This window comes from Podarcis erhardii, assembly GCF_964252035.2.
Source record: "Podarcis erhardii genome assembly, chromosome: 2".
Classification (NCBI taxonomy): domain Eukaryota; kingdom Metazoa; phylum Chordata; class Lepidosauria; order Squamata; family Lacertidae; genus Podarcis; species Podarcis erhardii.
In genome coordinates this window covers 115,747,096-115,951,210 of record NC_138498.1, presented here as the reverse complement: position 1 = coordinate 115,951,210, position 204,115 = coordinate 115,747,096, and the positions used below count along the sequence as shown (strand labels likewise).

The 204,115-nt window shown below is 44.1% G+C and overlaps 5 protein-coding genes across 14 annotated transcripts; 4 read left to right on the top strand and 1 right to left on the bottom strand.

The window, feature by feature from the left end:
* Positions 1-3,648: 3,648 nt before the first annotated feature.
* CYP21A2 (cytochrome P450 family 21 subfamily A member 2) lies at positions 3,649-27,146 on the bottom strand. The gene is made up of 10 exons (XM_081853345.1): positions 26,870-27,146; positions 22,676-22,765; positions 20,875-21,029; positions 16,650-16,745; positions 13,708-13,809; positions 12,694-12,780; positions 9,595-9,795; positions 7,552-7,721; positions 5,649-5,752; positions 3,649-4,457 (listed from the first exon to the last, which is right to left on the bottom strand). The coding sequence occupies exons 1-10, from the start codon at positions 27,129-27,131 to the stop codon at positions 4,192-4,194; spliced, it is 1,533 nt and encodes a 510-aa protein (XP_081709471.1). The 5' UTR covers positions 27,132-27,146; the 3' UTR covers positions 3,649-4,191.
* Positions 27,147-76,603: 49,457 nt separating this feature from the next.
* On the top strand, positions 76,604-86,258 carry LOC309336321 (uncharacterized protein; the record flags this gene model as incomplete). The annotated part of the gene is made up of 2 exons (XM_081851942.1): positions 76,604-76,687; positions 84,919-86,258. The coding sequence occupies exon 2, from the start codon at positions 84,945-84,947 to the stop codon at positions 86,256-86,258; it is 1,314 nt and encodes a 437-aa protein (XP_081708068.1). The 5' UTR covers positions 76,604-76,687; positions 84,919-84,944.
* A 6,261-nt stretch (positions 86,259-92,519) lies between these two features.
* Positions 92,520-148,551, top strand: LOC309336748 (uncharacterized protein). 7 transcript variants are annotated; one of them, XM_081853008.1, is made up of 4 exons: positions 92,570-92,586; positions 112,422-112,548; positions 114,098-114,284; positions 146,748-148,551. In XM_081853008.1, the coding sequence occupies exons 3-4, from the start codon at positions 114,185-114,187 to the stop codon at positions 148,496-148,498; spliced, it is 1,851 nt and encodes a 616-aa protein (XP_081709134.1). In that variant the 5' UTR covers positions 92,570-92,586; positions 112,422-112,548; positions 114,098-114,184; the 3' UTR covers positions 148,499-148,551. The 7 variants fall into 7 exon arrangements, with proteins under 7 accessions (XP_081709136.1, XP_081709137.1, XP_081709134.1 ...); XM_081853010.1 differs by lacking the exon at positions 112,422-112,548 and having other exon boundaries at positions 92,520-92,719; XM_081853011.1 differs by lacking the exon at positions 112,422-112,548 and having other exon boundaries at positions 92,520-92,723.
* On the top strand, positions 104,602-160,113 carry LOC309336320 (uncharacterized protein; the record flags this gene model as incomplete). Its single annotated transcript, XM_081851941.1, has 3 exons — positions 104,602-104,606; positions 105,529-107,461; positions 159,724-160,113. 2 exons carry the CDS (start codon positions 104,602-104,604, stop codon positions 106,316-106,318), a joined length of 795 nt encoding a protein of 264 aa, XP_081708067.1. The 3' UTR covers positions 106,319-107,461; positions 159,724-160,113.
* LOC309336775 (uncharacterized protein) lies at positions 112,737-200,553 on the top strand. Of its 4 annotated transcripts, none has more exons than XM_081853087.1 (3): positions 112,737-113,566; positions 177,884-178,577; positions 197,808-200,553. In XM_081853087.1, the coding sequence occupies exons 2-3, from the start codon at positions 178,322-178,324 to the stop codon at positions 199,154-199,156; spliced, it is 1,605 nt and encodes a 534-aa protein (XP_081709213.1). In that variant the 5' UTR covers positions 112,737-113,566; positions 177,884-178,321; the 3' UTR covers positions 199,157-200,553. The 4 variants fall into 4 exon arrangements, with proteins under 4 accessions (XP_081709213.1, XP_081709212.1, XP_081709215.1 ...); XM_081853086.1 differs by lacking the exon at positions 112,737-113,566 and adding an exon at positions 164,250-164,504 and having other exon boundaries at positions 178,391-178,577; XM_081853089.1 differs by lacking the exon at positions 112,737-113,566 and adding an exon at positions 165,315-165,422 and having other exon boundaries at positions 178,391-178,577.
* Positions 200,554-204,115: the final 3,562 nt, after the last annotated feature.

The following is a 204,115-nucleotide window of genomic DNA, read 5'->3' as shown; positions in this document are numbered from 1 at the left end:
AAAGCTATTGCCTCTCTCGTGTTCCCCCTCCCCAAACAACTTGCTGTTGCAAAGAAGAGACAGAAAGAGAAGAACAGGTGAACTGGAATGAGCTGGCAGCTTAAGAGATCACAGAACGAAAAGAGAGCTGAATGACGTGGGCTGAAAAGACCCCCGAGATGAAAACTGGAAGAGATGCAAATTGATAACAGTAAGATTGATTTAAGCTGGCAAGCAATGGTGGTTTTACTGTCTGTCTTTGTAAGGGAAGACTGGCCCACTTCCACCTGGGGTCCAGAATGTACCACTTCAGGCTGCAGGTGAGGGTGCAAATGGCTGAATTCTCTTATCTATTTCAATCCTGCAAGTAAAAAACTAGCATGTGAGAGAGAAGGCTCCTGCCACGTTAGTTTTCTACATGCAGGAAGAAATTTGAAACGGTCTGCCATGGGAACCCCTACCTGCTGTCTGAATTGGTACAGCCCAGACACAGGTTTGAAAGCTCAGTGAGAAGGAGGCCAGTGTTGCAGTCATCCAGCAGAGCGCTTTACAAATAATAAGTGTTGTTATCGCCATGGGCTTCACAGCTGTTGGCGTAACCTGACCTACCAAATTGTGTGTGTGTGAGAGAGAGAGAGGAGAGACAGAGCTGCAGCTGTGAAGTGGGAAATATCTCGGTGTCTTGCAAATTGAAGCTCTTTTACCATACAGGTGAAATTGTGACCGGATTTTCCACCACACCTTGAGGGGAAATGTATTCAGGCCATTGGTGGGGAGCGGGAAATGTAATTTCTTTAACGGCCAGATTCAATCCAAGTTGGCCATGCCTCCTCTAATGGATGAGAAGCATAAACTGCACAAAACGGAATAAAAGGAACAGCCTTACCTGAAGGCAAACAGGCTACAGTTTTTTTGGTAGTGGGAGAGGGGGCTCTGTATTTCTGCTTCCAGCCTCTTCCTCTGTGCCATTGAACGTTACCAGGTCTCATTCAAAAGCAGAATATGCATGTGCATTCCTTGAACTTATTCCTCTGGATACAGGGAAAATGGTTTCTTAAAAAAAAAAAAAAATGTAAACAGCACTCCAGGTGTGGAATGGCACCAGAAAAATGACCTGATGGGTTGACTTAAGGCTGCTGGAGAACCCTCGGCCCTTCAGATGTTGTCGGACTCCAACTCCCATGAGCCCCAGCCAGCATGATGGGAGTTGTAGTCCAACAAAACTTCTTGAGGGCCCTGGATGAAAGAATCTGTTGATGGGTGCTGAAGGAAGTGACAGATGGAAAACGGTTCTCAAATTGATTTCTTATTTTAAACAATGAATGCGTTGAAGCTAAGAAGAGCAAAACAGCAAATAGCGCTTGTTTAAAAAGCTAGATGCGCAACAGTTCTAAGCAAACCAGAGCATCGCTTTGATTGCATAAGGAAAGGTAGTGGGGAATTTGAAATCTGTAAGCCATGCTGCCTGATTTCACATGCAGGTGCACACATAAACACATTTAGCCAAATTGTGCCTCCGCTGTGGCCTTCTAAAAATGGTAGGCGAGTTCTTCACAAAAGGCTCCTGCCATTTGAACACTGGCCTCAGATCGCAACTCAGCCTCTCCTGCTCCAGAAGGCAGAAGCTATAGAGAGCCCATCTTAGTTATAAGGAACCTAGGAAGCTGTTTTATACAGAGCCAGAACATTGGTCCATCAAGCTACTGGCAGCGTTTCAGGCAGGATCTCTCCCAACTCTTCCGGGAGAGGCCATTGGAGTGGGCTGGGACCTTTTGCACAACCAATCAGATGCTCTAGCACTGGGCCAAGATGGGAACTCAAGTCTTATCCAAAGCCTGGAAAAATGAAAGGCGGGTGGAGAGAGAGAAGTAGGGTGGCAAGAAACGAGGTGTTTCCAATCTCCCTGGCGGGATCTTGATTTCTTGCTGTCGTTTCTCCGCAAGTGTCAGAAGCCCGGCACGCACCTTGTGCACTTAGCACCTTCCGACTGCCGACCTGGGTGGCTCCAGAGAGAGCCCTGAATAAAAGACGGTGCAAACAGAATCGCACATGCAGTTGGCGCTTCTCTCAAGGCCCCTGGATCGCAGCACGTGTCCTCAGCACTTTGGGGGGAACAGGGTTTGCTTTTCTCCCCTGTGAGGGCAGCGCAAGCGCATTGCTCCTGGGCAGAAGCTGTCGCTGACCTGAGATGGGGCAGGATCTTTGCACGGGGTGGGAGGGGCAGGCTGTACAGTGGTACTTTTGGGGGGGTGCATCAGGGTTAAGTTTCTCTGTATGAAGCGCTTGGTGGGGGGATGTTATTTTTTAGATCCTTGTGAGAAAAACGTTTAAAATAAAAAATAAATTTTGGAAAAAAGGATAGAGAAGGAATCGTCTCTTTCTTTTGCTGGTGGTGGGCCTGATCCTGCAGGGCTGTTCTTGGCTCAGCTTTTTGAGAACTGATTTTGAGAACTGATTACGGGTCTCTTGAATCTTAGGGAGTGGAGGATGGGGCAGAGCCAAGCAGCATCGGACAGAGGGCAGACCTTCCTCACAACCTACTTGCTTTCCTCTATGGGCCAGAGGGAAAGTGGGTGTGAATGAGTGGGTGGCCATGATAAGGAGAAACATTACTTATTTAATTTACATTCCACCCTTTTTCTCCAAGGAGCACAAGGTGGTTTGCCACTGTCAGGGAACTGACATCAGAGCCAGAAGTGGAGGCAGGGCTCCCAAGCGATGCCGGAGAAGGGCCAAGCAGGGAGAGAGGGGACTCATCGGTTGGGGAAGGAAATCAGCGTAACACCAGGGATAAAGGGGAGCGGATTGGGGAATCGGAGAGAGGTCTCCAGGACTCTTCGCTGGAGACCAGCGGGGAGAGCACAGGTCCTCCGCTACCCACACCCACCCTGCGCAGAAGACTTCCGCGCAGGGAAAGTAGGCGTAGACTTGGCGTCAAAGAACTTCTTTGCTGGAAGAAGTTCAAGAAACGCCCACTGACGGATTCTGCTAGCGACTGAACAGCCACGAAGTGAAGGGCTGTCCAGCCAGGAAAGGTTTAACCAGGCTACCTAGCCAGGAGTGGCGGCAACTTACACACGAGCAACCCCATATAACCATTACAGCCACTTCCCCGTTTTAGCCTTGCAACAACCCTGTGAGGTAGGCTAGGCTGAGAGGCAGTGGACTGGACCAGAGTCACCTAGTGAGCTTCATGGCCGAGTCGGGATTCGAACCCTGGTCTCCTAGGCTTTTGCCAACCTGGTGCTATCCAGAAGTCATTGGGCTACAACTCTCATTGGCCCCCTCGCCAGGGATGTTGAGAGTTGGGGTCAAGCAATATATTGAGGGCTAAATGTGTCTTCACCCCTGTTTTAAAACATAAGACCCAATTACCTGGGTGATCTAAAAGTTTAGGATAGTGTATGTGTGTGTGTACGTGCATAATTATAATTATTTATTGAATTTACAGTATATACCGCCCTATACCCAGAGGTCTCAGGGCGGTTCACAGAATAAAACCAAAATATAAAACCACAAGATACATAATCAAAATTAAAAGAACAACCCAATAGCCCCCACCCCAAAAATTTTTTTTAAAAGGCCATAGGATCCTCACAACATTTAAAGTAGCACAATTAACAAACCTCATTAGAAAGCCACTCATTAGAAAGACCATGATCTCAGAAATGTTTGCAGCAATATTTATTGTGTGATACACAGGATCTATCACGTGATGCTGACACAAAGCCCTACACTAACACACTGAAACAGAACTAAAGTACCACACTCTCCCTCCCCTCTCTTTTCCCCTAGTCGCGAGATGCCCATGACTCAAGTGTCTCTCCCTACATGTAACTGAACTGTGAAAAATACTCTAAAAGACTCTAAAAAGACTCTAAAAAAACTGTGAAAAAGATTTTGTGAAGACAAAATATGTACTTTTCCCCATTTGTTTTGTAGCAAAAGAAAATCTTTTATAAAAACCACAAAAAGCCAGTCTAATGTACACTAAGGTTAAACTGATTAACGTTTATTACATCTATCTACAAGTAGCTAGAGTATATCTCCCAAGGAGCTCAAAGTGGCATAAAATAGTTCTCCCGTCCCCCCCTTCTATATCATCCTCACAACGACTCAGTTGAGAGTCGGTGACTGTCCCAAGATAACAGCATCATAGAATTGCAGAGTCGGAAGGGACCCTGAGTGTCGTCCCGACTGCCAGCGGGGGCCTCATTTTGCAAGATCAGACGCCGCTGCCCAGGGAACCAGCCTCACCCTGAAGGGCTTGCAATGCACAATAAACCGATAGGACCCCCTGAGGTCGGGGAGGTGTCCAGGCGATGGGGGCAATATCTGGAAATCCCGCAGGGTGTGTGCAAGGACGTGGAAAGCCTCCATGCGCCCCAGGGTCTCCCCCAGGCAGACCCGTGCCCCACAACCGAATGGGATGAGTTGCCTCTGGGCCTCCCCCGAGGGGTCCTCCTCCAGGAACCTCTCTAGGCAAAAAGAGAAAGCTTGTGTCAGGAAGAGAGTTGCCCACCCACCGAAGCAAAAGATTCACAGCTACCCAGGGAACTATTTGCATGGAATTTACATATGCTGATTTAAATGTCAAGGCAACATGTTTTCGCCCAGATCACCCCAGATACAGTGGTGCCTCGCAAGACGAAAATAATCCGTTCCGTGAGTCTCTTCGTCTAGCAGTTTTTTTGTCTTGCGAAGCAACCCTATTAGCGGATTAGCGGATTAGCGCTATTAGCGGCTTAGCGGATTAGCGCTATTAGCGGCTTAGCGGCTATTAAAGGCTTAGCGGCTTAGCGGCTTAGAAAAAGGGGGGGGAGGGAAAAAAATCACAAGACTCGCAAGACGTTTTCGTCTTGCGAAGCAAGCCCATAGGGAAATTCGTCTTGCGAAGCGCATCGAAAAACGGAAAACCCTTTCGTCTAGCAGGTTTTTCGTCTTGCGAGGCATTCATCTTGCGGAGCACCACTGTAACTTCTTCCATTGATCTGCACCCTGCCCAAATACCATTTGTTTCCCATTCATTTATGCTCCATTCCCCTCAACTCATTCCGGTTCACGCTCTCCTGAATTATATCTATTTAAAGCCAAAGTAATTAAAGGGACGCGGGTGGTGCTGTGGGTTAAATCACAGAGCCTAGGACTTGCCGATCAGAAGGTCGGTGGTTCGAATCCCCGTGACGGGGGGAGCTCCTGTTGCTCAGTCCCTGCTCCTGCCCACCTAGCAGTTCGAAAGCACGTCAAAGTGCAAGTAGATAAATAGGTACCGCTCCAGCGGGAAGGTAAACGGTGTTTCCTTGCGCTGCTCTGGCTTGCCAGAAGCAGCTTAGTCATGCTGGCCACATGACCCGGAAGCTGTACGCCGGCTCCCTCGGCCAGTAAAGCGAGATGAGCGCCACAACCCCAGAGTTGGTCACGACTGGACCTAATGGTCAGGAGTCCCTTTACCTTTAATTAAATTTATTGGGAACATAGGAAGCTGCCTTATACCAATGCTCACTCCTAGCAATTAATTAGTATGCAGTTCAATCAAAATATGTGTCTGGTGAAAGTGCAGGGGAGCCCTTGCTTTTTCATTGTGACACACAGATCTCTCTCTCTCTCTCTCTCTCTCTCTCTCTCTCTCTCTCTCTCACACACACACACACACACACACAGTGCAATACCTGGTCTGAACTCCAGGGGGCGGTGCCACTTGCTCTCATCATGATGGGCCCCATAGAGATTAGTGATGACTGTTGTCCCCTTGGGAATGGAAAAACCAGACAAGCTTGGAGTGGAGAGAAGACAAAAAAATGAGTTAACATCTACCATCTCACAGGCAACAGGGTCTCAGCTTCCTCTCCTCTCTGCCCTGACCACTGAACCTCCTTCTCAGAGACAGCCTTGGCATCTATTGCAAACACAAAGACTCCTGTCCTGAGCACACAGCCGGGGAGCACACAGAGCAGGGATGGTTGGGTGGTGAACCCAGTGGCGTAGCGTGGGGGGTGCAGGGGGGGGCCCGGCCGCACCAGGCGCAACATCTGGGGGTTAGGGAAATCCACGGGTTAGGGGGCGCAAATTACTTGCCTTGCCCCGGGTGCTGATAACCCACGCTACGCCACTGGGTGAACCTGAGGCCTGGGGGCAAATGTATCTCTTGTCCGGTCCCCGGAAGTCTCCTGGGGAGTGCAGTTCCCTTTCAGCCACCCACCTCAACCTTTTACCTGCCCTGCTCTGAAAGATGTTTTTGCATGCGTGGCATATGTCCTCAAACGCTGGTCGTGCTTCCCTAGATGGAGGATGGAGGATGGAGGGGGATGTGACAATGTGCCTAGAAAGTACTGCAAATAAGTAAACAAAGATATATTCATAGCTTCAGCCCGTTTTGCCTCAGGCTGTGACAAACACGGGAATGTGACCCCCATAAGAATTCAATATTCCTGGTACAGTGCATAGCACAAACGCCTCTGAAATCCACCCCACTTCTCCCTTCTCTTATCTCTTACATGAGGTCTTGGTTCAAAACCTCCCTCCCGCATTGGTGTCAATGGTAGCAAGGCCTCACTAGAAACAGGAAAAGCCTTGTAAGCATCGGCCTTAACAGGCCTAAGAAAGGAGCCATGGGAAAACTACACTGCTGGCTCTCCCCAACATCCCGAGTGGCACTGACCAAGCATCATTTCCTGTCGGGGTGCATGGGATCTATGAGTTCCCTATGCTTCCCAATCCAATTTATTGCTGCTAAGGAACAGCAGGGAAAGATCTTTTCCTTTATACCATGCTTCTGAGCTCCTCAAGGGTGTCCTTTTGGCCGTTGTAGGAAGCTGGATTAGATGGAGCACTGATGCTCCACTGCAGGTGTTTTATATATATACAGTGGTACCTTGGTAGTTGAACAGCTTGGCTCCCAAACAAATTGGCTCCCAAATGCTGCAAACCCGGAAGTGAGTGTTCTGGTTTGCAAACGTTTTTTGGAAGCCGAGCATCTGACACAGCTTCTGATTGAGTGCAGGAAGCTCCTGCAGCCAATCAGAAGCCTCACCTTGGTTTTCGAAGCTGGGGAAGGGGGGAGGAGCTCAGTCCGGGCAACTCCATCTTCTGGGGAGGACGATGAGTAGAGGAGTTCTGTCCTAGTTTGTTGTTTTAGCAATAAATCTGAAATAATTAACAGGCAGAGTTGTCTTGCGTTTGTGGGAGAGACCAAGCCATAACATTTGGCTTCCCATTATCTCCAACTCAGTTCTCCACGTATCTCCATCTGTTTGGGAACACATTTTTAAACATCCACATCTTATGCTCATAGGAAGCAATTCACTAATCAAATTAACAGCAGCAGCATAAAAGTGGGAGCAAGAGCTGCGCTGTTAACCCCTTCTTGACACCCTCTGTATGGCACCAGCTCAGAGGTCCACTGCATTGGCATGGATATCTATCAGCCCAGTGGATGTTCGCACATGAGAACCTACAGGTATCAACACCAATGTGTGGCTATCCAGGGAGCGCACTGTCGGAGGTGGTCCAGCGGCGCAGCCCCTGTGGTTCCCTTCTACACATGTTAGGATAGGCCTTGCAGACACTGGGTACCTTGTATCCCGGATGGTCATGTGGGGCAAAGCAAGGACTGCCGAGGGGCGCAAGCGCAAGGTCTCCAAGATGGTGGCGTTCAAGAAGGGCAGATGTTCCCGGTCACTATAGGTGGGGTCACGGCTTGTTCCCACCACGGCCATGAGCTCTTCGTGGATTCGCTCCTGGATCTGGAGTGGCAGAGATAAGAACAAATCGGGGTGCAGAGAAAACATTCTGGCAGATTTAGGATCGCTGTAGTTTGCTATTGACCCAGGCTGACACGAGGGGAAGCAACTCTTAGGCACAGAAAGCCTCCCTACCCCACCCTGCACAAACACAGGCTGAATAACAGCATTGTAGAGTTGGAAGAGACCCCAAGCGTCATCTAGCCTAACTCCCATGATAGATGTCCATCCAATCTCTGCTCAGAAACCCCCAAGAAAGAATGAAGAAATCCCGACAAAAGAGCAGTGGCAAGGGAAATTGATGGACTATGTGGAACTGGCATAAATTACACAACAAGGACGACTGTGATTTTAAAGAAGAATGGGAACCTTTTACAAAGTACCGTATTTTTCGCTCTATAACACGCACCCAACCATAACACGCATGTAGTTTTTAGAGGAGGAAAACAAGACATAAAAAATATTCTAAACGAAACAGTGGATGTATGATTTTTGTGGTTCATGCCTTGGCCACAGACATGTGATCTGGCAGTGAGTTTGGGGTAGCCCAGTGCAAAAATCCTGAGGATCCATGGGGATCCATGCTTTGTAACCACGTTTTTGCATCACCCAGGCAACAGTGGGTGCGCGATTTTTTTGGTGCAAGATGTAGCCATGGGCATGCTATGTGATCTGATGGTGAATTTGGGGTGACCCAGTGCAAAAATCCTGAGGATCCATGTGGATCCGTGCTTTGTAACCATGTTTTAAGTGGGGAGGGAAGCAAAAGAACTCAAGGGAAAGGAACACGCGTGGGGTGTGTGGAGAAGGATGCTGCTAATAATGCAGAAGAGGGGTATAAGAGGAGAAGGCTCCTCTCCTCTCCCGCTTTGCTCCTTTAAAGCAAGTAGGCTCTCTGTCCCTCTCTCCTCCCCACTCAGCGGCTCTTCTCCCGCTTTGCTGTTTCAAAGCGAGCCACAGAGGAGGGAAGGAAGGGGAACCATGGATCCTCTGCTCATGACTGCAGCAGATCCCCCCCCCCCCCGCCACACACAGACATTTCCCCTTACTTTCTAGGAGGGAAAAAGTGAGTGTTATGGTGCAAAAAATACGGTGCTTAAAGAAACAACAAAATGAAGTGATCTCCTTGGCAAGTTTTGAATAGACAGACACAAATTTATTATTGGTAACATAAAAGGTAAAGGTAAAGGGACCCCAGCCATTAGGTCCAGTTGTGACCGACTCTGTGGTTGCGGAGCTCATCTTGCTTTATTGACCGAGGGAGCCGGCATTTGTCCACAGACATGTGGCCAGCATGACTAAGCCACTTCTGGCGAACCAGAGCAGCGCACGGAAACGCCGTTTACCTTCCTGCCGGAGTGGTACCTATTTATCTACTTGCACTTTGATGTGCTTTCAAACTGCTAGGTTGGCAGGAGCAGGGACTGAGCAACGGGAGCTCACCCCGTCACGGGGATTCGAACCGCTGACTTTCTGATCAGCAAGCCCTAGTCTCTGTGGTTTAACCCACAGCGCCACCCCATCCCTATTGGTAACATATAGACAGATAAATTAAGGGTCATTACAATTTTAGAATATGCAGAGAGTAACATGTGATCAAAAACCAGAGAGAGGAGCTGAGGGGAGTCCGAGAGGGTGGGTTCTTTTCAGGGATGGGGGTGGGAAATTTATGGGGGGGGGATGAGGTTGATATGTTTTTGATAAATTGTTGTGTTGAAATGTTTAATAATAATATAAAATTATAAAAAAAGAAACCTCCAAGAAAGGAGAGAGGGGGTAGCTACTTCGGCCTAGCAAACCACCAAGCCTGGGATGCCACACACACACACACACACACACACAGACACACAGACACACACACACCGCTGCATCCTACCTGTGGGCGATGCACCAGAAAGGCCACAGCCCAGCTGAGTAAGGTTGCTGTGGTCTCAGTGCCTCCGATGAGCATGTCAACAATGGCCATGTGGACATGTTCCGGCACAAGGCCCGTCCCCTTGCACTCACTGGCCTCATGGTCATGCTGGAATTGCAGCATGTGGTCCACCATGTCCTGTCCTGAGGTGCTGTGGGGCTCCTGAGAGAGAGAGAGAGAGAGAGAGAGAGAGAGAGCGCAGAAGTGGCTTAGTGCCCAAGCAAGGGAGAACTTCAAGGCATAAATGCTTCCAAATATCAGTTGCTGGAAACCACAAGGGGAGAGTGTTGTTGTGCTTCAGTCCTGCTTGCCAGTTTTCCTCAGGCCACCATGAGAACGGGGTGCTGGACTAGGTGGGCCACTGGCCTGTTCCACCAGGCCTCTTCTAATATTCTTCAGCTCTCCCAAAATCAAAAGAGACCCCAATGCTATGACCTCTTCAGTTTCTGCTTAACCAAAACATCACCCACTCCTCCCCAAGGGAATCTAAGAGCCCTGACTGAATCTAACCTTCACCTCCAGCTGTCATGAAAAGCCCACCCCACGCCCCATCACTGAAATCGCCCTACCGTTTTATCTGTTCATGTGGCAGGGCCTTCTCGGTGGTGGCTCCCCATCTGTGGAATGGCCTGCTTGTATTTGTTTCCCTCGCTATGAACATTCTGGAGGAATTTCAAACCTTCTCATTCAACAGAGGCATTCACTGACACAGGAATGGACAGTTTGTGGCCTTTTTCATGTAACGTTGGACTTCAACTCCAATCGGTCCCAGTCAGGCCAGGTATCAGTTGATGTGATGGGAATCAAATGTAGCTCTGGAAGGCCACAAGTCCCCACCCCCCAGTCCTTTACTAATGGACGGATCTTGACAATTCACCCTTCCCCACTCAGACATGAAGCTCATTGGGTGACCTTGGGCCTGTCTCGACCTCCTAGCCTAGGCTACCTCACAGTGTTGTGGTGGGAACTGGGGAACCATGTGGCCCACCTTGAACTCCTTGGAAGATAAAGGTAGTATAAGGTGGTACATGACACTAGTCAAGCTTGCAAAAATTTATCATTTGCCCGATAATATATGTTGGAAATGTAAAGAGACTGAAGGTACATTCTTTCACCTTTGGTGGACATGCCCAAGGATTAAGACTTTCTGGGAGATGATCTATAATGAAATGAAAAAGGTATTTAAATATACCTTCCAGAAGAAACCAGAGGCATTTCTCCTGGGCATGGTCGGCCAATTGGTGTTAAAGAAGGACAGAACTTTCTTTATGTATGCCACAACAGCAGCAAGAATACTTATTGCAAAGTATTGGAAGACACAAGATCTACCCACCCGGGAAGAATGGCAGATGAAGGTGATGGACTATATGGAACTGGCGGAAATGACTGGCAGAATCCAAGACCAAGGTGAAGAGTTGGTGGAAGAAGATTGGAAGAAATTTAAAGTTTATCTACAGAAACATTGTAAAATTAAGGAATGTTAGAAGGATGCTGGAATGAAGTTATGTGGTTTTAGCAGAAATATTATAAAGGACTAAGTAAAAATGGATTGTTAATTGGTGAAAGAAGAGAATGTAAAATTACAGTATATTAAGATAAATTATTAGGATAAAAACAAAGCTGGAAAGGATTTGCTGAAATATCTAACTGAACTAGAATACAAAAAAGGGAGGTGTGAGGAGGTCAAGGAAATAAGCAAAGGAAAGAAAGTTATGTAAAGGTTTGATTTGTGTGTGTTTTCCGTTTTTTTTCTTTTTGTCTTTTGTTTTCTGTGATGATGTTTGTTTTTATGTATTGTTTTGCTTTTTTGTTGTTGTTTTTTGTTTAAATTGAAATTTTTCTATTTTTCTATTTTTCTATTTCTCTCTTTGTAATATTTAAAATCTTAATAAAAATCTATTTAAAAAAAGCAAATGCTTAAATCAACAGAACACGTTAGCATTTATATGTTTATAGAAAGTCTTCAAATAAATCAGCTGTTGAAATAGCAAAAAAAAAAAAAAAAAAGGAAGATAAAGGTAGTATATAAAAGTAATAAACAAATAAATGAACAAATAGTCCTCTGCACCATTGTCCACCCTGTTTTGGAGGGTCCCTCGGCTCTCTGGAGTTAATTTTCAGGGGGCTGCAGGTGGGAGAGGGAAACTGGCAAAACAAACCCCTAACTTGCCACTCCCCTTCCATTAGCAGAAGCATCCACTGGATCAAGAGGGCTTCCTTGAGAAATAAAGAAGTTTTAGGGAATAATACATGAGGAACTTAAGAAAATGCTAAAAAAAATAAAAAATAAAAATAAAAAAAATCCTGAAGCTTATCTGTTAGAGTTGGTGGGCAAAGACATACCACATACGAAAAAAACAATCTTTTTATATGCGACAACAGCTGCCAGGGGAGTGATTGCTACTAAATGGAAATCTCAGGACATACCAACAAAGGAAGAGTGGATTTGTAAATTAAATGAGTATATAGAATTGGCAAAATTAACTTCAATTATAAGATATCAATCAAATCAAAAGTTAAGAATGGAGTGGAAGTATTTCGAAGATTATATGTCAAAATATTGTTCTAAAAATGACATGTTAATAGGCTTAGGATAAAAAATGTAAGCAATAACAAAACAAACAAAGGGGGGGCAATCAGAATTTAACAAAAATAATTTATTATAGAATGCAAGGAGAAAAATGTAGAAAGAAATATACAGAAGTCGAATTGCTATGGAGGGGTGGGTGATGGGTTTTATAATTAAGTGTATAATTATGCAACTGTTGTAATGTAGATATTATATTTCATGTGAGGGAATCATTGGGAATTTTGGTTATTATGTATATATGTTAAGTTTCAATGAAGATCTTTGAATTTTATTTTATTTTTTAAAAAGGCCTTCCTTGAGCACCACTGCACCAGTTGGATTTCTACCCAACAAACGCATGATGTCATCTTCCATAGTACCTTGAAGTGCTGCATCTCCACATTGCTGCATCAAGGGCCAATGAGTGTCCCGGTCTCCTGCTGCAGATCCCCACAAGAAGATCCCAACCTGCTCACCATCCATATCCTCACCTGGTGTTTCTTCATCACGTGCTGGACCAAGGCATCCCGGCTTTTGATGCAGGAGAGCAGGTGGCGCAAATTGGCATTGGGGAAGACCTAGGGTGTCAGGGGAGCAGAAGGTAGCTGATTTTCAGCACAAATGACCCAGAGACCCACCCGATTATTTCTCCCACTTTTGCAGAGAACCAGACTATCTCAGCATAGCAAAGTCCAAAGCAGCCTGCTTGCTTGAGCTGTGCAGCAAACTGCTTTGGCTAGAACCAGTCAATAAACTTGCTTTAATAATAATAATAATAATAATAATAATAATAATAATAATAATGATGATGTTTGTTTATACCCCACCCATCTGGCTTGGTTTTCCCAGCCACTCTGGACAGCTCCCAACAGAATATTAAAAACACAATAAAACATCAAACACTCCCCTAAACAGGGCTGCCTTCAGATGTCTTCTAAAAGTCGGATAGTTGTCTATTTCCTTGATACCTGATGGGAGGGCGTTTGAAATATACTCGGAGTTGAGAAGGGATTTCATGCTCTTTATTCAGCTCATAGTGGTGAGGAGGAATGGAAGTTTCCCCAGAATGTCTGCTTTATATACATTATTTGCACAACGGGCCCCACGTGATTGGCTAATTCCGGGATTCACCTGTGGGCCAATCAGGTTGCGGATTCACTTCCAACTGGAGCTGGATTGGGTGGCTCCTGTGGACTAGTCAGACAGCTGCATTCTGGACCCTATTGTTCTAGGACCAACCAGACTGCTGCATTCTGAATCCTATTCAACTCAGTACATATCAACGTTCCACAGGGCGGGCGCCACTACCGAGAAGGCCCTCTGCCTGGTTCCCTGTAACCTCACTTCTTGCAGTGAAGGAACCACCAGAAAGCCCTCAGAGCTGGACCTTAGTATTCGGGCAGAATGATGGGGTGGAGATGCTCTTTAAGAAAGTGAAATTGAGGCAAGTTTAAGTGGCGGTGGTGTTTCCCCCCTAGTTAGCCAGCTCATTGCTGCCCCTGTACCTTGAGGAAGGGCAAGGCATCCACCACCTGGACAGAGATTGCACCCCACTTTTCCATTATCTTGTAGATGCAGTCATGCAGTTTCTCAATGGTGAAATTGTCCTGAAGTGGAGGAAAGTGCAGAGTCAGGCTGGAGACGAAGACAAATGGCAGGAGGGATGCTGGGAGAGTCAATTCATTTCCGGAAAATCTGTCAAACTCACACTTTCTGAAGCAATATGTGACCCAAAACACAGCCTTCTTTCAAAGTACAGTGGTGCCTCGCAAGACGAAATTAATCCGTTCCGTGAGGCTCTTTGTATAGCGGTTTTTTCGTCTTGCGAAGCAAGCCCATTGACAGCTTAGCGGATTAGTGCTATTAGCGGTTTAGCGGCTTTTAGCGGATCAGCTGATAAGCGGCTTAGCGGCTTAGGAAAAGGGGGGAAAGGGGGGGGAACCCACAGGAACTCGCAAGACATTTCGTCTTGCGAAGCAAGCCCATAGGGAAATTCGTTTTGCGAAGCGCCTCCAAAACGGAAAACCCTTTCGTCTAGCGGGTTTTCCGTCTTGCGAGGCGTTCGTCTTGCGGGGCACTGCTGTACGCACCTGCCCGAATTTTGTGAGGCTGTTCTCCGACAACACAAGATTGGCAGAAATACAAATATGGGTGGGGGGGGGAGTGTGCAAAAGTTGCTAGCATCAAATTAGAGGAAACTGCTAGTGTAAAACTGTGTACATACATTAGTAAAAACTGTGTATGAAAAGATAAATAGGTTTAAAGGCAAATCTAAAAAAATGTAGTATAAAAGGTAAAGGGGCCCCTGACCATTAGGTCCAGTCACGAACGACTCTGGGGTTGTGGCACTCATCTAGCTTTGTTGGCCGAGGGAGCCGGCATACAGCTTCAGGGTCATGTGGCCAGCATGACTAAACCGCTTCTGGCGAACCAGAGCAGTGCATGGAAACGCCATTTACCTTCCCGCCGGAGTGGTACCTATTTATCTACTTGCACTTTGTGCTTTCGAACTGCTAGGTTAGCAGGAGAAGGGACCGAGCAACGGGAACTCACCCCGTCACGGGGATTTGAACCGCCAACCTTCTGATCAGCAAGTCCTAGGCTCTGTGGTTTAACCCACAGTGCCACCCATGTATAGACAGATAAATTAAGGATCATTACAATTTTAGAATATGCAGAGAGTAACATGTGATCAAAAACCAGAGAGAGGAGCTGAGGGAAATCCAGGAGGGGGTGGGAGGGTGGGTTCTTTTCAGGGATGGGGGTGGGAAATTTATGGGGCGGAAATGAGGTTGATATGTTTTTGATAAATTGTTGTTGAAATGTTTAATAATAATATAAAATTATAAAAAAGAAACCTCCAAGAAAGGAGAGAGGGGGGAGTTACTGTGGCCTAGCGAACTGCTAGGTGGGCAGGAGCAGGGACTGAGCAACGGGAACTCACCCTGTCGCAGGGCAGGGATTCAAACTGCTGACCTTCTGATCGGCAAGCCCTAGGCTCTGTGGTTTAAATCCCTTTATAGTACAAACACTGACAAGTGGGAAACACTGACCTGCGAGCGCTCCAGTTGGAGAACAGCCTTTACCAAAGGTGTCTTGGGCTTTGAAGACACTCGAACTCAGGACGCAAGGGAGAAACGTGCTAAGAGGAAGGCACGCTTGGCAAATCCACACCGTGATCAACTCCCGCCCGGAAACCAATGTCCCCACTGTGGAAGGATGTGTGGGTCCAGAATTGGCCTCCACAGTCACTTACGGACTCATTGTTAAAACCGTGTTTATGGAAGACAATCTTACTCAGCTACAAGGGATCGCCGAAGAAGAAGAAAGTGACATTTGCACTAAAATGCTACCTGAATTTCGTGGGGTTTTTAAAAAAAGAAAAAATGAAATGAAAATTGCTGCAAAATGTAGAAAACTGAATTTAAAATTAGGGGGGGAATGAGAAATTGAGAGGACTAGAACTGACAACTCCTTCCATCCCTAGTCGGAGCAGCTAGCCATGAGAAAAGGTGATTTAACAAGAAGGGGAGTCTAATGACAACAGTGGTATTTCCTGCCATTATAGTCAAACCTCAGTTGTTGAACATAATCCGTTCCGGAAGATCGTTCAGCTTCCGGGAAGATGTTCAACAACCAAGGCACGGCTACCCAAAAGCATTCGAAAATTGGAGCATTTACTTCCGAGTTTTCGACGTTCAGGAACCGAAACGTTCCAAAACGGAGGTGTTCAGGATCCGAGATTTGACTACACCTTATGACTCAGCAATAGGGATAGGGACAAATTTGGAACTGTACACATTTTGCTGCAGTGACCTAATTTGCTTTGTTACCTAAACATGAACTGAAATGCAGCTGCCCTTGCAAAATTTTGTGGCGCGTTTCTCCAGATAAATGAGGTGTACAAAAATGCAGTTTAGTGGGAAAGCAATGATAACAACAACAACAACAACAACAACAATTTATTATTTACACCCCACCCATCCATGTACATCCATGAAAATAGCACACAGTGAGAACAGGATACCAGGACTAAGAAGGTCCAGGCTCTTCTTAAATTTGTATGTGTATATTAAGGGGAAATTAAGGGGACGTGAGTGTAATAGGGAATCATCCACTAAAATACTTAGGAATTCTCCTGGGGACTTCTCTGGATTTTGCATTGCAGTTCTTGGGGCAAGTAATGTGCAAGAATGCACATGCTAGCATAAGATGTGCATAAAATACATGAATCAGTGAAAATGACAGACAAAAATGTTTTATATAAGGGTGAAATGCACTGCAAAAATGGGTAAATTAGGCGCCCACTCAAATGTCATTGAATTTTCATGACATCGTAAGAGAGAAATTGCAAACTGATGTGCACTTACAGAGATCTGAACTTGAGAACGGGAAAAGGAGAAACTGAGGGGGACTGAAGTGGACAAATTTCTCCGTTCCTACTCACCAAAGGGCCGAACAAGACGCTGCAGATGATCCCACAGGCTTGCAGGGAGAAATCCTGAGCCAGGTCCACAGGTTTGCCCCCATAACCATGGAAAGCCTGACAAAACCAGAAGAGGAAAAGGCTTCCCTTAGAACATGTAGCATCATCTGGGCGATAGATATTGGTCATAATATAGACATGGAAACATGAGAACGATTGTGGAATTTGGTTATAAAATTTACAGCATGTTATGGTTTATGAGAAAATTATACAAAAATGACATATCGTTGGTATCTAACACAAAGTAAACTGGCAAAAATGGATATATCTAAATCAAACAAGCGTTGTAAATGTAAAGAGAAAGGGACTTCTGGGTTAGCACCATCGGCGAATGGCGGAGTTCCTCCGACTGGAGGAACGGGCTCCGTGAAAACTGGGACTTCCCACCGCGGCGAAGGTGGGGACCCGCTAGAAACCCCAGGCGGAGGAGCCTGGGGACGTGGGGTTCGGCAGAGCACCAAGAGCGCCTCCCCTACTCGCGGGGAAACCCCTTTTTGGGGCTCTGGAGCGAAGTGGGGTGAGCAGCACGGTGCAGCAAACCGACTGCTACTTTCACGGAGGGAAGCCGCACAGCCATTGCCGGAGAGCGCTGACTTTTTCCTGATGACAATCGGACTCTAAATAAATACCCGTGAGTAAAAACGGAAGATTCGATTAAGAAATTTATGAAATTCATGAATTAGGCACAAAGCGGGAAGGTCTAAACAGGAAGTCTACCTTCCGCTTTGTAAATAGACTGAAGCAAAGACTTTGTAAGCAAAATAGCCTGGAAAATTGATTTAAAGGTTGAAATTTCCTGCATTTATAACCAACAAAACCCCCTTGACGGCAGGAAAAAAGGGAGGGGGGACCTTGACTGTCTAAGCCTGCGGAGAGAGAGTAAAGGAATATAAGTTTCCACCGTCCCAAACCTGGGGACGGGGCGTCAGGACAGAAATTCTTGGAGATGTCCATTGATTGAAAGCGGATCATTTTGACAGATAGTAAAAAGAAGAGAAACATTAACTTCAATGCTGCTTTCTGCATCTTTGTATTTTAAGGAAACAAAGTATTTGAAAATCGAAAGTAAATTTCCCTTTGTTGGATACATTTTAAAGATGGACGTAAATTGAAATTGTGTCCCCTAGAGAGAGCTTGTCAGTTTGTTGCTGCAGTTTACAGGGAGACTTTACAGCTGTGAGAATTAGACCGTGGGACCAGTTGCTTGACCTTGAACAGAAATGTGTTGGGAGGAAGCTCTGGCATCTGCCCTTGGCAAAACAAATGCTATGCTGCAGCAGTTGCATGAGAAAATGAACTTGATGAATGAAAAGTTGGACTTTATGACTGCTGTAGCCAGTAAATATGAACTAACAGGAAAAAATGATAAAGAAATTTTACAACAACTAACCCAGGAAACTGGCTTGACAGGGCAAGTCCAAGGGCAGATGAAGATGGAAGAGGCTGCGATTGCACCTCAAAAGATACAGATGGAGAAATCTAAAGTCCTGCATGACCAAAAGCCGCAGTACTGGAAGATTGAATTTGGAGCGTGTCTGGAAGTGTCTGGAGTTAAGGAAGCGCTTAGCTCTGGTGGGACTGTGGAACTACTTCTGGAATAACTATTTTTTGGATTACAAAATTAACCTGGGGGAGGGGGACTGTGGGGAATGGGCTAGCTTGATGAAAGAAAATGGAGATTACTACCGGTTGGAATTCCCCGGAAACCCACTCCTCAAGGAGAAAGGGAAGAAACTACGAAAGAAACCAACAAGGGACAGGGAAGGGTGCAAGTATAAACAGGAACAAGAAAACCTGCAGAGGGGGCATAGAAGAGACTTAAGAGCCTCGGACATTAGAACACCAGATTGATGGACAGGATGTAATGGTTAGAAAGGACTGACATAACCCGAAACCAGGAAGAAGGGACGTTGGTTAAAATTAGAGAAGAATTTCTTTTTATTTTTGGAATTAGTGTGATATTAATGAAATAACAGGGAATATGCTGGAAAGGAATTAATTGGCTTTAGTAGAAAGGTTTGAAGGAGTTATGTATAAATATGGTTTAAACTTTGAAATTTTATGGGAAGAAATTTAAGGACTACTTGTAGAAACATTGTAAAATTAACGAATGTTAAAATGACGTTGGAATGAAACGAAGTGGTCTTTAGCAATAAGGTTAAAAAGGAATATGCAAAAATGGACTGATAATATAATATGTTAGGATAAAGAACGAAGATAAAATAAAGAGGGAAAGGACTTGCTGAATTAACTATTTGAATTGGAATACAAAAAAGGGAGGTGTGAGGAAGTCATGGAAACAAGCAAATGAATTGTAAGATTGTTTTTATTTTTTATTTTTTATTTTCAGTATTTTGTATTCTTTTTATTTTTATCCTTTTTTCTGGATATGTAACTTTCTTTTTCTTGGAAATCTTAATAAATATCATTTTTTTAAAAAGTAAATGTAAAGAGAAAGAAGGTTCTTTTTATCATATGTGGTGGTCTTGTAGTAAGGTTAAAGCTTTCAGAGAAATGATATATAATGAATTGAAAAGGATGTTCAAAGTAACTTTTATTTTATTTTATTTTTTTAAAAGAAACTTTTCTCTGGGGAGTTATAGGGATAGAACTACCTAAACTGTATAGAAACTTATTTATGTATGCTAATACAGCAGCAAGAATGCTACTTGCCCCAAAATGGAAAGAAGCAGAAGTCCCAGTAAAGGAAGAATGGAATATGCAGAAATGGTAAAACTGACCAGAAGTTGCTGCAGGCACCTCCTCCCTCCCTCCTCCTGGCTTCTCCCCGCCCTGCCTAGAGAAGGAAGGGGATTGGGCTTTGTTGGTGCCAGCAGCAGCAGCGCTTCAGCGGCCGCCATTTTAAGCAGCCCCTCTCCGGACCCTTTCATGCGCCGCTCATTGTCCCTCCACCACCACCACCAGCCCCTGCCGCTCGCAAGACACAGGTAAGCAGCCACCGGGGCTCATCCGGTACTGTGGAGAATGGAGGGGAGAGTTGTGGGGGGTGGCTTACAGTCCAGTCCCCCACAATGTCGGAGGGACAGTGGACCAGCCCCCTGCTGAAAAGGTTTGCTGACCCCTGCTCAGGACTCTCCCCTCTCCTTAGAGAGTGATGATGCTTTTCGCTTGCCTGGAGGTGCACCCAGAAACCCCTGACTTTTGGATGGCTGAAGCTCAGCCAACCATACAAAGTTCGTCTCTGTTGCTCCGCCCATGTTTGCTGCTGGCTCCGCCCACCAACGGCATGTGAGCCGCAGTGCTACTCTCAGTCTGAAAAAGGTTCCCTACCCCTGACCATAGCTGTCAGCTTACAGATTTGAAAATAAGGGATCAGCGGCCAAAATAAGGGATTTTAGTCAACCAGCTCCTTTCCTTCCCCCCATAACAGTCAATCGAAGGTGCCTCCAAAACAAATCCAAAAGCCCCCCCCACGAGATCGCCGCCCGCCATTGTACTCAACCAGTTCCTTTCCTTTTCCCCCACCATGTGCCCCCGCTCCAGACAGACCTTTTCCTCAGCAAGGGTGACTGGGCCATCAATGACGCATCCATCCGATTCCGAGCACAGGTATGTTTAACTTATGAGCCCCTCCAAGCCAAAGGCAGAAAGCCCAGCCAGCAGCCAAACGAAGCCTTAGGCGGTGGTTCCCACAGCGCAGCAACGCGGCAAAGGGGATGCAGCAAGGAAAACCACTGTCACTTCTCTGCTGGCAAGCGCTGAGCAAAGGCGAGTCCCCAGGCAACACGGCCGGGCTCAAGACATGCAAGCTCCACCCCCCCCAGTCACTCTTAGACTCCTTATTGGGTGAGCAATGCAGCCAAGCAACACAGTTGGAGCCTCCCTCCTCCCTGGCCGGCAGGGAGGGAGGGAGAGGAGCTGCTTCCTTAGAAACCCGGGAAATTTAAGGGACATCATCAATAAGGGGCAGCAGCGGGACACGGCGCTGGGATAAGGGAGTTTCCCGTCGTATAAGGGATGGTTGACAGCTATGCCCCTGACATAAAGTAAAAAGACATGGTTCTGGGTTTTATTGCCCAGGCTAGAGGTTCCACATTTTTTTGTTTTTTTAAAAGGGGAGGGGAAGTTCTGTTGCACAAGCGGAAGTCCTGGCCCCGGAGAGACGGCTTCACAAGATGCACAAGCCGCCCATCCTGATCAGTCGGTGCCGTTTGCAGCATCTCACCTTGCAGAGCTGACGAGCCTGGCTCTGGACAATCTGCTCCATGTTTCCTCGCAGGCAGCGCTGGAAAGCTATGTGGGCCATTTTTCTCTGCAGACGCCAGGTCGGCGTATAGTTGCCCAAGGAGAGGTCCTTTCCTCCCAACGAAACAAGGTCTGCTGCAGGGCGAGAAGTAGGAGGGAGAGAAGGAATGCTTCCGGACTGCTGCTCTTTCCCGGGGGGTGGGGCAGAATGCAATCACACACCAGCAAATTGCGATGGAAACCGGAACAGAAACCGGAGTTCGTTCATTGGCCCCACTGCCAGAAGGGAAATCAATTAAGCCAGGATTTGCTGTTGTTGCTTACAGTCTGCAAATGATACAGAATTTATTTGTTTCCCCTCCTGATTTCCATTGCCTGTGCACTGAAATGATTGGGGTGGAACAATGTAATGTCAACGATGAACTGTATACATTGTTGGAATCTCCGCTCGGTCAAGCTGATAAAGTCTCATCTTCCTTCGGTCAAGCCTTCAAATTGCCTCCTGACGTATAACGACCTCAAGCCTTTGATGAGGCTCCAAGGCACATTCTATTCAGCAGAGTTCCCAGCACAGGGAAGAGATGAGAGGTTTGGGCTACATGCTATGCTTTATTTCTTACTACGCAGACAGCAAAGAAATATACATCCTCTGTCTACGAAAGCAGAGAGCAACTGAACAAAGGAAACAGGAAACCACTAACGTCACACCCCGTCTCCCTTCCCATGAGACTGGAAGGTCTCTGGAATGTAAACAGAGTCCTGTGACTCCAAGCAGCTGCTCAGTGAGAAACAGAAACTAACATACATGACATATTTTGGTTTTGGCAGAAGACAAGCTGCAGCAGAAGGGAAACAGGTCTACATGCAGCAAAGAACAAGACAGAATGGAATATGGATCCTGTTTTCACCCCTATTTGGAATCGGGCCCTGAGCTGCTTCTCCTGCTGCTGCTCCTCTCTCCCAGCTCCCTATTTTACAACTTCCTGAATATTAAAATGCTTTCATGCACCCAGGCAAAAATACGCAAGGAGGGTGGCAAAATAGTGCCAGAGAAAGGGGAGGAATTGCTCTGCCTGTTGGGAAAAAACAATTCAGGGAGAAGGAAGAACACATATTCAGAAATGGAGTCACTGCCATGGTAGGCATGAAAGAAAATTACCTCAGTGGTATTTGCTATGAAAAGTGTTTGATTGTGGGAGAATCAACATAATGTAACCACTATGTAGAACAAGGCCATTAGGGTCAACCTGAAGCCCACAGTTTACACAAAGCTTCCCAGTCAAAACGCAGTTTGATTGGCACTTCCTGTTTCCAAGTGAAGGCAGCCATTTTGATTTGCCACCGCTACTAGGCACCTAAAACTGGCTCCAGGAAGGTGCATGAGGGGGTACGGTAGAGGGATTTCCTTGCCAATGTTTGTCACGATTCTGCTTTCACATGGGAACAGGAAGTGAGGGCTTTGTGTTGCTCTAGTCCAGGCCTTCCTTGACTCTATGGTCAGGTTCAGATGTAACAATAAACTATGGCTTGCTGTTGCAAGCATGAGCCCAAATCTCTCCCTCTGCCCTTATCCATACAAGACAAGCTTGCAATTTTGAATAAACTGTAGTTTCTCATTATCTCCAACTGAGGAGACAAAGTTCTTTTCTGACTGTGATTAGTGAGCAAACTAGGCTAATGAACCAAGGATTGATCCGTGTTTGCTTAAGCAGTCATGGCTGGTTGTTATGTTTCAACCAGGGCTATGTGTATATCTTCCCATTCAACCAGGTTACAATTACCAACAAATCCATGAGGCCGTCCTGCAAAATCAGACCATTTCCGCAGCAGCGCCTCCCGAATCAGATCTGTGCTATTCAGAACCACCATGTCTAAGAAAAAGAAAAAGAAATTCAAAAGCTGCTTATATAATAATATTTTTTAAAAAAATTATTTTATACCCCACCCTTCCCATCCCAGTTTAAAAACCGGGCTCAGGGTGGCTAACAGCAAATATAAAACATTGATTAAAATGTGACTTAAAAACAGAATAAAACAGCATAAAATACAACATAAAATGCAGCATCAATATCAATAAAATTCAAAAATTCAGGGGTCATTTTTGGGGGGGACCCAGTTAGTAGACATCAAATGATCACCAGGGCTAACTGGCCAAGTTGGTCCTACTAGGGCCAGCAAGGAGACCAGGGAAGAATTTAAATGTGGGGTCCCAGAAAGGGTTTCTTCATAGAAGGGAAAAGGGGAGTGTGGGGAAGGTTTCTGCTTTCGTCTTGGTGTGGCAGTTGCAGACAAGGACCCGGGAGACCAGGGTTCAAGACCCCACTTGCCCATGAATATACATCAATATACAGTCTCTATCAGAAATTTCCATTTTTTATATACATTTTAAAGGGACCCCAGACATTTTAGATCATTCCTAATTCCATTTCAGATCATTTAGTAATACTTTTAAACTTTACATATGAAGAAACCAAGCGATTCGTTTCAGTAACTATCAGAAGTCTGGTTTTGGTTTTTCCCCTCCTGTGTAAACTTGACTCCCTGTTCCACTGGGCTGATAGGGCATAGGATGCCCTTATGTTTTTATTGCGTCATCAGATTTAACTCCGGGGAGACCCCTCCCGCTTTCTCTAGCGCAGACTGATTCTTGTTGGACTCCATTTCCCATCAGTCCCCACCTGAACAGCCAATGGACAGGGAGTGATGGGAGTGGGAGTCCTGTAACGTTTGGAGAGCAGCAGTTTTCCCGTCCCAGATCTAGCGCCTGATTCTCATTCCCAACCGGCAGAGCCATTGTAAAAACTAGGCTAGGCAAGTGGTAGATCAAAAAATCAAATCCCTGCCTTCTCAGCTGATAAAAGGATCCCAAGTTCGCCCAACTCGCCTGAAACCGCGGGAAGCCGCTGTTGAGGCAGAATGGACAGTTCCACCAAAGGTCAAAGCGAAACAGAACAAGGAATTATTACTTAATTTGCCACCAAGATCATTTAGCCTGTCAGAAGACGCATCTCTCACGCTATGCTAATGAGGCTAATATTTTATTTTAGTTTTAAAAAACAGCACCCATTTCCAAACAAACATGCAAGCGCAGGAATTATACCTGCTTAAACAGTGGCCGTGATTTTATTTGCCAGCACATGGGAAGGCTGAGATCTAAATAGGGAATTATTGGAGCAATTTGGGATCACTGAAATCAACAGCCGCGCTATGGAATGGAGAAGCGTACCCAGGCACCTTAAATAACTGCAGAGGGGCAGCTGGATTCTGAAGGGCATGTGGTTAAAAAAACAAGGAAGAGGGTTTTGTGACACATTAAAGGACTTTACACATCCATGACACCATAACCTTTTGTTGACTCAGACCCACTTCGTAAGATGCAGCTGTCTGTCATCAGATTCACCAGCCGAAGCAGACAGTCATCCAGGAAAATTTATGCTATAATAATTCAGTCCTTTATGGTGCCTCAAGGGTCTTTGTTATTTTGTGGTCTGGAGACGTAAAGGAGAACTAGGAATCTCAGACATGGGTATTGATTATACACCCTTAGATGGTTCAGTTTTCTTTACATTTTTTTTTTTAAAGGATGTATTTTTTGACTTTTTTATGTGACACTGAATTTTAAATAATTACTGTATATTTGTATATAGCCAATTCTAGGCTAATTCTTGGGCTCCATGATCACTGCAGATGGTGACAGCAGTCACGAAATTAAAAGACGCCTGCTCCTTGGGAGAAAGGCAATGGCAAACCTAGACAGCATCTTAAAAAGCAGAGACATCACCTTGCCAACAAAGGTCCGTATAGTTAAAGCTATGGTTTTCCCAGCAGTGATGTATGGAAGTGAGAGCCGGACCATAAAGAAGGCTGATCGACGGAGAATTGATGCTTTTGAATTCTGGTGCTGGAGGAGACTCTTGAGAGTCCCATGGACTGCAAGAAGATCTAACCTATGGATTCTGAAGGAAATCAGCCCTGAGTGCTCACTGGAAGGACAGATCGTGAAGCTGAGGCTCCAATACTTTGGCCACCTCATGAGAAGAGAAGACTCCCTGGAAAAGACCCTGATGTTGGGAAAGATGGAGGGCACAAGGAGAAGGGGAAGACAGAGGACGAGATGGTTGGACAGTGTTCTCAAAGCTACAAACATGAGTTTGACCAAACTGCGGGAGGTGGTGGAAGACAGGAGTGCCTGGCGTGCTCTGGTCCATGGGGTCACGAAGAGTCGGACAGGACTAAACGACTAAACAACAACAACAAGGCTAAGCAGCTTCGTTTATTTAATTACTGTTCAGGGTAATTAGGAAGCTGTGAACCAGAGGAGTGATCTAGAGTATCTCTTTTGTGTGCAGAAGATTCCAAGTTCAATCCCTGGCATTTTTAGACAGAGCTGAGAAGATTCCTTATCCGGAATCCCAGGACAGGCACTGCCAACCACTAAAGGGAAGTTTGAAATTTTGATATTTTATCACTTTATTATTATTATTATTATTATTATTATTATTATTATTCTGTTGGGAGCCACCCAGAGTAGCTGGGGAAACCCAGACAGATGAGCAGTGGTTTATGGGGGCTTGCTGTGTATATCAGGGAAATGGGGGAGGAATAACTAGCTTTTTCTGCTCAGAAAAAGGACCCTGAGGTAAACATTTATGGGTAGTATGCAACACTGGTATCACTTCAAGCAGAGCTTTGGAAATTAATAAAGTCTAATATTGGATAGTTCCTCATTTTTGTAGAATTTAATAATTGAAAAGCCACTTCTCTGTATTATTCAAAAGGTGGCATGCAAAACAAGAATGAAGAAGCCAAAATAATGCACTTCAAAAGACCCTGTTACACAGAACACTTATGCTTCTTCCATTCATTCTGTGATTTCCAGACATCTAAGAGGTGTCCCCCCGCCCCCGCCTTTTGTCCTGCCATTTTCCCCAGGAAAACCCACTGTTCACTGCTGAATTTTAACAAATGCCAATCAAGTTTTTATGTTTGTTCTAATTACTATTACTTTTTCTTTTTAAAAAATTAACACTTTAGTATTATTGTAATAATAATACTGTGTAATTTTGTGTGTAATTTTGTCATTTATGACCATGTATAAATGTATTGGCTATTTAATATATATATATCAAAGGCAACAGTGACAAGTAGAAAAAGAAACATGATCCTCTAAAAAGTTAAAATGCAGAAGCAAGAAAATAACCAAATACTAACAGAAAAATTATTGCATTTTTTTTAAAAAAAGAATTACTATTTTGAATCATTGCAATATCCTTTTGTGCACAGGATCTTCATTTGTGCATATAAATAAACACTTTGGCTAGTAAATTTTATAAAGAGAGAATTGACAACCGTAAAAGTGGGCAAACAAATGTGATATTCTAAAAAGTTAAAATGCAGAAGCAAGGCAATAACTGAAATACTAACAAACAAACGATTGTACAAACATATATTTTAAAAACTGCTATTTTAAGCAACTGTAATGTCCTTTTATGCGCAAAATCTTCATTTGTATATACAAATAAACATTTTAGCTGGTGAATTTTATAAAGAGAGAATTAGCAACCATAGAAGCGGGGAGGGGAGTCCTCTTCTAAAAGTGAAAATGCAGGCAAAAATACCCCCCCCCCAAAAAAAACACACCCCAAACTACAGTAAGAACCATTCACACTTCCTTTTGTCCTGTAATTGATAGGCAGAGGTCTGAGAGGTCTCACCACTTTCCCTGAGCAAACCCACTGTTTACCACTGAATCGGAACAAATGCCAATTTGCAGAAAACCCAGCCAAAGTTTGTTCTGATTCAGCAGTAAACAGCGGTGTGGGGGGGTGTTTTTCCCCTGGGACGAAAGGAAAACCTCTCAGACTCAGGGAACAAACAAACGTGGCCAAGTCCTAAGACAATAAAATGGCAAGACAATGTAAAGTTGTGACTAAGCTACCCAATGCCTTGGTGAACAAGTTTTTGCTCTGGTTTACCTTTGCTGCCAAGGCGAAGGCGGAAGATGGAGCCATATTGCCGAGCCAAGTCATGGAAATGGATGGGAAGGTCGGGGTGGAACAGGTGGAGGAGATTGCCAACGAAGGGCAAGGCCCGAGGCCCTGGCAGCCTCCCCGAGTTCTTCGGAAAGCTGAACCCCCCATGCCGCTTTGTCAACAAGGCTATAACCAGCAGGAGGAGAACGAGGAGCGCAGCAGTTAGCATTTTTAAATGGGTGCAGGGCCCCCCATCCTGGTGCATATATAGCCAGGAACATTCATGGCTGGAGGTGGGGCAGGCAGGGAGAGCAAAGCCAAGCACCTCCCAGAACAACACTCTCCACCCCCAGGCTTCAAACCCACCAAGGAGAAACTTCTGCTGTCCATGGGTGGCACAGATGCACAAGTAGCATCCTCCCTCTGTTTTTGGCCAAGGAGAAAACGCAGTCAAGTAGAGTGGTTGTGTAACTTAGTGGGAGTTGTGATGTACATAATTTTGGTCCTGTGCGCAGGGAATCGTAACTGTGTTTTCCCTGCAGGAATATTTTTTGTGGCCTTTTTAAAAGAGAAATGGGGACGGGGGTTGTTTTTTTTGGTTGCGGGTTGTTTAAAAGCATTTTGTAGCTTGATAAAATAAAACCGAATTCAAAGTGCTGGTTTTGACCTATAAAGCCTTAAATGGCTCAAGGACCTCCTCTCTCCATATGAACCTACCAGACCCTGAGATCATCTTCTGAGGCCCTCCTTCGTGTGCCTCCTCCTTGAGAGTTCAACTGGCGCCTTCATTATACACCTTTAGGCGCCAGGCAAAAACATTCCTTTTTAACCAGGCCCTTGGTTGATCCAATTTTTATCCTATGCCCTTTTAAAATGTGTTGTGTGTGTGTGTTTTTTTGGGGGGGGTATTGGGTTGCTGGGGTATTGGCCACCTCATGAGAAGAGAAGACTCCCTGGAAAAGACCCTGATGTTGGGAAAAGATGGAGGGCACAAGGAGAAGGGGACGACAGAGGACGAGATGGCTGGACTGTGTTCTCAAAGCTACCAGCATGAGTTTGACAAAGCTGCGGGAGGCAGTGGAAGACAGGAGTGCCTGGCGTGCTCTGGTCCAGGGGGTCACAAAGAGTCGGACACGACTAAACAACTAAACAACAACAACATTGGGTTGCTGTATTTATTTTGATTGTGTATTTTGTGGTTTTATATCTTGATTTTATTCTGTGAACTGCCCTGAGACCTGGTATTTAAATTCAAAATAAAATAAAACAGCAGCAGCAACAACAACAACAACAACTGGAGGTGGAGAACGACCCCAAAGCTTTGCACTGGGGTTGTAAATCCTGGAGAAAGGACATCGCTCAGCAGCAGAACAGCTGCTTTGCATGCAGAAGATCTCATTTTCAACCATCAGGGTTGAAACCATCACCATTTTCTCCAGGCAGGGTTGGACTCCCCGTCTGAAATCCTGGAGAGCTGATGCCAGTCAGTGAACTAGGTGGGCCCAGGGTCTGACTCCATATAAGGCTGCTTCCTATGCTTGCTCCTAACAAGTGCCACTCCAGATTGTGCACCATCACAGAATTGTAGAAGGGACCACGAGGACTGTTAAGTTGTGGGTTGACATAGCAGACGACACAGCGATTTCTCCAAAGCAGCTCTTTATTTGTAAGCTGGAACAGAACTGAACTGAAGGCCTCAGTCAGCCTGCTTATATAGAGCTCCAGTACCTTGTTCCTGTAACAACTTTCTAAAACTATCCAATCACTGAACGTCACTTTCGATCCTTCATTTGCATACAAACTATCCAATCACTGAACGTCACTTTTGATCCTTCATTTGCATAACTATCTACAGTATCCCCCTGCTGGCCCAGGGTGAGAACTTCAGTACATAACAAGGACCATCTAGTCCAACCTCCTGCCATGCAAGAATCTTTTGCCCAACATGGGGCTCAAACCGACAACCCTGAGATTGAGAGTCTCGGGCTTTACCAGCTGATCTGCCCACTACCCACACTCTCCTGGACTTCCCTTCTTATCTTTCCTGCCATATCAGCTCAATCTAATCAGATCTTCCTCGGTGCTGTACGTTCCCAAACTTGTACTGTACAGATTGACCAATCTGTTCTTGAGTTATCGTGATCAGATAAATGATGCAATTTCTCTTTCAGAACAACAACAACAAAAGCAGATAAAAATGATGAAGCGATTCATTATCTTCAGCACAGACAGCCATTTGTCAAAGAAAACAAATGCCTTTCTGGCATTTTGGGCACCTGGCAGTTTCGCAAGGGCCTCCAGGCATTGCCCTTGGCCAGGGGAACAGAGGGTTATCTCTTCAGAAACACCACTTATCGTTCTGATTCATGGCTCTAAGTATGGAAAATGCCAGGCAGGAGTGTGGCTTTTTCACACCCTGACGCTTGGTGTGGGGGCTTAATGTGGGAGTGGGGGACGGCACACTGACCTCAAAACATCTGTTATCTGTTAAAATACTTGTGGGGCATATGGGGTGTTAAGGGAGACACATCATTCTGGGGTAGTTTGCCCACCTTTGACCCCCACCCTGCACTCAGCTCTCTCACCTGTGGCTCCTAGAAGCTGTTAGCACGCAACAGTGGCCACACTCCGGGAAATGGCTTCGATTGGCCAGCTTAACCAAGTGAGGGCAGTTGATGGGTATTGTCATCTGGGCAGCCCATGACCTCCATGCCTGCTGCCCAGGCTTGAGCCCCAGGGAGGTCACTTTGGTGCTGATAACACAGTGGTTTGACTTCACCCCTGGAGGTACACTCCGTTCTCTCTCGAGATGAATTGGTATTGCCCTTCTTTGAGATTGGGATATAGACTGATCTTCTCCAATCCTCTGGCCGCTGCTGAGTTTTCCAAACTTGCTGGCATATTAAGTGTAGCACCTTAACAGCATCATCTTTTAAATCTTAAATAGTTCAGCTGGAATATCATCACTTCCACTGGCTTTGTTATTAGCAGTGCTTTCTAAGGCCCATTTGACTTCACTCTCCAGGATGTCTGGCTCAAGGTCAGCAACCACACTACCTGGGGTGTACGAGACATCCATATCTTTCTGGTATAATTCCTCTGTATTCTTGCCACCTCTTCTTGATGTCTTCTGCTTCTGTTAGGTCCTTACCACTTTTGTCCTTTATTATGGTAATCTTTGTACGAAATGTTCTTTTCGTATCTCCAATTTCCTTGAACAGCTCTCTGGTTTTTCCCATTCTATTGTTTTCCTCTATTTCTTTGCATTGCTTGTTTAAGAAGGCCTTCTTGTCTCTCCTTGCTATTTTTTGGAAATCTGTATTCAGTTTCCTGTATCCTTCACTATCTTCCTCGCATTTTGCTTGCCTTCTCTCCCCCACTATTTGTAAGGCCTCGTTGGACAGCCACTTTGCTTTCTTGCATTTCCTTTTCATTGGGATGGTTTTCGTTGCTGCCTCCTGTATAATGTTACGAGCCTCCACCCATAGTTCTTCAGGCACTCTGTCCACCAAATCTAAATCTTTAAAACTGTTCCTCATTTCCACTGTGTATTCATAAGGGGTTTGATTTAGATTGTATCTTGCCGGCCCAGTGGTTTTTCCTACTTTCTTCAGTTTAAGCTTGAATTTTGCTATAAGAAGATGATGATCTGAGCCACAGTCAGCTCCAGGTCTTGTTTTTGCTGACTGTATAGAGTTTCTCCATCTTTGGCTGCAGAGAATATAATCAATCTGATTTCGATGCTGCCCATCTGGTGATGTCCATGTGTAGAGTCGTCTCTTGTGTTGTTGGAAAAGAGTGTTTGTGATGACCAGCTTGTTCTCTTGGCAGAACTCTATTAGCCTTTGCCCTGCTTCGTTTTGATCTCCAAGGCCAAACTTGCCAGTTGTTCCTTTTATCTCTTGACTCCCTAGTTTAGCATTCCAGTCCAATATAATGAGAAGAATATCCTTCTTTAGTGTCATTTCTAGAAGGTGTTGTAAGTCTTCATAGAATTGGTCAATTTCTTTTTTCTTTTTTCTTCAAACTTTTACTTGCAGAACTCTTCAAATCAAAACAGAAACATCAAATGATACATCCAAAAATGTATCCATACAATATCTGGTGCTGTCCAGCGCAGGCTCAGCATCTTAGAAATAAAAGATAAGTCTAAAAGTTCAAACTGCCCCCCCCCAACAGCCTTCATTTCAGCCTCCATTGGCCTTAGGCTATGCAACTCTTGAAGAGCCATTATCACATCCTTTTGTTGTCACATTCTCTGTCATTCAGAGAAAGCCTAAAGCCACTACCCTTTCAAGATGACAGTTTTGACAGTTGGTCAAATTGGTCAACTGAGGAGCTCAGTCAGCCTGCTTATATAGAGCTCCAGAACAATGTAACTGTTGCAACTTTCTAAAACTATCCAGTCACTGAACGTCACTTTTGATCCTTCATTTGCATACAAACTATCCAATCACTGAACGTCACTTTCGATCCTTCATTTGCATAACTATCTACAGTATCCCCCTGCTGGCCCAGGGTGAGACTTCAGTACATAACACCCCTCCCCACTGAGATAAGGCGTTAGTTACAATCATAATGGTTTCCTTATATACAGCACTACACGTAATGGTTCAATTAGGCACAAAAGCATATCGGTTACATTTCACATGCTTAGACCAACAGTGATACATGTCCAACAACATAGTCCTTTAAATAAGTTGGGCGCTTGGAAACTCTGCCAGACCGCCAGGGACTGGTAGCAAAGTCCAGGGGGCCACACAATTCTTGCTGAGGCTTTGGTGAACTGTGGTCTGTTGTCAGAGACAAGGACATCAGGACACCCATGCGTCGCAAGAGGCCTCGCAGCACCTGGATGATGGTTTCGGTAGTGGTGGAGGGCATCAGGGCCACCTCCAGCCATTTGGAATAGGCGTCCACCACTACCATAAAGGTCCAGCTATGAAAGGGGCTGGCCAGATCAATGTGCACCCTTGACCAGGGTGTCTTGGGCGTCTCCCAGGTATGTCCCTTAGCTGCCGGTGGCTCAGGCCTCGATTCTTGGCACACTTGACAGGCGGAAACCCAGGCAGTGATGGCATCGTCCATGTTAGGCCACCAGACGTAACACCGAGCCAACCCCTTCATTTTGACGATTCCTGGGTGGCCAACGTGCAGAGCCTCCAGGACGCGTTGACAGAGTCTTTGGGGAATCACAACACGGTCTCCCCACAGCAGACAGCCGCGATGAGCCGAGAGTTCATGTTGTCTGGTTGTGAAGGGCTGGAACTCCTCCACACCCAGTTGAGCACACGGCTGATGGTGCGATCCTGGGCAGATGCGGAGCCCACAGTGGCAGCCGATACAGGCGCTGCCGGAAGATCCTCAATCAGGAGGAGTGATGAAGCAGTAGCCGGGTCTTCCACAAATGCTAGAAGAGGGCAACGGCTGAGGGCGTCGGCATGGCCCATCGATTTCCCCGGGCAATGGACGAGCCGGTAGTGGTAGGCAGCCAGGAAAACAGTCCATCGCAGCATGCCTGGCGAGAGGACCGGTGGAGTTGGTCGATCACCGGCGAGGAGGCCCAGGAGCGGCTTGTGGTTGGTGGTGAGGTCGAAAGTCCTGCCGTAGAGGTATTCATGGAACCTCTTCACTCCAGCCACAAGTGCCAGTGCCTCCTTGTCAAGCTGGCTGTAATTCCGTTCCGTTGGAGATAGCGTCCTGGAAAAGTAGGCAAGCGGTGCTTCTCTTCCGTCTGGAAAACGGTGACTAAGGACAGAGCCAATGCCAAAAGGTGAGGCGTCGCAGGCAAGGACCAGCGGCCTGGCTTCACTGTACTGTACCAGCACACTGTCCGATGAAAGGAGAGCCTTGACCGCGTTGAAGGCAGCCGTCTCCCTATGACCCCAGGACCAAGGGGTCTTTGTGCTGAGGAGTCGGTGAAGAGGCTCAGCCACCGTGGCCTTGTGAGGCAGGAACATGTTACAAAAGTCCAGCAGTCCCAGGAACGCCTGCAACTCCGTCTTGTTCTTTGAGATGGGGGCCTGCTGGATAGCGCAGATCTTGGATGTGGTCGGGTGAAGGCCAGAGGCGTCAATAAGATAGTCCAGGAACTCCACCTGTGGAATGGTGATCTGGCACTTCTCCCTCTTTATCTTGAGCCCGGTCTCCTGGAACCTGGTCAGCACGGCACGGAGGCGCTCGAACAGCTGCTGGTGTGAGTCTGTGGACACCAAGACGTCATCAAAATACGGTACCATGCCCGGAAACCCTTGCAGGAGACGCTCCATAAGGCTTTGGAAGATGCCAGGAGCCACACTCACCCCAAACTGCAAACGGCGGCAACGGAATGCCCCTCGATGGGTGACGATCGTCTGGGCTTCAGCAGTGGCATCATCAACGGGCAGTTGTTGATAGGCTTGGGCAAGGTCCAGCTTAGCAAAGACCTTACCCTCACCCAAGGAATGCAGCAGGTGTTGAACAGGAACCGGGTAAGTGTGCTGCTGAAGTGCCTTGTTGATCGTGCACTTGTAGTCAGTGCAGATTCTCACCAACCCGTCTGGCTTGACAGGCGTGACAATGGGGGTTTCCCACTTGGCATGGTCAACCGGCTCCAAAACTCCTTGGGCGATCAGCTTGTCCAGTTGTTCGTCCACCTTAGCCTTGAGAGCAAAGGGAACCTGGCATGGCTTTAGCTTGATGGGGGCAACTTGTGGATCAAGGCTAAAGGAGATGGGCGTACCTGTATATTGCCCCAAAGTGCTGTCAAAAACCTCTGCAAAGTCTTTGACCAGACCCTCAGTCTCTGCGTTAGAGATGCAGTTGATGCCGGTAACTTCCAGGCCGAGGGCATCAAACCAGTCTAGCCCTAGGAGGCTTGGCCGCTGACCTTCGACCACCACCAGTCGGAGCAGGCCCGAAAAATCCTTGAAGGCGATCCGGAACCGGCCAACGCCTACCACGGAATGTTGTTTTCCTGGTAGTCTCTCAGGTGTACGCGGTGAGAGTTGAGTTGCCTTTTGGACACTCTGGGTACCAGTCTTTTGATGGTGCTCCAAGACACGATGGACAGGGCAGACCCGGTGTCGATCTCCATGTCACATGGAGCTCCTTCAATGAGCACCGTGACATTCAGCTTGTGTCGCGTAAGCGAGTCGGTTTGGCCAATTGTGGTTCCAGACGGGCAGCAGCAGTTGGTGAGAGCGAAACAGCTTTCCTTGGCGGACTGGAGTGAAGACTTGGACTTGCGAGTCGGTGAAGAGGGGGTGTCAGACGAAGCTGATCGGCAGACCTTAGCAATGTGGCCCCTTCTGCAACACGTCTGACAGATGGCGTCTCTGAATCGACACTTGGTACGGGAATGGTTGCCTCCACAGCCGGCACATTCTGGTTGGCCCTTGGACTTCTGTTGGAACTTCCTGCGCTCCCGTTTTGTCTGGTGCACGTCATCGTCTTCACTGAAGGATGCCTCATCACTGCTGGCCTCTTCATGATGCACTGGAACTGGCTTCCTAGCAAGACGCGGGCTGCTGGCCTTGCGGATCTCCTGGGCGGAGCGTTCAGCAGCTTCTGAGGCCACAGCCTCCTCAATGGCTTTCTGCAGCGTGAGGTCTGGCTTGGCGAGGAGACGCCGTTGCAGATGGATGTCCTGGACCCCGCAGACGATTTGATCCATCAGGGCATCGTCTAAGTCTTGGAACTTGCAGTGCATTGCAGCCTGTCGGAGGGCGGTGGTGTAGTTGTTGATTGACTCCACCTCTGCCTGGTTCCGGTGGTAGAACGCATGGCGGGCAGCAATCTTGGATGGCTTTGGTGCATAGTGGTTGCGGAGCTTCTCTTGGATCATGTCCCATAGTGTTGCCTGGACTGCTTCAGGCGCAACCAATGCTTGGGCCGTCTCAAACACCTCAGGCCCACAGAGGCTGAGGAATAGGCCCCGCTTCCGTTCCTTTGATACTGCTGTCAGCTTGTTGGCTTGGAGGTAGCAGTAAAACCAAGCGAGGTAGGAGTCCCATGATTCAGAGGCTGGCGCAAACGGCGGTAGAGGCACAAGTGAAGCCATGATTCCGATGCCGGCGTGAAGGGCGATGGATGGAACACAGTGCTCTAGCCAGAACAGTCAGCTCTGAATTGGTTCTGTTCAGTGATTTCGCTCAGTGATTTCGCTCAGTGATTCAGCTCAGTTCAGAGGGTGGCCGCATCTGGCTGTGCTCTGATGTCCATCGATCCCATCCTCATCGCCAGTGTTAAGTTGTGGGCGAACATATCAGACGACACAGCGATTCTTCCAAAGCAGCTCTTTCTTTGTAAGCTGGAACAGAACTGAACTGAGGAGCTCAGTCAGCCTGCTTATATAGAGCTCCAGAACAATGTAACTGTTGCAACTTTCTAAAACTATCCAATCACTGAACGTCACTTTCGATCCTTCATTTGCATAACTATCTACAGTATCCCCCTGCTGGCCCAGGGTGAGACTTCAGTACATAACACCGTCCATTTTAGTTCACTGATGCCCAGGATGTCAATATTTATTCTTGCCATCTCATTTTTGACCACATCTAACTTACCCAGGTTCATGGTTCTTACATTCCAGGTTCCTATGCAATATTTTTCTTTACAGCATTGGACTTTCCTTTCGCTTCCAGGCATATCCTCAACTGAGCGACCTTTCGGCTTTGGCCCAGCCGCTTCATCAGCTCTGAATCTACTTGTACTTGTCGTCTGCTCTTCCTCAGTAGCATATTGGACGCCCTCCGACTTGAGGGGATCATCTTCCAGCGTCATAACTTTTATATGCCTGCTGTCTTTGTCCATGGAGTTTTCTTGGCAGGGATACTGGAGTGGCTTGCCGGTTCCTGCTCCAGGTGGATCATGTTTGGTCAAAACTCTCCACTATGACCTGTCCATCTTGGGTGACCCTGCACGGCATAGTTCATAGCTTCTCTGAATTATCCAAGCCCCTTTGCCACGGCAAGGCAGTGATCCATGAAGGAAGATAATAAAAATGTGTTATTCAATGCTACCTCTTCACAGAGTATAAACATTGAAATAAATGAGCCTGTTAGCTGTGCATGTTATTTGCAGCAGGTCTACTCTGAGCAGGGCCAGGGATATCAGAGAATTTCAATGAGTGGAAGAGTGGCAGGCAAAAACTCCTACTGTGTACATATTATTATTAATAATAATTTTGTTATTTATATGCCACCTACCTGACTGGGTATCCCAGTTAGGAATAATTGCAACTGGACTATAACTTTGAACTCTGGCAATGCCCTTGCCCTTGGATGGACGTCAGAAAGGTGTGCGTTCAGAAACTTGTCTACTGTCCAAAGGTAAGCATTTGTTGCTCCTCCCACATTTGCCTCTGTTGGCATATGACCCTTGAAAGTTTGCTTATAAGGCAATGTGGCCCTCAGGTTCCCCAGACTTTGGCTGGTCCAGTAAGGCTCTCTTCCTGTTCTTACACCCTCCTCACCCCCCTACACACCCAGGGAGGACGGAAAAGGTGTACAAATGTTCAAACACGCTTTATTAAAACTTTGTCAGAAAACATCTTGCATTGTTTAAACAGAAAAAGAGGTTGACTCATTCCTCGTCTCTCCATCTGGGCTCTGCTGTCCTGGCATTCACTGTTTGATTTGGAAAAGGACCTGTGTGTATTTGCTCTGCAGGTTTCTGACAGGATTTTCCTGACAGAGGAAAGTGGAACAGTTACATGGACACCCACAACACACTTATCAGAGCAACAAAGGAAAAGGAAACTTGTGGGAAAAGAAGAACTGGAATCATGGAGAGGATGGTGGTGAAATTATGCCGAATCCTCACTCAGCTACATGGTTTGCTGTTGGCCAACTCACCGCGTCTCAGCCTACCTCACAGGGTTGTTGAGAGTCTTTCTGGATCTCACACTCATTGGTTAAATGAACAACATTTTTCTTTTTTAAAAAAAGTTATGTCTTTTAAAAAAATTGATTAAGTGATCTGCTTTTTAACATACCAATTAAAAAGACATTCTGTGGAGCAGATGACACTGCTCTTCCCAACAGATCCTGCAAAGAAGGCAGAAATTGAAAAAAATCAGATTCATTCCATTTAAAATAAGATGAGAAGAAAGGGACAGTTGGGAATATGTGAAACTTTCTAGAAATATTCATGGCCGCAGAAGCAAAAGAGGACGAGAGGACGAGAGAAAGATTCAGGCCAAAGTTCAAACCATCAGCAACTAACCAAAGATCATAAGACATTTCTATTTTATTTTATCATGAGGCTTTTCAAGGACAGGCTATAATTCTTTACAAAGCCTCTGTGTTGACCGATAAAGTCAACAGCACCACCATGTGGACAAATGATAACATTTCACTTCTCCAAAGTTGAGAGGTGGCAAAAGGAGGGGGAAAGATGAAACTGAAGTGGTCCATCATAATAACTGGCAATAATAATAATAATAATTTATTATTTGTACCCCGCCCATCTGGCTGGGTTTCCCCAGCCACTCTGGGCGGCTTCCATAAAAACCAGAAATACACTAAAATATCACAGATTAAAAACTTCCCTGAACAGGGCTGCCTTAAGATGTCTTCTGAATGTCAGGTAGTTATTTATCGCTTTGACATCTGATGGGAGGGCGTTCCACAAGGCGGGTGCTACTACCGAGAAGGCCCTCTGCCTGGTTCCCTGTAGCTTTGCTTCTCGTAATGAGGGAACCGCCAGAAGGCCCTCGGCGCTGGACCTCAGCGTCCGGGCAGAACGATGGGGGTGGAGACGCTCCTTCAGGTATACTGGGCCGAGGCCGTTTAGGGCTTTAAAGGTCAACACCAGCACTTTGAATTGTGCTCGGAAACGTACTGGGAGCCAATGTAGGTCTTTCAAGACCGGTGTTATGTGGTCTCGGCGGCTGCCCCCAGTCACCAGTCTAGCTGCCGCATTCTGGATTAGTTGTAGTTTCCGAGTCACCTTCAAAGGTAGCCCCACGTAGAGCGCATTGCAGTAGTCCAAGCGGGAGATAACTAGAGCATGCACCACTCTGGCGAGACAGTCCGTGGGCAGGTAGGGTCTCAGCCTGCGTACCAGGTGGAGTTGGTAGACAGCTGCCCTGGATACAGAATTGACCTGCGCCTCCATGGACAGCTGTGAGTCCAAAATGACTCCCAGGCTGCGCACCTGGTCCTTCAGGGGCACAGTTACCCCATTCAGGACCAGGGAGTCCTCCACACCAGCCCGCCCCCTGTCCCCCAAAAACAGTACTTCTGTCTTGTCAGGATTCAACCTCAATCCATTAGCCGCCATCCATCCTCCAACCGCCTCCAGGCACTCACACAGGACCTTCACCGCCTTCACTGGTTCTGATTTGAAAGAGAGGTAGAGTGGGTATCATCTGCATATTGATGGACACCCAGTCCAAACCCCCTGATGATCTCTCCCAGCGGCTTCATATAGATGTTAAAAAGCATGGGGGAGAGGACGGAACCCTGAGGCACCCCACAAGTGAGGGCCCAGGGGTCTGAACACTCATCCCCCACCACCACTTTCTGAACACGGCCCAGGAGGAAGGAGCGAAACCACTGTATAACAGTGCCCTCAGCTCCCAGCCCCTCTAGACGGTCCAGAAGGATGTTATGGTCGATTGTATCAAAGGCCGCTGAGAGATCCAGCAGAACTAGGAAACAACTCTCACCTTTGTCCCTAGCTTGCCGGAGATCATCAACCAGCGCGACCAAGGCAGTTTCAGTCCCATGATGAGGCCTGAATCCCGATTGGAAGGGATCCAAATGGTCCGCATCCTCCAGACGTGCCTGGAGTTGTTCAGCAACCACGCGCTCAATCACCTTGCCCAAGAATGGAAGATTTGAGACTGGGCGATAGTTGGCCATACTGGCCGGGTCTAAAGACGGTTTTTTAAGAAGCGGTTTGATGACCGCCTGTTATGTACTGAGTTGAATAGGATCCAAACTGCAGCAGTCTGATTGGTCCTAGAACAATAGGCTCCAAAAGGCAGCAGTCTGATTGGTCCTAGAACAATAGGATTCAGAATGCAGCAGTCTGATTGGTCCTAGAACAATGCAGCAGTATGATTGGTTAGCAGGAACCACCCAATCATGCTCCAGATAGAAGTGAATCCACAACCTGATTGGCCTACAGTAGAATCCTGGAATTAGCCAATCATGTGCAGCCCATTGTGTAAATAATGTATATAAAGCAGATACTTTGAGGGGACATTCATTCATTCCTCCTCACCACTATGAGCTGAATAAAGAGCATGAAATCACTTTGCGACTCTGAGTATATTTCACTGGCGACGAAGGTGGGATCCCGCTGAGCTGACTGCCACACACAGCACCGCAGCACCGCCACCTGCCGCACCGCTGCCTCGCACCGTGTATCCAGGCTTCAGCTCCGGGACACAAGGAACTCAGAATGGCAACTGACAGCAGCTTCTCGCCATTCAACCCAGCATCTGGAGACTGGGAAGCGTACGCCTCCCGTTTCACCTTCCTCCTAGAAGCCAAAGGGGTCACCGATGAAGAAGACGCCAAGAAGAGGGCAATATTCTTCAGCGTCTGCGGAGAGGAGACATTTGAAATCGCCCGGGCTCTCCTTGCGCCTGAAGACGTCGCTACTGTTCCATACAAAACAATAATGGAACAGCTGAAGGGGCACTTTTCGCCACAGCCCTCAGTGGTGGCTCGTCGAAATGCCTTCTACGCAAAGCGGCAAGCCCCTGGGGAAACCATAACTGGGTTTGTGACCTCTCTCCGCCAAGCTGCCCGGTTCTGCAACTTCTCAGAGCTGGAGAACATGCTTCGTGACCGCCTCGTCGGTGGCCTGAAGGATGAGAAGCTGCAACGACGCCTCTACGCTAAGAAGAACCTAACGTTCCAGGTCGCTCTGGAGGAGGCCCTGGCAACGGAAGCTGCTGAGAGGTCGACGCAAGAGGCACGGCTGAGCCAGCCGTCCCAACCGAGGGTCCACCACGAAGACCTCACCAACGACTCGGGATCCGACAGGGAGGAGGTGCACCGAGTACAGCAGCGCACTCAAGCAGCCCACATACCACAGCTGCCTCGACGAGAAGGAGGGAACTGCGCAAGCTGTGGAGAAAGTCACGAGAGGAGGACCTGCCGTTTCCGCAACGCAGAGTGCAGGCAGTGCAGAAAATTGGGACACATCGCCCGGGTGTGTCGGGCTCGGCCCACCCGAAGCCAGGCATCAGATGACCAATCCAAGAGCCCCAGGTCCCGGGGCCCAACGCACCAAGGCAACTCGACGGAGCTCACAGACTTCCAGGTATACCAGTTGCCCCACCCCAACGTAGAGAAAATTTATGTAGAGGTACAGATAGAGGGGGCCCCATGCCGCATGGAGCTTGACACGGGTTCAACTCTATCCATAATCTCGGCAAGGACCTTAAGGAAACTGTGTCCTACTGGGGGTCCCAAACTCAGGCCGGCCCCATTCACCCTCCGGGACTTCCAGAAACGTAAGGTCCCCACAATGGGGGTGGGGACCTTCAGGGTGCAATACCGAGGGCGGACGCGGCAACTGGACTTGCTTGTGGTCAAGGGCCCCTACATTAGCTTACTGGGGTTGGCATGGTTTGGACCACTGGGACTAGCCATCACCGGGGTGAACCACATGAGCTTACAAGTGGACGTGGACGCCATATGCAAGGAGTTTCCGGGGGTTTTCGATGGGAAATTGGGACAGTATACGGGCCCCCCCATTGCTCTACAGCTTGACCCCGCAGTACGACCAGTCAGGCTCAAGGCCCGCCGGGTCCCATTCGCCCTGAAACCCCGTATAGACGAGGAATTGGACCGACTCGTGGAGCAAGGAGTGCTGGAGCCGGTGCCTAATGCCCCCTGGGAAACCCCAATCGTCACACCCGTCAAGCCTAATGGTTCGGTCCGCATCTGCGCAGACTACAAATGTACCATAAACAAGGCCCTCATGGCCCATGCATACCCAGTGCCAGTGGTCAGCCATGTCCTTGCCACCCTGGCTGGGTCGAAAATTTTTGGCAAGCTGGACTTGGCCCAAGCATATCAACAGCTGCCAGTAGATGAGGCCACAGCAGAGGCACAGACGATTGTGACGCACAGAGGAGCGTTCAGGGTAAAGCGGCTGCAATTCGGGGTCAGCGTGGCACCAGGCATATTCCAGAATCTAATGGACTCTCTCCTTAAAGGGATTCCTGGTGTCACCCCCTTCTTTGATGATGTGTTGATTGCCGGGCCCACACCAGAGGAGTTTGAGGACCGCCTCCGCACTGTTCTGCACCGTTTCCAGATGGCGGGTCTCAAGGTGAAGCGGGAAAAATGTCTACTAGGAGTGCCTCAAGTGGACTTTCTGGGATTTAGGGTGGATGCAGAAGGGGTTCACCCGACTGGGGACAAGGTACGGGCCATTTGTGATGCCCCAGCGCCCAAGAACAAGACTGAACTTCAGGCCTTCTTGGGATTATTGAACTTTTACCATTCCTTCCTTCCCCACAAGGCGGCGGTAGCGGAGCCCCTACACAGACTCCTGGACAAGCGGGCCCCTTGGGTGTGGGGCCAGCGCCAGGAGGCCGCATTCCAGGCAGTCAAGGACTTGCTTGTCTCAAACTCGGTCTTGGCACACTTCGACGAGAGGCTGCCGGTGGTGCTAGCATGCGACGCCTCGCCCTATGGCATCGGCGCTGTCCTGGGACACCAACTCCCGGATGGAAGAGAGGTACCGGTAGCATACTTTTCCCAGACACTCAACGAAACCGAGCGGAACTACTCGCAAATCGACAAGGAGGGTCTGGCAATCGTGAAGGGAGTAAAAAAATTCCATGATTTCTTGTACGGGCGGCCCTTCACCGTGGTGACTGACCACAAGCCGTTGCTTGGCTTGTTTGCCCCCGAAAAGCAGACCCCCCAAGTGCTGTCTCCTCGCGTCCTCAGGTGGTCAATTTTCCTTGCCAGCTACCAGTATGCACTGATTCACCGCCCTGGAAAGGCGATGGGCCATGCAGACGCCCTCAGCAGGCTACCACTACCGGAAACAGGCCCCGACCCAGCACCTGCACAAGAGGTTATGAGCCTGGAGCTGCTTCCTGACCGCCCCATTCAGGCACAAGAAGTTGCACACCATTCCAAGAAAGATAGGGTCATCTCCCGGGTCCTGGACTGGGTGTGGAGGGGATGGCCCAGCCGCAGCCCCGGGCCAGAATTCGCCGGCTACACAACCCGCAAACATGAACTGTCAGCCCACAAGGGGTGCCTGTTACGGGGAAGCAGGGTCGTTGTTCCCCAGCCCCTCCGCAAAAGGGTCCTCACAGCCCTACACGAGACACACCCAGGGGTAGTAAGAATGAAGGCCCTTGCCAGGAGTTATGTGTGGTGGCCGGGGATCGACGGAGAGATAGGGGCCTGGGTCAAACACTGCCAGGCCTGCCAGGAATCCCGCCCAGATCCCCCAAGGGCCCCAGTCCAGTCCTGGGAGTCCGCCCGAGCACCATGGTCACGCCTGCATGTGGACTTCGCTGGCCCCTTTCAGGGGAAAACATTCTTCATAGTGGTGGACTCCTACACCAAATGGCTGGAAGTCGCACTGGTACCGTCCACTTCTACGTCCGCAGCCATCCGGGTACTACGCAGGCTGTTTGCAACCCACGGGCTCCCTGACACTCTCGTCTCAGACAACGGGACTGCATTTACATCAGGAGAATTTCAAACCTTCACAGTGCAGAACGCCATCCGCCACATCCGTTCGGCGCCATTCCACCCTGCCACCAATGGCCAAGCAGAACGCATGGTGCGGACCACCAAGGACACCCTTCGCCGCATGACGCAAGGGGATTGGGAGTACCGCCTTGCCACATTCCTTCTAGCACAGCACAGCACCCCCAGCTCAACGACTGGCCGGAGCCCCGCTGAACTACTAATGGGTCGGCGCCTTGCAATCAGATTGGACCGCCTTCACCCCGATAGAGCTCAGGATGAGGTAGTGGTGGGGGAAGGCAGGAACCCCCGGACCTTCGAGGCCCAGGACCCAGTGTACGCAAAGAATTTTGGGGCAGGCCCTGCATGGGTACCTGCCACAGTCACCAGGGTCACGGGCCCCGTGTCGTACGAGGTGCTAACAGATGGGGGGCAATGCTGGCGCCGCCACTGCGACCAGATACGGCGACGATTCCCGGGAGAAAACCAGGAGGAGGAGGACAGGTCAGAGGAGTCCCAAGGGAACAGTGGGGCAGTGAGGCCCATAGAGCAGCAGGGGCAAGCAGGAGAGGCAGAATCAGTAAATACAGAGAGGACCCGCGAGGCCGAAAGGACACCGGAACCAGAACCACGACTGAGCGAGCCGGTTGCGCCAGACCAAACAGCCCCATCCTTGGAACACGAGCCAGAACCTGAACCCCGGACCAGGGAATACCCCAGGCCGCAACGCACACGTAGGCCACCGGCGTACCTTGAGGACTATGAATGCGACCTTCCGGGCAGGACTGGAACTTAGAGGGGAGGGGTGTTATGTACTGAGTTGAATAGGATCCAAACTGCAGCAGTCTGATTGGTCCTAGAACAATAGGCTCCAAAAGGCAGCAGTCTGATTGGTCCTAGAACAATAGGATTCAGAATGCAGCAGTCTGATTGGTCCTAGAACAATGCAGCAGTATGATTGGTTAGCAGGAACCACCCAATCATGCTCCAGATAGAAGTGAATCCACAACCTGATTGGCCTACAGTAGAATCCTGGAATTAGCCAATCATGTGCAGCCCATTGTGTAAATAATGTATATAAAGCAGATACTTTGAGGGGACATTCATTCATTCCTCCTCACCACTATGAGCTGAATAAAGAGCATGAAATCACTTTGCGACTCTGAGTATATTTCACCGCCTCTTTCAGCGGATCTGGGAATGCTCCCTCACAGAGGCATTCACCACCCCGCAGAGCCCATCGCCCAGCCCTTCCCGGCTTGCTTTTATTAGCCAGGATGGGCAAGGATCCAGGAGACAGGTGGTTGGTTTCACGCGTCCAAGCAGCCTGTCCACATCCTCGGGGGTAATGGATTGAAATCGGTTCCATGCAACTTGACCAGACAGAGCTCTAGCACTCTCCCGCCCCAGCCCTGCTCCCACGGTGGTGTCTAGCTCCTTCCGAATATGAGTGATTTTATCTGCAAAAAACTTTGCAAAATCGTTGCAGGAGATCTTGGGGTCTTTACAAAGCCCCGGTGGTAAAGGTGGTTCCGGCAAGAAGTGTTTCCACTGAGAAAGCAATTCATTATGAGAAAAGTCAGAATTCTTTGTTGTTGTGTAGTCGTTTAGTCGTGTCCGACTCTTTGTGACCTCATGGACCAGATGACGCCAGGCACTTCTGTCTTCCACTGCCTCCCGCAGTTTGGTCAAACTCATGCTGGTAGCTTTGAGAACACTGTCCAACCATCTCGTCCTCTGCCGTCCCCTTCTCCTTGTGCCCTCCATCTTTCCCAACATCAGGGTCTTTTCCAGGGAGTCTTCTCTTCTCATGAGGTGGCCAAAGTGCTGGAGCCTCAGCTTCAGGATCTGTCCTTCCCATGAGCACTCAGGGCTGATTTCCTTCAGAATGGAGAGGTTTGATCTTCTTGCAGTCCATGGGACTCTCTAGAGCAGTGTTTCCCAACCTTTTTTGGGCAAAGGCACACTTGTTTCATGAAAAAAATCTCGAGGCACACCACCATTAGAAAATGTTTAAAAAATTAACTCTGTGCCTATATTGACTATATATAAAGTAACTCTCTTTAATAGGCATCAAATAAACACAAAGAAAGTACCGGTATTTTATAATTACTTTATTATGAAATAGTAAGTACCGTATTTTTAGGACGCTCCGTCCCATAGGACGCACCTACTTTTTTGGGGGGGGGGGAAATAAAGGGGAAAAAAATTTCCTTTATTTCCCCCCCAAAACCAGGTCGGGGAACAGTGGGATGGCGGTGCTGCGCCTCCCCACTGTCCCCCGAGCTTGTGGGGCTGGCCCATGTCTGCCTGGCGTGAGGGGCGCTCTGCTTCAGGGCGCCCCGCGCATCGGGCGGGGGGGCGCAAGGCTTGCCAACACAGCTCGGAGCACGGGGCGTCCTCTGAAGGGCGCCCCGTGCTCTGCGCCGCCCGCAAGCCTTGCGCTCCTGGGGGGAGATCCCCCGGGTGCGCAAGGCTGGCCAACACCAGCGTGGAGCACGGGCGTCCTCCGAAGGAACGCCGCCATCCCGCTGTCCCGGCGGGGGGGAGAAGCCTGCTCCTCCCCGTCGCCAGCCCCGCAAACTCGGGAGACAGCGGGAGAGGCGTAGCGCGCCCACCCGCTGTCTCCCGACATGGTTTGGAGGCTGGCGGAGGGCTTCCTCCTCCCCCAGCCCCGCAAGCTCCCAGAGCTCTGGGTCCCGTTCTGGGGGAGGGGGAAGCTCGGGCTTCCCCCGCCCCAGCCCCGCGTCTCCAGCCGGGAGACGGTCGCGCTTTAGCCCCGTGCGTGCTCTCCCAGCTGGAGAGGTGACGCGCGCCTATGGAGGCTCCTGCCATAGGCGCGCGTCACCTCTCCAGCGGGGAGAGGGTCGCGGGGGGCTGCTTTAGCCCCCTGCGTGCTCTCCCAGCTGGAGAGGTGACGTGCGCCTATGGAGGCTCCTGCCATAGGCGCGCGTCACCTCTCCAGCCGGGAGAGGGTCGCGGGGGGCTGCTTTAGCCCCGTGCGTGCTCTCCCAGCTGGAGAGGTGACGCGCGCCTATGGCAGGAGCCTCCATAGGCGCGCGTCACCTCTCCAGCTGGGAGAGCACGCACGGGGCTAAAGCAGCCCGACTCGCCCGCCTCCCACCCACGGCACACCCGGCAACCTCTCGCGGCACACTAGTGTGCCGCGGAACACCGGTTGGGAAACACTGCTCTAGAGTCTCCTCCAGCACCAGAATTCAAAAGCATCAATTCTTCAGCGATCAGCCTTCTTTATGGTCCAGCTTTCACTTCCATACATCACTACTGGGAAAACCATAGCTTTAACTATACCAACCTTTGTTGGCAAGGTGATGTCTCTGCTTTTTAAGATGCTGTCTAGGTTTGTCAAAGTGCAAGTAGATAAATAGGTACCGCTCTAGCAGGAAGGTAAACAGCGTTTCCGTGCGCTGCTCTGGTTCGCCAGAAGCGGCTTAGTCATGCTGGCCACATGACCCGGAAGCTGTACGCCGGCTCCCTCGGCCAATAAAGCGAGATGAGTGCCGCAACCCCAGAGTCGGTCACAACTGGACCTAATGGTCAGGGATCCCTTTACCTTTTAACAGCCAGACACCCAAGTTTGAGAGACACTACTCTAACCACTACACCACCATGAGCTCCCCAGTAGCTGGTCACGGTGATGGGCAGAGAGTCCCCTTGACTAGGACCTCAGAAAGCCACCGGGAGCTGATATGAGTCGAAACCAGCTGCTGATTACTCCCAGACCCATTCCGATCAAGATTATCTGGCTGCTGCCCCAAGAGTGCATAAACATGGAAGCCAACCCCACTGAAAGCACAAATGCATCACTAGCCGTATGATCCTTCTCTAACTCTCACCCCCCCCCCCAAAAAAATCCACTTTTTAGGCTTGTTCCAAATGAAGCCGAGGCTTCTGCCAACAGCAACAAATCCCTTTAATCAAGGTCCAGCAGATATTTCAACAACTGCCAAGGCTGAGGTCAGATCTCTGACCTCTATCCCCATCTATCTAGCCTTGCTTGAAAGGGTCAACTCCACCGCCACACTGTCCAGGATTTCGTAATCCGTGCAAGTTCCGTGTTCCCAAAATGTTTTATTTTCATGTATGGATTGGTAAATCTTTACACCTGAGAGGTACAGTTCAGCTGATTTTCAGCTCCCTGTCTCACACCATTTCCAGGAAAGTGGCATGGTTCCCTCACCCCCCGGGTTTGCTTTAAAAAAAAAGCAGAGTTGAACCAAATACCACATTTTTTAAAAAAGGCATGGGAAGGCAAGGGAGTATGGGGGGAGAGAGAGGAGAGAATGGGCACCTACTAGGATATATTGAAATCTTGCTATACTTCCAGTTATAGATAGGTAGCCGTGTTGGTCTGCCATAGTCAAAACAAAATAAAAAAATTCCTTCCAGTAGCACCTTAAAGACCAACTAAGTTAGTTCTAGGTATGAGCTTTCGTGTGCATGCACACGAAGAAGTGTGCATGCACACGAAAGCTCATACCTAGAACTAACTTAGTTGGTCTTTAAGGTGCTACTGGAAGGAATTTTTTTATTTTGTTCTTGCTATACTGTTAGGCTTTGTAATCCTGCCAAGCCACACAACTTGAGTCACAAAAAGGGATTTGGGAGAGATGGAGCCAAATGGACTTCTCCCCAAAGGCACTATTCATCCTTGGTGATGTAGAGCAGGGATGGGGAAACATATGTGGCCCTCCAGGTCTCTCAATCTGGCCCCCTGAACTCTCCTCAGGCCACGCTTTGTGCTCTTCTTGGGTGCTCTTGCCTGGCTGGGATTTGGCCTTGAACTCCGATAACGCCTCTTTCTTGCCTGGATACAGAGGGGTGTGTGAGCATGTATACAAACTACCCTTGTTTGATATCCACATGTCTCAAGAGACAATGGAGTGCGCATCCAGGGGTCAGTGGCGTACCAAGGTGTGTGTGGTGGGTTCGGCCTGCCCCGGGTGCCATCCTGACGGGGGTGACATTTGCCGCGCCGCCCGCACTGAGCTGGAGGAGGCAGGCCGGGGGGAGGACGAGCACAGCTCTCCCCACTTCCCCCGAGGCTCGGGGTATGCTTGGGAGTGGTGGGGAGTGCCATAAGCTTCTCAATATTGAATATGCATGATTGCTGCGAAGCAGAACCAGGGAAAAACAGAAGCCGTAACCTTGAATTATCTTGATTCCTGCAAGGGGGCGGGGAGGAGGGGGCAGGAGTTTATTTTGATTGATGCATCTGATCAATGCAATATGCACAGTTAATATTTAGCTCACATGGCTTGCTTCATGCCGATCTACACATGTGACCCTCCGTGATTTTCTCAGACCTGCCTTCTCACCTATAGGGTTTTAAAGCTTTGCTAATATTATTGCATTTATTGCTTTTGCTGACAGACACTCAAAGTAGCCTGCTGGTTAATAGTTCCAGGATGCTGTGTGCTTGACCACACTTCCACCCCCCAAAGCAGTTGTGTAATTAAAAGAAGAAGAAAAGAAAAGCAATTCTGTGGCTAACTGACCAATTCCTTTAAATAGGGTCAATTAACGAAGTTCACACTTTTGACAACCAGTCTGTTGCTTTTGCAGAAAAATATTCCTAGACATAAGACTTTTTTAAAAAAATTAAGCCCTTTCAGTCTCCGATTACAAGGCTAAGCACAGCAAACTGTACATTCACCCCCCCCCCTCTCCCCAAGGCTGGTGACAAAGTTTATAAAACCGTGCTTTTGTGCACAGTTTTCATGGTGTGTTGGCATTTGTTTTATGTTATTTTTAATGACCAAGTATTTATACAGATTCTCAGAATGGCCTTCAAGTAATTCAAATTGTGCACAAAAAATGGGGATATATATGTATGTGTGTGCGCGCGCATGCGCTTGCATGCACTTTCAGTGATACAGGTGAAATGTCTTCTGAAGAAAATGTTGCAGTAATTTTGGGAATGAAATTTTTCACCAACCTTCGCAGAAATTCTCAGGATGGGACTACCACATTAAAATGATCTCATCCGTGTAACATAAAATGAATGTGCCTCATTTACTCTGTCAAGGCTGCAGTGGGGATTTAGCTTCACTTAACAACATAACACTTAACAACTCAATGAAGCCACTCTTGGGTTATTTACTTCTGTGTGCTTGTGTACCTGTGTCTCCCTTGTATCTATTAGGGACCATTCTCTTGCCTCTCCTTTGATATCTATGCTACTGATTACTTCTGCCGTTTTAATTTTAGAGAAAGTGCTTAATTTAAAAATTATCTGTACTATAAAATAACAGTGGTAACAATACATTGAAGGCAAGTAAATATTTTGGGGAGGGTGGTCCTAGAGCCCTAGCGCCACCATCCCAAAGAGGATACAGTGGTACCTCGGGTTAAGTACTTAATTCGTTCCGGAGGTCCGTTCTTAACCTGAAACTGTTCTTAACCTGAAGCACCACTTTAGCTAATGGGGCCTCCTGCTGCTGCTGCACCGCCGGAGCACGATTTCTGTTCTCATCCTGAAGCAAAGTTCTTAACCCGAGGCACTTTTTCTTTTTTTTATATAAATAATTTTTATTAATTTTCCAACATACATTTATAATATCCAATCTAAATTTATCACATATTTTCTCTTTTGGACTTCCTTAAGCCTCTCTAACAATCATCCATTATTCAATTTTTTAATTACACATTTCCTAATTTTTATATTGCATTTTATATACCTTCACCCTCTTATTTTTCTTCAACACAATATTCCTCAAACATTCACAGAGCTTCTTGAAATCCCACTAGCGTTGTTTGCTCATCACATATACATTTCAAATAATCTAAAGATTTTCCCCAATCTTCGATGAACTTTTGGTCTCGTAGATATCTGATCTTCCCCATTAGTTTATCTAGTTCTGCATAGTCCATCAGTTTCATTCTCCATTCTTCTAACATCAGTAGTTGTTCCTGTTTCCATTTTTGGGCCAGTAGTATTCTCGCTGCAGTTACTGCGTATTGGAAAAGTTTACAGTCCTTTCTATTTATCTCATTTCCTACTATTCCTAAAAGAAAAGCCTCTGGTTTCTTAACAAATGTATATTTCAACATCTTTTTCAACTCATGTATCAATTCCCAGAAACCCTTCACCTTCTTGCAATCCCACCACATATGGTAAAATGTTCCCTCTTTTTCTTTACATTTCTAACACTTATTACATGTTTTATACATTTTTCCCAATTTTACGGGTGTAATATACCATCTATAAACCATTTTCATAACATTTTCCTTTAACGCAGTGCATGCCGTAAATTTTATATTTTCATTCCATAATTTTATCCAGTCATTGAATTGTATATTATGACCCAAATCTCTGGCCCAGTGTATCATAACCGATTTAACTTCCTCGTCTTTTGTATACCATTCCAGCAACATTTTATACATTTTAGATAAAATTTTGTACTCATTATTTATTATTTCCATTTGATATTTTGATTCTTTTTCATCAAAACCTCTTTCTTTAAAATCCTTTTTAAACATTTCATTAACCTGATAATAATGCAACCAATCATATACATGCTCCTTCACTTCTTCATAAGGTTTCATTTTCCATTCTCCTCCTTCTTTTACTATCAATTCTTTATATGTAATCCAGTTCCCCCTCATATTGACTTTCTTAAGACTCATAACTTCTAACGGAGATAGCAAGTGGGGAATTCTTGGTTCTAATAAACTTTTATACCTCTCCCATATTTCTATGAGAGATGTTGTAAGATGTGATTTTCGAAACCTTTATGGATTTTTTTATTCTCACACCATAAATATGCGTGCCAGCCAAATCTGTTATCAAAACCTTCTAAATCTAGCAAATCAGTATTTTTTTAACTTTATCCATTCCTTCAACCAACAGAGGCATGAAGTTTCATAATATAATTTCAAGTCTGGCAGGGCGAAGCCTCCTCTTTCTTTCGCATCCGTTAATAACTTAAACTGAATTCTTGGCTTCTTACCCTGCCAGATATATCTTGAAATTGCTCTTTGCCATTCTTTAAAGATCACTGTCCCCTTGATTATTGGAATTGTCTGAAACAAAAACAACATCTTTGGCAGCATGCTCATCTTAATCGTTGAAATTCTCCCCCAAAAAGATAACTTCATTCGACCCCACACCTCTAGATCTTTCTTTATTCCCTTCCACACTGGCTCATAGTTATTCTGAAACAAATCAATATTCTTGGGGGTTAACCAGATTCCCAAATATTTAACTTTTTTCACCACTTTTTGTTGTTACATTGTTTCTATCATATCTTGCTCCATGTTTTTTGTAAGTATTTTGGTTTTTTTTCTTATTTAATATAAACCCTGCCACTTGACCAAATTGTTCAACTTCTTCCAAAACTACTTTTGCACTTTCCAGTGGTTCTTTACTGTTATTACCAGATCATCAGCAAAGGCTTTTACTTTATACTCATTCCGGCCTACTGACACACCTTTTATTGCTTCATTTCTCCTTATTGAATTTAAGAAAATTTCCAGAACCATTATGAATAACAATGGTGAGAGAGGGCATTCTTGTCTCGTACCTTTTGATATTTTTAATTCTTCCGTAGTCATGTTGTTTACAATAAGCTTTGCTCTTGGTTCAGTATATATCGCTTTTATTCCATTAAAGAATTATTTCCCCACTTCCATATATTCTAATTTTTTAAACATAAAGTCCCAAGAAATATTATCAAAGGCCTTTTCTGCATCCACAAATATTAACACAGCTTGTTTCTCATTCCTGGCTGTCAGATATTCTAACAAATTAATTATATTCCTTATATTATCTTTCATCTGTCTGCCAGGAAGGAAACCCGCCTGGTCTTTATGAATAATTTCTTGTAGTATCTTTTTCAACCTCTTCGCTAAGATACTTGCAAAAATTTTGTAGTCTGTATTTAGCAATGAGATAGGCCTGTAATTTTTAACGAGTCAAATCAGAGTCTTGTTTTGGTATTAGTGTAATAAAAGCTTCTTTCCACGTCTCCGGCATTTTTCTATCCTGAAGAATATTATTCATGACTTCTCTCAGCAGTGTAGACAGGATGTATCTCATTTCTTTATAATAACTTGCTGTAAATCCATCTGGTCCTGGAGCTTTCCCTTTTTCCAACTCTTTTATGGCTTCTTTAATCTCTTCCATTTCTGTAGGGGTGTTCAGCCTTTCTTTCTTTTCTGTCGGGATCTTCTGCACCTTTTTTTCTTTTAAAAATCTTTCTATTTTTCTCATGTTATTTTAAATAGTGCAAGGCACTATTTCTGGGTGAGCGGAGTCTATAACCTGAAGCGTATGTAACCTGAAGCGTATGTAACCCGAGGTACCACTGTAAAATAAATTCCAAGACTTTGGTACACTTTTGTCCTCCCCGCCCCCAAAAAGTCTTTCTATCTGAGCTGGCTCCCTGCCTGTTACTGTACATTGTGAACAGGGAAACCTGCACGTGGGGTTCCTCTCTGTGGGGGGTACCTCTCTGTGTAAAGTCTTCGAACTGCGCCTGCTCATGCCTGACAAATCTGCCCCATTGTCTTTCCCTGGTCAAAATTTATCTTTTCCCCCACCTCCAGTCTCAGTTGTTGTGTGTCCTCGCAGAAAAAAAAACAGAAGACGGCTGGCCATCAGTCAGGGATTGAGATTCCTGCGTTGCCCCAGGGGTTTGGCTAGATGACCCTCAGGGGTCCCTTCCAACTCTACAGTTCTCTGGTGCAGGTTTGTGCAGATTTTTAGGTACAAGTTGGATGCAAGGGGTGCATAGGATTGCAGTCCATCTTATGCACCATCGGCTTCGGAATAAGTCCTACGGATCATGATGAGCCTCGCAGGCGAATAGACTGCTGCTGTGCAGTCCTGCTTTTTAAATAAATGTTCCTTTTCAGATAATACAGAGCATGGTGAAATCACAGTAAATAAAATCTACCCTTCAGTAGTTTCAAGCACTACTACAGGTTCCACATAATATCTGCACTGCATTGTTTACTGTGGCAGCACCTGCACTTTGGAACTCCCCGCCTATTGCAATAAAGCACATACATTTGCTAGACTCTTTTCAAGCACCTGCTTAAAGCATTCTAGTTTAAGCAAGCATACCCAGGGACACGGGTGGCGCTGTGGGTTAACCACAGAGCCTAGGGCTTGCCAAAAAGCACGTCAAAGTGCAAGTAGATAAATAGGTACTGCTCCGGCGGGAAGGTAAACGGTGTTTCTGTGCGCTGCTCTGGTTCACCAGAAGCGGCTTGGTCATGCTGGGCACATGACCCGGAAGCTGTACACCGGCTCCCTCGGCCAATAAAGCGAGATGAGCACCGCAACCCCAGATTCGGCCACAATGGTCAGGGGTCCCTTAGCCAGATACTTAGGAAGTGGAAGTAATTTTAATCTGTTTTAATATTTTAGCTTTTGTATGTTTTAAAGCAGGGTTGTAATTTTTTTCTTGATTTTACTGCTGTGGTGTTCTTTTTGTTTGTTTTGGGAAACCCCTCTGCAGGTTTTTTAAAATAAATTTTATTCAATTAATAAATATAAACAAAATAACACAAGCCAAAACACAATCCATCCTAAGTATCTCTCCACAGTGCCGTTCCTTAAAATATCATCTGAACAAAATTGGTGAAGCAGTAAAGAGTTTACTGAGGACAATACGTTCTTGCAAGAGCTGGGAGCCAAAGCAGGCACAGTCCAGCTGGGGCAAAGAATGAGCTTTTATTCCCCATGCACACGTTCCCTCCCTCGTCTCCCCATTGGTTGGGTGCTACAAGGATTTCCTTCCCCCAATTATCAAATAACAGACAAGAGGCTGAGCGTGGAAACAAACTTCTCCTTCCTCCTCAGAGTTGCCTCCACTTCCGGCTTCACCAGCAGCGATATAATCGGAGCTTGCAAAGGAGGGAGGGGAGGAGGCGGGAAGCGGGGCTGCATCCTGCGGAGGCGGAGGAGGGGCTTCTTCCTAATCAAGGCTCCTAATTAAGCGCCCTCACTCCCTGCCTCCCGCGCGGGGGCTCCCATTCCCGCCCCCGCTGCCCGGGATTTCGGGTGAGTGCAAAGCCAATGGCGGGGAAGGAGGGAAGGGGCTTTGCGAGGGGGTCCAGGAGGAGAAGCCCCGGGACGGGGAGAAGAGAAGGGAGGAAAGGTTTTCTTAAAGGGGGCCTTGAAGGGGGGGGGGGGAGAAGCTTCCTCCTGCAGGGATCTGGTGCAAAGGGAGTTGCAGGGAAGGAGGCGGGCAAGGGGAGAGGGGTGGGCATTGCTGGCCAGGATCGCCTTAATAATAGTATTAATTTTAATTTTAATATTTATACCCCAGCCTCAGTGTCCGGCTTCCTTCCTTCCTTAGGCACCAAGTGAAAGCATTGCTCTTCTCCCAGGGGTTTGGCTCATTAAAAAATCTATGGACTTCACAACTGCATTGGGGGGGGGGAGGGTTGTCGTTTTTATTTCTTACTCTGCTATGCATCTCTGTGTTTTTTTCTTGTAAGCTGCCCTGTGATCTTTGGAGGAAGGGCAGTATAGAAATGTAAAGAACAGCAGTAAAAATAGGAAGCCCTGTTGTGTTCAAGGGGGAGGCTGAGACAGAGTCTCTGACCAGCAATATATAGCAGGACATGCTTAGGATGGAATATAATAATTATTATTTTATTATTAATTCATTACTTGCACCCATGTATTCAGAGCAGTCCTTTGCTGATTAACTCTTAAGTTCCAAGGGATCTACATTCAGGCCACAAATGTGCATACCATGCCAGCCTTAGGAAGCGAGGCGGGACAGGCAGGTGAAAGGAATTTGCAAGGGTGTTTGAAAATGGGTGGAGGATCTTGGGAAGGGGGTGTCCAGTTGGGGCTTCTCCAGGGCAGCAGAATGTCTTGGGCAGGAGAATCCCTGCAGGGGCTCTCAGACTCCCTTGGCTTCTTCTTCTTCCCTCCCTCCCAGGAAGCTGCAACTTGAGACTGAACCTGCAACCCTGGCCAGGATGGAAGGAGGAAGATGGACGGTTGACCTGGTCAGGCTGTCTCCCGCATCCCTCCCCACAACCTCTGAGCATTCCCTCCCAGGACCCTTGGAGAAATCTGGTGAGTTCCAGGGGAGAGGAGATGGGGAGAGGGATAGATGGATGGTGGAGGGAGAAAGAGGAAAAGATGGAGAGGAGACAAATGGAAGGAAGTTCCTGACAGGAAGGGCTGTGAGGCCTTCTCCAAAGCAGCTCTTTGTTTCTTGAATCCCTTTCATCAAGTAGTGGGGGCGAATTTTCTTCCTCCAGGATTTTAAATCTTAGGAGTTACAGTGGTACCTCGGTTTTCAAACTTAATTGTTCCAGAAGTCTTCCAAAACCAACGCGTTCCTAAACCAAGGTGTGTTTTCCCATAGAAAGTAATGCATTAATCCGTTCCAGACTTTTAAAAACAACCCCTAAAACAGCAATGTAACATGAATTTTACTATCAAAAAGACCATTGATCCATAAAAAGAAAGCAAAAATCAATGTTCTGTACCATAAAATAAATAAGACAGCATTGTAGATGAAAAAAATTAAAATTAATTTTTTTTGTACCTGCACTGATGATAGTCATTGATTAAATGGGGGGCTTTTATCCCTTTCCACAGTCAATCTATAAATCAATCATAAAACAAATAAACAAGCCTCAGTCAAAAATGCAAAAAACACAAAAAATAGGAAAAAACTAAAGCAACAAATGTCACCTCAGAACACTGCAACCAGGAATGGCTTGAATATTGATGGGGGGAGCTTAAATTAGCTGTGCAAGGGAACAAATGGTATGAAATAAGCCTTGATCACGATCGAAACAACTTAAATTAGCTGCTCAAGGATAAAACGGAATGAAAAAAGCCTTAAATAGGATGGGGGGCACCTAAAGTTACTGCGCAACAGTACAAATGGAAGCTCAGGAGCACGTTCGGTTTCCGAGGCAAACTTCAAAAACAGGAGCACCTATTTCTGGGTTTGCAAATGATGAATCAACAGAAGCATAGTCAATCTATGGACTTCCCTTTTTTTTGAAATATTTTTATTGGTTTTTACAAATACAAGTTTATATATCAGAGACATTTTTCTAATCATTTCATGAGATTCTCTGAATCACATGACTTCGCTCCATCCCTTTCATGGGTCCTTATATTATTTTTTTCGAAAACTACATACAGTGGTTCCTCCGTTTGCAAACGGGATCCGTTAAGGAGCCCCAGACAGATCCCGAGTTTTTTGCAAACCAGAGGACCGCTTCTGTACACGCACGCGGCGCAATAGAGTGTTTCTACGCGTGCGAGCGGCGAAACCTGTAAAAATACCAGAGGCTTACGTAAAACGGGGTACCACTGTATTCTCCACAGTTCTCCACAGTTTTCATTTATCTAAATTGTCCATAAACTTATTTACAAGTGATTCCTAAAGTCCAGCTAAATTTTTTATTTGCTTGCAGTAATCTCATAGGTAAATTATAAAATTTCCCCATTCTTTTTTAAAGTCCTTGTTTTCTTGATTCCTGAGTCTCGTGGCTAACTTTGCCATTTCGGCAGAGTCCAGCAGTTTGGCTTGCCATTCTTCCCTAGTTGGGATTATTGCATCTTTCCGTCGTTGGGATAATAACATCTGTGCAGCTGTTGTCGCATACATATTCTTTCCTGGTCTTTTGCGATCTCAGTACCTGTAATTCCAAATAAATAAGCTTCTACATTCTTAACAAACATTATTTTAAACATTTTTTCCCAATTCATTATATTTGTTGTTGTTGTTTAGCCGTTTAGTCGTGTCCAACTTTTCGTGACCCCATGGAGCACAGCATGCCAGGCACTTCTGTCTTCCACTGCCTCCCGCAGTTTCGTCAAACTCATGCTGGTAGTTTCGTGAACACTATCCAACCATCTCGTCCTCTGTCGTCCCCTTCTCCTTGTGCCCTCCATCTTTCCCAACACTAGGGGTCTTTTCCAGGGAGTTTTCTCTTCTCAGGAGGTGGCCAAAGTATTGGAGCCTCAGCTTCACGATCTGTCCTTCCAGTGAGCACTCAGGGCTGATTTCCTTAAAAATGGAGAGGTTTCATCTCCTTGCAGTCCATGGGACTCTCAAGAGTCTCCTCCAGCTCCATAATTTAAAGGCATCAATTCTTCGGCGATCAGCTTTCTTTACTTCCATACATCACATCACTTCCATACATCACTGCTGATAAAACCATAGCTTTTACTGTATGGACCTTTGTTGGCAAGGTGATGTCTCCACTTTTTCATTATATACCATTACCCAAAATGATACTGTTATCTTACATGACCACCACATATAGCAAAAGGTACCCACTTCTTCTTTACACTTCCAGCAGATATTTGAACTTTCTCTATACGTTTTAGATAACTTACTAGGAGTCAAATACCACCAGTACATCATTTTCATGTAGTTTTCTTTCAATGTACAGCAAGCTGTGAACTTCAGATCTGTTTTCCAAAGCCTCTCCCAATCTGCCATTTGCATGTTATGTCCTAAGTCCCTTTCCCATTTCGTCATAACAGATTTGACCTGTTCATCCTTTGTATACCATTCTAGGAGCAAGTTACACATTTTAGACAGATCTTTTTATGTTACTTCCTAAGAGTTCTTTTTGAAATGTGATGTCTCTTAACTAAAACCTTTCTTTTTGTCTATCTTAAAGATATCGTTTAGTTGATGGTACTGTAACCACTCAGTTAAAGCTTCCCTTATCTCTTCAAAATCTTTTTATTTCAGTTGGTTTTCAACTTCAGTTAAGAGCTCTCTATAAGTCGGCTGATAACTTCTCTTATTCATTTTTTTTCAGAGATAATACTTCCAAGGGGGAAAGCCACCAGGTGTTTTTTACTCAAGCAAATTTTTATACTTCTCCCATACCCTACAAATTGGTTTTCTTACTATATGATTCTGAAAAGCTCTAAACACCTTGGCCTTTTCCTACCATAAATATGCATGCTATCCATTATTTGTGTCCTTCCAGATCTAAAATACAGTATCTGTGTTTTCCATTCCCGGTTCTAGCAGATACAGGATGCTTCATAATAAAGTTTCAAATTCGGCAGGACGAAACCTCCTCTCTCTTAGATCTGTTAATAATTTATTTTTTATACTTGATTTCCTCCCTTGTCAGATAAACCTAGATATATCTTCTTGCCTGTAATGGTTTTAGGGGTTGCTTGTGTGTAAATCGGCGCCACGCTTGGCTGGGTTACCTGGGTGAACCCTTTCTGTCCGGACAGCCACTCACCCGTGGCTGTCTCAATCGCTGGCAGATTCCGTCAGTGGACGTTTCTTGAACTTTTTCCAGCAAAGAAGCTCTTTGACGCCTAGTCTCCGCCTACTCTCCCTGCGCGGAAGCCTTCTGCGCAGGGAGGGTGTGGGCAGCGGAGGACCCGTGCTCTCCCTGCTGGTCTCCGGCGAGGAGTCATGGAGCCACCTCGCCGATTCCCCCATCTGCCCCCCTTCTCCACTGGTGCTACGCTGATTTCCTTCCCCAGAAGATGGTCTGCCTCTCTCCCTCCTGGGACACTCTCCGGAATCCCTCTGGAGCCCTCCCTCTCCCTCTGGCTTTGATGGCAGTTCCCTGACATTGCCATTTTTCAAAGCATCCTGCGTTGCCTATTGCCTGGACTGATTGGAATAAAAATAACATTTTTGGCAAAACATTCATTTTTATTACTGATATTCTTCCCCAAAATGATAAATTCATTCTTCCCCATATCTCTAAAGCTCTTTTTATTTCTTTCCACTCATTTTTGTAATTCTCTTTAAAAATATTAATATTCTTAGTTGTCAAACAAATCTCTCATTATTTTATCTTGTTATGTATAACTAACTCTGTTTTCTGTTGTAATTCATTTTGGTCTTGCTCCATTGTGTTTTTTACCAAAAACTTAGTCTTATTCTTGTTTAGTTTAAAGCCTCCGGCCTGCCCGAAGTCCTGTATCTTTTCTACCACTTTCAGTGGAGTATTTTTGGGATCCACTATAATTACAATTAGTGTAAAAGCTTTTAATTTATATGCTTTATTTTCTACTGTTATTCCTGTAATTAATTTCTCCACTTTTTCTCTCTCGCCAGGGCCTCTAATACCAAAATAAATAATAATGGTGATAGGGTATCCTTGTCTTGTCCCCTTCGTTATTTTACACTTTTCTGTTATAACCTTATTAACAATCAGCATAGACTGTTGGTAAAAATAAATTGCATCAATTCCTCTCCCAAATGCTTCCCCATAATTCATTTTTTCTTTTATCTTTTTCATAAAAGCCCATGAAACATTATCAAAAGCCTTTTCAGCATTTATAAACATTAAGGCCGCTTTTTCTCATTTCTTACTTTCAAATATTCAATAATATCAATTATATTCCTTATATTCTCCTTCATCTGACTTCCTGGTAGAAAGCAGGCCTGCTTGTGATGATTTTTTTCTGCTAAAACACCTTTTATTCTATTGCCCAAAATATGAGCAATAGTCTAAATGGACTTCTATGGACTTCCATCCTACAGGAGTGAGGGCCAACAACTTGGATAGCTTGAAAAAGAGGATTAGACTAAAAGCACAGGAAGGCAGGGGGCTCTTGTACTCAAATCCTGCTTGCTGGTTTTCCACAGGCATTTAGTTGACCACTGTGAGAACAGGATGCTGGCCTAGGTGGGCCTTTGCCCAATCGAACAGGCTCTTCTTATGTTCTAATACAGGCATCCCCAAACTTGGCCCTCCAGATGTTTTTGGACTGCAACTCCCAATGTCCCTAGCTAACAGGATCAGTGGTCAGGGATGATGGGAATTGTAGTCCCAAAACATCTGGAGGGCCAAGTTTGGGGGTGCCTGTTCTAATATATTGCAATATTTTTACAGTTACATGTGGCATAGTAACACAAAAGTTTTACTTCTTAGTCATAGGAGAGACTGCTATTCAAGCCTGTGATCATTTCCTCCCTGGAAAAAGAGAAATACTGTGGTACCTCGGGTTACATACGCTTCAGGTTACATATGCTTCAGGTTAAGAACTTTGCTTCAGGTTGAGAACAGAAATTGTGATCCGGCGGTGAAGGCCCCATTAGCTAAAGTGCTGCTTCAGCTTAAGAACAGTTTCAGGTTAAGTACGGACCTCCAGAACGAATTAAGTACTTAACCCGAGGTACCACTGCACAGAGATGTGTCTAAGAAGCCAGTTCCACCATAAATTATAACATAAATGCATTTTATTAAGTGAATGGAGTGATCATGTCTCATTCTTGCCATTATCTCATCTACATTCCTAGAAGTTTGGAACGTAAGAGAGGACAGTGGAGAATGGAGACTGTTAAAATAAGAAATGGTGCATATTGGGATTGACGTGTTTTTTAGTTCCTTTCTTGTCTTTCTTGAAAGTCTTAACAGGATTCTCCCCGCCCCCCCCAAACAGGTGAGGAAGATGATGGCCAGAATTCTGTGGAGTCATCTGTGAAATCATTGGGAAGAACAAAGAAACAGTTTAAATGCCTGGAGTGTGGGTTGTGCTTTAGTCACAGTGGAAGACTGAGAAGACACCAACGAACTCACACGGGGGAGAAACCATTTAGATGTACTGACTATCGAAAGACCTTCAGGGAAAATAGAACTCTTAGAAAACATCAAGGAACTCACACAGGGGGAAAACCATTTGAATGTACTGAATGTGGAAAGAGCTTCAGTGGAAGTGGAGACCTTAGAAGACACCAACGAACTCACACAGGGGATAAACCATTTAAATGTATTGAATGTGGAAAGAGTTTCAGTGAAAGTGGAGCACTTAGAAAACACCAAAAAACTCACACGGGGGAGAAACCATTTAAATGTATTGAATGTGGAAAGAGCTTCAGTCAAAACGGAGCACTTAGAATACACCAACGAACTCACACGGGGGAGAAACCATTTGAATGTATTGAATGTGGAAAGAGCTTCAGTGAAAGTCAATCACTTAGAAGACACCAACTAACTCACACGGGGGAGAAACCATTTAAATGCATTGAATGTGGAAAGTGCTTCAGTCTAAACGGAACACTTAGAATACACCAACTAACTCACACGGAGGAGAAACCATTTGAATGTATTGAATGTGGAAAGATCTTCAGTCGATATGGAACACTTAGAATGCACCAACGAACTCACATTGGGGAGAAACCATTTAAATGTATTGAATGTGGAAAGAGCTTCAGTAGAAGTGAACACCTTAGAAGACACCAACGAACTCACACGGGGGAGAAACCATTTAAATGTATTGAATGTGGAAAGTGCTTCGGTCTAACTGGAAACCTTAGAAGACATCAACGAACTCACACGGGGGAGACACCATTTGAATGTATTGAATGTGCAAAGTGTTTCAGTCAAAACGAAACCCTTAGAAGACACCAACGAACTCACACAGGGGAGAAACCATTTAAATGTATTGAATGCGGAATGAGCTTCAGTGTAACTGGAAGCCTTAGAAGACATCAACGAACTCACACGGGGGAGAAACCATTTAAATGTATTGAATGTGGAATGAGCTTCAGTGTAAGTGGATACCTTAGAATACATCAACGAACTCACACGGGGGAGACACCATTTAAATGTATTGAATGTGGAAAGAGCTTCAGTCGAAATGGAACACTTAGAATACACCAACTAACTCACATGGGGGAGAAACCATTTAAATGTATTGAATGTGGAAACAGCTTCAGTCAAAATAGATACCTTAGAAGACATCAACAAACTCACACAGGGGAAAAACCATTTAAATGTATTGAATGTGGAAAGAGCTTCAGTCAAAACGGAGCACTTAGAATACACCAACGAACTCACACGGGAGAGAAACCATTTAAATGTGTTGAATGTGGAAAGAGCTTCAGTCGATATCGAAGCCTTAGAAAACACCAAAAAACTCACACAGGAGAAACCATTTAAATGTACTGAATGTGGAAATAATGTGGAAAGCTTCAGTCCATATCGACACCTTATAAGACACCAACTTCAGCTGCTGGAGAGCACTTAGAATACACCAACTATTTTTTTAAAAATATTATTTATTAAAGTTTTAAAGGTTACAAAAGGAAAAAAGAGAAAACACCAAATTAAGCAAAAAAACAAGACAATACATCACAACAAGTAAAAACAAACAGAAGAAAAAAGAAAAAAACAGAAAAATACAATTAAAAAACAAATCAAACCTTCCCATAACTTATCTTTCATTTGCTTGTTTCCTTGACCTCCTCACACCTCCCTTTTTTTGTATTCTAGTTCAGTTAGATATTTCAGCAAATCCTTTCCATCTTTGTTTTTATCCTAATAATTTATCTTAATATACTGTAATTTTACATTCTTCCAGGATATGCCTGGAAGCGAAAGGAAAGTCCAAAATATTGCATAGGAACCTGGAATGTAAGAACCATGAACCTGGGTAAGTTGGAGGTGGTCAAAAATGAGATGGCAAGAATAAATATTGACATCCTGGGCATCAGTGAACTAAAATGGACAGGAATGGGTGAATTCAGTTCGGATGACCATCATATCTACTACTGTGGGCAAGAAACCCGTAAAAGAAATGGAGTGGCCCTCATAGTCAACAAAAGAGTGGCGAAGGCTGTAGTGGGATGCAATCTCAAAAATGATAGAATGATCTCGATACGAATCCAAGGCAGAGCTTTTAACATCACAGTAATCCAAGTTTATGCACCAACTACTGGTGCTGAAGAAACTGAAATTGACCAATTCTATGAAGACTTACAACACCTTATAGAAGTGACACCAAAGAAGGATGTTCTTCTCATCATAGGGGATTGGAATGCTAAAGTAGGGAGTCAAGAGATAAAAGGAACAACTGGCAAGTTTGGCCTTGGAGATCAAAACGAAGCAGGGCAAAGGCTAATAGAGTTCTGTCAAGAGAACAAGCTGGTCATCACAAACACGCTTTTCCAACAACACAAGAGACGACTCTACACATGGACATCACCAGATGGGCAGCATTGAAATCAGATTGATTATATTCTCTGCAGCCAAAGATGGAGAAGCTCTATACAGTCAGCAAAAACAAGACCTGGAGCTGACTGTGGCTCAGATCATCTTCTTCTTATAGCAAAATTCAAGCTTAAACTGAAGAAAGTAGGAAAAACCACTGGGCCAGTAAGATACAATCTAAGTCAAATCCCTTATGAATACACAGTGGAAGTGAGGAACAGGTTTAAGGATTTAGATTTGGTGGACAGAGTGCCTGAAGAACTATGAATGGAGGCTCATAACATTATACAGGAGGCAGCAACGGAAACCATCTCAATGAAAAGGAAATGCAAGAAAGCAAAGTGGCTGTCCAATGAGGCCTTACAAATAGCGGGGGAGAGAAGGCAAGCAAAATGCGAGGGAGATGGTGAAAGATACAGGAAATTGTATGCAGATTTCCAAGGAATAGCAAGGAGAGACAAAAAGACCTTCTTAAACGAGCAATGCAAAGAAATAGAGGAAAGCAATAGAATGGGAAGAACCAGAGATCTGTTCAAGAAAATTGGAGATATGAAAGGAACATTTCGTACAAAGATTTCCATAATAAAGGACAAAAGTGGAAAGGACCTAACAGAAGCAGAAGACATCAAGAAGAGGTGGCAAGAATACACAGAGGAATTATACCAGAAAGAAATGGATGTCCCGTATACCCCAGGTAGTGTGGTTGCTGACCTTGAGCCAGACATCCTGGAGAGTGAAGTCAAATGGGCCTTAGAAAGCACTGCAAATAACAAGGCCAGTGGAAGTGATGGTATTCCAGCTGAACTATTTAAAATTTTAAAAGATGATGCTGTTAAGGTGCTACACTCAATATGCCAGCAAGTTTGGAAAACTCAGCAGTGGCCAGAAGATTGGAGAATCAGTCTACATCCCAATCCCAAAGAAGGGCAGTGCCAAAGAATGCTCCAACTACCGCACAATTGCACTCATTTCACACGCTAGCAAGGTTATGCTTAAAATTCTACAAGGAAGGCTCAAGCAGTATGTGGACCGAGAACTCCCAGAAGTGCAAGCTGGATTTAGAAGAGGCAGAGGAACCAGAGACCAAATTGTAAACATGCGCTGGATTATGGAGAAAGCTAGAGAGTTCCAGAAAGACATCTACTTCTGCTTCATTGACTATGCAAAAGCCTTTGACTGTGTCGACCACGGCAAACTATGGCAAGTTCTTAAAGAAATGGGAGTGCCAGATCACCTCATCTGTCTCCTGAGAAATCTCTATGTGGGACAAGAAGCTACAGTTAGAACTGGATATGGAACAACTGATTGGTTCAAAATTGGGAAAGGAGTACGACAAGGCTGTATTTTGTCTCCCTGCTTATTTAACTTATATGCAGAATTCATCATGCGAAAGGCTGGGCTGGATGAATCTCTAGCCGGAATTAAGATTGCTGGAAGAAATATCAACAACCTCAGATATGCAGATGACACAACCTTGATGGTAGAAAGTGAGGAGGAATTAAAGAACCTTTTAATGAGGGTGAAAGAGGAGAGTGCAAAATATGGGCTGAAGCTCAACATCAAAAAAAACGAAGATCATGGCCACTGGTCCCATCACCTCCTGGCAAATAGAAGGGGAAGAAATGGAGGTAGTGAGAGATTTTACTTTCTTGGGCTCAATGATCACTGCAGATGGTGACAGCAGCCACGAAATTAAAAGACGCCTGCTTCTTGGGAGAAGGGCAAAGACGCCTAGACAGCATCTTGAGAAGTAGAGACATCACCTTGCCAACAAAGGTTCGTATAGTTAAAGCTATGGTTTTCCCAGTAGTGATGTATGGAAGTGAGAGCTGGACCATAAAGAAGGCTGAACGCCGAAGAATTGATGCTTTTGAATTATGGTGCTGGAGGAGACTCTTGAGCGTCCCATGGACTGCAAGAAGATCAAACCTCTCCATACTGAAGGAAATCAACCCTGAGTGCTCACTGGAAGGACAGATTGTGAAGCTGAGGCTCCAGTACTTTGGCCACCTCATAAGAAGAGAAGACTCCCTGGAGAAGACCCTGATGTTGGGAAAGATGGAGGGCACAAGGAGAAGGGGGCGACAGAGGACGGGATGGTTGGATAGTGTTTTCGAGGCTACCAGCATGAGTTTGACCAAACTGCGGGAGGCAGTGGAGGACAGAGGTGCCTGGCGTTCTCTGGTCCATGGGGTCACGAAGAGTCGGACACGACTAAACAACAACAACAATTTTACATTCTCTTCTTTCACCAATTAAAAATCCATTTTTACTTAGTCCTTTATAACATTTCTGCTAAAACCACACAACTTCATTCCAGCATCCTTCTAACATTCCTTAATTTTACAGTGTTTCTGTAAGTAAACTTTAAATTTATTCCAATCTTCTTCCACCGACTCTTCTCCCTGGTCTCGGATTCTGCCAGTCATTTCCGCCAGTTCCATGTAATCCATCACCTTTGTCTGCCATTCTTCCCGGGTGGGTAGATCTTGTGTCTTCTAGTTCTTTGCAATAAGTATTTTTGCTGCTGTTGTAGCATACATAAAGAAAGTTCTATCCTTCTTAGGCACCAATTAGCCGACCATGCCCAGGAGAAAGGCCTCTGGTTTCTTCAGGAAGGTATATTTAAATACCTTTTTCATTTCATTATAGATCATCTCCCAGAAAGTCTTAATCCTTGGGCATGTCCACCAAAGGTGAAAGAATGTACCTTCCGTCTCTTTACATTTCCAACATTTATTATCGGGCAAATGATTAATTTTTGCAAGCTTGACTGGTTTCATGTACCACCTGTAAATCATTTTCATTAAATTCTCTCTTAAGGCATTACATGCCATAAATTTCATACCTGTGGTCCATAACTGTTCCCAGTCAGCCATCATAATGTTGTGTCCAACATCTTGTGCCCATTTAATCATAGCAGATTTCACCGTTTCATCCTGAGTATTCCATTTCAACAGCAAGTTATACATTCTTGACAAGTTCTTAATTTTGGGATATAACAGTTCTGTTTCCAATTTTTATTTTTCCACCTGGAAGCTAATTTTATTGTCCAAATTGTAAGCCTCCATTATTTGGTAATAATGATGCCAATCTTGCACTTTGTTTTTTAGTTTTTCAAAACTCTGCAGTTTTAATCTATCTCCCTCTTGTTCCAGAATTTCCCAATATTTCGGCCATTTGGCCTCCATATTGAGCTTTTTCTGAGCCTTCGCTTCCATTGGTGACAGCCACCTTGGAGTTTTGTTTTCAGGCAAGTCCTTATATCTTATCCAGACATTAAACAGTGCTTTCCTAACAATATGGTTTTTAAACGCTTTATGTGCTTTGACCTTATCATACCACAAATATGCATGCCACCCAAATACATTATTAAAACCTTCTAAGTCCAGAATGTCAGTGTTTTCAAGAAGCAGCCATTCTCTCAGCCAACAAAATGCGGCTGATTCATAATAAAGCTTAAGGTCTGGCAGGACAAATCCACCTCTTTCTTTATTTTATTTTATTTTTTTAAAAGTAATATTCAAATTTTCAAAAATACAAAAAAATAAAAACATCAACAAAATAACATAAAAGAAGAAAAAAGAGAAAACAGAAAAAACAAAAAAGGTATAGATTCAAATTGCATCATCTCATTAGCTTGTGTCTTAGACCTCCTCACACCTCCCTTTTTGTATTCTAATTTGTTCATTATTTCAGCAAATTCTTCCCATACTTCTCAATTTTTATTTAAATAATTTATCTTAGCAATCTGTCTCAATTTACCATTATTGTCTTTAACTTTATCTTGCCTTCAAGACCATAGACTTCAAAAATTAGAATTTAAACCATATTTATACTTAACTCCTTCAAGCCTTTCTGCTAAAGCCAATTGGTTCCTTTCCAGCACAATCTGCTATTTCATTAATATTACACAGAAATAAAAAGATATATATAAAAGAGGTTCTCTTCTAATTTTGTCCGTCGTCCCTTCTTCCTGGTTTCAGGTTGTGTCAGTCCTTTCTTCCCTTTAAGTCTTAACCATCAATCCGGTGTTCTGATGTCTGAGGCTCTCAGGTCACTTCTCTCTCCTGGTTTTCTTGTTCCTGTTTATGATAAGACACTTCCTTGTCCCTTGTTGAATTCTTTCGTAGTTTCTTCCCTTTCTCCTTGGGGAGTGGGTCTCTGGGGAATTCCATGCAGTCGTAGTCTCAATTTTCTTTCATCAGGTTGTTCCATTCCCCACAGTCCCACTCCCTTATGCTGATTTTGTAATCCAAGCAATAGTTGTTCCAGAGATACTTATCATTTTGTTTCACAGTCCCACTAGAGCTAAGAATTTCCATAACTCCAAAAACTTGCAGACACTCTTCAAGTTCGATGACTTTAGATCTCTCCCTTTGTAACTTTTGAGGTGCAATCGCAACCTCTTCCATCTTCCACTGCCCTTGGACTTGCCTTCTCACAGCTGTTATGTCTCCCTGTGGACTGCAGCAAAAAAAACTGACAAGCTCCCTCTAGGGGACACAGTTTCTATTTAACGTCCATCTTTAAAATGTATCCAACAAAGGAAAATTTACTTTCAATTTTCTAGTACTTTGTTTCCTTACAATACAAAAAAGCAGAGAGCAACATTAAAGTTAATTTGTTTCTCTTTTATTTCTATCTGTCCAAGAATATTCCGTTTTCTTCAAAGATTACTGTCCTGACGTCCCGTCCCCAGGTTTGGGACGTTGGAAATTTATATTCCTTTACTCTCTTTCTGCAGGGTTAGACGGTCAAAGTTCTTCCCCCCCCCCTTTCCTCCTGCTGTCAAGAGTGTTTTGGTGGTCATGGGTGCAGGAAATTTAAATCTTAAGATCAAATTCCAGGCTATTTAGCTTGTATCTTTGCTTCAGTCTGTTTACAAAAAGCAGAAGGCGGACTTCTTGTTCAGACCTTCCCGCTTCGTTACCTAATTCAAAGATTTTTCCTTAGTCAAATCTTCCATTTTAATCACGGGTACTTGTTTATAGTCCAAATGTCATCAGGAAAAAGTCAGCGCTCTCTGGCGATGGCTGTGCGGCTTCCCTCGGTGAAAATAGCAATCGGTCCGCTGCACCGCGCTGCTCACCCCACTTCACTCCAGAGCCCCAAAAGGGGATTTCCTCGCGAGTAGGGGAGGCGCTCTTGGTGCTCTGCCGAACCCCACGTCCCCAGGCTTCTCCACCTGGGGTTTCTAGCGGGTCCCCACCTTCGACGCAGTTGGAAGACCCAGTTTCCACGGAGCCCATTCCTCCGGTCGGAGGAACTCCGCCATTCGCCGATGGCACTAACCCGGAAGTGCAAATCCACCTGTTTCTTTAGCATCAGTTAATATCTTAAATTTTATTCGAGGCTTCTTGCCCTGCCAGACAAATCTAGAAATATCTCTCTGCCACTTCTTGAAACAATCCATTTTATCCACAATTTGCAATGTTTGAAACAAAAACAGCATCCTTGGCAATACATTCATTTTTATCACAGCAATTCGGCCTAGCAATGATAACTTCAAATTTGATCATATTTCTAAATCCTTTTTCACTTCCATCCAGCATTTTTCATAATTGTCTTTAAATAAATTTACATTCTTGGCAGTCATATTAACCCCTAGGTATTTCACTTTCTTAACCAGTGTTAATCCTGTCTCCTTCTGAAACCTCTCTCTCTCAATCACTCTTAGATTTTTCTCTAAAACCTTAGTTTTCATCTTATTCTTTTTTTTTTTTTTTTAAGATATTTTTATTGATTTCACAGAATAAAAAAGAACAAAAAATAAAATACAAAAGTTTCATAAAACATATTTCTTTTACAGGATCTTTTGGACTTCCCCACATCTTCCCGAATCTGCATTATTTATAATACCAACTTCAGCATTTTGTTATCTTATTTCATCACTTATTGTATCTTTCATTTTGTCATATTACCCATTTCAATATATTTGTAACCCAATATTCATAATATGAAGTCTTCAACTATATTATTATCTTATTTCATTACTTATTGTACCTTTCAATTCCTTATTGTATCTTTCAATTTATTACTTATTGTATCATTCAATTTCATGTTACCAAAATCAAAGTTATTGTAACCATAATCTTATATGTTGTGGTTAAAACATAATGCAATAAAAGTTTTCCTTAATTTCACCTCTCTTTTCTTGTACCTTAGTTTTCATTTCACCTAATTACCATTGCTGGGGCTAGTATTTCCTAAAAAGTGCATTTTCTTAACATTCATATGAATGTTAAGTTTTCATCTTATTCAACTTAAATCCCGCTACCTGACCAAATTCTTGAATCAGTTCCAATACTCTTTTCGAACTTTAGATTCTGGCTCCTGTAATGTCAATACCAGATCATTGGCAAATGCTTTCAATTTGTACTGTTTAGCTCCGACTTCTATACCTTTAACCAATGGATCCCTTCTAATCATATTTAAAAGGACCTCCAGGACTGATATAAAAAGCAAAGGAGAAATTGGGCAACCTTGTCATGTTCCTTTCTCTATCTTAAATTCTTCCGTCACCACATTGTTGACAATTACCGTAAATTTCGCTCCATAACACGCAGATTTTTCCTCCTAGAAAGTAAGGGGAAATGTCTGTGCGTGTTATGGAGCGAATGCCTACAGATGGCGGGGGAATCTGCTGCAGTTGTGAGCAGTCTGTGGCTTGCTTTGAAACAGCAAAGCAGGCTCCTGTCAGCGAGCCGAGCTGGGGAGGAGGGAGAGAAGCAGAGCGGGCTTGGCTGCTTTAAAAAAAACCCGTCCTCTATGTTCCTCTCTCCTCCCCACTGATCTGCTAAGTAGCAGCGAAGCTTTTCAGCCAGCCTAGCCGGGAGGAGGGAGAGAAGCAGAGCGGGGTTGGCTGCTTTAAAAAAAACCCGTCCTCTATGTTCCTCTCTCCTCCCCACTGATCTGCTAAGTAGCAGCGAAGCTTTTCAGCCAGCCTAGCCGGAGGAGGGAGAGAAGCAGAGCGGGGTTGGCTGCTTTAAAACAACCCTGTACTCTCTGTCCCTGCCTGCAGTTTTTTGCTGTCCGATTTTGGATTAGCCACTGTAGGGGCTGTGTGTGTGTGTGCTTGAGCTATCGTTCTCCTCCTCCTGCTTCCCCTTCGTCTCTCCCTGCGCCCCTGCGCTGTCCCTCCGACTTTAGAATTGACACTCTGTGTCTGTGTGTGTGTGAGAGAGGGCTCCTTCTCCTCCTCCTGCTTCCCGTTCACTCTCCCTGCGCTGTCCCTCCGACTTTAGAATTGACACTCTGTGTGTCTCTCTGTGTGTGAGGGCTCCTTCTCCTTCTCTTGCTTCCCGTTCACTCCCCCAGCGCCCTGCGACTTTAGGGCCAGTTCCCTCTCTGCGTGTTTGTGTTTTGACCTCACTGCGTTGGGGGAGAGTGTTGGTCGCAATTTTTCTTGATTTGTCTCAGAGTGGTTACTATCATGGTTTCCTTGCCGGGGAGGAGGGAGAGACGCAGAGCCTGCTTGTTCTAAAGGAGCAAAGCCGGAGAGGAGCCTCTCCTGCATTATCAGCAGCATCCTTCTCCACACCCCCCACGCGAGCTCCTTGTCCCTTGAGTTCTTTTCCTTCCCTCCCCACTTAAAACGTGGTTACAAAGCACGGATCCACATGGATCCTCAGGATTTTTGCACTAGGTCACCCCAAATTCACCATCAGATCACATAGCATATCCATGGCTACAGCCTGCACCAAAAAACACACGCACCCACTGTTTCATGGGGTCGCAATGGCGCAAAAACGTGGTTACAAAGCATGGATCCACATGGATCCTCAGGATTTTTGCATTGGGCTACCCCAAACTCACCGTCAGATCACATGTCTGTGGCCACAGCATGAACCACAAAAATCATATATCCACTGTTTCGTTTAGAATATTTTTTTCTTGTTTTCCTCCTCTAAAAACTATGTGCGTGTTATGGTCAGGTGCGTGTTATAGAGCGAAAAATACGGTAATTTAGCCTTTTGTTCTGAATAGATTGCACCTATACCATTTCCAAAACCTTGGCCAACCCCCATCCCCTGTAAATTCTTCTTCATAAAACTCCAGGAAATATTGTCAAAGGCTTTCTCCGCGTCCACAAATATCAAAACTGCTTTTGGTGTTAATATTCACATGTAATTTTTCTAAAATGTTAATTATATTCCTCGTATTGTCAGACAAGTGCCTGCCCGGGAGAAAGCCCGCTTGATCTTTATGTATTTCTTCTACTAAAACCTTTTTTAGTCTTTTAGCCATGATATCTGCAAAAATTTTATAATCCACATTGAGCAAAGATATGGGGCGGTAGATCTTAAGCTGTGTCTTCTCAGAATCTGTTTTCGGTATAAGTGTAATATAAGCTTCCTTCCACAACTCTGGTGCCTTTTTCCCTTCCAATATTTCATTGCAAACTTTCTTTAAAGGTTGTACTAACCATTCTTTCAAGGATCTATAATATCTTATAAGTCAAACCATCCGGCCCTGGAGATTTGCCTAATTGCATGTTCTGAATGGCCCCTTCTACCTCTTGCTCCGTTATTTTGTAATTCTACATTAGCTTATTTTCTTGAGAGATTTTTTTGTAGTCCATTTATTTTCAAAAATCGATCAATGTCCATTTCTTTCTGCGTCTCCTGTGTATATAGTTGTTTAAAGTACCTCTGAAAGCACTTCCTGATCTCCACTGGATTCTGTATATTATTTCCCTCCACTTCCAAATTCGTAATGGTATTGAGTTTTTGTCTTTTTTTCATTTGCCAAGCCAGCAGTTTCCTGCATTTATTTACCGATTCAAATGTCTTTTGTCTCATCTGTTTAATTTTCCATTCTATTTCCTGGTTCATCATTTTCATATATTGTACTTGATATAACTTTATCTCTTTCAGAATCTCCTGTTACTTTGGTTTCACTCTCAGTTTCTTCTCTCCTTCCTTTATTTTCTCCAAAATCTTATCTTTTTTTTCATTTTGCGCTCTCTTAATTGAATTCTGTTGTATCAAAAATCCTCTCATAGCTGCTTTACTTGCGTCCCAGATTACTCTTTTTCAACAGTGGTGTTCATATTTATCTCAAAGTAGTCCCTCAAGGTTTTTTGGGCCTTCTTAGTCACATCTTCGTTCCTAAACAAAGTGTCATTCATCCTCCATCTAAAGGAACCAATTAGTGTTAGTTTCATTTCCATCTTCACAGCATTGTGGTCGGAGCAAGTTTTAGGGCAGATTTCCACTTTTCTAGTCTTCGGAGCCAGCCCTCTAGTTACCCAAATTTGGTCAATTCTTGTCCATGTCATTTTGGCCTCAGAGAAGAAAGTTACCTCTCTTCCCAAGGGGTTCTTCGTTCTCCAAATGTCAACTAAATCCATATTGTCAGTCATGTCAAAACAAGTTTTTGGTAGTCTACCATCCTTAGTAACTACCTGTCTCTGTGCCTTGTCCATATTTGTAGTCACCACTCCATGTCCCCCATCAAAATCATATTGTAATCCATATGGTCCATCAGAGTCTCATGTAACTTCTTAAAAAATTCCGATTTCCCCTTGTTTGGTGCATAGATGCCTACTATCAAAAATTTCTCTCCTTGTGATTGAATTTCAATTGCAACAAATCTTCCTTGGTCATCTTTAAATATAAATTTCGGTGATAGGCTCTCCTTTGCATAAATTACTACTCCTCTTTTTTTAACTTTGTCTGATGAAATAAATTCATGGCCCAGTCTTTTATTACTCAATACCTTCCTGTGTAGCCTTATCACATGTGTTAGAATACACCAACTAACTTATACGGGGGAGAAACCATTGGAACGTATTGAATGTGGGACGAGCTTCAACAGGGAGGATAAACTTACATTACACTGGCGAACTCCCAAAGGGGAGTAGCTTAAGTCAATATGGAACCTTAGGAAACTTCTGCTAACTCACATGGGGAAAACCAGATTTATGAAATGTGGAAAAAGCTTCAGAGGGAATGGAGACCTTAATATTCATAAGATAATTCACACAGGTGGGAAACCATATAAATGTATGGAGCTTTCCGCTCAGGTTTCCCAGATTTCCTGGGAAGTAAAGATGATTGTCAAGACTCTGGATGTACAGAAAATAATTTGTGTTGGTTTTCAATAATAATATTTTTTTTATTTGTACCATGCCCATCTGGCTGGATTTCCCCAGCCACTCTGGGTGGCTTCCAACAAAATATTGAAATACAATAGTCCTTCAGATATTAAAAGTTTCCCTAAACGGGGCAGCCTTCAGATGTCCTTTAAAGTCTGGTGGCTGTTTTTTCCTTCGACATCTGGTGGGAAGGTATTCCACAGGGAGGGCACCACTACTGAGAAGGCCCTCTGCCTGGTTCCCTGTAACTTTGCTTCTCACAGTGAGGGACCTGCCAGAAGGCTCTTGGTGCTGGACCTCCATGTCCAAGCAGATCGATGGGGGTGGAGACTCTACTTCAGGTATACTGGATCGAGGCCATTTAGCGCCTTAAAGGTCAGCACCAATGCTTTGATTTGTGCTCAGAAATGCAATGGGAGCCTATGTTGGTCTTTCAATACCAGTGTAATGTGGTCTTGGCGGCTGCACCCCATCACCAGTCTAGCTGCCACATTCTGGATCAATTGTTGTTTCCAGATCACCTTCAAAGGTAGCCCCACGTAGAGCGCATTGCAGTAGTGCAAGTGGGAGATAACTGGAGCATGCACTAGTCTGGCAAGACAGTCTGCGGGCAGATAGGGTCTCAGCCTGCATACCAGATGGAGCTCGTAAACAGCTGCCCTGGACACAGAATTGACCTGCGCTTCCATTGACAGCTGCAAGTCCAAAATGACTCCCAGGCTGTGCACCTGGTCCTTTAGGGGTACAGTTACCCCATTCAGGACCAGGGAGTCCTCCACACCTGCCTGCCTCCTGTCCCCCCAAAACAGGACACCTGCCTTGTCAGCATTCAACTTTAATATGTTAGCTGCCATCCATCCTCCAACCGCCTCCAGACACTCACACAGGACCTTCACCCTCTTCACTGGTTCTGATTTGAAAGAGAGGTGGAGCTGGGTATCCGCATACTGATGAACATCCAGCCCAAACCCCCTGATCTCTCCCAGCGGCTTCATGTAGATGTTGAAAAGCATGGGGAGAAGACGGAACCCTGAGGCACCCCGCAAGTGAGAGCTCAGGGGTCTGAACACTCATTCCCCAACACTACTCAACCCCCAACAACACTTTCTGAACACGGCCCAAGAGGAAGGAGCGGAACCACTGTATAACAATGCCTCTAGCTCCCAGCCCCTCTAGATGGACCAGAAGGATGTTATGGCCGATGGTGTCAAAAGCCTCTGAAAGATCCAGCAGAACTAGGAAACAGCTCTCACCTTTGTCCCTAGCCTGCCGGAGATCATCGACCGGCGTGCCCAGGTCTGTTTCAGTCCCATGAGGAGGCCTGAATCCCAACTGGAAGGGATCCAAATGGTCCACATCTTCAGCAACCACCCACTCAATCACCTTGCCATAGAATGTTACCTCGGGTTAAGTCTACCCACCGTGGAAGAATGGCAGATGCAAGTAATAGACTATATGGAACTGGCTGAAATGACTGGCAGAATCCGAGATCAAGGAGAAGAGCAGGTGGAAGAGGATTGGAAGAAGTTCAAAGCCTATCTACAAAAACATTGTAAAAGCTTTGAATATGGAGGACATTGAAAATGAAACGAAGGGGTTCTAGTGATCAAGTTAAATAAGAGTACAAAGGGAGGGCTAAAGGATGAAAATGAATAACGAATGATCCTGCTGAATTAATTATTAAATGGAATACAAGAACGGGAGGCGGGTGGAAGTAAGGAAAATAAGGTTTTGAAGGTTATAATCGGAAAGTGAGGTTTTTTTATGCTAAATTTGCTTTTTTATGTGTTTTTCTTTTTTCTTTTCGTGTGTTTTCTTTTTTTGTAACATCTGTGGATTTTTATGTTGGATTGTTAAATTTTTCTTTTTTCTTTGTTCTTTGTAAAACTCAATAAAATATTATTAAAAAAAATAAAAAATAGAATGTTACCTCGGGTTAATAACTTTGCTTCAGGATGAGAACAGAAATCGTACAGCGGCAGCAGGAGGCCCAATTAGCTAAAGTGGTGCTTCAGGTTAAGCATTTATGAGCCAGGATGGGCAAGAATCAAGGAGACAGGTGGTTGGTTTCACTCGTCCAAGCAGCCTGTCCACATCCTCGGACGTAGCAGATTGGAATTGATCCCACACAACTTTACTAGACAGGACTCTATGACTCACCAGCCCCCGCCCTGCTCCCACGGGGAAGTCTGCCTCTCTGAATCTAAGTGACTTTATCTGGAAAAAAACTTTGCAAAATCATTGCAGGAGATCATGTGCCCGTACCAGGCCCCATTGGAGAGATGGTTGCATTAAATTGCAAACCACCTGAAAGAGTCTCCTCCTGCTGTTTTCTGCAGATGCAAGAGGGGGGGGTGAAGACGTTTTTATTCAGCTTTGCTATCGCCATTTGGTAGGCTTGACGTTGAGCTCTAACCCGTGTCTGGTCAGATTCAGAATGAGGTTTCTGCCACTGGTGCTCTAGCCGTCTCGTTGCCCTCAGATCCATGGAAAACCACGGGACTGTCCGGGCTCCATGCAATCAGAGAGGGCGCTTCAGAACCAGACAGTCAATAGTCCTGGTTAACTCCACATTCCAACGGGCCACCATGAAATCAGCTGAAAGGCCATCAGCATGGGATAAAACATCACCTACCACTCTCTGGAAACCATTTGGATAAATTAAGTGGCAGGGGCGGACCATCCAAATCGGTCCCGCGTCCCTGCAGAGGGGAAGGGTTGTGGAGAAGTCCAGTTGCACCAGGAAGTGATCTTACCATGGTACTTCTTTAGTTTCACTTTTACTTAGTGTCAGGTCACCAACATCCGTAGAGGTGAACACCAGGTCTAAGGAATGTCCACGACACTGAGTTGGGCCAAACCTATTCAGGGACAGCTCCATGGAGGCCATGCTTTCCACAAAGTCCCAATTGGCCCCTTGTAAGGTTGTGTCGGCGTGAATGTTAAAATCCCCTAGGATAACCAAACTAGGTGTCTCCAGGAGAACATCTGCCACAACCTGAAGCAGCTTGGGCAGGGAATCCTTGGTGCAGTGGGGAGATCGGTACACCAAAAGGAATCCTGTACTGCCCCTATTGTCCAACTTCAAGAACATGCACTCAGAGAACTGGGTCTTCCCAATAGGATGCCTGGTGGAAATTAATGATTTCCTAAAAATCACTGCAACCCACCCGCTCGCCCACATGACTGGGTTGAGAAGAGAACCTGGTGGACAAGCAGCGGCAAGGATAGGTCCATCTGCTTCATCCTACCAAGTCTGTGTTACACATGCCAAGTCAAGTTCTCCATCCAGGATCAAGGCAGGGAATTTAAAAGGTCTATATAAGGGCAGGCACACCTTTGTTTGGGGTCCTCCTCCTTTCTCCTGCATGTGAGGGGAGCACCCTGTTGCAACAGTTTAATAAAGATCAGGCTTACTAGCTGTTTGCTTCTCAATATTCTCTGGTTGGCCTCTGTTATTTTCTCCTACTGATGGAGAACCTGCAAAGGAGTCTATAAAGGCTCTATAAGGGAATGAGGGCAGATTTTGTTTACAACAGGTACCTCTTTATCTACTTGCAGTTTGATGTGCTTTCGAACTGCTAAGTTGGCAGGAGCAGAGACAGAGCAACGGGAGCTCACCCCATTGCAGGGATTCGAACTGCCAACCTTCTGATCGGCAAGCCCTAGGCTCTGAGGTTTAACCCACAGCATCAGCCGTGTCCCTTATCTTGCAAAAGCGGGGCTCCAAAGCAGGCACAGTCCAGCTGCGGTAAAGTATGAGTTTATATTCCCGATGCACACGTTCCCTCCCTCGTCTCCCCATTGCTTGGGTGCTGCAAGGTTTTCCTTCCCCCGATTATCAAATAACAGACAAGAGGCTGAACGTGGAAACAAACTTCTCCTTCCTCCTCAGAGTTGCCTCCACTTCCGGCTTCACCAGCCGAGATAAAATTGGGGCTTGCAAAGGAGGGAGGGGAGGAGGCGGGAAGCGGGGCTGCGTTGTGCGGAGGCAGAGGAGGGGCTTCTTCCTAATCAAGCCTTCCTAATCAAGCTTCCTAATTAAGCGCCCTCACTCCCTGCCTCCCACGCGGGGGCTCCCATTCCCGCCCCCGCTGCCCGGGATTTCGGGTGAGTGCAAAGCCAGTGGCGGGGAAGGAGGGAAGGGGCTTTGCGAGGGGGTCCAGGAGGAGAAGCCCCGGGACGGGGAGAAGAGAAGGGAGGGAAGGGAGCTCTTTTCTTAAAGGGGGCCTGGAAGGGGGGGGGGAGAAGCTTCCTCCTGCAGGGATCTGGTGGAAAGGGAGGAGGCGGGCCAGGGGAGAGGGGTGGGCATTGCTGGCCAGGATCGCCTTAATAGTATAAATTAAGTTTAATATTTATACCCCAGCAGAAGACCCCTCGGAGAAGGGCCTTATCTTTAGGCAACAGGGGAAAGCCTTGCTCTTCTCCCAGGCGTTTGGCTCATTAAACAATCTATGGACTTCACAACTGAGTTGGGGGGGGGGTTGTTTTTATTTCTTACTCTGCTATGCATCTCTGTTTTTCCCTTGTATGCTCCCCTGTGATCCTTGGAGGAAGGGCAGTATAGAAATGTGAAGAATAGCTGTAAAAATAGGAAGCCCTCTTGAGTTCAAGGGGGGGTGGTGGATTCGGACAAAGTCTCTGATCAGCATGCATAACAGGATGGGCTTAGGTAGGAATAGTAATAATAATAATAATTCATTACTTGCCCCCTGCCCATCTGACTGTGTTGCCTCAGCTACTCTGGATGGCTTCCAACAAAAACACCCCAAAATTTAAAACATCGAAAACTTTCCTACATAGGGCTGCCAGCAGAAGACTTCCATTTTGTAGAAATGGCCTTTAAAGAAATGCCCTCTTTAAGGAATCTCGTGGTGTAAACGTGTATGTTGTCCTCTAGGAATTCATTGGGAAGAACTTGCCATCTAAGTTGTTTACTCCTGACCAAAGCTCCTGTTTCCAAAAAGGACTGGGGGGTGTCTCCTCACCACTTTTAACCCCCCCCCTCCCACCGCATGGAAGGCAGAGGACGTGTTCATTCACATCCCAGTAAACCATGAAGTGAACCAGGCGCTGCCGCTCCTTCCCCTCTCACTGGGCAGCAGAGGAGGAAAGGGATGGGTTTGAAGGCTCTTCCTGCCTCTCTCCCCTGAGGAACAAGAGCAAAGGGTGTTTGCAGGGCAGGAGGGCAGAGGAGGAGGAAGCGAGGGCAGAGGGAGCAGTGGGCAGATCCCCCGCCTCTCCCAGGGGGTCCAGATGCAAGCAAGGGGCTTCCTTCTTCTCCATGCAAGGGCCACCCATGTATTCAGAGCAGTCCTTTGCAGATTAACTCTTAAGTTCCAAGGGATCTACTCTCAGGCCACCAACATGCATACCATGCCAGCCTTAGGAAGGGAGGAGGGACAGGCAGGTGAAAGGAATTGCCAAAGGTGTTTGAAAATGGGTGGGGGCTCCTGGGAAGGGGTCTTTTTGTATGCAACAACTGCAGTGGGGATGCTGATTGCCAAGGGATACAAAGGAGATAAAATTCCATCAGAAGAGGAGTGGCAAGAAAAAATCCTTCAATATATAGAAGTAGCACAGATGACGGAAAAGATAAGAGATCGATCGACCCAAAAGTTTAAAAGGGAATGGGAGCTCTATAGACAATATTTAAAAGAACAGTGTCCCCTTATAAAAACTTCAAATAACTTATAATTGAATAAGGTATAAAGAATTCAGACAAGATTTCGCAAAGATAAAGTTTATTGAAAAATAGAGGCAAGTAATTAAGAAAATTGCCAACCTAGCAGTTCGAACGCACATCAAAAGTGCAAGTAGATAAATAGGTACCGCTCTGGCAGGAGGGTAAATGGCGTTTCCATGCACTGCTCTGGTTCGCCGGAAGCGGCTTAGTCATGCTGGCCACATGACCGAGAAGCTGAGTGCGGACAAACGCCGGCTCCCTCGGCCAGTAAAGCGAGATGAGCGCCGCAACCCCAGAGTCATCCGTGACTGGACCTAATGGTCAGGGGTATCTTTACCTAATTAAGAAAATAAATAAGCTATATCAAGGAAGTCGGAAATTGATGGCTGGAATAATTTTGTGCATTCGTGATGTATTGTTCTATTTCTTGTAAGAGATGCATTGTGCTTTTTTGTTTTGTTTCCTTTTTATAAGCTTTCGTTGTTGTGTGTTGATTTTAAACCAATAAAGATTGAATAAACAAAATAAAAAAGGAAGTGGGGGTGATGAAAGGAATTGCCAAAGGTGTTTGAAAATGGGTGGGGGCTCTTGGGAAGGGGGTGCCCAGTTGGGGCTTCTCCAGGTGCAGCAGAATGTATTGGGCAGGAGAATCCCTGCAGGGGCTCTCAGACTCCCTTGGCTTCTTCTTCCCTCCCTCCCTCCCAGGAAGCTGCAACTTGCTCTGGCTTCTGTGCTCCTCAGGAAGCTGAACCTGCAAACCTAGCTGAGACTGAACCTGCAACCCTGGCCAGGATGGAAGGAGGAAGATGGACAGTTGACCTGGTCAGGCTGTCTCCCGCATCCCTCCCCACAACCTCTGAGCATTCCCTTCCAGGACCCTTGGAGAAATCTGGTGAGTTCCAGGGGAGAGGAGATGGGGACAGGGATAGATGGATGGTGGAGGGAGAAAGAGGAAAAGATGGAGAGGAGACAAATGGAAGGAAGTTCCTGACAGGAAGAAGGAAGGGGTGAGGCCTTCTCAGAAGCAGCTCTTTGTTTCTTGAATCCCTTTCATAAAGTACAGTGGTAGCTTGGGTTACATACGCTTCAGGTTACAGACTCCGCTAACCCAAAAATAGTACCTCTGGTTAAGAACTTTGCTTCAGGATGAGAACACAAAACGCGTGGCAGCAGCGGGAGGCCCCATTAGCTAAAGTGGTGTTTCAGGTTAAGAACAGTTTCAGGTTAAGAACGGACCTCCGGAACGAATTGAGTATGTATCAGAGGTACCACTGTAGTGGGGGCAGATTTTCTTCCTCCAGGATTTTAAATCTTAGGAGTTCTCAAACATAATCGGTTCCAGAAGTCTTCCAAAACCAAAGTGTTCCAAAACCAAGGCGTGCTTTCCCATCGTGGTTTTGGAACCACTGGTACCATTATGGTACTCAAACATAATCGGTTCTGGAAGTCTTCCAAAACTAAAGTGTTCCAAAACCAAGGAGCATAAAATGAAAGCAATAAACAATGTTCTGTACCATAAAATAAATAAGACAGTATTTTAGATGATAGAAATTAAAATTAAAACAAAAAAACAAGCCACAGTCAAGAATGAAAAAGGCACACAAACAAAAACGCAAAAAATAGGAAAAAACTAAAGCACCAAATGTCACCTCAGAACACTGCAACCAGAAACGGCTTTAATATTGATGGGGGGGGAAGCTTAAATTAGCTGTGCAAGGGAACAAATGGGATGAAAAAAGCCTTGATTACGATGGAGACAACTTAAATTAGCTGCTCAAGGGTAAAACGGAATGAAAAAAAGCCTCAATTAGGATGGGGGGCACTTAAATTTGCTGTGCAACAGTAAAAATGGAAGCTCAGGAGCACGTTCAGTTTCCGGGGCAATCTTCAAAAACAGGAACACCTATTTTTGGGTTTGCAAATGATGAATCAACAGAAGCATAGTCAATCTATGGACTTCCCTTTTTTTGAAATATTTTTATTGATTTTTACAAATGCAAGTTTATATTAAAGACATTTATATAATCATTTCATGAGATTCTCTGAATCACATGACTTCACTCTATTCCTTTCATGGGTCCTTATATTACTGTATTTTTCGCTCCGTAAGGCACACCGGACCTTAAGACGCTCCTAGTTTTCAGAGGGGGAAAACAGGGAAAAAATATTCTGAATCAAATGTTGTACTGAACTATTTAATAAACTACTGGTATATCGGAGTGAGACTAAGAGGGACAGGAACTGTATGTTTGTTTAGTGTGCAGGCTCAAGGAGCCAGTGGATCAGCTGAGATGCGGCGGATTTGCGTAATTTTCCCCTCTCCCTCAGCCTCTGCCCTCCAGTCCCCAGCAGCCTTCCTTTTTTACCTCCAGATTTTCACTGCGCTCGTGGCTCAGAGCTCGAGTTTGGGGGTTTTTTTGCTGCTGGTTGCTTAAATTTTATCCTTCCCGATCCAACCCCTCCTGTGTCCTGCCGTCCCTCTGCAGCCTCATTGCTCCATTCAGGGAGCAGGTGAACCTTCTGCTGGCTACGCACCACTTTTAAAAGTGCCTTCTGGCTTTGAATCACCTGCCTCCCTTTGCTATTTTACTCAAGGTATTTGCCCTGTGCCTGGGTTTTTTTTTCCATTTAACAGTTTGCAGCCTCTTCCTTCCGTTGCTTGTTTTGAGGCAGGATAGATTTGAGCAAGTGATCAGGACTTGGATTGCAGGGCCCCTCATCCCGTGCCCTCACCAGCTTTTTTTATACTTCCTGGTTTTCACTGCGCTCGTGGCTCCTTCCCGATCCAAGCCCTCCTGTGCCCTGCCGTCCCTCTGCAGCCTCATCGCTCGGTTTAGGGAGCGCGCGGACCTTTGCTAGCACAGGCATTTCCCCTTTCTTTTTAGAAGGAAAAAAGTGCATCCTATGGAGCGAAAAATACGGGAATTTTTCCAAAACTACATACAGTGGTATCTCCGGCTGCAAACGGGATCCGTTCTGGAGCTCCAGACGAATCCCGAGGTTTTTGCAAACCAGAGGACCGCTTCTGCACACGCACACGGCGCAATAGAGTGCTTCTACGCGTGCGAGTGGCAAAACCCGGAAAAATACCAGAGGGTTACGTAACACGAGGTACCACTGTATAGATACATTCTCCACAGTTCTCATTTATCTAAATTGTCCATAAACTTATTTACAAATGATTCCTAAAGTCCAGCTAATGTTTTGATTTGCGTGTAGTAATCTCATAGGTAAATTTAAAAATTTCCCCATTCTTTTTTAAAGTCCTTGTTTTCTTGATTCCTGAGTCTCGTGGCTAATTTTACCATTTTGGCAGAGTCCAGCAGTTTGGCTTGCTATTCTTCCCTAGTTGGGATTATTGCATCTTTCCTTTTTTTAAAAATAATTTTTATTCATTTTCCAAACAAATTTTATACAATCAACAAATTATTTTGCACTCATTCTTCAATTTTTGACTTCCCTCAGTTTCTCTGTCAATCTTTCGTAAAATTTCTATTTATTGACGCATTTCTAAACATGATATTGCCTTTCCCAACTCCTTTTCCTCTTACTGTCTTTTTTGCAATATTTCTTACTATCTCACAGAGTCTCTTCAAAACCAACAAGCGTTGTCTGTACATCACATATATTTTTCAGATATTCTGTAAATTTCCCCCAGTCCTCGATAAACTTTTGGTCTTTCTGATATCGAATCTTCCCAGCTTCACGATCTGTCCTTCCAGTGAGCACTCAGGGCTGATTTCCTTAAAAATGGAGAGGTTTGATCTCCTTGCAGTCCATGGGACTCTCAAGAGTCTCCTCCAGCACCAGAATTCAAAAGCATCAATTCTTCAGCTTTCACTTCCATACATCACTACTGTGAAAACCATAACTTTTACTGTACGGACCTTTGCTGGCAAGGTGATGTCTCTACTTTTTCATTATATACCATTTCCCAAAATGATACTGTTATCTTACATGACCACCACATATAGCAAAAGGTACCCACTTCTTCTTTACATTTCCAGCAGATATTTGTGTGGAGTTTAGAACTGACAGGGTTAAAACTCCGTGGTGTCCTGTACCTGGGAGGAGCTTGACGCAGAGAAGTGCGTCACAGTCTGTGTCACTGTTCAGACTTGCTTTCGCTTCTACCATAAATATGCACCCTATCCATTATTTGTGTCCTTCCAGATCTAAAATACAGTACCTGTGTTTTCAAATGTAATCCATTCCCAGTTCTAGTTTCAAACCCGGCAGGGCGAAACCTCCTCTCTCTCTTACATCTGTTAATAATTTATTTTTTATACTTGGTTTCGTCCCTTGTCAAATAAACCTAGATATATCTTCTTGCTATTTTTCAAAGCATCCTGCGTTGCCTATTGCCTGGACTGATTGGAATAAAAATAACATTTTTGGCAATACATTCATTTTTATTACAGATATTCTTCCCCAAAATGATAAATTCATTCTTCCCCATATCTCTAAAGCTCTTTATATTTCTTTCCACTCATTCTTGTAATTGTCTTTAAAAATATTAATATTCTTAGCTGTCAGACAAATCTATCAGTATTTGACTTTTTATGTATAACTAACTCTGTTTTCTGTTGTAATTCCTTTTGGTCTTGCTCCATTGTTTTTTTACCAAAAACTTAGTCTTATTCTTGTTTAGTTTAAAGCCTCCGGCCTGCCCGAAGTCCTGTATCTTTTCTACCACATTCGGTGGAGTATTTTTGGGATCCTTCACTGTAATTACAAGGTGAACTGTAAAAGCTTTTAATTTATATGCTTTATTTTCTACTGTTATTCCTGTAATTAATTTCTCCACTTTTTCTCTCTCGCCAGGGCCTCTAATACCAAAATAAATAATAATGGTGATAGGGGATATCCTTGTCTTGTCCCCTTCGTTATTTTACACTTTTCTGTTACAACCTTATTAACAATCAGCATAGACTGTTGGTAAAAATAAATTGCATCAATTCCTCTCCCAAATGCTTCCCCATAATTCATTTTTTCTTTTATCTTTTTCATAAAAGCCCATGAAACATTATCAAAAGCCTTTTCAGCATCTATAAACATTAAGGCCGCTTTTTTCTCATTTCTTACTTTCAAATATTCAATAATATCAGTTATATTCCTTATATTCTCCTTCATCTGACGTCCTGGTAGACAGCAGGCCTGATTGTGATGCTTTTTTTCTGCTAAAACACTTTTCATTCTATTGTCCAAAATATGATCAATACTCTATTTTTTTATAATAATATTTTATTAGATTTTCACAAGAAAAAAGGTTACAGAAACAACAAAAGAAAATAGACACCAAAAAGAAAAAAAGAAGAAAAAAATACAAAAACCAAAAATTCAGCACAAAAACAAGAAAAACAAGAAAAACAAAAACAAAAATCCCTCCTTTCATTTTCTCATCATTCTTTTACTTATTTTCCTGACTTCCTCTCGCCTCCCTCTTTGTATTCCATTTAAAAATCTATTCAGAAAATTCATACCCACTTATCTTACCCTTAATTATGTGTCCCCAAATGATATTACTTCATATTTTCATTTATAATCAAACCATTCTTACAAATTCTTATTTCCCCTTATTACTCAAACCACTTCATTTTTTGCAATAATTTCATTAATTTTATCTTATCTTCAGATCTCTAAAATTTCTAAATTTAAACCATATTTAACTTTTCTGCTAAAGCCAAATACTTCCTTTCCAACATCTCTTAATATTTCATTAGTATTTCACTAACTCCATATATATAAATTTATTACAAAAAACATTTCTCATTCTAGGTTTATCCAATGTCCCTTTTCCTGGTTCTGTATAATGTCAGTCCTTATGTCATTATGTCCTCATCAATACTCTAAATGGAGTATTTTTCTCGCCTTTTAGTTCAAGAATTATTGAGTTGTGGTCCAAAAGCGTTCTTGGTTGTATTTCTGCTTTTTGAATCTATGGACTTCCATCCTACAGGAATGATGGCCAACAACTAGGATAGCTTGAAAAAAGAGGATTAGACTGAAAGCACAGAAAGGCAGAGGGCTCTTGTACTCAGATCCTGCTTGCTGGTTTCCCATAGGCATCTAGCTGGCCACTGTGAGAACAGGATGCTGGACTAGGTGGGCCTTTGCCCAATCGAGCAGGCTCTTCTTATGTTCTAATACAGGGATCCCCAAACTTGGCCCTCCAGATGTTTTGGGACTACAACTCCCATCATCCCTAGCTAACAGGACCAGTGGTCTGGGATGATGTGAATTGTAGTCCCAAAACATCTGGAGGGCCAAGTTTATAGATTCAAATATATTGCAATATTTTTACAGTTACATGTGGCATAGTAACATGAAAGTTAGTCATAGGAGAGACTGTTACTCGATCCAGTGATCATTTCCTCCCTGGGAAAGGAGAAATACAGAGATGCGTCTGCCAATTGCACCATAGATTATAAAATAATGCAGTTTATTAAGTGTGAATGGAGTGAACATGTGTTGTTCTTGCAATTATCTCACCTGCATTCCTAAAACTTTGGAACATAGAGAGGACAATGGAGAAATGAGACAATGTTAAAATAGGAGAAGGTGCATATTAGGATTGACATGTGTTCAGTTCCTTTCTTGTCTTTCTTGTAAGTCTTAACAGGATTCTCCCCGCCACGCCCCAACTCCCAATCAGGTGAGGAAGATGATTGCCAGAATTCTATGGAGCCAACTGTGAATTCATTGGGAAGAACAAAGAAACAGTTTAAATGCCTGGAATGTGGGGTGTGCATTAGTAACAATGGAAGACTGAGGAAACATCAGCGAATTCACATAGAGGAGAAACCATTTAAATGTACTGACAATCGAAAAAGCTTCGAAAATGGAACTCTTAGAAAACACCAAGGAACTCACACAGGAGGAAAACCATTTGAATGTATTGAATGTGGAAAGTGCTTCAGTCGATATGGAACACTTAGAATACACCAACGAACTCACACGGGGGAGAAACCATTTAAATGTATTGAATGTGGAAACAGCTTCAGTCAAAATGGAAACCTTAGAAGACATCAACTAACTCACACAGGGGGGAAACCATTTGAATGTACTGAATGTGGAAAGTGCTTTGGTCGATATGGAACACTTAGAAAACACCAACGAACTCACACGGGGGAGAAACCATTTGCATGTATTGAATGTGGAAAGAGCTTCAGGCAATGTGGAACACTTAGAATACACCAACGAACTCACACAGGGGAGAAACCATTTAAATGTATTGAATGTGGAAAGGGCTTCAGTGAAAGTGGAGCACTAAGAAAACATCAACAAACTCACATAGAGGAGAAACCATTTAAATGTATTGCATGTGGAAAGGGCTTCAGTAAAAGTGAAGACCTTGGAATACACCAAGGAACTCACATGGGGGAGAAACCATTTAAATGTATTGAATGTGGAAAGAGCTTCTGTAGAAGTGGAACACTTAGAACACATCAACGAACTCACACAGAGGAGAAACAATTTAAATGTATTGAGTGTGGAAAGAGCTTCAGTAGAAGTGAACACCTTAGAATACACCAACGAACTCACACGGGGGAGAAACCATTTAAATGTATTGAATGTGGAAACAGCTTCAGTCAAAGTGGAGTACTTACAATACATCAACGAATTCACACAGAGGAGAAACCATTTAAATGTATTGAATGTGGAAAGAGCTTCAGTAGAAGTGGACACCTTAGAGTACACCAACGAACTCACACGGGGGAGAAACCATTTAAATGTATTGAATGTGGAAAGAGCTTCAGTCAAAATAGATACCTTAGAATACATCAACGAACTCACACAGGGGAGAAACCATTTAAATGTATTGAATGCGGAAAGAGTTTCAGTTTTAGTGGACACCTTAGAAGACACCAACGAACTCACACGGGGGAGAAACCATTTGCATGTATTGAATGTGGAAAGAGCTTCAGTCAACATGGATACCTTAGAATACATCAGCGAACTCACACAGGGGAGAAACCATTTAAATGTATGTAGTGTGGAAAGAGCTTCAGTCAAAATGGGATACTTAGAAGACATCTACAAATTCACATAGAGGAGAAACCATTTACCGTATTTTTCCCTCTATAACACGCAGATTTTTTCTCCTAAAAAGTAAGGGGAAATGTCTGTGCGTGTTATTGAGCGAATGTGTGGTCCCTGGACTGGCGCGAATGAAGCCAAAAATCAGGCAAATATCAAATCGTCCGGAGAAGGGAAGCCTTGAAAGAGGAAGCGGCTGCTTTCCTGCATTCTGCCTCAGGGTCTTACTGCCCACCCACTTCTGTTTCTTTACTGTGTTTGCTCAAACGGAGCAAAGAGCAGAGAAAACCCCTCCCCTCCAGGCAAGCAGAGGGGAAAGCAGAGGTCCTTCCCTCTAATTCCTCTCTGTGCTCCGGTGGTGCTGCTGCTGCTGCGTCTAGGGACTCGCAGGCAACATGCAGATGGGGGGGAGAGAGAGCTGGTTGGGTGGGGGGGACTTTTGCCTTCCTTTCCTCCCTCCGGTAAAACCCCTCTCCTGCATTCTTAGCCAGCTGCTTCTCCGCACACCCCTCTCTGTGTTCCTTGTCCCTTCTATGTTTTTCCTTCCCTCCCCAACTAAAACATGGTTACAAAGCATGGATCCATAGATCCTCAGGATCTTTGCATTGGGTCACCCCAAATTCACCATCAGATCACATAGCACGTCCATGGCTATAGCCTGCACCAAAAAAATCACGCACCCACTGTTGCCTGGGGCTGCAATGGTGCAAAAACGTAGTTACAAAGCACAGATGCACATGGATTCTCAGGATTTTTGCATTGGGCTACCCCAAACTCACCGTCAAATCACATGTCTGTGGCCACAGCATGAAGCACAAAAATGATACATCCACTGTTTCATTCAGAATTTTTTTCTTGTTTTCCTCCTCAAAAAACTATGTGTGTGTTATGGTCAGGTGCGTGTAAGAACAAAGAGGGCGAATTCTTCCATATGTGGTGGACGTGCGAGATTCTCAAGAAATTTTGGGAAGCTATTTATAATGAATTAAAAAAAATTCTCAAATATACGTTCGTCAAAAAACCTGAAGCCTTCCTGCTAGGGATAATTGGTAAGGATATTAAAGAAGAAGATAGGACCGCTAGAACCCTCATAGCACAGTACTGGAAAACACCAAAAATCCCAACATTAAAAGAGTGGCAATTTAAATTATTGGACTATTTAGAATTGGCAAAATTGACACAGAAAATAAGAAATCAAAAACGTATAAAATTTAGTAACGATTGGGATAAATTTAGAATATACATGGAAATAGAGACAAGGGGAAAATCAAAATGTTAATCAGAAATATATATGTATCCAAAAAAAAAATCACAGTAGGCATGAGATAACGCTTACTACGTTATAAATTTTATCTTGGAATAGATACAGCAGATAGATAACTAAGATAATATTATCCGAAATCGAGATAAAGGGAAGTCGATAAATGTTGTTGTAAAATTAATGTTAAGTTGTGTTGTTTATGTTGTATGTATTGTATGTCTTTCTCTCCCTTTTTTTTTCTTTTTTATGTTTGTTTTATTCATTTTTTTTGTATGTCTGTGAAACATATTTATGCAAAACTCAATAAAAATTAAAAAAAAAAAAAGAATGTGGAAAGAGCTTCAGTAAAAGTGGAGACCTTAGCATACACCAGCGAATTCACACGGGGGAGAAACCATTTAAATGTACTGAATGTGGAAAAAGCTTCAACAGGAAGGATAAACTTACATTACATTGGCAAAGCTTTAGTCAATATGGAACCTTAGGAAACATCCACTAATTTACATGGGGAGGTCTTAATACAGTGGTACCTCGGGTTAAGTACTTAATTCATTCCGGAGGTCTATTCTTAACCTGAAACTGTTCTTAACCTGAAGCACCACTTTAGCTATTCGGGTCTCCTGCTGCTTTCACGCCGCCACCACACGATTTCCATTCTCACCCTGAAGCAAAGTTCTTAACCCGAGGTACTATTTCTGGGTTAGTTAGCACAGTCTGTAACCTGAAGCTTATGTAACCTGAAGCGTATGTAATCCGAGGTACCACTGTATAGTACTTTCTAGAGCAGCCTTTCTCAACCTGTGGGCCCCCAGATGTTGCTGAACTACAACTCCCATCACCCCTAGCTGCAAGGCCAGAGCTCAGGGATGATGAGAGTTGTAGTCCAACAACCTCTGGGGACCCACAGGTTGAGAATTGCTGCTCTAGAGGGTTTTCTGTTGGAATTATTAGATTGTCTGCGAAGGCTCTGACCTTATAGGCCCTTTGTCCAACTTTAATTCCTTCTATTCTAGGGTCTTCTCTTACTGCTCTCAAAAACACTTCCGGAAGTGTGGTAAAGAGGAGAGGAGAAAGAGGGCATCCCTGTCATGTTCCCTTAGAGATATTAAAAGCTTCTGATGTTTCACCATTTATAATTAGTCTGACCTTTTGGGAATTATAAATCGCTTTTATACCACTACATATTTTCTCACCCAAACTCATCATTTCCAAAGTGTTTTGCATGAATGCCCCTGAAACATTATCCAGTGCTTTCTCCGCATCCACCAAGATCAGGGCAGCCTTTTTATCTGGTCTCATTTCTAGGTATTCTATTGTATCTACTACCAATCTTACGTTGCTGTAAATTTGTCTTCTGCGTAGGAAGCCTGACTGATCATTCTTTATTAATTTTGCCAGGATCTTTTTCAATTTATTGGCTAATTTTTTGGCAAATAATTTATAATCTGAATTTAGAAATGAGATTGGTCTATAAGTTTTAATTTACTCTAAATTGGATCCATATTTCAGTATCAATTTAATTAGGGCCTCTTGCCATGATTCTGGCACTTGTCCTCCTCCTAAAATTTTGTTCATTATTTTTTCTAACACCGGTAATATGGTCTCTTCAAATTTTTTGTAATTCATTAAAGAAATACCATCTGGACCAGGGACCATTCTTAGAAGTCACAATTCCTTCTTTTATTTCATTAATATTAATAGGGGCATTTAAGTATTTCTATTCTTTCTCTTATTTTTGCCAGTCTATTGTTTATAAAAAAATAATAATCCTATTTTTTCGTCAAGTTCTTCCAGCTCACTTCCATTTCTGTTGTTGTTTTGCAGGAGATTTACCGGTAGTTAATGTGAAAGCACAAAAGAACCACAAAGAATCTTGAAGCAGGTTACACATTTATTCCAGTTCAGTCTTTGGTTACTGACATTTCTATTCCACAACCCTATCCACCTAGCAGACTGCCTCTGTCCCCTGGCCCTACAAGCCCATCAGTAACATTTTCTGCAGAGACACTGGGGATTGTTCCATGACAGTTGTCACTTGCTGACAATGCAGAAGGAGGCCACCTTGGTGCACCCAGAAGATACCAGGTTTTGGTTGTAGTTACGTCTATACAAAGTGCATAGCCTTTGACCCTCCATAAAGAAATGGGGAGGAATGAGGAGCCTAAATAGCTGACTAGAAGGAAAGGTACCCTGGTAAGCTTCTGCCGATTCTTGAGGGGCTTTGTATCATTTAACTTCAAAATGTGGAAAATGTTTGTGGGGCCTCCTCCTCCCCCTGTTGCTTCTGATGAGTGGGGCCCTGGATATCTGCCCCAAACGTTTGCCTTGATGGTAGCAGGATGGGAGAAGTCAAGTGCCAAGAATCAAAAAGGAAAAGTATTTTCTGCATCTTTCTTGATTGAAATGGGTATGTCTGAAACCTCAGATAAAGTTCATGTTGACAGTATCAAAACCCAGTATTCATAACCCAGTTAATATATTTATTACTGCTGATATAAAGAGTCTATCCTTCAGAGAAATAAGGTGATATTCCATACAATATAATGCTGTCCCAAACAAACACTTTAACCAGATCTGCTTATCCTTTCTCCGACTGCTCCTTTTCTGGATCAAACTCCACAGCTAATCTGTCTAGCTCCTGCTGCTGCTGCTGCTGCTGCCTGTCACTGTTCCTATGTCTCTGGAGTGTTTCTTTGAGGAGAATACAGGACGCTGCAAAAGACATCGTGTGTAATGAGTGTGCAATAAGGTAGACAGAGGCTGAGCCCTCCCTGTAATGCAAACAGGGAGACTTCTGTCCAGGAGATTTCTGTATAAAAAATTCTTTGCTGAGGTGGAAGTGGGGACTAAGTGTTATGTATTGAAGTTCTCACCCTGGCCACCAGGGGTATTGTGTATATAGTTTTCACTGAGGTCCATATCAATTAATTTCGGCGGGAGACCCTGGCTTGTTCAAATTCAAAATCCTTTATTAGGCATAGCACACCACACATAAATAACATAATACAATATAATATAAAATAATAATACAACGCAACATCATCACCTACCATTAACAACCACTAAGTCTCCTTATCATGGCCCATTCTTTCTTCATGGACAGCTCTTAAAAATTCGGCCGCTATTAAAGTAATTTGATCATCGCTGTCCGCCAGCATGTCCTGAACAGTTGGTTGAGTAAAAGTCTGTTTATTGAATTTTAGGGCCTCATACAATTGAATTCTGGCATAACTGCCAAAATCACAGGAGAAGAATATATGTTCTAGAGTATCTAGTTCCTTTTTACTGCATTTGCAGAGACGCTCTGATTCTGGGATAGCTAAATATCTTCCTCTCACTACCGCCGAGGGAAACATGTTAAATCTGGCCAACATAAACAGCCTACATGATTCATGTTGGCTTGTTGTTGTTACAATGTTGGCAGCCAGCTGCCTATAAAAGCAGGGCGGTTGAGCTGTTTTAGACCAGTTCAGTTCCACCTTAGTATAAACAACCACTTGGAGAAATCTCTGTGTCGTCTGCCATATCCACCCACAATTTAATACTAAGTGAGGTTGGAGTGGAACCATGTTTACATGAACATGAGAAGGCAAAATATGCTCTGTGTTTAAATATTTATTAAAATAATTTATTCTGTTACCCAGAAGAGTTATTTTTTGCCGTAAACTACTTCATACATTGTAAGAAGTGGGTCCTGAGACCCTTGATCCCCTTCCTTAAAACACCATCTCAACAAAATTGGTGAAGCAGTAAAGAGTTTATTGAGGACTAAAGGTAAAGGTAAAGAGACCCCTGACCATTAGGTCCAGTCGTGACCGACTCTGGGGCACTCATCTCACTTTACTGGCCGAGGGAGCCTGCGTACAGCTTCTGGGTCATGTGGCCAGCATGACTAAGCTGCTTCTGGTGAACCAGCGCAGTGCACGGAAACGCCATTTACATCCATCTGAAGAATATTGGAGAAGCAAATAAAGAGTTTATTGAGGACAATAGGTAAAGGTAAAGGGACCCCTGACCGTGAGGTCCTGTTGAGGATGACACTGGGGTTGTGGTGCTCATCTCACTTTACTGGCCGAGGGAGCCAGCGTGCCGCTTCCGGGTCATGTGGCCAGCATGACTAAGCCGCTTCTGGCGAACCAGAGCAGTGCACGGAAACGGCATTTACCTTCCCGCTGGAGCGGTATGTAATAAAAAAAATTTAAGGTCTTATATATATAATAAATGTTCATAAATGTACCAACCAAGCACATACATAGACATGTGGACCACATGTCTGGAGCAGCACAGGAAAAGCAACAACATTCAAACTTCTGCTGTAGACCACCTTTTCTGTGATGTATGTATGATGTATAGAGGGGTGGTCTTGAGCTCCAGCGCAGGGAATTTAAAAGGGCTATATAAGGGCAGGCACACCTTTGTTCTGGGTCCTCCTCCTTTCTCCTCCATGTGAGGGGAGCACCCTGTTGCAACAGTTCAATAAAGATCAGGCTTACTAGCTGCTTTACTTCTCAATATTCTCTGGTTGGCCTCTTATTTTCTCCAACTGATGGAGAACCTGCAAAGGCTCTTGTGTCCCCCATAAGGGAATAAGGACAGATTTTGTTTACAACAGGTACCTATTTATCTTCTTGCAATTTGTGCTTTCGAACTGCTAGGTTGGCAGGAGCAGAGACAGAGCAACGGGAGCTCACCCCATTGCAGGGATTCAAACTGTCAACCTTCTGATTGGCAAGCCCTAGGCTTTGTGGTTTAACCCACAGCTCCACCAGCCTCCCTTATTGAGGACAATATGGGGCTCCAAAGCAGGCACAGTCCAACTGGGGCACAGAATGAGTTTATATTCCCTCTGCACACGTTCCCTCCCTCGTCTTCCCATTGGTTGGGTGCTGCAAGGTTTTCCTTCCCCCCCGATTTTCACATAACAGACAAGAGGCTGAGACATCTTCCTCCCGGGAGTTGCCTCCACTTCCAGCTTCACCAGCAGAGATAATCTCCGGGCTTGCAAAGGAGGGAGGGGAGGAGGCGGGAAGCGGGGCTGTATTGTGCGGAGGCGGAGGAGGGGCGTCTTCCTAATCAAGCCTCCTAATTAAGCGCCCTCACTTCCTGCCTCCCACGCGGGGGCTCCCATTCCCGCCCCCGCTGCCCGGGATTTCGGGTGAGTGCAAAGCCAATGGCGGGGAAGGAGGGAAGGGGCTTTGCGAGGGGGTCCAGGATGAGAAGCCCCGGACGGGGAGAGGCGGCCCTGCACGAGATCCGGGCGGGGAGAAGAGAAGGGAGGAAAGGGAGCTGTTCTCTTAAAGGGGGCCTGGAAGGGGGGGGGGGGAGAAGCTTCAGCCTGCAGGGATCTGGTGCAAAGGGAGTTGCAGGGAAGGAGGCGGGAAAGGGGAGAGGGGTGGGCATTGCTGGCCACGATTGCCTTAATAAAAGTATTAATTTTAATTTTAATAAAGGCCCCTCGGAGGAGGACCTTATCTTTGGGCAACAGGCGAAAGCAGGGGTTTGGCTCATTAAACAATCTATGGACTTCACAACTGAATTGGGGGGGCGGGAGGGTTGTCGTTTTTTATTTCTTATTCTGCTATGCATCTCTGTGTTTTTCTCTTGTAAGCCGCCCTGTGATCTTTGGAAGAAGGGCAGTATAGAAATGTGAAGAATAGCTGTAAAAATAGGAAGCCCTCTTGCGGTCAAGGGAGAGGTTGGGACAGAGTCTCTGATCAGCATGCATAACAGGATGGGCTTAGGAGGGAATAATACTAATAAGAATAACAATAAATAATTCATTACTTGCCCCCTGCCCATCTGACTGTGTTGCCTCAGCCAATCTGGGTGGCTTCCAACAAAAACACCCCCAAATTTAAAACATTGCAAACTTCTGCCAGCAGAAGACTTCCATTTTGTAGAAATGGCCTTTGAATTTAAAGAAACGCCCTCTTTAAGGAACCACGTGGTGTAAACGTGTATGTTGTCCTCTAGGTCCAAACACATAGTAAGAGCAAGCAGTGCTCCAAAGCGCTTCTCTGGTGAACTTGCCTTCTAAGTTGTTTACTCCTGACGAAAGTTCCTGTTTCCGAAAAGGACTGGAGGGGGGGTCTCCTCACCACTTTTAACCCCCCCCCCACTCCCACCGCATGGAAGGCAGAGGACGTGTTCATTCACAATCCCAGTAAACCATGTGTGTATCTGAAGTGAACCAGGCGTTGCAGCTCCTTCCCGTCTCACTGGGCTGCTGCAAGAAAAGACAGCAGAGGAGGAAAGGGATGGGTTTGAAGGCTCTTCCTGCCTCTCTCCCCTGAGCAACAAGAGCAAAGGGTGTTTGCAGGGCAGGAGGGTAGAGGAGGAGGATGCAGTGAGGGCAGAGGGAGCAGTGGGCGGATCCCCCGCCTCTCCCAGGGGGTCCAGATGCAAGCAAGGGGCTTCCTTCTTCTCCATGCAAGGGCCACCCATGTATTCAGAGCAGTCCTTTGCAGATTAACTCTTAAGTTCCATGGGATCTACTCTTAGGCCACTAATGTCATACCATCCCAGCCTTAGGAAGGGAGGTGGGACAGGCAGGTGAAAGAAATTGCCAAAGGTGTTTGAAAATGAGTGGGGGCTCCTGGGAATTGGTCTTTTTGTATGCAACAACTGCAGTAAGGATGCTGATTGGCAAGGGATAGAAAGGAGATAAAATTCCATCAGAAGAGGAGTGGCAAGTAAAAATCCTTCAATATATAGAAGTAGCATAGATGATGGAAAAGATAAGAAATCGATCGACCCAAAAGTTTAAAAGGGAATGAGAAAGCTATAGATAATATTTAAAACAACAGTGTCCTCTTATAAAAACTTTAGAATGCTTCAAATAACTCTCATAATTGAATAAGGTACAAAGAATTCAGACAAGATTTAACAAAGATAAAGTTTATTGAAAAATATAGGCAAGTAATTAAGAAAATTGCCAACCTACAGTTTGAAAGAACGTCAAAGTGCAAGTAGATAAATAGGTACCACTCTGGCAGGAGGGTAAATGGCGTTTCCATGCGCTACTTTAGTTCGCCAGAAGCGGCTTAGTCATGCTGGCCACATGACCCGGAAGCTGAGTGCAGACAAACGCCGGCTCCCTCCGCCAGTAAAGCGAGATGAGCATTGCAACCCCAGAATCATGCGTGACTGGACCTAATGGTCAGGGGTACCTTTACCTAATTAAGAAAATAAATAACCTATATCAAGGAATTCGGAAGTTGATGGCTGGAATAATTTTGTGCATTAGTGATGTATTGTTCTATTTCTTTTTGTAAGAAATGTATTGTGCTTTTTTGTTTTGTTTCTTTTCCTTTTTATAAGCTTTTGTTGTGTGTGTGTGTGTTGATTTTAAACCTATAAAGATTGAATAAACAAAATAAATAAAAAAGGAAGGGAGGTGATGAAAGGAATTGCCAAAGGTGATCGAAAATGGGTGGGGGCTCTTGCGAAGGGGGTGCCCAGTTGGGGCTTCTCCAGGGGCAGCAGAATGTCTTGGGCAGGAGAATCCCTGCAGGGGCTCTCAGACTCCCTTGGCTTCTTCTTCCCTCCCTCCCTCCCAGGAAGCTGCAACTTGCTCTGGCTTCTGCGCTCCTCAGGAAGCTGAACCTGCAAACCTAGCTGAGACTGAACCTGCAAGCCAAGCCAGGATGGAAGGAGGAAGATGGACGGGTGACCTGGTCAGGCTGTCTCCCGCATCCCTCCCCACAACCTCTGAGCATTCCCTCCCAGGACCCTTCAAGAAATCTGGTGAGTTCCAAGGGAGAGGAGATGGGGACAGGGATAGAAGGATGGTGGAGGGAGAAAGAGGAAAAGATGGAGAGGAGACAAATGGAAGGAAGTTCATGACATTAAGGAGGAGGGGGGTGAGGCCTTCTCCAAAGCAGCTCCTTGTTTCTTGAATCCCTATCATAAAGTGGTGGGGGCAGATTTTCTTCCTCCAGGATTTTAAATCTTAGGAGTTACAGTGGTTTTGGAACCACTGGTACCATTATGGTACTCAAACATAATCGGTTCCGAAAGTCTTCCGAAACTAAAGTGTTCCAAAACCAAGGAACGCTTTCCCATAGAAAGTAATGCAAAATGGATTAATCCGTTCCAGACTTTTAAAAACAACCCCCAAAACAGCAATTTAACATGAATTTTACTATCTAACAAGACCATCTTTAAATCTTAGGCGTTACAGTGGTACCTCGGTTCTCAAACTTAATCGGTTCCAGAAGTGTTCCAAACCCGAAGCGTTCCAAAACTAAGGCGTGCTTTCCCGTAGAAAGTAATGCAAAATGGATTAATCAATTTACTATCTAACAACCATTGATCCATAAAAAGAAAGCAATAATCAATGTTCTGTACCATAAAATAAATAAGGCAGCTTTGTAGATGATAAAAATTAAAACTAATTTTTTTTTGTAACTGTACTGATGATAGTCAGTGTTTGAATGGGGAGTTTTTATCCCTTTCCACAGTCAATCAATCAATAAATCAATCATAAAACAAAAAAACAAGCCTCAGTCAAAAATGAAAAAGCCACACAAACAGAAACGCAAAAAATAGGAAAAAACTAAAGCACCAAATGTCACCTCAGAACACTGCAACCAGAAACGGCTTTAATATTGATGGGGGGGAGCTTAAATTAGCTGTGCAGGGGAACAAATGGGATGAAAAAAGCCTTGATTACGATGGAGACGACTTAAATTAGGTGCTCAAGGGTAAAACGGAATGAAAAAAAGCCTTGGATGGGGGGCACTTAAATTTACTGCCCAACAGTAAAAATGGAGCTCAGGAGCACGTTTGGTTTCCGAGGCATACTTCAAAAACAGGAGCACCTATTTCTGGGTTTGCAAATGATGAATCAACAGAAACATAGTCAATCTGTGGACTTCCCTTTTTTTGAAATATTTTTATTGGTTTTGACAAATACAAGTTTATATCAAAAGACATTTATATAATCATTTCATGAGATTCTCTGAATCACATGACTTCGCTCCATCCCTTTCATGGGTCCTTATATTAATTTTTCCAAAACTACATACAGTGGTACCTCCGGTTGCAAACAGGATCTGTTCCGGAGCTCCAGATGGATCCCGAGGTTTTTGCAAACCGGAGGACCGCTTCTGCACACGCACGCAGCGCAATAGAGTGCTTCTACACATGTGAGTGGCAAAACGCGGAAAAATACCAGAGGGTTACGTAACACGAGGTACCACTGTATAGATACATCTCCACAGTTTTCATTTATCTAAATTGACCATAAACTTATTTACAAGAGATTCCTAAAGTCCAGCTAACGTTTTGATTTGCGTGCAGTAATCTCATAGGTCAATTATAATTTTCCCCCATTCTTTTTTAAAGTCCTTGTTTTCTTGATTCCTGAGTCTCACGGCTAATTTTGCCATTTCGGCAGAGTCCAGAAGTTTGGCTTGCCATTCTTCCCTAGTTGGGATTATTGCATCTTTCTATCGTTGGAATAATAACATCTGTGCAGCTGTTGTCGCATACATAGTCTTTCCTGGTCTTTTGGGATCTCAGTACCTGTACTTCCAAATAAATAAACTTCTAGGTTATTAACAACTTTTATTTTAAACATTTTTAAAAAATTCATTATATACCATTTCCCGAAATGATACTGTTATCTTACATGACCACCACATATAGCAAAAGGTACCCACTTCTTCTTTACATTTCCAGCAGATATTTGAACTTACTAGGAGTCAAATACCACCAGTACATCATTTTCATGTAGTTTTCTTTCAATGTACAGCAAGCTGTGAATTTCAGATTTGTTTTCCAAAGCCTCTCCCAATCTGCCATTTGTATGTTATGTCCTAAGTCCCTTTCCCATTTCGTCATAACTGATTTGACCTGTTCATCCTTTGTATACCATTCTAGGAGCAAGTTATACATCTTAGACAGATCTTTTTATGTTACTTGCTAAGAGTTCTTTTTGAAATTGTGATGTCTCATAATTAAACCTTTCTTTTTGTCTATCTTAAAGATATCGTTTAGTTGATGGTACTGTAACCAGTCGGTTACAGCTTCCCTTATCTCTTCAAAATCTTTTAATTTCAGTTGGTTTTCAACTTCAGTTAACAGCTCTGTATAAGTCGGCCGATTACTTCTCATATTCAATTTTTTTCAGAGATATTGCTTCCAAGGGAGAAAGCCACCAGGGTTTTTTACTAAAGCAAATTTTTATACTTCTCTCATACCCTACAAATTGTTTTTCTTACTATATGGTTCTGAAAAGCTCTATGCACCTTGGCCTTTTCCTACCATAAATATGCATGCTATCCATTATTTGTGTCCTTCCAGATCTAAAATACAGTATCTGTGTTTTCCAATGTAATCCATTCCTGGTTCTAGCAGATACAGGATATTTCATAATAAAGTTTCAAACCCGGCAGGGCAAAATCTCCTCTGTCTCTTACATCTCTTAATAATTTATTTTTAATCCTTGATTTTGTCCCTTGGATAGCTTGAAAAAGAGGATTAGACTGATGTCTGTGCTCTACCCTCACGGTCCTAGGCAATAATGCTTCTTGATACTAGTTCCTGGAAAGCACAGGAAGGCAGAGGGCTCTTGTACTCAAATCCTGCTTGCTGGTTTCCTACAGGCATTTAGTTGACAACTGTGAGAACAGGATGCTGGACTAGGTGGGCCTTTGCCCAAATGAGAAGGCTCTTCTTATATTCTAATACAGGCATCCCCAAACTTGGCCCTCCAGGTGTTTTGGGACTACAACTCCCATCATCCATAGCTAACAGGACCAGTGGTCTGGGATGATGTGAATTGTAGTCCCAAAACATCTGGAGGGCCAAGTTTGGGGGTGCCTGTTCTAAGATATTGCAATATTTCTACAGTTACATGTGGCACAGTAATACGAAAATTTGACTTCTTAGTCATAGGAGAGACTGCTACTTGAGCCTCTGATCCTTTCCTCCCTGGACAAAGAGAAATACAGGGATGTGTCTAAGAAGCCAATTCCACCACAGATTATAAAATAATGTAGTTTATTAAGTGTGAATGATCATGTGTTTTTCTTGCCATTAACTCACCTGCATTCCTAAAAGTTTGGAACATAGAGGACAGTGGAGAAAGGGGACAGTGTTAAAATAAGAGAAGGTGCATACTGGGACTGACATGTGTTCAGTTCCTTTCTTGTCTTTCTTGAAAGTCTTAACAGGATTCTCTTCCCCCTCCCCCACTCCCAAACAGGTGAGGAAGATGATGGCCAGAATTCTATGGAGCCATCTGTGAATTCATTGGGAAGAACAAAGAAACAGTTTAAATGCATGGAATGTGGGATGTGTTTTAGTCACAGTGGAAGACTGAGGACACATAAACGAATTCACATAGAGGAGAAACCATTTAAATGTAAGGACTATCAAAAGAGATTCAGGGAAAATGGAACTCTTAGAAAACATCAACGAACTCACACAGTGGATAAACCATTTGAATGTATTGAATGTGCAAAGTGCTTCAGTCGAAATGGAAAGCTTAGAATACACCAACGAACTCACACGGGGGAGAAACCATTTCAATGTATTGAATGTGGAAAGAGCTTCAGTGAAAGTAGAGCACTAAGAAAACATCAACGAACTCACACGGGGGAGAAACCATTTAAATGTATAGAGTGTGGAAAGAGCTTCAGTAGAAGTGAACACCTTAGAATACACCAACGAACTCACACGGGGGAGAAACCATTTGAATGTATTGAATGCGGAAAGTGCTTCAGTGTAAATGGAAACCTTATAAATCATCAACGAACTCACACGGGAGAGAAACCATTTGAATGTATTGAATGTGGAAAGTGCTTCAGTCGAGATGGAACACTTAGAATACACCAACTAACTCACACGGGGGAGAAACCATTTAAATGTATTGAATGTGGAAAGTGCTTCAGTCGATATGGAACACTTAGAATGCACCAACGAACTCACACAGGGGAGAAACCATTTAAATGTATTGAATGTGGAAAGAGCTTCAGTGAAAGTGGAGCACTAAGAAAACATCAACAAACTCACACGGGGGAGAAACCATTTAAATGTATTGAATGTGGAAAGAGCTTCAGTAGAAGTGAACATCTTAGAATACACCAACGAACTCACACAGGGGAGAAACCATTTAAATGTATTGAATGTGGAAAGAGCTTCAGTCACAATGGACACCTTAGAAGCCATCAACTAACTCACACGGGCGAGAAACCATTTAAATGTACTGAATGTGGAAAGAGCTTCAGTGAAAGTGGAGACCTTAGAGTACACCACCGAACTCACACGGGGGAGAAACCATTTGAATGTACTGAATGTGGAAAGAGCTTCAGTGAAAGTGGAAACCTTAGAAGACACCAACGAACTCACACGGGGGAGAAACCATTTGAATGTATTGAATGTGGAAAGAGCTTCAGTCGAAATGGAACACTTAGAATACACCAACAAACTCACACAGGGGAGACACCATTTAAATGTATTGAATGTGGAAAGAGCTTCAGTCAATATGGACACCTTAGAATACACCAACGAACTCACACAGGAGAGAAACCATTTAAATGTATTGAATGTGGAAAGAGCTTCAGTCAAAATGGACACCTTAGAAGCCATCAACTAACTCACACAGGGGAGAAACCATTTAAATGTACTGAATGTGGAAAGTGCTTCAGTCAAAATAGAACACTTAGAATGCACCAACGAACTCACACAGGGGAGAAACCATTTAAATGTATTCAATGTGGAAAGAGCTTCAGTCGATACGGAAACCTTAGAAGCCATGAACTAACTCACATGGGGGAGAAACCATTTGAATGTATTGAATGTGGAAAGTGCTTCAGTCAAAATGGACACCTTAGAAGCCATCAACTAACTCACATGGAGGAGAAACCATTTAAGTGTACTGAATGTGGAAAGTGCTTCAGTCTATATGGAACACTTCGAATGCACCAACGAACTCACACAGGGGAGAAACAATTTAAATGTATTGAATGTGGAAAGAGCTTCAGTGAAAGTGGACACCTTAGAAAACACCAAAAAATTCACACGGTGAGAAACCATTTAAATGTATTGAATGTGGAAAGTGCTTCAGTCAAAATGGAACACTTAGAATACACCAACGAACTCACACAGGCAAGAAACCATTTAAATGCATTGAATGTGGAAAGAGCTTCAGTGAAAGTTGACACCTTAGAAGACACCTACAAACTCACACGGGGGAGAAACCATTTGAATGTATTGAATGTGGAAAGTGCTTCAGTCAAAATGGACACCTTAGAAGACACCAACAAACTCACACGTGGGAGAAACCATTTAAATGTACTGAATGTGGAAAGAGCTTCAGTCAAAATGGACACCTTAGGAAACATCAACGAACTCACACGGGAGAAACCATTTAAATGTACTGAATGTGGAAAGAATGTGGAAAGAGCTTCTTTCCATATCGACACCTTATAAGACACCAACTAACACATGGTGAAGAAACCATTTTAATGTATGGCATGTGGAAGGAGCTGCAGCAAAAGTTGAGCACTTAGAATACACCAGCTAACTCATACAGGGGAGAAACCATTGGAACGTATTGAATGTGGGACGAGCTTCAACAGGGAGGATAAACTTACATTACACTGGCGAACTCCCAAAGGGGAGTAGCTTAAGTCAATATGGAACCTTAGGAAACATCCGCTAACTCACATAGGGAAAACTAGATTTATGGAACGTGGGAAAAGCTTCAGAGGGAGTGGAGAACTTAATATTCATAAGATAATTCACATAGGCGAGAAACCATTTTTTAAAAAAAGAGAGAAACCATAAAAATGTATGGAGTTTTCCTCTCAGGTTTCCCAGATTGAAGATGATTGTCAAGTCTCTGGATGTACGGAAAAGAATTTAAATAATAAAAAAGAATTTCAATAATAATAATAATATTTTGTATTTGTACCATGCCCATCTGGCTGGATTTCCCCCGCCAATCTGGGTGGCTTTCAACAAAATATTGAAATACATTAGTCCTTCAGATATTAAAAGCTTCCCTAAACAGGACAGCCTTCAGATGTCTTTTAAAGTCTGGTGGCACATCTGGTGGGAAGGTATTCCACAGGGAGGGCACCACTACCAAGAAGGCCCTCTGCCTGGTTCCCTGTAACTTCACTTCTCACAGTGAGGGAACCGCCAGAAGGCTTTTGGTACTGGACCTCCATGTCCAGGCAGATCGATGGGGGTGGAGACTCTCCTCCCGTCACCAGTCTAGCTGCCGCATTCTGGATTAGTTGTTGTTTCCGGACCACTTACAAAGGTAGCTCCACGTAGAGTGCATTGCAGTACTCCAAGTGGGAGATAACTGGAGCATGCACTACTCTGGCAAGACAGTCTGTGTGCAGATAGGGTCTCAGCCTGCGTACCAGATGGAGCTGGTAAACAGCTGCCCTGGACACAGAATTGACCTGTGCCTCCATGGACAGCTATGAGTCCAAAATGACTCCCAGTCTGCGCACCTGGTCCTTTAGGGGCACAGTTACCCCATTCAGGACCAGGGAGTCCTCCACACCTGCCTGCCTCCTGTCCCTCCAAAACAGGACATCTGCCTTATCAGCATTCAACTTTAATATGTTAGCCACCATCCATCCTCCAACTGCCTCCAGGAACTCACACAGGACTTCCACCATCTTCACTGGTTCTGATTTGAAAGAGAGGTTGAGCTGGGTATCCGCATACTGATGAACATCCAGCCCAAACCCCCTGATCTCTCCCAGCGGCTTCATATAGATGTTGAAAAGCATGGGGAGAGGACGGAACCCTGAGGCACCCCACAAGTGAGAGCTCAGGGGTCTGAACACTGAACCCCCAACACCACTTTCTGAACACGCCCCAGTGTATAACAGTGCCTCTAGCTCCCAGCCCCTCTAGACGGTCCAGAAGAATGTTATGGCCGATGGTGTCAAAAGCCTCTGAAAGATCCAGCAGAACTAGGAAACGGCTCTCACCTTTGTCCCTAGCCCGCCGGAGATCATCGACCAGCGTGCCCAGGTCTGTTTCAGTCGCATGATGAGGCCTGAATCCCAACTGGAAGGGATCCAAATGGTCCACATCTTCCAGGCTTCCCTGGAGTTGTTCAGCAACCATCCACTCAATCACCTTGCCAAAGAATGGAAGATTTGAGACTGGGCGATAGTTGGCTGCATTGGCTGGGTCTAAAGATTTTTTTTTTTTAAGAAGCAATTTAATACAGTGGTTCCTCGGGTTAAATACGCTTCAGGTTACATACTCCGATAACCCAGAAATATTATCTCTGTTTAAGAACTTTCCTTCAGGATGAGAACAAAAATCGTACAGCGGCAGCAGGAGGCCCGATTAGCTAAAGTGGTGCTTCAGGTTAAGAACAGTTTCACGTTAAGAACAGACCTCCAGAATGAATTAAGTTCTTAACCAGAGGTACCACTGTAACTGCCTCTTTGAGTGTGTCTGGGAAGGCTCCCTCACAGAGAGAAGCATTCACCACCCCACAGAGCCCATCGCCCAGCCCTTCCCGGCTAGCTTTTATGAGCCAGGATGGGCAAGGATCAAGGAGACAGGTGGTTGGTTTCACTCGTCCAAGCAGCCTGTCCACATCCTTGGACGTAACAGATTGGCATTGATCCCACACAACCTTACTAGACAGGACTCTAGCACTCCCCAGCCCCCGCCCTGCTCCCACGGGGGAGTCTACCTCTCTGAATCTGAGTGACTTTATCTGCAAAAAAAACTTTGCAAAATCATTGCAGGAGATCATGTGCCCGTACCAGGCCCCATTGCATCAGATGGTTCCATTAAATTGCAAACCACCTGAAAGAGTCTCCTGCTGCTGTTTTCTGTAGATGCAATAGAGGGGGTGAAGAAGGTTTTCTTCACCTTTGCTATCGCCATTTGGTAGGATCAACGTTGAGCTCTAACCCATGTCCGGTCAGATTCAGAATGAGGTTTCTGCCACTGGTGCTCTAGCCGTCTCGTTGCCCTCAGATCCATGGAAAACCATGGGGCTGTCCGGGCTCCATGCAATTGGAGAGGGCGCTTTGGAGCCAGACAGTCAATAGTCCTGGTTAACTGCACATTCCAACGGGCCACCAGGGAATCAGCTGAAAGGCCATCAGCATGGGATAAAACATCACCTACCACTCTCTGGAAACCATTTGGATCCATTAAGTGGCAAGGGCGGACCATCCAAATCGGTCCCACGTCCCTGCAGAGGGGAAGGGTTGTGGAGAAGTCCAGTTGCACCAGGAATTGATCTGACCATGGCACTTCTTTAGATTCGCTTTTACTTAGTGTCAGATCACCAACATCCATAGAGGTGAACACCAGGTCTAAGGCATGTCCACGGCTATGAGTTGGGCCAAACTTACTCAGGGACAGCCCCATGGAGGCCATGTTTTCCACAAAGTCCCAATCGGCCCCTTATAAGGTTGTGTCGGTGTGAATGTTATAATTCCCCTGGACAACCAAACTAGGTGTCTCCAGGAGAACATCTGCCACAACCTGAAGCAGTTCAGGCAGGGAATTCTTGGTGCAGCGGGGAGATCGGTACACCAAAAGGAATCCTGTACTGCCCCTATTGTCCAACTTCAAGAACATGCACTCAGAGAACTGGGTCTTCCCAATAGGATGCCTGGTGCAAATTAATGACTTCCTACAAATCACTGCAAACCACCCCCCCCTCCCTGCCCACATGACTTGGGTTGCTGTGCGTAAGAGAAACCTGGTGGACAAGCAGCGGCAAGGACAGGTCCATTACTGCATACAAAAATATTCTTTTGGGATGTCTGTTGTTAATAGACCCCCAAAAAATTTCTGGTTTTTTGGGGAAAGTATGTCATAACATTTTATTTAATTCTTCATTAATGGTATCCCAAATTTATTTAATTTTAGGGCACGTCCACCACATATGGAATAAATTCTCTTCTTTAAGTTTGCACCTCCAACACTTTCCACTGGTGTTTTGGTACATTTTAGCCAATTTTGAGGGTTTAAGATACCATCTGTACATCTTTTTTTTAAAAAAAATATATTTTATTGTATAACATGCTGTAAATCTTATGCCTCTTTTGCATGTTTTCCCATTTTTCTAAATCAATTGTATGACCAAAATCTTGAGCCCATTGACCATGACACCTTTAACCCCTTTGTCTTTTAAGTGCCAATTTAATAATAGTTTATACAATTTGGATAAATTTTTATCATCATTTATAATCAATTCTTTGTCTATTTCAAATAATTTTGTATCAAATCCATTTACTTTCTTGTCTCCCTCAAAAATTGCATTTAATTGATGGTATTGAAAGCAGCCTATTCCTGTATGTCTTATTGTTTCATTTTTTTTTCATTTGTAATCTATTACACTGGTCAACAACAAATTTGTTGTCTGCATTTTTTCAGTTGATTTAGGACGAATCTGATGCGCTGAATCCAAAAATCACATTGGTTTTGCTCAACCAGGTCAAGTTTTTGAGCTATGGCCACATGTCATTTTTTTACGTTTTTGTTCACATGTACGCTTGTGTGGAGCATTTTAGAAGAAATTGGTGGGGGTAAAATGCCATGTCGAATAATTGTTTTGATTGGAAATGATTATTTTAATGACAAGAAGTATTCAGGTCCAATAGTTCTTGGTGATTATGTCGAGAAGGGATCAGTTTGAAGTCATAAAACCTTGAAATCTTCCATAAATTGGTGCAGCAAAGCATAAAGTTGGGGGATCAAAACTAAGTTAATCCTGATCTTCAATCAGCACGTCGTCCTGTAGCTCATTGTTATGAAATTCCAGTGCCTATCTTCTGAGAACTTCCTTTCATTAGTGACAAAGATGCCTCCAGTGTTGAAGGACATGAAGAAGAAGTGGTTCTTGAAGATGATGCTCCACATCCATTTTCCCAAAAGGAGTTGAATGATCTAGTTCACGACCTCAGCTTGTCAAAGGACTCTGCCGAACTGTTGGCATCCAGATTGAAGGGAAAAAACCTCCTCTCTGACAGTGCTCACATCAGCTTCTTCCGCAACAGGCATCAAGAGTACCTCCGTTTTTTTCTCGGAAGAGAAGGACTTGGTGTACTGTGCAGATATTGCACTGCTTCTGCTCAAGCTTGGAGTGCCACAGTACGAACCCAAAGATTGGAGACTGTTCATTGACAGCAGCAAGCGATCACTGAAATTTGTTCTGCTACACAATGGCAACCAGTTTGCCTCTATACCCCTGGCTCACTCGAGTACACTGAAGGAGAACTATGAAGCGGTGAAGTATGTGCTGGAGAAAATTGGTTATGATCAGCATAAGTGGTTTATTTGTGTTGACCTGAAGATGGTGAACCTTTTGTTGGGACAACAGTCTGGCTTCACCAAGTACCCATGTTTTCTGTGCATGTGGGATAGTAGGGACCGTGCTCAGCATTACACGAAGAAGGACTGGCCTGTGCGGGAGGAATTGGTGCCTTGCAAAGAAAGGAACGTCATCAACGACCCTCTGGTGGACAGAGACAGAATACACTTCCCACCGCTGCACATCAAGCTCAGCTTAATCAAGCAGTTCACCAAGGCTCTGGACAAGGATGGTGACTACTTCACTTACTTGTGCCAGGCTTTTCCAGGATTGACCATGGAGAAGTTGAAAGTTGGCATCTTTGATGGTCCTCAGATCCGTCAGCTCATCAGAGATCCAGAGTTCGGAAACTCAATGAACGAAGTGGAACTGGAAGCGTGGAAGGCATTTTGTTCTGGTAGTGAAGAACTTTCTTGGCAACAATAAGGCCAGAAACTACGCAGAACTTGTCAACAACATGCTGACTGCTTTCAGGAACCTGGGCTGCAACATGAGCATCAAGATGCACTACCTATTTTCACATATGGACCGGTTTCCTGAGAACCTGGGTTCAATGAGTGACGAGCAGGGGGAGAGATTCCATCAGGACATGAAAGAGATGGAGACCAGGTATCAGGGTCGCTGGGACGCAGTCATGATGGCTGACTACTGTTGGACTCTGAAGAGAGACCTCCCTGCTGCTGAGCATTCCAGGAGTTCCAAGAAACGGAAGTTCAAGCCCTTAAGTTTGAAAAATGGTGAAGCAACATGCAATTTACGTGCACTTACCTTTATCAATGCCCACCATTCAGTTTACAGTAAACCTGACCTGATGGAGAGAAACGGATGCCATTTCCTGATTCTGCAGTGCAAAAATACCCTAAATCAGTTGTAGAAATCTAGACAACATTCAAAAAGTAAAAAATTGTTGCCCAGTGTTATTTACTTCCTCTAAAAGATCTTTATACGTCAACCAATTTGAATCCATATTTTTTCTTTTTACTGCCTCTGCCTCCATTGGTGACAACCACCATGGGGTTTTTGGTTCTAATAATTTTTTGTTCCTTTTCCAAACTTCATATAAGGCTTTCCTAATAATGTGATTTAGAAATCCTTTGTGGCTTTTTGTTTTATTATAATCCAGGTAGCTGTGCCACCCCACTATATTATCCCAGCCCTCAATATCCAATAATTTAGTATTCTTCAAGATCATTCCTTAAGCCAGAACAGGCAGGCAGCTTCGTAGTAGATGCTAAAATCGGGCATTCCAAACCCTCCTTTGTTTTTGGTTTCTGTTAATAATTTAAATTTCATTCTGGTTTTTTTGCCCTGCCAAATGTATTTTGCCAAATACCTGTGCCATTCCTTAAAACAATTTAAGCCATTAAGAACCAGAATTGATTGAAAAGGGAACAGCGTTTTTGGTAAAACTACCAACTTGATTGTAGAAATTTTCTCCACAATGTGAGTTTTAATTTACTCCAGGTTTCTAAGTCTTTCCTAATTTTGTTCCATACCTTAATATAAATGTCTTTCTATAAATTAATGTTTTTCATGGTTATCCAAATTCCTAAATACTTTGCTCTGTTAGTAATTTTAAGTCCTGTTTCTATTTCTAACTTTCCTTCTTGTTCTATTAGTAATTCTCTGTATGTTGGCCGTATTCCTTTCATTGTTGACATGTTAAGTGATAGTGCTTCAATGGGTGATAGCCACCATTGAGTTTGGGGTTCCAATAATTCTTTGTATTTTCCCCATACCTTTATTAAAAACTTATTATAGTATTGTCGAGTCCTTTGTGTACTTTTTCCCCCCCATACCACAAATATGCATGCAAACCAAATATGCTGTCATGTCCTTCCAGTTCTATTGCCTCTTCTTTCTCCAGTTTAATCCAATCCCAAATCCGAGTAAGACAAGCTGCTTCATAGTAAATTTTGAGATCTGGAAGGTAAAAGCCTCCCCTTTTAAAAGAAACTCAGACTTAAGTCTGAGTTTTGTATTTTATTCTTGGCCTTGTTTTTTCCAATATTACTACAATACTCTAGAGCAGCCTTTTTCAACCTGTGGGCCCCCAGATGTTGCTGACCTACAACTCCCATCACCCCTAGCTAGCAAGGCCAGAGCTCAGGGATGATGGGAGTTGTAGTCCAACAGCATCTGGGGACCCACAGGTTGAGAATCGCTGCTCTAGAGGGTTTTCTGTTGTAAATATTAGATTGTCTGAAAAGGCTCTGGCCTTATAGGCCCTTTGTCCAACTTTAATTCCTTCTATACTAGGGTCTTTTCTGGTTGCTTTCAGATACACTTCCGGAAGTGTGATAAAGAGAAGAGGAGAAAAAGGGCATCCCTGTCTTGTTCCCTTAGAGATATTAAAAGCTTCTGATGTTTCACCATTTATAATTAGTCTGACCTTTTGGGAATTATAAATCGCTTTTATACCACTACATATTTTCTCACCCAAACTCATTTCCAAAGTGTTTTGCATGAATGCCCCTGAAACATTATCCAGTGCTTTCTCCGCATCCACCAAGATCAGGGCAGCCTTTTTATCTGGTCTCATTTCTAGGTATTCTATTGTATCTACTACCAATCTTACGTTGCTGTAAATTTGTCTTCTGCGTAGGAAGCCTGACTGATCATTCTTTATTAATTTTGCCAGGATCTTTTTCAATTTATTGGCTAATTTTTTGGCAAATAATTTATAATCTGAATTTAGAAATGAGATTGGTCTATAAGTTTTAATTTACTCTAAATTGGATCCATATTTCAGTATCAATGTAATTAGGGCCTCTTGCCATGATTCTGGCACATGTCCTCCTTCTAAAATTTTGTTCATTATTTTTTCTAACACCGGTAATATGGTCTCTTCCAATTTTTTGTAATTCATTATAGAAATACCATCTGGACCAGGGACTTTAACAATCTTAGAAGTCATAATTCCTTCTTTTATTTCATTTATATTAATAGGGGTATTTAAGTATTCTTTCTCTTATTTTTGGCAATCTATTGTTTATTTTAAAAATTCCTATTTTTTCGTCAAGTTCTTCCAGCTCACTTCCATTTCTGTTGTTGTTTTGCAGCAGATTTAGTTAATGTGAAAGCACAAAACAACCACAAATAATCTTGAGGCAGGTTACACATTTATTCCAGTTCAGTCTTTGGTTACTGACATTTCTATCCCACAACGCTATCCACCTAGCAGACCGCCTCTGTCCCCTGGCCCTACAAGCCCATCAGTAACATTTTCTGCAGAGACACTGGGGATTGTTCCATGACAGTTGTCACTTGCTGAGAATGCAGAAGGAGGCCACCTTGGTGCACCCAGGAGATACCAGATGTTGGTTGTAGTTACGTCTATACAAAGTGCATAGCCTTTGACCCTCCATAGAGAAATGGGGAGGAATGAGGAACCTGAATAGCTGAACAGAAGGAAATGTACCCTGGTAAGCTTCTGTCGATTCTTGAGGGGGCTTTGTATCATTTAACTTCAAAATGTGGAAAATGTTTGTGGGGCCTCCTCCCCCCCCCCCCCCGTTGCTTCTGATGAGTGGGGCCCTGGATATCTGCCCCAAACGTTTGCCTTGATGGTAGCAGGATGGGAGAAGTCAAGTGCCCAGAATCAAAAAGGAAAAGTATTTTCTGCATCTTTCTTGATTGAAATGGGTATGTCTGAAACCTCAGATGAAGTTCATGTTGACAGTATCAAAACTGCTATTCATAACCCAGTTAATATATTTATTACTTCTGATAATAAAGAATCTATCCTTCAGAGAAATAAGGTGATATTCCATACAATATAATGCTGTCCCAAACAAACACTTTAACCAGATAAACTTGTTTCTGGGAGGTGGGGCAAGATGCTGAGGGAATCTATTCTATTGGGGGGGGGAGCTCAGTGCACCCAGAAGATTCCAGTTGTGGGTTGTAGTTGCATCTATACAAAGTGCATAGCCTTTGCCCCTCCATAAAGAAATAAATGGGGGGGGGGGAGAAGAGCTGGAATACCTGACCAGAAGGAAAGGTAACCTGGGAACTTCATGTTGATCGACCACCCCAGCTCCCTGACCCCAAGAAAAGACCAGTCCAGGGAGGCAGGTGAGCATTACAGCTACACCCCACATTATGCTCTCCAGCAGCTATTCCTTCAGACAGGCCTATTTTCATTCAGTCTCCAGTGTGTCCATGGGTGGGTGTGTTTTATGTTTCATTTCCCCCCTTCCTTACAGTCTTGTCAAAAATCAAACCTCCATGCCAGTGCTTTCAGCCCCAGAAGAGGAGCTCCCCTTGGTGTCAAGGGAGGGGGGTCCAAGGGAGCATCTGGAGCCCTGCCATTCCTTCTGTCCCTGGCCCCTTTCCCTCCTCTCTCTGCCATCCCTGGGCCACTCTTGACTCCACAGCAGGAGACTGGATCTGTCTGTGATGGTGAGATGTCCTGGCCGGTGGAAGGACCACTTCCTGTTTTCTGCAGCTCCATCCTTCTTTCTCATGCAAGGTGGAGTCATGAAGCAGGTGAAGACTGAGCACACCTAAGGGTGACATGGGGGGGGGGTCTGCTTAACCTTTCTCCGACTGCTCCTTTTCTGGATCAAAATCCCCAGCTAATCTGTCTAGCTCCTCCTGCTGCTGCTGCTGCTGCTGCTGCCTGTCACTGTTCCTGTGTCTCTGGAGTGTTTCTTTGAGGAGAATACAGGACGCTGCAAAAGACATCGTGTGTAATGAGTGTGCAATAAGGTAGACAGAGGCTGAGCCCTCCCTGTAATGCAAACAGGGAGACTTCTGTCCAGGAGATTTCTGTATAAAAAATACACCAGGGGTATTGTGTGTATAGTTTTAACTCAGGTCCACGTCAGTTAATTTAGGTGGGAAACCCTGGGTTGTTGTTGTTACAATGTTGACAGCCAGCTGCCTATAAAAGCAGGCCGGCTTAGCTGTTTGAGCTCAGTTCAGTTCCAGCTTACTATAAAGAACCACTTGGAGAAATCTCTGTGTTGTCTGCTATGTCCACCCACAATTTAATACTAAGTGAGGTTGGAATAGAACCATGTTTACATGAACATGAGAAGGCAAAATATGTTCTCCATTTAAATATTTATTAAAATAATTTATTCAGTTACACAGAAGTGTTATTAGGCTTTTTTGTTGTAAGCTAATTCATACATTGTAAGAAGTGGGTCCTGAGACCCTTGATCCCCTTCTTTAAAATACCATCTGAACAAAATTGGTGAAGCAGTAAAGAGTTTATTGAGGACAATAGGTAAAGGTAAAGGGACCCCTGGCCGTGAGGTCCTGTTGAGGATGACACTGAGGTTGCGGTGCTCATCTCACTTTACTGGCCGAGGGAGCCGGCGTACAGCTTCTGGTTCATGTGGCCAGCATGACTAAGCCGCTTCTGGCAAACCAGAGCAGTGCACGGAAACGCCGTTTACTTTCCTGCTGTAGCGGTAAGTATTAAAAAAAAATTAAAATCTTATATATAAATATAATGAATGTTCCTAAATGTACCAACCAAGCACGTACATATATATGTGGACCAGATGTCTGGAGCAGCACAGGAAGACCGTCCAGAAACCATTTTGACTCCCAAACTGACCAAATGTTTTCCCTGCAAGGAGGGAGGGGGTGAAGGAACCTTCCCGTTCTCTCAGAAATTGGGTAATCACCGTCTCAAAAATAGCCAGACTACCAGGAAAGGCAGTCAGAAAAGGCATTATCTGATAACCTGGCACACAGGAAAAACAACAACATTCAAATTTCTGTTGTAGATCACCTTTCCTGTGATGTACGTATGATGTTTGTGGGGGGTGGTCTTGGGTTACACCCCTTCTGTGATGTATGTATGATGTATGGAGGGGTGGTCTTGAGCTCCAGGGCAGGAAATTTAAATGATCTGTATAAGGGCAGGCACACCTTTGTTCGGGGTCCTCCTTTCTCCGGCATGTGAGGGGAGCACCCTGTTGCAACAGTTCAATAAAGATCAGGCTTACTAGCTGCTTTGCTTCTCAATATTCTCTGGTTGGCCTCTGTTATTTTCTCCTACTGATGGAGAACCTGCAAAGGACTCTACAAGGGCACTTGTGTCCCCCATAAGGGAATAAGGACAGATTTTGTTTACAACAGGTGCCTATTTATCTTCTTGCACTTTGTGCTTTCGAATTGCTAGGTTGGCAGGAGCAGAGATACAGCAAAGGGAGCTCACCCCTTCGCGGGGATTCGAACTGCCAAACTTCTGATCGGCAAGCCCTAGGCTCTGAGGTTTAACCCACACCTGCGTCCCTTATTGAGGACAATACGTTCTTGCAAGAGCTGGGAGCCAAAGCAGGCACAGTCCAGCTGGAGCGAAGAATGAGCTTATATTCCCGATGCACACGTTCCCTCCCTCGTCTCCCCATTGGTTGGGTGCTGCAAGGTTTTCCTTCCCCCAATTATCAAATAACAGACAAGAGGCTGAGCGTGGAAACAAACTTCTCCTTCCTCCTCTGAGTTGCCTCCACTTCCGGCTTCACCAGCAGAGATAATATTGGGGCTTGGAAAGGAGGGAGGGGAGGAGGCGGGAAGCGGGGCTGCGTCTTGCAGAGGAGGGGCTTCTTCCTAATTAAGGCTCCTAATTAAGCGCCCTCACTCCCTGCCTCCCACGCGGGGGCTCCCATTCCCGCCCCCGCTGCCCGGGATGTCGGGTGAGTGCAAAGCCAGTGGCGGGGAAGGAGGGAAGGGGCTTTGCGAGGGGGTCCAGGAGGAGAAGCCCCGGATGGGGAGGAGGGAAGGGAGCTGTTTTCTTAAAGGGGGCCTGGAGGGGGGGGGGGAGAAGTTTCCTCCTGCAGGGATCTGGTGCAAAGGGAGTTGCAGGGAAGGAGGCGGGCGAGGGGAGAGGGGTGGGCATTGCTGGCCAGGATCGCCTTAATAGTATTAATTTAAATTTAATATCTATACCCCAGCAGAAGACCCCTCGGAGAAGGACCTTATCTTTAGGCAACAGGCGAAAGCCTTGCTCTTCTCCCAGGAGTTTGGCTCATTAAACAATCTATGGACTTCACAACTGAATTGGGGGGGGGGTGTTTTTATTTTTTACTCTGCTATGCATCTCTGTGTTTTTCTCTTGTAAGCTGCCCTGTGATCTTTGGAGGAAGGGCAGTATAGAAATGTGAAGAATAGCTGTAAAAATAGGAAGCCCTCTTGCGTTCAAGGGGGGGGGGGGTTGGGACAAAGTCATTGATCAGCATGCATAACAGGATGGGCTTAGGAGGGAATAAAACTAATAAGAATAAGAGTAAAATAAAAATAAATAATTCATTACTTGCCCCCTGCCCATCTGACTGTGTTGCCTCAGCCACTAGGCGATTTCCATCAAAAACATCAAAAAATGTAAAACATCGAAAACTTTCCTGTACAGGGCTGCCATCATAAGACTACTGTTTTGTAGAAATGGCCCGCAAATATAAAGAAATGCCCTCTTTAAGGAATTGTGTGGTGTAAACGTGTATGTTGTCCTCTAGGTCCAAACACATAGTAAGAGCAAGCAGTGCTCCAAAGTGCTTCTCTGGTGAACTTGCCATCTAAGTTGTTTACTCCTGACCAAAGTTCCTGTTTCCCAAAAGGACGGGGGGGGGGTGTCTCCTCACCACTTTTAACCCACCCCACTCCCACCGCATGGAAGGCAGAGGACGTGTTCATTCACAATCCCAGTAAACCATGTGTGTATCTGAAGTGAACCAGCTACACCTCCTTCCCCTCTCACTGGGCTGCTGCAAGAAAAGGCAGCAGAGGAGGAAAGGGATGGGTTTGAAGGCTCTTCCTGCCTCTCTCCCCTGAGGAACAAGAGCAAAGGGTGTTTGCAGGGCAGGAGGACATCGGAGGAGGCAGCGAGGGCAGAGGGAGCAGTGGGCGGATCCACCGCCTCTCCCAGGGCGTCCAGATGCAAGCAAGGGGCTTCCTTCTTCTCCATGCAAGGGCCACCCATGTATTCAGAGCAGTCCTTTGCAGATGAACTCTTAAGTTCCATGGGATCTACTCTCAGGCCACAAATGTGCGTACCATGCCAGCCTTAGGAAGGGAGGTAGCACAGGCAGGTGAAAGAAATTGCCAAAGGTGTTTGAAAATGGGTTGGGGCTCTTGGGAAGGGGGTGCCCAGTTGGGGCTTCTCCAGGGGCAGCAGAATGTCTTGGGCAGGAGAATCCCTGCAGGGGCTCTCAGACTCCCTTGGCTTCTTTTTCCCTCCCTCCCTCCCAGGAAGCTGCAACTTGCTCTGGATTCTGCGCTCCTCAGGAAGCTGAACCTGCAAACCTAGCTGAGACTGAACCTGCAACCCTGGCCAGGATGGAAGGAGGAAGATGGACGGTTGACCTGGTCAGGCTGTCTCCCGCATCCCTCCCCACAACCTCTGAGCATTCCCTTCCAGGACCCTTGGATAAATCTGGTGAGTTCCAGGGGAGAGGAGATGGGGACAGGGATAGATGGATGGTGGAGGGAGAAAGAGGAAAAGATGGAGAGGAGACAAATGGAAGGAAGTTCCTGACAGGAAGAAGGAAGGGGTGAGGCTTTCTCCAAAGCAGCTCTTTGTTTCTTGAATCCCTTTCATAAAGTAGTGGGGGCAGATTTTCTCCCTCCAGGATTTTAAATCTTAGGAGTTACAGTGGTACCTCGGTTCTCAAATTTAATCGGTTCTGGAAGTCTTCCAAAACCAAAGCGTTCCAAAACCAAGGCGTGCTGTCCCGTAGAGAGTAATGCAAAATGGATTAATCCATTCCAGACTTTTAAAAACAACCCCTAAAACAGCAATTTAACATGAATTGTTAAATTCATGTTAAATTGCCTAAAACAGCAATTTAACATGAATTGTACTATCTAACAAGACCATTGATCTATAAAAAGAAAGCAATAATCAATGTTCTGTACCATAAAATAAATAAGACAGTATTGTAGATGATAAAAATTAAAATTATATATATTTTCATACCTGCATTGATGATAGTCATTGTTTGAATGGGGAGCTTTTATCCCTTTCCACAGTCAGTCAATCAATCAATCATAAAACAAAAAACTAAGCCTCAGTCAAAAATGAAAAAGCCACACAAACAAAAATGCAAAAAATAGGAAAAAACTAAAGCTGCAAATGTCACCTCAGAACACTGCAAACAGAAACAGCTTGAATATTGATTGGGGGTGGGCCTTAAATTAGCTGTCCAAGGGAACGAATGGGATGAAAAAAACCTTGATTACGATGGAGACGACTTAAATTAGCTGCTTAAGGGTAAAATGGAATAAAAAAAGCCTTAATTAGGATGGGGGGCACTTAAATTTGCTGCGCAACAGTAAAAATGGAGCTCAGGAGCACGTTCGGTTTCCGCGGCAAACTTCAAAAACAGGAACACCTATTTCTGGGTTTGCAAATGATGAATCAACAGAAGAATAGTCTATCTATGGACTTCCCCTTTTTTGAAATATTTTTATTGGTTTTTACAAATACAAGTTTACATCAAAAACATTTGATATAATGTTTTTATAGCATTTTAGATGACAGGTCCCGAGGTTTTTGCAAACCAGAGGATCGCTTCTGCGTACGCACACGGCACAATAGAGTGTTTCTACGCGTGCAAGCGGCGAAACCCGGAAAAATACCAGAGGGTTACGTAACACAAGGTACCACTGTATAGATACATTCTCCACAGTTCTCATTTATCTAAAGTGTCCATAAACGTATTTACAAGTGATTCCTAAAGTCCAGCTAACGTTTTGATTTGCGTGCAGTAATCTCATAGGTAAATTATAAAATTTCCCCATTCTTTTTTAAAGTCCTTGTTTTCTTGATTCCTGAGTCTCATGGCTAATTTTGCCATTTTGGCAGAGTCCAGCAGTTTAGCTCACCATTCTTCCCTAGTTCGGATTATTGCATCTTCCCATCTTTGGGATAATAACATCTGTGCAGCTGTTGTCGCATACATAGTCTTTCCTGGTCTTTTGGGATCTCAGTACCTGTAATTCCAAATAAATAAACTTCTAGTTTCTTAACAAAATTTATTTTAAACATTTTTTTCCAATTCATTATATACCATTTCCCAAAATGATACTGTTATTTTACATAACCACCAAATATAGCAAAAGGTACCCACTTCTTCTTTGAAGTGACCTGTTCATCCTTTGTATGCCATTCTAGGAGCAAGTTATACATTTTAGACAGATTTTTTTTATGTTACTTCCTAAGAGTTCTTTTTGAAATTGTGATGTCTCATAACTAAAACCTTTTTTATTTTAATTTTTTTAAAAAAAATTATTGTTAAAATAGGTCATCATTAATCCACATATATTACAGATATACAAGCATACAAACATACATTTCATACAATCCTTAAAAGTGTTCAAACATACGGTACTTACACTCAATCTCACAAATAATTCCTTTTCCCATCACCATCCACCACCCCTCACCCCACCTTTGTGCTAGACTTCCAATCTACTCAATTGCAATTTCTTTCCATTTCTATTACTTTCTTTCACACACCTTTAGCCTAATTTCATAGAATCATAGAATAGAAACATACAGTTGGAATAGACCACAAGGGCCATCGAGTCCAACCCCCTGCCAAGCAGGAAACACCATCAGAGCACTCCTGACATATGGTTGTCAAGCCTCTGCTTAAAGACCTCCAAAGAAGGAGACTCCACCACACTCCTTGGCAGCAAATTCCACTGTCTAACAGCTCTTACTGTCAGGAAGTTCTTCCTAATGTTTAGGTGGAATCTTCTTTCTTGTAGTTTGGATCCATTGCTCCGTGTCCGCTTCTCTGGAGCAGCAGAAAACAACCTTTCTCCCTCCTCTATATGACATCCTTTTATATATTTGAACATGGCTATCATATCACCCCTTAACCTCCTCTTCTCCAGGCTAAACATGCCCAGTTCCCTTAGCCGTTCCTCATAAGGCATCGTTTCCAGGCCTTTGACCATTTTGGTTACCCTCCTCTGGACACGTTCCAGTTTGTCAGTGTCCTTCTTGAATTGTGGTGCCCAGAACTGGACACAGTACTCCAGGTGAGGTCTGACCAGAGCAGAATACAGTGGCACTATTACTTCCCCTGATCTAGATGCTATAATCCTATTGATGCAGCCCAGAACTGCATTGGCTTTTTTAGCTGCCGTGTCACACTGTTGGCTCACTCTTCTCCAGGATGAAGAGGAACCATTGATGAGCACCCTTTGGGTTCGGTCAGTCAGCCAGTTACAAATCCACTGAGTGGTAGCATAGTCAAGTCCGCATTTTACCAGCTTCTTTACAAGAATATCATGGGGCACCTTGTCGAATGCCTTGCTGAAATCAAGATAGGCTACATCCACTGCGTTCCCTTCATCTACCAGGCTTGTAATTCTGTCAAAAAACGAGATCAGGTTAGTCTGACATGACTTGTTTTTCAGAAATCCATGCTGACTATTGGTGATCACAGCATTCCTTTCTAGGTGCTCACAGACTGTTTGCTTAATGATCTGCTCCAGAATCTTCCCTGGTATTGATGTCAGACTGACTGGGCGATAATTATTTGGGTCCTCTCTTTTCCCCTTTTTGAAAATAGGGACAACATTTGCCCTCCTCCAGTCTGCTGGGACTTCGCCTGTTCTCCAGGAATTCTCAAAGATGACTGCCAGTGGTTCTGAGATCACATCTGCCAGTTCTTTTAATACTCTTGGTTGCAGTTCATCTGGCCCTGGAGACTTGAATACATCTAAACTAGCCAAGTATTCTTGTACTATCTCCTTAGTTATTCTGGGCTGTGTTTCCTCTGCTGAATCATTTGCTCCAAATTCTTCAGGTCGGGCATTGTTTTCTTTATCAGAGAAGACTGAGGCAAAGAAGGCATTGAGGAGTTCAGCCCTTTCTGTGTCCCCTGTTTGCATTTCACCATCTTCTCCTCTGAGTGACCCCACTGTTTCTTTGTTCTCCCTTTTGCTACGAACATACCCATAAAAGCCTTTTTTGTTGCTTTTAACCTCTCTAGCAAGCCTGAGTTCATTCTGTGCTTTAGCTTTTCTGACTTTGTGTCTACACGTGCTGGCTATTTGTTTGAATTCCTCTTTGGTGGTTTCCCCCCTTTTCCATTTTTTGTACACATCCTTTTTTAATCTTAACTCAGTTAAAAGTTCTTTAGATAGCCACCCTGGCTTCTTTAGGCACCTTCCAGGTTTCCGTCTCATTGGTATTGCCTGAAGTTGTGCTTTTACTATCTCCCTCTTAACAAACTCCCAGCCATCATGAACTCCCTTTCCTTTTAGTATTACTGTCCGTGGGATCTCACCCAGCACTTCCCTAAGTTTTATGAAGTCGGCTTTCTTAAAGTCAAGAAATTGAGTCCTAGTATGCTTGGCTGCTCCTTTCCGCTGTATAGTAAACTTCAGAAGAGCATGATCACTCGCGCCTAATGATCCTTCCACTTCTACCCCACTAACCAGGTCATCAACATTCATTAGGACCAGATCTAAAATGGCTGTTCCTCTGGTTGCTTCTCCCACTTTCTGGACAATGAAGTTGTCTGCAAGGCCAGTGAGGAATCTGTTTGACCTTATGCTCTTGGCTGAGTTTGACGTTCAGCAAATATCCGGGTAATTGAAGTCCCCCATTACTACTATCTCCCTTCCTTTTGCATGCTTGGCCATCTGTTCCAGGAAGGTATCATCTATGTCCTCCGTTTGGCTTGGGGATCTATAGTAAACTCCCACAATGAGGTCCCTGTTATTCTTTTCTCCCTTAATTTTGACCCAAATGCTCTCACTTTGGCTTTGAGGTTCTAAATCTTGGATCTCTTCACAGGTATACACATCCCTGACATATAACGCCACTCCTCCTCCTTTCTTGTCTGGTCTGTTTCTCTGAAATAGATTGTATCCCTCCATTATTACATTCCAGTCGTGGGACTTATCCCACCAGGTTGCAGTGATACCTATCTGTTCAAGTTGGGTCAAAAGGAATGGCATCTGAAGATGTTTTAGCTTTGGCATTAGGTAAGATCAATGAATCTTTGGAAAAATTAAGCAAACAAGTAGCTGAAGCAACAACTATAATTGACCAAAACACTACAAGCATCAATAACGTGGGACAGAAGGTGAACTCTAACACAGAATCTATTGAGAAATTGCTGCAGGAATCTACTTTGACCCGAAAGACAGCTGAAGAAGCAAAGGAAAAAGCACTGGCCGTAGAGGAAAAGATACCACCGATATGTAGGCAACTTGAGGACCACAGGTCATTGTTGTCCATGATTGAACTGAAGGAAAGACAGACAAATTTAAGGATCAGGGCTGTACCTGAACTTGAGAAAGATAACCTAAGTGACTTTCTTATGCAGGAATTTGCAGACTTTTGGAACCTAGAGGAAGATAAGCAAGATATCAAGATCGTAAGTGCTTTCAGGCTTGGAAGAGAGGGGAGAAAGAACAGGGTGAGAGGCTGTTTGATTACCCTCCAAACAAAAGAGGAGAGAGACAAAATATTGAGTCTGCATTTTCAGAAGACCTTGGAAATACATCAATCAAGAGTGGAGATATTTAAAGACATTCCGAAATACCTTCTGGATCTTAGGTCTAACCGGAGATCTGGTGACCCTGTTGAGAAGTAATAGAATTGTTTTCAGGTGGGAATTCCCCTATCTTTTACCTTCAAAGGAAGAAAGTGAAAAATAAGATCAGTGGATGATAAAGAAAGATTTTTGAAAGATTACGGAGAAGATCTGCAGAAAGAATCTGAAGAAGAGCCAAGAGCATTAAAACCAGGAATACTAGACATAGCATCACTATCTTTTGGATTGGACAACTCAGAGAAAGTGATACCACCGACAGAACAAGAACAATTACTGGGTGCAGTTGGAGGAAAAGTAAAGTAACCACACCATGGCTCTGCAACTATTAAGTTGGAATATTAATGGTTTTAACTCCCCGGAGAAGAGGAAAAAAGTCTTTCATTTATTGAAAAAAGGAACAATTGGACTTGATTTGTCTACAGGAAACACATGTGATAAGGCTACATAGGAAAGTATTGATCAATAAAAGATTGGGTCAAGAGTTTATTTAATCGGATAAGGTTAAAAAAAGAGGAGTAGTGATTTATGCAAAAGAGAGCCTATCACCAAAATTTATTTTTAAAGATGACCAAGGAAGATTCGTGGCAATTGAAATTCAAACACAAGGAGAGAAAATTTTGATAGTAGGAGTTTATGCACCAAATGAGGGGAAATCTGAACTTTTAAAAAAGTTGCATGAAACATTGCTGGACTATATGGATTACAACATTATCATGATGGGAGATATGAATGGAGTGGTATCTACAAATATGGACAAGGCACAGAGACAGGTAGTCACTAAAGATGGCAGACTACCAAAAACCTTTTTTGAGATGATTGACAATATGGACTTAATTGACATTTGGAGAACAAAGAATCCCTTGGGTAGAGAGGGAACTTTCTTCTCTGAAGCCAAAATGACTTGGATGAGAATTGACCAAATTTGGATAACTAGAGGACTGGCTCCTAAGATTCGAAAAGTGGAAATTTGCCCTAAAACTTGCTCCGACCATAATGCTGTGAAAATGGAGATGAAACTAACACCAACTGGTTCCTTCAGATGGCTTTGAGGTTCGAAATCTTGGATCTCTTCACAGGTATACACATCCCTGACATATAACGCCACTCCTCCTCCTTTCTTGTCTGGTCTGTTTCTCTGAAATAGATTGTATCCCTCCATTATTACATTCCAATCGTGGGACTTCTCCCACCAGGTTTCAGTGATGCCTATTATGTCAATATTTAGCTTGCTGTACCAAGAGCTCAATAATAATAATAATAATAAATTTTATTTATATCCCGCCCTCCCCAGCCGAAGCCGGGCTCAGGGCGGCTAACAACACTAAAACAATACAACATTATAAAACATTATAAAAATGAGTTAAAAACAAAATTAATGGCAACCATAAGCTAAAGTCTTGAAAAGATTGCCAAAGGAGGGAGTCAGGCTGCGCCCTAACAAAAGGCCAGGTGGAACAGCTCTGTCTTGCAGGCCCTGCGGAAAGATGTCAAGTCCTGCAGGGCCCTTGTCTCTTGTGACAGAGCGTTCCACCAGGTTGGAGCCGCAGCCGAAAAAGCCCTGGCTCTGGTTGAGGCCAGCCTAACCTCTCTGTGGCTTGGGACCTTCAAGGTGTTTTTATTTGAAGACCGTAAGTTCCTCTGTGGGGCATACCAGGAGAGGCGGTCCCGTAGGTACGAGGGCCCTAGGCCGTATAGGGCTTTGAAGGTTAAAACCAGCACCTTAAACCTGATCCTGTACTCCACCGGGAGCCAGTGCAGCTTGTATAGCACCGGATGAATGTGATCTCTAAGCGAAGACCCCGTAAGGAGTCTCGCTGCGGCATTCTGCACCCGTTGGAGTTTCTGGGTCAGTCTCAAGGGCAGCCCCACGTAGAGCGAGTTACAATAATCCAGTCTGGAGGTGACCGTCGCGTGGATCACAGTGGCTAGGTCAGGGCGAGAGAGGTAAGGAGCCAACTGCTTAGCTTGGCGGAGATGAAAAAATGCCGCCTTTGTTATAGCTGCAATCTGCGCCTCCATAGAGAGGGAGGTATCGAAGATTACACCCAAACTCTTAACGGACGGTGCTGGCACTAATTGCACCCCCGCAAGAGATGGGAGTTGCCCCCTCAGTCCCAAGTCGTCCCGTCCCAGCCAGAGGACCTCTGTCTTCGAAGGATTTAACTTCAACCGGCTCCCACGAAACCATCCAGCCACAGCCTCCAAGCATCTGATCAGTGTGTCTGGGGCCGAGTCCGGGTGGCCGTCCATCAACAGATAGAGTTGGGTGTCATCAGCATACTGATGGCAGCCCAGCCCAAAACTCCGGACAAGCTGGGCGAGGGGGCGCATAAAGATGTTAAAAAGCATCGGGGAGAGTATTGCACCCTGGGGCACACCACACACCAAGGAGTGGCGGGATGACAATTCCCCCCCAAGCGCCACCCTCTGTCCCCGACCAGAGAGAAACGAGCGCAGCCATTGAAGGACTGTGCCCTGGATCCCCACGTCGGCAAGGCGGTGGTCTAGGAGTTCGTGATCGACCATGTCGAAGGCTGCTGACAGGTCTAGAAGAATCAGCAGCCCCGACCCGCCTCGATCCAGCTGCCTGCGGAGATCATCTGTTAGGGCGACCAGAGCCGTCTCGGTCCCATGACCAGCGCGGAAGCCGGACTGGAATGGATCCAGAGCTGATGTTTCATCCAGAAACCTACCAAGCTGTTCAGCAACCGCTCTCTCAATCACCTTACCCAGGAATGGAAGATTCGAAACCGGGCGGTAATTGGATAGATCTAAAGGATCTAATGATGTTTTCTTTAAGAGCGGGCGCACCACTGCCTCCTTCAGTTCCCCTGGGAATGTCCCAGCGCCAAGAGACAGATTGATGATATCCCCCAGGGGGCCCCGCACCTCGTCTGGACACGCTCTAATCAGCCAGGACGGGCACGGGTCGAGAGGACAGGTGGTGGGCTTTCCAGCTCGGAGGAGTCTGTCCACATCAGCTGGGGATATCCAGTCAAAGTGGTCTAATACTGAACCCGAGGACAGTCGAGGGGCCTCCAGTTCCTTTATTGTATCCAAATTGGCAGGGAGGTCATGGCGGAGCAACAAGACCTTCTCCGCAAAAAAGCTCGCGAATGCCTCACAGCTGTGTGTCGAATTGTTATTTAAATTTGGCTGTCCTTCAAGGGACGTTAAAGACCGAATTATACTAAATAATTGCGCCGGGCGAGAGCTAGCGGATGCAATGGAGGCCGAGAAATAGGACTTCTTAGCGGCCTTCACTGCCATCTCATAGGTTTTCATAAAAACCCTATAAGATGTTCTTGAAGCTCCGTCACGGGCACCCCGCCATACTCGCTCTAGCCGTCTGAGGTCCCGCTTCATTTTCCGGAGCTCCTCGGTAAACCAGGGAGCCCGGTTTCTGCGGGGTCGCAGAGGGCGCTTAGGTGCGATCTCATCGATGGCTGCCAGGAGCAGCTCAAGCTCATCTTGTTTATTTCCCATGCTTTGCACATTAGTGTACAGACATTGAAGTCCATTAATCATTCCCCCGTGTCTCTTATTTAAGGATTTTTTTCCTCCCACCACTAGGTCTGCGTGCTGTTTGCTCCATTTGGTATATGACATTTGGATGATCATCTTCATCAATTAATAGACTCCCACCTTCAGGAGCACTGTCTCCCTCCCCCACATTAGTCAGTTTAAAGCCCTCCTGATGAGGTTTCTGAGATTTTTTGGCAAAAACATTCCTCCCAACCGTTGTGAGGTGCAGCCCATTGCTTGCCAGAAGTCCATCTTCAAGAAACTGCAGTCCGTGATCGAAGAATCCAAACCGTTCCTGTTTACACCATTTGCGAAGCCAGCTGTTCACTTCCACTATTTTTCCCTCTCTCCCTGGGCCACGTTGTTCAACTGGGAGGACAGATGAGATGACAATTTGTGCATTTAATTGCTTCAATTTCCTGCCTAGAGCCTCGTAGTCTCTTTTGATCTTCTGGAGGCTATTGCTTGCCGTGTCATTGGTTCCCACATGAACCAAGAGGAAGGGGTATTTGTCAGTGGGTTTTATGATTCCTTGCAGTCGTTCAGTTACATCTTGGATCTTAGCCCCGGGGAGACAGCACACCTCCCGAGACATCTTGTCAGGCCCACCGATCACTGCTTCTGTTCCCCTCAGTAGGGAATCCCCTATCACCACTACACGCCTCCTCTTAGGTTTGGTCGGGGTTCTTCCGTGAGCTGTCCATTCCAAGGTCGCCTGCACATTCCCTGAGGACTGACTTTGCTGTTCGTCTTCATATACCTGATCGACTGTAATGAGGGAGAGATCCTCAAATGGAGTCTGTTCTTCGTCTTCCATGCTAGGGGAGAGGACTTCAAAGCGACTGTGTATTTCTAAACAATCAGAGCGAACCCTGGGCCTCCTACTTCTTTGAGTCACGTTTCTCCATATATCTGGCACCTGTGTTGGTGAACTAGCCTCCTTCTCAGGGGTGTTCCCTGTCTCCTCCTTGGTGGAGACGGTGTTCTCTGTTGCTTCCAAGAAGAGCTCCAGCTCTAATTCTTTGGAGCGTAGCTACACGTTCCTCCAGTTGCTGGACTTTGTCTTCTAAGAGGGCAATCAACACAATTGCTGCAGGTAAAGCTGCCTGCAACCTTTGGCAAGATGGCAAACATTGCGCAGGAACTTCTTTTTCTATTACACATTGTTATCCATCTTATTTAGTATTTCAGTGTTTGAAACTGAACTTGTTTATTCCAATAGGAGTTCTGATTTTTCGATATGGTTTTGCAAGTATCTTTTAAACACCTTCCAGTCCCTATCTATCTACTCTTTTGAGATCCTTCCAATTTCTCCCATTGTTTTGGATATATTGTAGGACTCCAATAATTTGGCAAGCCACTCTATTTTTGTCAGTACAATACCACTTTTCCAGTTTTTCGCACTCAATAGCCTTGCGGCTACTGTTGCGTATAAATATAAGGTCTTGTCTTCTTCCTTTAGGCTTCCTGGTACTATTCCCAATAGAAAATCTTCTGGTGTTTTCCTAAATGAATATCTAAACATTTTTTTTCATTTCATTATATATTATTTCCCAAAATTGTTTGATGTTTAAACAATTCCACTATATATGTATCATAGTACCTTTTCCAGTGTTGCATCGCCAACAGACATCGCTACAATTTTTATTCATTTTTGTTATTCTTTCAGGTGTTAAATACCATCTATGTTGTACTTTGAGGTAATTTTCTTTCAGTATATAACACATCGGGAATTTCATATCTTCTTTCCACAATTTTTCCCATTGTTCAAACATAATATTTTCCCCAATATCTTGCGCCCATTTAATCATTGATGCTTTAACCAATTCATCCTTTGTTTCCCACTCTAAGATCAGATTATACAATTTAGATATAATATTTGATTTTTCTTGTATTAAATATTTATCGAATTTTGATATTTCTTTTTCAAATCCTAGCTTTTTGTCTTTCGGTAATCTATACTTAATTTGAATATATTGGAACCAATCACTAATATGAGCTTTAATTTCTGTATAATCCTTTAATTCCAATTCTCTGTTTTCTTCCTTTAATACAGTTTTATAGGTAACCCAATTTTATTTCATATTTAATTTTTTCACTGTGACAATTTCTGCTGGCGATGCCCACCAGGGAGTTTTCGGTTCTAGGAGTCTTTTATATTTCTCCCATATCTTATATATAGACTTTCTGACTATATGCCCTAGGAAGCCTTTATGTACTTTGACTTTTTTATCTATTAGATAGGCATGCCATCCAAATCTCGTCTCTACTCTGTCTAAATCCAATACATCCGAGTCATCTAATTTGATCCATTCTTTTAGCCAGGTCAGACCCACCGCATCATGATATAACTCCATGTCTGGGAGACCAAATCCTCCTCTCTCCTTCTTATCTATCATTATTTTGTGTTTTATTCTTGGCTTTTTCCCTGACCATACGAATTTAGCCAAATCTCTTTTCCAGTTATTAAAACATTTATCTCCTCCTAGTATTGAGATACTTTGAAATAAAAACATCATCCTTGGTAATATGTTCATCTTTATTACCGATATTTTCCCTAGTAAGGAAAGATTTAATTTCCCCCATACTTGCAAGTCATTTTTTATTTCATTCCATGTTTTCCCATAGTTCTCATTACTTAAGTCTATAGTGTTTGTTGTTAAATTTATTCCAAGATACCTTATTTTCTTTTTAATTTCCAATCCTGTAATTTCTTGTAATTTCACTTTATCTTTTTCTTCCATATTTTTCACTAGTATTTTGCTTTTCCCATAGTTTAATTTGTATCCTGCTAATCTGCCATATTTGTTTATGCATTCCAATAGTCTAGGTGTACATTGTAGAGGATTTTCTGTTGTGATCATAACATCATCTGCAAAGGCTCTTAACTTGTATCTTTTTTCACCAACTGCTATTCCTCTTATTTGGTTGTCCTGCCTTATTTTCTTTAATAGAACCTCTAATACTATTATAAATAACATTGGGGATAGGGGGCATCCTTGTCTTGTACCTTTAAAGATGTTGATTTCTTCTCCAAACTCTCCATTAATAATAATTTTTGCTTTCTGTTGGTCATAAATTGCATTTATACCTTTTTAGAATTTTTCACCTAGACACAATTCTTTTAATAGTTTTTTCATGTCTATCTTAAAGATATTGTTTAGTTGATGGTACTGTAACCAGTCAGTTACAGCTTCCCTTATCTCTTCAAAATCTTTTTATTTCAGTTGGTTTTCAACTTCAGTTAAGAGTTCTCTATAAGTCGGCCAATTACTTCTCATATTCAATTTTTTTCAGAGATATTGCTTCCAAGGGGGAAAGCCACCAGTGTATTTTTTACTCAAACAAATTTTTATACTTCTCCCATACCCTAAAAATTGATTTTCTTACTGTATGATTCTGAGAAGCTCTATGCACCTAGGTCTTTTCCTACCATAAATATCCATGCTATCCATAATTCATGTCCTTCCAGGTCTAAAATACAGTATCTGTGTTTTCCAATGTAATCCATTCCTGGTTGTAGCAGATACAGGATGCTTAATAATAAAGTTTCAAATCCAGCAGAGCAAAACCTCCTCTCTCTCTTACATCTGTTGATAATTTATTTTTTATCCTTGGTTTCTTCCCTTTCCAGATAAACCTAGATATATCTCCTTGCCATTTTTCAAAGCATCCTACGTTGCCTATTGCCGGGACTGATTGGAATAAAAATAACATTTTTGGCAATACATTCATTTTTATTACTGATATTCTTCCCCAAAATGATAAATCCATTCTTCCCCATATCTCTAAAGCTCTTTTTATTTCTTTCCACACATTCTCGTAATTGTCTTTAAAAATATTAATATTCTTAACTGTCAAACAAATCTCTCAGAATTTGACTTTGTTATGTATAACTAACTCAGTTTTCTGTTGTAATTCCTTTTGGCCTTGCTCCATTGTGTTTTTTACCAAAATCGTAGTCTTATTCTTGTTTACTTTAAAGCCTCCGGCCTGCCCGAAGTCCTGTATCTTTTTTTTACTACCTTTGGTGGAGTATTTATGGGATCCTTTACTGTAATTACAAGGTGAACTGTAGAAGCTTTTAATTTATATGCTTTATTTTCTACTGTTATTCCTGTAATTAATTTCTCCACCTTTTCTCTCTAACCAGGGCCTCTAATACCAAAATAAATAATAATGGTGATAGGGGATATCCTTGTCTTGTCCCCTTCGTTATTTTACATTTTTCTTTTATAACCTTATTAACAATCAGCATAGACTGTTGGTAAAAATAAATTGCATCAATTCCTCTCCCAAATGCTTCCCCAAAATTCATTTTTTCTTTTATCTTTTTCATATGAGCCCATGAAACATTATCAAAAGCCTTTTCAGCATCAATAAACATTAAGGCCGCTTTTTTCTCATTTCTTACTTCCAAATATTCAATAATATCAATATATTCCTTATATTCTCCTTCATCTGACGTCCTGGTAGAAAGCAGGCCTGCTTGTCATGATTTTTTTCTGCTAAAACACCTTTCATTCTATTGCCCAAAATATGAGCAATACTCTAAATGGACTTCTATGGACTTCCATCCTACAGGAGTGATGGCCAACAACTTGGATAGCTTGAAAAAGAGGATTGGATTAGACTGAAAGCACAGGAGGGCAGGGGGCTCTTGTATTCAAATCCTGCTTGCTGGTTTCCCACAGGCATTTAGTTGACAACTGTGAGAACAGGATGCTGGACTATGTGGGCCTTTGCCCAAATGAGAAGGCTCTTCTTATATTCTAATACAGGCATCCCCAAACTTGGCCCATCATCCATAGCTAACAGGACCAGTGGTCAGGGATGATGGGAATTGTAGTCCCAAAACATCTGGAGGGCCAAGTTTGGGGGTGCCTGTTCTAATATATTGCAATATTTTTACAGTTACATGTGGCATAGTAACAAAAATTTTTACTTCTTAGTCATAGGAGAGAGTGCTACTTGAGCCTGTGATCATTTCCTCCCTGGAAAAAGAGAAATACAGAGATGTGTCTAAGAAGCCAATTCCACTATCGATTATAAAATAATGCAGTTTATTAAGTGTGAATGGCGTTATTAAGTGTGAATCATGTGTTTTTCTTGCCATTATCTCACCTGCATTCCTAAAAGTTTGGAACATAGAGAGGACAGTGGAGAAAGGAGTTAAAATAAGAGAAAGGGCATACTGGGATTGAAATGTGTTCAGTTCCTTTCTTGTCTTTCCTGAAAGTCTTAACAGGATTCTCTCTTTTTTTTAAAAAAAATGATATTTATTAAAATTTCAGAAGAAATTACAAAAGTAATAAGAAAATAGAAAAAAGAAAACAAAAGATACAAAATACAGAGGAAATAAAAACAATTAAAAGTAAATCCATCTTTCCATGTCTTGCCTTTCATTTACTTGTTTCCCTGACCTCCTCACACCTTAATCCTTGGGCACGTCCACCAAAGGTGAAAGAATGTGCCTTCATTATCTTTACATTTCCAACATTTATTATCGCGCAAATGGTAGATTTTTGCAAGCTTTACTGGTGTCATGTACCACCTGTATATCATTTTCATAATATTCTCTCTGAAGGCATTACATGCCGTAAACTTCATACCTGTGGTCCATAACTGTTCCCAGTCAGCAAACATAATGTTATGTTCAACATCTTGTGCCCATTTAATCATAGCAGATTTAACCGTTTCATCCTGAGTATTCCATTTCAACAGCAAGTTATACATTCTTGATAGTATCTTAATTTTGGGGTCTAACAGTTCTGTTTCCAATTTTGATTTTTCCACCTGGAAGCCATTTTTTTTGTCCAAATTGTAAGCCTCCCTTATTTGATAGTAATGAAGCCAGTCTCGCACTTTATCTTTTAGTTTCTCAAAACTCTGCAATTTCAATTTATCTCCTTCTTGTTCCAAAATCTCCCAATATTTCGGCCATTTGGCCTCTATGTTGAGCTTTTTCTGAGCCTTCACTTCCATCGGTGATATCCACCTTGGGGTTTTGTTTTCAAGTAAATCTTTATATCTTATCCAGACATTAAACAATGCTTTCCTGACAATATGGTTTTTAAATGCTTTGTGTGCTTTAACCTTGTCATACCACAGATATGCATGCCACCCAAAAACATTATTAAACCTTCTAAGTCCAAAATGCCTGTGTTCTCAAGAAGCAGCCATTCTTTCAGCCAGCAAAATGCTGCTGATTCATAATAGAGTTTAAGGTCTGGCAGGGCAAATCCACTTCTTTCCTTTACATCGGGTAGTATTTTAAATTTTATTCTGGGCTTCTTGGCCTGCCAGACAAATCTAGAAATGTCTCTCTGCCACTTCTTGAAACAGTCCATTTTGTCCAAAATTTGCAATGATTGAAACAAAAATAACATTCTTGGCAATGCATTCATCTTTATAACAGCAATTCGACCTAGCAAGGAAAGCTTCAGATTTTACCATATTTCTAGTGCCTTTTTCACTTCTGACCAACATTTCTCATAATTATCTTTAAATAAATTTAAGTTCTTAGCGGTCATATTAACCCCCAGGTATTTTACTTTCTTGTTGTTGTTTAGTCGTTTAGTCGTGTCCGACTCTTCGTGACCCCATGGACCAGAGAACGCCAGGCACCTCTGTCCTTCACTGCCTCCCGCAGTTTGGTCAAACTCATGCTGGTAACCTCGAAAACACTATCCAACCATCTCATCCTCTGCCGTCCCCTTCTCCTTGTGCCCTCCATCTTTCCCAACATCAGGGTCTTCTCCAGGGAGTCTTCTCTTCTCATGAGGTGGCCAAAGTACTGGAGCCTCAGCTTCACAATCTGTCCTTCCAGTGAGCACTCAGGGTTGATTTCCTTCAGTATGGAGAGGTTTGATCTTCTTGCAGTCCATGGGACTCTCAAGAGTCTCCTCCAGCACCATAATTCAAAAGCATCAATTCTTCGGCGATCAGCCTTCTTTATGGTCCAGCTCTCACTTCCATACATCACTACTGGGAAAACCATAGCTTTAACTATACGAACCTTTGTTGGCAAGGTGATGTCTCTACTTCTCAAGATGCTGTCTAGGCCTGTCATTGCCCTTCTCCCAAGAAGCAGGCGTCTTTTAATTTCGTGGCTGCTGTCACCATCTGCAGTGATCACTGAGCCCAAGAAAGTAAAATCTCTCACTACCTCCATTTCTTCCCCTTCTATTTGCCAGGAGGTGATGGGACCAGTGGCCATGATCTTCGTTTTTTTGATGTTGAGCTTCAGACCATATTTTGCGCTCTCCTCTTTCACCCTCATTAAAAGGTTCTTTAATTCCTCCTCACTTTCTGCCATCAAGGTTGTGTCATCTGCATATCTGAGGTTGTTGATATTTCTTCCGGCAATCTTAATTCCGGCTAGGGATTCATCCAGCCCAGCCTTTTGCATGATGAATTCTGCATATAAGTTAAATAAGCAGGGAGACAAAATACAGCCTTGTCGTACTCCTTTCCCAATTTTGAACCAATCAGTTGTTCCATATCCAGTTCTAACTGTAGCTTCTTGTCCCACATAGAGATTTCTCAGGAGACAGATGAGGTGATCTGGCACTCCCATTTCTTTAAGAACTTGCCATAGTTTGCCGTGGTCGACACAGTCAAAGGCTTTTGCATAGTCAATGAAGCAGAAGTAGATGTCTTTCTGGAACTCTCTAGCTTTCTCCATAATCCAGCGCATGTTTGCAATTTGGTCTCTGGTTCCTCTGCCTCTTCTAAATCCAGCTTGCACTTCTGGGAGTTCTCGGTCCACATACTGCTTGAGCCTTCCTTGTAGAATTTTAAGCATAACCTTGCTAGCGTGTGAAATGAGTGCAATTGTGCGGTAGTTGGAGCATTCTTTGGCACTGCCCTTCTTTGGGATTGGGATGTAGACTGATCTTCTCCAATCTTCTGGCCACTGCTGAGTTTTCCAAACTTGCTGGCATATTGAGTGTAGCACCTTAACAGCATCATCTTTTAAAATTTTAAATAGTTCAGCTGGAATACCATCACTTCCACTGGCCTTGTTATTTGCAGTGCTTTCTAAGGCCCATTTGACTTCACTTTCCAGGATGTCTGGCTCAAGGTCAGCAACCACACTACCTGGGGTATACGAGACATCCATTTCTTTCTGGTATAATTCCTCTGTGTATTCTTGCCACCTCTTCTTGATGTCTTCTGCTTCTGTTAGGTCCTTTCCACTTTTGTCCTTTATTATGGAAATCTTTGTACGAAATGTTCCTTTCATATCTCCAATTTTCTTGAACAGATCTCTGGTTCTTCCCTCATATCTCCAATTTTCTTGAACAGATCTCTGGTTCTTCCCATTCTATTGCTTTCCTCTATTTATTTGCATTGCTCGTTTAAGAAGTTCTTCTTGTCTCTCCTTGCTATTCTTTGGAAATGTGCATTCAATTTCCTGTATCTTTCACCATCTCCCTCGCATTTTGCTTGCCTTCTCTCCCCCGCTATTTGTAAGGCCTCATTGGACAGCCACTTTGCTTTCTTGCATTTCCTTTTCATTGGGATGGTTTTCGTTGCTGCCTCCTGTATAATGTTACGAGCCTCCATCCATAGTTCTTCAGGCATTCTGTCCACCAAATCTAAATCCTTAAACCTGTTCCTCACTTCCACTGTGTATTCATAAGGGATTTGACTTAGATTGTATCTTACCGGCCCAGTGGTTTTTCCTACTTTCTTCAGTTTAAGCTTGAATTTTGCTATAAGAAGCTGATGATCTGAGCCACAGTCAGCTCCAGGTCTTGTTTTTGCTGACTGTATAGAGCTTCTCCATCTTTGGCTGCAGAGAATATAATCAATCTGATTTCGATGCTGCCCATCTGGTGATGTCCATGTGTAGAGTCGTCTCTTGTGTTGTTGGAATAGCGTGTTTGTGATGACCCATTCCCGTCCATTTTAGTTCACTGATGCCCAGGATGTCAATATTTATTCTTGCCATCTCATTTTTGACCACCTCCAACTTACCCAGGTTCATGGTTCTTACATTCCAGGTTCCTATGCAATATTTTTCTTTACAGCATTGGACTTTCCTTTCGCTTCCAGGCATATCCGCAACTGAGCGTCCTTTTGGCTTTGGCCCAGCCGCTTCATCAGCTCTGGATCTACTTGTACTTGCCCTCCGCTCTTCCCCAGTAGCATGTTGGACGCCTTCCGACCTGAGGGGCTCATCTTCCAGCGTCATATCTTTTATATGCCTGTTGTCTTTGTCCATGGAGTTTTCTTGGCAGGGATACTGGAGTGGCTTGCCGGTTCCTCCTCCAGGTGGATCACGTTTGGTCAAAACTCTCCACTATGACCTGTTCATCTTGGGTGCCCTGCTCGGCATAGTTCATAGCTTCTCTGAGTTCTTCAAGCCCCTTCGCCACAGCAAGGCAGTGATCCATGAAGGGGATTTTACTTTCTTAACCAGTGTTAAACCTAAACCTGTCTCCTTCTGAAACCTCTCTTTCTCACTCGGTGTTAATTTTTTCTCGAGAACCTTAGTTCTTAACTTATTCAACTTAAATCCTGCCACTTGACCAGATTCTTGAATCAGTTCCAATACTCTTTTAGTACTAGATTCTGGCTCCTGTAGTGTCAGTACTAAGTCATCCGCGAAAGCTTTCAATTTGTACTGTTTGGCTCCGACCTGTATACCTTTAATCAGATGGTCCCTTCTGATCATATTTAGCAAAACCTCCAGGACCGAAATAAAGAGCAGTGGGGAAATTGGGCAGCCTTGTCGTGTCCCTTTCTCTATCTTAAATTCCTCTGTCACCACATTGTTAACAATTAGTTTGGCCTTTTGTTCTGAATAAATTGCACCTATACCATTTTCAAAGCCATGACCAACCCCCATCCCCTGAAGATTTTTCTTCATAAAACTCCAAGAGATGTTATCAAAAGCTTTCTCCGCATCTACAAATATTAAGACTGCTTTAGTATTAATATTCACTTGCAGTTTTTCCAAAATGTTAATTATATTTCTTATTAGTTCGTGGCTTAGCTAATTGGATTACAACCCCAATTAGCCCCAGCTTTCAGCGATCTCCAGTCCGGCACGTTTCCCTCTGCGCGTGCCTCTTGCTGCGCCGATTCTTTGTTCCGCCACGAATTGCAGAGTAAACACAGCGGAGCTATCGCTTCCCGGTGATTCAAACACACTCAGCCATTAGTGTGTTTATTTAACAGCGTTTATTCAAGCAGTAAAACAATAAAAGCACTCTTTACAACTCTCAGACTTTCCCTGGGCTTCTAGCGCTCATGGCTGCTGTCTCCTTCGGAAGCAGAGACAGAACAGACAGACGTCACACAGAACTCTTTAACCCTGTGAGTTCTGAAACCATTAACACCCCCTCTTCTCTCCATTCCTGAGGTGACCTGGGTAATTACCTTTGCAGACCTCTGTGAGATCAGTCCCTTTCCCAATGCTTTGCGCCTTCTCCTGGCGTACCTGTCAGGCACCTGTGGAACATCCTCACAACTCTCAGGTTCGCACTGTGCGAAACCTACCCACGCACCTGTGGCCTGATACCTCTCAGGTGGAATGCCCTTCGTTGTGCGACTGGACCGCCTGGGCACAAACTCAGGTACTTCCTGTGACTCACTGTGGTCAGCAGGTGTGTCCTCACCATCTTTATCCTTCCCCTCTGACTTAACGCGTCTTCGGACCTTTCGTACTTTGCTCACAGGAGATGAAGGCTCACTCTTGGGCTCTCTTTTAACAACCTGTGGAGATGCCCCATCCTGTTCTGGACCCTGGTCAGTGACCTGGTCGTCAGCAGGTACAGCCCCTGGCTCTCCTTCCTCATCAGAACCCTCCTGCTCTGAATCAGACAGACATTCTGAGAGAACGTCACGCCTTGCAGGAGTCTTTGACCAACCATCATGTTCATAGAACTCAGCGTGTTTACTGATCAGAATCTTGCTCTGATCACCTTCTGGATATGCAAACCGCCATGCTCGAGCAGCTGGCTCATACCCACAGAAAATCATTTTCTGGAACTTGGGTCCACCTGGCCTTTGCAAAGCCTTTGGCACTGGCACAGAGGCCGGCGACCCGAACGCACGGAGGAAATGAATCTGAGGTTTCCTCCCGTGAAGCATGAAAAACGGGGTGTCACCGACCACTGAATTGTAGGACCGATTCCAGGTGAAATTCACAGTCCGAATTGCCTTCCCCCCAAAAGCTTGGAGGTAACCCAGAGTCTGACAGCAACACCTGTGTAGCCTTAACCAGAGCTTCACTTCTCAGCTCTGCCACCCCCCTCTCTTGAGGAGAAGTCACCTTGTGACGTATCCCTTTCTGGCGAAAGAACTTCTGCAGAGCAGACCCAGTAAACTCTGCACAACGGTCACTTCGAACTCCCTGTACCTTGGTGGAGAACCTTAGTTCCACCTCCTCAACCCAATTTTTAATCAGTTGCGCTGCATCTTCCTTGGATTTCAGAGCATGGGTCCAGGAGTTCTGTGTATGATTGTCAAAAATAGTTAGCAAAAACCTGGCTCCTCCCAGACTTGGCTCTGCCATGGGACCCAACAGATCTATGTGCACAAGCTCAAAAGGTTTTGTGGTTACCCTATCCACCCTGGGGTAACTGCACCCTTTTACCTTTGCCTCTTTGCAAGCCTTACAATTTATGGATTTTCCACATTCCTGAATTTTACAACCCCTAGTACACTCTGGTAACACCTGGATTTCTTCAAGAGAACTATGAGCTGTCTTCTTGTGCCATGCACACGCACATGAAACATGAGTGGGAACTGTAGCACGCATAGCTTGTGCCCTCTCAGCCTTCCCCTCACCCCTCAGAGGTGTTTTAAGAACAAAGAGATCATTCTGCCCCTTTTCAACTCTGAACAGTTGCTTCTCTCCTTTGAAGATTGTACAAACATGTTCAAAGCACACCTTAAACCCCTTCTGCAACAAATAAGGAACAGATAAAATACAGTGTTTCATCCCAGGTACCATGTAAAGTTCCAACTGCTCCTGCAAAACAGAAAAATAAACATTTGCAACGTTAGACACAGATTTTTTCTCTCCACTAGCAAACTGAACAGTTTTTCCATCTGGAATTGCCTTGCAATTCCACATCTCGACAGTAGGGGTCTCTGGAATCAGATTTCTGTTTGCCCCAGAGTCAATAACAAAACACAGATCATTGTCTCTCTTATAGCTGTTTTCAAACATTGCAAGACTGGCTGTCAGCTCATAAGCGTCCTCATTGTCTCTAGCACGTCCGCCTTGCACGTTCCCACGCCTGGCTCCCTTGCCGGGCTGGTTTCCACGGAAACCTGGCTGGTTCCCATGAGAAGCGACCTTGACAACATCCTGCCTCGTCTCCTTGCTTCGGTGGGGGCAAGAGCGATGCAGATGTTCAGTTGAATTGCAAACAAAACAATGACGAACGGAAAAACACTGGGCTCCTTTCAGGCGCTCCAGGGCTCCTTTCAGGCGGCTTGGCCCCCCTTCTTCCGGAAGAGCTCTCTGTGCCAGCCCTGCACTCCACTCTGTCACTCACAGTGGAAAACTTTTCACACTTGCCTTTGGAATTTTCAGCCCCCCCAATCTTCACTTCAGGGAAAAGGGCTCCAGCCATCTCTGGGCTCTTTATGACTTTCTCAGGGCTCTGGCCTCCGGCAGAAGCTTCACACAAACTTCTCAGCACCTCCCAGGCAGCCGTCGCTGACTCTATGCCCTCCAAACTAGGCAAGAGCGATGCGTGTACGCATGCTTTCAGCATAGCAAGCTCTCTTTGCATTCTCTGCTGGCTATCTTCCAGCAACGCAGCCTCAAAGCCTGCAACGTCTGTCCCATCAGCACCTGGTTTGTGGGGTTCCCCCTCTGGCTCCCTCTGGCTTGCATTCCAAAGCCCTGTAGCCAAAAACAAACCCCGCACTTTTCTGGACCAGATTTGCCATCCTTGTAAAGTGAGCTTTTCAAACGGAATTTCCTCAAAGACCTGGCTGTCTGCCATTTCCTTCTCGGGGCCCCAGCTTACTCACGTAAACAGTTCAGCTTTCCAGCACCCGTTTCTCAGCTGCTCTCAGCTCCAGCCAGCTTCTCTGCCTCAGAACGCAGACAGGACCTCAGCTATCAGCTTTCAGCTTTCAGTAGCGTCTTGGCCTCCTGGCTTCAATCACTCACCGGCACGTCGCAACAGCTTCAAAGCAGTAATTAGCGCTCCATAACCTATTAGTTCGTGGCTTAGCTAATTGGATTACGACCCCAATTAGCCCCAGCTTTCAGCGATCTCCAGTCTGGCACGTTTCCCTCTGCGCGTGCCTCCTGCTGCGCCGATTCTTTGTTCCGCCACGAATTGCAGAGTAAACACAGCGGAGCTGTCGCTTCCCGGAGATCCAAACACACCCAGGCATTAGTGTGTTTAATTAACAGCGTTTATTCAAGCAGTAATACAATAAAAGCACTCTTTACAACTCTCAGACTTTCCCTGGGCTTCTAGCGCTCATGGCTGCTGTCTCCTTCGGAAGCAGAGACAGAACAGACAGTGGAAACAGACCACTCCCTCCTCCCCCTAGTCACGCCTCAGGAATTGAGAGACGTCACACAGAACTCTTTAACCCTGTGAGTTCTGAAACCATTAACATTTCTCGTGTTATCTTTTTTTAAAAAAATAATTTTTATTAACTGACCAATCACATCAAATTAAATCACATCACATAAATTCCAAATTACAGAGCCAATTTTTTAAATTTTGTTGGGGGAACCCATACTTCAAGATCCAAAGGGGGATTCAGATCATCTTCTTATTACTGTGTTAATGTCCAAATCAGTCCCAATCAGTCCAAACAAAGTTCATAATTCTATCCAGTCTTATCTTGGTGTTTCCACATCATATCATCATCATCATCATCATCAAACCTTTATTGCATTAGCAAACAGCCATAGCAGGATAAAAACAAAACAAATTAAAAATGCTAGAGACAAGCAACCAAACAAAATTCAAAGCGATATTTCTGGGGTTATGACATTTAAATTACCCTAAGACAATAATGTAAATTTTAGTTGCCGGCGCCGGGAATCTAGGATGCGGATGTATATAAAGCTTATAATGGCCCCAAAATAGGCTTGGCACATTAGGTTAAAAAAGGTAATAAAAGAATTAAAACAGGGCCAGGTCTAGGACACACTACCCAGTCAGAGTAGCCCTGAGTTTCAAGGCCTGCACTATAAAGATTGCCACCCCACGTGTAACTTGGCCATTTGTGTCCACAAGAAGCGATTTCAGACAGTCTTCCTTAGATGTGATGGTGGACGGGATCAAGAGGAGGAGCTTAGATCTTATTAGCTCATAAATAGGGCAGTAGAAAAAGAAATGTATGAAGTCCTCTACTTCATTCATTGTGCATGGACATAGACGCTGAGTAATAGGGGTCTTAGAGTAAATCCCCTGCAGGAAGGCCGTGGGTATAGAATGGAAATGGGCCATGGTAAACGCTCTTCTCAACTTGGGCTCCATCAGGTCTATCAAGTAGTTGGCAAGTGATCTTACCACTTTCACTTTAGGGAGCCACATGGAGAAGCGAGCTGTGGTGGACTGTGCCCGGTCCATGGCCTCGTCTCTTGTAAGAATCCAGGCCCGGATTTTATGTTGGTCCCAAGATGACAGCGTGTCAAGATCTGGGAGGGAGTAGCGTGCAGAAATAGTCTCCATGGCCTTGGACCATTTGTTGCTATGAGAACAAGCTAAAAAGGCTTGTCTGGCTAAAAGGGAACCTGGGGCTTTGATTAATTTACAATAAAAACTAATAATTCTAATGTGGGCTCTCGCAGCAATGGAGGGGAGGCCCAGTTCTGTTCTTAACTGTGCAGCAACCGAGCCCTTGGGGAGACCCAGTAACTTTCGTGCAAAAGAGTTTTGTAGAATCTCGAGCCGTTGTAGTGTTTTTAAATTCCACCCCCAGATTTCAACCCCATACAGTAACATCGGGAGGACTTTGCTGATAAATACTTTCCTGATTGGTGGAACCAACTGGCCGCCTTTTGCATAGAATAATTTCTCCAAGGCTTTGATGGTTCTACGGGCAGCCAGGATGGTCATATTTAGGTGAGCTGACCAGCTAAGCCCATGCTGAAAAGTGATACCCAAGTACTTGAATGCTGAACAATATTCAATAGAGTGGCCCTCAAAATTCCAAAATGGCTTCTGAGTTTTCGTGCCAAAAGTAAGAATTTTGGTTTTGGCGAAATTGATTTTGAGGGAGTTGGTATCACAATATGTCATGAGCCCTCTGAGCATGTTGTTTAGGCCCTGCTTGGTTAAAGACAGTATCACCATGTCGTCCGCATAGAGTAATATGGGGCTCTTGAGCTGTTGTAAAGAGGGGGCAGATTGGTTTAGGGCCTTCATGGTAGTAACGATGTCATTGATGTAGAAATTAAATAGAAAAGGGGCCAAGAGGCAACCCTGTTTGACCCCTTTATTCAGAGGGAAAGAATCAGAAAGGGCTCCCAGAGGGCCAAATTTTACTCTGGCCAATATATCATTATGAATTTCCATAAGAAGGTGGAGGAGTCTCTTATCTATGTTGGTGTAACTAAGCTTCTGCCATAGCCTATCTCTAGGGATGGAGTCAAAGGTGGAGGTCAGGTCCACAAAAGCCGTGTGTAGTTTGCAGTTGAACCTGTTTAGGTATTTATCAATCAGGGTGAATAGAACAAGACATTGGCCAGATGTACTATGACCTTTACGGAAGCCAGCCTGTTCCGGGTGGAATAGCTTTGTTTCTTCTGCCCACTCGATTAATTTCTCTAGCAAGAATCTAGAGTAAACCTTGTATGTTATATCCAGCAGGCTGATAGGTCGATAGTTACGCGGATCTTGTGGGTCCCCCTTTTTATGAATTGGGATGACTATGCTCTGTTTCCAGTTAGGTGGGATCTTAAGAGTAGCATTAATAGTGGTAAAGAGAGATGCTAAAATAGGGGCCCACCACGTCTGGTTCGATAAAAATACCTCAGGTGGTATCATATCCTCCCCCGGGGATTTATCCCCTGAGAGCATGCTGATTAGTTGTAAACATCTCTCTGGGGAAACTGGTTCCCAGGTAGGTAAGGCAGATGCTGGAAGAGTAGAGACTACATTAACTTCAGGATCTGGGGTGGAATACAGCTGAGCAAAGTGAGAGTGCCAACTGGCTGCTGTGCACATCATATCTTGTTCATATAATTTCTCTTTTTCCTTTACGATCCCTTCTGTTAGTCTCCTTAAGCCAAGAACAAGTATAATAATACTGTGTGGATTTCCCGTTCCTCCACTAAGTCCAGATGGTTTCCATATATCTCCTTCATAGATAACATCACTCTTTCCATCATAAATTTTGGCATTTGTCGCCCTTAAGTCCCACCGAGGAGTTGATCCACGATATGTAAACAACTTTCTCTCATTCTCCTCCCAGACCCAAGAGCTCCAACAATGCCTCCCAAAATGGCGACGGCATTTTTAACTGCGTCATTCCAAAACTCTTAGTTTTCCAGCTTCATCTTGAAACATTGCTTTGGATCGAAAGTTTATCTCCACACAGCTTTAAATCCACAGCTTAAGTCCTTAATTTCTAACTCATTAGGGGAGGGGATTCTTGTTAAATCACATAAAAAAAGGGAAGGCAGGTTTTTCCCCCCTCCCCCTCAGTCATTTGTCATACCGAATCTTGACGTATCTTCTCATATTTTATTCTTGTCTTGTTATCAGAGATCTCTTCTGTCAGCAGTCTTTACTCCCCTTTTTCCTTGAAGCATGTGCAATTTATCTCGTCCAAATTGTTTCTTTTGAAGATCCTTGCAACTGGCGGCGCGAATCAGGGACGGCGTCCAGGAGTGCCGGAATCCCACAGGAGGGCTTTGTGCCTAGTGCCCCCACCCCCACAAATTCGGGGGTGGTATAGGGCACAGCAGGCAAGGGCCGTCCCCCCCCCCACAATCCTGGGGGGGATTAAGGAGGCTAATTATCCCCATCATAGCCTCCAAATTACCTCGTGTGGGTCAGAGAGATGTTATTGTCAGCCATCTTCCGATGCGCCACCTAGTGGGGCCCCCCCCCATATTTCTCATGTTATCAGACAAGTGTCTGCCCGGGAGAAAGCCAGCTTGGTCTTTATGTATCTCCTCCACTAATACTTTTTTTAGTCTTTTAGCCAAAATATCTGCAAAAATTTTGTAATCCACATTAAGCAGGGATATAGGGCGGTAGTTCTTAAGTTGTGTCTTTTCAGACTCAGTTTTCGGTATAAGTGTAATGTAGGCTTCCTTCCACGACTCTGGCGCTTTTTCCCCCCTCTAAAATTTCATTACAAACCTCCTTTAGTGGTTGAATCTTTCAAAGATCTATAGTATTTTGAGGTTAAACCATCCGGCCCTGGAGATTTGCCCAATTGCATATTCTGGATGGCACCTTCTACCTCCTGTTCTGTTATTTTATAGTTCAACATTGACTTGTTTTCTTGAGAGATTTTTAAAAATCCATTTGTTTTTAAGAATTGGTCTATATCAATCTCTTTCTGTGGCCCTTGTGTATATAACCGGTTAAATTACCTCTGGAAACATTTTCTAATTTCCACTGGATTCTGTATATTCTTTCCTTCCACTTCCAAATTAGTAATGGTGTTAAGTTTTTGTATTTTTTTCATTTGCGAAGCTAACAGTTTCCCACATTTATTAGCCGATTCAAATGTCCTTTGTCTCATCTGTTTAATTTTCCATTCTATTTCCTGATTCATCATTTTCATATATTGGACTTGGTATAACTTTATTTCTCTCAGAATCTCTTCTGACTTTGGTTTCGCTCTCAGTTTCTTCTCGCCCTCTTTTATTTTCTCCAAAATTTTATCTTTTTTCTCATTTTGAGTTCTCTTCTTTATTGCATTCTTTTGAATTAGAAACCCCCTCATAACTGCTTTGCTTGTGTCCCAGATTACTCTTTTTTCAATGGTAGTGTTCATATTTATCTCGAAATAGTCTCTCAAGGCTTTTTGGGCCTTCTTGGTAACCTCGTCATCTCTAAACAAGGTGTCATTCATCCTCCATCTGAAGGAACCAGTTGGTGTTAGTTTCATCTCCATTTTCACAGCATTATGGTCGGAGCAAGTTTTAGGGCAAATTTCCACTTTTCGAATCTTAGGAGCCAGTCCTCTAGTTATCCAAATTTGGTCAATTCACATCCAAGTCATTTTGGCTTCAGAGAAGAAAGTTCCCTCTCTACCCAAGGGATTCTTTGTTCTCCAAATGTCAATTAAGTCCATATTGTCAATCATCTCAAAAAAGGTTTTTGGTAGTCTGCCATCTTTAGTGACTACCTGTCTCTGTGCCTTGTCCATATTTGTAGATACCACTCCATTCATATCTCCCATCATGATAATGTTGTAATCCATATAGTCCAGCAATGTTTCATGCAACTTTTTTAAAAGTTCAGATTTCCCCTCATTTGGTGCATAAACTCCTACTATCAAAATTTTCTCTCCTTGTGTTTGAATTTCAATTGCCACGAATCTTCCTTGGTCATCTTTAAAAATAAATTTTGGTGATAGGCTCTCTTTTGCATAAATCACTACTCCTCTTTTTTTAACCTTATCCGATTAAATAAACTCTTGACCCAATCTTTTATTGATCAATACTTTCCTATGTAGCCTTATCACATGTGTTTCCTGTAGACAAATCAAGTCCAATTGTTCCTTTTTTCAATAAATGAAAGACTTTTTTCCTCTTCTCCGGGGAGTTAAAACCATTAATATTCCAACTTAATAGTTGCAGAGCCATGGTGTGGTTACTTTACTTTTCCTCCAACTGCACCCAGTAATTGTTCTTGTTCTGTCGGTGGTATCACTTTCTCTGAGTTGTCCAATCCAAAAGATAGTGATGCTATGTCTAGTATTCCTGGTTTTAATGCTCTTGGCTCTTCTTCAGATTCTTTCTGCAGATCTTCTCCGTAATCTTTCAAAAATCTTTCTTTATCATCCACTGATCTTATTTTTCACTTTCTTCCTTTGAAGGTAAAAGATAGGGGAATTCCCACCTGAAAACAATTCTATTACTTCTCAACAGGGTCACCAGATCTCCGGTTAGACCTAAGATCCAGAAGGTATTTCGGAATGTCTTTAAATATCTCCACTCTTGATTGATGTATTTCCAAGGTCTTCTGAAAATGCAGACTCAATATTTTGTCTCTCTCCTCTTTTGTTTGGAGGGTAATCAAACAGCCTCTCACCCTGTTCTTTCTCCCCTCTCTTCCAAGCCTGAAAGCACTTACGATCTTGATATCTTGCTTATCTTCCTCTAGGTTCCAAAAGTCTGCAAATTCCTGCATAAGAAAGTCACTTAGGTTATCTTTCTCAAGTTCAGGTACAGCCCTGATCCTTAAATTTGTCTGTCTTTCCTTCAGTTCAATCATGGACAACAATGACCTGTGGTCCTCAAGTTGCCTACATATCGGTGGTATCTTTTCCTCTACGGCCAGTGCTTTTTCCTTTGCTTCTTCAGCTGTCTTTCGGGTCAAAGTAGATTCCTGCAGCAATTTCTCAATAGATTCTGTGTTAGAGTTCACCTTCTGTCCCACGTTATTGATGCTTGTAGTGTTTTGGTCAATTATAGTTGTTGCTTCAGCTACTTGTTTGCTTAATTTTTCCAAAGATTCATTGATCTTACCTAATGCCAAAGCTAAAACATCTTCAGATGCCATTCCTTTTGACCCAACTTGAACAGATAGGTATCACTGCAACCTGGTGGGATAAGTCCCACGACTGGAATGTAATAATGGAGGGATACAATCTATTTCAGAGAAACAGACCAGACAAGAAAGGAGGAGGAGTGGCGTTATATGTCAGGGATGTGTATACCTGTGAAGAGATCCAAGATTTAGAACCTCAAAGCCAAAGTGAGAGCATTTGGGTCAAAATTAAGGGAGAAAAGAATAACAGGGACCTCATTGTGGGAGTTTACTGTAGATCCCCAAGCCAAACGGAGGACATAGATGATACCTTCCTGGAACAGATGGCCAAGCATGCAAAAGGAAGGGAGATAGTAGTAATGGGGGACTTCAATTACCCGGATATTTGCTGAACGTCAAACTCAGCCAAGAGCATAAGGTCAAACAGATTCCTCACTGGCCTTGCAGACAACTTCATTGTCCAGAAAGTGGGAGAAGCAACCAGAGGAACAGCCATTTTAGATCTGGTCCTAATGAATGTTGATGACCTGGTTAGTGGGGTAGAAGTGGAAGGATCATTAGGCGCGAGTGATCATGCTCTTCTGAAGTTTACTATACAGCGGAAAGGAGCAGCCAAGCATACTAGGACTCAATTTCTTGACTTTAAGAAAGCCGACTTCATAAAACTTAGGGAAGTGCTGGGTGAGATCCCACGGACAGTAATACTAAAAGGAAAGGGAGTTCATGATGGCTGGGAGTTTGTTAAGAGGGAGATAGTAAAAGCACAACTTCAGGCAATACCAATGAGACGGAAACCTGGAAGGTGCCTAAAGAAGCCAGGGTGGCTATCTAAAGAACTTTTAACTGAGTTAAGATTAAAAAAGGATGTGTACAAAAAATGGAAAAGGGGGGAAACCACCAAAGAGGAATTCAAACAAATAGCCAGCACGTGTAGACACAAAGTCAGAAAAGCTAAAGCACAGAATGAACTCAGGTTTGCTAGAGAGGTTAAAAGCAACAAAAAAGGCTTTTATGGGTATGTTCGTAGCAAAAGGAAGAACAAAGAAACAGTGGGGTCACTCAGAGGAGAAGATGTTGAAATGCAAACAGGGGACACAGAAAGGGCTGAACTCCTCAATGCCTTCTTTGCCTCAGTCTTCTCCGATAAAGAAAACAATGCCCTACCTGAAGAATTTGGAGCAAATGATTCAGCAGAGGAATCACAGCCCAGAATAGCTAAGGAGATAGTACAAGAATACTTGGCTAGTTTAGATGTATTCAAGTCTCCAGGGCCAGATGAACTGCATCCAAGAGTATTAAAAGAACTGGCAGATGTGATCTCAGAACCACTGGCAGTCATCTTTGAGAATTCCTGGAGAACAGGCGAAGTCCCGGCAGACTGGAGGAGGGCAAATGTTGTCCCTATTTTCAAAAAGGGGAAAAGAGAGGACCCAAATAATTACCGCCCAGTCAGTCTGACATCAATACCAGGGAAGATTCTGGAGCAGATCATTAAGCAAACAGTCTGTGAGCACCTAGAAAGGAATACTGTGATAACCAATAGTCAGCATGGATTTCTGAAAAATAAGTCATGTCAGACTAACCTGATCTCGTTTTTTGACAGAATTACAAGCCTGGTAGATGAAGGGAACGCAGTGGATGTAGCCTACCTTGATTTCAGCAAGGCATTCGACAAGGTGCCCCATGATATTCTTGTAAAGAAGCTGGTAAAATGCGGACTTGACTATGCTACCACTCAGTGGATTTGTAACTGGCTGACTGACCGAACCCAAAGGGTGCTCATCAATGGTTCCTCTTCATCCTGGAGAAGAGTGATTAGTGGGGTGCCACAGGGTTCTGTCTTGGGCCCGGTCTTATTCAACATCTTTATCAACGACTTGGATGATGGACTCAAGGGCATCCTGATCAAATTCGCAGATGACACCAAACTGGGAGGGGTGGCTAACACCCCAGAGGACAGGATCACACTTCAAAACGACCTTGACAGATTAGAGAACTGGGCCAAAACAAACAAGATGAATTTTAACAGGGAGAAATGTAAAGTATTGCACTTGGACAAAAAAAATGAGAGGCACAAATACAAGATGGGTGACACCTGGCTTGAGAGCAGTACATGTGAAAAGGATCTAGGAGTCTTGGTTGACCACAAACTTGACATGTTTGTGACGCGGCAACAGTGTGACGCGGCAGCTAAAAAAGCCAATGCAATTCTGGGCTGCATCAATAGGAGTATAGCATCTAGATCAAGGGAAGTAATAGTGCCACTGTATTCCGCTCTGGTCAGACCTCACCTGGAGTACTGTGTCCAGTTCTGGGCACCACAGTTCAAGAAGGACACTGACAAACTGGAACGTGTCCAGAGGAGGGCAACCAAAATGGTCAAAGGCCTGGAAACGATGCCTTATGAGGAACGGCTAAGGGAGCTGGGCATGTTTAGCCTGGAGAAGAGGAGGTTAAGGGGTGATATGATAGCCATGTTCAAATATATAAAAGGATGTCACATAGAGGAGGGAGAAAGGTTGTTTTCTGCTGCTCCAGAGAAGCAGACACAGAGCAATGGATCCAAACTACAAGAAAGAAGATTCCACCTAAACATTAGGAAGAACTTCCTGACAGTAAGAGCTGTTCGACAGTGGAATTTGCTGCCAAGGAGTGTGGTGGAGTCTCCTTCTTTGGAGGTCTTTAAGCAGAGGCTTGACAACCATATGTCAGGAGTGCTCTGATGGTGTTTCCTGCTTGGCAGGGGGTTGGACTCGATGGCCCTTATGGTCTCTTCCAACTCTATGATTCTATGAGATGCTGCCCCTGGTGGTGCAGAAGGGCCAGATGCTGATGCTCTTCGCTGCTGCCGAATTTTACCAGATCTTGTTGTTTTTTCCTGAAGAGTCTGCCATAACACTTTATCTGAAGGTCAAGGTCAATCCCACGGACGGAGTTTGTTTTGCTGTGGAAAATTTCCCTGGCCGGTTTAAAGTGGAAAATTACCTGGCCAGTTGTAACAATTTCAAAGTTCCTCTAGGGGGACACAGTAACAGTCAATACTTTTTGCATTAAAATAACTTTTCCAAGTCCCCTATTTAACAAAATAAGCAACAGTTTCAATTTCAGTTAATTTACAGTTCCTTAAAGTCCAGAGAAACCAGTCAGAATCAAAGTATCTCTCTTGCAGAATTAACTGTCAAAAGGTTACATTATCCATAAACAACGCGATTCACAGTACGGCAATCTTATTGTCCCTCGACAGCCCGTTCCCAGGGAGTAAGCGGTGGTCTTTGTTTCTTTTCCTCTCTTTTTGCAGGCAAAAATATTTCTCCCTCTTCCCTCCCCTCTCCTGCAACTCAGGGAGGGAGATCTCTTGTATTGATGTTAGGATTTAAGTCCTTTTAAAGCGATTTTCCAGGTCTTAGCTTAGATGATCTTTGCTTTGATCTGTTTACAGGAAACGGAAGGCGGACTTCCTGTTTAAGCCTTCCCGTTTCAGTGCCAAATTAGTGCTTTTTATTCCCTTGTTTTCAAATCTTTAAGTTTAACCTACTCACGGGTAGTTGTTTTGATAGCCGAATTGTCACAGGAAAAAAGTCAGCACTCTCCGGCAACAGCTGTGCGGCTTCACTCCACGGAAGAAGCAGTTGACTCTCAGCACCGTGCCGCTCACCCCGTTTCGCTCCGGAGCCGGGTTCCTTTGCAAATTGGGGGGGGGGCGCTGAAGGTGCCTGAGTCCCACGATCACAGGCTTCACCCGCCTGTGGTTTTTTGAAGGGTCCCTGCTTCGCCGTAGCGGCAAGACCCGATTTCCGCGGAGCTAACTCCCTCAAAGTTAGAGGGAATCCGCCATTGCCGATGGCGCCGACCCCAGAAGTCCAAGAAACCAATTCCACCACAGATTATAAAATAATGCAGTTTATTAAGTGTGAATGGAGTGATCATGCGTTTTTCTTGCCATTATCTCACCTGCATTCCTAAAAGTTTGGAACATAGAGAGGAAAGTGGAGAAAGGAGACAGTGTTAAAATAAGAGAAGGTGCATACGGGGACTGAAATGTGTTCAGTTCCTTTCTTGTCTTTCTTGAAAGTCTTAACAAGATTCTCTTCCCCCTCCCCCACTCCCAAACAGGTGAGGAAGATGATGGCCAGAATTCTATGGAGCCATCTGTGAATTCATTGGGAAGAACAAAGAAACAGTTTAAATGCATGGAATGTGGGATGTGCTTTAGTCACAGTGGAAGACTGAGGATACATCAACGAATTCACATAGAGGAGAAACCATTTAAATGCACTGACTATCAAAAGAGATTCAGGGACAATGGAACACTTAGAAAACATCAACGAACTCAAACAGGGGATAAACCATTTGAATGTATTGAATGTGGAAAGAGCTTCAATGATAGTGGAAACCTTAGACAACATCAACAAACTCACACGGGGGAGATACCATTTAAATGTATTGAATGTGGAAAGAGCTTCAGTCAAAATGGAACACTTAGAAGACATCAACAAACTCACACAGGGGAGAAACCATTTGAATGTATTGAATGTGGAAATAGCTTCAGTAGAAGTGAACACCTTAGAATACACCAACGAACTCACACGGGGGAGAAACCATTTAAATGTATTGAATGTGGAAAGAGCTTCAGTGGAAGTGGAGACCTTAGAAGACATCAACGAACTCACACGGGGGAGACTCCATTTAAATGTATTGAATGTGGAAAGAGCTTCAGTGGAAGTGGAGACCTTAGAAGACATCAACGAACTCACACGGGGGAGACTCCATTTAAATGTATTGAATGTGGAAAGTGCTTCAGTCAAAATGGAACACTTAGATTACACCAACGAACTCACACGGGGGAGAAACCATTTAAATGTATTGAATGTGGAAAGAGCTTCAGTCGAAATGGAACACTTAGAATACACCAACGAACTCACACAGGGGAGAAACCATTTAAATGTATTGAATGTGGAAATAGCTTCAGTAGACGTGAACACCTTAGAATACACCAACGAACTCACACGGGGGAGAAACCGTTTAAATGTATTGAATGTGGAAAGAGCTTCAGTGGAAGTGGAGACCTTAGAAGACATCAACGAACTCACACGGGGGAGACTCCATTTAAATGTATTGAATGTGGAAAGTGCTTCAGTCAAAATGGAAGACTTAGAATACACCAACGAACTCACACGGGGGAGAAACCATTTAAATGTATTGAATGTGGAAAGTGCTTCAGTCAAAATGGAAGACTTAGAATACACCAACGAACTCACACGGGGGAGAAACCTGTTAAATGTATTGAATGTGGAAAGTGCTTCAGTCAAAATGGAACACTTAGATTACACCAACGAACTCACACGGGGGAGAAACCATTTAAATGTATTGAATGTGGAAAGAGCTTCAGTCAAAATGGAACACTTAGAATACACCAACGAACTCACACAGGGGAGAAACCATTTGAATGTATTGAATGTGGAAAGAGCTTTAGTCAATATGTACACCTTAGAAAACACGATGGAACTCACACGGCGGAGAAACCATTTAAATGTATTGAATGTGGAAATAGCTTCAGTAGAAGTGAAAACCTTAGAATACACCAACGAACTCACACGGGGGAGAAACCATTTAAATGTATTGAATGTGGAAAGTGCTTCAGTCAAAATGGAAGACTTAGATTACACCAACAAACTCACACGGGGGAGAAACCATTTAAATGTATTGAATGTGGAAAGAGCTTCAGTAGAAGTGAAGCACTTAGAATAAACCAACGAACTCACACGGGGGAGAAACCATTTAAATGTATTGAATGTGGAAAGTGCTTCAGTGGAAGTGGAAACCTTAGAAAACATCAACGAACTCTCACGGGAGAAACCATTTAAATGTACTGAATACGGAAAGAGCTTCCATCCATATCGACACCTTCTAAGACACCAACTATGATTGGCATTAAATCTCGATCCCATAACAAATGCTTCGGGGAGGCTGATGGCCCAATTGGCCATCGAAAACGATCTCTACATTGCAAATGGCAACGTTACTCCCTTGTCCTCGCAGCAGTTAACGTGCATCTCTTCCCGGGGAGCCAGTGTTGTCGACTATATTCTATTGACGCCGGAGCTATTCTCAATCTCTACAAAAATGGAAGTGGCTGAATATTTTGGTGGTGACCACCTTCCATTGACTCTATTGTTAAACCTAATAGAGCCATTTTCAGTCCCCTCAAACTATAGTCCCACGGCACAAAGCTACCCTGTATACAAAACAAAGAAATGGACAAGCCTCAGCTCCTCTCTTGCCCTGGACATACAAAATAATAATAATAATAATAATAATAATAATAAATTTTATTTATATCCCGCCCTCCCCAGCCGAAGCCGGGCTCAGGGCGGCTAACAACACTAAAACAATACAACATTATAAAACATTATAAAAATGAGTTAAAAACAAAATTAATGGCAACCATAAGCTAAAGTCTTGAAAAGATTGCCAAAGGAGGGAGTCAGGCTGCGCCCTAACAAAAGGCCAGGTGGAACAGCTCTGTCTTGCAGGCCCTGCGGAAAGATGTCAAGTCCTGCAGGGCCCTTGTCTCTTGTGACAGAGCGTTCCACCAGGTTGGAGCCGCAGCCGAAAAAGCCCTGGCTCTGGTTGAGGCCAGCCTAACCTCTCTGTGGCTTGGGACCTTCAAGGTGTTTTTATTTGAAGACCGTAAGTTCCTCTGTGGGGCATACCAGAAATCATTCGATATGCCTGCAGTTCTCTCTGACTCAATTCTGCCCGCTGACCAATACTGGAAATTACTTACATAACCACCACCTCGCCTACCCACCAACTCTTTTTCTCTGAATCACCTTGGTTTGACAAGGAATGCAAAGCCCTAAGAAGGCGAATTAGGAAAATGGTCAGAATCATCAAATTTTCCAACGACCCCCAAACCTGTGCAGAGCTTTCAGATATTAAAAGGGCATACAGAAACATGATTTGTTGCAAGAAACAGCAACACATCCTTGAGGCTTGGTCCACTCTTCGATTGGCTGTAGAGAGGCATGACTCCCGCTCCTTCTGGCGCTTAGTTAGACCCTCGGCACCATTCAATTCAGCTACCTTGATTTCCGCTGATGAATGGATCGCCTATTATTCAGCCAGTTTCACTTCTCCAAATCATCTTACAGATCACCTTCAATCCCCGCTGGACCTCTGTTCCTGTTCTCCTAGTCCCACCTCCTCAGTAAACTTTACCTCAACCCGCATCTTCAACATCATAATGTCCATGCGAAGGAATAAGGCCCCTGGCCCAGACATGGTCCCGTTGGATCTTTTCCTGACTGATCCTCTTTGGTGGAGCGAACAGCTGACTCCTGTATTCACCGCTATCTCCTCCGCCTTAGACATCCCCGACTCCTGGAGGGAAGCTACAATAGTTCCGATTTTCAAAGGCGGCCAGCCAAACATCCCCAGGAACTATCGCCCCATCAGTTTATTATCTATTCCGGGGAAAATATTTGCCGCTGTTTTACTGGAAGAACTTCTTTCATGGGTCCATGAGAGGAACATTCTACCGCCAGAGCAGATTGGCTTCCGAAAGTCAGCATCAACCATGGACCATTGTCTAACTCTCTATCACCTTGCCAGTAAATACACTGCACCAAGGCAAGGCCACCTGTTCGCCGCTTTCATAGACCTGGAGGCCGCCTTCGATTCCATTCCTAGGCAGAGATTATGGTCCAAACTTGTCCATCTGGGAATTGATCCGCACCTCCTCTCCCTAATTATTTCCCTTTATTCAAACACCACAGCTTGCGTCCGAATTGGTCCCAACGGCTCCCTTACCACTCCATTCCCAACGGCCAGGGGCGTCCGACAAGGTTGTCTCTTGGCCCCTTTATTGTTTAATCTTTATCTTCATGATGCTCTTTCCCCTTTGAAGCTAGCAACCAAGTATCCTCCTCATTTAGCAGGCCACCCCGTTGCCTCCCTTTTCTATGCAGATGATGCCGTCATCTTATCCAGAACAGCTGCGGACCTAGCAAATGCAGTTAATGCATTTATCGCCTACTGTAAGGCGGAAGCTCTTAATATTAATTATAAAAAATCGAAAGTCCTCCACTTCACTCGTTCCCGCAAACTTAAGCTGGCGCCGCTTAAGATCACAGGTGGCTACTTAGAAAAGGTAAAAGCCTTTAAATATCTAGGCTTAATATTTACTTATAATCTCTCCTGGACCACCCATCTACAATCTGCCTTTCTTGCTGCAACCATGACCTCTAATGCCATTGTCCGATTCTATCACCAGAAGGGTGGCAAACACCTTCCAGCAGCAATTCAAATATTCAATGCCAAAGTTGTCCCCAAATTATTATATGGCTGCGAAGTATGGACCACAGCAATATCAGGTAACTTGGATCGCCCACTTCACATGTTTTTGAGATCTCTTTCCGGCGTCCCGAGGTGTGTCTCAGGTGCAGCCCTAAGACTTGAGTTCGCCCAGCCCTCAATTGAAAAATGAGCATGGAGTTGAGCCATTTCCTATAGTTCCCACCTATTAGCATCGGATGCTCGAATTAGAGGTGGTTTCTCCAACCTGATCCTAAGAGATATTCATAATTCTCCTTGGAAAACCACAATTAATCTCAAATTCCGCTCTCTTCTCAATTTGAACCGCAAAACTGTTTTTAGCTTAGAATGTATTAGCCCGGCGGCCCTACCCCTAATCAAAAAGAAGCTACAGCAACTTGACTTTTCCAACACAGCTTCTCATGCAAGAGGGCCGTGTTCTGGCTTAGCCCTAGCTATTCCACCCCCTGAAAGGATCCCTCTATACCGCCTCACAATTCCTTCGGAGGCTAAGCGAAGAGCCTTTACCTGTGCCCGTCTCAACTGTTTTCCTACAGCAGTTTTGTCGGGTCGTTATTCCAGAGTTCCCATCGCAAATAGAACATGCACCTGCAATGACACGGCTCTGGAGACTATGGAACATGTAATGCTCTTCTGTACCAACTGGACAGATGAAAGATCTCGGTTTCTAACTCCTCTCGTGAACAAGCTTCATCTCCCAATCCAGCCTTGGATAGTGCCCCTTCTTCTGCAGGATTCTGACAGCTGGATTACCGAGATGACAGCTAATTTCCTGCTTAGTGTGATGAAGACGAAAGCGGCACTAACTTCTTCTTTAATACCACAGCTGTAGTCGATGTGCCGCACAATCGAACCTGTTTTTGTTTTCTCTGTCACTTGATGTTCTAAATCCCCTATTACTTCTGCTATCCCTATTTCCTTCAAAGTATTCGTCCAGGACGACATCTACTTTTACCTCCCCACCCCCATTTTATGTTGTTATTTCTATGTATATTATGCTATGGCCACACGGCTAATGCAATAAAATTGATTGATTGATTGGCATGTGGAAGGAGATTCAGCTACAGTAGAGCACTTAGAATACACCAACTAACTCATACAGGGGAGAAACCATTGGAACGTATTCAATGTGGGACGAGCTTCAACAGGGAGGATAAACTTACATTACACTGGCGAACTCCCACAGGGGAGAAGCTTAAGTCAATATGGAACCTTAGTAAGCATCCGCTAACTCACATGGGGAAAACCAGATTTATGAAACGTGGAAAAAGCTTCAGAGGGAGTGAAGACCTTACTATCCATAAGAAAATTCACACAGGCAGGAAACCATATAAATGTATGGAGTTTTCCATTCAGGTTTTACCAGATTTCCTGGGAAGTGAAGATTACTGTCAAGTCTCTGGATGTACAGAAAAGAATTTGGCAGTGTTTGTTTTCAATAATAGCAACAGCAACAATAATAACAATAATAATAATATTATTTATACCACACCCATCTGGCTGGATTTCCCCCGCGGCACAGCCACTCTTGGTGGCTTCCAACAAAATACTGAAATACAATAGTCCTTCAGATATTAAAAGCTTCCCTAAACAGGGCAGCCTTCAGATGTCTTTTAAAGTCTGGTGGCTGTTTTTTCCTTTGACATCTGGTGGGAGGGTATTCCACAGGGAGGGCACCACTAGCGAGAAGGCCTTCTGCCTGGTTCCCCATAACTTCACTTCTCGCAGTGAGGCAACCGCCAGAAGGCTCTTGGTACTGGACCTCCATGTCCAGGCAGAACGATGGGGGTGGAGACTCTACTTCAGGTATACTGGATCGAGGCCATTTAGCGCTTTAAAGGTAAGCACCAACACTTTGATTTGTGCTCAGAAATGCAATGGGAGCCTATGTTGGTTTTTCAATACCAGTGTTATGTTGTCTTGGCGGCCGCACCCCGTCACCAGTCTAGCTGCTGCATTCTGGATTAGTTGCAGTTTCCGGACCACTTATAAAGCCCCACATAGCCCCACATAGAGCGCATTGCAGTAGTCCAAACAGGAGATAACTGGAGCATACACTACTCTGGCAAGACAGTCTGAGGGCAGATAGGGTCTTAGCCTGCGTACCAGATTGAGCTGGTAAACAGCTGCCCTGGACACAGAATTGACCTGCGCTTCCATTGACAGCTGCAAATCCAAAATGACCGCCAGGCTGTGCACCTGGTCCTTTACGGGCACAGTTACCCCATTCAGGACCAGGGAATTCTCCACACCCGCCTGCCTCCTGTCTCCCAAAAACAGGAAATCTACCTTGTCAGCATTCAACTTTAATATGTTATCTGCCATCCATCCTCCAACCGCCTTCAGACACTCACACAGGACTTTCATCTTCTTCACTGGTTCTGATTTGAAAGAGAAGTAGAGCTGGGTATCCGCATACTGATGAACATCCAGCCCAAACCCCCTGATCTCTCCAAGTGGCTTCATGTAGAAATCTGAAAAGCATGGGAGAGGATGGAACCCTGAGGCACCCCACAAGTGAGATCTCAGGGGTCTGCACACTTAACCCCCAACACCACTTTCTGAACACGGCCCAGTGTATAACAGTTCCTCCAGCTCCCAGCCCCTCTAGTTGGTCCAGAAGGATGTTATTGCCAATGGTGTCAAAAGCCTCTGAAAGATCCAGCAGATCTAGGAAATATCTCTCACCTTTGTCCCTAGCCCGCTGGAAATCATCGTGTCCAGGTCAGTTTCAGTCCCATGATGAGGCCTTAATCCCAACTGGAATGGATCCAAATGGTCCACATATTCCAGGCGTCCCTGGAGTTGTTCAACAACCACCCACTCATTCACCTTGCCAAAGAATGGAAGATTTGAGACTGGGCGATAGTTGGCCGTATTGGCTGGGTCTAAAGATATTTTTTTAAGAAGCAGTTTAATACAGTGGTGCCTTGGGTTACATACGCTTCAGGTTACAGACTTCACTAACCCAGAAATATTACCTTGGGTTAAGAACTTTGCTTCAGGATGAGAACAGAAATTGTACAGCGGCAGCAGGAGGCCTGATTAGCTAAAGTGGTGCTTCAGGTGAAGAACAGTTTCACATTAAGAACAGATCTCCAGAACGAATTAAGTTCTTAACCTGAGGTACCACTGTAACTGCCTCTTTCAGTGTGTCTGGGAAGGCTCCCTCACAGAGAGAAGCATTCACCACCCCATGGAGCCCATCGCCCAGCCCTTCCCGGCTAGATTTTATGAGCCAGGATGGGCAAGGATCAAGGAGACAGGTGATTGGTTTCACTCATCTAAGCAGCCTGTCCACATCCTCGGACATAACAGATTGGAATTGATCCCATGCAACTTTACTAGACAGGACTCTAGCACTCACCAGCCCCCACCCTGCTCCCACGGGGGAGTCTACCTCTCTTAATCTGAGCGACTTTATTTGCAAAACAACTTTGCAAAATCATTGCAGGAGATCATGTGGCCTGTACCGGGCGCCATTGGAGAGATGGTTCCATTAAATTGCAAACCACTTGAAAGAGTCTCCTGCTGCTGTTTTCTACAGAAGCAAGAGAGGGGGTGAAGAAGGTTTTATTCACCTTCACTATCGCCATTTGGTAGGCTCAACGTTGAGCTCTAACCCGTGTCCGGTCAGATTCAGAATGAGGTTTCTGCCACTGGCGCTCTAGCCGTCTTGTTGCCCTCAGATCCTTGGAAAACCATGGGGTTGTCCAGTCTCCATGCAATCGGAGTGGGCTTTTTGGAGCCAGATACTCAATAGCCCTGGTTAACTCCACATTCCAACAGGCCACCAAGGAATCAGCTGAAAGGCCATCAACATGGGATAAAACATCCCCTGCCACTCTCTGGAAAACATTTGGATCCATTAAGTGGCGGTGGCGGACCATCCAAATCGAACCCACCTCCCTGCAGAGGGGAAGGGTTGTGGAGAAGTCCAGTTGCACCAGGAAGTGATCTGAACATGGCACTTATTTAGTTTCACTTTTACTTAGTGTCAGATCACCAACATCCATAGAGGAGAAAAACCAGGTCTAAGGCATTTCTGCGACTATAAGTTGGGCCAAACTTATTTAGGGACAGCCTATGGAGGCCATGCTTTCCACAAAGTCCCAATCGGCCCCTTGTAAGGTTGTGTCGGCGTGAATGTTAAAATCCCCAAGGACAACCAAATTAGGTGTCTCCAGGAGAACATCTGCCACGACCTAAAGCAGCTTGGGCAGGGAATCCTTGGTGCAGCAGGGTGATCGGTACACCAAAAGGAATCCTGTACTGCCCCTACTGTCCAACTTCAAGAACATGCACTCAGAGAACTGGGTCTTCCCAATAGGACGCCTGGTGCAAATTAATGACTTCCTACAAATCACTGCAAATCACACCCCCCCCCCGCCCACATGACTTAGGTTGCTGTGTGTAAGAGAAACCTGGTGGACAAGCAGTGGCAAGGACTGGTCCACCTGCTTCATCCCACCAGGTCTCTGTTAAACATGCCAGGTCAAGTTCTCCATCCACGATCAAGTCATGGATGGCAGTGGTCTTATGAATCATTGACCTGGCATTCCATAGCAGCACCTTCGGGTCATGTGGGTCTCCCTTGCTGATTCCAGTATCCATCCAAATGACACCAGAGCCGGAGGCAGGGATAGTCCTCAAACTAAAATGGGGGCCATGCTATTTGGTGACCCTCTTTTTTTCTTTTTTAATTTATACTTCTACATCACACAAACAAGCATTGAATAAATCAAACAAATAATAGAAAATAGAAGAAAATGCAAAAACAAAATTACAAGGATCTAAACATAATATGCAATCAAAAATACAAAACATTATATTCTCTCCAAAAAAGGAAAAAGAACGAAAAACACCAAAAAAGAAAAAGAAAGGGGGGGGAATGACTTCTAACTAACTCCATGTGGCTCTTTATTCTTCATATCACTGGTTGTCTGTAATGATTAATTTTTCGGAGAATTATTCTAATTACCTGTGAGATTTTTATTCTAAACTAAGCCAAGTATGAATCTGGAAATCGGTTCTCTTCGTATAATTTATAAAGATTTCCCACTCTCTCCTTATTTTCTCATTAGAATAACTTATTATTAAACCTGTAAGTCTGGCCAATTCAAGATATCCTGACAATTTAAGAACTCTTCTTTTGTTGGTGTTATGTTACTTTTCCAATTTTTAGCCATTACTATCCTGACCGCCGTTACTGCATACAAAAATATTCTTTTGGTTTCTTTTGGGATGTCTGTTGTTAATAGGCCCCAAAAAACATTTCTGTTTTTTGGGGAAAAGTATGTCTTAACATTTTATTTAATTCTTCATTAATGGTATCTCAAAATTATTTAATTTTAGGGCACGTCCACCACATATGGAAGAAATTCTCTTCTTTAATTTTGCACCTCCATCACTTTCCACTGGTGTTTTGGTACATTTTAGCCAATTTCGAGGGTTTAAGATACCATCTGTACATCATTTTTTAAAAAAAATTATTTTATTGTATAACATGCTGTACAGTGGTGCCTCGCAAGACGAAATTAATTCGTTCCACAAGTCTTTTCGTCTTGCGAGTTTTTCGTCTTGCGAAGTACGGTTTCCCATAGGAATGCATTGAAAATCAATCAATGCGTTCCTGTGGAAACCGCCTTCAGACCAGGTCCGGGGACAGTCTGTCCCCCGACCTCTTCTGAAGGCCGGCGGGGGGGGGGCAAAAGTCTTTGCTTCCCCCCCCGCCTGCCTTCCTGGGACAGCGGAGACTTCTCCGCTGTCCCGGGGCGATCTTAAAATGCCTTCGCTGCCGCCCGCCAGCATTTTAAAAACCCCGGGACAGCGGAGGACTTCTCCGCTGTCCGGGGCGATCTTAAAATGCTGGCGGGAGGCAGCGAAGCCTTCGCTGCTGCCCGCCAGCATTTTAAAATCGCCCCGGGACAGCGGATGAATTCTCCGCTGTCCCGGGGCGATTTAAAAGCCCCCGGGAAGGCAGGCAGGGGGGACAAAGACTTTTGCCCCCCGCCCGCCATCAGAAGAGGTCCAGAGGGCTCTCCAAGCTGTGGATAGCAGCCTGCTGCCCCGCGTGAGGGGCAGCAGGCTGCTATCCGCAGCCTAGGCAGGAACTCTTCTGAAGGCTGGCGGGGGAGGAGGGTTTTTCCTCCCCACCGCCAACATTCAGAAGGCTGTTCTGAATGTTGGCGGTGGGGAGGAAAAACCCTCCTCCCACCGCAAGCCCCGGGAACAGAGGAGAAGCGCTGCGCACCTTCCCCTCTGTTCCCGGACCTGTCCTGAAGGCTTGCGGTGGGAGGAGGGCTTTCCTCCCCACCGCCAACATTCAGAAGGCTGTTCTGAATGTTGGCGGTGGGGAGGAAAAACCCTCCTCCCACCGCAAGCCCCGGGAACAGAGGAGAAGCGCTGCGCACTTTCCCCTCTGTTCCCGGACCTCCCACCGCAAGCCTTAGGACAGGTCCGGGAACAGAGGAGAAGGCCCGCTGCGCTTCCCCACTGTCCCCGGAGATTTCCCTATGGGCTTTCGTCTTGCGAAGCAAGCCCATAGGGAAATTCGTCTTGCGATGCCGCTAAAAAATCGGAAAACCCTTTCGTCTTGCAGGTTTTTCATTTAGCGAGGCATTCGTCTTGCGGGGCACCACTGTAAATCTTATGTCTCTTTTCCATAAGTTTTCCCATTTTTCTAAATCAATTGAATGACCGATATCTTGTGCCCATTTGACCATGACATCTTTAAACTCTTTGTCTCTTAAGTGCCAATTTAATAATAGTTTATACATTTTGGATAAATTTTTATCATCATTTATAATCAATTATTTGTCTATTTCGGATAATTTTGTATCAAATCCATTTACTTTCTTGTCTTCCTCAAAAATTGCATTTAATTGATGGTATTGAAACCAGCCTATTCCTGTATGTCTTATTGTTTCATATTTTTTCATTTGTAATCTATTATTTACCTCCTCTAAAAGATCTTTATACGTCAACCAATTTGAATCCATATTTTTTCTTTTTACTGCCTCTGCCTCCATTGGTGACAACCACCATAGGGTTTTTGGTTCTAATAATTTTTTGTTCCTTTCCCAAACTTCATATAAGGCTTTCCTAATAATGTGATTTAGGAATCCCTTGTGGATTTTTGGTTTATTATAACCCAGGTAGCCATGCCACCCCACTATATTATCCCAGCCCTCAATATCCAATAATTTAGTATTCTTCAAGATCATCCATTCCTTGAGCTAGACCAAAAAAATAATAATTTTTATTAACAGGCCAATCACATCACATTATCCAAATCACATTAGTTTCAAATTATACAGCCAAATTTTAAATTTTGTTGGGGGTACCCATACATCAAGCTCCGCACGAGTCCAAAACTACGAACGAGTCCAAACATCACTTATATTACTGCTTTAATTAGACAGTTCTATCCAGTTCAATCCAGATAGTCCTTTATTACTTTCTTTCTCTTCTTGTTGTTATCGTATATTCCTTTCTTTGCGATCTCTGATAATTTTCACAAGCAGATTGAAAACAGGCATCCTTTGTGTGGGTTTTGTACTGTCCAAAGATCATATCACTCAGGGATAGCCTCTGTTCAGCGCTTCCATAAAAAAATTAATCTTCGGTCTGTCCTTTACTTTTCTCAGGCTTGCCAAATAAATGAGTCAGGAGGCTCTGTCAGGTCAAGTTTGCGTTCCAACATTCCTTCTCTTTCGAATAATCCTGATTCTCCTCCCCCTGTCCTTCTTTCTCCGGCAAGCCTGTCTTGGCGAGACGCCATTTTTTAACTGCGTCATGAAAATTTTCCTCTTTCTCACCGTTCACCAATCCTCTCTCCTGTTATAATCCATCCCACACAGTTTTTGAATTCCTGCTTGTGATTAATAAAAACGCAATGATCTTATTTCTATCTGGGGTGAAGGGTTATTAATATCACATCGTGCAAAGAAAAAAACATACAGTCTCCTAGTGGTGATTCATCATAAGATTTACTTATCCATCAGTCACTCCCGGTCACAGAGATCCATTAATCAGCAGTCTTATCTCTCGAACATTACTTGATATATGTGCTTCAGCTTCATTCCAATTCTATGTTTCCAATTATAATTCCAAGCTGAAGCTAACCAGCACGCGCTAATTGGAATCGGCGTCAGGAAGATCTGACTTCACCGAGGGCTTGTGCCAAGTGTTCGGCACCCCCATCTCTCGGATCAGGGGGTGCATTGTGAACACCGCTGGCAAGGCAGCGCCCCCGTCTTCTGGGGGGGGGGGTAAGAAGACTGCATACTTCCCATAGCAGCCCCTTAATTACCTCGTATGGGTCAGAGAGATGTTATTGCCGGCCATCTTCCAACGCGCCACCTGGTGGCCCCCAGGCAGGCAACTTCATAGTAGATCCTAAAATCTGGCATTCCAAACCCTCCTTTGTTTTTGGTTACTGTTAATAGTTTAAATTTAATTCTGGTTTTTTTTTTGCCCTGCCAAATGTATTTTGCCAAATACCTGTGCCATTTTTTAAAACAATTTAAGCCATTAAGAACCAGAATTGATTGAAAAAGGAACTGCATTTTTGGTAAAACTACCATCTTGATTGTAGAAATTTTTCCCACAACGTGAGTTTTAATTTACTCCAGATTTCTAAGTCTTTCTTAATATCGTTCCATACCTTAATATAAATGTCTTTCTATAAATTAAAGTTTTTCATGGTTATACAAATTCCTAAATACTTTGCTCTGTTAGTAATTTTAAGTCCTGTTTCTATTTCTAACTTTACTTTTTCTTGTATATCTAATTTTTTTACCAGGAGCTTTGTTTTTTCTTTATTAATTTTGAATCGTGAAAATTGTCCAAACGCCTTTCTTTTTCCTTTCCTTTCCTTTTATTATAATATGTTTTATTGATTTTCTTTCTTACAACAAATATCCATCACCATCACTAAATCTTCCTATATCTCATCATAGTCTTTCAATTTTAACTTTCCGTCTTGTTCTATTAGTAATTCTCTGTATGTTGGCTGTATTCCTTTCATTGTTGACATGTTAAGTGATAGTGCTTCAATGGGTGATAGCCACCATGGAGTTTGGGATTCCAATAATTCTTTGTATTTTCCCCACACCTTTATTAAAAACCTATTATAGTATTGTCGAGTCCTTTGTGATATTAAAAGCTTCTGATGTTTCACCATTTATATTTAGTCTGACCTTTTGGGAATTATAAATCGCTTTTATACCACTGCATATTTTCTCACCCAAACTCATAATTTCCAAAGTTTTTTGCATGAATGCCCCCGAAACATTATCCAATGCTTTCTCCGCATCCACCAAGATCAGGGCTGCCTTTTTATCTCGTCTCATTTCTAGGTATTCTATTGTATCTACTATCAATCTTACGTTGCTGTAAATTTGTCTTTCACGTAGGAAGCCTGACTGATCTTTCTTTATTAATTTTGCCAGGATCTTTTTCAATTTATTGGCTTTTTTTTTTTTTGCAAATAATTTATAATCTGAATTTAGAAATGAGATTGGTCTATAAGTTTTAATTTACTCTAAATTGGATCCATATTTCAGTATCAATGTAATTAGGGCCTCTTGCCATGATTCTGGCACTTGTGCTCCTTCTAAAATTTTGTTCATTATTTTTTCTAACACCGGTAATATGGTCTCTTCCAAATTTTTGTAATTCATTATAGAAATACCATCTGGACCAGGGACTTTACCATTCTTAGAAGTCATAATTCCTTCTTTTATTTCATTTATATTAATAGGGGTATTTGAGTATTTCTTCCTCTTATTTTTGCCAGTCTATTGTTTATTTTAAAAAATCCTATTTTTTCGTCATGTTCTTCCAGCTCACTTCCATTTGTGTTGTTGTTTTGAAGCAGATTTAGTTAATGTGAAAGCACAAAAGAACCACAAAGAATCTTGAGGTAGGTTACACATTTATTCCAGTTCAGTCTTTGGTTACTGACATTTCTATCCCACAACCCTATCCACCTAGCAGACTGCCTCTGTCCCCTGGCCCTACAAGCCCATCAGTAAAATTTTCTGCAGAGACACGGGCTTGTTCCATGACAGTTGTCACTTGCTGAGAATGCAGAAGGAGGCCACCTTGGTGCACCCAGGAGATACCAGGTGTTGGTTGTAGTTACGTCTATACAAAGTGCATAGCCTTTGACCCTCCATAGAGAAATGGGGAGGAATGAGGAATAGCTGACTAGAAGGAAAGGTACCCTGGTAAGCTTCTGTCGATTCTTGAGGGGGCTTTGTATCATTTAACTTCAAAATGTGGAAAATGTTTGTGGGGCCTTCTCCTCCCTCTGTTGCTGCTGCTGAGTGGGGCCTAACGTTTGCCTTGATGGTAGCAGGATGGGAGAAGTCAAGTGCCCAGAATCAAAAAGGGAAAGTATTTTCTGCATCTTTCTTGATTGAAATGGGTATGTCTGAAACCTCAGATAAAGTTAATGTTGACAGTATCAAAACTGCTATTCATAACCCAGTTAATATATTTATTACTGCTGATATAGAGAAATACAATATAATGCTGTCCCAAACAAACACTTTAACCAGATAAAGTTGCCTTCTGGGAGGTGGGGCAAGATGCTGAGGGAATCTATTCTATCGGGGGGGGGGGGAGAGCTCAATGCACCCAGAAGATTCCAGTTGTGGGTTGTAGTTGCATCTATACAAAGTGCACAGCCTTTGCCCCTTCATAAAGAAAGAAATGGGGGGGGGGTCTATTTTCATTCAGTCTCCAGTGTGTCCATGGGTGGGTGTGTTTTAGGTTTCCTTTCCCCCCTTCCTTGCAGTCCTGACAAAATCCAAACCTCCACGCCAATGCTTTCAGCCCCAGAAGAGGAGCTCCCCTTGGTGTCAAGGGAGGGGGGTCCAAGGGAGCACCTGGAGCCCTGCCATTCCTTCTGTCCCTGGCCCCTTCCCCTCCTCTCTCTGCCATCCCAGGGCCACTCTTGACTCCCCAGCAGGAGACTGGATCTGTCTGTGATGGTGAGATGTCCTGGCTGGTTGAAGGACCACTTCCTGTTTCCTGGAGCTCCATCCTTCTTTCTCATGCAAGGTGGAGTCATGAAGCAGGTGAAGACTGAGCACACCTAAGGGCGACATGGGGGGGTGTATTCTGCTTAACCTTTCTCCCTCTGCTCCTTCTCTGGATCAAAATCCCCAGCTAATCTGTCTAGCTACTGCTGCTGCTGCTGCTGCTGCCTGTCGCTGTTCCTGTGTCTCTGGAGTGTTTCTTTGAGGAGAATACAGGACACTGCAAAAGACATTGTGTGTAATGAGTGTGCAATAAGGTAGACAGAGGCTGAGCCCTCCCTGTAATGCAAACAGGGAGGCTTCTGTCCAGGAGATTTCTGTATCAAAAATTATTTGCTGAGGTATAAGTAGGGACTAAGTGTTATGTATTGAAGTTCTCACCCTGGCCACCAGGGGTATTGTGTATATAGTTTTCACTTGGGTCCACGTAGTCAATTTAGGCGGGAAACCCTGGGTTGTTGTTGTTACAGTGTTGACAGCCGGCTGCCTATAAAAGCAGGCCAGGTGATCTGTTTGCTGTTCAGTTCAGTTCCAGCTTACTATAAGGAACCACTTGGAGGAATCTCTGTGGTGTCTGCTATGTCCACCCACAATTTAATACTAAGTGAGATTGGAGTAGAACCACGTTTGCATGAACATGAGAAGGCAAAATATGTTCTCCATTTAAATATTTATTAAAATAATTTATTCAGTTACCCAGAAGAGTTATTAGGCTTTTTTGCTATAAGCTACTTCATACATTGTAAGAAGTGGGTCCTGAGACCCTTGATCCCCTTCCTTAAAATACCATCTGAAGAATATTGGAGAAGCAAATAAAGAGTTTATTGAGGACAAATAGGTAAAGGTAAAGGGACCCCTGACCGTGAGGTCCAGTCGTGACCGACTCTGGGGTTGTGGTGCTCATCTCACTTTACTGGCCGAGGAAGTCAGCGTACAGCTTCTGGTTCATGTGGCCAGCATGACTAAGCCGCTTCTGGCGAACCAGAGCAGTGCACGGAAACGCCATTTACCTTCCCGCTGGAGCGGTATGTAATAAAAAATTTTAAGGTCTTATATATATATAATAAATGTTCATAAATGTACCAACCAAGCAGATACATAGATATGTGGACCACATGTCTGGAGCAGCACAGGAAAAAAAACAACATTCAAATTTCTGTTGTAGACCACCTTTTCTGTGTATGTATGATGTATGGAGGGGTGGTCTTGAGCTCCAGGGCGGGGAATTTAAAAGGTCTATATAAGGGCAGGCACACCTTTGTTCTGGGTCCTCCTCCATCCTCCTGTGTGTGACGGGAGCACCCTGTTGCAACAGTTCAATAAAGATCAGGCTTACTAGCTGCTTTGCTTCTCAATATTCTCTGGTTGGCTTCTGTTATTTTCTCCAACTGATGGAGAACCTGCAAAGGACTCTATAAAGGCTCTTGTGTCCCCCCATAAGGGAATAAGGGCAGATTTTGTTTACAACAGGTACCTATTTATCTTCTTGCACTTTGTGCTTTCGAACTGCTAGGTTGGCAGGAGCAGAAACAGAGCAACGGGAGCTCACCCCATTGCAGGGATTCAAACTTGTAAAAAAGCTGGTAAAATGCGGTCTTGACTATGCTACCACTCAGTGGATTTGTAACTGGCTGACTGACCGAACCCAAAGGGTGCTCATCAATGGTTCCTCTTCATCCTGGAGAAGAGTGACTAGTGGGGTGCCACAGGGTTCTGTCTTGGGCCCGGTCTTATTCAACATCTTTATCAACGACTTGGATGATGGACTCAAGGGCATCCTGATCAAATTTGCAGATGACACCAAACTGGGAGGGGTGGCTAACACCCCAGAGGACAGGATCACACTTCAAAACGATCTTGACAGATTAGAGAACTGGGCCAAAACAAACAAGATGAATTTTAACAGGGAGAAATGTAAAGTATTGCACTTGGGCAAAAAAAATGAGAGGCACAAATACAAGATGGGTGATTCCTGGCTTGAGAGCAGTACATGTGAAAAGGATCTAGGAGTCTTGGTAACCACAAACTTGACATGAGCCAACAGTGTGACACGGCAGCTAAAAAAGCCAATGCATTTCTGGCCTGCATCAATAGGAGTATAGCATCTAGATCAAGGGAGGTAATAGTGCCACTGTATTCCGCTCTGGTCAGACCTCGCCTGGAGTACTGTGTCCAGTTCTGGGCACCACAGTTCAAGAAGGACACTGACAAACTGGAACGTGTCCAGAGGAGGGCAACCAAAATGGTCAAAGGCCTGGAAACGATGCCTTATGAGGAACGGCTAAGGGAGCTGGGCATGTTTAGCCTGGAGAAGAGGAGGTTAAGGGGTGATATGATAGCCATGTTCAAATATATAAAAGGATGTCACATAGAGGAGGGAGAAAGGTTGTTTTCTGCTGCTCCAGAGAAGCGGACACGGAGCAATGGTTCCAAACTACAAGAAAGAAGATTCCACCTAAACATTAGGAAGAACTTCCTGACAGTAAGAGCTGTTCGACAGTGGAATTTGCTGCCAAGGAGCGTGGTGGAGTCTCCTTCTTTGGAGGTCTTTAAGCAGAGGCTTGACAACCATATGTCAGGAGTGCTCTGAAGGTGTTTCCTGCTTGGCAGGGGGTTGGACTTGATGGCCCTTGTGGTCTCTTCCAACTTTATGATTCTATGAATCTGCTAAGCTAATCGGCAAGCCCTAGGGTCTGTGGTTTAACCCACAGCGCCACCAGCGTCCCTTATAGAGGACAATGTTGTTGTTTAGTCGTTTAGTTGTGTCCGACTCTTCGTGACCCCATGGACCAGAGAACGCCAGGCACCTCTGTCCTCCACTGCCTCCCGCAGTTTGGTCAAACTCATGCTGGTAACCTCGAAAACACTATCCAACCATCTCGTCCTCTGCCGTCCCCTTCTCCTTGTGCCCTCCATCTTTCCCAACATCAGGGTCTTCTCCAGGGAGTCTTCTCTTCTCATGAGGTGGCCAAAGTACTGGAGCCTCAGCTTCACGATCTGTCCTTCCAGTGAGCACTCATATAGAGGACAATACGTTTTTGTAAAAGCGGGGCTCCAAAGCAGGCACAGTCCAGCTGGGGCAAAGAATGAGTTTTTTCCCCCTCTGCACATGTCCTCTCCCTCGTCTCCCCATTGGTTGGGTGCTGCAAGGTTTTCCTCCCCCCAATTATCAAATAACAGACAAGAGGCTGAACGTGGAGAGAAATTTCTCCTTCCTCCTCTGAGTTGCCTCCACTTCCGGCTTCACCAGCAGAGATAAAATTGGGGCTTGGGAAGGAGGGAGGGAGGGGAGGAGGCAGAGGAGGGGCTTCTTCCTAATCAAGCCTCCTAATTAAGCGCCCTCACTCCCTGCCTCCCGCGCGGGGGCTCCCATTCCCGCCCCCGCTGCCCGGGATGTCGGGTGAGTGCAAAGCCAGTGGCGGGGAAGGAGGGAAGGGGCTTTGCGAGGGGGTCCAGGATGAGAAGCCCCGGGACGGGGAGAAGAGAAGGGAGGGAAGGGAGCTCTTTTCTTAAAGGGGGCCTTGAAGGGGGGGGGGGAGAAGCTTCCTCCTGCAGGGATCTGGTGGAAAGGGAGTTGCAGGGAAGGAGGCGGGCAAGGGGCGAGGGGTGGGCACTGCTGGCCAGGATCGCCTTAATAGTATTAATTTAAATTTAGTAACTATACCCCAGCAGAAGACCCCTCGGAGAAGGGCCTTATCTTTAGGCAACAGGCAAAAGCATTGCTCTTCTCCCTGGCGTTTGGCTCATTAAACAATCTATGGACTGCACACCTGCATGGGAGGGGGGAGGGTTGTCGTTTTTATTTGTTGCTCTGCTATGCATCTCTGTGTTTTTTTCTTGTAAGCTACCCTGTGATCTATTAATACTAATAATACTAATAATACTAATAATAATATTAATTAATAATTTGAAGGAAGGGCAGTATAGAAATGTGAAGAATAGCTGTAAAAATAGGAAGCCCTCTTGCGTTCAAGGGGGGGTTTGGGACAAAGTTTTTGATCAGCATGTATAACAGGATGGGCTTAGGAGGGAATAATACTATTAAAAATAAGAATAAATAATTCATTACTTGCACCCTGCCCATCTGACTTGTGTTGCTTCAGCCACTCTGGGTGGCTTTCAACTAAAACACCAAAAAATTTAAAGCATTAAAAACTTTCCTATATAGGGCTGCCAGCAGAATATTTCCATTTTGTACAAATGGCCTTTGAATATAAAGAAACGCCCTCTTTAAGGAATCCCGTGGAGTAAACGTGTATGTTGTCCTCTAGGTCCAAACACATAGTAAGAGCAAGCAGTGCTCCAAAGTGCTTATCTTGCGAACTTGCCATCTAAGTTGTTTACTCCTGACCAAAACTCCTGTTTCCCAAAAGGACTGGAGGGGGGTCTCTCTCTTTTTAAAAAAATAATATTTATTAAAGTTTTGAAGGTTACAGAAAGAAAAAGTAAAAAACACCACATTAAACAAAAACAATACAACACATCACAATAAGGGGGGAAAGGATGAGAAAAATAAATAAAATAAAATAAAATCCATTGAAAAAAACAAAAAAAAGATACAGCGAATCTTCCCATAACTTATCTTTCATTAGCTTATTTCCTTGACCTCCTCACCCCTCCCTTTTTTGTATTCTAGTTCGATTATCTGTTTCAGCAAATCCTTTCCATCTTTTCAAATTTTTGTCCTGTAATTTATCTTAATATAATGTAACTTTACTTTCCCTCCTTTCACCAATTAACAGTCAGTTTTTTCCTAATCCTTTATAACATTTCTGCTAAAATCACATATCATCATTCCAACATCCTTCTAACATTCATTAATTTTACAGTGTTTCTGTAAATAGTCTTTAAATTTCTTCCAATCTTCCTCCACCAACTCTTCTCCCTGGTCTCGGATTCTGCCAGTCATTTCCGCCAGTTCCATGAAGTCCATCACCTTCATCTGCCATTCTTCCCGGGTGGGTAGATCTTGTGTCTTCCAGTACTTTGCAATAAGTATTCTTGCTGCTGTTGTAGCATACATAAAGAAAGTTCTATCCTTCTTTGGCACCAATTGGCCGACCATGCCCAGGAGAAAGGCCTCTGGTTTCTTCAGAAAGGTATATTTAAATACCTTTTTCATTTCATTATAGATCATCTCCCAGAAAGTCTTAATCCTTGGGCAGGTCCACCAAAGGTGAAAGAATGTACCTTCAATCTCTTTGCATTTCCAACATTTATTATCGGGCAAATGGTAGATTTTTGCAAGCTTGACTGGTGTCATGTACCACCTGTAGATAATTTTCATTATATTCTCTCTTAAGGCATTGCATGCCGTGAACTTCATACCTGTGGTCCATAACTGTTCCCAGTCAGCCATCATAATATTATGTCCAACATCTTGTGCCCATTTAATCATAGCAGATTTCACCGTTTCATCCTGAGTATTCCATTTCAACAGCAAGTTATACACTCTTGACAAGTTCTTAATTTTAGGATCTAGCAGCTCTGTTTCCAATTTTGATTTTTCCACCTGGAAGCCAATTTTTTTGTCCAAGTTATATGCCTCCATTATCTGGTAATAATGAAGCCAATCTCGCACTCTATTTTTTAATTTTTCAAAACTGCAGTTTTAATCTGTCTCCCTCTTGTTCCAAAATTTCCCAATATTTCGGCCATTTGGCCTCTATATTGAACTTTTTCTGAGCCTTCGCTTCCATTGGTGACAACCACCTTGGGGTTTTATTTTCAAGCAAGTCCTTATATCTTATCCAAACACTGAACAGTGCTTTTCTGACAATATGGTTTTTAAAAGCTTTATGTGCTTTGACCTTGTCATACCACAGATATGCATGCCACCCAAATACATTGTTAAAACCTTCTAAATCCAGCACGTCAGTGTTTTCAAGAAGCATCCATTCTCTCAGCCAGCAAAAAGCGGCTGATTCATAATAAAGTTTTAAGTCTGGCAGAGCAAATCCACCTCTTTCTTTAGCATCAGTTAGTATCTTAAATTTTATTCGAGGCTTCTTGCCCTGCCAGACAAATCTAGAGATATCTCTCTGCCACTTCTTGAAACACTCCATTTTATCCAAAATTTGCAATGTTTAAAACAAAAACAGCATCCTTGGCAATACATTCATTTTAATCACAGCAATTCGGCCTAACAATGATAGCTTCAGGTTTGACCATATTTCTAAATCCTTTTTCACTTCCATCCAACATTTTTCATAGTTATCCTTAAATAAATTCACATTCTTAGCGGTCATGTTAACCCCTAGGTATTTCACTTTCTTAGCCAGTGTTAATCCTGTCTCCTTCTGAAACCTCTCTCTCTCAGTCACTGTTAGATTTTTCTCTAAAACCTTAGTTTTCATAGTTCCAGTTACAGATAGGTAGCCGTGTTGGTCTGCCATGGTCAAAACAAAATAAAAAAATTCCTTCCAGTAGCACCTTAAAGACCAACTGAGTTAGTTCTAGGTATGAGCTTTCGTGTGCATGCACACTTCTTCAGATACACTGAAACCGGTGACTTCTGTTTCAGTGTATCTGAAGAAGTGTGCATGCACACGAAAGCTCATACCTAGAACTAACTCAGTTGGTCTTTAAGGTGCTACTGGAAGGAATTTTTTTACTTAGTTTTCATCTTATTCAACTTAAATCCCGCTACTTGTCCAAATTCTTGGATCAGTTCCAGTACTCTTTTAGTACTAGATTCTGGCTCCTGTAATGTCAATACCAAATCATCGGCAAATGCTTTCAATTTGTACTGTTTAGCTCCAACTTGTATACCTTTAACCATTTGGTCCCTTCTAATCATGTTTAAAAGAACCTCCAGGACCGATATAAAAAGCAATGGAGAGATTGGGCAACCTTGTCGTGTTCCTTTCTCTATCTTAAATTCTTCCATCACTACATTATTCACAATTAATTTAGCCTTTTGTTTTTTTTTGTTTTTGTTTGTTTTTTTAAAAATATATTTTATTAAGGGTTTTCTTGTTTTACAGTGTAAGTGTAATGCCTCGTGTATTTTTTTTCCCCCGTATAACATTTTTACAAATCCATTTCATTTGTTGAGGCATTGGGGGAGAAGAAAAAAGAAAAAAAAAAAGAAGAAGAAGAAGAAAGGAGGGTGGAAGGAGGGGAGATGGATGGGGGTGGGGTGGGGTAGCGGTGTTTCTATTATGCTTAATGTATGTAGTTTGGTGTCAGCGTGCTTGTGTTGTTCACTTGTGTTCCTTTGGTGGTGAGAGAGGTTGGGGTTGGCCTAGGATGTGATTGTTTGTTTGTGATTGGCTGTGGTGATCTTTGTTTTTGTGTGTGAGTGAGGTGGGTGGGTGTTTTGGATCAAGTTAGCCATATTGATTTGTATGCTGTTGGTGGATTATTGTCATTGTCCTGTTGGGCTGTGTATGTGATAAAGGGGAGCCATACCGGGGTGAAGGTGTCTTCTTCTGTTTGTCCCCGTGTCAGTTTCAGTTTGTTAGTTAATTTTTCTAGTAGGGCTGTTTCCCATACTATTTGGTACCATTGGTCCATGCTTACTCCTGACAGGTCTCTCCAGTGTCTGGTTATGGTGTTTCTGGCTGCTGAAAGTAGGTGGGTTATGAGTTCTTTGTGGAGTAAATGGGCATTGTTGTCTTGGAAGATGTTTAGTAGGGCCAATTCTGGGGTGAAGTCTAATACTTGCTTTGTTATTTTACATATTTCTTGTATGGCTGTTGTCCAGAATAGTTGGATTTTGGGACACTCCCACCACATGTGGAGGTATGTGCCTGTGGAGGTGCACCCTCTCCAGCATTTTGGTGAGGTTCCTGGGTGTATTAGCGCTAGTTTCCTTGGTGTTAGGTACCACCTGTAGGTGAGTTTCAGTGTGAGTTCTTTTCTTTTCGTTGATATGGATTTAAAGGGGGGTTTAGACCACATTCTGGTCCATTGAGTGGGGTTAATCTCATAGCCTATGTCATTCTCCCATTGTTTTTTGATTGCGTCTAGGGGATTTGCGGGATTTTGGAGTAGTATTTTGTATATTGCGGATACCGTCCCTTTACCATTTCCCTTTGTTGTTAGGAGGAGGTTTTCAAAGGTTGTCAGGGGCCTAGTTGCTGCTGATTTTACTGTTGGGTTGTTTAAGAGGGCATGTAGTTGGTGTTGTGTTAACCAGGGCATTTGGGTGTCTTCTAGTTTGTCTTGTATTTCTTGTGTTGACAAGGGTTTGTTATTTTTATAAAAGTCTATTAGGCGATATAAGCCTTTGGTTCGCCAGGCTTTTATCTGGAGGTTTTGTGCTGCATGGTGGAATAATGGGTGGTACGCCAGGGGGATTAGTGGGGATGGGGTTGGGGATAGTTTGCCTATTTGTGTTTTCCATGCTTTGAGCATGGTCTGTGTGTACCTGTTAAGTGTTGTGGGAATTTTCTTTAGTTTGTTTGGGAGGAGTGGGTATGTTGTGGTGCAGGTATTTTCAATTGTGTCCCTCTCTAGGTGTACCCATTGTTTTGTCTCATCTTCTAGTATGTATGGAATTACATGACGTATTTGGTTGGCAATGTAATATGCTTCTATGTTGGGGATTCCCCATCCTCCTTCTGAGGTGGGGAGGTGCAGGTATTTGGGGCTTATTCTTGGTTTTTTATGTGAGAAGATGAAAGAGTGTAGTTTTCTCTGCCAACTGCGGAGTTGGGTTGAGGGGATCCAGATTGGGAGGGTTTGGAATAGGTAGGTTAGTTTTGGGAGTGTGATCATTTTGATCATGGCTATTTTGTCTGAGAGAGTGAAATTCGTGTTATTCCATCTCTTTAGGTCTTTGTTAATTTGCCGCCACAGGGGCTTGTAGTTGTGGAGGTACAATTTGTTGAGGTTTTTGGTTATTTGTACCCCTAGGTATCTGAACTTGGTGTGGCAGAGTTTTATTTTGGTGACCTTCGTGAGCTCTTTTTGGGTGTGAGGAGGGGTGTTGAAGCACATAGCTTCTGACTTTGTAAAATTTACCTGTAAGCCCGACACCATTGCAAATTTGTTGAGTTCTCTGATTAGGGAGGTTGCTGTGTTTATGGGGTCTGGTGTTGTCACCATTAGGTCATCTGCAAAGAGCCCTAATTTATAGGTTCTGCCTTTTATTTCCACTCCCTTGATGTCTGTGGCTGCTCGGATGCGGATTGCTAAGGGTTCCAGAGCCAGGATAAATAAGAAGGGAGACAGTGGGCATCCTTGTTTCGTGCCTCTTTGGATAGCTATAGTATTAGAATCCATATTGTTAATTCTGCATTTTGCTGAGGCTTGGGAGTATATTTGTTTGAGGATTTGTAGGAAGTTGGGGCCAAATTTCATGTTAGTTAGTACTGCTAATATGTATTTCCACTCTAAGCAATCAAAGGCTTTGAGGATGTCTAGGGACATAATTGTCAATGGGAGTTTTGTTGCCTTGCTGTGTTCGATCAGGTTCAGTAGTTTCCTGATGGGGTCTGTTATATTGCGGCCAGGGACAAAGCCAGTCTGGTCTGGGGCTATTAACTTGTGTAGGAAGATTTTTAGGCGGTTGGCCAAGATTGATGTGAATATCTTGTAGTCTTGGTTTATTAATGAGATTGGGCGGTATGATTCTACTTTGAGGCTGTCTTTTAGTGGTTTTGGGATGAAGACTATTTTGGAGTGGGTCCAGGTTTTGGGGATGGGGCCCCCTTTTATGATGTCGTTGAATAGGCGGGTCATGTAGGGCATCAAGGGTTCTTTGAATTTCCTATAGAATTCTGCTGTGAAGCCGTCTGGGCCTGGGGCTTTGTGTGGTTTCAGGTTTTTGAGGACCACATCTATTTCCTCTGGGGTGATAGGGCTGTCCATGAATTCCTGTTCCTCATCAGTTAGGGTAGGCATGGTCAGTCCTGCTAGAAATGTTCTGATTTCCTTCTCTGGTGGGTTATGGGAGGTGTATAGGTTGGAGTAGAATTCTGCAAATTCTGAGGTTATTTCTTCAGGGGAGGATGTTATGCTGCCGTCTTTTTTGGTGATGCAGTGTATTCTTGTTTTGAGTGCTTTTTTCCTACATCTATTTGCTAGTAATCTGGAGTTTTTCCCTCCATATTCATAGAAACGTTGTTTAGAATATAGAATGCTGATCATTGTTTTGTTAATTTCTAGGGAGTCTAGTTCTCTCCTTTTTTGTTCTATAAGTTTGAGGAGTTTTTTAGATCCTGTTTGTTTGTAGCGTGTTGAGAGGGCTGTGATGTCTTGTTCTATTTTGCTAATTTTTGAGGAGGTTTGTTTTTTAAGGAATGTTTTCTCTTTTATGCAAGCTCCTCTGGTGACCGCTTTCATTGTGTCCCATAGGAGGGGGGTTGTTATATTGTCTACATCGTTTTCCTTGAAGTAGTTTTGGAGGGTTTTTGTGAGACTCTCTCTAATTTGTTTGTTTGTAGTTAGGATGGGACTGAAGGACCATGATGGGGTGGTTTGTGTTCCTTCTCCTATTTTAACGATGACTTCTACTGGGGCGTGATCTGTGATTTTAATGTTACCGATGTTTGTTGATTCCACTGAGGGGATCAGACCCTGTGTGAGTAGAATGCTGTCCAGTCTGGACACTGTATCATGGCGTCCCGATTGGAATGTATGGCTGATGTCTCCCGGGTTTTGCTCACTCCAAATGTCGTAGAGACCCCTGTTTTTTAGCATTTTTAGTAACTTGTAAGAGTTCCTAGTTGTTGGGGGTTTCCTTCGGAGGAAGGTTGCCCATGGGGTTGTAGGGTGGATATCTTTCAGGGATATACCTTTCATATTTAGATTGAGGTCCCCTCCTAGGATTGCTTCCCCTTCAGAGAAGGAGAGGAATTTGTTTAGTGTCTTCTGGAAGAATTCTAATTGTTTCGCGTTTGGGGCATATATGGAGCCAATTGTCAGTTTGATTTTACCATCTAGTGTCCCTTTAGCGAAAATGAATCTGCCTTTTTTGTCCCTGAGGACTGTTGTGGCAGTGAAGTTCAGGTCTCTACTGAGTATTATGGCTACACCGCGAGCTTTCCCTGAGCCTCGTGCGACCCACTGCTGACTGAAGCGGGGGTCGCTCAGGAGTTTGCTGCCTTTGGGTGGGTTGTGTATTTCTTGTAGGAAGGTGATGTGTGGTTTCATGGTGTTTATGTATGAGGTGATGCGTTTTCTTTTGATGGGGTTTCCCAGCCCCCTCACGTTTAATGTAATTGCTTTTAGGTTAGCCATCTTGCTTATCTATTATGTGGGGCGATTCCCTGCCAACCCGTTCGGGTTGTCTTGTGTCTCTCTCTTCGTGTTGTTTAAAGAACCAGTGGGGTTGCGCTGACCTAGGGTGTGGTGGGTGGGGGGGCTAATGGGATTAGAGTAAGATTTGGGTTAAAGAGTAGGGGGTAAGTTGTAGAGAGTTTCCTATATGTAGTCATATAGGTGTTTGTTTGGGGTATTTTGGGCCATCTGGCATTTAGCCGGTTGGTCCTAGGTCTCAGCTGGTGTGGAAGGCCGTGTTCAAGGACAGGCCGTCCCCCCTGTTGTTTGCGAGAGGGGGAGATCAGTGAGACAGTGTGAAGTGACTTTGTAACGTCGCTGTCAAGTATAAGGTTCATGAGCAATGTTGCCAAAGTTATGAGCAACATTGTTGGTGTGTTGGGGTGTGGGTGTGGGTGCTGGTACGCTCTGGTGCCACCATAGTGCTGGTTGGGTATCAGATTTTAGCCTGATTGTGGGTTGTGTTATTGAGGTTGGAGGAGTTGTTTTTCCATTAGTATGGAGTATGGGAATGTTGAAGGTGTGGGTGGTGGGGAATGTGGTTGAGGTCGTCTGGGCTGGTGTTGGGGTGGGGATTTCTGTGGGGGTGTGGGGCCGGGGGGATGTTGATGGTGTTAACTAAATCTATGTTTTGGGGGGGAGAGGGGGAAGGGGGGGGAATCACCAGTCCTTCAGTTTGTGGCTTCATTCAGCTGCGGTTGTTGTTGTTGTAGGGTTGTCCATCTGCGATGAATTGGTTTGGTTAATCTTGGTCTGGTTTCTTGTGTCGTATGGCCGGCGGGGTGGTTCTGAGCATGATGCTTGTCTGTATTGGTTTGCGTTGTTGTGCTGCTTCTGTTGTTTCCTTTTCTTCTTCTCTACCGTCGTCCAGTTGTTTGCTGTTGTTTCCTCGTGGTTGGGGCTGTCACTTGGTGGGTTTGTCGGTTGCCATTCCGGTGGGAGGTCGAGTTCAAGGTTCTTTAGTAGTTGTAGGGCCTCAGATATGTTGGTGGCCGTGTGTTGTGTTGTATTAGTTGTTACAATTAGGCGGAAGGGGAAGCCCCATCGGTATTTGATCCCGGCTTGTTGGAGACGCTGGGTGAATGGGCGCAGGCTTTTCCTCCGGTTTAGGGTATCCTGGGATAGGTCCTGTAGGGCCAGAATGGGGGTTTCTCCATATCGAAGGTTGGTTGAGTTTCTGAGGTTGTTCCATACCTCTTCCTTCTTTTTGTAGCGCGTGAAGCATACAATGATGTCTCTTGGGGGGGCGCTGGGTTTTGGCATGGGTTTTAGGGCTCTGTGAGCCCTCTCCAAGTCATCTGCCTCAAGTTTCAGGCCTGGGATTGTGTTTTTCAGCCAGCGTATAATTAGGTCTGCTGGGCTTTTCTCCTCTGTTTTTTCAGGAAAGTTGCGGAAGCGCATGTTACAGCGTCTATTGCGATCTTCAAGGTCGGCTTGCTTAATTTTCATCTCTCTGTGTTCTGCTTCCATTTGGTTTACCAGTTCGTCCAGTTTCTTGTTCACACGTGCGTTCTCCTCCCGGTATTGCTCTATTATTCTTTCTTGCATTTGGTTCTTGTTCTCTAGAGCTTCCACTTTGGAGGTTAGATTGTTGATTAGTGCCTGCATGGGAGCCATTGTGGCCTTCAGTGTTTCTTCTAATCGTGCTTCTAATCTTGCTTCCATTTCCCTCAGATCTCGTTTCGTTACTGGGTGGTCGTCATCTTGAAGGGGAGTTATGGTATTGGCATTGTTTGCCATCTCCCTGGTTGGTGTCATCTCAGTCTCCCTAATGGTTTTGGTTTGAGGTTGGCTTGGCATCCTCTTGGAGTAGGGCGTGTGGTGGTTAGGAGTTGTGACAGTGGTGATTCCTGGGTATTGTTGGGTTGCTGGGCTGATCAGGCGTTGCCGGTGGCTTTTACAGAGCGTTTGGATTAGGTGGTCATTTGTGTCACTTCTAGCCTGTGTTTTAAGAACTTGTCTAGAGTTTCTGTGGTTGCCTCAGCGTTGCCGCCAAAGCGGGGGGGGGGGGCAGGTAAGTAGAGATGGGTAGACTAACGGACAGACAGTTCATATAAGGGGGAGGGGTTAGCAGGTAGAGATGCAAGAGATTAGAGGGGTGGGGCCAGGGAAAATATGTGTTTAGGAGGGGGTTGTATATACCCAAAAAGGGTATTGGGGTCCGGTTAAGGTGGAGGTTGGGGTTGGGGGTGCGCTCAGAAACAGAGACAGACAAATAGGCTATATGTAAAGGGTGGAGGGAGAAAAAGGAAGAAGAAAAAAGAAAGAAGAAGGGGGGAGACGGGGGGGAGAGGGGAGATTGGAGTGAAAGAGAAGAGAGAGAGAGAGAAAAAAAGAGAGTTGAAAGAGGAGAGATAGTACAGTAATATCGGCGGTATTAGATTGCCGCAGTAGTTTTAGCTATAGTATGAGGGGGGCAAAGTAGGATATGGTGATATGAATGTGTGTATGTGTTTCCTTTAGGGGAAGGGGGGATGGAGAGAGGGAGGAGGAAGAGAAAAGGAGAGGGGGAGGGGGAAGGGTGGGAAAAGGAGGGAGAAGAAAAGAGAGGGGGAGAGAAGGGAGGGGGAGGGAGGGTGAGCTGTGGCAATGGTATGGGGGGGAAAGTCTTATTTTAAAAGAGGGGGTGGGGGGAAAGGGCTCCCCCCTCAAAAACAAGCTGACGAACAGGCTAAAAAGGGGGAGTTGATTTTAAAAGATAAAGGGGATAGAGAACAAAATTGGGGATGGAGAAAGGTGGGATAAAAGGAAAAAATAAAATAAAGGGGGTGAAGGGAGAGAGAGGAGAGAAAAAAGGGAGAGAAAAATAAACGGGGGGGAGTATCAATAGCAATAGCAGTGGTATGGAGGAAATTTTTGTTTAAAAAGAGAGTGGTGGTCGTGGATGGGGGTGAAAGATCCCCCCCTCAAGAACAAGCTAACAAATAGAATAGAAATAGAAATAGAATAGAGGGGGGGTTGTGTCTTTTTTAAAATATATATATAAAAAAAGAAACCTATTTCCCCCTAATTATTATTATTATTTTCTGTTTGAAAAAAGTAAGGGTGGCTGCTGCAGCAGTGCCCCCTCTTTTAAAAAGAAAAATGATCAAAGTAGGTATATGGGGGGGGGGGAAATAAAAAAAAAGGACTTTTTTTTTTAAAAAAAAGGGAGAGGGGAGGAAGGGGTTAAAAAGGGATATATATATTTTTTTTTTAAAAAGGGGGGGAGGGTAGTTTCTTCCTTTCTGCGATCTCCTTTGTCATGCGGTTTTCCTCTGTTTTCCGGAGGGGTAGGCTCCCGTCGGCTCAGCCACGTGTTTTTTTCGGAGCCTGTTTTTTCGGAGCCGTGCTCACCTACCTCTCCTCTTCTTTCCCGTCGGCAGAGATGGGGGGCAGCAGCGGTAAAGTTGGGGCTCTTTTTTCTTTCTTTCCTTTTCTCCTTCTTTCCCCCTTTTCTCTTCTTTTTCTCCCTCTCTGCGTTGGCTGCACTGTCCTCCTGGTTTTGGAGCTCCTCTTAGCTGTTGGGGGGGGGTGGTCGGGTGCCTTTCCGGGTGCCTTTCCGGCTCAATCTCAGTCCTGGGGGGGGGGTGTGTTTTGGCTCCTTTGATAGACCCCTGGGCACCCCCAATTCCTCTCTGCTGGCAGTGCTGGCGGCAGCAGTCCTGGGAGTCCGGGAGTCGGCCAGACAGAGCCTTTTACTCTGGCTGGCTTCAGGAGCTCTTTTCTGCTGTTGCAGCCGCCATGCTGCCTCCGGAAGTCCCCAATTTAGCCTTTTGTTCTGAGTAAATTGCACCTATACCATTGCCAAAACCTTGACCAACCCCCATCCCCTGTAAATTCTTCTTCATAAAACTCCAAGAAATATTATCAAAGGCTTTCTCCGCGTCCACAAATATCAAGACTGCTTTAGTATTAATATTCACTTGTAATTTTTCTAGAATATTAATTATGTTCCTCGTATTGTCAGACAAGTGCCTGCCCGGGAGAAAGCCCGCTTGATCTTTATGTATTTCTTCTACTAAAACCTTTTTTAGTCTTTTAGCCATGATATCTGCAAAAATTTTATAATCCACATTGAGCAAAGATATGGGGCGGTAGTTCTTAAGCTGTGTCTTCTCAGACTCTGTTTTCGGTATAAGTGTAATATAAGCTTCCTTCCATGACTCTGGTGCCTTTTTCCTTTCCAATATTTCATTACAAACTTCCTTTAATGGCTGTACTAACCATTCTTTCAGGGATCTATAATATCTTGAAGTCAAACCATCCGGTCCTGGAGATTTGCCTAATTGCATATTCTGGATGGCCCCTTCTACCTCCTGCTCTGTTATTTTGCAGTTCAACATTAGCTTATTTTCTTGAAAGATTTTTTTGTAGTCCATTTGTTTTCAAAAATCGGTCAATGTCCATTTCTTTCTGCGTCTCCTGTGTATATAATTGTTTAAAGTACCTCTGGAAACACTTTCTGATCTCCACTGGATTCTGTATATATTTTCCTTCCACTTCCAAGTTTGTAATGGTATTAAGTTTTTGTCTTTTTTTCATTTGCCAAGCCAGCAATTTTCCGCATTTATTTGCCGATGCGGAAATGTGGAGGGGGGGTGTCTCTCAACCACTTTTAAACCCCCCCCACTCCCACCGCATGGAAGGCAGAGCCATGAAGTGAACCAGGCACTGCAGCTCCTTCCCCTCTCACTGGGCTGCAGAGGAGGAAAGGGATGGGTTTGAAGGCTCTTCCTGCCTCTCTCCCCTGAGGAACAAGAGCAAAGGGTGTTTGCAGGACAGGAGGGCAGAGGAGGAGGAAGCCAGGGCAGAGGGAGCAGATCCCCCGCCTCTCCTAGGGGGTCCAGATGCAAGCAAGGGGCTTCCTCCTTCTCCATGCAAGGGCCACCCATGTATTCAGAGCAGTCCTTTAAAGATTAACTCTTAAGTTCCAAGGGATCTACTCTCAGGCCACTAATGTGCATACCATGCCAGCCTTAGGAAGGGAGGCGGGACAGGCAGGTGAAAGGAATTTGCAACGGTGTTTGAAAATGGGTGGGGGATCTTGGGAAGGGGGTGCCCAGTTGGGGCTTCTCCAGGGGCAGCAGAATGTCTTGGGCAGGAGAATCCCTGCAGGGGCTCTCAGACTCCCTTGGCTTCTTCTTCCCTCCCTCCCAGGAAGCTGCAACTTGCTCTGGATTCTGCGCTCCTCAGGAAGCTGAACCTGCAAACCTAGCTGAGACTGAACCTGCAACCCTGGCCAGGATGGAAGGAGGAAGATGGACGGTTGACCTGGTCAGGCTGTCTCCCGCATCCCTCCCCACAACCTCTGAGCATTCCCTCCCAGGACCCTTGGAGAAATCTGGTGAGTTCCAGGGGAGAGGAGATGGGGACAGGGATAGATGGATGGTGGAGGGAGAAAGAGGAAAAGATGGAGAGGAGACAAATGGAAGGAAGTTCCTGACAGGAAGAAGGAAGGGGTGACGCCTTCTCCGAAGCAGCTCTTTGTTTCTTGAATCCCTTTCATAAAGTACAGTGGTACCTTGGGTGTTATGTAGTGAAGTTTTACCCTGGGCCAGCAGGGGGGATACTGTAGATAGTTTTCACTCAGGTCCACGTCAGTTATTTTAGGCGGGAAACTCTGGGTTGTTGTTGCTACAATGTTGACAGCCAGCTGCCTATAAAAGCAGGCCGGCTGAGCTGTTTGCTGTTCAGTTCTGTCCAGCTTGCAAGTAAAGAGCTGCTCTGGAGAAATCGCTGTGTCGTCTGCTATGTTCGCCCACAACTTAACATTGGGTTACATACGCTTCAGGTTACAGACTCCGCTAACCCAAAAATAGTACCTCTGGTTAAGAACTTTGCTTCAGGATGAGAACACAAAACACGAGGCAACAGCGGGAGGCCCCATTAGCTAAAGTGGTGCTTCAGGTTAAGAACAGTTTCAGGTTAAGAACGGACCTCCGGAACGAATTGAGTATGTAACCAGAGGTACCACTGTAGTGGGGGCAGATTTTCTTCCTCCAGGATTTTAAATCTTAGGAGTTACAGTGGTACCTTGGTTCTCAAACATAATCGGTTCCAGAAGTCTTCCAAAACTAAAGCGTTCCAAAACCAAGGAGCATAAAATGAAAGCAATAAACAATGTTCTGTACCATAAAATAAATAAGACAGTATTTTAGATGATAGAAATTAAAATTAAAACAAAAAAACAAGCCACAGTCAAGAATGAAAAAGGCACACAAACAAAAACGCAGAACAATAGGAAAAATCTAAAGCACCAAATGTCACCTCAGAACAATGCAACCAGAAACAGCTTTAATATTGATGGGGGGGGGAGCATAAATTAGCTGTGCAAGGGAACAAATGGGATGAAAAAGCCTTGATTACGATGGAGACGACTTAAATTAGCTGTTCAAGGGTAAAACAGAATGAAAAAAAGCCTCAATTAGGATGGGGGGCACTTAAATTTGCTGCGCAACACTAAAAATGGAAGCTCAGGAGCACGTTCAGTTTCCGGGGCAAACTTCAAAAACAGGAACGCCTATTTTGGGGTTTGCAAATGATGAATCAACAGAAGCATAAGTCAATCTATGGACTTCCCTTTTTTTGAAATATTTTTATTGGTTTTTACAAATTCAAGTTTATATTAAAGACATTTATATAAAGCCAGTGTGGTGTAGTGGTTAAGAGCGGTAGATTCGTAATCTGGGGAACCGGGTTCGCTTCCTTGCTCCTCCACATGCAGCTGCTGGGTGACCTTGGGCCAGTCACACTTCTCTGAAGTCTCTCAGCCCCACTCACCTCACAGAGTGTTTGTTGTGGGGGAAGAAGGGAAAGGAGATTGTTAGCCGCTTTGAGACTCCTTCAGGTAGTGATAAAGCGGGATATCAAATCCAAACTGTTGTTGTTGTTGTTGTTGTTGTTGTTGTTGTTCTTCTTCTTCTTCTTCTTCTTCTTCTTCTTCTTCTTCTTGAGATTCTCTGAATCACATGACTTCACTCCATTCCTTTCATTTACCGTATTTTTCGCTCCATAAGGCACACCGGACCTTAAGACGCACCTAGTTTTCAGAGGGGGAAAACAGGGGAAAAATATTCTGAATCAAATGTACTAAACTATTTAATAAACTACTGGTATATCAGAGTGAGACTACGAGGTACAGGAGCTGTGTGTTTGTTTAGTGTGCAGGCTCAAGGAGCCAGTGGATCAGCTGAGATGCGGCGGATTTGCGTAATTTTCCCCTCTCCCTCAGCCTCTGCCCTCCAGTCCCCAGCAGCCTTCCTTTTTTACCTCCAGATTTTCACTGTGCTCGTGGCTCAGAGCTCAAGTTTGGGGTGTTTTTTGCTGCTGGTTGCTTAAATTTTATCCTTCCCGATCCAACCCCTCCTGTGTCCTGCCGTCCCTCTGCAGCCTCATTGCTCCGTTTAGGGAGCGGGCGAACCTTCTGCTGGCTACGCACCACTTTTAAAAGTGCCTTCTGGCTTTGAAGCACCTGCCTCCCTTTGCCATTTTACTTAAGGTATTTGCCCTGTGCCTGGGGTTTTTTTTCCATTTAACAGTTTGCAGCCTCTTCCTTCCGTTGTGTCAGGGGTTCAGGGAGAGAGACGCAGATGAGGGAGGAGACAGAGAGTGAGGGGGAAGGATTCCAGACTGACGAGGAAGAGGATGACAATGACCCAAGATTGTCCATGAGTCCGTCCAGTGAATCGGAGGACTCCCAAAAGGGAGCCCCTCTGGTCAAGCCAAGGGGAGCTAGAGGGGGAAGCAGTCAGGAGCAGGGAAACGAAGGGGGAACCCCCAGTGGGAGTTGGAGAGCGAGACCGGCTGCTCCGCTGGAACGGAGTGAGGGGGGAGGAGTGACCAGTGTGTCAGAAGGAGCAGAACAGGAAGCAGAGAGGGGAAGGAGATCAGGGCAAAACGTCCTGCCGGAAGGGGAGGAAAGTAGTATCGAGGGCAGTGTAACTGTCGAAGGGAAGGTCAGGAGCAACGTACGCGCGCCAAGTTCAAAATGGGAGGCGCGCGGAAATGAAGAGAGTCCTGGGGAGGAGCCTGGTCCCAAAGCCCGAAGGAGGGGGGAGGAGGCGGCAGAGGATTCAGCCTCTGGAGAGTCCCGAAGGGAGAGAACACAGGGGGGCAGAAAGACCCTGCGGAAAAGGAAAGAGAGAAAGAGGTGGACCAGTACAAGCCTCTTAAACTGGTGTCGAGGCGGAACTGACTCAGAGGGGACTTCAGCGGTCTAAGCGTAACAGACGTAGAGTCACAGAGCTCGGATGTAAAGCTAATAATGTTCTTCAATAAAAGCTTTTGTACATAAGCTGGAGTGGACTTTGGTCTCTTGTGAGCTGGGACCACGGGTGACTCTGACACGTTGCTTGTTTTGAGGCAGGATAGATTTGAGCAATTGGATTGGATTGATCTTTATTACGGCCATTGGCCCGTTACACGACAGTTTTCCATACCAACATATTATACTTAAACCTCCAAATTTAAAATCACCTAAACTTACAAAAGACAAACAGGAACCGAAGCAAAACAAAAACAAGGACGACCATCATACATTACAATAAATTTGTAACCTATACATCGCCCTCTGCTCATAAATTAATCAAGGATATCAATGGTGATATCGCCTAAAACATAGATCATGGTTTAAAACAATGGTGATATCACCTAAAACATAGATCATGGTTTAAAGGGGTTAACCGAGCCACACAGGAGACCGTTTCTCTTCTTTAGGGATAGGACGCTGATCAAGAATCTGGCAACCATGAGTGATCTTAGGGGGTCATCGTCAATTAGTAGATATCTCAGTTTGGCTTCAATCGTATCATCGGCAATTCCCTTAAGATATTGAGCAAGAAACTTGCTCCTGGCCGGCAAGTGAAAAGCACAGTCAAAAATTATGTGATGTAATGATTCCGGTGCCCCACAATTACAATCACATAAGAGCGATATCTGTCCATTGGAGAATCTATTTCTCAGCACGTTCGATGGGAAGGTGTTGAATCTTGCCTTTACAAAGGCATATCTATGAGCTGAGGAAGTTAAGGAATTCAAATAGTTTGGGAGCCTTAAGAGGGGTAATAAACCAAGATTTAGAGGTGAGCAGGTACCATTGCCCAAGACCATTTTCTGCTGCAAGTCCATCTCCTCTAGTTTACAGGTTACTGTTCTTTTAGCTGGGACTATGTCCTGCTCTAGTAATTTGGATGGGGCGATTCCCATTGCCATGATTTTCAGCTGTAAATTTTTTACCCATGGGCTCTGGAAATCATCTCTCCACATACATTGTATCAAGTACAAGTTTGGGAGATTGTGCCATAGAGATAACCAGTGACAAAGTATGTGCTTCCACAGAGCATTTTCCAGGGATACAATATTAAGTTTCATGCGTAACGCTGTATTACTTACACAGTTGGGCAGTTTCAATATCCCTCTTAAAAACTGATTTTGAATGGGACTTCCGGAGGTGGCGCGAAACGGCGATGGCGGTCCTCTTCACTGTCTGAAGAGGGGCTCCGCAGGAAAGGGTCGTTCGCTGCGGCATAGCGACGACCCGTTAGGAAAAACCACGGGCAGAGGGAGCCCGTGGCCGTGGGACTCGGCGGGCGCCAGGAACTCCCCCAGAAGTGTGGAAGGGACCCCGTAAGGGGCTCCGGAGCGCGAAAGGGGGAGCGGCGCTGTGAGTTCATCGCTCTTTCTGCGGGAGGCGAAGCCGCGCAGCTGCTGCTGATGAGCGCCGACCTTTCTTCCTGTGAACATCAATTTGGCAAGTAACATACCCGTGAGTAAAGTGAACTACAATTTGGACCTAAAATATCTTTTTTTCGGGTTTGAAACCGGGTGACGAGTAAAAGGAAGTCCGTCTCCCGATACTGCTTACAAGATCAAAGCAAAGGCACAGAGGAGCGCTGAGGCGCTTAATGGGAGCTTTGTAAAGTGGAACTATTGTGCATTTACAGAATTTGCAGTCCTCTTATTTAAAAGACCAAGAGAGATTTTATTTCTGCTTATGGGACTTGTATTTGGGACTTTGTTTCAAGAACGCAAGTCGTCGGGCTGTCAGTGCGTAACTGAGCTGTCAAACTGCGGACTACAGTAACAAGATTTTAAGCTGCTACATATATTGAGACTTTAAATGTTTAAAACATTGTTGCAATTACCAATCTGGCTCCTAGCGGCTTTAGTTTAAAAAGTAGAGGACTCTGCGAACCTTCCTTATTGTCTTGGAATTACAAATTAAAAAAGAGATTATAGAAACTTTAAATGGCGGAAAAATCCTCTCCTTCCCTGAAACTTTAAGATACTCCCCCTAGAGGATTGTGGAGTTACAGAGGCCTGGGAAACATACTTTGTTTGGAATTTCTGTGGTTTAATTGTTTGTACTCTGGACTTGCTTTCTCATGGAATAAAGGATAATTTGACCTTGAACAAGAGGCAGGTGTGGAATGAGTGGCACAGGGAAAACAAGAGCAGCCAAAGCTAAAGAAAGAGAAAAAGAGAAAGAAAAAGAAAGGAAGCCTGTGCAACTTGTCCAAACAACTTTAGCTCATCATCGCAGATCATCTGTACCAACCGTCCTGACAGCACAGGAGGTGGAGGCTGAACAGCCTGCTGAAGAGGACATGGCAACAGGAGGATCTGACACAGTTTTGAAACAAATTTTAGAACAATTAGCAATTTTAAATCAAAAAGTGGACAATCAATCACTAAAAATAGACCAAGCAACAACTACTATTGGTGCATTATCTGAAAAGGTCTCTCAGAATACACAGGCAATTGAGAATCTACAAGGAGCTACAGCTGAAAACCATAAATTAGCTGTGGAAGCCTATCAAAAAGCGGAGCAAGCAAGCAAAAAAGTTGATGAGATTAAAGGTGAAATCAAGCCTCTGCAAAGACAGGTAGGGGAACAACAGGCCTACCTGTCGATGGTGGAATTGAGAAACAAGGAGAATAACCTTAGGTTGAGAGCTGTCCCAGAATTGGAGGAAGGTAATTTGGAGGGATTTTTGACACTTTTATTCTCCAAATTTTGGGGAATAGAAGAGGAGAAAGACTTTAAAATTGTAACTGCATTTAGACTGGGCAGATCGGTGAAGAAAGACAAGTCCAGAGACTGTTTGGTCATTTTGAGATCAAGAGAAGAAAGAGACAAGATACTAGGCCTACATTTCAAAAAATCTCTAGAGATAGAAGGTAAAAAGGCTGAAATTTACAGAGACATACCCAAATTGTTATTGGATCTTAGAGCCTCATACTTAGAACTGGCAAAGCTGTTGAGAAACAACACAATCCCTTATAGGTGGGAGTTCCCGCAAGGACTATCATTCAGCTATAAAGGAAGGAAAATAAGAATCAGAACACCAGAGGACCAGCAGAAGTTTCTTCACGACAGCGGGGAAGACCTCCAGAAAGGAGCAGTTGCGTCTTGGCCACCCCCACCACCAGAAACCAAACAGCCTGGAGCTGGACCATCACTGCCACCGCCGGGAACGGGGGACCTAGACACCCCATTGTAAGGCCTATAAATTGATTCAGGATGTCTCTGCAACTTCTTAGTTGGAATATAAATGGCGGAAATTCTCCAGAAAAAAGAAGGAAAGTATTTCATATATTGAAGAAAGAACAATTGGACATTATCTGCCTGCAAGAAACACATGTGACAAGGCTTCATCGGAAAGTGTTAATTAATAAAAGGTTAGGCCAAGAATTTATTTCTTCGGACAGAGTTAAGAAAAGAGGAGTAGTGATCTATGCAAAGGAGAGCCTGTCACCGAAATTTCTATTTAAAGATGAACAAGGCAGAATTTTGGCCATTGAAATCTATACACATGGAGAAAAATTTTTGATATTAGGAATCTATGCACCAAATGATGGAAAATCGGAATTTTTTAAGAAGCTGCATGAGACTTTACTGGACTATCTAGACTATAACAACATCATTATGTTGGGAGATATGAATGGGGTTGTCTCTGTAAATATGGATAAGTCGCAGAGTGTAAATATAACAAAAGAAGGCAGACTACCTAAAACTTTTTTTGAAATGACAGACAATATGGATTTGATTGATATATGGAGAGTCAAGAACCCCCTAGGAAAAGAAGGAACTTTCTTTTCTGAAGCTCATCAGTCATGGACACGAATCGACCAAATATGGATAACTAAAGGACTGGCACCTAAAACTAGAAAAGTGGAAATCTGCCCAAAAACTTGCTCCGACCATAATGCTTTGAAAATGGAATTGAGACTAAACATAACCGGATCCTTCCGATGGAAAATGAATGACACTTTATTCAGAGATCAGGAAATTGTGAAGAAGGCCCAAAAAACTTTAAAAGATTACTTTGAGATAAACTTAAACACTACGGTGGAAAAAAGAACAATCTGGGACGCAAGTAAAGCGGTGATGAGAGGGTTTCTAATACAACAAAACACTGTAAAGAAAAGACTCTGGAATGAAAAGAAGCAGAAGATATTGGAGAGAATAAGTGAGGGTGAAAGGAAATTAAGATCCAGGCCCAAGTCTAAGGAAGTGCTGAGAGAAGTGAAATTTTTCCAGGCCCAATACATGAAACTGATAAACCAAGAAGTGGAGTGGAAAATTAAACAAATGAGACAAAGATCTTTCGAGTCAGCAAACAAGTGTGGGAAACTGCTAGCATGGCAGTTGAAAAAAAGACAAAAACTAAATACAGTTACAAATCTAGAGATTGAAGGAAGAATGGTTCAGAAGCCTGAAGAAATTAGGAAATGTTTCCAGAGATATTTCAAAGATCTGTATGCACAAGGGCCGCAGAAAGAATCTGAGATAGATCAATTTATCAAAACTAACGGATTACAAAAAATTTCCCAGGAAATGAGAACAGCCCTGAATGTTAAAGTTTCACAGCAGGAAATCGAGAGTGCCATACAGAACCTCCAATTAGGCAAATCTCCAGGCCCTGATGGACTTACCTCCAAATATTATAAGGTTTTGAAGGACTATTTGATACAACCCTTGATGGAGGTATGTAACCAGATCATGGAGGGTAAGAAGGCACCAGAAACGTGGAAAGAAGCTTTCATCACATTGATTCCTAAAACAGAAACTGAAAAGACTCAACTTAAGAACTACCGTCCCATCTCACTCCTAAATGTGGATTACAAAATTTTTGCAGATATTTTGGCAAATAGATTTTAAAAAGTACTGAACGAAGTGATTCACAAAGATCAAGCAGGCTTTCTCCCGGGTAGGCATTTGTTTGACAATACGAGAAACATTATTGACATTTTGGAACTCTTACAAACAAATATTAATACTAGAGCGGTACTAATTTTTATTGATGCGGAGAAAGCCTTTGACAATATTTCCTGGATGTTCATGAAGAAAAATTTGGAAGGGATGGGAGTGGGACGGGGGTTTGAAAATGGTATAGAAGCAATATATTCAGATCAAAAAGCTAAATTGATAGTAAACAATGTGGTGACGGAGGAATTCAATATTGAAAAAGGGACACGACAAGGGTGCCCTCTATCCCCATTATTGTTTATCTCGGTCCTGGAGGTGCTTTTGAATATGATTAGAAGGGACCGGTCAGTTCGGGGCATTGAGGTTGGAGTGAAACAATATAAACTGAAAGCATTTGCAGATGATTTGGTATTAACATTACAGGAGCCAGTTTCTAGCACAAAAAGAGTTTTGGACTTAATTTCTGATTATGGTCGGGTGGCGGGATTTAAGTTGAACAAGCAAAAGACTAAGGTCTTAGCAAAGAACCTAACGTCTACAGAAGCAGATGAGTTTTTGAAAGAGACAGGATTAAATGTGGTTAAAAAGGTAAAATACCTAGGGGTGTACTTGACTTCTAAAAACTTGAATTTGTTTAAGGACAACTATGAGAAATGCTGGTCAGAAATCAAAAGGGATTTGGAAACTTGGACAAGACTAAAACTTTCCTTGTTAGGCCGAATAGCAGCTATAAAGATGAATGTTTTGCCGAAAATGTTATTCTTGTTTCAGACCCTGCAGATTGTGGACAAAGTGGTATGTTTTGGAAAGTGGCAGAAGGATATCTCTAAGTTCGTTTGGCAGGGCAAAAAGCCCCGAATTAAGTTTAAAATACTAACAGATGCGAAAGAAAGGGGGGGATTTGCCCTGCCAGACTTGAGGTTATATTACGAATCTACAGCCTTCTGCTGGATGAAAGATTGGTTTTTGTTAGAGAACACTGATGTCCTAGATCTGGAAGGGTTTGATAACGCTTTTGGGTGGCATGCGTATTTGTGGTACGACAAGGTTAAAGTTCATAAAATGTTCAAAAATCATATTGTTAGAAGAGCAATTTTTATGGTCTGGACAAAATATAAAGACTTATTGGAGAGCAAAACACCAAGGTGGCTTTCACCGGCAGAGGCCAAGGCACGTAAGAGACTTAACATGGAGGCCTACTGGCCAAAATATTGGGAATTAATTGAAAAAGATGGTGACAATTGGAAGCTGCAGTTTTGAAAATGTAAAAAGCAAGGTGCGAGACTGGTTGCATTATGCTCAAATTCGGGAAATTTTCAAAACAGATAAAAAGGTTGGGTTTCAGGTGGAAAAATCGAAATTAGAGACAGAATTGTTAGAACCTAAAGACAAATTACTTTCAAGAATGTATAACTTGCTGCTTAAATGGAATACACAGGATGAGACAGTCAAATCCGCCATGATAAAGTGGGCACAGGATATTGGACATAACATTATGTTTGAGGACTGGGAAAGGCTATGGACCACCGGATTGAAATTCACGGCATGTAGTGCCCTGAAAGAAAATATTATGAAAATGATATACCGGTGGTACATGACCCCAGTCAAGCTTGCTAAGATATATCACCTGTCTGATAATAAATGCTGGAAGTGTAAAGAGGCGGAAGGGACGTTCTTTCATCTCTGGTGGACATGTCCGAAAGTGAAGGCCTTTTGGGAAATGATCTATAATGAGTTAAAAAAGGTATTTAGATATACCTTGCCTAAGAAACCGGAGGCCTTCCTTCTGGGCATTGTAGACCAGAATGTGCTAAAGAAGGATAGAACTTTTTTTATGTATGCCACAACAGCAGCAAGAATTCTCATCGCAAAGTGTTGGAAGACACAAGATTTACCCACACTGGAGGAATGGCAGACGCAGTTGATGGACTATATGGAACTGGCGGAAATGACTGGCAGAATCCGAGACTTGGGAGAAGAAAAAATGGAAGAGGACTGGAAAAAATTTAAGGACTATTTACAAAAATACTATAAGCTGTATGAATGTTAAGAAAATGCACTTTTTAGGAAATATTAGCCCCAGCAATGGTAATTAGGTGAAATGAAAAATAAGGCACAAGAAAAGAGAGGTGAAATTAAGAAAAATCTTTATTGCATTATGTTTTAATTACAATATATAAGATCATGGTTACAATAACTTTGACTTTGGTAACATGAAATTGAAAGATACAATAAGTAATGAATTGAAAGACACAATAATGAACTGAAAGATACAATAAGTAATGAAATAAGATAATAAATAGCTGAAGACTTTGTATCATGAATATTGGGTTACAAATATATTGAAATGGGTAATATGACAAAATGAAAGATACAATAAGTGATGAAATAAGATAACAAAATGCTGAAGTTGGTATTATAAATAATGCAGATTCGGGAAGATGTGGGGAAGTCCAAAGGATTCTGTAAAAGAAATATGATTTATGAAACTTTTGTATTTTATTCTTTGTTCTTTTTTATTCTGTAAAACTAATAAAAATATTTTTTAAAAAAAAAAATTGATTTTGAATGACCTCCAGGTGAGATAGGTTGACAAAAGTCCCCCAAATAGAGATGGCATAAGCAATTGTCGGGATCACCTTGGCCTTGAAGACTTTCAGCGCCAATGGGATATGAAGGGCCCCATCGGTGAAGAAGAATCGCAAGATCGCCAAGGAGATAGCTTTGGCTCTATTTGTAACATAGGCTACATGGGCCTTCCATCTGAGGTTATGTTGTAACCAAACTCCCAAATATTGGAATCTGTAGACTTGTTCAATGACTCTCCCATCAATTCTCCAATTATGGAGTTTCCGGCTCTTTGAGAAAATCAGGATCTTAGATTTTCCATAATTAATTGTAAGGGAATTTGCGTTACAGTATGATCCAAAAAAATTTAAGGCCCTCCTGAGACCTACTCTAGAAAAAGAAAGAATGACTGCGTCATCCGCATATAGTAACAAGGGGCAGCGATAAAGTGCTAGGCGGGGTGCATGAATCCTTTCTTGGGCCTCTATTAGGGGAGTCCTCATGTCGCTTATGAACAAATTGAACAGGAGTGGAGCCAATATACAACCCTGTCGGACACCTCTGTTAATGGGAATTGAATTGAGCAAGTGATCAAGACTTGGATTGCAGGGCATTTGCCATTAGCTGTGTAAAAGCGCTCCTCCTTGCAGCCTTCTACGTTGTTTGTACACGTGGCTACTGGTATCAGGTTCAGTTTGAGTAATAAGCAGCCCCTGGCAGCAGTAGAATGGAGCATAAAAAGGAGTAGGGGCACTGGGACCCAGACAATGCTCAAATCTCTCCTGCCTCAAAACAAGCTGCAGAAGGAAAAAACCCGCTCCCGCTCCCCTGCCCCTCATCCCATGCCCTCCCCAGCCTTTTTTTAAACTTCCTGGTTTTCACTGCGCTCGTTGGCAAGGTGGTGTCTCTACTTTTTCATTATATACCATTTCCCAAAATGATACTGTTATCTTACATGACCACCACATATAGCAAAAGGTATCCACTTCTTCTTTACACTTCCAGCAGATATTTGAACTTTCTCTATACGTTTTAGATAACTTACTAGGAGTCAAATACCACCAGTACATCATTTTCATGTAGTTTTCCTTCAATGTACAGCAAGCTGTGAATTTCAGATCTGTTTTCCAAACCCTCTCCCAATCTGCCATTTGCATGTTATGTCCTAAGTCCCTTTCCCATTTCGTCATAACTGATTTGACCTGTTCATTCTTTGTATACCATTCTAGGAGCAAGTTACACATTTTAGACAGAACTTTTTATGTTACTTCCTAAGAGTTCTTTTTGAAATATTGATGTCTCATAACTAAAACCATTCTTTTTGTCTATCTTAAAGATATCGTTTAGCTGATGGTACTGTAAGCAGTCAGTTACAGCTTCCTTTTATCTCTTCAAAATCTTTTAATTTCAGTTGGTTTTCAAGTTCAATTAACAGCTCTGTATAAGTTGGCCAATTACTTCTCATATTCAATTTTTTTTCAGAGATATTGCTTCCAAGGGAGAAAGCCACCAGGGTGTTTTTTTACTCAAATTTTTATACTTCTCCCATACCCTACAAATTGGTTTTCTTACTATATGATTCTGAAAAGCTCTAAACACCTTGGCCTTTCCCTACCATAAATATGCATGCTATCCATTATTTGTGTCCTTCCAGATCTAAAATACAGTATCTGTGTTTTCCAGTGTAATCCATTCCCGGTTCTAGCAGATACAGGACGCTTCATAATAAAGTTTCAAACCCAGCAGGGCAAAACCTTCTCTCTCTCTTAATAATTTATTTTTTATACTTGGTTTCGCCCCTTGTCAGATAAACCTAGATGTATCTTCTTGCCATTTTTCAAAGCATTCTGCGTTGCCTATTGCCTGGACTGATTGGAATAAAAATAACATTTTTGGCAATACATTCATTTTTATTACTGATATTCTTCCTCAAAATGAGAAATTCATTCTTCCCCATATCTCTAAACCTCTTTTTATTTCTTTCCACTAATTCTTGTAATTGTCTTTAAAAATATTAATATTCTTAGCTGTCAAACAAATCTCTCAGTATTTGACTTTGTTATGTATAACTAACTCTGTTTCTGTTGAAATTCCTTTTGGTCTTGCTCCATTGTTTTTTTACCAAAAACCTAGTATTATTCTTGTTTAGTTTAAAGCCTCCGGCCTGACCGAAGTCCTGTATCTTTTCTACCACCTTCAGTGGAGTATTTATGGGATCATTCACTGTAATTACAAGATGAACTGTAAAAGCTTTTAATTTATATACTTTATTTTCTACTATTATTCCTGTAGTTAATTTCTCCACTTTTTCTCTCTCGCCAGGGCCTCTAATACCAAAATAAATAATAATGGTGATAGGGGATATCCTTGTCTTGTCCCCTTCATTATTTTACACTTTTCTGTTATAACCTTATTAACAATCAGCATAGACTGTTGGTAAAAATAAATTGCATAAATTCCTCTCCCAAATGCCTCCCCAAAATTCATTTTTTCTTTTATCTTTTTCATAAAAGTCCATGAAACATTATCAAAAGCCTTTTCAGCATCTATAAACATTAAGGCCGCTTTTTTCTCATTTCTTACTTTCAAATATTCAATAATATTAGTTATATTCCTTATATTCTCCTTCATCTGACGTCCTGGTAGAAAGCAGGCCTGATAGTGATGATTTTTTTCTGCTAAAACACCTTTCATTCTATTGTCCAAAATATGATCAATACTCTAAATGGAGTATTTTTCTCGCCTTTTAGTTCAAGAATTATTGAGTTGTGGTCCGAAAGTGTTTTTGGTTGTATTTCTGCTTTTTTAATCTATGGACTTCCATCCTACAGGAGACAGTGATGGCCAACAACTTGGATAGTTTGAAAAAGAGGATTAGACTGATGTCTGTGCGCTGCCCTTGTGGTCCTAGGCAATAATGCTTCTTAATACTAGTTCCTGGAAAGCACAGGAAGGCAGAGGGCTCTTGTACTCAAATCCTGCTTGCTGGTTTCCCATAGGCATCTAGCTGGCCACTGTGAGAACAGGATGCTGGACTAGGTGGGCCTTTGCCCAATCGAGCAGACTCTTCTTATGTTCTAATACAGGCATCCCCAAACTTGGCCCTCCAGATGTTTTGGGACTACAACTCCCAATGTCCCTAGCTAACAGGACCAGTGGTCAGGGATGATGGGAATTGTAGTCCCAAAACATCTGGAGGGCCAAGTTTGGGGATTCAAATATATTGCAATATTTTTATAGTTACATGTGGCATAGTAACACTAAAGTTTTACTTCTTAGATGTGATGGGATGATGAGCTGCTTGTGCGTAAATGATTAGTCCCTCAGAGTTTGCTCAACTTAGCAACGCTCTGTCTTTAGCGGAGCCCCTTAAGCATGGCTCCCTCAGTCGCTGGCAGATTCCCTGAGCCATTCTTTCATCTCTCTCTCTGTTCTCCCACACTCCCCCTGCTGGTGCCTTCTTTCGCTGCTGAGTCTCTCCTGACTTCTGAGAGCCCCTCCACCTCCTGCTTCTCCGATGGCAGTTCCCTGACATCCACCTCCCCTCCAGGGCCCCCTTCACCCCCTCCCGCCCCCTCCCCTGCTGGCGGTGAGGATGGAAAACCCCGGAAAGAACACTCCTCATCATCAGAGGATTCAAACACTTCTCTCCACTGCCTCCCGTCTCTTCTCCCTGTGTCCTCTTCCTCGTCGGAGTCTATTCCCTCTTCCAGCCCTGATTCTGGAAACCCTTCAAACTCCTCTTCCTCATCGGTGGTGCCGAAGTGTTCCCTCCTGAACCGTCCCACGGGCTGAGGTTTCCTGGGAAACCGTTGATGAAACGTTTCTATTAAAACCTCGTCATTAACCTCCTCTGCCGGTACCCATGTGTTTTCCGACTCCGCTTCCCCTTCCCATTCTACCAAATACTCCACCTGATTCCCTTTCCACCTGGAATCAATGATTTCTGCCACATGCATGTTGCGTTCCCTTTCTTCTATGACTGGTGTTTGAGTAACCTCCCTCTCATGTTCCCCCCACTCTCGCCCCTCTTGGTATGGCGACAGTAGAGACCTGTGAAATACTGGGTGCAGTTTCATGTGGTTGGGCAATCTGAGTTTGAATGCCACCAGGTTGACCTGTTGTATGACCTCAAAGGGTCCCAGCCGTTTGGGTCTCAATTTCTTACACCCTCCCTTGAACGGCAGTCCTTGGGTGGATAGCCACACCCTGTCCCCCACCCTTATGGTTTCACCTTCCCTTCTGCTTCTGTCTGCTTGCTTCTTGTATTCTTCCTTGGCCCTCTCTAAGTTAAGTCGGAGTTGCCGGTGGATCGCTTCTATCTCTTCAACAAAGTGTTCCGCAGCCGGGACACTCCATCTCTCCCCTCCTTCTCCTGGAAATGCCCTGGGATGACACCCATAATTAGCCAGGAAGGGACTTATCCCTGTGGACACATTCTCCGCGTTGTTGTAGGCAAATTCTGCCAGGGCCAACTTATCTACCCAATCATTTTCTCTGTCACTTACATAACACCTCAGGTATTGTTGTAAAATCCCGTTTGCCCTTTCCGCCTGCACATTTGTTTCTGGGTGCCAGGCAGTTGAAAAATTGACTTCCACGTGCAGTAAGCTCATGAGCTTCCTCCAGAACCTGGAAGTAAATTGTTTCTCTCTGTCGCTGACCACCCTCAAGGGGGCGCCATGCAACCTGAAAATATGCTCTACAAACAACTTGGCGGTTTCTTCCGCTGTGACCGGGTGTGAACAGGCTATAAAATGGCACATCTTAGTTAATAGGTCTACCACCACCATGACAGCTGTCTTCCCTTTGGATTTTGGCAGGTCCGTCATAAAATCTATGGATACTGCCTCCCATGGCCTTTCTGGTGTGGGTAAGGGCTCCAATAGCCCCGCTGGTGCCAGCCTCTCCCCTTTTGCTCGCTGGCACCTGTCGCAACCCCTGACATATTCCCGTACGTCTTCCCTTACCTTGGGCCACCAAAACTCCCTGGTAACCAACCACATGGTTTTGTGCTGCCTGAAGTGCCCCGCTGTGGGGCTGTCATGTAACTGCTTGAGTACTCTGCCCCTCAGTTCCCCATCGGGTATGTACAGTGCCCCTTTGTAATACAACGCCCCGTTCTTTTCTTCAAACCCCCCTGTGTTCTCCCCTGTCCCCCTGAGTTCTCTGAGTTTCTCTTGGGCGTATTCATCGTTCTCGGTACCCTCTACCAATTCTCTTTGCCCTACCAATGCCGCCCCACACACCCAGTGGTCCTCAGGGATGATATGCCTTTCCTCAGGCGCTCCCTCCCCTCTAAATACTCAGGTTTTCTGGAAAGAGCGTCCGCCCTTACATTCTCCGGGCCTGGTACGTAACGAATTTCAAAATGGAATTTGGAGAACTCCTGGGCCCATCTCACTTGTCTCTGGTTCAGTACTCGGGCAGTTCTCCAATATTCCAGATTTTTGTGGTTGGTCCGCACTTGGACCTTGTGCTGTGCCCCAATCAACAAGTGTCGCCATCTCCGGAACGCTTCATGAATGGCGAGCAGTTCTCGGTCGTATACGGTGTAGTTCCTCTCGGATTTGTTCAACTTCCGTGAGAAGAAAGCACACGGTCTCCATTCCGACGTATCTTTACTCGGCTGTAGAAGCACCGCCCCCACCGCTCGGTCTGAGGCGTCAGTCTCCACTCTCATCGGTTGCTGTAGATCCACGTGCAAAAGTTGCTCTTCCGACGCAAACGCCTTCTTTAATCTTTCGAATGCTCGCTGCGCCTCTTCCGTCCAGACAAATTTCTTCTTGCTGCTAAGACAATCAGTGATGGGTGCCGTTAAGTGGGCAAAGTTTTTGATGAACTTCCGATAGAAGTTTCCGAAGCCCAGGAACCTTTGCACGTCCTTCTTAGTTTTCGGTGTCTTCCATTCCAGTACCGCTTGAACCTTGCTGGGATCCATGGCCAATCCCTTGTCTGACAACCGGTACCCCAGGAATTCCACCTCCCTGGTATGAAACTGACACTTCTCCAGTTTCACCCACAGCTGGTTTTCTTGCAGTCTGCTCAGTACCTCTCTTACATCTCGCACATGCTGCTCCTCATTCTCTGAGTACACCAGGACGTCATCTAAGAACGCTACACAGTTCTTGTAAAGCAATGGTCCCAGTACGTGATTCATGAACGATTGAAAACAGGCCGAGCCCGCCTGTAGACCGAAGGGCATAACGAGGTACTCAAAGGCCCCCAAGGGGGTGAACATAGTGGTTTTCCACTCATCTCCCTTTCTCATACGTATCAGATTATAAGCCCCCCTTAGGTCCAGCTTGGTAAAAAATTTTCCTTTCCTCACCCAGGTCAAAATGTCATCGATTCTGGGCATGGGGAAAGTCACTGGTTCTGACACTGCATTTAGGGCCCGGAAGTCCACGACCAATCTGGGTTTATTAGTATTTTTTTTGTCCACAAAGAACACTGGGCTGCCCCCCACCGCTCGTGACTCTCTGATGAAACCTCGCTTGAGATTCTTGTCAATGAACTCCCTTAACTCCTGCATCTCACTGTCTGACATTGCGTACAGCTTGCCCACTGGCAATTGTGCTCCCGGGAGTAAGTTAATTTGACAGTCAAAAGGTCTGTGCGGGGGCAGTTTATCTGCTTCCCTTTCGCTGAAGACGTCAATCAGGTCGGCGTATTGTCGTGGTACCTTCCCCTTATCTGTTACTTCCATCCCTGCTAGCGTGGCCTGGGTTCTTACTTGGGCTTCCCCTTCCTTGCAGTGTGCCAGGCAATGCGCTGACCCGAAGGAGACTATTCCCTGGTGCCATCCCACTAGCGGGTCATGCAGCGCTAGCCAGCTCATTCCCAAAATAATGGGCGCTCCTCCCAAGGTGGCCACATTAAACGCTATCAGTTCTGTGTGTCTCGCCACCCTCATTATCATTGGGACAGTCTGCTGGTTAACTTCTCCTCCCAACAGCGCCCTCCCATCAATCGTGGTCACCTGCAAAGGGTTACTTAAAGGGATAGTCTGTATCTGGTGTTCGGCTGCAAACTCCTTACTCATAAAATTACAGGAGCTGCCTGAGTCCAATAGCACCTTTATCTTTAGTGGGTGTCCGTTTGGCAGCTCTAGCAACACCTCTATTACAAGCGCTGGTCTTGGTGGTTCCGGCGTGGGCACATTCACTGCTCTTTGGCCTGGCTGCTGTGCCCCGATGGTGGCAGCCAGGCGTTGGCTTTTACCTGCTCCGTAACTACCTCCTCCTCCTCCCCAACAGCTCCCGCCATCCCTTGCCATTCCTTTCTTTGTGGACAGACTTTGGCAAAGTGACCTGGCTGTTGGCAGAGAAAACATTTCTCGGCGCTCTTTCCCTCCTTCTTCCGCCCTTCATTGGGGTTTGAAACTGCCCGCGCGCGCGCAGTTCCAATTTCCATCGGCTCTACTGGCGGTAAATGCTGCTCAGGAATCTCTGGAATGCGGAAATCCCTCCAACGTTCCCCCTTCCCTTCCCGCTTCTCCAAGGCTCTCGCCTCCTGGCGTGCTCCTATGGCCAGCGCTGATTTAGTCAGCTGGTCCATAGACTCCGCCCTGGGCGCCCGGGAAAGTTCGTCCTTCACCGCCGACGATAGCCCTTCTTCAAAGAGCATTTGAATGGGGTCCGCCGACAGATCCCACCCCAATTTATGGATCAACATGGTGAACTCAGTCCAGTACTCGGGGACAGATCGGCTCCCCTGTTTACACCCCATTAACTGTCTGCGCACCACTCCCTGTTCAATATCGCTGGAAAACATCAGGTCCATGGCGCGAAAAAACTTCGAGTCCTTTAGGGCGTCATTATTAGCTGCCATCAGGGGTCCCACCCAGTCCTTCACCCCCCCTTCGAGATGGCCAATCACAAACGCTACCCTCGATTCCTCATCGGGAAAGTCATCAAACTGCAGATTGAGGGCATATTGCATCTCTGCTCTAAAGGCTTGATAGTTCCTGGGATCCCCCCCAAACTTCTGCACCAATCCTGGCACCTTCCTCGTGAGTGGGGTGGCTTTCCCCTTTTCTGCATCCTGAGCCCTCCTCTCCTCGAGCCTAGCCATTTGCAGCGCTAGCTGGACTTCCAACATCCTGTACCTTTCTTCCAGGCTTTGACCTCCTCCAGCTCTTCCCGCTTCTCCGGCTCCTGCTGGGTTGCTCATGATGCCTCTCCTTGCACAAGCTGCTTTCAGAGACTGTCGGATTGCTGTGATGGGATGATGAGCTGCTTGTGCGTAAATGATTAGTCCCTCAGAGTTTGCTCAACTTAGCAACGCTCTGTCTTTAGCGGAGCCCCTTAAGCATGGCTCCCTCAGTCGCTGGCAGATTCCCTGAGCCATTCTTTCATCTCTCTCTCTTTCTGTTCTCCCACACTCCCCCTGCTGGTGCCTTCTTTCGCTGCTGAGTCTCTCCTGACTTCTGAGAGCCCCTCCACCTCCTGCTTCTTCGATGGCAGTTCCCTGACATTAGACATAGGAGAGACTGCTACTCGATTCAGTGATCATTTCCTCTCTGGGAAAAGAGAAATACAGAGATGTGTCGTAAGAAACCAATTCCACCATCGATTATAAAATAATGCAGTTTATTAAGTGTGAATGGAGTGATCATGTGTTGCTGCCATTATCTCATCTGCATTCCTAAAACTTTGGAACATAGAGAGGACAATAGAGAAATGGGACAGTGTTAAAATAGGAGACGGTGCATATTTGGATTGACGTGTGTTCAGTTTCTTTATTGTAAGTCTTAACAGGATTCTCTTCCCCTTCCTCCCCACTCCCAAACAGGTGAGGAAGATGATGGCCAGAATTCTATGGAGCCATCTGTGAATTCATTGGGAAGAACAAAGAAACAGTTTAAATGCATGGAATGTGGGATGTGCTTTAGTCATAGTGGAAGACTGAGGACACATCAAAGAATTCACATAGAGGAGAAACCATTTAAATGTACTGACTATCGAAAGAGCTTCAAGGAAAATGAAACTCTTAGAAAACATCAAGGAACTCACACAGGGGGAAAACCATTTGAATGTACTGAATGTGGAAAGTGCTTCAGTCGAAATGGAACACTTAGAACACATCAACAAACTCACACAAGGGATAAACCATTTGAATGTATAGAATGTGGAAAGAGCTTCAGTAGAAGTGGACACCTTAGAATACATCAACAAACTCACGCAGAGGAGAAACCATTTAAATGTATTGAATGTGGAAAGTGCTTCAGTCAAAATGGAAATCTTAGAATACACCAACAAACTCACACAGGGGAAAAACCATTTGAATGTACTGAATGTGGAAAGTGCTTTGGTCGATATGGAACACTTAGAATACACCAACGAACTCATACGGGGGAGAAACCATTTGCATGTATTGAATGTGGAAAGAGCTTCAGTCAATATGGAACACTTAGAATACACCAACGAACTCACACAGGGGAGAAACCATTTAAATGTATTGAATGTGGAAAGGGCTTCAGTGAAAGTGGAGCACTTAGAAGACATCTACAATCTCACATAGAGGAGAAACCATTTAAATGTATTGCATGTGGAAAGGGCTTCAGTAAAAGTGAAGACCTTAGAATACACCAAGGAACTCACACGGGGGAGAAACCATTTAAATGTATTGAATGTGGAAAGAGCTTCTGTAGAAGTGGAACACTTAGAAGACATCAACGAACTCACACAGAGGAGAAACAATTTAAATGTATTGAATGTGGAAAGAGCTTCAGTAGAAGTGAACACCTTAGAAGACATCAACTAACTCACACGGGGGAGAAACCATTTAAATGTATTGAATGTGGAAACAGCTTCAGTCAAAGTGGAGCACTTACAATACATCAACGAACTCACACACAGGAGAAACCATTTAAATGTATTGAATGTGGAAAGAGCTTCAGTAGAAGTGGACACCTTAGAATACACCAACGAACTCACACGGGGGAGAAACCATTTGCATGTATTAAATGTGGAAAGAGCTTCAGTCAAAATGTAATACTTAGAAGACATCTACAAACTCACATAGAGGAGAAACCATTTAAATGTATTGAATGTGGAAAGAGCTTCAGTAAAAGTGGACACCTTAGAATACACCAGCGAACTCACACGGGGGAGAAACCAATTAAATGTATTGAAAGGTGAAAAAGCTTCAACAGGAATTATAAACTTACATTACATTTGCAAACTCACACAGGGGAGAAGCTTTAGTCAATATGGAATTAGGAAACATCCACTAATTTACATGGGGAGGTCTTAATACAGTGGTACCTCGGGTTAAGTACTTAATTCATTCTGGAGGTCTATTCTTAACCTGAAACTGTTCTTAACCTGAAGCACCACTTTAGCTATTCGGGCCTCCTGCTGCTTTCACGCTGCCACCACACGATTTCCATTCTCATCTTGAAGCAAAGTTCTTAACCCGAGGTACTATTTCTGGGTTAGTTAGCACAGTCTGTAACCTGAAGCTTATGTAACCTGAAGCGTATGTAACCTGAGGTACCACTGTATAGTACTTTCTACAGCAGCCTTTCTCAACCTGCGGGCCCCCAGATGTTGCTGAACTACAACTCCCATCACCCCTAGCTAGCAAGGCCAGAGCTCAGGGATGAGGGGAGTTGTAGTCCAACAACATCTGAGGACCCACAGGTTGAGAATCGCTCCTCTAGAGGGTTTTCTGTTGGAATTATTAGATTGTCTGCGAAGGCTCTGACCTTATAGGCCTTTTGTCCAACTTTAATTCCTTCTATTCTAGGGTCTTCTCTTACTGCTTTCAAAAACACTTCCAGAAGTGTGATAAAGAGGAGAGGAGAAAGAGGGCAGCCCTGTCTTGTTCCCTTAAGAGATATTAAAAGCTTCTGATGTTTCCCTATTTATAATTAGTCTGACCTTTTGGGAAATATAAATCGCTTTTATACCACTACATATTTTCTCACCCAAACTCATCATTTCCAAAGTTTTTTGCATGAAAGCCCCTGAAGCATTATCCAATGCTTTCTCCGCATCCACCAAGATCAGGGCTGCCTTTTTATCTGGTCTCATTTCTAGGTATTCTATTGTATCTACTACCAACCTTACATTGCTGTAAATTTGTCTTCTCCATAGTAAGCCTGACTTTATTAATCTTTATTAATCTTTCTTTATGAATCTTGCTAGGATCTTTTTCAATTTACTGGCTAAAATGTTTGCAAATAATTTATAATCTGAATTTAGAAGTGAGATTGGTCTATAATTTTTAATTTACTCTAAATTGGAACCACATTTCAGTATCAATGTAATTAGGGCCTCTTGCCATTATTCTGGCACATGTCCTCCTTCTAAAATTTTGTTCATTATTTTTTCTAATACCGGTAATATTGTCTCTTCCAAATTTTTGTAATTCATTATAGAAATACCATGTGTACCAGGGACTTTACCATTCTTAGAAGTCACAATTCCTTCTTTTATTTCATTAATATCAATAGGGGCATTAAGTATTTCTATTCTTTCTCTTATTTTTGGCAATCTATTGTTTATAAAAAAAAATCCTATTTTTTTGTCAAGTTCTTCCAGCTCATTTCCATTTCTGTTGTTGTTTTGCAGCAGATTTAGTTAATGTGAAAGCACAAAACAACCACAAAGAATCTTGAGGCAGGTTACACATTTATTCCAGTTCAGTCTTTGGTTACTGACATTTCTATCCCACAACCCTATCCACCTAGCAGACTGCCTCTGTCCCCTGGCCCTACAAGCCCATCAGTAACATTTTCTGCAGAACAAAAAAAAAATCCTTCCAGTAGCACCTTAAAGACCAACTAAGTGGTCTTAGTTGGTCTTTAAGGTGCTACTGGAAGGAATTTTTTTTGTTTTGACTATGGCAGACCAACACGGCTACCTATCTGTAACATTTTCTGCAGAGACACTGGGGATTGTTCCATGACAGTTGTCACTTGCTGACAATGCAGAAGGAGGCCACCTTGGTGCACCCAGAAGATACCAGGTGTTGGTTGTAGTTACATCTATACAAAGTGCATAGCCTTTGCCCCTCCATAAAGAAAGAAATGGCGGGGAGACAAGAGCTGGAATAGCTGACCAGAAGGAAAGGTAACCTGGGAACTTCATGTTGATCGACCACCCCAGCTCCCTGACCCCAAGAAAAGACCAGTCCAGGGAGGCAGGTGAGCATTACAGCTAAACCCCACATTATGCTCTCCAGCAGCTATTCCTTCAGACAGGCCTATTTTCATTCAGTCTCCAGTGTGTCCATGGGTGTGTGTGTTTTATGTTTCATTTCCCCCCTTCCTTACAGTCTTGTCAAAAATCAAACCTCCATGCCAGTGCTTTCAGCCCCAGAAGAGGAGCTCCCCTTGGTGTCAAGGGAGGGGGGGTCCAAGGGAGCATCTGGAGCCCTGCCATTCCTTCTGTCGCTGGGCCCTTCCCCTCCTCTCTCTGCCATCCCTCGGCCACTCTTGACTCCCCAGCAGGAGACTGGATCTGTCTGTGATGGTGAGATGTCCTGGCTGGCTGAAGGACCACTTCCTGTTTCCTGGAGCTCCTTCCTTTCTCATGCAAGGTGGAGTCATGAAGCAGGTGAAGACTGAGCACACCTAAGGGCAACATGGGGGGGGGGATTCTGCTTAACCTTTCCCCATCTGCTCCTTTTCTGGATCAAAATCCCCAGCTAATCTGTCTAGCTCCTGCTGCTGCTGCCTGTCACTGTTCCCGTGTCTCTGGAGTGTTTCTTTGAGGAGAATACAGGACACTGCAAAAGACATTGTGTGTATTGAGTGTGCAATAAGGTAGACAGAGGCTGAGCCCTCCCTGTAATGCAAACAGGGAGGCTTCTGTCCAGGAGATTTCTGTATAAAAAATTCTTTGCTGAGGAACTTCCGGTGAAGCGCGAGCCCCTCACAAGTGAGGGATTTCTCTGGGAGAGGAACCCTGGCTATTTCGGACAGAAAATGGGGGTTTTAGGGCAAAAAAATCCCCTCTTAAACCTCTGGGGGGTGTCCAGAGGGTCAGGTTCCCGGCAGTGCCTAAAAGCTGCCTGTCCGGCTGCCAGGTAACCTCGGAAAGGGGTGAAGAGCGTGGCAGAACAGGATAGCAGGCTATCGGGAAGCCATTGCTACGGCCGAATAGCGAAGCCCCGGGCTTGCAAGGAAGTGCACTTCGCTCTTAAATTTAAGAAATTCGGACTTAAAATAATTACAATTGGATTGAAGAGACATTAAGGGAAGTTCCGAAATAAAAAGGAGAAGATTTCAAGTTCAGCTGTCATCTGGAATCAGCGCAGAAGCAGCATTGCAAGCAAAGCCAGAGAGCGAAAGTGAGTTGCCGCTAGCGGCTATTGTTTCCGTTTCTCCCTAACTTTCAGAAACTTTTAGAAACTAAGTTTAGAGTTTAAAAGTAACCTTTATTGAGAATTTAAAGAGGTGGAAAAGCAAAGGGGGAACAAAAGGTTACTATTGTGGCAAGCAGAAGTCTTAGATGCAACGGAGGATATATGAGGATTGAATTGTTTTCCCACTTCTACTTTCACAATAAACTTGTTACGCCGGGAGAAGAGCTTCCGACTCCATTTTAACTTAGCAGAAAGGCTACAGCGGCAGAGAAGAAAGAAATAATATATTTTTCCACTTTCCTTTTTTGGGTGATTTTGGTTCCCCCCCCTTTAATTTTTTTAAAAATTGAAAATTAAATCTGGCAAAATTGAATTGGAAAATTTAAGTTAATTGACAATTATTTAAATTACTTAACTGTGGATTGGAGCCCCCTAGTGGATGGAATGAGATACTACAACTTGTTTTTCAGGATTTTTCTTTGTTAATGGAGTATTACTGAGGTGGAAGGAATACTTGGTTGCCTGTTTGGTTTCCTGTTCCCCATATTTTTGTGGAATGCCCTTCTTGGAATTTTAAAAAACCTACCCTCTCAAATATTTATATTTCCTTTGAAATACCGTCTGGACTATTAAACAGAAAATAATTTGGACCTGGCTTTGGAACTTTAAACAGATAATATAGAACCAGTTTTTTGATTTGAAATCAGAAGATATAAAATAAATTAAAACTATTCAGATTATAGTTATATTTTTGTTTTTATTTCAGAAGAAATTCCCCTCCCCTCTTTTTTGGGAAACAACCATAATTGGATATCTTATTTGAATACAATTTAAATTATTCGGATTACAATCTGGACTACAATTTTATTATCTCAACTCAATTTATTTTTGGATTATAGTTTTATTCAGTTCATGAAATATCCAAGAGGACATCCAAAGAATTTAACTGAGGATTAGCCCGAGTGGGGGCAAGAAGACTCGCCTACTTTTTAATTCTGGTTCAGGTTTTGACTGCCTCTTCATGTTTAGAAGTGGTTAAAGGGGGAAGCATTCCCTCTTATAAAAGTTATGATCCGCTCCTTCCCTTCCTATATTATTTTTTAAAATTACAGAGTAAAACTAAGTAATTGTATTCTGTATTTTTATGTTTTGGAAAGGATATTAAAAATGTAACTGTGAAAACAATTTGAACAATTGGGAAACTTTAAGTTACATTGACTAAATTTAAGGTAAATAATTAATTTGAGAAACTTGTTTTTGTATTGGTTATATTTTGGTATTTTTGTGAAGGGAAATGTCACATCAACCAAAAAAAGAGGTAGAGGGAGGGGCGCCGACTGACAGGAGAGCATCAAAGCAAGAAACAGAGTTTAGAACAGAAATATTGAGAATGTTTGCAGAGATAAAACAAAGTGAAAAAAATCTGGAAACAAAATTGGAACAAGTGGATAATAAAATTGGGAAAATGGATAAAAAATTTGATGAGACAGTCAATGAACTGAAAGGGCAAATAAAAGAGGTATCCAAAAGAACTCAATCATTGGAGGAGGGGATGAAGAGGACAAAATTAGAAATGAGAGAGGTAAAACGAGAGGAAGAGAGGATGAAGACTGAGATGATGGAAATAAACAAATCACAGGAAGAAATTAAAGATGCGATTGCTATGAATGAGCTGAGACAGGGAAGTGAATTTGAGGCTGAGATCAGTGCTGGAGATACAGAACGAAAATGTAAAAGAGAGATTGATAACGGAAATTGCGCAGTGGCTGGAGATGCCAGCAGAA

Coding starts and splice junctions, on each gene's coding strand:
- CYP21A2 (XM_081853345.1), bottom strand. CDS start 27,131: ATGCACCAGGATGGGGGGCCCTGCACCCATTTAAAAATGCTAACTGCT. Junction 13,810..16,649: donor GCGTCTTGTTCGGCCCTTTG/GTGAGTAGGAAC, acceptor CCTCCACTTCAG/GACAATTTCACCATTGAGAA. Junction 5,753..7,551: donor ATGACCATCCGGGATACAAG/GTACCCAGTGTC, acceptor CTCCACTCCAAG/CTTGTCTGGTTTTTCCATTC.
- LOC309336748 (XM_081853010.1), top strand. CDS start 114,185: ATGGAAGGAGGAAGATGGACGGTTGACCTGGTCAGGCTGTCTCCCGCA. Junction 114,285..146,747: donor AGGACCCTTGGATAAATCTG/GTGAGTTCCAGG, acceptor ACTCCCAAACAG/GTGAGGAAGATGATGGCCAG.
- LOC309336775 (XM_081853086.1), top strand. CDS start 164,265: ATGGTCAAAGGCCTGGAAACGATGCCTTATGAGGAACGGCTAAGGGAG. Junction 164,505..178,390: donor TTAGGAAGAACTTCCTGACA/GTAAGAGCTGTT, acceptor CCTCCCTCCCAG/GAAGCTGCAACTTGCTCTGG. Junction 178,578..197,807: donor AGGACCCTTGGAGAAATCTG/GTGAGTTCCAGG, acceptor ACTCCCAAACAG/GTGAGGAAGATGATGGCCAG.